This window comes from Pleurodeles waltl, chromosome 7, assembly GCF_031143425.1.
Source record: "Pleurodeles waltl isolate 20211129_DDA chromosome 7, aPleWal1.hap1.20221129, whole genome shotgun sequence".
NCBI classification, from domain to species: domain Eukaryota; kingdom Metazoa; phylum Chordata; class Amphibia; order Caudata; family Salamandridae; genus Pleurodeles; species Pleurodeles waltl.
This window is the reverse complement of record NC_090446.1, coordinates 1,100,037,774-1,100,326,131: the sequence shown is the minus strand read 5'-3', so window position 1 is coordinate 1,100,326,131 and position 288,358 is coordinate 1,100,037,774.

Sequence of the window (288,358 nt, the reverse complement as noted above, 5' to 3'; positions counted from 1 at the left end):
GGCATACACATTAGGCCACAAACTATGAGCACTGGGGCCCTGGCTAGCAGGATCCCAGTGAGACAGGCAGAACATACTGACATATAGGTTTTTATCTATGAGCACGGGGTCCTGGCTAGCAGGATCCCAGTGACACAGTAAAAACACACTGAGACACACTCACAAACAGGCCAGAAGTGGGGGTAACCATGCTAGAAAGAGGCTACTTTCTCACATTGTGTCCCCTATCTTGTAAACTTGCAGACTCCTAGGAACTCTGTAAGGGTCCTGCATGTGAACGGCCTCAAACCTCACTTTGAGAGGTCTGAGTTAACAATGCTCTTGGCAACAGATGACGGAGTGGAAGATGAGAGTGAGCCTCTTCCTGACCTCCCATCTGCCCAGAAGAAAGATGGGTCAGTGAAGGGTATGAACCTCTCCCCCTCACTGACCCCAGAGCAACAGAGGGACTGTCACCAGGTTTGGAGACAGTTTTCCTTCTTTTTCTCCTAGACCCCAGGGGTCACTCATTGGTGCACACATGATGTGGACACTGGGGACAGTACACCTGTAAAGCAAAAGATTTACAGAGTGACTGATAAGGTCAGGGCTAGCATCAAGGACGAGATGTTCAAGATGTTAGGATTAGGTGTTACTGAGTTCTCTAGTAGTCCTTGGGCAGCCCAGTGGTCTAGGTTTCAAAGGCTGCCACCCCCGGTGCCACCCTAGATCTCAGGTTCTATGTGGACTACCATGGACTCAATGCCACCAAGAGGACTGACGCGCACCCCATTCCCAGAGCTGCTGAGCTCATTGATCGGTTGGGAGCTGCCAAGTTTCCCAGCATGTTTGATTTAACGTCTGGGTACTGGCAGATTGCCTTAACTGAGGGGACAAAGGAGAGTTCAGTATTTTCCACCCCAGATGGGCACTGCCAGTTCAGAGTTATGTCATTTAGGATGAAAAATGCCCATGCCTCCTTTCAGAGGTTGATTAGCCAGGTTTTGGCTGGGTTGAGGATTTAAGTGCAGCCTACCTGAATGACATTGCAGTGTTCAACTCCAGCTGGGAGGAACACCAGCAGCATCTCTGCAAAGTTTTGAAGGCTCTGCAGAAGGCAGGCCTCACTATTAAGTCTTGTAAGTGCCAAATAAGGTAGAGATCTGTGGTTTACCTGGGACACCAGGTGGGGAGTGGCCAGGTTGAACCCCTGCAACCAAAGATTAATACCATTCTGGCTTGGGACCCTTCCAAGAGCTAGACAGAGGTGAGGCCCTTTCTAGGTATACTACAGGAGGTTTGTCAAGGGGCTTGGCACTATTGTTGCCCCTTGACTGGGTTAACCTCTAAGAAACAACCCAAAAAGGTGATCTGGACTGAGGCTTGCCAGACTGCTTTTGATGCCCTGAAGACAGCCATGTGCACGGCAACTATGCTGAAGGCACCTAACCACTCCAAGGAGTTCATTGTGCAGACTGATGCTTCAGAGCATGGTGTGGGAGCAGTACTTAACAGCTAAAGGAAGAGGGGCTAGATTGGCCTGTATCCTGTAGCCTTCATTAGTAGGAGGTTACTTCCCTGGTAATGTAGGTGGAGTGCAATTGAGGGAAAAGCTTTTGCTGTGGTCTGGGCGCTGCAGAAGCTAAGACCCTACTTGCTTGGGACTCACTTCTGTGTTCAAACAGAGCAGAGGCCCCTCAGATGGTTAGCCCAATAAGGGGTGGGAATCCAAAATTGTTGAGATAGTCCATCTCCCTACAGGGAATGGACTTTATAGTAGAACCCCGCCCTGGCACAGAAGACGCTAATGCTGATGGTCTGTCCAGATTCTTCCGCCTTAGTGATGAGAACTCCCATGAGGGTGGGTAGTTGTCCCCACTTTCAGCTGGCAGGTACTTGTGTTAGACCTGGCATCCTTGGCGTCTTCTCCTCTGTCTTTTTGCTTCTGCTTCCCATGTTTTGACTGTGTGCTGGATTTTGTTTTTGCTGGCTTTGGTGTTCTGGGCACTCTACCACTGCTGACCAGTGTTAAAGTGCAAGTGCTCGTTGAGTAAATTATATTTACAATTGGCCTTTCCATGATTGACATACTTGATTTACTAGTAAGTCCCTAGTAAAGTGCACTAGAGGTGCCCAGGGACTGTAAATCAAATGCTACTAGTGGTCCTACAGCACTAATTGTGCCTGAGTTACACAGAGAGTTTTCAGAATGTTTTTAGGGTTTGGTGAGCTATTGTCACCAATGGATCCCACATTTTTCATTAATTACCAAACTGTTCCAGAAGTTGACACACAAAGAAGTTACAAACCCACTCCCCTTCAATGAAGAGTGCATGAAAGCTTTCATTGAATTGAGACAAAGTTTGTGCAGAGCTCCAGCTTTGGGACTGCCTAATTACATGAAAGGTTTTGCACTGTTTTTTCATGAATGTGATGGTTGTGCTCTTTCTGTTTGACACAGTCGCGTGAAGAAACAAACAGGCCAGTGGATATTTTCTGCCACTTTGGATGCTGTCACTGCTGCTTTGCCTGGCCGTTTAAAGGCCGTGGCCGTTGCTGTTGTGAACATAGGTCAATGTGAAGGCATTGTGATGGGACACCCTTTAATTGTATATGTCCCACATTCAGTTGAAGTAGTTTTGACCCAGTCCAAAACCTGATATCTGATCAGTGCCCATCTTAACTGTTATGAGTTATTAATCCTTGGATCAGCCAATGTAACTGTCAAGAAGTGTACCTTGCTGAACCCTGCCATAATGATTCTAATGCTGTTAATGAAATGGAACATGATTGCCTCGATGTCACTGAACTGTGCACCAAACCCAGACCTGATATTCAGGAAACTCCTTTTGAGTAGAATTATCAATTTGTATTTGTTGATGGCTCCTGTTTAAGAGACAGTGAAAGTGCACTGTGATCTGGTAATGCAGTTTGCATTCTCTCAGGAGTGGTGGAAGCTTCATGTTTAAATGAGTCGTTTCTGCCCAAGTATCCGAAATGGTTGTTCTTACAAGAGCATGCTGCGTTTCAGAGCAGCTCAAAGTAACAATATTCACAGACAGTCAATATGGATTTGGTGTTGTGCACTACTTTGGGCAGTTATGGCACCAGAGAGGTTTTGGGACCTCGTCAGGATCACCCATTCGAAATGGTGAAAGAATTAATAATTTGTCGAATACTATACAGGTACCTTAAAACAGTGGTTCCCAACCTGTGGTCTGGGGACCCCTGGGGGTCCGCGAAGCCTCCTCAGTGGGTCCGTAACTACTAAGAAAATGCAATAATATTAACAGTTTAGCATCCCAGCTTTCAGTAATGACTCAGTGGAGGGTCCCCAGAGTCCAATAATGATTCAGTGGGGGTCCCCGGGTTGCATTAATGATACAGTAGGGGTCCACAGAGGTGAAACGTTTGGGAGCCACTGCCTTAGAAGATTGGGGTGTGAAGTGTATAGCCCACACAAAGTCGAATGATTATGTATCGTTAGGCAATGCCTATGCTGACCAAATTGCCAGATATTGGGCACTCCATTGCATCACCTTCTATGAAGAGTGGGGTGATGGAAGAGACACCATTGAGACAAATCAAAATTTCTTGATGACAGTGGTTGATACCTGGGATGTGATTAAGAGGTTGCAGGGAGAAGCAAGGAGAAAGAACACAGAAGTTGGATAAAAGCAGGTTGTGTTCAAAGAGAAGGAGATGATGTCTGGATTTCAAATGAAGGGAAAGTTCTGTTACCAGATTGTTTGTTGAACTCAATGGCTAGATATTATCATGGTCAGGTTAAAATCGTCAAAGATGCAATGATTTGCACATTCAAACAGACATTGGACAGCCCCAGATTTAGATTGAATACAGAGGCGGTCTGTCACAGATGTGTTGCAGGCCAACAAATGAACGTAGGGAAACACACACAGGGGTGGCTCCTCTATTAGGGCAGCAGAGTGGTGCCACCCCACCAGTAGTGGCAGCTGTAAACCTTTTACCAAACAACAATAATAAACTGTGTTTATTATCATTGTTTGGTAAAAGGACGGGGCCACAGTGGTGAAGAGCAGTGAGTGGGAGTGTTCAGTTCCGGGCCGGCTAAACACACATGTGCTCCAGGCTTATCCTGATGCTGCTTTGAGCGGTGTCAGGATGGGCCGCAGGGCAGGCTGTGGAGTTTTGTTTTCCAATGTTTATTATAGTTTGTTGTATGAATACGTGGACACAATCAATGTTGTGATTGTTCTGTGTGTACACAAATTTCTTAGCAATGCAAGATGGAATCACTTATCATAGCTTACCGCTAAAAGTTTATTATTAACACACTTGTAAAATCAAGTAGAATGATTTCTTGCTGATGGCAGTGGAGCCGGCCTGCGCACTTCACTGCTAACATGCTCTCCACATCCCGCCCTCTGAAGTACTCGTCAGAGCCTGACTCGGAGTGAAGAAGGAAGATGCTAGAGCAGCTGCAGACATTGAACGGCAGTGATGGGCTACCGGAGCGCTAGTCAGGTAAGGTCTCAGCTGGTCTATTAAGCTGAGGCTTTGTGGATCTCGACAGCAGGTGCTGCTTTGACCAATCACCTCCTTCATTTAAAACAGGGGGATTCAAATCATTTTCTGAGGCCAGTTTCGAAGCATTGAGGCTCTCTTCAGCTGTACTGGGATAAACTGATGAAAAAGTTTAAGCGCATCTGATAACTGACGCCCATTCATAAATCCTGGCCTCCCAGGTTAACTAGTGATTATGCGTCCATTTTAACATAAGGGGACAGGTCTAACTGCACCTGCACAATTAATGATGCCGCAGAGACTAAAGTGCAGAGGGGGCCCCGCTAAGCCAGCCATCTCTCGGGTCATCCAAAGCTCACAACAGGGGATGGAATTAGGAGTCAGAGAATGTCTTGATGTTCAGCTAAGCGGTACAAGTAGAAATTTTGTGGGGGCTGCGGTCAGATGTGATGGGGAGAGTGAAAACCGAGGAGACAATTTAGAATCTTGGACGACTGATGTACCCTTAGAGCCACCTATTCCTGATGATCAGGCAGGAAGAGGCAGTGCTCCCATTAAGGGGGATGACCTTCGTATGCCTGACCCATTCAAAAAGTACCCCCTATTTTCAAAGCCATCCCAGGGCCCCATACAATCTGAGGATTAAACTCTCTCTATAGATGGGGGAGATGCTAGTAACAGTCCAAAAATTGCATCTCCTGAAAGGCTATCCCCTGTAGGCACACCACCAGCTGTGTGTCAGAGTGTTGGGTTAAGTGTGGCACTACAGGAAAAGGTGCAACTCTTACCATTGTCTGTTATTGTTCCAAAGGACAATTCTAATGTCCGGGATGAACCTGAGTAGTACACTAGAGAGATGCTTCAACTCACTTTAGCCGAAATTAAACATCTGAAAGCTATGCAGGCACAATAAATCATGGTTCTTCATAATTGTTTGACTAACATTGAGGAAGCAATGGGCCAGATTCCCAGTAGGCAAAAAGAGGCAGAGGACAGAAATAACAATTTGGGCAAATAAGGTGGGGCGTATGCAACAGGAAGTCATCCTTCTGAGAAAAAGTGAGCGTAAACAAGAGGATAAGCTCCAGGATTTGGAAAATTACAATAGGCGCCCTAATCTCAGGATCACGGGGTGCCAGAAGGGGTCGAGGGCAAAGAGGTGTCAAATTAGGTGGACAATCAACTGAAAAAGGCTATCCCGGAGTTAACAGGGGATCTAACAATCACACTGGCACATTGGGTGCCAGATTCCCAGTAGGCTAAAAGAGGCAGAGGACAGAAATAACAATTTGGGCAAATAAGGTGGGGCGTATGCAACAGGAAGTCATCCTTCTGAGAAAAAGTGAGCGTAAACAAGAGGATAAGCTCCAGGATTTGGAAAATTACAATAGGCGCCCTCATCTCAGGATCACGGGGTGCCAGAAGGGGTCGAGGGCAAAGAGGTGTCAAATTAGGTGGACAATCAACTGAAAAAGGCTATCCCAGAGTTAACGTGGAATCTAACAATCACACTGGCACATTGGGTGCCTGCTCACTGTCTTTCAAACTGCAAGTACCCACGCACAACAGTGGTGAATTTTGCTGATTGTCCAGTTAGATATCACATTCTATCATGTGCGATAGAGTAAAGAGTGTTCTCCACCCCAGAGGACCCCTAGTTCAAGGTGTTTTCCAGTATGTCAAAACTTTCCACATGCAGGTGCAGAGAGTTTATCAAATAGATCGATCTGTTTAAGACCAATGATGTATAAGCATCAATCTTTCAGCAGTCTAAACTCAAAGTTCTGATGAATGGCCAGTTTTATTTGTTCACTCATATTGGAGAGGCGCAGGCCTCATTGCAGAATTTATCTAAGCTAGCCGTCCCGCCAACGCACTACTCTGAACCAGTTGGGACTGTGGCTGAGACTTGTAGCAGGATGAAAGTTTGGCAGAAGTACAAACAGAATCTATGGCTTCTTCTGCCCAGGCAAAAGGGCACAATTTGAGCTACTATTATTAAATATTGATATGTGATCTGGGGTGTGTGGGATGGGATTCCCAAGGGTTGTGTAGGGGGTTAAAGTGTGTCAGGGTGCAGCATCATGGCACCCAGGGTAAAAGAGGGGGGTCTGGTGGGAGGTACAGGCTAAGGCATTCCTCCCCAGGGGCCAGTGGGTTGGTGTCTCAGGGGGTGGGAACGGTTTGATAGGGATGGGGCAAAGGGGGTTTGTTGCATTGGAAAAATGGGAGAGTTCATTATATTATTGGTCATTTTTAGAGAGGCACATTTGGAACTATGGAATGCAGCAGAAAAGTATCAGTACTCAGGGGTGATAAAGTGGAATACAATGTTTACATAGCACAATGTACTCTAGGGTGAGGGTGTTTTAGCTGCTACCAAATAGAATTTTAAAGAATAGTCTGTTAGCTCAGCACAATGCACTTTATGGAAACACTTCTGATGAGGTGTCAGCAATACAGCAATAGTGAGCCAAGGTGTTTTGACACAAATTTTACATATTGCACATCTAGCACTCTCTGGGGTAATAATTTACAAAGAAGAAGAACTTCACTTTGTAGGGTAGGTGTTTCTATCATAATCATAATCTATTTTTAATTTATTTAACTCAGGCACTTCCACTTTGCAATGTAGGCTCGGCATTACTAATATACGGCTACTCATGGGAGAAAAGGCAGGGTGGAGTGGCTACAGTCAGGGATCGCATTAAGATTCTGACATTTAATAGCTGCCCACATCACTTAGTAAGCATCAATGTGGCTTACGTGATATGGCAGAATGGAATTGTACAATGACACCCCATAAGGCAGGGCTTCATATCATCACATTTAATGCCAAGAGTTTAAACAATAAATGCAAAGCCCAGGCAATTGAGGATTGGATAAAAGGCAACTCTCCTGATGCAGTTCTTATTCAGGAGATGCATTTTCAAGATCAAAAGGTATCCAAGTATAAAATCTTCAAAAAATGGGCTGATCACCAATGCATTTAGTCTGCGCATGTAGCCCACAGGGGTGGCCATTTATGTGAATAATGGCCAGATGTAGCAAACTTTTGCGAGTCGCAAATGGCCTGATTCGCAATTTGCGACCCCGCAAAATCGGAAAAGGGATGTAAAAATCCCATTTCCGACTCGCAAAATGCCGTTACCGACTCGCAAAAATTGCGACCCCATTGTGCGACCCGCGAATAGGAAGTCGCAATTTGCGAGTCGCAAACCATATGCAATAGCAACTCGCAAATTGCGATTAGTCGCAAAAAGCCAATTTTGCACTTCCAATTTACCACTAACTCAGAGCAGGTGGTAACCATTAACAAAGTATAAAAGGAGATCCAGAAGGCATCTGGGTTACTCAAGATGGAAGAGACATACCTGATAGCAGTGAGGAGGAGAGCCCACGCCGCCCAGCAGAGGAGGAGGAGGAGCCAGAGACAGGAGAAGATATACAGAACAAGGCAGACACTCTTCCAGCAAACTGAGGAGGAAATTTATGATAAATATAGACTTAGCAGCGCAGCTATACTAGATTTAATAGAATTACTCAAGCCACAGCTAGAACGCCAGACTGTGCGCGGCTGCGCCATCCCTATGCATGTGCAAGTGCTATGTTCACTGCAACTCTTGGCCTCGGGTAGCAATCAGGGGGTCATTGCTGTGGCAGGTGGGGTATCCCAAAGTGCACTATCACGGTTCTTTAGGGCATTCCTAGACGCCTTACTCACACACATGTCCCGATACATATACCTACCCAGGAATGAGGCAGAAATCAACAGCACCAAGTTGGAATTTTACAGGATTGCCAACTTCCCCCATGTCATAGGGTGTGTAGACGGGACACATATACAAATATGCCCTCCTGCAAACCTGGAATATCTGTTCCGCAATAGGAAGTGTACCCACTCACTCAATATTCAGGTGGTATGTGACGCCCATTATATCATCACTGACATGGTTGCCAAATTTCCAGGCAGTACTCATGACTCCTACATTTTTAAGCACAGTGGGATACGCCAACGCCTCGAACGTGGGGAGTTTGGAGACGGATACCTCCTAGGTAGAGCTGAATACACCTTGAAGACATGCACACAGGTCAATGTGCAAACCACCCATGCCTTGCTAACATTGTACGTTTTGTGCCAAACAGGTGACAGTGCATATGCACTATGTCCATGGATACTAACTCCGTACTTAACACCCAGCAATGATTGTGAGAGGCGATACAACAGTGCACATAAGAGGACCAGGAACATGATAGAACGTACCTTTGGACTGCTGAAAGCAAGGTTCAGATGCCTCCACCGAAGTGGAGGTGCCCTCCAGTATACCCCAATAACAGCTTTCAAAATAGTTGTTGCATGCGCTATACTGCACAACATTGCCGCCCTACGTGGGCTACCTCTCACCCCTGAAGACCCAGATTCTGAGGATGAAGAGCAAGAGCAACCACATCGCCATCATGGGATAGGAGCATCGCAAATCAAGGCAGACTGAGACAGGAACACATTGCAAACCAATACTTTGGAAGGTGCGTGCCAACTTTTACCATACTCACCAATGTAACACACTAAGGCCCTCATTCCGACCCTGGCAGTTTCAAACCGCCAGGGTGGAGGACCGCGGGAGCACCACCGTCAGGCCGGCGGTGCTCCAATGGGCATTCCGACCGTGGCGGTAAAGCCGCTGTCGGACCGGCAACACTGGTGGTCTCCCGCCAGTGTACCGACGCCCATTGGAATCCTCCAAGGCGGCGCAGCTAGCTGCGCCGCCGAGGGGATTCCGACCCCCCCTACCGCCATCCAGTTCCCGGCGGTTCTCCCGCCGGGAACCGGATGGCGGTAGGGGGGGTCGCGGGGCCCCTGGGGGCCCCTGCAGTGCCCATGCCACTGGCATGGGCACTGCAGGGGCCCCCGTAAGAGGGCCCTTAAATGTATTTCACTGTCTGCTTTGCAGACAGTGAAATACGCGACGGGTGCAACTGCACCCGTCGCACAGCTTCCACTCCGCCGGCTCGATTCCGAGCCGGCTTCATCGTGGAAGCCTCTTTCCCGCTGGGCTGGCGGGCGGCCTGAAGGCGGCCACCCGCCAGCCCAGCGGGAAAGTCAGAATCACCGCCGCGGTCTTTCGACCGCGGAACGGTATTCTGGCGGCCCCCGACAGGCCGGCGGCGACCGCCGCCGGCCAATGTCGGAATGAGGGCCTAAGAGTCCATGTGTTAAGTGGAAAGAACAAGTGATTTAATAAGTGCAAATAACCAAACTATGTACAATAGGAAAAGTTCAGGGGCTTCAATAGTCCACCTGGCATGGGACACATTAACATCATGTGCCCCAAACCCAAGGACAGTGTGGAGCTCACACACTACGGCGGGCTCGGCCAGCCTGGCTGGTACTAGGGGGGTCAGCAGTGCTCTGCCTTGTGCTTCCACTACGTAGCACCCTGGTGTCACCGGCAGAGACACTGCTGACAGTGGAGCCCTCCTCACTGTCCTGTGGCGTGTCGCCTGTGCCCCTGGCCACCTGCCGTGCCTCCATGAGGTTCATTGCATGGCTGAGACGGCCCAGTCCCCGTGCCACATCACCAGCAAAGTGGCCCATGTCCACCTGGAGGCTGACTGTGCGCCTAGACAGCCCTGTTGTGTTTACAGCCAGCCTAACTATAGAGAAGGCCATCCTGTCCAGGCGTTGCAGCAGCTGGCGGTCCCTGCGCCGTGCACTGTCACTCTGCATTAGCATCAGCAGTCCAAACTAAGTTTGGCGACCGCCGCCCGCCAAACTTAGAATGACCCCCTAAATGTTTGTTATCTCAGCTTTCCCTTCCGAACCTTGGTGTTACACAAGCACAGGCTCTGCTAGCCATAGTCACCTTTGAGGAAATAGGGGAGGTGCTAAAGTCATTACCAAATACGAAAGCATGCAATGAAGATGGACTCCCAGCTGAGTCTTTTGAGAAAATTGCACCAGCTTTGAATCCTGAACTGGTAAGACTTGCCAATCAAATTAGAGGGGAGTGAAGTCCTACCCTCATTCTGTACCATGGTTGTGTTTAGTTTTCTGAAAAAAGATAAAAATAATGAGGATGTTAATTCTTACAGACCTATCAGTTTGTTAACTACAGATTATATAATCATTACGAAAGTGCTGGCTAACTGGGTGAGTAAAATGTGGGGTTCATTATATATCCAGACCAGTGTGGATTCATTTCTGGGAAACAACTCTTCTTTCATACATTTTTTTTAACTGAGACATTGGATTATTTCTCACAGAATCGGATCCCCGCCCATGTCTTTTTCTAAGAAGCAGAAAAGGCATTTGATCTTGTGTCCTGGGTCAGTCTGGGCTAGCCTTTTTGTCATCTTTCAGGAGTTAAGGTTCCCTGAGCTGCTGATTGAGAGCATATCACATTTGGACGAAGCCGCTAAAGCTCTGATTGTTATTAATTCAGTTAATCTAGGGTCCTGTACGACTTTAAGGGGTACGCAGCAGGGATGCCCTTTGTTGCCAATCCTTTTTGCACTATTCATAGAGCCCTTAGCCATAGCTATATGTACTGATGAAATTATGAAATCACCAAAGAGTGGAATGACCCCTATTAAATTTTATGCAGATGAGATAGCGATATTTTTAAAGACAGAAACGGTAAATTTAGATCAGGTTTTTAAAATATTTCAGGGCTTTCAAGAGGTGTGTGGGTACAAAATAAAGAAGCTGAAAACAGAAAATGTATTAAGTAATTGTGCACTAGACTATTGCTAATAGAATTCCACTCCTTAGTGAATCATCCCCCTAAAAGATATTTAGGAATACATATTTCCGAAAATGTGTATTATCTATTTGCCTTGAACTACGTTCCTTTGATTTGCAAGATAAAAGCACTGTTTTCCAGATGGATTGATTTGCCACTCTCAATAATAGGTTGGGTTGCATTGATTAAAATGTTAGTCCTTCCATTATGTATTTTTTTATTCTCTGTGGTTCCATGTGCCTTTTAGATGAAGTTTTCTAAGGAATGACAAGGCTTGTTCTTGACATTTACATGGGCAAATAAAACACACAGGCAGGCCATTGAGGTGCATTATAGTGCTCTAAAAGAAGGGGTTCTGGCTTTGCCCGACCTTTAATTATATTTTTTTGCCAATTTTGCACATTGTTCTTACAGGTTTTTAAAGAAAAAGTTTATGGAAAGACGAGTGTAGACAATTTTTTTATTAATCTGATTTTCCTGGAGCAGAAGATTGTTGTTTTTCTGCATTTCATAAAATCTCCCCAAAAAGTCTAGACCCTAGTGTGGCTTCTTAAACATAAGGATCATATGTTCAAGCACTACAACATTCCGGTCATTAATGGGACAACCTGCCTGGCCAATATTTTGGTCGAGAATTGTCCACTTTTAGATAAGAATAGCCTGGCCAGGTGGAACCACTACTCAAAGATCTATCAGTTCCTGAGTTGGTATTCTGAGGATACGTGGAACAGGTTAAACATGCTTCATTTTTTCATTACTAAAAGGTGCAAATTTTTGTAGAATGCAGTTTTATGCAAAGTGGTTACTCTATATAACTCTGGCATTCCTGAATAGAATCAACCCTCAGAATCCTGAGAGATGTTCCGGGTGTCTGGCTGAGAATGGAGCCCACTGGATTTTTATTGTTTGGGTCAGAAATCTCGTTGCACTGTTCTCGCACTTTAGGGATAGATTGTGACATAAACAGTTATATTGTTGCCCTTGGATATTCTCCAAATATGAACTTTTCTTTCAGGTTGAAAAAAAGATTGTTTATATGTGCAGTAGTAGCCAGATCTTACATTTTGCAAAACTGATGATCTGATCTGGTCCCTACGTATGCACAGTAGCTCCTAAAATGCAAAGAATGAAAGAATCTCAATACCAATATGCACTTAGATCTGGGAAGAAACTTTACAGTCTATGGGAAACTCTGGGCTGAGGGAAATAGTGGAATGCTCCTGTAGACGGGAGCAGGGGGCTGGCAGAACTTGACAATATACATATGCGATGACTAAGATTATTGACTTGAGCAAATTTTGACTTTGTGATAATTATTCATCTATTTTGTTTACTTAATTATTTGTATCACATCATGTTAAGATGTGTCAATTTCCCTTCTTCATGATTGCTTTTTGTACATTGCATGAATTCCCCCAAATTAAAAATTAATAACGCTTGTACATTTCAGAGTACATTCAGAACTTCTATTCAAATTATGATTTAGGTTTCTCTTTTGTTCCTCATTAGTCAGCATTTGAGCAGCATTGCAAAGGCTAGGAACATAGAAACAGTAACAGGAATCTTTGAGTCTACTGTATGTTGACTTTTGCACACCAGAATAATTTAATATGTTTTCTTACTCAGGTAGAAAAGGAGTTAATTAATCAAGTAGATGATATAGGAAAGGCAATGAAAGCAAAGATAGATAAGGGTATAGTTAGCAAGAAGAAAACAGACCTGATGCACAAGAACGCTCAGCTTTAGATTGGCAGCATGTAGGGAAGCTTTGGATATATAGGCTGCAATCACAAGCTGACAATAAGTTTGTAGGAATCAGTGAATGCAGACGTGTTTTTGTTTAAAAGTGTTTGGGATTTTATGCTAGATGGACAAGACACTGCTATACCTGGTGTCTATTACATCTGTGGTAAGAACGCTGATTACAAATTGCTGAATGGCTGGTATCGTACATGTTATTTAGGAATGTTTTTTACCAAAAATCTACCAAGTGCGCAACATTGACAATCCAGCAGGGATTGAAAGACTTAAAATGAGACTCAAAAGAGGAGGAAGTGGTTCAGAGATTACAGGAGATATTTTTGTAGCTTTCCTTCCATCAGTGGGTGTGATCTTGAATGACATAAAGATAAGGAAGTTATTATTGATCGTAGATAAGGTGTCACCTGATTTTTCAGGTGTAAAGCTCATAATGGACACATAAATTGTTGGAGCAAGGTCTATGATTTTGTAGCATTGCTTTGCATTAGACATCCTTTTAGCAAAGGAAGGCAAGCCTGCTAAGTCACAGCATTGCTGCACTTACATTCCTGATAACAGCAAGAAGATAATGGTATACCTATCTATTTTTACGAGTCTGGAAAATGACTTGAATGACCTAAAAGAGACAAATGTTTGGGAGACAATAGGTGAAGGATTCTCGAAAGTAGGATCTTGGTTTGGAAACTTAGAAAATGGTTTTGTGAGAATGATCTTGAAACATTTATTGACTGTGACAGTGTACATAATTTGTGCACTTGGATTTTGCAAGGATTACAATTTCTCGAGAAAACAGAGTATAGAATAAACAAAGGAGGGAAGAAATGGAATTAGAGAATATGAGAAACAGGTATTATTGGATTATGAAGAGAACTGACAAATCCTAGATCTATGTGTTCTCAAACTACAAAGTTGCGAGTTGTCTCACTGCAAATGAAAAAAGTTTTTTTATGACGGCATAGATTGCCATCAGAAGATGGACTAAGAGAGATCAAATGTTATTAATATATTAGTGGCATACAAGTTAGCATATGGTGATTAATTAACCTACATTTAAAAGCCTAACAGAGACAAGAACACGAGTTGTAAAATGTGTACATCTGAATTATGGTGGACCATGTGACCGCAATTCATATTAAACACTATGGGGGTCATTATGAACTTGGTGGGAAAACCCGCAGAGTTCAGCGCTGGCGGTCAACAAAAGACCGCCAGCGCACAGAAGCCCCCGCCGGCCACATAACATAATGTACATTCAGCTGGGCTGGCGGGCAGAAACACTGTTTCTGCCCGCTGGCTCAGCTGAATGCAGGGCCTGAACATTGACTCTGGCTCCACATGGAGCCAGCGGCAATGTAGCAGTGCGGCGGGTGCAGCAGCACCCGTCACGCATTTCACTGCCTGTGAAATCGGGCAGTTTAATGCGTGACTGGGCTGTGCCTGGGGGCCCCTGCACTCCCCATGCCAAGTGCATGGGCAGTGCAGGGCCCCCAAAGGGGGCCCAAGGCACCCATTCTGCCAGCTTTTACATGGTGGGTAAGCCGCCAGGGAAAAGCTGGTAGAAACTGGAACATTACCTGGGGGGGCAGCGCTAGCGGGGGAAGCCTGGCGGTGGCGGAGTTAAAGTTAAAATAGTGGCAGTTCTGCCACATATATGACGGTGGCACTAATTACCGCCACTGCCGGGATGGCGGCGCAGACCGCCATGTTCATAATGAGGGCCTATGTTTTAACATGAGAAGTTTTGCATTCACATTAAATGAAGTACGAATGTGAATTCATGTTAAGATGAAGATTAATAATTGAAGGTATTAAATGAATATGAATGAATCATACTTATATTGAATTAAATTAATTTTATTATTGTGAGCTGCATGTGTGCAGAAAAATAAATGCACATTTAAAATTGCTGTAACATGTTATAAAGAATGTTTGCAATTTAAGATTTGCTTGCCATGTTGGAATTAAATTGTAAGGTGCACAATAGGTGTATTGATGTATTCGGTGTATTATTGTGTTACCACTTTCTTAGTTTGACTAGGCCTGATAGATTAATTTTGAAGCAGTAATTGAAAATCACTTGTTTATTCTGTTCCCTCGGACTTGAATTCTTTCCCTAGGCTGCTGATATGATGTTGACTGTCCTAGTATGTTGAAGGCAACAAACATGTTTGTCATTAACAATGTTGCATTATTTGTTCTAGCTGTTGAACAAGACACGAAATGTATGATTCCCATGAAAATGTATTAGTTTATTTAGTGTACCATGAGAAAAGATCCTAATGTAGCAAACAATTAGATAATAACATATTGTGTCAGAACTGTGTGAAACCATTGAAATGGCAATGCATTTTTGCTGAGAAAATACGGAATAGTTGCAAATTTGATGGTGCCATGGACAGCCATTGGACACTGAATCTGACGCCTGAAGGGGGCCCACCTGAAGGACCAAAGAATGAATGAATTGTGCATATTTCTAAATAGTGAGTAACTCTGGAAACTAATGGTTAGTTTGTGATGATGTGAGTTCGAGTCGGTCCTGAAGTGCTGAAGATGTCCAGTTGCCCTCTTCTTCTTCTGAATCCCTTTAATCCTTAGCTGCCTTCTGATGAATAAAGTCTAAATGCCTGATTTAAGAAAAGTGGCACTGCACCCAGTGCAGCACCACTTTTCTTGAACCCCTTAGCACCCCCCTAATGCCACCATATGTGCGCCATATCTAAGATACAGAGCAACATGGCGGTAGATAGGGAACTCGCGTCAACATTTTTGACACTAGTTCGGAGCTTTGCAGGATTAGCCTAAAACAATTTGGGCAATCCTGCAAAGCCTATTGAGGCCCATTGTAAACAATGGTGTGCCTCCTTCTTAAAGCCTGTTCTGAGCAGGTGTTATAAGTGACCCATTTTTTCAGCCCCCCAATGGGGGATCATCCCCTTTGCATACATTATGCCTGACGCAGGCATAATGTAGCACAAAGGGTTACAAAGGGATGCACTGCATTGCGCCACTTTGCAAATTTAGTGCGGTGATTTTGACCTTGTTGGCTGGTATTAGTGTAAAAAAAAAAATTATGCTAATGTGGCGCAAGGAGGTGCTAGGGGCTCTTAAATCTGCCCCTTAGTCTTAATTTGCCTATTCGTGTATGCTGGTCAGTACTAATATGCCCAACTAATTCTGAACCGCTGATCTGTTCTATGGCCAACCTGTGTTCTGCACTGTCCTGATGCTGCTGACAACTGATGCCGGAAAACAATGATCATTCTGCCTGACAAAATATAACTGTCTGCTGGCCCATGAGGAGAGGCATAATGAAATGTGGTTTCTAGGTTCATTTTCAGTTTAGATAATTACACCAGCATATTTTTAAGGTGACTTGCCCTAGGTGGATGATTTTCTAAATTATTTTTATCTCGTTTTATCTTTTGTTTTTTTGCCCGCATGTGTTAGCCTGTTCCCACACATTCAAGTCGAAGTTTGTGTTATTGATAGGTATGGCCCAGCCATGAAATCAGAAATTGATTGTGAAAACTATGTATTGGTGATTTACTGATGTCACCATCATCTTCTTTGAAACCTGATAATGTGCATATTGTTTTGTTGCTGATCTATATTATTCTTTTGGAGTGTTTAACAGTGTTGGTGTTTAGTAGGTTGAATCTTTTCAGATGTTTCGGTCAGCCCATGGTTTTCATATATGTTTATAACTTAGTTTTGAACACTTTCAATAAAACTTTCAAATTTTATTCAGTTTGGAGTTTGATTTGATGTTAAATTGTTCATGGTGTCTTGTATTGTTTATAGTTTATGTCATTGATTTCTGATTGAATGATTCTGACTACTACACTCTTCGCCAAGTCCAAAGATCTAGTTGACTTTTATTGGTGAGAATAGTGATGGTGTCTCACCAGTGCATGTGTGATTTTGAACCTGAGGCGGAAAGAATATCTTCCTGGTACAATGCGCTAACACCGTTGAAGCTTTGAGGGGAAATATTACCCAGTGATAGTCACCAGTTTCCATAGGAAAAGCATTTTTTGGTTTGATTATAACTTTGGTGCCATTTGACAAATCCTCACAATTGTTTTTAAAAAGTCTCATCCACCTCAGCTCCTTCCTGGAAAGTTTTGGGCTGACCCATTAATCAGGGCCCGAGAATAGGGGGTGAGGTTTCCCAATTCATATTTCCATAGGAAAAATTAGATGCAACTACAGTCAAATGGCTGAAAGGAATTACACCAAATTTGGCAGAAAGCTCAAACTTGGTCCAGAAAGTGTGTTTTGTGTGATTTGATATAAAACATTTCGGTAGTTTTTGAGAAATTAAGGTTAAAAAATATTTGTATATGTCATGCTGTAGAGGATTCATCGATCTCATACATCAAAAGACTTGACCTGATTGCCTACCACCAATCAGCAAAGATGTGTCAGTAGCCATTTTAGGAATCTGGGTTTCAACACCGACAAGACAGAAATCCTCATCCTTGGGACCTCCCCCTCCGTCTGGAACGACTCATGGTGGCCCACCTCCCTTGGAACCCCCCCGACACCCACCGACCACACCCGCAACTTGGGATTCGTCCTCGACTCCGCACTCTCCATGGACAGACAAGTCAACGCCGTAACCTCCTCCTGCTACAACACCCTCCGCACCCTCCGCAGGATCTACAAGTGGATCCCGACCGACACCAGGAAGACAGTAACCCACGCCCACGTCAGCAGCAGACTGGACTACGGCAACGCACTCTATGCAGGAATCCCAGCGAAACACCTACAACGCCTCCAACGCATCCAAAACGCCTCAGCCCGACTCATCACCAACGCACCCCGCCACAGCCACATCACCCCTCACCTCAAAGGACTCCACTGGCTCCCCGTCAACAAAAGGGTCACCTTCAAGCTCCTCACCCACGCACACAAGGCACTTCACAACGCCGGCCCCTCCTACCTCAACGACAGACTCAACTTCTACACTCCGACCCGCCAACAGGGTTCCGCGAGCCTCGCCCTCGCCAACGTCCCCCGCATCCAACGAACCTCCTCCGGCGGCAGATCCTTCACCTACCTCGCTGCCAAGACCTGGAACACGCTCCCTACCTACCTCCGACAGACCCAAGACCTACTCGCCTTCAGAAGACTACTCAAGACCTGGCTCTTCGAGCAGTAGCTAACGGGTATGTAGTGCGCTCTATAAATATCTGTGATTGATTGATTTCCTGTTCTGTTAAAAAAGTAAAGAAAACATTTAGGGGACAGAGTAGGGATACCCTGCTCACCTAGGTCTGGTGGGGAGGTCCCAGAGAGTGCTAGGACTGGTATACTTAATTAGAGGAGGAGGACCTGTGTCCCCCCACCCTCCCCCAGCCTTGTAGAAATCCTGGTGACCTCATCACCTGGGGTTGATAGTTTCTTATAGCTAGAGGGTGTATGGCTCCCCTCCTCGAGCTGTTGACCAGTCCCAGGGACCCCATCAATCGGGGCTCAATAGATAGGACGTGTCCCACAGACCCCATCCCACCGGACACTGTATTTCCCTGCCTAGGAGAGTGTGGGCATGCTCTGCCCACCTTTCCCATGCAGGGAACACAACTTTGCTCCTATATGGGGGGAACACAGAAAAAGGCTGCCCTTGCCTGGTGGGTAGCAGAGTTACTGAGCCGGTTCCTGTGAGCATCACAGTGGGTGCTCGCTAGGGAGCCAGGAATAGCCACGGATGCATTAGGACTTTGCGTGTAGTCCCCAAGGGTTCAAACACATGTGGTTAACCCAGAATGCCCACTTTTAATATCAAAAATGTCAGCCCCACTGGAACCTGGTATGGGTACTGATGAAGAGCTGTCAGGGGTCGTAGGGGCTGCAGGGGCCTTGAAGTACCCGGTGGCCTCCAATCATTTAGCCTGATGTTGGTACCCCAGGTGGGCATCCAGTGGTCATCCACTTTTAATAAAATAATTCTGCTACTGTCATCACCCTGCATGGGTGCTGGTGGGAAGCCAGCAGGTGTCACAGATGCCTGGGACTCCCCACTCCCACAGCCCACAAATTATTGAAAAAATTAAAAAGCTTGGGTGGGCCCGGGTGGCCCCTGGGACATCCAAAACAAGAAAAGAATAACAAATGATTGGTAAGAGTCACTCATTTATTATTAACTGCTATTGCAAGAAGCACCACATACTGCTCTGAGCTTTTTTTAGATATGTTTTTCTTCCTGGTAGTGCTGCTAGAAGAGGCAGGGGCACCACCAACCTTTTATAATGTTATGGTAATACACAGGGGAAGCAGCAGCCCACTTAGCAACATTAAACAAACACAGTAAGCCTCCTAGGCCATTGAAATAATGACCCCTGGAAAATGTACTATATTTTTTTAAGCACTCTGAGCTGAAGCTGTATCCTTTTCAGCTGGAGTGCAGGACTCTTCTATGGTTGGTTCTGTGGCTGCATATTGTGTCCTGAAAGATGTTAAAAGATGACTCAAAGATCTGTTTAATGTTTTTTTCCCCAAAAAAGATTTTTCAAAAATAACATGCAATAACGGTTATTATAAAATATTGCAATGTGTGCATTTATGTAATATACATTGAATTATAGTGATTGGTGTGTTTTTGACAAGCCAATAGGTAGGTTTTATATATGTTGATGTAGAGACCCCTTGATAAAATCAATAGGCCCAATCATTATTATTTTGGAATTTGAGCCTTTGACAAAGCCAGTAGGTCTGCCATACTTAAAATGACACCTTTTATATTGTTAAATGCTGTAACCAGCCATTCATGGTGATAGGAGTTGGCACAGGGCCTACACCCAATCCTGCTGTTATGGACAGCCTTGAGGGGACTGGGTACATGTAGGGGGGTGTAGGTGCACAGCCTGGCCACAGAACAAGCCCTGCAAAAAGCCCCATGCCATGCACAGCTGAAGTAATTGCACAGTGGTGGTTGAGTGCCCGTGGGGGGCTGGGCACAGAGCCTGCCCTGCAGCCAGGACCAGAGCCCATCAACCCACCATGCTCTTCCCAAGGCCATGTGCGGTGGGAGTTGGGTACCCACAGGGGGTCAAGTTTAGGGCCTGGCTGTAGGCCAGACCCTGTGCCCAACCTCATGCCACACATGGTCAGAGACATCTTACTTTATGTTAAAAAAAAACTTCACTGAAAAAAGCGAAGGTTAAAGAGACATTATAGTTAGGTGTAAGTTAATTATCAGCTAAAATATACTATTTTAAATGAACAAAACCACTGGGAATCTACAGTTATCGTTAGCCTGAATAACTGTAACTGGTGACCTAAAGTAAATATAACTCACACCCTCACCATGCACTACTGAATACTTCAGATATTACATCAATTATGAAATGTTGATAGCTTGAGAATGTGGATGTCAAGGCCAGTCCCTCTGTTTCTCCCAAGTGGTCAACTTAACCACTTGCACTGGGAAAAAGATGGTAAGGAATTCCCAGTCTAATGGAAAAACAGGGTGGAGAGAGAAAGAGAGATTGAAATAGAAAAAGATACCATTACAGATTGGTGCTCAAAAAATCAGGAATTAATTTCAGAGACCCAGCATCTCTGGGCTGACCTATGAATGTCAAGGTCATCACATATGAGTGAGAGAACATAATTATTAAAGGGTTGAAAACGTAGGATAGGAATTAGATGAAAAAGTAACACATTGTAGGACCTACCTGGTTCAAAAACAGAGAACACTGTACCCAAAGCCCAGTTTACTGCATACCCCGCATACCCCGCTTAGGAGTTGAAGATGAAATGCCCACCATGCACTGACAAAGGATAACAAAGCAGAAACTGCAAGCAGTAGGTATGGACTGAGCAATAGAGAAAACAGCAAAGATAAATGGATTAAACAAATTGAGTGCTAACTGTAGCAAATATTGAAGAGTCACCCGCTGTTGCCAGGCAAGATAAATCTATCCAGGTGGGGATGAAATACCCAGTTTGCCACTACTGACCCAGACGTGTGCCTTATTGTGCAAGTGAGTCAGAAAACTGTAGTTCTTTGGGTATGAGTGCATATTTTCCACTGCCCTCTGACATTTTTTCTAAGTTCCCGGTGTCCTGTGAACAAGCATGTCTCGGGATCTAAGTGCGGAAGTTGCCATATCGTTGGCTAATGCATAGCTGTTGATGTCCTGCCTCAAAACTGTGAGTCATGTGAGGTGTTTAAGAGGGTTATCTCATTAAGGTTAACAGAAAATTAACATTTGTTTGGAGGGTGTTGAAGGTTTAAAAAGTAGCCATATTATAGTTTCTAGGGGCATTTTGTTTGTTGGGCAGATGAATACCAGGAAAGAGAGGGTGGCATCTAAAAAATTTTGGTGAATTCCCAGATATGGGATGTGTCCTCGCTAACCTCAGACCAAACTCTCAGCTCAGTCCCTTGGGTGTGGGCAAGCCCCTATGTGCACAGCCTTTGAGGTGGTTCTGGAAATCAAAGGTGAGGACATAGCGGGTTTTGCTGTTGTACAGTACTTCCCAGAAAGTTTTTTTTTTTTTTAACAAGGAGGGCCTCTTTGGGTACCACCCCAAGATGTCACAGTGTGCTTACCCTTCCCCATTATATGCTGTTTGTAGTTTCCGAGTCATGTAATGGTGGTTGCATCATTTTCTTCTGATGCTTTGGCCAGCCAGTCAGATAGTTCTGGTATTGCGGATCCTTCTCCAGATCTGCTGTATCGAAATAGCCAACAAAAGAAAAAGGTTCTACGATGAATCAGAAGCAAGTTTTTTTCAATTTTGGATTTGTGGAGGATCTGAAGTACTAGTATAGCAGATCCTGTGGAAATTAACAGTTCCGATATATCTAACTTTTTATCAGGGCCAAAAATTACTAAATGGACTTACACAAAATAACAAATACACAATTTCTGAGTAAAGTTCTACCGTTGAACATGTGTCTTAATCCAGTTCGGCCACTTTTTATGTATTGGTGAACAACCCTTCCTATGGGATTAAAATAGGAAATCATGCATGTGGAACCCCCTTATTTCTTGGCCCCTGCTTGACAGATCAGCAGCTATCAGGTTTTGAGAGAACTTCAGCAATTACTGCCTGCAACCTTCCCCCTTCCTCAGATATAGCTCCAGACTTGCCCCGCTGGAGAATTGTGAACTTCATAAAAATTATTTTCAGTCAGAAGATAAAATATGTGACAAGGATGAACCCACTTGGTGAATCCAATCCACTCTCCATCGTAGCCAGCCTGAAATTGATCATAGGTTCTGGGTTGCTACTTTTTACAATTTTTGGCTAAAAACTGCTATGAGAACCAGCAGGAGACCAGGATCAATCTGCTCACCTATCCAGCTGAGGAGCATTTCTGGTTGGATTGACTTTGTGTCTTCTCCCGCTACGTTCTTTTCCACAGCACCACATCTTCTTCAGAGGTTGTTGGCTAAAGAACCTTATGAAATTGTCTTTGGCTACCACCCTCTGTCTCATTGCACTGGAGATTTTCAACTTCAATATGAAAATGAGTCCAAATGTAGAAATCTTCATGGCAGGTTGAACCCAAGGCTATCCAACGATGACACTCCCTCCTCAGACACCTTTTACAGCGTTTCCCCGCTGAACTTTACCTTCTCGGAACATTTTTCTCAATATTTCTTCTAAATCCGAAGGTAAGCGCTGACAGGCCCAATCCACTTTGTCTACCAAATCGTGCTCCATGATAGTTGCCCATTATTTTTCAGCTTTGTGCTGGTCTTGTGTGACTGGATGTTCACGGTTGGGACTTTGCTCTTTTAGGTGTTTAACAATTCATAACTTCATTTCCAGTGATTGGATTTTTGTTGTCATGGTGTGAAATAATTTATTAAAATGTAGTCTATTTTTCTAGCTTTGTGTAGGATTTTTCTTCTGTTGGGTTTATTACCCTGTTTGTGTGCTGCCTAAGCACTTTACACATTGCCTTTAAGTTAAGCCTGACTGCTTTTGTGTCTAGCTACCTAATGTGAACATAGTTTAATGTAGTAACTTTTTGTGGTTCCTGTGCAAAGGATTGTTGCTGTTGCTTGATCAAGGCTCCCACGTAAGCCAACCAACAAACCAATTTCTCAGAGTTAGGTGCTCGAAAGAGACAGAACATAATGTAAAAGAAAACAAAAAGTAATTGAAATATGCCAGTTATAGTTTAGTGAACGAACTTGTATCCCCATCATGCACTGCTTAGTACCGCACATAATATATCACTCATGACATGGTAAATTAGATTTTTTATGACATCACTGCACTATTTATATTTGATAATCACATTGTTTAAATTGCTAATGAGATTAACCATTGCTTCAGACAATAGTGTGCGGTAGTCTTTGTTAGGGAAGAGTAATACAACAACCTAAATCAATGGTTGGATACTTCTGAGCTTGTCTGTAAGCTTTTAAAAGATGCAAAAGAAATTATACATTTCAGAAGCAAAGCAGACAGCTCCATTGTCTTTTTAACTGTTAATATCCCAAAAGGTAGGTGTTGGGGAGGTAGGTCCTTTGTAGAGAGCTGGACATTTTGAACATCATTGAAAAAAGAGCCTTTGGTCAACCTTTGCTTATGGGTTGGAGACTGATTAAGTAGGGTGTTAGATGGTTATGGAGGGGTGGGTGCAGGGCCTGGTCATAGATGAAGCCCTGTGGTCAACTACCCCTGCTGTGGCGAAGGCCATGCACAGTGGGAAATGACCACAAGAAGACTGTTGGGTGTAAGGTATAGCCATAGGGCAAGCCCACTGCCCAACCCCTACTGTTTGTTGGAGACAGGATCTCCTCTGTATACGCCCAAGGTCTCTTTATTGGGGACATTTGTTTTGTCATAGAAATGTTAGTTTGTGCTCTAGAAAGCTACATTGAAAGCATATTTTCTGTGACTTCTCAAATATCTTTCTCATCCATTTCAGTAAAACATTCTGACATGTGGATTGAAATGCACTTTCAAAATCAGCAGCAGTCTGTTTGTTATTCTCAGGGTCTGATTAACAAAAGAAAACTTAGACCAACAATCTAGTACAAGAATTCCGTTATTCACAAAGGTAAGACACGAGTAGTATCTTTATGTCCGAACTCAGGATGAGTTTCTGCAAACGGAGGCACAGATTCTGCACTCACAGTGGAATCTCCGCACTCGGGTGGAATCCTCACACTCAGTGTGGAAACTCCGCACTTGGGATACAGTAAGTGAAATTTCATATACCTGCAGACAATTAATACCACCTGTGCTCCTGCACTACAAACCACATTAAAGCAGCACACATTCAAGGCTCTGGACTTTCCACATGGACACTGCACCAGTCTGCACTGTACATGAAAACTCTTATAGCATGCTAACCAGGACCCCAGTACTCATAGTTAGTGGCCTGAATGTGTGTCCCTGTGTAGTGCCTAACTGTGTCACTGAGGCTCTGCTGATCTGAACCTCAGTGCTTATGCTCTCTCTTCCTTTAAAATTGTCACTATAGGCTTGGGACCATTTTCACCAATTATAATTGGCACACTGGAACACCCTTTTAATTCACTAGTATATGGTACTTAGGTACCCAGGGAATTGGGGTTCCAGGAGATTCCTATGGGCTGTAGAATTACTTTTGCCACCCATAGGGAGCTCAGACAAATCTTACACAGGACTGCCACTGCAGCCTGAGTGAAATAACATCTACGTTATTTCACAGCCATTTTACACTGCACTTAAGTAACTTATATGTCACCTATCTATCTAACCCTCACTTGGTGAAGGTTAGGTGCAAAGTTACTAAGTGTGAGGGCACCCTGGCACTAGCCAAGGTGCCCCCTCATAGTTCAGGACAATTTCCCCGGACTCTGTAAGTGCAGGGACACCATTACACGCGTGCACTACATATGGGTCAATACCTATATAAAGCTTCACAATGGTAACTCTGAATATGGCCATGTAACCCGGGTACTGTCAAACCAGCTCTCTGGGGTTTTCACTGCAGCTACCACTGCTGCCAACCCAAGGACAGGCTTCTGCCCTCCTGGGGTCTGGGCAGCCCAGTCCCAGGAAGGGAGAACAAAGGATTTCCTCTGAGAGAGGGTGTTACACCCTCTCCCTTGGGAAATAGGTGTTAAGGGCCTGAGAGGAGTAGCCTCTCCAGGCCTGTGGAAATACTTTGATGAGCACAGATGGTGCCCTCCTTGCATAAACCAGTCTACACCGGTTCAGGGAACCCCCAGCCCCTGCCCTGGCGCGAAACTGGACATTCAGGGGTGGTGCCCAGAGCTCCTCTGGTGTGTCCCAGACCTCTGCCATCTTGAAACCAGAGGTGTGAGGGCACAATAGAGGCCTCTGAGTGGCCAGTGCCAGCAGGTGACGTCAGAGACCTCTCCTGATAGGTGCTTACCTCACTAGGTGGCTAATCCTCCTCTGAGGGCTATTTAGGGTCTAACCTGTGTGTTTCTCTTCAGATAAGGAATGCAAGAGCTCACCAGAGTTCCTCTGCACTTCTCTCTTCGACTTCTGCCAAGGATCGACCACTGACTGCTCTAGGACGCCTGCAAAACTGCAATAAAGTAACAAGAAGACTACCAGGTGTTGTAATTTAGCAGTGATTAGATTAAGCGTTAGCAGAAGACATCTTGTATTTAGTAACTATTGTGAACATTTTGCGGAATCCATTTTGTATTCATGGCAGCCATTTTCTCTGCTACATGCAGCTATGTGCTCACCATGTGCTCTGTCCTACCTTTCTGTTAACTGCTCTTGAAATCTGCCTAGTGACAAGTTATATTTAGCATCTCTTACTTTCGCACATGCTCAGTAAGGTCTGCAGCTGTTAGTCCTTGGAAACTGTTAGCTCCTCCTACCCGTCGACTGTGCATTTCCCACATGACCTTACATGTATACAAGTCTTGTTTCCATAATTGTACCATCTCCTTTTAGCCCCTGTGTGGGTATAAAAGGACCATGCTCTCTCAGTTCAGTGTGCTACTTCAGACATTACCCTAGGGTGCAGTTTGAACTGTAGTACCACCTCATGAGGTTAATAAACTTTTGTCTTTTATTCCAGTTTCTGTGCCAACTTCTTCCTACATGGTCTGAGGACTTTGTGCAGAGAAAGGTGAACCCCTTGCACTAGTAGGCCTTGCTGAGGCTTACTTCAACAAATTGGCGCCCGAACAGGGACTCATCGGCGACTCGGATGCCCAACGGATTGGTCGCGACGAAGGATTGGAATCTCGCTGCGGACAATCAATGCCTGAGGAGACCCGAGTCTTGGCAACCACAGTGTTTTTCCTTTCTTTCTGATTTGACCATCCAGGTGGCGCCGGTCCTCGACTGAGATCCTTTTTGTTCATTCGTCATGCAGTGACCATTTGGTCGATTTTAGAACTTGGCAGTTGGAACCTGGACACCCTGTGATTGGTAAGAGCCGTTTTACGGCACTTGCTGTGGGTTTTGATGCCTGTGTTTGGTAATGTAGTTTAGCACTACTTACTGTGGCTCTCGTGATTTGGGTGACTAGTCAATTTGTATTCTTTGGATTTGATATATAAATTGCAATTTATATAGGCAGGTAATGAGGAGAATTTTCTCCAATTTAATTTTGATTTGAACTGCACCTTAAGTGCTACTTTGATTATAATATTGCATATTCTGCACTATTTTTGGCATGCCTGTTTTTAGCGCACTTCGTAGGATGAGTTGCTTTTGTAATGGTACCAATTTGAGACTGGAAGAATCGCAACCGGCACCCCCAGAGGGGACGCCAAATAGAGATATGTATGTTAAACATGGTCTTTCTTCTATAATGTACAGCACATTATGGAATAAATACACCCGCGCGGATCCTGAGTTACGTTGGCCTATGCATGGGTCATTTGATTTGCGAAAGATTGAGTATGTGGAACAATGTATGTGTTAGCGAAAGTCTAGGCAAGATATGTTTGACTGTGTACGAATGTGGGAGAAAGAAGCGTGTGGATGAGTGAAGCGTGAGCAAGCCTTGCTTGAGAAAGAGCAGCGGAAGAATGTATATGTGAACGCATTGGAAATGAGAAAGAAAGAAATAAATGACTTAAAGGAGCTAGAAGAGAAAGAACGTAAGCTACAGGTAACTGGCCAATACACTGTTAGGCAACCTCTCTATCCTATCCTTAATAAACCACATGATGATTTATTGTTACTAGATCACCCTCCACCTCCGTATGTCGTCCCTTCTGCCCCTCATGAGTTACCTAAAGTCTCCAGTTCGGAGCAACAGAAGATGCGGGACAGTCGCTCTATGCTGCCTGCTGACCGTGCGTCTGAGCTTAGATCTATTGCTCGTAAAACAATTCGTAGCGTTGTTTCTGCTTCTGAACTTTTAGACAACATGAAAGGGTGGACGGAAAAGGAGCAGCTATATTTTACTGAGGCATTTGGCTCAGAAGTTATTGAACTATATCGGAAATATTCTGATGAGTTAGAGCCGAATGAGGTAGCAGCTGATCATAAGCAAATGCGTGATGGTCTTTTTGTTTTCTCCCAGGTGGCTGATGCAATCAGGCGTTTAATGAAATTACGTATTGTGGCAGTCCGTTTGCAAGAAGAGAAAAGGGCTGCAGACGCAGTTGCACGAGCATCTCAGACCGAAGGGGCGCAAGCTTCCATCTTTGAAACAGATAAGACTATGATAGTTCATGCGAAACCAATGCGGGAGGCCGCGCTTTTGTATGTTCCTTCTAAAGGATTGGGTACAAATGATGATAAAACTTCTGTTGATGCTAAGGGTTATTTTATTTATAATTGGGTGTATACTCCTTGGAATAGGGCAGATGTAATGGCACTTAAAACAGCATTACCTGACCCGCTGAAAAATCCAGCCGCCTTTTAGGAGGAAGTTGAGGGAGCAATTAGTTCTTGTACTATGACTTTGGCTGACATTGATTTATTTTTCGGATTTCTATTACCGCCAGATATGTGGAGAGCTGTTCGTAAAATTGATGATCGTACAGTTTTTGGGGCATCATGGAAAGAAATAGAACAGATGGACGGGGATAGGGAACCTGCGAAAAAGCCATATCAGTTGATTCTAGATCTTCCTGCAGCCATATTAGTTAAGTTGAAAACGATTATTCCCCCTAAAAAGATAGATTGGACTGTTTTAGCGTCTTGTAAACAAAAGGCAGATGAATCGGTCTCTGATTTCTTTACACGCTTTGAAGAAGCATTTCATGATTTTAGCGGTCAGTCATTGTCAGATGATACGGGCAGACATTTGTTCGTCGATAAATATGTTGCAAATCTGTTACCAGGAATAGCTAGTCGTCTAAAAGCTAGTGAAAGTTCATGGACTACCTCTACTCCGGTTTCTCTTTTGACTATGGCTCAGTATTATGAACGACAGGAATTAGAAGCAAAAGGTAGCAAGGAGAAAAAGATTAAATAATTAAAGACAAAGGTTATGTTGGCTCAAGCTTATGGTCCGCCTTTTAGAGGTAGTGATAGAGGTGGACGTGGATCTTATGGTTCTTCTTACACTCGTTCGAATTTGTCTGATGATCAGTGTGCGTATTGTAAGAAATTTGGGCACTGGGCTGCCGATTTTCCAGCACTACGTGTTCAGCAGTGTTCACGTGGTCGGGGACAAATGAGAAATCGCTCAGGATATTCTGGACCTAGAAGAAGCACAAATGATCATGCTAGGGTTGATGCTAATACACGAGGGCAGGATGGGTTTAACACTTTTGATAGACGGAACCAATACCAGATGTCTGATCAAGTGCAGCCTGATTTCCAAGATTCTACTTATGCATAGGATTGCCTAGGATGGGGTAAGGAATCAGTTGAAGTTCCAGTAGATCAGAGGGGTCCCTATGTTACAGCACATGTTTTGGGTCTTACTGATCAGTTTCTGGTTGATACAGGAGCTACTCGTAGCGCCTTGTCTAAACAATTGATTCCAAGGGCTCCCCTGTCTGGCTTAACCATCACATCAATAGGTTTCGATGGAACACCTTCCCCTAGCCCATTGTCACAACCACTTGCATTCCATGTTGATAAATTTACTGCTCCATGTCCATTTTTGCTTTCTCCAAATACACCAGACAATACTGTGGGTCTTGATATGCTCAAGTATTTCAGGGCTACAATACAATGCTCTCCTGAAGGGGTGCGTGGTATTTTAAATGATAATTATCCTGTGATGGAAAGAGTTTGTCTTGTTAAAGAGGAAGTTGCATTAGCTTCACTCCCTAGTACTTTGTGGGCTACTTCAGATACTGATGTGGGACAAATGATTATTCCACCGGTACATATTAGTGTCAAGGAGGGAGCTGTATTGCCACGTTTGCCTCAATACAAAATTTCACAGGAGGGCGAAGAAGCACTCACACGAATTGTGCATGATCTTATTGCAGTTGGAGTTGTCGAGGAAGTTCTGTATAATGTTTGTAACAGTCCGATTCTTCCTATTCTGAAAAAGGATACTGATACTAGGATTTACCGATTCATTATTGATTTATGAGAAGTCAATACGATTGTGATACCACAATATCCTGTGGTATCTGACATCACAACACTCCTTACTTTGGTTCCCCCGACAGCAACTACGTTCTCTGTGATAGACTTTAAGAATGCTTTTTTTTCGATCCCTATTCATCCTGACAGCCGATATTTGTTTGGTTTTACTTTGAATAAACGATCATATAGATTTTGCAGAGTTCCTCAAGGCTATAATGAGAGTCCAAGTATTTATAGACAGGCGTTAAAACGACAACTTGATTCTTTTGTTTTGCCTGAAGGTGTGGCTCTCATACAATATGTTGATGATATTTTGTTGGCAGCTGATACCCCGGAGCAATGTGAAAAGTGCACTTTGTCCTTACTTTCTTTTCTTGCTTCACACCATCATAAAGTGTCACGAAAGAAATTGCAATATTGTAGACCAAAGGTAACCTATTTAGGTCACCTTTTGTCTAAGGAGGGCCGTGCACTTACATCAGATCGTATTCAAGCAATTTTAGACACACCAGTACCCTCTACTCAGAAAGATGTTTGTGCATTCCTTGGTCTTACTTCTTTTTGTAGGCAATGGATATTAGGGTTTTCATACATTGCCAAACCTTTGCTAGCACTTTTGACTAAAGATACTCCAATGCCCCTCCCATGGACAGATGAATGTGAGACTGCTTTCCGGCAGCTGCGACAAGCCCTTTGTTCTGCACCAGTGTTAGGTACTCCAAATTACATGAAGCCTTTTACACTTTACGTACACGAGAAAGATGGATGTGCATTGTCAGTTTTAGTACAGACACATGGCGATAAGCAGCGTCCCTGTGCATATTTTTCAGCAGTACTTGATCCTGTCGCTCGAGCGTTGCCCGGGTGTTTTCGTTCAGTTGCCGCAACAGCTGTCTCAATACGTCAGAGTGAAGGGATAGTTTTGTCACATAAGTTGTTGGTGCTAGTACCCCATGCGGTTGATGCTCTTTTAAATCAAACAAAGACACAACATTTAACTAGCGCCCGTATGACAGGTTATGAGTTGACATTGTTGGCTCCTCACATTACACTGAAGAGATGTGCGACACTAAATCCAGCTACTTTGTTGCCATATCCGGTGACTCAGCCTCAGTCACAAGAAACACATGATTGTATATTCCTTACCGAAGAACAGACAAAGGATCGTGTTGATTTACAAGATACGCCCCTTTTAGATGTAGACGGGGAACTGTGGGTTGATGGGTCTTGTTTGAAGTTGCCAGATGGTACGACCTCAGCTGCATATGCAATCACCACAATACACACGGTAGTGGAGACAGCTCGTATACCACAGAAGTCAGCTCAAGCAGCTGAACTAATAGCTTAGACACGAGCATGTGAGCTTAGTACTGATTTAAGTGTGAACATTTACACAGACAGCCGCTATGCTTTTGGAGTGGCTCATGATTTTGGTTTGCTTTGGAAGGAGAGAGGTTTTCTCACATCCCACGGGATGCAGATAATGCACGGAGAATTAGTGTATAACCTCTTGACTGCATTGACATATCCAAATAAACTAGCTATTGTGAAATGTAGTACACATAAGAAAGTGACCGATAAGATAGGGCAAGGTAATGCTCTTGCAGACCGTGTAGCACGTGAGACTGCGATGCAGCGAAGTACTACTTCTATGTATGTAGTGAAGTCACAAGCTGAACGTTGGCATAATGCTAGACAAGACGTATTAGATATACAGAAATCTGCTTCTGTGAAAGAACATGAGCAATGGTCTAAAGATGGAGAATTGGATGATGAGGGCTGTTGGCGGAATAAGCAGATGGATACATGGAAATTGCCTATAGCTTTTGTACAACCTATGGTTCAGATGGAACATGGGCTGGCACATGTTGGAGCTTCAACAATAACGAAGTTGCTTACGCAAGTTTGGGAGCATCCAGAAATTTCCAGTACAGCTAAGAGAGTAGTACAGTCTTGTTTGATCTGCTTACAATACAATCCTGGAAAAGGGACACGTACTCCTGCAGGAGGGTTTGCTACACCAACTGCACCTTTTGAAGTTCTACAAATGGATTATATTCAGCTTGAACGCTGCAACAATTTAAAGTATGTCTTGGTGGTGGTTTGTGCCTTCAGTAAATGGATAGAGGCGTACCCCACAAAGGATAATACTGCCATTACCACAGCGAAGGTGCTTTTGAAAGAATTTTTCCCTAGGTTTGGTGTTTGCAGACTTTTATGGAGTGATAACGGACCTCATTTTGTTGGGGAAGTTATTAAGTATGTCCTGAAAGGATTAGGGATCAAACAGAAGTTCCATGCGGTTTCCCACCCACAATCAGCAGGGTTGGTGGAAAGGTATAATGCTACATTGAAGCTGAAATTAGCGAAGATACAGGCTTCCACATCCTTAACTTGGCCGGATGCATTACCATTGGCATTATTGTCTATTAGGTCAGTGCCACACTCCCGACTTGGCCTTAGCCCCTATGAAGTAGTATTTGGGAGACCAATGAATATTTGGGGAGTTCCTAAACCAAAATCTGTATATGATGTACCTTGTCTCCTGATGAATGATTATTTGGCACAGTTAACCGACAATTTGGTTTCTATTCATCAACAGGTTCGAGAAGCACTTCCTGACAGATCTACAGGTGAAGGCCATGAACTCCGACCTGGTGACCAGGTGATGATTAAGTCTTTTGAAAGATCAAGCAGCTTGAAACCAAGGTGGCGAGGCCCAGAACAGGTGCTCCTTGCGACAAGGACAGTAGTTCGAGTGACGAACCGAAAGAATTGGGTCCATAGTACTCACTGCAAGAGAGTGCTACCTACCTTGGTGGAACCTGCTGTGCTGACCGATCATCGAGAGATTTTGACTACGGAGAAAGGCCGTGCTATACCACCTGACGAATCTGCAGAGGTCTTCCCGGACCATACGACTTCTGGAGTGTCACGATATAATTTGAGACCAAGGAAAGAATCTGAAAATTGTTTTGAAAAGACTGGTTGAGCTACCGCCCTGGGTTAGTGAAACGGAGAGCCAATGTGGCAAGGGGGGTGGATCAGCCGTGCATTAGAGTAGTGACACCCGTCTTGGCACGTGGTGAAGAAATCAGCGGCTGCCCAGGGATAAGAGCTCCAACGATTGTTTTTAATTCATTTCTGAAAGGGTCGATTATCACTGTTGCTAAAATGAATAACAAATTGATCATTAGTGTTATGGGGTTTGTTGTTGTTTTGGTGGTTACAGCAACAATCACCTGGTTTATTGAAAAGAAGTCTCATGCTCGTGAGTTTTTTGTTGCCACTACTCCAGTACCAGAGGATCACTATTACTTTACGCTTCCCTATCAGGAGCAGAAGCACCGTCAATCATACTTCAATAATACTTTCATTCAGATGTTGCATCATACTCATAATGCTACAAATACTACTAACTGTTGGGTATGTGGAATGATACCTGCGCATCAAAAGAAAGGAGGAACACCTTTCATTCCCCTTGCTTTTTCACACAATGGTTCTTGTCAAGCTTGGTACATGCTTTTGTTTGCATCTGGAAAACGTACAGAGGGCGGACTTCTTTTTCGCCTTAATAAAGTGTGCTACCAAGACAAAGATGGGTATCCCCAAGCTAAAGGAACTAAATGGGAATCGGAAGAGTATCAACCGGACAATGTTTCAATACCATATGTCTTCACAAATATACGAGACTCTGACAAGAAAGAACAATTTGTGATTTCTGTTACAAAAACTAAAGCAGATTTATGTATATGAAGCATTGGACGAATTCCAGTAGGGATAAGCGATTATACCTTGATTTTAACTATTGAGAGTGTAAATAATAGTAGTTTTACAGCTTCACATAATACATATTTTGTTTGTGGTAACTATGGATATTACCAACTACCTGTTGGGTGGTCAGGTGTGTGTTATGTATCTTTTCTATTACCCCCTGTGTTTTTGGCTCCTGCATCATATCACCGAGATTTAAAACTGTTCAATGACATCATTAACAATAGATATAAAAGGGAAATAAGTACAAATGAGGTAGACCAAACGGATACTAGCCTGCAACAATATGTTGATTTTAATTTAGGACTGTTCCCCTTTGTAGGTGTTGCGTTAAACAGTGGGAAAGTGAGACAATTGACTAGGGTTGTGGAAGCTGTTACCAATCAGGCAGCTCTGGCACTTGGGAATATTACTGAGGAGCTCCAAGTTGTGAGGATTGTAGCGCTTCAAAATCGTATGGTACTAGATGTGATATTAGCTGATCGAGGTGGTGCATGTCGAATCATCGGTAGTAGTTGTTGTGTTTTTATCCCAGATCACTCACCTTCAGTATATGATGCAATATCTAAATTGCATAAAATTGCTGCAGAAATCCATACAGAGACTGGTACTTGGACTTTTTCTGGATGGTTTGGGGCTCTTGTTTCCGCCTGGGGCTGGAAACTACTGACTATCCTGTGTGTAATAATTGCAATATTTTTTACATGCTGTATCTGTATTCAGTGTGGTACAATGTTCTGCTCCATGTGTATTACTGCTTGTATGCCTACCAAAAGAAATATTACAGAAATGAAGGCACAACATATGTTAGATAAGGAAATAGCTGAAATGATGAGCATAAATATACAAGATGAATATTTAGATTATCCCAGAAAGACGAATGTCTTCAGCTAATGCTGAAAGGGTCGTCTGTTGTAATTTAGCAGTGATTAGATTAAGCATTAGCAGAAGACATCTTGTATTTAGTAACTATTGTGAACATTTTGCGGAATCCATTTTGTATTCATGGCAGCCATTTTCTCTGCTACATGCTGCCATGTGCTCACCATGTGCTCTGTCCTACCTTTCTGTTAACTGCTCTTGAAATCTGCCTAGTGACAAGTTATATTTAGCATCTCTTACTTTCACACATGCTCAGTAAGGTCTGCAGCTGTTAGTCCTTGGAAACTGTTAGCTCCTCCTACCTGTCGACTGTGCATTTTCCACATGACCTTACATGTATACAAGTCTTGTTTCCATAATTGTACCATCTCCTTTTAGCCCCTGTGTGGGTATAAAAGGACCATGCTCTCTCAGTTCAGTGTGCTACTTCAGACATTACCCTAGGGTGCTGTTTGAACTGTAGTACCACCTCATGAGGCTAATAAACTTTTGTCTTTTATTCCAGTTTCTGTGCCAACTTCTTCCTACATGGTCTGAGGACTTTGTGCAGAGAAAGGTGAACCCCTTGCACTAGTAGGCCTTGCTGAGGCTTACTTCAACACAGGGACATTGTAGCGCCTCATCCTGCCGGCTTTCTCGACTGTTTCCTGGTGGTGCATGCTCTGGCGGTTTTCTGCCTTCACCCTGCACTGGAAGCCAAGAAGAAATCTCCCTTGGGTCGACGGAATCTTTCCCCTGCTAACGCAGGCACCAAACGTCTGCTTCACTGGTCCTCTGGGTACCCTCTCATTGTGATGAGCATGGTCCCTGGAACACAGGAGCTGGATCCAAGTGACTCTGACAGTCCAGTGGTCCATCTGTCCAAATTTGGCGGAGGTAAGTCCTTGCCTCCCCACGCCAGACAGTAATTCTGTGTACTGCGTAAACTGCAGCTGCAAGTTCTTCTGTGCACTTTTGCAAGGGGTCCTTCATACACATCACAGCCCAGGTCCCCAGCACTCCGTCCTGCATTACCCAACTCGCTGAGTTGATCTCCGACTTCGTGGGACCCTCTTTTGTTGTGCTGAGATGACCACTGTGCTCAGATCTTCTGAACACCTGTTCAGGTTCTTCTCCGGGTGCTGCCTGCTTCTGCGTGGATACTCTATATTGCTGAGCACCCCCTCTGTCTCCTCCTCCAATCCAAGGGGCGACCTCCTGGTCCTTCCTAGGCCCTGGTTTGCGGTCTTTCTGCATGGAAACAACTCTGTATCCTCCAGCACGCTGCAGGACATCTTCTGACCAAAGGAGAGGTTCCTGGCACCTTACTTTGTTGCAGAATCTTTGGCTTCTTCCACCCAGAGGCAGCCCTTTTGCACCTTCATCCGGGGTTTAGTGGGCTCCTGCCCTCCCTGGACATTTGCGTGACTCTTGGACTTGGTCTTCTTCCTTTGCAGGTCCTCAGGGCCAGGATTCCGTCTTCAGTGCTTTGCAGTCAGTTGTTGTCTTTGCAGAATCCCCTATCTCGACTTTACTGTCTTTCTGGGGTAGTAGGGTAACTTTTCTCCTACTTTTCAGGGTTTTGGGGTGGGGTATCTTAGACACCCTTGGAGTTTTCTTACACTCCGAGCGACCCTCTAAACACTACACTAGGCCTGGGGTCCATTCGTGGTTCGCATTCCACTTTTGGAGTATATGGTTTGTGTTGCCCCTAGGCCTGTTGTCTCCTATTTAATTCTATTGTGTTTTACAGTGTTTGCACTACTTTTCTAAGTGTTTTACTTACCTGATGTTGGGATGTGTATATTTTGTGTATTTTACTTACCTCCTAAGGGAGAATATCCTCTGAGATACTTTAGACATATTGTCATTAAAAAAAGTACCTCTATTATTAGTAACTCTGAGTATTGTGTTTTCTTATGATATAGTGCTACATGATATAAGTGTTATAGTAGGAGGTTTGCATGTCTCCTAGTTCAGCCTAAGCTGCTCTGCTATAGCTACCTCTATCAGCTTAAGCTGCTAGAACACTACTAATCTACTAATAAGGGATAACTGGACCTGGCACAAGTTGTAAGTACCATCAGGTACCCACTATGAGCCAGGCCAGCCTCCTATGATACCCAACAAATGTGACTATGGAGGTCAGGCCAAAGTTGTTCAGATATTCATATTGAGTCAGTCTCTCATGTGTCTCATTTTGTCTATTGCACTACTTATCCCAGAATCCTTTGTGACAGAAATGGAACTTCCAATTTCTCATTCACAAACATTTGCCCATCACTGCTGGTGATTTCATTTTACACCTGTGAAAGGCAATAATAAATGTGCCTGATTTAGTAACCATCACTGTTGTCTTGTAAATGCAATTGAGTAAATATGTAAATTATCTGTTGATGTCTCATTTGGATTGCCACATATAGCCAGAGTAGGCTCACACATCTGAGCAGATATATCTGCGCTTGTAGAAAGGTAACATTATGGGGCACATAAAACCATTCCACCACTACCAACTGGTACATAAGTATGGTCTGCAGTGAGTCCTGTCTAATGCAATGTAATCCAACAACCCTTAGATGTTTTACATAGAATCTATCAATACTCTCAAACATGTGAACTTATCTAAGAAATGTAGTACATTACATGTGTCATCTTGAATGTAAACTAAATACACTCATATAATGTCAAGCCCTGTGACTTTATTGAGAAAAGCATATACTACAGCAATCTCTGCTCCACGGATGGGTGGGACATCTGGTCAGGCACCTCACACTGGGTGGGTCGGAGACCCTGGTAAGAATACTTGATAATGATTTCACAAAGTGCACATGCTCTTAAATATTGGATGATATGACAGTAATCCATGGTGTGTCTAATATCCCTCTTACCAAATGTTAGAAACTGCATTTCTAATTGACAGAGGTATGCACCCTGTCCAAGTATGGACCAAAGTCCTAGCCAGGGTAAGTAAGTTATACTAACTAAATTAACCTGTGATCACTCTAGTACCTTGGCACATAGCATTCAGGCAAGACATTAACGTTGTGATAGGGGATTCTGCAAGGACAACAACTGACTGCAAAGCATTGAAGACGGATTCCTGGACCTGAGGACCTGCAAAGAAAGGGCACCAAGTCCAAGAGTTACGCAAGTGTTCAGCGGGGGCAGGAGCTCACTAAACCCCAGATGAAGGTGCAAAAGGGCTGCCTCTGGGTAGAAGAAGCCAAAGATTCTGCAACAAAGTAAGGTGCCAGGAACGTCTCCTTTGGTCAGAAGATGTCCTGCAGCGTGCTGGAGGATTCAGAGTTGTTTCCATGCAGAAAGACCACCAACAAGCCTTGCTAGCTGCAAGAGGAGCAGTTGAAGGTTTTGAGTGCTGCCATGGCCCAGGAAGGACCAGGAGGTTGCCCCTTGGGGGAGGAGACAGAGGGGGCACACAGCAACACAGAGAGCCCATGCAGAAGCAGGCAGCATCCACAGAAGCACCCAAACAGGTGTTCAGAAAATCTGAGCATGACGGTCAACTCAGCACAACAAAAGGGAGTCCCACGAAGTCGGAGTCCAAGTCAGCGAGTTGGGCAATGCAGGACGGAGTGCTGGGGACCTGGGCTAGGCTGTGCATGAAGGAAGTCTTGCAAAAGTGCACAGAAGCCCTAGCCACTGCAGTTCACGTAGTACACAGGATTACTGTCTGGCTTGGGGAGGCAAGGACTTATCTCCACCACATTTGGACAGAAGGGCCACTGAACTGTGAGGGACACTTGGACCCAGCTCCTGTGTTCCAGGGACCACGCTCGTTAGGATGAGAGGGGACCCAGAGGACCGGTGATGCAGAAGTATAATTCCTGCGTTGGCAGGGGGAAGATTCCGTCGACCCACAGAAGATTTCTTCTTGGCTTCCAGTGCTGGGTGAAGGCAGACAGCCCTCAGAGCATACACCACCAGAAACAGTCGAGAAAGCTGGCAGGATGAGGCGCTACAATGTTGCTGGTAGTCTTCTTGCTACTTTGTTGCGGTTATGCAGGCGTCCTGGAGCAGTCAGCGGTCGATCCTTGGCAGAAGTCGAAGAGAGAAGTGCAGAGGAACTCTGGTGAGCTCTTGCATTCGGTATCTGGTGAGATACCCACAGGAGAGACCCTAAAAAGCCCTCAGAGGGGGATTGGCTACAGAGAAAGGTAAGCACCTATCAGGAGGGGTCTCTGACGTCACCTGCTGGCACTGGCCACTCAGAGCTGTCCATTGTGCCCTCACACCTCTGCATCCAAGATGGCAGAGGTCTGGGACACAGTGGAGGAGCGCTGGGCACCTCCCCTGGGAGGTGCTGGTCAGGGGAGTGGTCACTCCCCTTTCCTTTGTCCAGTTTCACGCCAGAGCAGGGCTGGGGGGATCCCTGAACCGGTGTAGACTGGCTTATGCAAGGAGGGCACTATCTATGCCCTTCAAAGCATTTCCAGAGCCCAGGAGAGGCTACTCCTCTCAGGCCCTTCACACCTATTTCCAAAGGGGGAGGGTGTAATACCCTCTCTCAGAGGAAATCCTTTGTTCTGCCTTCCTGGGACTGGGCTGCCCAGGCCCCAGGAGGGCAGAAACCTGTCTGAGGGTTGGCAGCAGCGGTAGCTGCAGAGAAAACCCTTTAAAGTTAGTTTGGCAGTACCCAGGCTCTATGCTGGAGACATGCGGATGCATGGAATTGTCACCCCAATACCAGGATGGTATTGGGGTGACAATTCCATGATCCTAGACATGTTACATGGCCATGTTCGGAGTTACCATGGTGACGCTACATATAGGTATTGACCTATGTGTAGTGCACGCGTGTAATGGTGTCACCGCACTCACAAAGTCCGGGGAAATTGTCCTGAGCAATGTGGGGTCACTTTGGCTAGTGCCAGGGTGCCCTCACACTAAGTATCTTTGCACCTAACCTTTACTAAGGGAAGGTTAGACATATAGGTGACTTATAAGTTACTTAAGTGCAGTGTAAAATAGCTGTGAAATAACGTGGATGTTATTTCACTCAGGCTGCAGTGGCAGTCCTGTGTAAGAATTGTCTGAGCTCCCTATGGGTGGCAAAAGAAATGCTGCAGCCCATAGGGATCTCCTGGAACTCCAATACCCTAGGTACCTAGGTTCCATATACTAAAGAATTATAAGGGTGTTCCAGTGTGCCAATCTGAATTGGTAATATTAGTCACTAGCCTGCAGTGACAATTTTAAAAGCAGAGAGAGCATAAACACTGAGGTTGTGGTTAGCAGAGCCTCAGTGATACAGTTAGGCACCACACAGGGAACAACTGCAGGGCATACTTTATGAGCATTGGGGTCCTGGCTATCAGGATCCCAGTGACACAGCCAAAAACAAACATAAATACAAGTAAAAATGAGGGTAACATGCCAGGCAAGATGGTACTTTCCTACAATTATCATTCTGGTCATACTAAATATGACCTTCTTACTCCTTTCAGATCAGAATCTACCACTCAAACAAAATATGAGGGTAACCGTAATGCCAGCCTATGAAAGGAGGAGGCTTCACAGCAGTGTAAAATTAATTTAGAAGTTTTACACTACCCGCACATATAAACTACACAGGTACATGTCCTGCTTTTTCCCCACATAGCACCCTGCCCTATAGGATACCTAGGGCCTACCTTAGGGGTTACTTATGTGTAGAAAAAGGAGAGTTTTAGGCTTAGCAAGTACTTTTAAATTCAAAGTTAAATTGACAGTGAAACTGCACACAGAGGCCTTGCAATGGCAGGCCTGAGACATGGTTAAGGGGCTAGTTTATGGGTGGCAGAATCAGTGCTGCAGGCCCACTAGTAGCATTTAATCTACAGGCCCTGGGCACATGCAGTGCACTTTACTAGGGACTTATAAATAGATTAAATAAGCCAATTGGGTATGAGCCAATGTCACCATATTTTGAGGGAGAGAGCATATTCACTTTAGCACTGGTTAGAAGTGGTAAAGTGAGCAGAGTCCAAAAACCAGCAGAAGCAGTGGTAAAGTGCACAGAGTCCTAAAACCAGCAGAAACAGTGTCAAAAAGTGGAGAGAGGCAGGGAAAATGTTGAGGATGACCACCCTAAGGCTGTCAATTCTAACAATATTATTTTTAGATAATGTTTTAGTTATAGGAATATTTACTAGATACTGGTTTAGTTATAGGATTACTTGCTCCATGAGTTTCAAATGAATCTTTGCAAGGTAAATGTCAAATTTTTTGATTTTCATTTGCAAAAATTTTCATATTTAAATCATTGCATTTTTTTAAGACTGTCATCAAACAAACAACATGTATTGTTTGTAACCAAATATTATCATTACCTATACTACCTAAGGAGTTTCGGGTTTCTTTAGCTGCCACAGTTTTGAAAATTGGGTCTCCTTTAACCCCTTAGCTGCCAGGCCTTTCCCCCTCAGGTGCCAGACCTTTTTTTTGCATATTTCGTGCTTAGGCCCTCATAACTTTTTGTACCCACGCCAAATTTGCGTCCTTTTTTCCAACATCCTAGGTATTCTAGAGGTACCCAGACTTTGCGGGTTCCCCTGAAGGAGACCAAGAAATTAGCCAAAATACTGCAAAAAGTATTTTTGTTTTTTTAAAAGGGCTGCAGAAGAAGACTTGTGTTTTTTCCCCTGAAAATGGCATCAACAAAGGGTTTGCAGTGCTAAAATCAACATCTTCCCAGCTTTCAGGAACAGACAGACTTGCATCAGAAAACCCAATTTTTCAACACAATTTTGGCATTTTACTTGGACATACTCAATTTTTACTATTTTTTTGTGCTATCAGCCTCCTTCCAGTTACTGACAGAAATGGGTGTGATACCAATGCTGGATCCCAGAAAGCTAAACATTTCTAAATGTAGACAAAATTCTGAATTTAGCAGGTAGTAATTTGTGTAGATCCTACAAGTGTTTCATACAGAAAATAAAAGCTGACATAAAACAATATTGAAATTGAGGTGAATAAAAAAGCCATTTTTCTCCACGTTTTATTCTGTAACTTTTTCTGCAATGTCAGATTTTTGGAAGCAATATACTGTTACGTCTGCTGGATGGTTCTGGTTGTGAGGATATATAGGGCTTGTAGGTTCATTAAGAACCCTAGGTATCCAGCGCCAATAAATGAGCTACCCCTTGCAAAGGGTTTTCATTCTGTACCGGGTATGAAGCAATTCATTTGCTGAAATATAAAGAGTGAAAAATAGGTATCAAGACAACCTTTGTATTTCCAAAATAGGCACAAGATAAGGTGTTGAGAAGCAGTGGTTATTTGCACATCTCTGAATTCCAGGGTTCCCATACTAGCATGTGAATTACAGGGCATTTCTCAAATAGATATATTTTTTACACAATGTCTTACATTTGGAAGGACAAAATGTAGAGAAAGACAAGGGGCAATAACACTTGTTTTGCTATTCTGTGTTCCCCCAAGTCTCCTGATAAAAATGGTACATCTCTTGTGTGGGTAGGCCTAATGCTCACGGCAGGAAACAAAACATGGACACATCACATTTTTACATTGAAACCGACATGTTTGCGTAGGCCTAGCGCCCGTGGCAGGAAATGCCCCAAAATACAACGTGGACACATCACAATTTCCCTAAGAAAACAGACCTGTTTTTTGCAAAGTGCCTAGATGTGGATTTTGGCCTCTAGCTCAGCCACAACCTAGGGAAACCTACCAAACCTGTGCATTTTTTAATACTAGACACCTAGGGAAATTCAAGATGGGGTGACTTGTGGGGATCTTACTGGGTTATGTTACCCAGAATCCTTTGCAAACCTCTAAATTTGGCCAAAAACTCACTTTTCCCTCACATTTCTGTGACAGAAAGTTCTGGAATGTGAGAGGAGCCACAAATGTCCATCCACCCAGCATTCCCCCAAGTCTCCCAATAAAAATGGTACCTCACTTGTGTGGGTAAGCCTATTGCCTGTGATAGGATATGCCCCAAAACACAATGTGGACGCATCACATTTTCCCAAAGAAAACAGACCTGTGTCTAGCTGTGGATTTTGTCCTCTATACTAAACTATCTGTTTTTTTGGGGGGTTCCTGCGTTTTCGGTCCTGGGCTCAGCACCCATATAGGGAAACCGCCCAAACCCAAACATTTCTGAAAACTAGACCCCCGAGGAAATCTAGGGAGGTGTGACCTGCATGGATCCCCAAATGTTTTCTTACCTAGAATCCTCAGTAAACCAAAAATTAAGCTAAAAAAATCACATTTTCCCCACATTTCTGTGTGGGATCACCACACCGGGATACATTTCCTACCGCCTAACATTCCCCTCAATCTCTCAGTAAAAATTCTACCTCACTTGCATAGGTGGGCCAAGTGCCTGTGAAAGGGAAGAGACAAAAACACGTAGAAATTTAGGGGGAACCAAAGCGGGTCCAAAAGAGCAGTTTGAAAAAAAACATTTTTAGGCTGACAAATGGGGCAAATATTTTATCGGTCTAAATGAGACAATGCTGGGTGGTAGAAATTTTGTGGATTCCTGCAGATTCCAGAAGATTCTATCACAAAAATGTGGAAAAAATGTATGATTCCCAGCAAAGTTGGAGGTTTGCAGGGCATTGTGGGTAAGAAAATGGTGCGGGCTGCATGTGAAGGACACCACTCTGGATTCATCCAGATGTTTAGTTTTCAGATGTGTCTAGGTCTTTTTCTACATGGCAGCATCCCAAACTCCAAAAAGTGCAGCCCTCACCATTCCAATTAGGACGATTTTGAGAGTTAGCCAAGCTCTCATGGCCCAAATGTAAAACCAAAACCCCAAATAATCAAATGTCCTCTTGCTTGCCGTGGAATAAGATGTTTTAGTGTGCGGGGGGAGAGCTGAAAGACTGTTTCTCCCTTCAGTTGGGGTGGGGGCATAATTATGCCCATATTGGTTGGTAGCCACCACCACACTATTTTTTTTTTTCAAATTCCCTCGCATCTAGTAGACTTTCTTCCCCCCGGGGTGTGGATCGGGGTAATTGCCCCATCTGCCCACTAGTGGGCAAAACAACTTTGGCCCCATTTATTTGGGGTGGGGTATAGCCATTCCCCCAACCTCTTATTTTGAAAAAAAATCTTCCCTGGTCTCTGGGGGGCTTTCTGCCCCCCTTGGGGGCAGATGGGCCTTCCAAAAATAGGCCGATCTGCCACCAAGGGAGGCAGATATAGCCAATAGTAATGTGCCCCCATGAGAGGTGACCCTTGCCCAACGGGCTGCCCCCCCAACAAAAAACCCATACACATATACCAAACCCTGGTGCCTAAGTGGTTTCTAAACCCGTGGGGATGATCGGCTTAATAGGAATAGGCTGATCAGCCCTCCAGGGGAGCAGAAATGGCCTAAAATAAATCCCCCCTCCAGGGGAGCGACTCTTGCCTAAGGGGTCGCTTCCTTTGCGTGAAATTATTGCAAAAAAAAAATCCCTGGTGTCAAGTAGTTTCTGCCCCCCTTCGGGGCAGATTGGCCTAATAAAAATAGGCTGATCTGCCCCCAAGGGGAGTCGGGGGAGAAATGGACTAAATAAATTTGTTCCCAAGTGGAACAACCCTTGCCTAAGGGGTTGCTCGCCTTGCGTGAAATTGACGCAACCAAAAAAAAAAAATCCCTGGTGTCTAGTGGTTTCTGCCCGGGCCTAATAAAAATAGGCCAATCTACCCCAAGGGGGGAATAAATGGCCTAAATACAATTTGCCCACCAGGGGAGCAACCCTTGCCTAAGGGGTCACTCCCCATACATAAATACATACACAAAATAAAATATCCCTGGTGTCTAGGGGTTTCTGCACCCCCTGGGGGCAGATCAGCTTAATTATAATAGGCCTATCTGCCCCCGGGGGGTGTAAAAGGCATAAACAATATTTTGCCCCCCCCCCGGGAGCGGCCCTTACCCAAGGGGCAGCTCCCCTTATGCGCAAGTATAAAAAAAAAATCCCTGGTGTCTAGTGGTTTCTGCCCCCTTTGGCGGCAGATTGGCCTAATAGAAATATGCCAATCTGCCCCCAAGGGGAGCCGAAATAGCCTAAAATAAATCCCCCCCAGGGGAATGACCCTTGCCTAAGGGGTTGCTCCCCTTGCATGAAATTGGCACAAAAAAAAAATCCCCGGTGCCTAGTGGTTTCTGTCCCCCTTGGGGTCAGATCGGCCTAATAAAAATAGGCGGATCACCCCCTGAGGGGGGGAGAAATAGCCTAAAATAAATTTGCCCCCCAGGGGAACGACCCTTGTCTAAGGGGTCGCTCCCATTGCGTGAAATTATTGCAAAAAAAAAAATCCCTGGTGTCAAGTAGTTTCTGCCCCCCTTCGGGGCAGATTGGCCTAATAAAAATAGGCCGATCTGCCTCAAGGGGGGAATAAATGGCCTAAATTACCCCCCAGGGGAGCAACCCTTGCCTAAGGGGTCACTCCCCATACATACAAACATAAAGTAAACAAAAAAAAATCCCTGGTGTCTAGGGGGTTCTGCCCCCCCAGAGGGCTGATCAGACTAATTATAATAGGCCAATCTGCCCCTGGGGGGGTCAGAAAAGGCCTAAAAATATTTGCCACTCTGGGGAGTGGCCCTTGTCCAAGGGGTCGCTCCCCTTATCGATAAGTGTACAAAAAAATATTCCCTGGTGTCTAGTGGTTTCTGCTCCCCTTGGGGGCAAATTGGCCTAATAAAAATAGGCCGATCTGCCCCCAAAAATAATTTGCCCCCCTGGGGAGTGACCCGTGCCCAAGGGGTCCCTCCCCTTATGAGTAAGCTTAAAACAAAATTCCCTGGTGTCTAGTGAGCATTTCTGCTGCCCGATCGCATTGCGATCGGGCAGCAGAAATGCTTGCAGAGACATGAAAGGAAAGGCCTTTCCTTTCTTTTCATGCCTCTGCCTGGCCTCTCCTCCCGAGTGGAAGAGAAATGCTGAGCATTTCTCTTTCACATCGTGCTGGAAGCAATGGGTGCAATGGGAGGTGACCTCTGATGAGGTCATCACGCAATCGCGTGCTGACGTCATCAGACGTCACTGGGGGGATCAGGTGGGTCAGGTGTGGAATGGGAAGCGATTCCCCTTCCAGCCCTGCCATGGGGGGTGGGTGTGCGGCCCTCGGGGGGAGCGTTAGTGCTTCCCTTGAGGGCCACTACTAGGACGTAATGGTTACTTTTGTGGCACCTCAGCGCTGCGCCCACGGACATAACCATTATAGCCTTGGCATTCAAGGGGTTAACTGGAGTAATTTTTAAGTAGATCACCAAGTACAATAACATGTTTACCTCCAAACCGATTTTCATGTTCATTCTTCAGTATTTCTGTCATAACTAAGTGAACAAAAGTCAGCATCAAGTTAAATACCATACTAACCTCGACTTTAATCAAAATGTGTAGGTTTTTCACAACCATATGAAGTTCTTGTGAAGTACCACCATTTAGTTTGAAATATTATTGTGCTCCACTGATAGTAAAAGTAGTTGATGTAATGTTTCTCCTTTAATGTTATGTGTGATTAATCCAGTTGAAGTTGTAACTACATAAGATGAGGGTAGATCGTTAGGTTGTTTAAGGTAAGCTGTAATCACTTTTATTAGGAAACTTTTGCCAGTACCAGATTGACATGATATATATTTTCATATAGGATCATAGTTGAAACATATACATACACCATGTTCATGTTGTCTGTGTTCATCCTTTGCTTTAATTGTCTCACGTATTGCATGTTGATCATAATTTAACTGTGACAACGTACTCAAAGTTTCCTACTTCTTTACACATTTCTCCCATCGCAAGTTCTAACTCACTCAAAGCAACTGTTCCTTCATTGACAATATTCGGGGCTCTAAATAGGTCAGCACTGCTTGTATTTGACACTTTATTTGTACTTTCATTATCACATAATATTTTTGATTGGATTTTTTATCATCTACAATTTTTTACAAAAAGCTTCCTCATAAGCTATGAATATTCCAAACAAGTCTGCCTCTTTTTTCCTGGTTTAAAAAGCTGCAGGAGTGCTAAGAACTGAAATTCATGTGTAAATTTGTGATGATTAATCAGTGTAGGTTTGTAATGACATATTAAATATAAGCGACCGTCTGTTCCCTGTGCATGAAGTTTTCCACTATGAACATCCTCAACTACAATATTTCTTTAAGTATAAAATTGAGCAACTTCAGATAGTGACAACCTTTCCAATAAATGGCTTCTGTTAGGATTGTAATGTGTCTAGTAAATTTGTTTTCACAGTGCCCATGTTTTCAGGATCAAAGTGAGCAAGATATTCTATTTCGGACAAACTTTTTAAAACTCTTCTCTGTGATGACGCTAATCCTAAAATAAGCTATGTAATGGTGCAGGACTTAACTGTAAGAGCTTAAATGGTCACATGTCTCATAACTGCTAATCTCTCTGTGGGGTAGCATTTGTAGGCTAAATCTATGTAGCCTTTTTGTTAAAGATTTCTCTGCAGAATTTCTTCCCATACTTCCTTCATATCAGCTGTAGTAATATATGAAGTCACATACCGGGCAACAGCGGTTGAATTATCAGCAACAAAATGGATATCAATGTTAGCATTCCACATGTGTAGTATTGAAGGATTATAGTAATTAACCCGCTGTGATGCATGTCCTCTTTTTAAATTGCATGTGTTTTGGTGACTTTCGTTTCACAACATGTCTAACAGAAGGCATAACGTTATTTAATCTTCTTTAAAAAACAAAAAAAAGTGGCCTTGGGAATTCAAACTGACATTTAGTATGCAGTTTTGATCTATTTTGAAATTTCTTTGAGCAGTAGTTACAACATTTTTTAATTTGAAATGTTGTAGCTTGGTGAAACAATTGTTTATTTTTTTCTTTATTTGGGATGTTTCAAGTAATATATTGTTCAATACACTAAAGAACCAAATCCAAAGAGTCATATCCAAATTTTGGTGCATTTTGTATTGTAGGAGGCTGGACTGGCTTGTAGTGAGTACCAAGGGGTACTTACACCTTGCACCAGGCCCAGGTATCCCTTATTAGTGTATAGGGTGTCTAGCAGCTTAGGCTGATAGATAATGGTAGCTTAGCAGAGCAGCTTAGGCTGAACTAGGAGACGAGTGAAGCTCCTACAGTACCACTAGTGTCATATGCACAATATCATAAGAAAACACAATACACAGATGTACTAAAAATAAAGGTACTTTATTTTTATGACAATATGCCAAAAGTATCTCAGTGAGTACCCTCAGTATGAGGATAGCAAATATACACAAGATATATGTACACAATACCAAAAATATGCAGTATAGTATTAGAAAACAGTGCAAACAGTGTATAGTTACAATAGGATGCAATGGGGACACATAGGGATAGGGGCAACACAAACCATATACTCCAAAAGTGGAATGCAAACCACGAATGGACTCCAAACCTATGTGACCTTGTAGAGGGTCGCTGGGACTGTAAGAAAACAGTCAGGGTTAGAAAAATAGCCCACCCCAAGACCCTGAATAGTGAGTGCAAAGTGCACTAAAGTTCCCCAAAGAGCACAGAAGTCGTGATAGGGGAATTCTGCAGGAAAGACACAAATCAGCAATGCAACAACGATGGATTTCCAAACTAGGGTACCTGTGGAACAAGGGGACGAAGTCCAAAAGTCACAAGCAAGTCGGAGATGGGCAGATGCCCAGGAAATGCCAGCTGTGGGTGCAAAGAAGCTGCTACTGGACTGTAGAAGCTGAAGATTCTGTGAGAACGACAAGGGCTAGAGACTTCCCCTTTGGAAGATGAATGCCCCACGCCGTGGAGAGTTGTGCAGAAGTGTTTTCCTGAAGAAAGACTGCAAACAAGCCTTGCTAGCTGCAAGTCATGCGATTAAGGTTTTTGGATGCTGCTGTGGCCCAGGAGGGACCAGGATGTCGCCAATTGCGTCAGGGGACAGAGGGGGCGTCGAGCAAGACAAGGAGCCCTCTCAGAAGCAGGCAGCACCTGCAGAAGTGCCAGAACAGTCACTACAAAGTGGAGTGAAATGGTGCTCACCCGAAGTCGCACAAAGGAGTCCCACGTCGCCGGAGGACAACTTAGAAGGTCGTGCAATGCAGGTTAGAGTGCCGTGGACCCAGGCTTGGCTGTGCACGAAGGATTTCCGCCAGAAGTGCACAGAGGCCGGAGTCGCAGTTCCCATCAATGCAGTCTGGCGTGGGGAAGCAAGGACTTACCTCCACCAAACTTGGACTGAAGAGTCACTGGACTGTGGGAGTCACTTGGACAGAGTTGCTGGATTCAAGGGACCTCGCTTGTCGTGCTGAGAGGAGACCCAGGGTACCGGTGATGCAGTTCTTTGGTGCCTGCGGTTGCAGGGGGACGATTCCGTCGACCCACGGGAGATTTCTTCGGAGCTTCTAGTGCAGAGAGGAGGCAGACTACCCCCACAGCATGCACCACCAGGAAAGCAGTCGAGAATGCGGCAGGATCAGCGTTACAGAGATGCAGTAGTCGTCTTCGCTACTTTGTTGCAGTTTTGCAGGCTTCCAGCGCGGTCAGCAGTCGATTCCTTGGCAGAAGGTGAAGAGAGAGATGCAGAGGAACTCGGATGAGCTCTTGCATTCGGTATCTAAGGAATCCCCAAAGACAGAGACCCTAAATAGCCAGAAAAGAGGGTTTGGCTACTTAGGAGAGAGGATAGGCTAGCAACACCTGAAGGAGCCTATCAGAAGGAGTCTCTGACGTCACCTGCTGGCCCTGGCCACTCAGAGCAGTCCAGTGTGCCAGCAGCACCTCTGTTTCCAAGATGGCAGAGGTCTGGAGCACACTGGAGGAGCTCTGGGCACCTCCCAGGGGAGGTGCAGGTCAGGGGAGTGGTCACTCCCCTTTCCTTTGTCCAGTTTCGCACCAGAGCAGGGCTGAGGGGTCCCTGAACCGGTGTAGACTGGCTTATGCAGAAATGGGCACCATCTGTGCCCATGAAAGCATTTCCAGAGGCTGGGGAAGGCTACTCCTCCCCAGCCCTAACACCATTTTCCAAAGGGAGAGGGTGTAACACCCTCTCTCTGAGGAAGTCCTTTGTTCTGCCTTCCTGGGCCAGGCCTGGCTGGGCCCCAGGAGGGCAGAAACCTGTCTGAGGGGTTGGCAGCAGCAGCAGCTGCAGTGAAACCCCGGGAAAGGCAGTTTGGCAGTACTAGGGTCTGTGCTAGAGACCCGTGGGATCATGGGATTGTGCCAACTATGCCAGGATAGTATAGAGGGGGCAATTCCATGATCATAGACATGTTACATGGCCATATTCGGAGTTACCATTGTGAAGCTACATATAGGTAGTGACCTATATGTAGTGCAAGCGTGTAATGGTGTCCCCGCACTCACAAAGTCCGGGGAATTGGCCCTGAACAACGTGGGGGCACCTTGGCTAGTGCCAGGGTGCCCACACACTAAGTAACTTAGCACCCAACCTTTACCAGGTAAAGGTTAGACATATAGGTGACTTATAAGTTACTTAAGTGCAGTGTAAAATGGCTGTGAAATAACGTGGATGTTATTTCACTCAGGCTGCAGTGGCAGGCCTGTGTAAGAATTGTCAGAGCTCCCTATGGGTGGCAAAAGAAATGCTGCAGCCCATAGGGATCTCCTGGAACCCCAATACCCTGGGTACCTCAGTACCATATACTAGGGAATTATAAGGGTGTTCCAGAATGCCTATGTAAATTGGTAAAATTGGTCACTAGCCTGTTAGTGACAATTTGGAAAGAAGTGAGAGAGCATAACCACTGAGGTTCTGATTAGCAGAGCCTCAGTGAGACAGTTAGTCATAACACAGGTAACACATTCAGGCACACTTATGAGCATTGGGGCCCTGGCTGGCAGGGTCCCAGTGACACATACAACTAAAACAACATATATACAGTGAAAAATGGGGGTAACATGCCAGGCAAGATGGTACTTTCCTTCACAACCCCCCACCAAACGAAGGACAATAAGACTAGCCATGACCTGATGAGTCTTCATTGTCTAAGTGGAAATATCTGGAGAGTCCATCTGCATTGGAGTGGGTACTCCCAGGTCTATGTTCCACTGTATAGTCCATTCCCTGTAGGGATATAGACCACCTCAACAATTTAGGATTTTCACCTTTCATTTGTTTTAGCCAAAGTAGAGGTTTGTGGTCTGTCTGAACAATGAAGTGAGTGCCAAACAGGTATGGCCTCAACTTTTTCAGTGCCCAGACCACAGCAAAGGTCTCCCTCTCTATGGCAGACCAACACTTTTCTCTAGGGGTCAACCTCCTGCTGATAAAAGCAACAGGTTGATCCTGGCCCTCAGAATTGAGTTGTGATAAGACTGCCCCTACCCCTAATTCAGATGCATCAGTTTGAACAATGAATTTCTTGGAGTAACATGGGCTTTTTAGGACAGGTGCAGTGCAAATGGCCTGTTTCAGCTCCTCAAAAGCTTTCCGACAGCTAGCTGTCCACAATACCTTTTTAGGCATTTTCTTGGATGTGAGGTCATTAAGAGGGGCTGCAATGGAGCCATAGTTCTTAATGAACCTCCTGTAATACCCAGTGAGGCCTAAGAAGGCTCTCACCTGGGTCTGAGTAGTAGGGGGAACCCAATCTATTATAGTTTGGATTTTCCCCTGAAGTGGTGCAATCTGTTCTCTACCTACCAGGTGTCCCAGATAAACCACCTTCCCCTGCCCTATCTGGCACTTTGAAGCCTTGATAGTGAGGCCTGCCTTTTGCAGGGAATCCAAAACTTTCCATAGGTGGACCAGGTGATCATCCCAACTGGAGCTAAAGACAGCTATATCGTCCAGATATGCTGCACTAAAAGCCTCCAGCCCTTGCAGGACTGTATTCACCAACCTTTGAAAAGTGGCAGGTGCATTTTTCAATCCAAAAGGCATTACTGTGAATTGGTAATGGCCTCCAATGGTTGAAAATGCAGTTTTTGCTTTTGCATCTTCTGATAATTTGATCTGCCAATACCCTGCAGTCAAGTCAAAAGTGCTTAGATACTTGGCAGATGCCAGTGTATCTATGAGCTCATCTGCCCTGGGTATAGGGTGAGCATCAGTTTTGGTTACTTGGTTGAGACCTCTATAGTCTACACAAAGCCGCATTTCCTTCTTTCCATCTTTGGAATGAGGTTTTGGTACAAGTACCACAGGAGAGGCCCATGGACTTTCAGAGTGCTCAACCACTCCCAGTTCTAACATTTTCTGCACCTCTTGTTTTATGCAGTCTCTGACATGGTCAGGCTGCCTATAGATCTTACTTTTGACAGGCAAGCTGTCTCCAGTATCTATAGTGTGCTCACACCAAGAAGTGGTGCCTGGCACAGTAGAGAAGAGTTCAGAAAACTGACCCAGGAGATTTATGCAGTGGTCTTTCTGCTCAGCAGTAAGACAATCTGCCAGTACAACCCCTTCCACTAGAGCATCTTGTTCTGTGGAAGAGAAGAGATTAGGGAGAGGGTCACTCTCTTCTTCGTGTCCCTCATCTGTTGCCATGAGCAGGGTGAGATCAGCCCTTTCATAGTAGGGTTTCAGGCGATTGGCATGGAGCACCCTAAGGGGACTCCTGGCAGTGCCTAAGTCAACTAAGTAGGTGACTTCACCCTTTTTCTCAACAATTGTGTGGGGTCCACTCCATTTATCTTGGAGTGCTCTTGGGGCCACAGGCTCAAAGACCCACACTTTCTGCCCTGGTTGGTACTGAACCAAAACAGCCTTCTGGTCATGCCATTGCTTTTGGAGCTCTTGGCTGGCCTGAAGGTTTTTACTGGCCTTTTTCATGTACTCAGCCATCCTTGATCTGAGGCCAAGTACATAGTCCACTATGTCTTGCTTTGGAGCTTTTAAAGGTTGTTCCCAACCCTCCTTAACAAGTGTTAGAGGACCTCTCACAGGGTGTCCAAATAGGAGTTCAAAGGGGCTGAAGCCCACTCCTTTCTGGGGTACCTCCCTGTAAGCAAAAAGGAGGCATGGTGACAGGATATCCCATCTCCTGCGGAGTTTTTCAGGGAGTCCCATAATCATGCCTTTGAGAGTTTTGTTAAATCTCTCCACCAGTCCATTTGTTTGTGGATGATAGGGTGTAGTGAACTTGTATGTCACACCACACTCCTTCCACATGGCCTTTAAGTAAGCAGACATGAAACTGCTTCCTCTGTCTGATACCACCTCTTTTGGGAAGCCCACCCTGGAAAAGATTCCCAGGAGGGCCTTTGCCACTGCAGGGGCTGTAGTGGTCCTTATAGGAATTGCTTCAGGGTATCTGGTGGCATGGTCCACTACCACCAAGATAAACCTATTGCCTGAAGCAGTAGGAGGGTCAAGGGGGCCAACTATGTCAACCCCTACCCTTTCAAAGGGAACCCCAACCACAGGCAGTGGAATAAGGGGTGCCTTTGGAGTGCCACCTGTCTTGCCACTGGCTTGACAGGTTTCACAGGACTTACAAAATTCCTTTGTGTCATCTGACATTCTAGGCCAATGAAACAAGGGAACAAGTCTGTCCCAAGTTTTCATTTGCCCCAAATGTCCAGCTAGGGGAATGTCGTGGGCTAGAGTTAGGAGGAACTTTCTGTACTCCTGAGGAATCACCAATCTCCTGGCAGCTCCAGGTTTGGGATCCCTTGCTTCAGTGTACAAGAGGTTGTCCTCCCAGTAAACTCTGTGAGAGTCACTGACATCCCCATTAGCTTGTTTGACAGCTTGCTGCCTAAGACCCTCTAGTGTGGGACAGGTCTGCTGTGCCACACTCAGCTCCTCCCTGGCAGGCCCCACTTCACCCAAAAGCTCAGCAGTGTCTGCTTCCAGCTCCTCTGGTGTAGGTTCTGCACAGGGTGGAAATTCTTCTTCCTCAGAAGTAGAATCCACTGTAGAGGGAGGGATAGTAGGTAGTGATTTACTTCTACTAGCCCTAGCTTTAGGGGGCACTTGGTCCATTGTTCCAGGATCCAAGTCACCCTGTCCTTTTTTGTCTTTTTGGCCTGAGCCCTGGTTAAAGCAAAAATATGCCCTGGAATGCCCAGCATTGCTGCATGGGCCTCCAACTCCACATCTGACCAAGCTGATGTCTCATTTCCAAGTAGACAGTCTACAGGTAAATCTGAGGCAACCACAACTTTCTTTGGACCAGTAACCCCCCCCCCCCAGTTGAGATTTACAACAGCCATGGGGTGGCTAAGTGTGTTGTTGTGAGCATCGGTTACTTGGTACTGGTGACCAAGTAGGTGTTATTCAGGGTGGACCAGTTTCTCTATTACCATTGTAACACTGGCACCTGTGTCCCTGTAGGCCTGAACCTCAACACCATTTATTAGGGGTAGTTGCTTGTACTTATCCATGTTAAGGGGACAAGCAACTAAGGTGGCTAAATCAATAGCCCCCTCAGAGACTAACACAGCCTCTGTGGTCTCCCTAACAAGACCAACCCCAACTAAGTTACCAAAAGTGAGCCCAGCTACTCCCTTGAATTGGCTATTAGTAGGTTTGCTCCCACCACCACTGCTATTAGTAGGGACACTAGGTGTAGCAGTAGGGGTTGTAGTGGTAGGAGGCTTGGTGCTTTTCTTTGGACAACTGGGATCTGTTGTCCAATGGCCTTTTATTTTACATAAATAGCATCATGGTTTCTTTTCTTTGTTTTGATTAGAAGAGGATTTGGGCCCACCACCCCCACCAGAGTGTTTTTGTGGGCCTGATGAAGACTCATTTTTAGATTTGTCCCCACCCTTGTCAGAAGACTTACCATCCTTCTTCTTGTTGCCATCTTTGTCACCCCCTGTATGAGCTTTTCTGTTCACCCTTGTTCTGACCCATTTGTCTGCCTTCTTTCCCAATTCTTGGGGAGCGGTCAGATCAGAGTCCACCAGGTACTGGTGCAACAAATCAGACACACAGTTATTAAGTATATGCTCTCTCAGGATTAAGTTATCCAGGCTTTCATAATCAGTAACTTTACTGCCATGTAACCACCCCTCCAATGCCTTCACTGAATGGTCAACAAAGTATACCCAGTCTTGTGAAGACTCCTTTTTGGTTTCTCTGAACTTCATCCTGTACTGTTCAGTGGTTAAGCCATAACCATCTAGGAGTGCATTCTTAAGAACTGCAAAATTATTGACATCACTTTCTTTCACAGTAAGGAGCCTATCCCTACCCTTTCCACTAAATGATAGCCATAGGATAGCAGCCCACTGCCTTTGAGGGACATACTGTACAACACAGGCCCTCTCAAGTGCAGCAAACCACTTGTTAATGTCATCCCCCTCCTTATAAGGGGGAACTATCTTGTGCAGATTCCTGGAATCATGCTCTTTTGCAGGATGATTTTGGGGAATACTGCTGCTACCACCATGGGTTTCTAAACCCAATTTCTGTCTTTCCCTTTCCACCTCTAAGGACTGCCTATCCAAATCCAGCTGTTGCTTCTTGAGCTTCAGTCTGGTTTGTTCCACTCTCAATCTATTGAGCTCCCTTTCTAACACTCTCTCATCAGGGTGGGTGGGTGAGGCATGTCTAGAGACAGAAGTATGCTGAGATAGAACAGAAGGAGACCTGGCCCTAACAGAAGGCACCCTAATAGCTTGACTAACAGAAACAGCAGTTCTACTATGATGAGAAGGGATACTCTTACTGTGATGTGAGACAACACTATCAGTATGGTGTGACTCTACATCAGTACCAGCTATGCTAGGTGGTTTGCTAGGGGGCAGGCTTGGAAGTTTCCCTCCCACATCTTTTGCTAGGGGTGCCCCAGAATCAGAGTGGGAACCATCAGCCAACTTTTCAACAGGAGTGCCAGCTCTGGCCTTATCCTGTTCAACAAGCATATTCACCAACAGTTCTCTAGAGGGATTCTTCGCTACACTTAAACCTCTTTCTGTGCAGAAACTCCTTGCTCCTTTCCAGCTAAGGTGATCATAAGCAAGTTTGGACAGATCAACAGTTTGGCCTGTGCCAGAAATTTTAGAAAGTGTTTAAGTGATAGAAAAAAGGAAGAAAACGTTTTTCAGAACTTTTAGAAAGACAGAAAAAAACTTTTAAAACTTTTTAAGAACTTTTTAGAAAGTTAGAGGTACTTTTCAGCACTTTAGAAAAGGAGTGAGAAAAGAAATGCAAAACTTTTTGGTTAGGTGTACATACACTGAACTTGTTTTGTATATTTTTCTCTTATGAAAAGTACAATGACAAAAGTGGTAAGTAGTTACAAAGCACTTATCCCACCACTGCACAACCAATGTAGGAGGCTGGCCTGGCTTGTAGTGAGTACCAAGGGGTACTTACACCTTGCACCAGGCCCAGGTATCCCTGATTAGTGTATAGGGTGTCTAGCAGCTTAGGCTGATAGATAATGGTAGCTTAGCAGAGCAGCTTAGGCTGAACTAGGAGACGAGTGAAGCTCCTACAGTACCACTAGTGTCATATGCACAATATCATAAGAAAACAAAATACACAGATATACTAAAAATAAAGGTACTTTATTTTTATGACAATATGCCAAAAGTATCTCAGTGAGTACCCTCAGTATGAGGATAGCAAATATACACAAGATATATGTACACAATACCAAAAATATGCAGTATAGTATTAGAAAACAGTGCAAACAGTGTATAGTTACAATAGGATGCAATGGGGACACATAGGGATAGGGGCAACACAAACCATATTCTCCAAAAGTGGAATGCGAACCACGAATGGACCCCAAACCTATGTGACCTTGTAGAGGGTCGCTGGGACTGTAAGAAAACAGTTAGGGTTAGCAAAATAGCACACCCCAAGACCCTGAAAAGTGAGTGCAAAGTGAACTAAAGTTCCCCAAAGAGCACAGAAGTCGTGATAGGGGAATTCTGCAGGAAAGACACAAATCAGCAATGCAACAACGATGGATTTACAAACGAGGGTACCTGTGGAACAAGGGGACCAAGTCCAAAAGTCACAAGCAAGTCGGAGATGGGCAGATGCCCAGGAAATGCCAGCTGTGGGTGCAAAGAAGCTGCTACTGGACTGTAGAAGCTGAAGATTCTGTTGAAACGACAAGGGATAGAGACTTCCCCTTTGGAGGATGAATGCCGCACGCTGTGGAGAGTCGTGCAGAAGTGTTTTCCTGAAGAAAGACTGCAAACAAGCCTTGCTAGCTGCAAGTCGTGCAATTAGGGTTTTTGGATGCTGCTGTGGCCCAGGAGGGACCAGGATGTCGCCAATTGTGTCAGGGGACAGAGGAGGCATCGACTAAGACAAGGAGCCCTCTCAGAAGCAGGCAGCACCAGCAGAAGTGCCAGAACAGTCACTACAAAGTGGAGTGAAATGGTGCTCACCCAAAGTCGCACAAAGGAGTCCCACGTCGCGGAGGACAACTTAGAGGGTCGTGCAATGCAGGTTAGAGTGCCGTGGACCCAGGCTTGGCTGTGCATGAAGGATTTCCGCCGGAAGTGCACAGAGGCCGGAGTAGCTGCAAAAGTCGCAGTTCCCAGCAATGCAGTCTGGCGTGGGGAAGCAAGGACTTACCTCCACCAAACTTGGACTGAAGAGTCACTGGACTGTGGGAGTCACTTGGACAGAGTTGCTGGATTCAAGGGACCTCACTCGTCATGCTGAGAGGAGACCCAGGGTACAGGTGATGCAGTTCTTTGGTGCCTGCGGTTGCAGGGGGACGATTCCGTCGACCCACGGGAGATTTCTTCGGAGCTTCTAGTGCAGAGAGGAGGCAGACTACCCCCACAGCATGCACCACCAGGAAAGCAGTCGAGAAGGCGGCAGGATCAGCGTTACAGAGTTGCAGTAATCGTCTTCGCTACTTTGTTGCAGTTTTGCAGGCTTCCAGCATTGTCAGCAGTCGATTCCTTGGCAGAAGGTGAAGAGAGAGATGCAGAGGAACTCGGATGAGCTCTTGCATTCGTTATCTAAGGAATCCCCAAAGACAGAGACCCTAAATAGCCAGAAAAGAGGGTTTGGCTACTTAGGAGAGAGGATAGGCTAGCAACACCTGAAGGAGCCTATCAGAAGGAGTCTCTGACGTCACCTGCTGGCCCTGGCCACTCAGAGCAGTCCAGTGTGCCAGCAGCACCTCTGTTTCCAAGATGGCAGAGGTCTGGAGCACACTGGAGGAGCTCTGGGCACCTCCCAGGGGAGGTGCAGGTCAGGGGAGTGGTCACTCCCCTTTCCTTTGTCCAGTTTCGCGCCAGAGCAGGGCTGAGGGGTCCCTGAACCGGTGTAGACTGGCTTATGCAGAAATGGGCACCATCTGTGCCCATGAAAGCATTTCCAGAGGCTGAGGGAGGCTACTCCTCCCCAGCCCTAACACCATTTTCCAAAGGGAGAGGGTGTAACACCCTCTCTCTGAGGAAGTCCTTTGTTCTGCCTTCCTGGGCCAGGCCTGGCTGGGCCCCAGGAGGGCAGAAACCTGTCTGAGGGGTTGGCAGCAGCAGCAGCTGCAGTGAAACCCCGGGAAAGGCAGTTTGGCAGTACTTGGGTCTGTGCTAGAGACCCGTGGGATCATGGGATTGTGCCAACTATGCCAGGATGGTATAGAGGGGGCAATTCCATGATCATAGACATGTTACATGGACATATTCGGAGTTACCATTGTGAAGCTACATATAGGTAGTGACCTATATGTAGTGCACGCGTGTAATGGTGTCCCCGCACTCACAAAGTCTGTGGAATTGGCCCTGAACAACGTGGGGGCACCTTGGCTAGTGCCAGGGTGCCCACACACTAAATAACTTAGCACCCAACCTTTACCAGGTAAAGGTTAGACATATAGGTGACTTGGAGGAAGATTCTGATGATGATGATGATGATGATGATGTTCCAGTCTCCCCTGTGGCACTCTCCTTGCTCTCTGGGCCAGTGGGTCCCTCTGTGTCTGTGATGTCTTGAACCGAGGTTCAGTGGCCAGATGCATCCCCACCTAGCTCTACCCTGTCTCCTTCACTTGCCAGTGCTGATGCTGCAAATGTAAAGAGAAATAAGGTCATCACATGTCCATGATCCCACTTGTACAACAACTCTGATTAGTAAACATTACCATGATGTCATGTAGGCCCCAGCAACAAACTCCACTTAAGTGGCTCACACATGTGGCATACCATATGCATGCATGTCATCCAAACTGTCAATAGCTGCCCACAGAAAAATCTGGATCTCAAACAACTACAATTGTTTGGCTGAAGTTGTGCAATCACAGTAACCATCGAACTAGTAGGAAACCTCATCACCCTCAAAGCTTTACCCTATGGAGCATACCTCAATTACCTATTGTCATACAATAGTAGGACAATGCCAACTGCATTCCCACAGATCCCACACAAGGCCATGCACACATCTATATGTCACATACATAATGATCCAACAGAAACAAATGATGCTCCAAAATCCTGCCATGTTGCTGACAAAAGTACCATAGCCTGGAGAAGGTGACATGAAAATACTAATGTCAAACTTGAAGCAATTCCACAGTGCACACTTTGCCAAGTGATTTTGTTCCAATAGAGTCATGAAGGTAGTACTAATGTTGCTCAGATAGGCCACACATGTGGCATGGTTATGGACACTGTAGACAACATGTCAGGGTGAGACGTCCCCAAAATCCACAAAACAATTAATCAGCAAGCAACAGTGTAATCATCACAAATGTCTGCCCCCCTTGCAATGACATATTCTGAGTGCATCAGTACATGCCATTCATCCCTTGGATGTTGGAAAGGCCCTGAGATTTGCAAGTATTTGTTGTAGACTCTCAACATGTTGCCAAAGGGGAAGCTACATCATTATCTCAATTATGGTCATGCAGACCCAGATGTCTGACTGTGGATGAATGTTTGCACCCAAACACGTCATTTCAACATAACTGCAAGTCACTCCATGATGCATGCCGACAGTCAGGTTACAAACCTTACCCATTACACATGTGCAGTGTGCATTGCTGCATGCTGCCTCATCAATGGCATAGAAATGTCAATGGACATTCCACACTTACCAAGGGAAAGTACAGATTGGTAGCTGCAACCAAAGTACAATATATGCTCTGTCACATGCATGATGGCCATCTTCACATTACAGACTGCAGTGAGGCACCAGCACCCATCATACCCTGAAGGCAAATAACAACTGGGTGGCAGATGCCAATATACTAATTTACCCAAGCATATGGCTGAGGACAGTGATCCATTGTTGTATAGCTATTTTAGCCATGTTTTAGACATAGGGGGTCATTCCAACCCTGGCGGTCGGTGTTAAAGCGGCGGCAAAACCGCTAACAGGCTGGCGGTAAAAAAAATGGAATCCCGACCCTGGCGGAAACCGCCAACAGAGACCGCCACTTCAACACACCGCCCGCCACGGTGGGACAAACAAACAGTGCAGCGGTCACCGCCAACAGACAGGCGGGAGACAATGTACTGCCCACCCTATCACACCCCACCAATCCGCCACCTTTTCCGGGGCAGTAGCCCCGCCGATAAAAACACGGCAGAAACAGCCATTTCAAACGGAAAACGCTCACCTCCATACACCCCACGAGGAATCTGGACAGCATGGAACCCGAACTCCACATCCTCCCAGCGATTGTCTTCCTGCTCCTCTACCAGGAGCACGAACGAAGGCGCAGAAGACAACAGTGAGTACTGCACCTACGACACAGGGGAGGGGGGAGGCAAAAAATTACGGGGACACACATATGCGACACACCCACCCTCACCCACTACAACACACACATCAATGCATAGCAACACATCACAGTTACCCCCCAAACCCCACGGAAGAATGCAAAGACAAAAGGAAATGATTATAAACATTGGAATATATTGTATTACTGGCTTTAAAATATATCACACATCTAAAACTTTATATACATAAATTGTCCAGTCCGATATGTGTATCAGGCATTGTCCGTGGACCACTGGGCCCAAATCACATGGGCAAAGCCCACACAGGATACCTGACTCCAACGGAGAGAACACTGCAGGGGCATCAGATCCCAAAACTACAGGCACCTCAGGGGGAAGGGAAGTGGGGGCACCTCAGCCAGATGAGTCCACAACGCCAGATCCACGAGGGGCCTCCATGGCTACTGTTCCATCCTGGGGAGTGCAAAGCCACAGTCTCTCAAGTGTACACAGTGGGTGGGTTGCTCACTGTTCCATCCTGGGGAGTGCAAAGCCACAGTCTCTCAAGTCTCTACAGTGGGTGGGTTGCCCACTGTTACATCCTGGGGAGTGCAAAGCCACAGTCTCTCAAGTATATACAGTGGGTGGCTTGCCCACTGTTCCATCCTGGGGAGTGCAAAGCCACAGTCTCTCAAGTCTCTACAGTGGGTGGGTTGCCCACTGTTACATCCTGGGGAGTGCAAAGCCACAGTCTCTCAAGTCTATACAGTGGGTGGCTTGCCCACTGTTCCATCCTGGGGAGTGCAAAGCCACAGTCTCTCAAGTCTCTACAGTGGGTGGCTTGCCCAGTGTACCATCCTGGGGAGTGCAAATCCACAGTCTCTCAAGTCTATACAGTGGGTGGCTTGCCCACTGTTACATCCTGGGGAGTGCAAAGCCACAGTCTCTCAAGTTTATACAGTGGATGGCTTGCCCACTGTACCATCCTGGGGAGTGCAAAGCCACAGTCTCTCAAGTCTATACAGTGGGTGGCTTGCCCACTGTTACATCCTGGGGAGTGCAAAGCCACAGTCTCTCAAGTCAATATCAGTCTCCACTGGTACTGGAGAGGGACTAGTGCCCAGAGTGCTTCGTGCAGCCCTGCCTGACACAGATGCGGGCCTGCCCCTTCCGCCAATGGGCCAGCGGTGCTTGAGATGAAGGGCCCAGCGCAGCGGTGCTTGAGACGGCAGTGCCCAGCGGAGCGGTGCTTGAGATGAAGGGCCCAGCGCAGCGGTGCTTGAGATGAAGGGCCCAGTTCAGCGGTGCTTGAGACGGCGGTGCCCAGTTCAGCGGTGCTTGAGACGGCGGTGCCCAGCGGAGCGGTGCTTGAGATGAAGGGCCCAGCGCAGCAGTGCTTGAGATGAAGGGCCCAGTTCAGCGGTGCTTGAGATGGCGGTGCCCAGTTCAGCGGTGCTTGAGACGGCGGTGCCCAGTTCAGCGGTGCTTGAGACGGCGGTGCCCAGCGGAGCGGTGCTTGAGATGAAGGGCCCAGCGCAGCGGTGCTTGAGATGAAGGGCCCAGCGGAGCAGTGCTTGAGATGAAGGGCCCAGTTCAGCGGTGCTTGAGACGGCGGTGCCCAGTCCAGCGGTGCTTGAGACGGCGGTGCCCAGCGGAGCGGTGCTTGAGATGAGGGGCCCAGCGCAGCGGTGTTTGAGATGAAGGGCCCAGTTCAGCGGTGCTTGAGACGGCGGTGCCCAGTTCAGCGGTGCTTGAGACGGCGGTGCCCAGCGGAGCAGTGCTTGAGATGAAGGGCCCAGTTCAGCGGTGCGTGAGACGGCGGTGCCCAGTTCAGCGGTGCTTGAGACGGCGGTGCCCAGTTCAGCGGTGCTTGAGACGGCGGTGCCCAGCGGAGCGGTGCTTGAGATGAAGGGTCCAGCGCCGCGGTGCTTGAGATGAAGGGCCCAGTTCAGCGGTGCTTGAGACGGCGGTGCCCAGTTCAGCGGTGCTTGAGAAGGCGGTGCCCAGCTGAGCAGTGCTTGAGATGAAGGGCCCAGTTCAGCGGTGCTTGAGACGGTGGTGCCCAGTTTAGCGGTGCTTGAGACGGCGGTGCCCAGCGGAGTGGTGCTGGAGATGAAGGGCCCAGCGCAGTGGTGCTTGAGATGAAGGGCCCAGCGCAGCGGTGCTTGAGACGGCGGTGCCCAGTTCAGCGGTGCTTGAGATGGCGGTGCCCAGCGGATCAGTGCTTGAGATGAAGGGCCCAGTTCAGCGGTGCTTGAGACAGCGGTGCCCAGTTCAGCGGTTCAGCCCATGGCGTGGAGGTCATTCGCCACCTGACCTGTGGCTGGCTGCGCCTTCCTGCCCACCTGGGATGGGCCTGGTGGGGCCCTCCTGGGCTGCAGTACTGGGTCTGTTGGTTTCCTCCTGCCCACCTGGGATGGGGCATGCGGGCCCTCCTGCACAGCTGGGCTGCTGGCGGTCTTGTCAGGCGTGCTGCCCTTCCCAGCCTTCCCTGGTCGCCTGTGGCCCTTCCCCACCTTTGGCGGTGTGCCAGGTGGCACCACACTCCCTGCCGGAGCCATGGTAGGGATTTTGGTCCCAGGTGTTTTAGGCCTCTCGCGCCGGGCACTGACAATCTTCGCATGTTTTTGCGGCGGTGGGCTGCCCGTGCCTTGGCTCCCTACTGAGCTGGCTGCCCTTGAGGGTGGGGGACTCCACAGTCCATGGCAGACTGTCTTCACAGGGCCCGCTTTTGTGGTGGCTGAGGTGCTGACTGGAGTCTTTTTAGATGGACGGGGTGGGGGAGTTGTTGGAAAGAGGTCAAGTTTGGAAAGGAAAATAAGTTTAGAAAGAGAGGGACGGGTAGGTGTAGTAGGTATGGGAGTGGAGGAAGAGGTTGTGGTTGTAGGAGTTTGAAGTCTGCTGTCTTTGGGTGCAGGTGCTTGGGCTGGAGGCTGTTGTGAGGTGGATGGCTGTTGGGTGGGTGGCTGCCTGCGTTTGTGTAGCTTGGAAGAGGGGGTGACAGACACACTGGGAGAGGACACAGGGGACGTATGAATGGTAGTGGGGGTGGTGATGTCGTGTGGGCTCTCATTATTCTAAATGAGACTACTGGATTTCTAGGTAGCAGGATTTATAACGGTGTGGGGGACTGAGTCTGACCCACGTGTAAAGAACTCTGTCACCCTAAATCCGGTTTTTGCTCCGGCTAACTAGCAGTGCCTCATTTCTCCCATGTGGAAGAAATGATTTGGCAGCCGAGCACATGACATCTTTGGAACTTCTCAGGGAAGTCGTGGTTACTCAGATCCAAACCAACTCTCTTATTTCCAATATGATCTCATATACAAATGACAAAGGCAGTATAAGTTTTATATAATGTTTTTAATTAAACAACTGTATTTTAGATATTAATGCGTGAGCCGCAATAACCAGAACGATACAACACAGTAGGATTGAAATAGTCACCAGGAGAGTAAAACATAAGAACAAAGCTATCATATTGTCTAACAGTTTCTACTCTCCCTCTGCTTGTTCTATTTAGAGCACAGCATGTTAAGCTTCTAGCTTGCCTATTAGAATCACTGTGGAGACATCAGCCCTCATACCTGAGCAAGACCTGTGATCTTGGTTCAGCATCTGCAACGAGGCAGTCAGCGTCTAGTTGTGGTTCACTGGTCGGAATCTCCCTCTTGCGTGTATTGGGACAATGAAGTGATTTTATAACTAACATGTCATTGTGATCACAAAATGTCCCTACGCAGGAATGCCAAGTCTAAACTCTTACCACGTCTATCGGCAATGTACCAGACTGTATCCTTGACTGAAGCACAGAGTAAATATGTTATGGAGAAATCCAGTGCTGAAGTAGGCAAAACAGTGTGATATGAATAAAAAAACAACACCGTAGAACTGGCTATTTGAAAAATAACAGTACGAAGCCTAATAAAAAGCATGTAGAGCAAAGTGCACAGAGGCTCTAAGCTGTCAACAAATGAATAACATATATTCAGGGCAGAGTGCACAAAGGCCTAAAGCCTGAAGCTAAAGCGCAATGAATACGTAAAACTAACCACACTACACCCTCCCCTTGTCGGTAGCAAGTGGTTCCAATAATATAAAAGGATGCCCCAAATATAAGCAATACCTAAAACAATTATTTCGACAAGGTGAGAAGACAACAAAGTCATAAATTTAGGGAACATGTGATCATAAAGCCAAATTCAATATAGTGTCAATTTCGTAAAAATCCAATCGTCAGATAGAAGCAATAGAACGCAGGAATTCCTCCACTTCGATATATGTCAATATCGGAAGATCCACGCCACAAAGTACCATGGAGCAGGTGTGATCCAAAGCCCCAAAATCATTCAGGGCGGCACCCCGTGCAGGGCCTATGAAAGAGACAATACCATTTTCCTCCAGGAAGGGAATCTCATAAACCGCCTCACGAAGCAAGCGCATCGGTGGTGCACAAGTCTGGGAATGAGCCCTAATCGGGAACATCAACAGATCAGTATCGACCATTGGAGGGCGCTGCAATGAGAGACAGAGAGCCAGTGCATGTTCAAACGAGCACCAAAGGCATCGAAACACGGGTTGTACACAATCCAAAACCGGTCTGAATGACAGAGACCAGTCGCACTCCAAATGTCCCAGGAGTGTCGCTCCAAAATGCTGCAACATGCGTTCACGACACAGCTGCGCTGACGGGAGCAGCAATACAGGATCTCGTCGTGACGGGACAGCCATTGTAAAAAAAAATAGCAAGAACAGCAAGACTCCAGCCAATAAAGCCAAAGTAATCGGGAAACCCCCAAAAATGCTTCCGAAAATAGAATGTATAGCCGAAGGTATCAAACCGAATATGGAAGAGAAGGTATGAGCAAAACCAACACCAACGACTTTGAAAAAATGTGCAATACCAGCAGTGCTGGAAGCATTAAATATACGTCCCACAAGTTCACCGAAGTGATTCGGAAAGTTAGTATTCAAAAGGGACTGTATCTCCGCTGACGACCTTGCCACTTGAAGTGCGTAGGTCTCGCTAGCAGATGTAAGGGCCACATGCTTTTGAAACAAGAAAGCTTTCAGCCGACTCAACTTGTCGAAATCAACCTTGGAAGTAGCAATATGAGGCCAGATGTCCGCTACCTCCCTAAATTGAGTGGGGGGAAACAACACATTCCCGCAGCACGTAACGGCCTTGTTGACAACGACGATGTAAACTATTCCGGCACGCATGCCACAGCAGCGTTCGCTGTTAAGAACAATGTAACTGCCGTTAGAAAGCACCTGGAAAGTATTTTTAAGAACCGGGACTGGAACTCCCTTCAGATAACAAGCTAAGTTAGCAATCGAAGCGTTACACGCCCCATGCAAGGACAGCTGTTTACAAACCATTGAATGGCTGACAGAAGCTTCGCATTCGCTGCCGCTAAGAAAAACCTCCTTCAAACCATTAACACATCTGTACTGAAAGGGAAGGTCCCACACCTCGTGTATGTAACTGTCTCCCAATAGTTCCTATCTACCCACCGGAATGTGCTTCAAACACGAAGTAAATTGCAAAGTAGAGATAGGCAAATTAATAACCCCATGAATCAACCATTCAGCTGACGGAATCTCAGCTACCGTGAAAGGCAGTTTCTCTAATTTCTCAATATTTAACATAACATATGTCGCTTCCTTTTTAGCCATCAGTTGTTGTTGACGAGTCAAATTAAAAGAGATAAAGATCTCTCTGGCACGAACGTGCTGCCATGGAACGCGACCCGCCTTCAAGGTCTGAAGAGTCGAACCCAGCTGCACGATGGACCGCATCTGACTCTGCCCATGATATAAAGAAGACATGTCCGATTTAATAATGTCAATGGCAGAGGAAACAATGCTGTCAATCGTGTAAACACGGTCAGAAAGGGTATGCATGCCATTATCAACAACAGACAAAGTCTGCATCAGATTTTCCTGATCAATCTGCCTCAACCGGGCTGCAGCCTCTTGTTGTGAAAGCTTCCAAATCTCATTATAAACCTCGTATAAGAACCTTTTCTTCCGTGGTACTTTGGGACCTGACAAAAAATCTTGTAAATCAGTATCATTAGACAGTAATTCGAGATGTGACTTAACTGCATCCAGCGTGGATGACTTCAACCATTGCTGACAAAGCTTCCCCACACTGTATGTAGTTATAATATCAGCATGTTCTGGTGATACGTAACGAGGGTCTGCCCTACTAGTCCTGAACCCCCCTGAAGAGGTGACAAAACGTTGATGACACACATTAGTGTCTACAGGCCATAATAACCACCCGCCTGGATGTAACGATGAAGTGTTAAGCGTACCATTTTGGACCCAATGTGTCAAGTCACTAAAAGTAGCATTTACATAGTGCTGCCAATTTGTTAATTTAGAAGGGACAGGTGTACTAGGCAAAGTCAACTCCTTAATTGTCGCTAAGCCCAAACAGCTAGTCTGTTGTACTGTGTCATTGAGGAAAATCATTTGGACCGGGATAATACATGCTCTAAATAACGTGTCCCTGCCCCGCATATGCCAATTTTTCGAACCCCAAACACTTTTTAAGTCAACAGTTTTAAACCAGTATTCATATCCCTCGACCGAAAGTTTAGATACAAACAAATTGGAATACAGTAATTTAGTATCGGTCAATAACATTTGCTTATTAGAATACGGTGCAACTTTAAAATAGTAGGACATAGCATTACGTTGATCATGCCCAGAAAAATATGCAAATTTATCATAATACGTTTTCGAACTACCTTGTGGAGGAGTCGAGCAATGTTCCCATTGCACATAATTAAACATGGGCTTAGGGCTACTAGCTTTATGAATAAAGTGGTGTCCATAATAGTTATAACAAAACATGTCACCATGATTATCTCTAAATTGGTAAGCATCTTCATCGTCATAGACAGTATAGTATTGCAAATCCGTTAGCATAGAATCCACTGTCTTCACATCCCAATCATCAGAAACAATGCCAGGTATAACAATATCATTCATTGATAATTTGAGGACATACGGTATTTGAATCAATTCAGTGGGACCATATATATCAAACATTACTTTATCCCACACAATTCCATCTGGAACTGGTATAGCAGAAATGTTCACTGTGGACAAGTCTCTTCGAACCATATGAGACGAAAGATGCGGTTTTAACACAGTCTCTACGTGCTCAATGTCAGATCGATCAGGAAGAAAATGACCATTGTTGGACCTGGCTTTTTGACAGGGACATCCCCAAACTTTTTGCCTCCTTCCTCCTATTTTTTTCTGACCTGTTGTTGTTGGCTTTTGACCTCTGAGCACTTTACCACTGCTAACCAGTGCTAAAGTGCATATGCTCTCTGTGTAAATTGTACTATTGATTGGTTTATCCATGATTGACTATTTAATTTACCTGTAAGTCCCTAGTAGAGTGCACTACATGTGCCTGGGGCATGTAGATTAAATGCTACTAGTGGGCCTGCAGCACTGGTTGTGCCACCCACCTCAGTAGCCCCTTAACCTTGTCTCAGGCCTGCCATTGCAAGGCCTGTGTGTGCAGTTTCACTGCCACTTCGACTTGGCATTTAAAAGTACTTGCCAAGCCTAGAACTCCCCTTTTTTCTACATATAAGTCATCCCTAATGTGTGCCCTAGGTAACCCCTAGAGCAGGGTGCTGTGTAGGTAAAAGGCAGGACATGTACCTGTGTAGTTATATGTCCTGGTAGTGTAAAACTCCTAAATTCGTTTTTACACTACTGTGAGGCCTGCTCCCTTCATAGGCTAACATTGGGGCTGCCCTCATACACTGTTGAAGTGGCAGCTGCTGATCTGAAAGGAGCAGGAAGGTCATATTTAGTATGGCCAGAATGGTAATACAAAATCCTGCTGACTGGTGAAGTCGGATTTAATATTACTATTCTAGAAATGCCACTTTTAGAAAGTGAGCATTTCTTTGCACTAAAATCTTGTTGTGCCCTTCAATCCACGTCTGGCTAGGTTTAGTTGACAGCTCCTTGTGCATTCACTCAGACACACCCCAAACACAGGGTACTCAGCCTCACTTGCATACATCTGCATTTTGAATGGGTCTTCCTGGGCTGGGAGGGTGGAGGGCCTGCCCTCACACAAAGGACTGCCACACCCCCTACTGGGACTCTGGCAGACAGGATTGAGCTGAAAGGGAACTTGGTGCATTTCTTAGAGACTCTTTGAAATCACCCCCACTTCAAAGGCACAACTTAGTATAAAACAGGGCCTCTGCCCTACCTCATCAGACACTTGCTGGAGAAGAAACCGGAACCAGAAACTACATCCTGCCAAGAAGAACTGCCTGGCTGCTCAAAGGACTCACCTGTCTGCTTTCTCCAAAGGACTGCTGTCTTGCTGTTGCCCTGCTGCCTTGCTGAACTCTTGTCTGGCTGTGAAAGTGCTCTCCAAGGGCTTGGATAGAGCTTGCCTCCTGTTCCTTGAAGTCTCAGGACCAAAAAGACTTCTGCCTTTCACGTGGACGCTCCGTGCGCCGAAAATTTCGACGCACAGCTTGTTTCGCGGCGAGAAAAACGCCGCACACCGACGCTGATCAACGCGACGCCCTCGGGACGATCGAGACTTCGACGCACAACCTCGCAAGGACAAAGCCGCCCGACTTCCAAGGAGAAATCGACGCGACGCCTACCGTGAGTGCGAAACTTTGACGCACGGCCTCGCAAGGACAACGCCGCCCGACTTCCAAGGAGAAATCGACGCGACGCCTGCCGTGAGACCAAAATTTCGACGCACGGCCTCGCAAGGACAACGCCGCCCGACTTCCAAGGAGAAATCGACGCGACGCCTACCGTGAGATCGAAACTTCGACGCGCAGCCCCGCAGAACGACGCGCAGCCGGAAAATAAGCAGGAGAATCCACGCACAGACCCGGGACATCTGGTAATCCCCGCGATCCACAAAAAGAGACTGTCTGCGCGCCGGAAAACGACGCCCGACTTCCCCGCGTGGAAAAGAACGACGCAAGTCTGTGTGTGCTGAGGAGAAATCGACGCACACACCCCTTTTTCCACGCATCTCTTCTCCTGTGGCCCTCTGAGGAGATTTCCCACCAGAAACCAGGTACTCTGTGCTTGAAAGACACTTTATTGCTTTTTAAAGACTTAAAGACACTTAATATCACTTCTCAGTGATATCTTTACAAATTCGTATTGCAACTTTGAACGTGTTGACCTACAATTATCCAGATAAATATTCTATATTTTTCTAAACACTGTGTGGTGTATTTTTGTGGTGTTATACTATGGTGTTGTATGATTTATTGCACAAATGCTTTACACATTGCCTTCTAAGTTAAGCCTGACTGCTCGTGCCAAGCTACCGGGGGGTGAGCACAGGCTGATTTTGGATTGTGTGTGACTTACCCTGACTAGAGTGAGGGTTCTTGCTTGGACAGAGGGCAACCTGACTGCCAACCAAAAACCCCATTTCTAACATTGGTGATCAGCGGTGAGGATAGGACTTGTGTTTGTGCAGTGACATACAGTAGCTAAGTATTTCACTACCTACCCACAGTTGAAGGTCAACTTGATTTTTTATCTCTTTTTTGACTTTTGGTCTCTGATGTCCTCCTGGATATACTATTGATATTTTGGACTTTGGATTTTGGTTTTTGCTGGTAAGATCCTATCAGAATGGGATCGCTTACCTACTTATTCTTTTTGCCTACTGACCACCTCACTAAGGCTGACCTAAGGAAGCTTTGCAGAGAATGTGGCCTTCCTGTAGCAAAGAGATCTACTAAAGCAGAGATGCTACATGCCTACATAGTCTGGGAGGAAGACAGATGGGCAGAGAGAGAGGCAGCAAGAAACCAAATGACTAAGTACCCCTCAGAGGAGGAGGAGGACGACTCAGATGAGGAAAGAGACCCAGTGAAAAAAGAATGGCTCATGGCTCAAGCACGGTGGATGGAAGAGCTAGATGAGTTTATTGAAAGGGCTGAGGCAGCAAGTCTCTTAGCCCTGGAAGAAGAAAAGATTGCAGCTCAAGAGCTGAGCTGTAAAGAGCTGAAACTGGAGGCCGGAAGGGCTGAGTCCAGTTCAGATGGTGGCAGCAAAAATCTTGCATCTAGTACTGCTGAAGAAGGGCACAAGCCCAGAGATGTGGTACCCAACTTGGAGAAGAGAGTTGACACACCCCAGGCGGTTCAAGGGTATGAGGTAGTTCCCGTTATGCACAGGGTCCCTGAGAAGGATTGGGGAACTGGCACAGGGAGTCATATTCCTACTGGGGGGAGGGACACTTTACTGACTCTAGCAGAGAGTGACAGAGAAAAGAGTTCCCCCCTGGTGGACGTCCTGGATATAGAGTGTAGAGACATCCCAGAAGAGTTTGGGTTGAGTGTCAGGGACAGACAGATACTGTCTCACCAGTCTCAGGAGGGTGAAGTAGAGTGCTTTTCCAAGGTTGAGTTACTGGGTGGTTGGGTGAAGGGTACTGTGGTTAATACATGTGAAGGGCAGAGGGATGTAATTGCTGGAGAGCATATGTCTGGTCCTTATTTTCCAGAGCTACGCCAACACCAGGTGGAGTGTGAGTTCTCTGACCCCAGGGAACTTACAGTGGAGGCAGACTTTTGGGTGAGTACCAGAGAGTCTGAAGAGGCATTTGGGGGTGCTCCTGAAGGGAGTGGTCTAGGTGGTTCCCGACCAAGTGAGGTGGGAGAGGATTGTAGTGTCCCAGGTAGGTCTCAGAGCCTAACCTGTACCGTAGGGCTACCTTTTGAGGGAAGCCCCGCAGTGTCAGAAGAACTTGGGGGGATGACTGTAGACAGCATCCCAACAGTTCTGGTGTCTGGCAGTACCACTCCTAGTGAGGGGGTGCAGAAGTCCAGACATAGGGTTGAGAGGGGGTGGCCGACCCCAGTGGAGGATCTTGAAAGTCAGGGGTCAGCTCTGAGAGAAGAGCCCCCCAGGAATGACCCAGGTGAAACCGTTTCTGGTTTGGGGGAAACCCAGACTCTGCCGGATGGGCAGAGGTCGGGAGACCTGCGCCAACCAGACTCTTGTGTGGCCCTTGGGGACGGCGTGTCCCTTGTGGGGGGTGAGAGTGCCCCCCAGGAAGTCCTGGCATGCCAGGCAAAGATTCAACCTCAGGGTGGTGACTCTGGCTTGGATAACCGGGTTCAGAGGTTAAACTTTGACCTGGTGGGGGGTAGATGTGCCCCCCAGAAAGTCCTGGAATGCCAGGCAATGGTTCAACCTCAGGGTGGTGACTCTGGGTTGGCTTACCAGGTGAAGAGGTCAAACTCTGACCGGGTGGGAGGTAGGTGTGCCTCCCAAGAAGTCCTGCTGTGCCAGGCAATTGTCCAACCTCAGGGTGTTGACTCTGGGTTGGATGGTCAGGTTCAGAGGTTAAACTCTGACCTGGTGGGGGGTAGGTGTGCCCCCCAGAAAGTCCTGGCGTGCCAGGCAGTTGTCCAACCTCAGGGTGTCGACTCTGGGTTGGATGGCCAGGTTCAGAGGTTAAACTCTGACCTGGTGGGAGGTAGGTGTGCCTCCCAGAAAGTCCTGGGGTGCCAGGCAATTGCCCAACCTCAGGGTGGTGACTCTGGGTTGGCTAACCAGGTTCAGAGGTCAAACTCTGACCTGGTGGGGGGTAGGTGTGCCCCCCAGAAAGTCCTGGTATACCAGGCAATGGTTCAACCTCAGGGTGGTGACCCTGGGTTGGAGAACCAGGCTCAGAGGTTAAACTCTGACCTGGTGGGAGGTAGGTGTGCCTCCCTGAAAGTCCTGGCCTGCCAGGCAATGGTTCAACCTCAGGGTGGTGACTCTGGGTTGGATATCCCGGTTCAGAGGTTAACCTCTGACCTGGTGGGGGGTAGGTGTGCCCCCCAGAAAGCCCTGGTGTACCAGGCAGTTGTCCAACCTCAGGATGGTGACCCTAGGTTGGAGAACCAGGTTCAGAGGTTAAACTCTGACCTGGTGGAGGGTCAGTGTGCCCTCCAGGAAGTCCTGGCATGCCAGGCGATTGTTCAACTTCAGGGTGGTGACTCTGAGTTGAATGGCCCAGTTCAGAGGTTAAACTCTGACCTGGTGGAGGGTCAGTGTGCCCTCCAGAAAGTCCTGGCGTGCCAGGCAATTGTTCAACCTCAGAGTGCTGACTCTGGGTTGGATAACCGGGTTCAGAGGTTAAACTCTGACCTGGTGGGGGGTAGGTGTGCCCCCCAGAAAGTCCTGGCGTGCCAGGCAATTGTTCAACCTCAGGGCGGTGACTCTGGGTTGGATACCCAGGTTCAGAGGTTAAACTCTGACCTGGTGGGAGGTAGGTGTGCCTCCCAAGAAGCCCTGCTGTGCCAGGCAATTGTCCAACCTCAGGGTGTTGATTCTAGGTTGGATGACTAGGTTCAGAGGTTAAACTCTGACCTGGTGGGGGGTAGGTGTGCCCCCCAGAAAGTCCTGGCGTGCCAGGCAATTGCCCAACCTCAGGGTGGTGACCCTGGGTTGGGGAACCAGGCTCAGAGGTTAAACTCTGACCTGGTGGGAGGTAGGTGTGCCTCCCAGAAAGTCCTGGTGCGCCAGGCAATTGTTCAACTTCAGGGTGGTGACTCTGAGTTGAATGGTCAGGTGCAGAGGTTAAACTCTGACCTGGTGGAGGGTCAGGGTGCCCTCCAGGAAGTCCTGGCATGCCAGGCGATTGTTCAACTTCAGGGTGGTGACTCTGAGTTGAATGGGCAGGTGCAGAGGTTAAACTCTGACCTGGTGGGGGGTAGGTGTGCCTCCCAGGAAGTCCTGGTTTGCCAGGCAGTGATCCAGTCTGAGGGTACAGACCCTGGGCTGGAAGACCAGGTTCAGGGTGTCCCCCCGGACCTGGAGGGAGGGGCTACTGATAACAGTGCCCCTACCATGTTGTCTTCTGAGGAGGCCACTCCTAGTTGGAGGGTGCTGGACCCCAGAAGGGAGGGCAGGGGGAGGGAAGCCTCACCCCGGGCCCTAGTCCAACCTGAAGGTACAGGCCCCAGGTTGGAGGGCCAGTGGCAGGTTAACAGCCCTGCACTGGTGGAGGAATGGTACCGGGTGACTTCTGTAAGCACCCTGACCATGTTGGACCCTGGGGGTACCGCTCCAGGAGGGAGGGTACAAAGCCCCAGAGGGGAGGACCAGGTTCAGGCTGTCATCCCTGACCTGGTGGAAGGGAGAGTGGTTAAAGGGTGCCCAGCACCTGGGGCTACCGCCCCCCACTCTCCACAGCCACAGTGGTTGGAGAGCTTTGAGAGGCCTGGGGCCTGGCTCTCATCCCTGGCAGCTGTCAGTAATCACTGTGGCTTGCTGTCCGGGTGGACAGAGTTATCCCTGGGGAGGGGACAAGTGTCACACCCCAGGGGTAGAGTGGGCAACACCACTATGTTGGTCATGGTGGTACTATCCTGCTCCTGGGATACATCTGTGAGCAAAGTAAGGTTAGGTGCTACACAGATGGGATCCGCAGGAAAGGAGAAAGGTTCCCCATGGATGGGCTTAGTGGGCCCTGAGAGTATGGACAGAGGGATCCAATGGGAGTCAGGAAGGCGAAGAACTGGAGCATGCCCCTGCTGTTGTGGGCCTGGGTCCTTGTTCTGTCGCCTCAAACAGGGAAGTACATCAGGATAGTGATTGTTCTCCCCTGGCTTTAGGCTGGTGGGGGGTCATGTTGGACCTGGCTTTTTGACAGGGACATCCCCAAACTTTTTGCCTCCTTCCTCCTATTTTTTTCTGACCTGTTGTTGTTGGCTTTTGACCTCTGAGCACTTTACCACTGCTAACCAGTGCTAAAGTGCATATGCTCTCTGTGTAAATTGTACTATTGATTGGTTTATCCATGATTGACTATTTAATTTACCTGTAAGTCCCTAGTAGAGTGCACTACATGTGCCTGGGGCATGTAGATTAAATGCTACTAGTGGGCCTGCAGCACTGGTTGTGCCACCCACCTCAGTAGCCCCTTAACCTTGTCTCAGGCCTGCCATTGCAAGGCCTGTGTGTGCAGTTTCACTGCCACTTCGACTTGGCATTTAAAAGTACTTGCCAAGCCTAGAACTCCCCTTTTTTCTACATATAAGTCATCCCTAATGTGTGCCCTAGGTAACCCCTAGATCAGGGTGCTGTGTAGGTAAAAGGCAGGACATGTACCTGTGTAGTTATATGTCCTGGTAGTGTAAAACTCCTAAATTCGTTTTTACACTACTGTGAGGCCTGCTCCCTTCATAGGCTAACATTGGGGCTGCCCTCATACACTGTTGAAGTGGCAGCTGCTGATCTGAAAGGAGCAGGAAGGTCATATTTAGTATGGCCAGAATGGTAATACAAAATCCTGCTGACTGGTGAAGTCGGATTTAATATTACTATTCTAGAAATGCCACTTTTAGAAAGTGAGCATTTCTTTGCACTAAAATCTTGTTGTGCCCTTCAATCCACGTCTGGCTAGGTTTAGTTGACAGCTCCTTGTGCATTCACTCAGACACACCCCAAACACAGGGTACTCAGCCTCACTTGCATACATCTGCATTTTGAATGGGTCTTCCTGGGCTGGGAGGGTGGAGGGCCTGCCCTCACACAAAGGACTGCACACCCCCTACTGGGACTCTGGCAGACAGGATTGAGCTGAAAGGGAACTTGGTGCATTTCTTAGAGACTCTTTGAAATCACCCCCACTTCAAAGGCACAACTTAGTATAAAACAGGGCCTCTGCCCTACCTCATCAGACACTTGCTGGAGAAGAAACCGGAACCAGAAACTACATCCTGCCAAGAAGAACTGCCTGGCTGCTCAAAGGACTCACCTGTCTGCTTTCTCCAAAGGACTGCTGTCTTGCTGTTGCCCTGCTGCCTTGCTGAACTCTTGTCTGGCTGTGAAAGTGCTCTCCAAGGGCTTGGATAGAGCTTGCCTCCTGTTCCTTGAAGTCTCAGGACCAAAAAGACTTCTGCCTTTCACGTGGACGCTCCGTGCGCCGAAAATTTCGACGCACAGCTTGTTTCGCGGCGAGAAAAACGCCGCACACCGACGCTGATCAACGCGACGCCCTCGGGACGATCGAGACTTCGACGCACAACCTCGCAAGGACAAAGCCGCCCGACTTCCAAGGAGAAATCGACGCGACGCCTACCGTGAGTGCGAAACTTTGACGCACGGCCTCGCAAGGACAACGCCGCCCGACTTCCAAGGAGAAATCGACGCGACGCCTGCCGTGAGACCAAAATTTCGACGCACGGCCTCGCAAGGACAACGCCGCCCGACTTCCAAGGAGAAATCGACGCGACGCCTACCGTGAGATCGAAACTTCGACGCGCAGCCCCGCAGAACGACGCGCAGCCGGAAAATAAGCAGGAGAATCCACGCACAGACCCGGGACATCTGGTAATCCCCGCGATCCACAAAAAGAGACTGTCTGCGCGCCGGAAAACGACGCCCGACTTCCCCGCGTGGAAAAGAACGACGCAAGTCTGTGTGTGCTGAGGAGAAATCGACGCACACACCCCTTTTTCCACGCATCTCTTCTCCTGTGGCCCTCTGAGGAGATTTCCCACCAGAAACCAGGTACTCTGTGCTTGAAAGACACTTTATTGCTTTTTAAAGACTTAAAGACACTTAATATCACTTCTCAGTGATATCTTTACAAATTCGTATTGCAACTTTGAACGTGTTGACCTACAATTATCCAGATAAATATTCTATATTTTTCTAAACACTGTGTGGTGTATTTTTGTGGTGTTATACTATGGTGTTGTATGATTTATTGCACAAATGCTTTACACATTGCCTTCTAAGTTAAGCCTGACTGCTCGTGCCAAGCTACCGGGGGGTGAGCACAGGCTGATTTTGGATTGTGTGTGACTTACCCTGACTAGAGTGAGGGTTCTTGCTTGGACAGAGGGCAACCTGACTGCCAACCAAAAACCCCATTTCTAACAACCATGTATTATCAGAAAAAAAGTAACCACAAATCCCAACCATAATAAAATAGTCATCATGGCCAAAAACAGCCAAAAATAGTTCCAAGGAAAAACAAAATATGTTTGTTTAAGCCATCCCAGCAGCCGTCGTGGACCGTGGACAGAAGACATCGAGGACGAGGAGCCGGACCCATCATTATCAGCGTCGTTGAAGCAGCCAGAAGCATTTCTAGCAAAAGGTGCAACTGTGAACGAAGAAGCAGATGGAGGCTCCCGCCGTGGCACGCTATAAACCACATGTTCAGAAACGTCAGTAGAACGTACAGCAATTTGACCACAAGATTCCATATTAATCGCCGTCGGTGGAACAATCGCAAGATCATTATCCACCCTCCCCAAGCTCGGAGAGGAAACAGTGTCGGTGAAAATCACCTGCAGCGGGACTTCTTCCCAAGTAGTGAGAGGGATTCCGGAACTACTGGGTGTCCCTCTTGGTCTGCTGTGCAGAATCGGCCACATGTTGTAACTTGACATTATCAATGGAAACAAAGCGATTTCCTTTGGCCCCTCGCAGCGGTGGTAAAATCACAGTTCTCGTGCCACTCACCCCTAACACAGGGACAGGTTCTCGATAAGAAGGACCAAATTCTTATTTAACTGCGACCTTTTCACGCACTAGATCCCCAATCCTTGGTATCCAACCAGTAGGTGTTACTGGCTCATCCTTAATTCCTGAGGAGGCAGCACTGGCAGAAGAGTTATCTTCACGGAATTGTTGTAAATCCTGCAAAACAGTGACACGATCATTTATGTCAAAGGGCGTATCTGCCGCCTCCACACCAGGACCAACTAGATCAGGAACATACATTTGTGTTCCAAACAGGCACTCATATGAAGTACGACCCCCCAGTGACCTTCTAGGCAAGTTATTAAGTGCTCTCTGTACTCCATATAGGTGGGCTAGCCAACCACGACCCGTACCTATAACTCTGGCCGTTAAGGACTGCTTTAAATCACGATTTAAACGCTCCACGACAGAATTTCCCTCGGGATGAAATGGAGACGAGAATTGGAGTTGGACCCCCAACGAAGCCATGGTGTCCCTGAATGCCTTAGAGGCAAAAGCAGGGCCCTGGTCTGAATGAAAAGCCGCAACTGCAAATGTATCGACAAAGATGCGCAAATCTTTAATAACAGTTCGAGCGTCAGCCGAGCATTGTGGCCAGACCCACACAAATCTGGAGCACGAATCTACAGCAACCAATATATATTTGTATGCACTATCTGGTGTCAGCGGACCACAATGATCCAAGTACACACACTGTAATGGTTTATTTGAAATCAGAAGGGGCGTCTGCTGCGGGCGTCTAGCCGACAATGCTTTAATTTGTTGACAAACGTCACAACAAAGGAAATATTGCTTTGTCTCTTTATAGAGACCAGGCCACCAGTAACGAGCCTGTAAAAGTGAAATCGTGGCAGCCACCCCAGCATGTGCAGAAGCCACCCCCTCATGTGCTGCAGAAATCAATCGAGGTCTCTTAATTTTATTGGGAATTTCACGTACACCAATGCCTGGAATTGTAACAGTAGCATTCAGCGCACCATTCAAGCAGTAACTGTATTTTGAAGGAAATCCTTTAGGAAAGGGCGTGCCAGCAGCCGTAGCCTTTATGGCAGCCGAAATTTCTGTGTCTGGTTTGGAACTCGAATGAGTCACTGCGGCCACAGTGGCGACAGCCACTGCCGATTTCGCGGCTTCATCAGCCAAAGTATTCCCAGCAACGTGTATTCCAACGCGCTGGTGTCCAAGTGTATGCACAACATGGACGTTAGGAAGCGTTTCCTTCAGATCCGCAACCTTACCCCACAACATTTCATGTTTAATGGTGTTGCCTTTAGAATCTCTGAACCCATTCATCTTCCAATAGTGTAGATACTCATTGAAAGACTGAACACAGTAGTAGGAGTCACAGACCAGCAAGGTTAAAGTCGCTGGATCCGCGTGCTCCAATGCTAACAATAGAGCTTTGAGCTCAGCCAGCTGTGCCGTGCAATCTCCCAAGGTTTTAGTATAAGTATGTCGGGGGCAGAACACGTCCCCCTCCATAGTGCCGCTCACCACTGCACATGCAGCAGAATACTGTTGTTTAGTCCCAACCGCTGGTTGCGCAGAGCCATCGGTATACATGACCACTTGATATTGGTCAATAGGCAACGTACCAGCAGGAACAGGGTATTCCATCTCATATTGAAGAAATTCTTGAGTCTGCAGTTTAGGGTCAAATACATAATCTACATCAGTGGCTGTCAAAGACGTAGGCCATTGTATCCATCGCGGGTGTAAAGCTTTCGAATTTGGAACACTCGCTTTTGTAACTGCCTCTGAGGCCGGAATCGGGGAAACGACAACGATGCGTTGACCCTGGGCCAGCGGTCTTTCTTTAATAACAGCCATCTGTACTGCAGTGAGAATGTTCTCAGTTTGTGCAAAACGTTGCTCTGCAGCTGAATACAAGTGAGACTTGTACGCAATCGGGACTGTGTCCCCTTCATTAAAGGTGACATAAGTAAACCCAACAGCCCCAGGTATCACCCTGATGACTAAATGTGTCTTATTGTCCCGTGTATGTAAGTGTTTAACAGCTAAGAGATCACTCTGTAACTCTCGCAGTATGTGTGTATGTTCAATCGTCCAAAATCTACTCGAAAAATTTGGGCGAATCAACTCGTATAATGGTTTTATACGCGTCGCATATTCAGGAATGTAAGTTCTGCCAAATTTAGAAACCCCAACAATGACTGGAGCTTCCGAACCGTATTAGGAGGCTGCAACAAAGCACATTTCACCCAAAAAAGTGGCGCTAGGCTCTTGCCCTCACTCGACAACTCATATCCCAGGAAAATGACGCTGAGGAAGGCAATCTTTGATTTCTTAAAATTAAACTTATAGCCAATATCAGCAAACCCCACAACAATGCGCGATACACGCCTTAGATGTTGCAGAATCTCATCATCTGTCAGATATATGTCATCAACATATGATAATGCTTCAGGGTCGAACTCATGCAGCAGTTCAGTCACACGAGCCGAAAACAGTCCTGGGCTATTCTTATACCCCTGAGGCAAACGACAAAAAATTTTCTGAGAGCCAAACGCACTGAAACAGGTATAGTCCCGACTCTCGGGCGCTATATTCTGGCAGAAAAATCCATTCGAGATATCTAATGTTGTCTTGTATTTTTTACGCACTATATTATTCATAAGCGCTGCGCTATGTGAATTCTGTATTGCATATGTGCGTGTATGACTATTCAAATGTCGGTAATCCACCACTATCCTATATGAATGGTCCGGTTTAGCAACCGGAAATAAGGGATTATTCATCGGCGAGACGCAGGGCTCAATAACACCCTGGTACTCCAATTGTGTAAGAATTTTCCTAACCGATGCCCTAGCTTCAAATTTGATAGGATACTGCGGTTGTGGCTGAGGTTCGCCCTTTATCGGAATTACATGATAAGGTGATTGTCTGTCCCACCCCACGTTATTTCTATACAAGGCGGGAGCCTGTGCTAGAGCCCATGATTTACTATAGGACTCCGCTAGTTCTCTCGGAACAAGTAGTGAGAAGGAAGGAGCAATAACCTCCTCCCAAACCGGACAGTCGCGAACAAAGTCAGGTGGCCAATCTTGTTCGGCCAGCAGAACATCATATGATTTTACCACATGGTCCCAAAAAATGGCGTTTATAATACGGTCAATGTCCCCTTCCAATCGCAGAGTTACTTCATATACTCTATCAGGATCAGAGACTCGCATATCCGCCGTCTTGACTTGTATGAAGTCATCAGTTGCTTTCACCTCCAGATGCTCTAGAAGACTCCGGCGAACTATTGTGACCTCTGCCGCGCTGTCTAACAGTGCTAACGCCCATGTCTTGTTCGTCAAGAGAACTCTCTTCTTGAGCGGCATGTCTCACTGAGACAGCTGCCACTTTCTTCTTTTTAAATTGCTGTTTTTGTTGCAGTGGTTTCTCTTCTTGTTTAATAGAAACCTCCGCTGAGCGTTGTGAATCCTGTCTCGGTTTCACGTACTCCGTCCTCCGCTCTGACCGCCCACCTCTCTCACTTCTCTTTTCCGAGGAATCCTGAAAGGAACGAGATTGGCGTGTATCAGTATATTGATATCTATCAGGCGTCTTCAAAGTATCCCAATTCCTGAGTTTATACTTATTTTGTGGGGACTCCGGTTGCGGAGACTGCCCACCATCTTTCTTAGGTGTTTGCTGTTTCTTTTCCCAGCGCTTTTTCGAACCCTCAGGTTGTTGCTGTTTAGCATTATCTTTATTATTTTTACCCTGTAACTGGGGTTTTTGTGGCCTAGCCCTAGGCTATCACGACCAATACTAGAATACGTTTCCGCTATTATTCTCGGAAGCTGCCGCTCCTGATTAAGCAGCGGAACATCCCAAAGACGCATTCGCACCGCTAGTGCTACTGCCTCCCCTTTGAGATTACTCAAAATAATAGAAGAAACTGTGGCAAAATTGCCCAGCAACTGCATGCCCAAATCTAAGGCAGGGGCAGCTCCATATTCATCCTGAATCTGTTTAAGCACGTCCGGTAAATTAGCTAATGTCGGTGTACCGTGTGCCGTAGTGTAGAGCGTGGAAAACACCATGCCCCAGGTATTACAAAGGTCCACCGGAGGAACCATCCAATTACGGCAAACACATCGTCAAAATCCTATGTTTATCCTGAGGTCCCGTATGGGGAAATACTGCTTCCAGCGTATTAATTTTTTGCGCCAGCCAAAATGGAGTCTCCTCTCGTTTAGCCGGTACCTTACACATAACAGAGTGTACAGTGGCCGGATTAATACCAGGAACCACTGCCTGTGGGTGCGCTGGAGCAGCACGCGCTGCATTCGTATTTAGTGTCTGCATTACAAACTGAACTAATCGTCTATATGTAGCCGTTAATTCTGTATATAAACGACGAACTTCAACCACTGCCAATTGAGCAACCGCAGGATGTGGTTTATATGTAGCCAATAAAGGCCAGGTAGGACCATCATTACTCAGCGGACCTAACCTAACTTGTGCTACTGTGTGTGGGAGGGCGCCATCAAGCCAATTATGGTGTTCTTGATAAGATAGAGGTATTTCTAAATAAGTGTAAGCCCTGTATTGTCCAGGGACATTCGCAACAGTGTATTCGTGAAAAGTATTTGTTCCCCCATCCACTGCTGGAAATCCGACCCAAGAATAAAAAAGTTCCGTTCTATAGGCTGCATGGGCGTCCACCATAAAAGTGACTGGACCCCCCTGGACAGTCAGTCCATGTGTCAATAGATGTCCCGTGAGCGGGTGACGCATATTAAGTGCTATATTCACTACATTAGGATTCTCCATTTTTATAAAAAATAGCTTCAGGTCAGAGAAGGCACACCAATATCGGGGTTTTCCCTTTCAAAGTTCAAGCTTGAACAACCAACCACTAAGCAATAGGCAGCACCTATCCCGTGGCGGCGGAAACCCTCAGCCCCACGGACGTCTCCGTATACGGAACCGAGGAGTCAAAATATATATGAGACCAAGAGAGTCAGTCGGACCTAAACATTAGAGCCAGACCAAACGTTGGCGGCGCCATGTCGCGTGGGCTCTCATTATTCTAAATGAGACTACTGGATTTCTAGGTAGCAGGATCTATAACGGTGTGGGGGACTGAGTCTGACCCACGTGTAAAGAACTCTGTCACCCTAAATCCAGTTTTTGCTCCGGCTAACTAGCAGTGCCTCATTTCTCCCATGTGGAAGAAATGATTTGGCAGCCGAGCACATGACATTTTTGGAACTTCTCAGGGAAGTCGTGGTTACTCAGATCCAAACCAACTCTCTTATTTCCAATATGATCTCATATACAAATGACAAAGACAGTATAAGTTTTATATAATGTTTTTAATAAAACGACTGTATTTTAGATATTAAGGCGTGAGCCGCAATAACCAGAACGATACAACACAGTAGCATTGAAATAGTCACCAGGAGAGTAAAACATAAGTACAAAGCTATCATATTGTCTAACAGTTTCTACTCTCCCTCTGCTTGTTCTATTTAGAGCACAGCATGTTAAGCTTCTAGCTTGCCTATTAGAATCACTGTGGAGACATCAGCCCTCATACCTGAGCAAGACCTGTGATCTTGGTTCAGCATCTGCAACGAGGCAGTCAGCGTCTAGTTGTGGTTCCCTGGTCGGAATCTCCCTCTTGCGTGTATTGGGACAAGGAAGTGATTTTATAACTAACATGTCATCGTGATCACAAAATGTCCCTACGCAGGAATGCCAAGTCTAAACTCTTACCACGTCTATCGGCAATGTACCAGACTGTATCCGTGACTGAAGCACAGAGTAAATATGTTATGGAGAACTCCAGTGCTGAAGTAGGCAAAACAGTGTGATATGAATAAAAAGACAACACCGTAGAACTGGCTATTTGAAAAATAACAGTACGAAGCCTAATAAAAAGCATGTAGAGCAAAGTGCACAGAGGCTCTAAGCTGTCAGCAAATGAATAAAATATATTCAGGGCAGAGTGCACAAAGGCCTAAAGCCTGAAGCTAAAGCGCAATGAATACGTAAAACTAACCACACTACAGTGACTGCACATGTGCGGGGGGTTCTGGTGGGTGTGCTGGTGATTGACGCAGTGGCTGAAGATGTTGTGCATGCAGGTGTGAGTGGAGACGTGACAGGGAGGGAGGAGGGAGACGAGGAGGAGGGGGACACAGTGGAGGCAGTGGGTGTTGGTATGTCTGCATGTGGATGTTGCTTGTGTGAATGCCTGTGTGATGTGTGGTGCTTATGTCTCAATGAGCTTCCATTGGGTGTTGAGGTGTGTGCAGGCTGGTCTGATGGTGTGTCTGGGATAGGCAGAGGTACAGGGGATTGGGTATGGGTGGAGGAAGTTGGAGGGGGGAGGCTAGAGACAGGGACAATTGCTGCCATCAGTGCTGAGGCCAGAGTGTTGAACGATCGCTGATGGGCAGCCTGACCCGAATGAATGCCCTCCAGGTATGCATTACTCTGGTGCACCTCCCTTTCTACACCCTAGATGGCATTCAAAAGGGTCAATGAACTCCTCACTGAGGGCAGCAGGGGTGACAGGGGCAGGGCCTGAGGTGCCTGGGGCCAAGGAGATGGCCACCTTCCTGGGCGAGCGGGCACGGGGCAAACGCTGAGGGGCTGCTGGGAGGGCAGTGCTGGTGCGCTGGGTGGCGGCTGTACCTGTTGTAGCGGGGGGCACGGATGTTGCCGCCACCACAAGGGAGCTTCCTTCAGAGGGCGAGTCGCTGTCACTGACACCCGCACGAGTCCCCGGTGTGGAGCTCCCCTCGCCCTCCGTCTCACTGGTGAATTCCGAGTCAGTTGCATGGCCCGCCATGGCCATGTGAGATGCAGCTCCCTCGTGCTCTGATGCCACTTCTCCTCCGCCTGATGATGCTAATGCACAAATGAACAGGAAGACAACAAAAAAGGGGGGTGGGGAAAAATAAAGAAATGTTGAGTGCATGCATTGGCGACACCGTTGGCGGACAGGACAGACACAGAAGCCCCATGCACTACGCCGCGCACTTGGGGTCGACTACGCAATCCGTGGGACATGGCCTACAAGCCTATGGGCGACCTCTGCTCACATACATGACACAGGGCAATGAATAGCTGTACTTGGCACCCTACAGAGGTGGGGGGCGGGGAAACAGGGCCATGCCTTACAGAGGGGCCTAGCCTACAGATATCGCCCTGGCCTAGAGATACCCAGAGCCCTCCTCCCCCACCCAGACACCTCCACTGCGCGCAAAGTCACCAGGATTTGAGTGTACTCACCCCCTTGTGTCTGCTGTGATGTCCTCACGCGCCCATCCAAATCGGGGTAGGCCACCGCCAGGATCCGGGACATCAGGGGGGTCAAAGTACGACTGGCACCCCTCCCACGTTGGGAGGCCATCCCCAGCTGAGCCTCCGCCGTCTTCCTGCTCCAGCGTCGGATGTCCTCCCATCTCTTCCTGCAGTGGGTGCCCCGTCTGTGGTGGACCCCCAGGGTCCGGACGTCCTTGGCGATGGCACACCAAATACCGATTTTCTGGTGGGCGCTGACCTATGTGACATGTACAGGGAGAGAAGAATAATCATCACCTTCTGCATGCTCGATGTGAGTGGCCCCCCCATCCCCACCCCTGCCATGTGGCACATGCTCTCATCTGTCGTTTGATGCATGCCTCAATCGCTCCCCTCACCACCATCTTTCATCCACCCGACTCAACACAGGCATTGGCCAGAAAGCATGGTCCCAGTGTACTTACCTGTTGGTCTGGAGGACCGTAGAGTAGCGCCTACTGGGAGAGGACCCCATACACAAGTTTCTCCAACTCCTGAGCAGTGAAGGCAGGGGCCCTTTCCCCAGTCGCATGAGCCATTGTCTCTTCCAGACCGTGGTCACAGCAGCACTTGCAGTGTAGGTCCTCTCCTGTGGAAGATCAGGTATTGAGTGATTAAGCAGATAGAAAATGGCAGTCAAGTCTGCTGCGGTGCGTACCGCTACCGCCGGCGCACATCGTCATTGGCTCCTGAGACCCATAGGGTTCAATGTTAACCAATGCAGCTTTGCGCCGCGGTCTTCAACCGCCTACCGCCACGGTGTCCCACGCCAGCGCATTGACCTCACATCCCATTGTCGCACTTCACAGGTCAGGCAGCCGCCATTTCAAGGGTCCACATGCCTTATTTTCTACTGCGTCACACATACCTAGGCCTTGCAACAACACTCATACAAGCCATTCAATGCATTGGGAATCATGTTATGTGCAAGCTGTGGTTACATACCTGTGGGTTAATTGACTCTGTGCTCGCTGTTGTCCTTCATAGGCACCGTCCGCTGGGACATGCGAGGAGATGGAGAAATCTTCCCATGTACAGACCGCTGGTGGACCTGTCGACAATGGAGGAAAGACATGTCATACTGACATACAGGCTTGACCGAGCCACTATACAGGAACTGTGTGCCCAGCTGGAGCCAGACCTGATGTCACCAATCCGCCAACCCACAGGGATCCCCCCTCTAGTGCAGGTGCTGTCAGTACTCCATTTCCTAGCAAGTGGGTCATTTCAAACAACAGTGGCCATATCATCAGGGATGTCCCAGCCCATGTTTTCCAAGGTGTTGTCCAGAGTGTTGTCTGCCCTGCTCAAACACATGCGGAGCTACATCGTCTTCCCTGAGGTGGGGGATTTGGCTACAGTGAAGGCTGATTTCTATGCCCTTGGACATATACCCAACATCATTGGTGCCATTGATGGGACACATGTTGCTTTGGTCCCCCCCAGCAGGAGTGAACACGTGTACAGGAACAGGAAGAGTTATCATTCCATGAATGTCCAGATGGTGTGTTTGGCTGACCAGTACATCTCCCATGTAAATGCCAAGTTCCCTGGGTCAGTGCATGACACGTACATCATGCAGAATAGCAGCATCCCTTACGTGATGGGTCAACTCCAGAGGCACCGTGTGTGGCTATTAGGAGACTCTGGTTACCCCAACCTGTCCTGGCTACTGACCCCAGTGAGGAATCCCAGGACAAGGGCAGAGTAACAGTACAATGAGGCCCATGGGAGAACTAGGAGGGTGATCGAACGGACCTTCGGCCTCCTGAAGGCCAGGTTTAGGTGCCTCCATATGACTGGTGGATCCCTAATGTACTCACCAAAGAAGGTGTGCCAGATGATCGTGGCCTGCTGTATGCTTCACAACCTGGCTTTGCAATGCCAGGTGCCTTTTCTGCAGGAGGATGGTCCAGATGGTGGTGTTGTAGCAGCTGTGGAGCCTGTGGAGAGTGAAGAGGAGGAAGGCGAAGAGGACGACATAGAGAACAGGAACACAGTAATACAGCAGTATTTTCAATGAAACACAGGTAAGAATCCACACCGGCATATTACATATACTTAACCCCTACTACCTCTCTACTGTCTGACCTTTTCCCCCAGTGTATGGTAACTGAGTTGTGACTTTCCCTTCCGATTTCAGAGATGTGGACCCCACTGCGTGACATCTGCTTTATTTCCCCATGGACTACAGCTGTGTGACATTGGTATGTTGGCATCACAATGTGAATATGCCATTTGGCACGGTTATGTCTAATACATTTGTACAAAATCACAGCCAGACTCCAGATTGTTTTATGCAATAAGGGTGTTTATTACAGTGCTCTAAATTGGTGGGTGGTTGCAAATCATTGAGGTGTGATGGTGGAGGATTGTCCATGGCAGAGTCCAGACTATCAGTATCACAGGTGCATTGTCCAGATGCCTGTGGAAAGTGGAGCAGGGGCAGTGTAAGTTTGGACAGGGTGTCAATGTGGGACAGTGGGATGACAATCAGGGAGGTATCCTTTGCTGGCGGGGGTCTTGGCATCTTACTCTGTATTCTTCCTGGATCTCAGGGCCCGCTTGCGGGGTGGTTCTCCTTCTGCAGGGGGTGGGGTTCTGGTGGCCTGTTGGTCTTGTGTCAGGGCCTCCTGTCCACTAGCGCCGGCGGAGGTGGTAGGCAGTTCTTGGTCCATGCTAGTGTCAGGGGCCCTTTGTGGTGCAACAGTGTCCCGCAATGTGGTGACTACCTGATTCAGAGCCACTACGATGGTGCCCATGGCGGTACTGATGTTTCTTAGTTCTTCCCTGAACCCCATATACTGTTGCTCCTGCAGAAGCTGGATCTCCTGAAACCTGGCCAGGACCGTCGCCATCGTCTCCTGGGAGTGGTGGTATGCTCCCATGATGGAGGAGAGGGCCTTGTGGAGAGTGGGTTCCCTGGGCCTGTCCCACCCCTGTCGCACAGCAGCCCTCCCAGTTCCCCTGTTTCCCTGTGCCTCTGTCCCCTGGACCGTGTGCCCACTACCACTGCCCCCAGGTCCCTGTTGTTGTTGGGGTGGTGGGTTAACCTGGGTGCCCTGTAGTGGTGGACACACCGCTGATTGACGTGTCCTGGGGACAGAGATATGGGCCCGCTGTGTGGGTGCTGTGCTGGTGTTCCCAGAGGGGGGAAGGTCTGCTGTGGCCTGTGGCTGTCTGAGGCGAACCGACTGTCCAGAGGTCCCCGATCCAGGGAGACAGAGGTGCTGTCATCACTGTGGGCCTCTTCTGGGGGTGGAGTGGACATTTGTGGACCCTCCTGCGCGGTGACGTGGCGTTCGGGTCCTGCAGGGGCACAAAAGTATGATTATTGCTTCTGTGTGTGCCATAGCGTGCAATGGGTGGGTGCCCGTGTACCCCTGTGCTTGCATTCCTGTGTGGGGGCTTTTGTGACGGTGGTTTGGGGGGGGATGGGTATGTGCAGTGGGCATGCTGAGGTGATGGGTGTCCATGCTTTGTTGTCGCATGCAGGGCTTGTTGTTGGGATGGGTGGGTTGTGAGGGTGAGACATTTGAAAGGAGTAGGTGTGATGGGGTGGGGGTGAGGGTGGGGGTATGAGTTGGCATGCTGGTGGGGTGGGGGGATGAAGTAGTTAAGATTTGACTTACCAGAGTCCATTCCTCCACCTACTCCTGCGAGGCCCTCAGGATGCGGGATCGCCAAGACCTGCTCCTCCCATGTTGTAAATTCTGGGGGAGGAGGTGGGGGTCCGCCGCCAGTCCGCTGCACCGCGATGTTGTGCCTGGATACCATGGAACGCACCTTCCCCCGTAGGTCGTTCCACCGCTTCCTGATGTCGTCCCGATTTCTTGGGTGCTGTCCCACAGCGTTGACCCTGTCCACTATTCTGCTCCGTAGCTCCATCTTCCTGGCAATGGTGGTGTGCTGCACCTGTGTCCCGAAGAGCTGTGGCTCTACCCGTACAATTTCCTCCACCATGACCCTGAGTTCAGCCTCAGAAAACCTGGGGTGTCTTTGCGGTGCCATGGGGTGGTTTGGGTGATGTGTGGGGTGGATTGTGTGGTGCTAAGTGTGGTGATGTGTATTGGTGTGTAGTTTGAAGTGCATGGTAATATTGCTGGGTGACAGTGAATTGCGCGTCTGGGTGCTCGGGTCTCTTATCTCTGTGCGTGTTCACGAATCTCTAGGAGTGGGGGTTTGTGGGTGATGTGGGTGTGTGTTTTATATTGTGTTGGGTGTGTGGGAGTATTGTTTGCATGTGTCTCAGGTGTGTGTATTTCGAATTATCCAATGTGGCTGTGTTTTGTAAGTGTGTGTGTATTTTGAGCGCGGCGGTGTGTACCGCCAATGGAATACCGCGGTTGAAAGACCGCCGCGTGGATTCGTGTCTCGTGATAGTGTGGGCGTATTTCTGTTGGCGTGACGGTGGAGGTTTGGTCTACGCCAGTTTCTCGCTGGCCTTTGGTGTGGCGGACTTTTGTGGATGTCTGTATTTTGGCGGTTTGCCTGTTGTGGGTCAGAATGACTGTGGCGGTTTACCGCGGCTGCGGCGGTGTTATGGCGGTCTTCTGCACGGCGGTAAGCGCCTTTTTCCGCCGAGGTTGGAATGACCCCCATAGTATTTTAGCAAACTAGGCTTGCAGTTGTGCACTTTAGCCCACTTACATTTTATTCAGCATCCCCTTGTTTTTCTAGCATTAGCCGCATTTGCGGTGTTGTATTATTTTCTCTATCTGTTTGTTCTCTCACCTAGGAAATCATTGCATTCTTAGCACAGCATTCATTTCACTTTGTGCTTTCCTCAAAGCTGCAGTCTGATAGGGTTGCCGGCAAAAGTGGTACGCCATATCTCCGAAATTTACAGAAACATACATATCTTTACATGGGGACCTTTTCTAGAACATCACTTGTTTTATTATTCAACACTTCTTTGTCCCCTACACATTAGAGAGGAGATTCCAGCCAGATGACCACAACTGCATGCTGATTGCTGAATGTCTTCGTTACAGCTACTTGAACTGACAAATCCCTGGCCTATATGAGGAGGGTGTCTTTCTAGACAAAAAGCTTCCTTGCTCAGGTATGGGGGATGATGTCTTCCCAGGGGGGAAACCTGAAGGGCAGATTAGGGACTGTACAATGAACCGTAATTGTGGGAATGTATGGAGTTGAGTGTTTTAGAAACAGCTAGGGAGCTGATACTTTGAAATGTTGAGCAAAAGTTACTGAAGATTGGCATATCCCCACCTTGATGATGTTGCTTTGTTTGTGTCAGTTTCATTGCAAAGTAATTACATTTCCAGTAGCTTGCTATGTGATTTGTGTAATAGGTGTAATTTCAAGCCTATACTGAGTTGTGACATTGGCAGCTGTCTGATGGTGTTCTGACATACAAAGTGGACACGGATGGTTCCAGGTAATGTAGGTCACAGATTTGGGGTATTTGAGACCTGTGCCAAGGCAGCTCGAACAGAGTTTGGGTGGAAAGTCAGAGGTGCACATTGGACTTGTTTTGTGTGCTGCATTGGGCTGATTGAATCATGTGTGTCATCACGTGGACATGAAATATGTAGCCATTGATTGTGAGCAAGTCATTCACCCTTCACATTGGCTAAACACTATTCTTGTATGATATGTATGTAGCTGTAGATGTGTTTCATCATTGCAAGCCACGGTGCCTGTTCCACAAAACTGACATATGTTTGTGTCACACCACCAGATGCATGGTCATTGGATTATAATGGACCTGTGATCAGGGACTGCTCTACTGCCATTTGTCTGTATCTTGGATTATGTAATGTTGGATTACTTTGGTGTGGTATGTGATAAGACTCAAGTTGCTGATATCATCACTTTAATATTTGCCTATTCTACAGGACGATGTCTGAGAAACTCCTCCCTTCTATGGCAAAATGTTGATATTATGCAAGCAGACAATGAGTTTGTGATGGGTAAATTGAATACGGTGCTGATGCAATAAATAACATTTTGACAGAAAAGAAGAAATATAATAACGTGCAGATGCCAGTCACGATTAATAAAATCATGGTAGAAGATGCCACACCATTGTGAGTCCAAAGTCCTGAGTACTCATCCCATTGGAATCGGTGGGTTGTTCACGATTGGTCAACATTGTGAATGTGTGGCACACAAAGGAGTTAATTTAAGAAGAAGTCACTTGCTGGTAGTAGTGGGTATCTTGCCACCCGCTCCTTCTGGATTCTTTGCTGGACGTCCCGCTTGCGTAGTAGGAGGCAATCTGCTGCTATAGAGGCAGGGGTGTCTGGGGCTTGATCATCTGGCAGGGCATCTCTTACAGTGACTGGTATCAATGACGAAGGACCTAGTGTTAATGTGCCAAAGGAAGAGGTAGAGTGGTGTTGTTAACATCCCTCATCATCCCTGTTAGGGAGGCCATGTTGGTATTGTGAGCCACCCACTGTTCACACATTTCCCTGTATAGGTGCCTCTGTGGCTGCTTGATTTCCAGGAGTTCGGTTACTACCTGGCCCATCACACCGTTGGACTCCTGGCAGACCCCTAACACATGGCTGATCGTGTCCTGGTCATGAGCAGCCCCAGTGGCCTCACCCTGCTGGCTCACAGCATACCACCCACATACCTTACCCCCACAGGAATGTACCTTACCTCAGGGTACTCTCTCCCACTGGGTCCTTATTGTTGAAAATGCTGCCCTGCAACTCAGCATCCAGGACTGGGGGGGGGGGCACTAGATGGTAGACACTGTACTCAGGACACAGGTTGGGGGAAAATGGTTGCCTGTGATGTAGAGGCAAAAGGGCTGGGAGGTGTTGATGTGGCCCTGTGAGACTCACTGTTGGTGTTTGACCAGGTTGCCTGGATGGTCCAGAACCGTACTCCATGTCCAGACATCCTGTAGTGTCACAGAGGGCTTCATCCAGGAATAGTCTCTTCTGTGGCTTCTATGTGCCCAGTGGCAGCTCGACCTGTTGATGTGAAAGATACAACTTTACTGGTTGTATTGTGACATCTACCTCCAACAATTTAGTGTTACATTAAGCATATACCTTGTACAAAGTTATTTTGTAGTAAATCTTATTGATGCAAGTAGCCATTATATTGGGTGTATTGACCTGACATTTGTAAAGTATGCCAAATTCATCTAAGTCAATGCAGCTGCTAAAAAGTACATATCATTAGCCCTTGAGACGAAGGCCTGAGAATGCCATCCTGACACAAGTGCAGGGAAAATAGTGGTCTGCAAGATATGCCTTTGGCCACTATGAGCCCTAGTTGATTTTTATGCCAGCAGACCCAGGAGTTTGCTTTGTATGTGACTGGAGTCGTCTTGTGGTCAGCGCATTGTGAATGTGTCTGCTGGTAATACCATTCTGGTGATGCATCTTGAAGCTTTTGGGATCATTGTTTTGCACACTGGGTAAGTTGTCCTTTCTGTCCTCAATAGTTTCTTCTTGGGTTAGCTCGTCAAGATAGAGCTAGGTGTCCAGACACATCTCTGAGTTGAGCATGATCTGTATTATGGTCCCTCTCAGGTGAGTGAGCTAGTGAGCTTCAATTGAGAGTTAGCAGGTAAGGGTATTTGGATAAGCAATCACTGTCCTTGTGTTTGGACTTCCTGAAACAGTGCTTCCTTGGAATTGCAGTCATGCCACTCTCCATACTACACACACTTGACAAATGGTATCCTCCCAGGTGAGTAAACCTCAATTAGGAGTTCATATATAGACAGATTTGGGCAAGTGAAAATTGTTATTGTGGCTGGAGATAAAGAAACAGGGCCTATTGGGCTTAACATTCCGGTCACTCCCACCACCATATGAATGTTATTCTCCTAGATGGGTAAACCTAACTTGAGAATTAGGGCACAGGGTTATTTGGGCATGAGAACACTGGGCTTGTGTTAGGAGTTGGAGAGACAGTCTCCTGGCTTTAGCAGTCATGTCACTCCCTCTACTTCATACACTTGATGTTAGACTTGGCATCATTGGCATGGTCTCCTCTAACTTTTTGCCTCTACTTCCCAGGTTGCTTCTGTGTGCTGGACTCTGTTTTTGCTGATTTTGTTTGCTTTGGACACTTTACCACTGCTGACCAGTGCTAAACTGTAAGTGTTCCCTGTATAATTTATATGTTTACATTGGTTTCTTCATGATTGGCATATTTGATTTACCAGTAAGTCCCTAGTAAAGTGCACTAAACATAACAGATATGGGGCTGTGTGGAGACTTTTTTAGATCAATCATCTCTTCTCAATTTGAGAGTAGCCCATACTTACAGGACAGGGACCTTAAATTAATGTGGTTAGCCGGTTGGAAGAGGTGTTCTTACACACTTAATCATGTCATGCTGCATCACTGACCACTTCTTCCCACCTTGGTAGGACAGTGCCGCCAGGGCAGACTCAACCTCACAGCAAACCTACACTGGAGGTAGTTCTTAGGTAAAAGCTACTGGATAATTGTGGGATCCAGAGCTATTAAAAATTTTCTAATGGACAGCTAGTATTCGCTACCTTAAGTAGTGGTATCTTCTGGCATGTTTAAAAAAAGTGATGACGATAAATGTGAGTGTAAGGACTCAACTTGCCATTAAAAAGCCAACATGTTTCTGCCCTCACTCTGAGCCAATCCTAGTCTGGGGCATTCCTCTGGCTAAGGATCCCTACTCAGAAGAGGTGTACTAACACCTACCTAGTACTGTGAACATAAACACACTCAAGTACTACCTAAGTGGAAAAATACGTCTGTTCACCCTATCTTTTAGGGGTACTCTGGTCTGGGATAGGACCATATCCTTTATTGTCACACTTGTGTCAAAAGGATCATCGTGAGGACCTTCTATCTGTTACTCCCTGCCGCTTGAGGTCTTTTTAGGACTGTCAACATGGTGGTCTGGAGGCCCGACCGCCAAACTCGTAATGAGGCTCTAAATCTTTAGATTGAAATGGGTGTATAATATAGTACGTCTATATTTCTTCTGACTGTTCTTTAGTCATTTTCAAAAACTCCCTTACATTATTTTCCTCTAGAAGTGGTAGGTTATTGGTGGCAGTGAAGCCCTTCACTACAAATTTCTTGTAGTATCATTACGTAATAAGTATGGAAAAGCATCTTGTATTTTGGAAATGCTTATCAATTCTTGCCAATTTTTTTTATCTTTTATAGTGACTCCATTACCTAACACAACTAAAGGTTCTTCTAATTTGTTATGTTTTTCCACAGTGTCAATAATTTTCCTAAATTCTAATAGGAGGAAATCAACCTTTCCTTATACTGCACAGACTAATTCTTGCACTCGAAACGTTCAAGAGTTTGGTTGCATTCTAATATAAGTTTGAAAAGGATGTAAAGTTTGGATTAGGATACTTTTATACATTAAAATTTTCGAATTCAGCAGGTTTAGGGTAAATTTCCAAATTATTCCAAATTGCACATGAAGGCATGAAGGTATGGTCATTTTCCAAGACAATAAAGTAGGAAAGTGGAGTATTATGCAATGATGCTGGTTAGGCTTTAGTATGTAATACCCTCACAATACCCCATAGATGGTTCTTTGGATTCACAATAGTAAACCCTTAGCTCAGTCCTGGTAGTGAGGTAAAGAGCAGTCAGGCTTTACTAGAGGAACATGTGTTAAGCATTTCAGAGTACCAACATGGACGATAAGAAATTGTCACAACTCAAAAGAAATCCAACACCACTTTATAACAATAAAGCAGATTTTTATATAAATTTAGACACCAAAACCAGGTAAATCAAATACGTATAACTTGAGTTATGGATTTTAGAGTGAAAATAAAATCAGTACATTTTCAAGCTGTCAAACTGTATCATTGTTGTCAATGGTGAAAAACACTAGTGACACTTGGTCACTTCCAAGGTGAACTCAGAGGAAACCCCATATGTTTAAGGATGTACAGGTCCCAGGGCTAAACTGCGACAGTCAGACCAATTTTATCTGTCTTGTGGAGCCCGGGTGCAGAGATGTCCTGCCTGTTCTTGCTCCTGAACGCGGGAGCAACGGCTGATGAAAAATGGTACTTGTTACACTAGATCACTTGCAGGTCGAGTTTGTGGGTGCCCGCTGTGGGTTAAGCTTGTGTGGGCCCCTGGATCAGGCTTCACCAGGCAGATCAACTCGACCTAGCTCAGGCATCTTCGGTGCAGAAGTGTGCTTGGCTATGGAGGTCCAGTGGAAAATGATAGCCAACTGTAACTTGACATGGTGCAGAACTACACTTCCCACAGTGCCCTCAACTTCCTATCTTTGGTTGTTCCTTCAAGGGCCCAATAGCCAGCACGTCTTTGCAACTGGTAGGTGTTTTTTTACCTGCAGGGAGTCTGGTCTTGGCTTTGGTTTACAAAGGGATCCCTCTTGCTGGGACAAGCAGTCTCTGGTCCAGGAGGAGGCGCAGTTGAACAAGGTTTCCACAGGTTCAAGGTATCACACCTTTTGTTAGTGCAGGTTCCTATTGCTGTCAATGAGGGTCTCTTCTTGTCCTTTCTTTGCAAGTCCTGAGGTTCTGGTGCCAGGTGTGTTAGGGGTATGGGTGCAAGTTGCCAAATGGCTACTAGCCTCAGCAGCTACTCTGCCCCTGAGGTGACCACATTCAGTGGGTTGTGGGACCTTTTCTACCCTGAACACTCTATTGTGCACTTTCCAAGATGGCAGAAGTTGTCCTCGGCCGTACAGACCAGACTGCCCACCCTAGAGGTGTGGCTAGCCTTCTGAGGGTGTACACCTCTTGACTAACTAATCTTTACACCTGCACAGGTGTGAATTTGCCTGGGGAGCAGGAATATGGCTGTGCCTTCCACTAGGGGACAGCCTGCTTGTGTATCAAATGCATCATGCCCTTTGAAGCGCACCTCTTTGATGTGCTACTACACTAGCTTTCTTGGGAGGGAGGTGTGACCTCTTTTCCATCCAGGCCATTGTCCTGACTCCTGGGAGCATTCACACTACTGCCGAGGGGGTCAGAATTCTGTCTTGACAGAGCTGGCAGCCAGAGCACATGCAAACTGGTGCAACAAAGTGGGCAAACTCTAAGGTTGCTCCCTGGGTCCATGCTTCATTGCCGTCAACATGAGATTCATGTCAGGGGTGAGAAGACACGTTGTTTGGCACATTTCTGCAGCACCATAATAGAGCTGGCACACTTGGTTTTGTCTGAATGACAGCCCATGTTCTCCTGTGGACCATTATTTACTTCTAGTTGCCTTTAATGGAAAAGGCCACTATAGGGACATATAAGAGTGCACTTATATGTCCAACTTTAACGTAATGCACCCTGCTGTTTGGGCTAAGGGCCTTCCTTAGAGGTGACTGGCATATATTAGAGATAATACTTCGGCTGTGCCACACATGGTGTGGGCACAGTCGAGTTTGAGCAGCTTGCACTGCTCCTACAGTGTAGAATGGCAGGCCTGCTGTCCGTAGTTTACTTGGGTCACTCAGGGTGGCACAAATAGAAATAAGGCCCTGGAGACCCCTTTAACACCCAGGCCCTAGGTACCACTGGTACCATACAATAGGGACTTATAAGGGGGGTATTAGACCTGACAGCCTGACCCCTAACTTTTTGCCTGCCTCCCTCCACTTTTTAGGTACTGTTTTTGCTGGTTTTAAGACTCTGCACACTTTACCACTCCTAACCAGTGCTAAAGTGCACATGCTCTCTCCCTTTAAACATGGTAAACATTGGATCATACCCAATTGGACTACTTAATTTACTTATAAGTCCCTAGTTGAGTGCACTATATGTGCCCAGGGCATGTAGATTAAATACTGCTAATGGATCTGCAGAACTGATTGTGTCATCCACTTAAGTAGCCCCTTAACCTTGTCTCAGGCCTGCCACTGCAAGGCCTGTGTGTGCAGTTTCACTGCCAATTCAGCTTGGCATTTAAAAGTACTTTCCAAGCCTAAAACTCCCCTTTTTCTACATACAAGACACCCATAAGGTATGCCCTACGTAACCCATAGGGCAGGGTGCTGTGTAGGCAAAAGGCAGGACATGTACATGGGTAGTTACTTGTACTGGTAGTGTAAACTCATTTTTACACTGCTGTGAGGCCTGCTCCCTTCATAGGCTAACATTGCAGCTGCCCTCGTACATTGTTTGAGTGGTAGTTGCTGATCTGAAAGGAGTAGGAAGGTCATATTTAGTATGGCCAGAATAGTGATACAAAAACCTGCTGACTGGTGAAGTTAGATTTCACATTACTATTTTAGAAATGCCACTTTTAGAAAGTGAGCATTGATCTACACTTAAATCTTTCTGTGCCTTACAATCCACATCTGGCTGGATTTAGTTGACAGCTCCATGTGCATTCACTCAGACACACCCCAAACACAGGATACTCAGCCTCACATGCATACATCTGCATTTTAATGGGTTTCCTGGGCTGGGAGGGTGGAGGGCCTGACACTTGCATGTCAAAGGACATTAGCCTGCCCTCACACAAAGGACTGCCACACCCCTTAATGGGACCCAAACAGGCAGGATTGAACTGAAAGGGGACCTTGTGCACTTCTAAGCCACTCTTTGAAGTCTCTCCCACTTCAAAGGCACATTTGGGCATTTACACAGGGCCTCTGCCCCTACCAGCTCACTCACTTCCTTGAGAAGAAACTGGAACCAGAACCTGATTCCTGCCAAGAAGAACTGCCTGGCTTCCCAAATGACTCACCTGTCTGCTTTCTGTGAAGGACTGCTGCCTTGCTGTTGCCCTGCTGCCTTGCTGCCTTCTGGCTGTGGTGAAGAAGTGCTCTCCAAGGGCTTGGATAGAGCTTGCCTCCTGTTCCCTGAAGTCTCAGGACCAAAAAGACTTCATCTCTACAAGAAGGACTCCTTGTGTGGTGAAATTCGACACACAGCCTGCCAGAAACTACACACAGCCTGCACTGCAGTGAAAATTTCACCACACGCCGAACTGGAACGGCACAGCCCAACTTCGCATCCAGAAGATCGACGGAGCGCCAGCATAGCGACTGGAAATTCAACACACGGCCCAACGGAACAATGCACAGCCAAACCGGAACGACGCAGTCCGACTTCCAGAGAGGAATTGATGCAGCACCTGCTGTGCGGTAGAAAATTCTGTGCAATGCCCACCGAATCGACGCAGCTCCTGTGACTTTGTCCTGCCAGCGCAGAAAATCCATGCATCGTCCCCGGGGCATCCAAAAAAAAACCACAACCCGAAGAGGATCCACGATCAAGCGATGGAAATCGAAGCACAGTGATACCTGTGTGAAAACTAAATGATGCTTTGCCATGTGTGGCCAGAAAATCGAGGCACACCCCTTTGTTTCCACGCATCTCCTCCCCAATACGCAGTTCTTTGCAGAGATTTCTCACATGAACCAGGTACTTTGTGTTTGAAAGAGACTTTGTTTGATTTTTTTGAAAGACTAAGGCCCTCATTACAACCCTGGCAGTCAGTGATAAATCAGCGGCAATACCGCCAACAGCCCAGCGGAATTTTTTTTTTAATCACAAACATGGCGGAAACTGCCAACATAGACAGCCACTTTAACACTCCGACCGCCACAGCGGTAGATACAAACACCGCAGCGGTAACCGCCAACAGACAGGCGGAGGACAAAGTACCGCCCACACTATTACAAGAGGCCTATCCGCCACCTTTTCTGGGGCAGTACCAGCGCTATCAAAAGCACGGCGGAAACAGGACACAGAAGGGAAACCACTCCCCTCTCGACACCCAACAAGGAAGCAGGACGCCATGGAGCCCGAACTACACGTCCTGCTCATGCTGGTCATCCTCCTTCTGTATCAGGAGCAGGAAAGACACCATCGACGACCACAGTGAGTACTGCATCTACAACATAGGGGAGGGTGGGAGGGAAAAGAGAGTGACACACACAAGCAACGCCCCCACCCCAACGTCCACTCTCACCCACAACACCATACACACAAATACATGCAGCAACATTACATATACACCCCCTCACCCCCTGGAAGAACGCAAGGACAAAAGGAAATGATTGTAATCAATAAAAATCAGATAGTGCAATTTCAAAAATCAGTATATACAAATATGTACACCAACTACACAAGTCCGGATATTAATCAAACATCGTTCGTGGATCAGTGTCCCAAAATGCATGGGCAAAGCCCACACAAGATACCTGACTCGAAATGGAGAGAACACTGCAGGGGCATCAGATCGAAATGAAACAGGCACCTCAGGGGGAGTTGGAGGGGGGCAGCTTAGCCGGATGAACGCACAACGCCACTGCTCCACGGGGGGGACCCATGCCCACTGCTGTATCCTGGGGAGTGCAAAGCCACAGTCTCACAAGTCTTTCCAGTGGGTGGTTTGCCCACTGCTCTATCCTGGGGAGTGCAAAGCCACAGTCTCACAAGTGGATGTCAGTCTCCACTGGTTCTGGAGGGGGCTTGGTGCCCAGAGTTGTTCATCCTGCCAAGGACTGAGGTAGTGGATGTGATTCTCCACTGGTTCTGGAGGGGGCTTTGTGCATAGAGTGCTTCATCCTGCCAAGGACTGAGGGAGTGGATGTGATTCTCCACTGGTTCTGGAGGGGGCTTTGTACCCAGAGTGATTCATCCTGCCAAGGACTGAGGTAGTGGATGTATCTCTCCACTGGTTCTGGAGGGGGCTTGTGCCCAGAGTGCTTCATCCTGCCAAGGACTGAGGTAGTGGATGTGATTCTCCACTGATTGTGGAGGGGGCTTTGTGCCCAGAGTGCTTCATCCTGCCAAGGACTAAGGTAGTGGATGTATCTCTCCACTGGTTCTGGAGGGGCCTTTGTGCCCAGAGTGCTTCATCCTGCCAAGGACTGAGGTAGTGGATGTGATTCGCCACTGGTTCTGGAGGGGGCTTTGTGCCCAGAGTGCTTCACATGCAGTGTGGCAGGTCCCATTCCCTCACATGGGTGTGTGTGCCATGAGATTGCCTGGGAACAGGTAGCATGATACGCCATGGAGACAGAGACACACTCCACCCTGCTACGACTTTGCCTGCCCCCTGCAGGTACAAACAGTGCTCAGAGTCATGCCTCATGGACGCTGGGCAGGGTCCTGGACGTCTCCTGCAGCCTCGGACGGCTGCCCACTGGGGATGATGCTGGGGACTGTTGCTGAGGCAGTAGACATGCAGGTGGTGGTACTGGTGCTGGTGGGGGTCTCCACCGCCATAAAGGTTGGTGTAGTAGATGACAGAAGGAGTGACTCTGGTCCCTCAGTCGGAGCCACCGTGCCCTGTTCTGACCTGCTCTTCGGCTTGTGTCCCTTCCCCACCTTTGATGTTGCTGCTGGTGTCTTGCCACTGTCCCCTTTTGGTTTGGAGGATCCCTTGCTTGCTGGTAGGTGCGGCTTCTCCCTCCGGCATGTGGGCACCTTCTTCACCTTGGCAGGTGGCAGAATGGCCTGCTCCTTGGCCTTGCTAGGTGGCACACTGGCAGCCCTGATGGGTGGCGCCCGCGATGAGACCAGAGTTGCTGGCTCCACTGTTCTTGGGGATGTGGTGGCTCAGGTGCTCGGCTGGGACCTGGACAGCCTGCCCCTAGCGGAAGGACGGGGGGTGAAGGTGTAGGGAAGAGGTCAATGTTAGCCAGGAAAAGTTTCTTAGACACACTGGGATGGGAAGATGGAGGGGGTTTGGGAGTGAGGAAGAGGTAGTGGTTGTAGGAGGTGTACATTTGCTGAATTTGGGTGAAGGTGCATGGGCCGGAGGCTGTTGTGTGGTGGATGGCTGTTAAATGGGTGTGTGCCTGCATTTGTGTACTTTGGGAGGAGGGCCCACAGACACACTGGGAGAGGACTCAGGGGATGTGTGAATGGTAGTGGGGGTGGTAAGTGCACGTGAACGGTGTGTGGTGATGGGCGTGCTAGTGATGGAGGTAGGGGCTGAGGATGTAGTGCATGCAGGTGTGAGTGGAGACGAGACAGGGAGGGAGGAGGAGGACGTGGAGGAGGGGGACACAGTGGAGGCAGTGGATGTTGCTGTGTCTGCATGGGTATGGTGCTTGTGTGAGTGCCTGTGGGATGTGTGGTGCTTATGTTTGTCATGTCCGTGTGTTGATGAGTGTGCATGCTGGTCTGATGGTGTGCTTGGGATAGGCTGAGGTACAGGGGATTGGGTCTGGGTGGAGGAAGTTGGAGGGGGGAGGCTGGACACAGGTACAATGGCTCTCAACAGTGCTGAGGCCAGAGCCTGAAATGCTCTCTGTCCAGAATGAATGCCCTCTAGGTATGCATTTTTTTGCTGCAAATGCCTCTCAACACCCTGGATGGCATTCAAAATGGTAGATTGCCCAACAGTGAGGGATCTCAGGAGGTCAATAGCCTCCTCACTGAGGGCAGCAGGGCTGACTGGGGCAGGGCCTCTGGTGCCTGGCGCGAAGGAGATGCCCACCCTCCTGGGTGAGTGGGAACAGGACACACGCTGATGGGCTGCTGGGAGGGGTGTGCTGGTAGGGGGGTGGCAGTTGTACTTGTTGATGCGGTGGGCACCCACCCCTGCAAGGGAGCTCACATCAGAAGAGGAGTCACTGTTGCTGGTGTATGCTCCTGTCCCTGTCGTGGAGGTCCCCTCGGCCTCCGTCCCACTGGAGCCTTCAGACTCTGTTACTTCACCCTCCAGGGCCATGTGGGATGCAGCTCCCTCCTGCTCCGGTGGCACTGCTCTTCCGGCAGATGATGACAATGCACGCAAGAACAGAGTGACAAAACAAAAAGGGGGGGAAGACAGAAGAGACACATGGTCAATGCATGCAACACCACTACAATTGGTGGACACAACACACAGGGAGCAGCCCTATGCATTAAGCCATGAACTAACAGTGCAGGGGCAAAACACATGCCCAAGGGGGACTCTGTCTAGACCCATTTCATGCACAACTGGCACCCATGGGAGCCTGACTAGGTGTAGAGGACAAATACCAGCTTTGGGGTTGGACTGGGAATGAGGCTGCAAACCAATAGATCTACCTTTGTTCGTAAGCCCTTGCCTAGGGGAACCCACAGGCCACCACCCCCACCCAGACACCTCGCCAAGCGCGCAGAGTCAGCTAAATGACAGTGTACTCACCACCTTGTGGCTGCTGTGATGCCCTCAAGCGCTCATCCAACTCCGGATATGCCTCCGCCAGGATCCGGTACATCAGGGGTGGTCATAGTGCGATGGGCACCCCTTCCACATTGGGGGGCCATCCCCAGCTCAGCCGCCGCCGTCTTCTTGCTCCAGCAGCGCAGGTCCTCCCATCTTTTCCGGCAGTGGGTGTTCTGTCTATGGTAGACCCCCAGGTTCCGTACTTCCTTGGCGATGGAATGCAAAATACCATTCTTCTGGTGAGCACTGACCTAGAGGAAAAGTGAAGTAAGAATGGATGTTACTGTCCCGTACAGTTCTTCTCACGCATTGCCTAAAAACCTCCCACCCTGGCACACACATACATACCCACACACACTATCATCACATGCTGGCCTGTCCCCCTCCCCCTTCCATCTACGACACTCCATACAATCATGTGCCATCCACCATGCTCACAGTGTACTCACCTGTTTGTCTGGAGACCGTACAGTTGCGTGTACTGGTGGAGGACCCCATCCACTAGTTTCTCCAACTTCTCAGAAGAAAAGGCAGGGGCCCTTTCCCCAGACATTGTAGCCATCGTCACTTCCAGACACAGGTCACAGCAGCACTTGCAGTGTAGGTCCTCTCCTGTTGATGGTCAGGTATCAAGTGAGTGAACAGTTAGAAAATGGTGGCCACGTCCGCGGCGGTGTGTACCGTCACCGCCGGCGTACATCGTCATTGGCTCCTGGAACCCATAGGACCCAATGTTAACTAATGCTGAATTTGGCCGCGGTCTTCGACCGCCTACCGTGACGGTGTACAACGCCAGCGCAGTTCCCTCATTTCTCCTTGTCCCACCTTACAGGTCAGGCAGCCGCCATTTCAGGGGGCCACATGGCAGGCCAAATAACTGCGTCACACATTTGTAGGCCAGGAATATGGACCGACAAAAGCCAAGGGAGAAATTGTAATATTTTTGCAAAACAAATTGTGACACCTAAGTGTTTTATGACCCTCTGCTCACTGTTCTCTTCCATAGGGCATGTCCGCTGGGGCAGGTGATGAGATGGCGGCATCCTCCGGTGTACAGACCCCTAGTGGACCTGTCGACAATGAAAGAGAGACAGATAGTTATCACTTAGACTTGATCGTGCAACAATCCAGGAACTGTGTGCCTAGTTGGAGCCAGACCTGATTTCAGCTATCCGCCATCCCACAGGAATACCCCCTCTAGTGCAGGTCCTGTCTGTACTCCATTTCCTGGCCAGTGGGTCTTTTCAAACAACAGTGGCCATGGCATCAGGGATGTCCCAGCCAATGTTCTCTAACATGTTGTTCGGAGTGTTGTCTGCCCTGCTGAAACACATGCACAAAAAAGCTTTAGCAGGAGAGGGACAAATCAAATAATTATTCCATGAAACCAATAATCACTTTTGGTTCGGAGGGATCCATCTATTATCCTTATTTATTATATTTATAAATGTCCACACACATCTCAAGGTCAGAGGAAGACATGCTATCTGTAAACAAATGTCACTACAGTGAAACTATATACACATATCTATACATATTTACAAAAATTCACAAACATATAAAATACATAAAACATATGGTATACAAACATATTATATATGCCCTACTCCAACAATTTATAGAATAGTCACAGAAAAAAATACAATAAACAAAGTGATCAACAAATATATGGTGACCAAGGGTCTTGCACCCAGCTGTATGCTGCCTTAATTTTCTTTATACAAGGAAGCAAAAAGTGCTATATAACTTTTTTAACAATGAATTAATTGTTTGCTCAGACTCCTTGGACCCATTGAGAATATGTCGACGCGTTTCGGCCTAACAACTTAAGGCCTCATCAGGACTGTTGGAGACCATTGGCACCACTCTTTCCTCACAAATATGGGGCGTACACGAGTTAGAATACTCAGTTTTCAGATGCTATCTACTTGCACCCCTCGTATGCACACCGGCTTCTGTCCCAAGATTTCAACGTGTTTTCTATTAACTTCTGTCTCACAACACAGGTCAACTAGCTCTGCGTCAATGTGCGCCGAGAAAGCACTGTCGCAGCTACATTGTTTTCCCTCAAGTGGAAAATTTGCCCACAGTGAAAGGTGACTTCAATACCCTGGGACATATCCCCAACATCATTGGTGCCTTTGATGGTACACATGTGGCATTTGTCTCTCCCCGCAGGAATGAACTGGTGTATAGAAACCGGAAAAGCTACCATTCAATGAATGTGCAGATGGTGTGTTTGGCAGACCAGTACATCTCCCATGTGAATGCCAAGTATCCTGGCTCAGTGCATGACGCTTACATTGTGAGAAATAGCAGCATCTCTGATGTGATGGGGCAACTTCAGAGGCACCGTGTGTGGCTAATAGGTGAGCCTAAAGTCCCCACACAGTTTCATTTGGTGTCTGGGTATGGGACATTCCCTAATGTTTGGAGGATGTCTAACAGTTGTCCCTCGATATTTGCAGGTGACTCTGGTTACCCCAACCTGTCATGGCTACTGACCCCAGTGAGGAATCCCAGGACAAGGACAGATGAACACTACAATGAGGCACATGGGCGAGCAAGGAGGATAATCGAGTGCACCTTCGGCCTCCTGAAGGCCAGATTCCGGTTCCTCTATCTTACAGGTGGATCCCTATACTACTCACCGAAGAAGGTGTGCCAGATCATCGTGACCTGATGTATGTTGCACAACCTGTGTCCCCGTCCTCCTCGTCGTCCACCTCCCTCCCAGTAGCTTCTCCACTCACACCTGCATGTACTACATTGTCATCCACTACCACCATCACCAGTATGCCTATCACTACACACCCCTTACTGGCAGTCACCACCCCCACATTCATGCACACGTCCTCTGTGTCCTCTCCGACTGTGTCTGTGCCCCCTCCTCCCAACGTACACAAACGCAAGCACTCAGACACTCAACAGCCATCCACCTCACAACAGCATCCAGCCCATGCACCTGCACCCAAACACAACAGACACCTCGTACAACCACTTCCTCTTCATCCACTCCCAAACCTTCACCCTCTTCTCACCCCAATGAGGCTTTTCCTCTCCACCATTGACCTCTTCCATACCCCCCCATCCTTTATGTCGGGCCAGGGTCAGAACCCAGGTGAGCATTGCAGCCACCCAGTCCACGGCCACAGTAGTGTGGACTGCTACTGCAGGTGGGAGAGGATTCCGGAAACTAGCCAGCAGCACTGAAAGTGTGCCTGCACCAGGTGCATCAAGGAAGTGCAAGGAGGCACCACAAGCTGTGAAAGGGAAGGTCAGTGAGGCACCACCAGCTGCAAAATGAAGGGCAAGGAGGCACCACAAGCTGTGAAAGGGAAGGGCAAGGAGGCACCATCAGCTGCGAAAGGTAAGGGCAAGGAGGCACCACCAGCTGCGAAAGGGAAGGGCAAGGAGGTACCACCAGCTGCGAAAGGGAAGGGCAGGGGCTTGCACCTGCAGGCAGGAAGGACAGGAGGCCTGATGCTGGGACTCATTTAGAGCCCCCACCACCAACCATGGCAGTTCAGCTGTCTGAGGCTGCAGAGGAAGGGCTGGAGCCTCCCCCCACCACTGCCAGAACCGCCACCAGCACCGCCACCAGCACCATTGCCAGCACCACTGCCAGCAGCAGTAGCCCCAGTGGGCAGGTGTCCAAGGCTGAAGAGGAAGGGCTGGAGCCTCCTCCCACCACTGCCAGCACCGCCACAAGCACCGTCACCAGCATCATTGCCAGCACCACTGCCAGCAGCAGCAGCCCCAGTGGGCAGGTGCCCAAGGCTGCAGGGGAAGGGCTGGAGCCTCACCACACCACTCCCAGCACCGCCACCAGCACCACTGCCAGCAGCAGAAGCCCCAGTGGGCAGGCATCTGAGGCTGCAGGGGAAGGACCAGAGCCTCCCACCTCCACTGCCAGCACCACCACCAGCACCGCCACCAGCACAACTGACAGCAGCAGCAGCCCCAGTAGGCAGCTGTCCAAGGCTGCAGGGGAAGGGCTGGAGCCTCCCCCCACCACTGCCAGCCCCGACACCAGCCCAGCCACTGCCACCACTGAGCAGCCGTCAACGCTGGAGGGCAGTGTGTAGCCCTGCCTCCATGGGCTGTAGTGCGTCCTGGACCCTGAAATTCCTGTATGTGTGAAACCAGGTGAGAGACTGTGACCTTGCACTCCTTAAGATCAGCATCACAGGGCACAATGCCTCCTCCAGAACCAGTGGAAGAAGCTATCCACTCCCCGCATCCTTCCCAGGATTAAGCACGCTGGGCACAATGCCCCCTCTAGAACCAGTGGAAGAAGCTATCTACTCACCGCATCCATCCCAGGATCAAGCACACTGGGCACAATGCCCCCTCCAGAACCAGTGGAAGAAGTCATCCACTCACCGCATCCTTCCCAGGATAAAGCACACTGGGCACAATGCCCCCTCCAAAACCAGTAGAAGAAGCCATCAACTCACCCCATCCTTCTCAGGATGAAGCACACTGGGCACATTGCCCCCTCCAGAACCAATGGAAGAAGTCATCCACTAGAGAGACTGTGGCTTTGCACTCCTCAGGACCAAGCAGTGGGCAAACCACCCACTAGAGAGACTGTGGCCTTGCACTCCCTAGGACCAAGCAGTGGGCAGACCACCCACTTGAGAGACTGTGGCTTTGCACTCCCTAGGACCAAGCAGTGGGCAGACCACCCACTTAAGAGACTGTGGCGTTGGACTCCCCAAGACCAAACAGTGGGCCGACCACCCACTTGAAAGACTGTGGCTTTGCACGCCCCAGGACCAAGCAGTGGGCAAACCACGCACTAGAGAGACTGTGGCCTTGCACTCCCCAGGATCAAGCAGTAGGCAAACCACCCACTTGAGGGACTATGGCTTTGCACTCCCCAGCACCAAGCAGTTTGCAGACCACCCACTTGAGAGACTGTGTCTTTACACTCTCCAGGACCAAGCAGTAGGCAAGCCACCCACTAGAGAGCCTGTGGCCTTGCACTCCCCAGGACATCGCACAGGGCATGTAGCCCCCTCCAGGACCAGTTCTCTTGTACCATCTTCCGGCTTAGGTGCCCCCCATTCCCTGCCCCCCTGAGGTACCTGTGTATTTTCAACCTGATACCCCTGCATGTTCTCTCCATGTTGTTGCAGAAGTGAGGTGGGGCCTTGGCCTATGTGTTGTGGCCCTGTGGCCCACGGACATTGAGGACTGGGCAGTGTACCTACATTTGTAAATATGTATATACTTCTTATTTGGATGCATGTGTTTATACTATTTTATCTTATTACACTCACTTTAATCTTTTGGTGTTGTCCTTGCATTATTCCTGTGGGGTACGGGGTAAATATGTTTTCTTACTGCATCTGATCGTGTGTATGGTGTTAGGGGTGGGGGTGTTGCATGTTGCGTGTGTGTCTCACTCTCTTTCCCCCCCCCTCCCTTGTGTGGTAGGTGGCAGTAGTTACCGTGGTCGTATTCTGTGGCGTTGATGTTCGGAATGCAGGAAAAGGTAGACCAGCATGGGAAAAATGTGCAACTCTGGCTCCATGGCATTGTGGTTGTTCCCTGAGTCTCCAGAGGTGAGTCCTTTGACCTCCGTGTTCTGTTTCCACTGTGCTTTTGAAGTTGTTGGTACCGCCCTGGAAAAAGTGGCAGATAAGTGTGTCTTAATACAGTGGGCGGTACATTGTCTTCCGTCTGGCTGTTGGCTTACCGCCATGGTGCTTGTTGCTACCGCCGTGGCGGTCGGAGCATTAAAGTGGCTCTCTGTCTGATCGTTTTCCGACGTGGTCATAATTCAATTTTTGTTACTGTCGGCCTGTAAGCGGTATTACCGCTGCTTTATCACCAACCGCCAGGATTGTAAGGAGGGCCTTTATATAACCTTTACAGTGATATCTGAACATATATTTATTGCATTTTAATCGTTTTGACCTGCATCTTATTAGATAAATATTATATATTTTTCTAAACACTGTGTGGTGTATTTTCTGTGGTGCTATATGGTGTTATTGTATGATTTATTGCACAAATACTTTACACATTGCCTTCTAAGTTAAGCCTGACTGCTCAGTGCCAAGCTACCAGAGGGTGGGCACAGGATAATTTGGATGGTATGTGACTTACCCTGACTAGAGTGAGGGTCCTTGCTTGGACAGAGGGGAACCTGACTGCCAACCAAAGACCCCATTTCTAACAGGGGGTTAAAGTACTTTCCAAGTGGGGGTGCCAATTCACATTTAACAATTTAGGGAGAAAGCATTGGAACTGGGGCCTGGTAAGCAGGCTCCAGTGCATTTTAAGAGTCCTAACCTAGTCGCTAGTAAGCCAAATAAGACAAAATGTTGTGGGGGGGTACTGCAGAAAGCTTGTTTTTCTACAAAGAAGAACATACAATGTGGTAAGAATAAACAACATATCTGATGCACAACAAGCTGTCTTCTTTTATCATTTTCTTCTGTAAATCAATATATTTTATTTGTTTTCTATAATGTGTGCATCTACAGCAAATGTATTATGGAGTAGCAAAAAATCCAAATTAAACTGCTTAAAATCCATAATTGTATGATCCAATGTAGTAACTGAGTGTAACATACTGTGGAGATGTCATCCTCACAAACACCACCAAAGTATTTTAATTCTATATACTTTATAATCAATAGGGTGAATTATATCTAAGCACACGTCTCATATGTTGCATTTATACTATAAAAAGTTCAGTCATAAAGAGTTCCAAATGTCTTCTTTATTGATCCTTAATGGTATCACTTCAGCCAAGCCCAATGTTGTGCTCTCAAACAAATAAATGAATTTGTGTCATGAGTGGAGACCAAAGTTTTTATTTTACATATATATTTAAAACCTCTTCCTTAGTGATAATTACATGCATTCTTAAGTGAGCTTATTATCATATTGCATAATCTATTGTAAGTAAACAAACGTGCCGAGTTTGTGCTGTACAACCCACCCCTCCACCTATCTATATTAATTACCTATCCTCTCCAATAATCCTCAATATACCACTTTCCTCCAGTGGTTACTTGTCAGTGATAGTCCATGTACTCGTTACTTCTACTATTTTCAAATGTGTATTCTTTGGAAAATTGCTTTCCATCTTCAAAGTTATATATATCCTAAACAAATTAAATCATGTTTAGAGCAATATTGCCCTTTACAGGATATTAGTATCCTTAACTATCCCACTTGTGACTCTCTTACTTACCTCTCTTTCGACCCTTGTCTCTGTATCATGTCAGAGTCCTAAGTACATATCGAATGCGGGGAAGAGCTTTTGCACTTCCCCTGTGGAGAAGACTGTTGGGAAAAATTGCAGATCATGGAGCAGTGTGGTCACACTACTCTGCAATGTTATGAAGAGGGCCCAGGACCCAATCCTGAGGCAGTGACATCACCCCTGCCACACTACAAAGAAGGGACCAGGACCACATTCCTGGCAGTAAGATGTCTGGTGGAGTGCCTTTGTGCTACCCCGAGAAGTTGGGAGGGAGCCCAGGAGCCCACCCTGGTCCCCAAGGTCAACAAAGATGTGGGGGAGTGCCGCCACACTCTCCCATGCAGTGGACCTTCCCCAATCCCATGCCTGCATCCAGTAGGAAGGCCAGCTTAATGATACGCTCCTGCCCGCAGGAGCAGGCAACCAGAATGCAGCTACTGGCTCCTAGCTACTTGCAATCTAGGGAGCCAGGTTGGGGCAGCCCAGGGTGGGCTCCCAAGCCAATCCCACAACTAGGTAATGCATGCGGGGTACCCAGGTAGGGCTGAGCACACCAAGACAACAAAGTGCTGTGCGAAGCTGCTCATGGGGAAAAATAGGATGGAAAATGGAAGAGCATCTCTTCCCAGCGTAGCAGGAAAGACACTTCTATTATATTCATCAAAAGCTCACAGAGGAGCACCCTATAAAGTCATGTGTACACAGAAACCACTTGGGGCCCCAGTAGAACACGGTCACCACATAAATGTTGCTAAAGTGCGGGGGAGCTGCAGGAGCAGTGCAGCCTCTCCCCCAAAGGAAATCCAGAGTCCCCCCTAACATGGGTAGGACTTTACATTGATAGCCATCACAGGGTTACAGTGGATTTTTAAGCATAACCCCAGCTGGAGCTTTTCCTCTACAGCTGGGAATGATACGCTCTCTAGGGGCAGACAGTATGGCTACAGTGGCTGTGGCCTAAAGTGGTATAATGAAAGTTTTCATGTTGGCAGACACCCTCTATGGGTGAACAGTGGTAATTGCACATTTGTGTTTTTACAACAGTAATGTCCTTTAGGGACTATGGGGCATATTTATACTCTGTTTGCGCCGAATGTGCGTCAAAAATTTTGACGCACATTCAGCACAAACCTTGCCCCATATTTATACTTTGACGCCCGACCCCTTGGACTTCAAAATTCCTTTGTGTCCGTCATTTTTTGGATGCAGGAAACCGCCTTGCATAAATGACATGCAAGGTAGGCGTTCCCGCCCAAAAAAATGACTTTAAGGCATGTGCCCCTTATTTATACTCCCCTGTCATTTTGACGCACAGGAGGAGGCGGGCCTTAACAAATGGCACCAAGCCTGATATGCATCGTTTTTTAACACCTGGGTGAGGGTAGGCGTTAAGGGACCTGTGGGCTCACTTCCATGATCTCTGAACATGGAAGCAGTCCAGAGGTGGCCCAGGGACAACCCCTGCCACCCTCGCTCACCCCTGAAGGACACCCATGGACGTGGGGACCCATCCCATGGTAAATACAGGTAAGATTAGGTAAGTTATTTTTTATTTTTAAGTGGCATAGGGGGGCCTAATTTGGGCCCCCTACATGCCACTGTGCCCAATGGCCATGCCCAGGAGACAGAAGTCCCCTGGGCATGGCCATTGGGCAAGGGGGCATGACTCCTGTCTTTGCTAAGACAGGAGTAATTTCAATGGGGGTTGTGTGCCAAAAAATGGTGCAAGTCCGGTTTGAGCCATGATTTTTTACTCAAACCTGACTTGCACCATTTTTTGACGCACAACCCCCATTTTCCCCTACGCCGGCGCTGCCTGGGTTAAGTACTTTTTTTAAACTCTGACCAGCCCGCAGTGCCAGCTAACGTCAATCCTTAAATATGGCACCCGCATGGCACTTACGAATGGCTTTAGTCGGCGGTAAAATGTTTGAAGCAAACCAGCGCCAGCGCTGGTTTGCGTCAAAGAGTATAAATATGAGGCTATGTCCAAAGTACAGTATTATATATAGAAAGTGTTTTAAAGTATATGCTGTAAACACACCCTAGTGCTGTAAAACTATGGGCCGATCTAGATGTTGGCTATAACATTCCTGCTATTGACTTTTCGACTGGAAACCTGTCCTCTGCCTTTACAGTCTGTCTGCCATATTTAGATGTTGGCGGTCCCACAGATGAAAGCACACATTTGAAAAAACGTCTCTATAACAAGAGACATTGCCCGCATTGACTTTGGGAGAGGGAAAAGTGGCTGCCGGCAGGACCCTAAACACCCTTCCCGTGGTGCAAAATTATGTGCCTTACTGCCAAGAAAAAAGTGCGGGTCCGACCTCCATGTCTTAGCTAGCGGATTGAGGGGGGAAGGGGTGAAAACTCACCTTTTTCCCCATTCCATCCCCATCTTTGACTGGATACAACTTGACAACACCTTCTATCACTCCTGCCACCGACCCACAGAGAAACCATGACCCTCTTGTTGCAGGACTCGAAGGTAGGGATGCTGCGTTGCCAGGGTACATTGGATGGACACTACACAGAAGGTCGGGACCACTATAGACATATATATGTCACTTTGTTTTTTAAACTTACTCTGACATGTATATGTGGGGGACACAAGTGGGTCAGACATCGATGGGGACAGACTGGTACCCAACACAGATATCATGCATAGACAACTGTCATTATGGTGGCAGTATTCATTGGCAAATGCATACTGGCACCACAATGACAGTACACTCATACCTGTTAATTGTGTCCATATGTACACACTGCCAGGGGACTTTTACCTGTCATGTTGTGCTGTGCGTTGTGTGTGAGTAAGTACAAACATGTGTGAATGCGATGCAATTGGCTGGGTGAGGTGGTGAAAGCTGGAATGGGTGCTGTGGCTGTGTCAGAATATGTGCCACCTGAATCTGGCTTGGCCGTGTTGTTTTGTATGTTGTGTTGTGTGTTGTGTTGCTGCATGCATCATTCAGTTGAGTGTGTTATGTGGTTGTTGTTGTTGTGATGTGTGCAATTGCACTTGTGTGTGAGTATGTGTGTGCAGAGGAGTGTGTAGTTGCATTGGTTGTTGTAGTTGTGTTGTGTGTGCAGTGTCAATGGTGAATGTATGTTGTGTCGTGGACGTCTGTCAATCTTTATTTGCAGCATGTACTTGTTGTGTGGAATGGCAATGGATGCAGGTGTGTATGCGGTGTATTGTGTAGTGTGTAGTGCAGGGGGACACATATGGCTAAGGTACAGTGTGTGTGTTTGATTTAGCTCTGTTCAATGGCTCCAGCGATTGCACAAAATTCATTTGGTCCCACGATGTCCTCCCTCCATCAGCGAACCACTGCCAGTTCACTGCCTGCAGAGCTGCAACATCTAAATACGGCAGTCAGAAAAGCGTCAACTAGACAGTCTTCTCAGGTCCGATGGGAAGACCATCATCAGTGATGTCACTGACCATGTCATGAGTGATGGAATATGTGGGGTCAGAAGCAGTGCATGGTGGGGGTGTTATAGTTATCTGTGGTAACTATAAATGCTGAATTGCTATGGTTTTGTATGGGTAAAATGTCAATATAAGTTTAACTTCTCTGTAACCTTTGGTTTTTCAATGAAAAAAAAATGTATATATATAAATATTTAAGTAGTCTGTTTTTTGTGTTGATGTATACAGGTATTTTATGGGTTAATGTGCTCATTTCCCCCATCCGTGAACAAGGCTACGGCTGAAACGCGTTGGGAGGAACTTTCTGTGTGAAAGTAAACTTTTTTTGCAGCTGGCTGGAAGTGTCCTGACCTTTTCTTTGATTACAAGGAAATGTCTGATATACATATATATATATATATATATATATATATATATATATATATATATATATATATATATATGCAACTACAATGCTCCTTCCAGGGATCAAACATCCCATGAAGGGTGGTGCATAAACGGTCAAGGCAGACTAGTAAAATTCAATCCACAAAAGCACATGAGCAAAGATGTAGGCAGCGAAACAAGAAACAACTGCGCTTACAGACAGGGAGCTGCATGTTTAGCAGCTCCCTGTCTGTGACAGCAATGTGGGCTCCCGCAGGAGGCTAGGAGCCAGCTGGGAGCACAGGGGCCTTCAGGCTTCTTCTGCGGTCTCTGGCATTGAAGAATGGTGCCCTGGGGAGCACCTAGGTGACATGGCCTGGCCTCAGGGGATGGGGCACTAGGGTTGAAATTGCCTGGGGAGAGGGGCTGTGTGGCCATCCTCCCAAACAAAATTAAATGTTTAGGCCAGGCCCCATGGGATGGGGTCCCTGGGGCTAAGATTGGCCCATGGAGGTCCCCCTCCCCAGAAAAATAATGTATTAACGTCGGGCCTCAGGAGATGGGGTTCCTGAGCCAAAATCAGCAGGGGAGGGGGCTGCGGTGCCCCTCAACCTCTCAAAAAATACTTTTAGAAGGCCAGGCAATGGGGGATGGGATCCCCGGGGCACAGATGTGCCCTGGGAAGAGGGCCCTGCGGCCCAAAGGCCATGTGAGGTGGTGGTTGGATTAACGTATAGTGATGAAAACTACTTTGCACAAAAAAACAAAAAAAATCCAGTGAAAAAAACAAAAGTCATAGGAACGTTATAGTTAAGAAAAAGAATTTAAAAATAGAAAATCATTAAAAAAAAACAAAGGTTACAGAGACAGTTGGAAAGTTGCTTATTGGTAAGGGCGGATAAGTACCTACACATAGCAATAGGCCACTAACCCCCACTAGGTTCACTTAGGTCTCAATAAATTAACCCCAGCTCAACTTTCGGTGGCTTGGCAATGAGCAACAAGGCTTAACTTAGGAGACAAAGGCCCTCATTCTGACATTGGTGGCAAGTCCCACTTACTACCATGCTGACTGCCGCCAACATACCACCGCCACGGTGGTTTACCGCTACCCATATTATGACACACACACACAGCAATCCGTCACTACACAGACACACACAAGTCCGCCAGCCCAAAGGTCAGTGATAAAATGGCAGTAGCAAAAGCCACACCATTATGCCAACAGAGCTACCCCCACAGCATTATGACCCACGAATCACCGCAGCGGACATTCAACCTCGGTAAACCATTGGCAGTACATACCACCGCGCTCAAAATATACACACTCAAACAAAACAACACCACATTGGACAATTCAAACTACACACACCTGACACACATACACACCACACCCACACACCCACACCACTATAAAACACACACACACATTACCCACATCCCTTTACAACTCCAAAAAATTGCCACAAGAGAGAGATACAGCAAGAGCACCCACACAACCAGAGCCACAGAACACCATCACCCATACACCATCCATGCATCTCACAGCACACACCCCAACACATCACCCCACACACCCTCGCACACACCACTCACACTACACCCATGGCACCACAAAAACACCCCAGGTTCTCAGAGGAGGAGCTAAGGGTTATGGTGGAGGAAATCATCTGGGTAGAGCCACAGCCATTCGGATCACAGGTCCAGCAGACATCCATCGCTAGGAAGATGGAGCCATGGCAGAGAATCATGGACAGGCTCAACGCCGTGGGACAGCACCCCAAAATAAGGGATGACGTCAGGAAGCGTTGGAACGACCTACGGGGGAAGGTGCGTTTCGTGGTTGCAACACACCAGATAACAGTACAGAGAACTGGCAGTGGACCCCCACCTCCTCCCTCACAACTAACAACATGGGAGGAGCAAGTCTTGGCAATCATGCATCCTGAGGGCCTGGCAGGAGTAGCAGGAGGACTGGACCCTGGTAAGTCAACTATCTATTACTATCACCACCTACCCTACCTGCATGCCATCACATAACCCCACCCCTACCCTCACTCCCATCACTACACCACCTCACATACACCCCACCATCACAATCCACCTCTCCCACTACCAAGCCCTGCATGCAAAACCAATGCATGGACACCCATCACAGACCTGCAGGGACACCTATCACCAAGAAATGCACACTTGAGACAATCACCTAGGCAACCAAATCACCACTCACAAAAGCCTAAGCTGCGAGGGCAATCAAAACCTTACAGGGGAACACACCCATGCACAAGAAGTCACATGCAGAAACAATAACACTGAATTTACATCCTCACAGGTCTCCCACACAACGTCACCGGAGAGGAGGTGCCAGCAACATCCAGTCCCCCCACTGAAGAGGCCCACAGTGATGACAGCAGCTCTGCACGCCTGGATCTGGATGACCAACCTGGCCCATCAGGGACCTCTGGACAGTCGGTTACCCAGGCACAGTCCCATCCCACCACAGACCCTCCCCCATCAGGAAACACCAGTACAGCACCCACCCAGCGGCCCGTACCTCTGTCCCCAGGACACGTCAATCAGCAGTGTGTCCACCACTACAGGGACCCCAGGACACCCCACAAACACAGGACAATCAGGGACCTGGGGTCAGTGGCAGTGGGCACACGGCTCAGGGGACAGAGGCACAGGACAACAGGGAAGCTGGAAGGACTGCTATGCGACAGGGGGAGGACAGGCCCAGGAACCGACTCTCCAGGAGGCACTCACCAAGATCCTGGGAGCATACTACCATTCCCAGGAGACGATGGCCAGATACTGGACAAGATGTAGGAGACCCAGCAGCTGCAGGAGGGACAGTACCTGGGGATCAGGTAGGACCTGAGGGACACCCATAAACAGCGCTCCACCTCCGCTGACGCTAATGGACAGGAGGCCCCGCCACAGGAACAACAGGCCACCAGCACCCCACCCCCTGTAGAAGGAGAACCATCCCGGAAACGGTCCTTGCGATCCAGGCAGAAGCAAGAGAAAATAGCCAAGACCCCCACCAGGAAATAAGACTCTCTTAATTGTCACCCTTGTGTCCCACTCTGTCACCCTGTCTACCTTAAACTGCCATTGCTCCACTTCCTATGCCCCCTTGGACAATGCACCTGTGATACAAATAGACTGGACTCTAACCTGGACTGTCCTCCACCCCCCCCCCCCCAGGTTGTAGCAATACCCCATCCACTTATTAGCAAATAAATAAACATCCTTGTAACGAATACAAGTATTGAGTCTGCCAAGTGATTGAACTATATATTTGTTTAACAATCTGTAGACATTGCAATTCAACAGTACAGTAATGTATACATAGGTAGGACCTGTATTTTGCTGCAGTCAGTACACCAGGAGCCAGAGTGGGGCCCAGATATCTGTAAATAGACATGTCAACGGGTACAGTAAATGGCCATAATAGTGGGACTATCAACCTGCCAGTGAAAAATTACAATAGCAAACAGCAATGGAAGGTGAAGTTACTGTGTCTTACCTGTGTGTCACTGGAAGTACTGTCGTATGATTGATCTTCTATTGTCCACATCCTCATACTCTGCCTCCTCTTTGTCACTGTCCCCAGGCTCCACCTCTGCCACACACCCATCTCCAGCCTCATCCTCCTGCAAAAAAGGCAGATTTGTACAACATGCAACATGCCACGATGATCTGGCACACTTTCTTGGGTGAGCAGCACAGGGAACCACCTGTTAGATGAAGGCACCGAAACCTAACTTTCAGGAGGCCGAAGGTTCGCTCTATAATTCTTCTTGTTTGCCCATGTAACGTTCCTCTGCCCTTATCCTGGCAATCCTCACTGGGGTCAGTAGTCATGAGAGGTTGGGGTAACCAGAGTCACCTGCAAATACCTAGGGATACCTGTTAGCCAGACACTAACCCTTAGGTTCAACCCCATACCTATACACCAACATATACTGGGTGGGGACAATGGGCTCACCTATTAGCCACACCCTGTGCCTCTGGAGTTGAGCCATCACATATGGGATGCTGCCATTCCTCAGGATAAAGGCATCATGCACAGACCCAGGATACTTTGCATTGACATGGGAGATGTACTGGTCCTCCAGTCACACTATCTGCACATTCATGGAGTGAAAGCTCTTACGATTTCTGAACACCTGTTCATTTCTCTTAGGGGGGACAGATGCAATATGTGTGCCATCTATTGCCCCAATGATGTTGGGGATATGCTCCATTGCATAGAAATCAGCTTTCACTGTGGCCAAATCCTCCACCTGGGGGAAAACAATGTAGCTGTGCATGTGCTTCATCAGGGCAGACAACACTCTGGTCAGCACTATTGAGAACATTGGCTGAGACATTCCCCCTGCCAAGCCCACTGTCACTTGGAAGGAGCCACTTGCCAAGAAATGGAGCACAGATTGGGCTTGCACAAGAAGGGGGATCCCAGTGGGGTGACGGATAGCAGAGATCAGGTCCGGCTCCAATTGGGCACACAGCTCCATTATTGTGGCCCTGTGGGATCAGGTCCGGCTCCAATTGGGCACACAACTCCGTGATTATGGCCCTGTCAAGTCTGTAGGTGAGGATTATATGCCTGTCCTCCATTGTTGCCAAGTCCACCAGGGCTCTGTACACGGGTGAATATCTCCATCTCCTATTCATCCGCAGCGGTTGTAATCTAGGGGACAAAACAATGGGCACCTGGTCAGTATTCAACATTTCCAAAATGTACAGTGCATTGCATGTTGTGACAGAAACAGTTTGCTGTTGTATAGGCCCAAATGGTGCCTATGTGTGATGTGATGCAGTTAGGTGCCATGGTCTGCCCCCCCTGAATTGGCGCCTGCCTGTCCTGTGTGGATGGACATGTGGAAATGAGGTAATGCAGCTGATGTGCGCCGTTGTGGGAGGCGGCCGAATACCGCTGTGCAACTCCTCATTGGTTGTCATTGCACCCTATGGGTTACAGTAGCCAATGGTGATGTACGCTGGTGGTCACGGTACACACCGCCGTGGACGTGATTGCCATTTTCTATCTGTTCACTCACTTGTTACCTGACCTTCAACAGGAGAGGACCTACACTGCATGTGCTACTGTGACCTGTGTCTGGAACCGACCATGGCTAATGTGACTGGGGATAGGGCCCCTGCCTTCACTGCTGCGGAGTTGGAGATACTGGTGGATGGGGTCTTACCCCAGTACCGAATGCTGTATGGGCCTTAAGACCAACAGGTGAGTACACTGTGAGCACGATGAAAGGGGCATGGATGCATGGAGTGCTGGTGTGAGGGCCTTGTGTAAGGGGGGGTGGGTGAGGGGTCCTGGCCAGCGTGCTGCATGTATGGTGGGCAATGTATGTGCGTGCAGGGATAGGAGGGATGAGGTGGACCATTAGTGTAATAGGCCGGACTGTATGACTGATGCCCTTTTTCAATAGGTGTTTCATCTGCAAGTCAGCGCCCATCAGAAAAAGGGTACATTGTGTGCCATCGCCAAGGATGTGCTTATCCTGGGGGTCTATGGCAGGAGGAGAACCCACTGTTGCAAACAGTGGAAGGACCTGAGATGCTGGGCACGGAAGACGGCGGAGACCCAGTTGGGAAAGGCCCCCCAATGTAGAAGGGGTGCCCGTCAAACCCTGACCCCCCTGATGTTCAGTATACTGACGGTGGCCTATCCGGAGCTGGATGGGTGCTTGAGGGCATCACAGCAGCCACAAGGGGGTGAGTACACTCTCCCAGTATACTACTTGCGCATGGTGGGGTGGTCTCGGGGAGGGTGATGTGGGACTGTTGTTGCTCCTAGGCCAGGTCGGACATTGGAGGTTAGGCTCCATGTTGGGCAATGGCTGATGAACTCAACCTCCAACCAAGCTAGTTGGCATCTACAACTGGGCAAAGCTCTGTGGGTCTCAGGTGTGCTGCATTTGGCGTTAGGGATTACTGTCCACGGCATGGTTACTAGCATTGTTACTGGTAGTGCATTGCCTAGTGCGTAGGGCTGCTCCCTGTGTGTTGTGTACTCCAACGGTGGTGTTGTTGCTGCCATTGACCAAGTGTATCCTCTGTCTCTCCCCCCCCTTTTGTTTTGTCATCCTGTCCATCTGTGCATTAGCATCATCTGGCGGAGGAGCAGAGGCACCAGTGACGTAGGGAGCTGCATCCCAGAGGGACCATGATGCCGAATCAATCAACGGTGAGGGCATCAGTGGGACGGAGGGTGAGGGGAGCACCACGGTGGAGACAGGAGGGGACAGTTCTGAAAGTGATACCGCCTCTGATGGAAGCTCCCTAGTGGTAGGGGACAGGTCTGTGGCCACCCCAACTACAGGTACAGCCGCCAACCCTGTACCAGCACCACCCTCCCAGCAGCCCCTCAGCGAGTTTCCCATGCCTGCTCACCGAGGAGGGTGGGCATCTCCTTTGCCCCAGGCACCTCAGGCCCTGCCCCACTTAGCCCTGCTGCCCTGAGTGATGAGGTTATTGACCTCCTGCGATCCATCTCTGTTGGGTCTGTCAACCATAGTGAATGCCATCCAGAGGCTGGCAGGGCATTTGCAACAAACAAATGAATTCCTGGAGAGCATTCACTCTGGCATGGCGGCCCAACAGAGATCATATCAGGCTCTTGCCTCTTCCCAGATGGCAGCCATTGTTCCTGTCTCCAGCCTCCCCCCTCCAACTTCCTCTACCCAGTCCCATTCCCCTGAATACCAACCTATCCCAAGCACACATTCAGACCAGCATGCACCCAAGACAACACGCAGGAGTGGCTCAGGCAAACACAAGCACCACACATCATCCCACTGACACTCGCACAAACACCATTCAGATGCAGACACACCAACATCCACTGCCTCCACTGTTTCCCCCTCCTCATCGTCCTCCACCTCCCTCTCAGTATCGTCTCTACTCAAACCTGCATGCACTACATCCACACCCACTGCCTCCATCACCATCACGCCTATCACTACACTCCCCTCACTGGCAGTCACCACCCCCACATCCATGCATATGTCCCCTGTGTCCTCTCCCACTGTGTCTGTGCCCCCTCCTCCCAAAGCACCCAAACGCAAGCACTCAGACACCCAACAGCCATCCGCCTCACAACAGCATCCAACCCATGCACCTGCACCCAAACACAAAAGACAGGCACCTACAACAACCACTCCCTCTTCCTCCAATCCCAAACCTTCACCCTCGTACCGCCCCAGTGTCCCTAAGAAGCTTTTCCTCTTTGCTCTCGACCTCTTCCCTACCCTTCCCCCCCAGTCTTTCACGACGGGCCAGGGTGGGCAGAACCCAGGCTAGCACCTCAGCCACCCAGTCCGCGGCTACAGTAGTTTTGGCAACTACTGCATGTGTGAGAGCCTCAAAGTAAACATCCATCAGCACTGGCAGTGTGCCTGCACCAGCTGCCAAGGGGAAGGGCAAGGATGTACCACCAGCTGGCAAGGGCAAGGAGGCACCACCAGCTGGCAAGGGGAAGGGCAAGGAGGCACCACCCGCTGCCAAGGGCAAGGAGTCGCCACCAGACTGCAAGGGCAAGGGCAAAGGGCCTGCCCCTGCGGGCAGGAAGGACAGAAGGCCTGGTGCTGGGACTGAATCAGACCACCCAACACCAACCATGGTGCTTCAGCTGTCCGATGCTGCAGGTGAAGGGCTGGTGCCTCCCCCCACCACTGGCAACACAGACACCCGCACTGCCACCAGCACCGCCACCTGCACCGCCACCTGCACTGCCACCAGCACCACTGCCAGCACCACTGCCAGCAGCAGCAGCCCCAGTGGGCAGCCGTTCGATGCTGCAGGGGAAGGGCTGGAGCCTCCCCCCACCACTGGCAGCACCGACACCAGCACCAGCACTGCCACCACTGTGCAGCCGTCACCACCGACGGGCAGTGTGTAGTCCTGCCTTCATGGACTGTAATGCATCCTGACCACTGCAAATTGTGTGGGCCTGACACCCAGGTGAGTGACTGTGACCTTGCACTCCCCAATATCTGCATCACAGGGCACAAAGCCCCCTCCAGAACCAGTGGAAGAAGCCATCCACTCACCCCCTCCTTGCCAGGATGAAGCACACTGGGCACAAAGCCCCCTCCAGAACCAGCAGAAGAAGCCATTCACTCACCCCCTCCTTTACAGGATGAAACACACTGGGCACAAAAGCCCCCTCCAGAACCAGTGGTAGAAGGCATCCACTCACCCTCTCCTTGCCAGGATGAAGCACACTGGGCACAAAGCCCCCTCCAGAACCAGTGGACAAACCACCCACTAGAAAGACTGTGGCCTTGCACTCCCTGTAGGAGGCTGCCCTGGCTTATAGTGGGTACCTAGTTGTACTTACACCTTGTGCCAGGTCCAGTTATTCCTTATTAGTAGATTAGAAGTGTTCTAGCAGCTTAGGCTGATAGAGGTAGCTATAGCAGAGCAGCTTAGGCTGAATTAGGAGACATGCAAAGCTTCTACTATACCACTTATATCACTTAGTACTATATCATAAGAAAACACTATACTCAGAGTTACTAAAAATAAAGGTACTTTATTCAGTGACAATATGCCAAAAGTATCTCAGAGGATATACTCCCTTAGGAGGTAAGTAAATTACACAAAATATACACACACAAAACAAAATCAGGTAAGTAACAGTTAGAAAAGTAGTGCAAACAGTGTAGAACACAATAGAATGCAATAGGGAAAAATAGGCCTGGGTCAACACAAACCATATACTCCAAAAGTGGAATGCGAACCACAAATGGACCCCAGGCCTTGTGTAGTGTGTAGAGGGTTGCTGGGAGTGTAAGAAAACACTAAGGGTGTTCAAGATACCCCACCCCAAGACCCTGAAAAGTAGGAGTAAAGTTACCCTACTACCCCAGAAAGACAGTAAAGTCGAGATAGGGGATTCTGCAAGGACAACAACTGACTGCAAAGCACTGAAGATGGATTCCAGGACCTGAGAACCTGTACAGGAAGGGGACCAAGTCCAAGAGTCACGCAAGTGTCCAGGGGGGACAGGAGCCCACTAAACCCCGGATGAAGGTGCAAAAGGGCTGCCTCCGGGAGGAAGAAGCTGAAGATTCTGCAACAAAGGAAGGGGCCAGGAACTTCTCCTTTGGTCAGAAGATCTCCCACAACGTGCTGGAGGATGTAGAGTTGTTTCCACACAGAAAGACCGCAACCAAGCCTTGCTAGCTGCAAGAGTTGAGGTTCTTGGGTGCTGCCAAGGCCCAGGAAGGACCAGGAGGTCGCCCCTTGGAGGAGGAGACAGAGGGGGCGCTCAGCAACACAGAGAGCCCACGCAGAAGCAGGCAGCACCTGCAGAAGCACCTGAACAGGCACTCAGAAGATCTGAGGATGACGGTCCACTCAGAACAACAAAGGAGGGTCCCACAACATCAGGGTCCAACTCAGCGAGTTGGGCAATGCAGGATGGAGTGCTGGGGACCTGGGCCAGGCTGTGCACAAAGGAAGTCTTGCAAAAGTGCACAGAAGCCCGAGCAGCTGCAGTTCATGCAGTACACAGGATAACTGTCTGGCGTGGGGAGGCAAGGACTTACCTCCACCAAATTTGGACAGAAGAACCACTGGACTATTGGAAACACTTGAACCCAGTTACTGTGTTCCAGGGACCACACTCGTCAGGATGAGAGGGGAACCAGAGGACCGGTGATGCAGAAGTTTGGTGCCCGCGTTGGCAGGGGGAAGATTCCGTCGACCGACGGGAGATTTCTTCTTGGCTTCCAGTGCAGGGTGAAGGCAGACAGCCCTCAGAGCATGCACCACCAGGAAACAGTCAAGAAAGCTGGCAGGATGAGGAGCTACAATGTTGCTGGTAGTATTTTTGCTACTTTGTTGAGGTTTTGCAGGCGTCCTGGAGCAGTCAGCGGTCGATCCTTGGCAGAAGTCGAAGAGGGAGGTGCAGAGGAACTCTGGTGAGCTCTTGCATTCGTTATCTGGTGAGATACCCACAGGAGAGACCCTAAATAGCCCACAGAGGAGGATTTGCTACAGAGAAAGGTAAGCACCTATCAGGAGGGGTCTCTGATGTCACCTGCTGGCACTGGCCACTCAGAGCTGTCCATTGTGCCCTCACACCTCTGCATCCAAGATGGCAAAGGTCTGGGAAACACTGGAGGAGCGCTGGGCACCTCCCCTGGGAGGTGCTGGTCAGGGGAGTAGTCACTCCCCTTTCCTTTGTCCAGTTTCGCACCAGAGCAGGGCTGGGGGGGATCCCTGAACTGGTGTGGACTGACTTATGCAAGGAGGGTGCCATCTGTGCCCTTCAAAGCATTTACAGAGGCCAGGAGAGGCTACTCCTCCCAGGCCCTTCACACCTATTTCCAAAGGTAGAGGGTGTAACACCCTCTCTCAGAGGAAATCCTTTGTTCTGCCTTCCTGGGACCAGGCTGCCCAGGCCCCAGGGGGGGCCAAAACCTGTCTGAGGGTTGGCAGCAGTGGTAGCCTCAGAGAAAACCCCGGGAAGTTAGTATGGCAGTACCCGGGCTCTATGCTGGAGCCCCGGGGATGCATGGAATTGTCACCCCAATACCAGAATGATATTGGGGTGACAATTCCATGATCCTAGATATGTTACATGGCCATGTTCGGAGTTACCATGGTGACGCTACATATAGATATTGACCTATATGTAGTGCACGTGTGTAATGGTGTCCCCGCACTCACAAAGTATGGGAAAATTGCCCTGAACAATGTGGGGGCACCTTGGCTAGTGCAAGGGTGCCCTCACACTAAGTAACTTTGCACCTAATTGAAGGTTAGACATATAGGTGACGTATACGTTACTTAAGTGCAGTGTAAAATGGCTGTGAAATAATGTGGACGTTTTTTCACTCAGGCTGCAGTAGCAGACCTGTGTAAGAATTGTCTGAGCTCCCTATGGGTGGCAAAAGAAATGCTGCAGCCCATAGGGATCTCCTGGAACCCCAATACCCTGGGTACCTAGGTACCATATGCTAGGGAATTATAAGGGTGTTCCAGTGTGCCAACCAGAATTGGTAAACTTAGTCACTAGCCTGCAGTGACAATTTTAAAAGCAGAGAGAGAGCATAAACACTGAGGTTCTGATTAGCAGAGCCTCAGTGATACAGTTAGGCACCACACAGGGTACACATACAGGGCATACTTTATGAGCACTGGGGTCCTGGCTAGCAGGATCCCAGTGACACATGCAAAAACAAACATACATACAGTAGAAAATGGGGGCAACATGCCAGGCAAGATGGTACTTTCCTACACTCCCCAGGATAAAATAGTGTGGCTTTGCACTCCCCAGGACCAAGCACAGGGCATGTTGCCCCTCCAGGACCAGTGGTGTTGTACCATCTTTCGGCTGATGTGCCCCCCATCCCCCGTCCCCCTGAGGTGCCTGTGCATTTTTGACCTGATGCCCCAGCAATGTTCTCTCCGTGTTGATGCAGGAGTAAGGTGGGGCCTAGGCCTATGTGATGTGGACCTGTGGCCCACGGACATTATGGACTAGGTAGTGTCCTTCCATTTGTATATATGTAAATACTGTTTTGATTTTTGAGGACGTATTTCTAGTTTTGTATATTATTAAACTCACTTCAATCACTTCCTTTTGTCCTTGCATTATTCCTGTGGGGCATGGGGTGGATGTGTAATGTTGTTGCAACTGTTTGTATTTATGCTGTTGGGGGCGGGGTGGGGAGTTGCATGTTGCATGTGTGTCACTCTATTTTTCCTCCCTCCTCCCCTGTGTGCTAGGCGGCAGTACTCACCATGGTCGTCGTCACCGGTGTTGGTATTCCTGGTGTGGGAGGAGGTAGACCAGCACGGGGAACACCTGCAGTTTGGGCTCCATGGCGGCGTGGTTCATCCCTGAGTCTCCAGAGGTGAGTCCTTTGACTTCTGAGATCTGTTTCTGCCGTGCTTTTGATGTCATTGGTACCGTCCCGGAAAGTTGGAGGATAGGCCTTTTGCAATACAGTGCGTGGTACATTGTCTTCTGCTTGGCTGTTGGCAGTTACCGCCACGGTGCTTGTTGCTTCCGCCGTGGCGGTCAGTGTGTTAAAGTGGCTGTCTGTGTGGGCAGTTTCCACCGTGGTCATAATTCCATTTTTATTACCGCTGGCTTTTTGGAGGTATTACCGCCGCTTTATCACCAACCACCAGGGTTATAATGAGGGCCAAAGTGTGCAAAGCATTCAACTATCACAAAACAGTAATAAAATAAAACACAGGAAACAGTATAAAAATCCAAAACCAATTTATAAAAATAGGAAATACTTATATCTTTGATTTGACACCAAAGCAAATGAAATCAGATAAGGGGAACCGGGGATATGAATTTTTAGAGAATTGATGTTTTTCAGATCGTAGAAAATAAAAGCGCCACTCAGGATATCTGGTCGGACCTCGACTGGGGCAAAGTCAAAGTTTAAGACTAACCACGATGCAGCCTTTTGGGAGGCCTTGATCAAAAGCTTACCTCCGGATTGAGGTGATTATTACCAGTTTGGCCACAGTTGGGCCTCCACGGTGGAGATGGCGGTTGCACCGCCACAGGACTGGTGGTATAGACTGCCATGTTGCGAGTACTGAGAAGGCACCTGCAGGACACAGTCAAGTTTCCGTCTGGACCGCCAGTGTGGATGGACTGCTGTTGCCAGCAGAAGGCTTCTTCAGGCTGGCACCGTATTGCGAGGTTGCACACCGCCAAGACTTCCGGCGTGGTCAAACTGCCTTGAAAAACATGACAGGAATGAACAACATTAAAGGAAGCACTCACCTTCTAGAAAAACACGCATGCCCGTAGGCACCATGACATGCAAATTGCAAGTCTTCTCAATGCTCCTGCTGGCCAATGACATCCAGGACCAGCGACGTCGACTTAGACACCAGCCATAGGTACCCTAGCCTAGCAGACACTGGAGGGAAGGACATTAGTCATTAGTACACACACACACATGCACAAACGCACAGTCACCACACATACATGCGCAAGGAAAGCCAGGGCAAGCTATGCAGCATCAACACCAACTGTGCCATTTCAGATAAATATTATTTGTAATACCAAAAGCGTAATTAAAAATATTATTTACAGAATTCCAGAAGGACAAGTGCATCACTGTCCAAATGTCCCGGGCACACTGGGTATATAAGGACTGCCCAGTTTGACTCCTGGCTGCAATGTGCAGACCTCCACAGGGCAGGGGCATCAATGGGGCATGCAGGCCCCTCAAGGATGGGGGGTGATCAGGCTTTGGATGGGGATCCCTCCTCCTGTCTCTAGGCTTCCCTTCCTTACTGTCCTGCTTATGGGGGGACAACTTAGCCTTGCCCCTCTTAACTGCCTTCTTTGGTGGGACGGTGGTGGAGGCCACAACAGCAGGGGTGCCAGATAGAGTGCTACCAGGGCTGGAGGTGTGGGAGGCAGGTGTGCCTGTTGTGGCAGCACTGCAGACTGCTGTCTGCAGGGCATGGCTCAGCCCAGAGGAGGACAGGGAGGTGGAAGGCACGGGTCTGGCAAGGGTAGCAGTACATTTGGGAGGGGACAGGGACCGGATCAGTGGACAGGAACAGGGAAAACTCATGTAGGAATCTTTTTTTAGGGGAAGCGGGTAGGTCTTGGGTAAGGTGTTTGGAAGTGGAGAGAGAGGGGATGGTTGACAGGTGAGTACGTGGATGTGGTTTGGGTGCTGGTGCGTAGGTGTATGACGTGTGTGCTGGGTGTGTAGTAGGTGGATGAGTGTGGGTGTACAGGTGTACTGGGAGGATGAGGGGAGGAGATACAGGGAGATGGCAGGGGGAAGTGTGAGTGAATGCTGGGTTAGTGTGTGCAGGTAGGGTGGATGTGCTGCATGTGGTTGTTTTGACTGTTGTGGTGCGTGTGGATGTGGTGTATGGGGTGCATGCATGGGGGTCTGCTGTTTGTGTGGGTGGTGAAGTCACTGTGAGTGGAGAGGAGGTGGGGAGTCAGTGTAGGGAGTGGATGTTGTTGTGTGTGCATCTGACTGGTGGCTGTGTGCATGGCACTAGTTGCGATTGTGGTGCATGTGACTGCCCTTGAGCTTTGGGTCTGTTGGAGGGGATGCATGCTGCAATGAAAGTGTGCTTTGGTTGGGAAATGGGAAAATGATGCGGGAGTGGGAGCAGGTAGTTGGAGGGGAGGCAGAATAAGAAGGAACACTGGCTGTCGTCAATGAGGAGGTCAGAGAAACGATCTCTGAAGGGCAGACAGGGCACAGTGAATGCCTTCCAGGAACACATTGGACTCTTGCATCTGGGAAGCCAGTCCCTGGATGGCATTCACGATGGTTATCTGCCCAACATAGAAGAACCCCAGGAGGTCAATAGTATCCTCATTGAGGGCAGCAGGGCTGACTGCTGCAGAGGTGCCTACGGCAAAGGTGACACCCACCCTCCTGGGTGAGCAGGCATGGGCAACTGGGTGGGGAGCTACAGGGAGAGCAGTGCTGGTAAGGGGATGGCGGAGATGGATGGTGCAGGCATAGGGCCTGAAGGTTCAGCCACCACCAGGGAGTCACCATTGTGACTTATATGTAATCGCTGAGCTGGTTGCTGATAGTTGACGCATTGTCCACATTTACACGCTACCTGGCATCGTTTTATCACTGGCCAACTTCCCAGTGAGCGCAGCCTCTGGCCAGACGCTCTTCTTTTTATTATCTTGCCGTTCTTGCCTACCTTTTTTGCATATCCCTAGTGTGTGACTATGAGGGGACACTCCCCCTCCTGGAGTTCTGGGGCAAGTAGCCTTTAGATGTGGGGTAAGATGTTTTCCCTTGCAGATACGTGTTACACATGCGTACATTGCATGACTTTTGCTTGCTGTGTCACCCCTGTGTGTGTTTTGCTGTGCAGTGCTGTGTGTCACAAAACGTTAATTTAGTTTCTGTTTCCCTTAGGCCTACGCTAGGTAGTTCCTCGCTTCAGGTAGGCCGCATCACTTCTCACAATATTCTACCCACACTCTTACTGAGTGGAGGACGTTTTTCTTTGTAATGCATGACTTTAAGGGATCCTAGGCCCTTAAGAATGCCCATAGACCTTCCGTGGCTCATTGTAGAGGGCAGAAACATGTTGGCCATTTATTTTTAGATAGGTGACCCAGTGAGTCTTTACTCTCACAGAGGTGTCCCATCCCAGTTTTTAAACACACCAGCATACACCATTATTAAAAGTGTATTTTTCACACAGGTAACTGTCTAGGTGTTTTTATATTTACCCTAATTCAACTGGATCCCATAATTTCCAGAAAGTCAAAATTTACGTACTCCCTCCCGTTCTTTTAACAGTGAGGTTGAGTCCGCCCAGGTGGCATTGTCCTACCTAGGTGGGGCTAGGTGGTCAAATAATGAAGCATGACACTAAATAGTGTGTGTGACCACCTAGTCCATAAAGGAAACACCCCCCAGCATCACTTAACGACCCTTCACAGCACCCATCAAGTAAGTTTAAGGAGCACCAGGGAATTCTCCCCTGGGTGCAGCTCCTCATTATAAGTGAACCCCATACTCTTTTGTGTTATCACATCAAATACACTGCATATCTACTATACCGTTGCCATGTCATCAATACTCCTTAGCAGTTAAGTTTACCTCAACTCACATCCTGCACGGCATCTTCACACGTGGATGTAGCACATCTGGCCTCAATGTGTCCCAAGCCTAGACTGACAGTAGCCACCTAGCACACATTCCAGTGCCATCACACACTGCACAGGCTGCACCAATCACACACCACATGATCTGAGTACAAATGTGGACTCGCCCCCTTGTGGCTGCTGTGCTGCCCTCAAGTGCCCATCCACCTCAGGGTATGCCATTGCCAAAATGCGGGACATAAGGCGGGTCAGGGTCTGACGTGCACCCCTCCCTCGTTGGGAGGACATCCCTGTAGGAGGCTGGCCTGGCTTGTAGTGGGTACCAAGGGGTACTTACACTCTGTACCAGGTCCAGTTATCCCTTATTAGTGTAGAAGAGGTGCTTCTAGCAGCTTAGGCTGATAGAAGGTAGCTATAGCAGAGCAGCTTAGGCTGAACTAGGAGACATGCAAAGCTCCTACTATACCACTGGTGTCATATGCACAATATCATAAGAAAACACAATACACAGATATACTAAAAATAAAGGTACTTTATTTTTATGGCAATATGCCAAAAGTATCTCAGTGAGTACCCTCAGTATGAGGATGCCAAATATACACAAGATATATGTACACAATACCAAAATTATGCAGTAATAGCAACAGGAAGTAATGCAAGCAATGAAAAGTTACAGAAGATTGCAATAGGAGCACATAGGTATAGGGGCAGCACAAACCATATACTCCAAAAGTGGAATGCGAACCACGAATGGACCCCAAACCTATGTGAGCTTGTAGAGGGTCGCTGGGACTGTAAGAAAACAGTGAGGGTTAGAAAAATAGCCCACCCCAAGACCCTGAAAGTTAGGTATAAAGTGCACCTATATTACCCAGAGAGCACAGAAGTCGTGATAGGGGAATTCTGCAAGGAAGACCAACACCAGCAATGCAACCAAAGTGGATTTCTGGACGAGAGTACCTGTGGAACAAGGGGACCAAGTCCAAGAGTCGCGACAAAGTCGAGATTGGGCAGATGCCCAGGAAATGCCAGCTGAGGGTGCAAAGAAGCTGCCACCGGATGGTAGAAGCTGTGGATTCTGCAAGAACGAAGAGGGCTAGAAACTTCCCCTTTGGAGCATGGATGTCCCACATCATGAAGAAGCTTGCAGAGGTGTTCCCATGCAGAAAGAACGCAAACAAGCCTTGCTAGCTGCAAGGGTCGCGGTTAGGGTTTTTGGATACTGCCGTGGCCCAGGAGCAACCAGGATGTCGTCACTTGGATGACGAGACAGAGGGGGCACCCAGCAAGTCAGGGAGCCCCCACAGAAGAAGGCAGCACCTGCAGAAGTACCGGAACAGGCACTTAGAAGAGGAGTGAACTGGAGCTCACCCAAAGACACAAAAGGGAGTCCCACGACGCCGGAGGACAACTCAGAAGGTTGTGCACTGCAGGTTAGAGTGTCGAGAACCCAGGCTTGGCTGTGCACAAAGGAAATCCTAGAAGAGTGCACAGGAGCCGGAGCAGCTGCAAATCACGCGGTACCCAGCAATGCAGTCTAGCGTGGGGAGGCAAGGACTTACCTCCACCAAACTTGGACTGAAGAGTCACTGGAGTGTGGGAGTCACTTGGACAGAGTTGCTGAGTTCCAGGGACCACGCTCGTCGTGATGAGAGGGGACCCAGAGGACCGGTGATGCAGTCTTTTGTTGCCTGCGGTTGCAGGGGGAAGATTCCGTTGACCCACGGGAGATTTCTTCAGAGCTCCTGGTGCAAGAAGGGGGCAGGCTACCCCCAGAGCATGCACCACCAGGAAAACAGTCGAGAAGGCGGCAGGATCAGCGATACAAGGTTGCAGTAGTCGTCTTTGCTACTTTGTTGCGGTTTTGCAGGCGTCCTGAGCAGTCAGCGGTCGATCCTTTGGCAGAAGGTGAAGAGAGAGATGCAGAGGAAATCTGATGAGCTCTTGCATTCGTTATCTAAAGAATTCCCCAAAGCAGAGACCCTAAATAGCCAGAAAAGGAGGTTTGGCTACCTTGGAAGGCGGATAGGCTAGCAACACAGGTAAGAGCCTATCAGAAGGAGTCTCTGACGTCCCCTGCTGGCACTGGCCACTCAGAGCAGTCCAGTGTGCCAGCAGCACCTCTGTTTCCAAGATGGCAGAGGTCTGGAGCACACTGGAGGAGCTCTGGGCACCTCCCCTGGGAGGTGCAGGTCAGGGGAGTGGTCACTCCCCTTTCCTTTGTCCAGTTTCGCACCAGAGCAGGGCTGGGGGATCCCTGAACCAGTGTAGACTGGCTTATGCAGAGATGGGCACCATCTGTGCCCATCAAAGCATTTCCGGAGGCTGGGGGAGGCTACTCCTCCCCAGCCCTGACACCTTTTTCCAAAGGGAGAGGGTGTAACACCCTCTCACTGAGGAAGTCCTTTGTTCTGCCTTCCTAGGCCAGGCCTGGCTAGACCCCAGGAGGGCAGAAACCTGTCTGAGGGGTTGGCAGCAGTAGCAGCTGCAGTGAAACCCCAGGAAAGGCAGTTTGACAGTACCCGGGTCTGTACTAGAGACTCGGGGGATCATGGAATTGTCTCCCCAATGCCAGAATGGCATTGGGGTGACAATTCCATGATCTTAGACATGTTACATGGCCATGTTCGGAGTTACTATTGTGACGCTATACATAGGTAGTGACCTATGTATAGTGCACGCGTGAAATGGTGTCCCCGCACTCACAAAGTCTGGGGAATTTTCGCTGAACGATGTGGGGGCACCTTAGCTAGTGCCAGGGTGCCCACACACTAAGTAACTTAGCACCCAACCTTTACCAGGTAAAGGTTAGACATATAGGTGACTTATAAGTTACTTAAGTGCAGTGGTAAATGGCTGTGAAATAACGTGGACGTTATTTCACTCAGTCTGCAGTGGCAGGCCTGTGTAAGAATTGTCAGAGCTCCCCATGGGTGGCAAAAGAAATGCTGCAGCCCGTAGGGATCTCCTGGAACCCCAATACCCTGGGTACCTCAGTACCATATACTAGGGAATTATAAGGGTGTTCCAGTATGCCAATGTGAATTGGTGAAATTGGTCACTAGCCTGTTAGTGACAATTTGGAAAGCAGAGAGAGTATAACCACTGAGGTTCTGGTTAGCAGAGCCTCAGTGAGACAGTTAGTCATCACACAGGGAACACATACACTAAAATAACATATATACAGTGAAATATGGGGGTAACATGCCAGGCAAGATGGTACTTTCCTACACACCCCCCCCCCCCCCAAACGAATGACAATAAGACTAGCCATGACCTGATGAGTCTTCATTGTCTAAGTGGAAATATCTGGAGAGTCCATCTGCATTGGAGTGGGTACTCCCAGGTCTATGTTCCACTGTATAGTCCATTCCCTGTAGAGATATGGACCACCTCAACAATTTAGGATTTTCACCTTTCATTTGTTTTAGCCAAAGTAGAGGTTTGTGGTCTGTCTGAACAATGAAGTGAGTGCCAAACAGGTATGGCCTCAACTTTTTCAGTGCCCAGACCACAGCAGAGGTCTCCCTCTCTATGGCAGACCAACGCTTTTCTCTAGGGGTCAACCTCCTGCTGATAAAAGCAACAGGTTGATCCTGGCCCTCAGAATTGAGTTGTGATAAGACTGCCCCTACCCCTAATTCAGATGCATCAGTTTGAACAATGAATTTCTTGGAGTAACATGGGCTTTTTAGGACAGGTGCAGTGCAAATGGACTGTTTCAGCTCCTCAAAAGCTTTCTGACAGCTAGCTGTCTACAATACCTTTTTAGGCATTTTCTTTGAAGTGAGGTCATTAAGAGGGGCTGCAATGGAGCCATAGTTCTTAATGAACCTCCTGTAATACCCAGTGAGGCCTAAGAAGACTCTCACCTAGGTCTGAGTTGTAGGGGGAACCCAATCTATGATAGTTTGGATCTTCCCCTGAAGTGGTGCAATCTGTTCTCACCTACCAGGTGTCACAGATAAACCACTTTCCCCTGCCCTATCTGGCACTTTGAAGCCTTGATAGTGAGGCCTGCCTTTTGCAGGGCCTCCAAAACTTTCCATAGGTGGACCAGGTGATCATCCCAGGTGGAGCTAAAGACAGCTATATCATCTAGATATGCTGCACTAAAAGCCTCCAACCCTTGCAGGACTGTATTCACCAACCTCTGAAAAGTGGCAGGTGCATTTTTCAAACCAAAGGGCATTACTGTGAATTGGTAGTGCCCTCCAATAGTCGAAAATGCAGGTTTTGCTTTAGCATCCTCTGATAACTTGATCTGCCAATACCCTGCAGCCAAATCAAAGGTGCTTAGATACTTGGCAAATGTTAGTGTATCTATTAGCTCATCTGCCCTGGGTATAGGGTGAGCATCAGTTTTTGTTACCTGGTTGAGACCTCTGTAATCAGCACAAAACCTAATTTCCCTTTTTCCATCTTTGGAATGAGGCTTTGGTACAAGCACCACAGGAGAGGCCCATGGGCTTTCAGAATGTTCAACCACTCCCACTTCAAGCATTTTCTGAACCTCTTGTTTTATGCAGTCCCTGACATGGTCAGGCTGCCTATAGATCTTACTTTTGACAGGCATGCTGTCTCCAGTATCTATAGTGTGCTCACACCAAGAAGTGGTGCCTGGCACAGTAGAAAAGAGTTCAGAAAACTGACCCAGGAGATTTATGCAGTGGTCTTTCTGCTCAGCAGTAAGACAGTCTGCCAAAACTACACCTTCCACTAGAGCATCTTGTTCTGTGGAAGAGAAGAGATCAGGGAGAGGGTCACTCTCTTCTTCCTGTCCTTCATCTGTTGCCATGAGCAGGGTGAGATCAGCCCTGTCATAGTAGGGGTTTAGGCGATTGACATGGAGCACCCTAAGGGGACTCCTAGCAGTGCCTAAGTCAACTAAGTAGGTGACTTCTCCCTTCTTTTCAACAATGATGTGGGGTCCACTCCATTTGTCTTGGAGTGCTCCTGGGGCCACAGGCTCCAAGACCCACGCTTTCTGTCCTGGTTGGTACTGAATCAGAACAGCCTTCTGGTCATGCCATTGCTTTTGGAGCTCTTGGCTGGCTTGAAGGTTTTTACTGGCCTTTTTCATGTACTCAGCCATTCTGGATCTTAGGCCGACTACATAGTCCACTATGTCTTGCTTAGGAGCTTTTAAAGGTTGTTCCCAACCCTCCTTCACAAGTGTTAGAGAACCTCTTACAGGGTGCCCAAATAGGAGTTCAAAGGGGCTGAAGCCCACTCCTTTCTGGGGTACCTCCCTGTAAGCAAAAAGGAGGCAAGGTAACAGGACATCCCATCTCCTCCTGAGTTTTTCAGGGAGTCCCATTATCATTCCTTTGAGAGTTTTATTAAACCTCTCTACCAGTCCATTTGTTTGTGGATGATAAGGTATGGTGAATTTGTATGTTACACCACATTCCTTCCACATGGCCTTCAAGTATGCAGACATAAAGTTGCTACCCCTGTCTGATACAACCTCTTTTGGGAAACCCACCCTGGAAAAGATTCCCAGGAGGGCTTTTGCCACTGCAGGTGCTGTAGAGGTCCTTAGAGGAATGGCTTCAGGATATCTTGTGGCATGGTACTACCACCAAGATAAACCTATTGCCTGAAGCAGTAGGAGGGTCAAGGGGGCCAACTATGTCAACCCCTGCCCTTTCAAAGGGAACCCCAACCACAGGCAGTGGAATAAGGGGAGCCTTTGGTGTGCCACCAGTCTTGCCACTGGCTTGGCAGGTCACACAGGACTTACAAAAGTCTTTCGTGTCCTCTGACATCCTAGGCCAATGAAACAGGGGGACAAGTCTTTCCCATGTTTTAATTTGCCCTAAATGTCCAGCCAAGGGAATGTCGTGTGCCAGAGTTAGGAGGAACTCTCTGTATTGCAGAGGAATGACCAATCTCCTGGCTGCTCCAGGTTTTGGGTCCCTTGCCTCTGTATACAAGAGGTTGTCCTCCCAGAAAACTCTATGTGAGTCACTGACATCCCCATTTTTGCTGTTTGACAGCTCGCTGTCTTAGACCCTCTAATGTGGGACAGGTTTGCTGTGCCACACTCAGCTCCTCCCTGGCAGGACCCCCTCCACCCAAAAGCTCAGCAGTATCTGCTTCCAGCTCCTCTGGTGAAGGTTCTGCATAGGGGGGAAATTCTTCTTCCTCAGAAGTTAAATCATCTGTAGATGGAGGGATAGTGGGTAGGGATTTACCCTTATTAACCCTAGCTTTAGGGAGCACTTGGTCCATTGTTCCAGGATCCAAGTCACCCTGTTCTTTTTGCTTTTTGGCCTGAGCCCTTGTCAAAGGAAAAATATGCCCAGGAATACCCAGCATTGCTGCATGAGCCTCCAACTCCACTTCTGCCCAAGCTGATGTCCCTAAATCATTCCCTAGTAGACAGTCTACAGGTAAATCTGAGGCCACCACAACTTTCTTTGGACCAGTAACCCCGCCCAGTTGAGATTCACAACAGCCATGGGTAAGAGTGTTGTTATGAGCGTCTGTCACTTGGTACTGGTGACCAAGTAGGTGTTGTTCAGGGTGTACCAGTTTCTCTATTACCATGGTAACACTGGCACCTGTGTCCCTGTAGGCCTGAAACTCAACACCATTGATTAGGGGAAGTTGCATTTACTTATCCATATTAAGGGGACAAGCAACTAAGGTGGCCAAATCAATGGCACCTTCAGAGACTAACACAGCCTCTGTGTTCTCCCTAACAAGACCAACCCCAACTAAATTACCAAAAGTGAGCCCAGCTACTCCCTTGGATTGGCTATTAGTAGGTTTGCTCCCACCACCACTGCTATTACTAGGGGCACTAGGTGTAGCAGTAGGGGTTGTGGTAGTTGGAGGCTTGGTGCTTTACTTTGGACAACTGGCATCAGTTGTCCAATGGCCTTTTACTTTACATAAATAGCACCATGGTTTCTTTACTTGATTAGAAGAGGATTTGGACCCACCACCCCCACCAGAGTGTTTTTATGGTCCTGATGAAGACTCATTTTTAGATTTGTCCCCACCCTTGTCTGAAGACCTACCATCCTTCTTCTTGCCATTATTGTCACCCCCCGTATGAACTTTTCTGTTCACTCTTGTTCTGACCCATTTGTCTGCCTTCTTTCCCAATTCTTGGGGAGAGGTCAGATCTGAGTCCCCTAGATATTGGTGTAACAAATCAGACACACAGTTATTCAGAAAATGCTCTCTCAAGATTAGATTGTACAGGCTTTCATAGTCAGAAACTTTACTGCCATGTAACCACCCCTCCAAGGCCTTCACTGAATAGTCAACAAAGTCTACCCAGTCTTGTGAGGACTATTTTCTGGTTTCTCTGAACTTAATCCTGTATTGTTCAGTGGTTAAGCCAAATCCATCCAAGAGTGCATTCTCCAAAACTGAAAAATTATTGGCATCACTTTTCTTCACAGTAAGGAGCCTATCCCTACCCTTTCCACTGAAAGATAGCCATAGGATAGCAGCCCACTGCCTTTGAGGGACCCCCTGTACAACACAGGCCCTCTCAAGTGCAGAAAACCACTTGTTAATGTCATCCCCCTCCTTGTAAGGGGGAACTATCTTTTGCAGATTCCTAGAATCATGCTCTTTCACAGGATTTCTATCTGGAATACTGATGCTGCCACCATGGGGTCCTAACCCCAACCTCTGTCTTTCTTTTTCTAAGTCTAAAGATTCCCTGTCTAGAGCCAGCTGTTGCTGTTTAAGCTTCAGCCTGGACTCTTCCACTCTCAATCTATTGAGTTCCCTTTCTAATACTCTGTCATCAGGGTGGGTGGGTTGGGAATGCTTTGACACAGAAGAATGGTGTGAATGAACAGAGGGACACCTGTCCCTAACAGTTGGCACCCTAACAACCTGGCCTGCAGGAATAACATCCCTACTGTGATGTGAGCTCACATTAGTACCAGCTATGCCCAGGTGGTCTGCTAAGGGGCAGGTTGGAAAGATCACCATCTAACACTCTTACTGGGGGTGCCCCTGAGTCAGAGTGTGAACCATCTCCTAACTTCTCAATGGCTATGCCAGCTAAGGCCTTATCATTCTCAATAAGCATGTTAGATAACAATTCTCTAGAGGGATTCTTTCCCACCCCTAAACCTCTATCAATGCAGAGACTCCTTAATCCCTTCCAGTTAAGGGGGTCATAAGCTGAGCTGACCAGATCAGGAGAAGGTCCTACATCAGACATGATAGAAAAAGGTTTAGGGACAGATAAAATAAAGACAAAGTTTCAGGACTTTTTAGAGAAACAGAAAAAAAAAAACTTTTTCAACTTTTTAGAAACGTTTAGAAAGTTTAGAGGTACTTTTCAGCACTTAGCAGATAGTGTAAGAGAAGAAGAGCAAAACATTTTGGTTAAGTGTACATACACTGAACTTGTTTTGTATATTATTCTCTTATGAAAAGTACACAATGACAAAGTGGTAAGTAGTTGTAAGTACTTATCCCACCGCTGCACAACCAATGTAGGAGGCTGGCCTGGCTTGTAGTGGGTACCAAGGGGTACTTACACTCTGTACCAGGTCCAGTTATCCCTTACTAGTGTAGAAGAGGTGCTTCTAGCAGCTTAGGCTGATAGAAGGTAGCTATAGCAGAGCAGCTTAGGCTGAACTAGGAGACATGCAAAGCTCCTACTATACCACTGGTGTCATATGCACAATATCATAAGAAAACACAATACACAGATATACTAAAAATAAAGGTACTTTATTTTTATGACAATATGCCAAAAGTATCTCAGTGAGTACCCTCAGTATGAGGATGCCAAATATACACAAGATATATGTACACAATAAGAAAAATATGCAGTAATAGCAACAGTAAGTAATGCAAGCAACGTAAAGTTACAGTAGATTGCAATAGGAGAACATAGGTATAGGGGCAACACAAACCATATACTACAAAAGTGGAATGCGAACCACGAATGGACCCCAAACCTATGTGAGCTTGTAGAGGGTCGCTGGGACTGTAAGAAAACAGTGAGGGTTAGAAAAATAGCCCACCCCAAGACCCTGAAAGGTAGGTATAAAGTGCACCCATATTACCCAGAGAGCACAGAAGTCGTGATAGGGGAATTCTGCAAGGAAGACCAACACCAGCAATGCAACCAAAGTGGATTTCCGGACGAGAGTACCTGTGGAACAAGGGGACCAAGTCCAAGAGTCGCGACAAAGTCGAGATTGGGCAGATGCCCAGGAAATGCCAGCTGAGGGTGCAAAGAAGCTGCCACCGGATGGTAGAAGCTGTGGATTCTGCAAGAACGAAGAGGGCTAGAAACTTCCCCTTTGGAGGATGGATGTCCCACATCGTGAAGAAGCTTGCAGAGGTGTTCCCACGTGGAAAGACTGCAAACAAGCCTTGCTAGCTGCAAGGGTCACGGTTAGGGTTTTTGGATACTGCTGTGGCCCAGGAGCGACCAGGATGTCGCCACTTGGATGAGGAGACAGAGGGGGTGCCCAGCAAGTCACGGAGCCCTCACAGAAGCAGGCAGCACCCGCAGAAGTACCGGAACAGGCACTTAGAAGAGGAGTGAACCGGAGCTCACCCAAAGACACAAAAGGGAGTCCCACGACGCCGGAGGACAACTCAGAAGGTTGTGCACTGCAGGTTAGAGTGTCGGGGACCCAGGCTTGGCTGTGTACAAAGGAAATCCTGGAAGAGTGCACAGGAGCCGGAGCAGCTGCAAATCACGTGGTACCCAGCAATGCAGGCTAGCGTGGGGAGGCAAGGACTTACCTCCACCAAACTTGGACTGAAGAGTCACTGGACTGTGGGAGTCACTTGGACAGAGTTGCTGAGTTCCAGGGACCACGCTCGTCATGCTGAGAGGGGACCCAGAGGACCGGTGATGCAGTCTTTTGTTGCCTGCGGTTGCAGGGGAAGATTCCGTCGACCCACAGGAGATTTCTTCAGAGCTCCTGGTGCAAGAAGGAGGCAGGCTACCCCCAGAGCATGCACCACCAGGAAAACAGTCGAGAAGGCGGCAGGATCAGTGATACAAGGTTGCAGTAGTCGTCTTTGCTACTTTGTTGCGGTTTTGCAGGCGTCCTGAGCAGTCAGCGGTCGATCCTTTGGCAGAAGGTGAAGAGAGAGATGCAGAGGAACTCTGATGAGCTCTTGCATTCGTTATCTAAAGAATTCCCCAAAGCAGAGACCCTAAATAGCCAGAAACGGAGGTTTGGCTACCTAGGAAGGAGGATAGGCTAGCAATAAAGGTAAGAGCCTATCAGAAGGAGTCTCTGACATCATCTGCTGGCACTGGCCACTCAGAGCAGTCCAGTGTGCCAGCAGCACCTCTGTTTCCAAGATGGCAGAGGTCTGGAGCACACTGGAGGAGCTCTGGGCACCTCCCCTGGGAGGTGCAGGTCAGGGGAGTGGTCACTCCCCTTTCCTTTGTCCAGTTTCACGCCAGAGCAGGACTGGGGGATCCCTGAACCGCTGTAGACTGGCTTATGCAGAGATGGGCACCATCTGTGCCCATCAAAGCATTTCCAGAGGCTGGGGGAGGCTACTCCTTCCCAGCCCTGACACCTTTTTCTAAAGGGAGAGGGTGTAACACCCTCTCTCTGAGGAAGTCCTTTGTTCTGCCTTCCTGGGCCAGGCCTGGCTGGACCCCAGGAGGGCAGAAACCTGTCTGAGAGGTTGGCAGCAGTAGCAGCTGCAGTGAAACCCCAGGAAAGGCAGTTTGGCAGTACCCGGGTCTGTGCTAGAGACTCGGGGGATCATGGAATTGTCTCCCCAATGCCAGAATGATCTTAGACATGTTACATGGCCATGTTTGGAGTTACCATTGTGACGCTCTACATAGGTAGTGACCTATGTATAGTGCACGCGTGAAATGGTGTCCCCGCACTCACAAAGTCCGGGGAATTTGCCCTGAACGATGTGGGGGCACCTTAGCTAGTGCCAGGGTGGCCACACACTAAGTAACTTAGCACCCAACCTTTACCAGGTAAAGGTTAGACATATAGGTGACTTATAAGTTACTTAAGTGCAGTGGTAAATGGCTGTGAAATAACGTGGACGTTATTTCACTCAGGCTGCAGTGGCAGGCCTGTGTAAGAATTGTCAGAGCTCCCCATGGGTGGCAAAAGAAATGCTGCAGCCCGTAGGGATCTCCTGGAACCCCAATACCCTGGGTACCTCAGTACCATATACTAGGGAATTATAAGGGTATTCCAGTATGCCAATGTGAACTGGTAAAATTGGTCACTAGCCTGTTAGTGACAATTTGGAAAGCAGAGAGAGCATAACCACTGAGGTTCTGGTTAGCAGAGCCTCAGTTAGACAGTTAGTCATCACACAGGGAACACATATAGGGCACACGTATGAGCACTGGGGCCCTGGCTGGCAGGGTCCCAGTGACACATACACTAAAACAACATATATACAGTGAAATATGGGGGTAACATGCCAGGCAAGATGGTACTTTCCTACAGTCCCCAGCTGGGCCTCACCGGTCTTCCTCGCCCAGTGTGTCAGGTCCTCCCACCATTTCCTGCAGTGGGTGCTCTGCTGGGCATGGACCCCCAGGGCCCGCACTTGCTTGGTGATGGCACGTCAAATCCCCTTCCTCTGATGGGCGCTCACCTGCACGGATAACACAGAGAATAGGAGACAGTCATATATTGTGGCATCTAAGGGACTGCATTGGACACAACACATCTCATGGACATGAGCACATACTGTATCAACATTCCAGTTGGCCTCATAGACCTCAGCCAGGTCCTTCCATAAGTCACTCATCCTCATCCCATGGCCCCCGTCCACATCCGTATCCACTCACAGACAGTACAATCATAGTGGACTCACCTGCTGCCCTGGTGCCACATACAATGGGCACACTGTGGTAGGACACCCTCCACTAGCTTCCTGAGTTCTTCCTGAGAGAAGGCTGGGCCCTATCCCCTGCAGTACGTGGCATCTTGGCTACCAGTGGCAGAACACAGCAGCACACGCAGTTGAGGTCTTCGTTGCATGAGCACCGTGGACAGCACCATTAGCACTGAAGGTGATCGCCATTGGCTCATGTCTCCCATAGGCAACCATGTTGACCAATGAGCAGTTGCACGGTGGTTGCGCCCGCCTACCACCATTATGTCGTGCACCAGCGGGATTCGCTCACTTCCATCTGTCCTGTGCATGCAGGACAGGCAGCTGCCATTATGCAGCTACAATGTGTATCGAGGCGGTTCATTGGGTGGGGCATGGATGTTTTACAGTGACCTGTGCACAGCTCCACTGCGTCAACACAGTCCTCAATGCATGTAATGATTGCTACTCCCTCCTATTTCCAGGTAGGATGGAAGAATGATGGTGAGAAATGCACCCATCTACAGGCCTGTGGTCGATCAAGTGCCATCGGCTGAACCATCAGACCATCATAGAGCTTGTGAGGCTGTTGGAGCCGGATCTGTGGCTGCTATTCGTCATCCCAATGCCACCACACCCACAGTACAGGTGTTGGCAGTCCTCCACTTCCTTGCCTCCAGGTCCTTCCAAATTACAGTGGGCTAGGCTGCTGGAATGTCCCAGCCCATGTTAAGCAACGTTTTGAAGAATGTCCTATTTGCCCTACTCAAACAAATGGGCAGCTCTATCAGGTTCCCCCAATGTAACGATTTACCCACTGTGAAAGCAGCCTATATGTGATCAGGGCTATTGATGGGACCCATATTGCCCGGGTGCCACCCAGGAGAACTGAAAATGTGTTTAGGAACTGTAAGAACTACTGCTTAACCAATGTTCAGATGGTATGTCTCGCAGATCTCTATATCACACAAGTGACTGCCCTGTTCCTAGGTTTGGTGCATGATGCCTACATTCTGCAGAACAGCAGCATCCCACACCTGATGGGACCACTGCATAGGGATTGTGCCTGGCTCATCGGTATGTAACGTGTCATATGAGTGCCTCTGTATTCTGCACACTCTACACCACCTTCCAGTTTTACCTAGTTTCCAATGTGCCTATTACCTCTGTGTACACAGGTCACTCTGGTTATCCCAAGCTGCCAAGGCTACTGACACCTCTCAGGCATCAAACTTCAGCAGCGAAAAACCGTTTCAATAAGGCCCAAGGTAGGACCCGATGGGATATTCAATGCACATTCAGAGTGCTGAAAGCCAGAGTGCGGTGCCTGCACCTCACTTGCGGGACCCTACTGTACAGGCCAGCAAAACTGTGCCAGATCATTGTTACATGCTGCTTGTTACACAATTTGGCTCTCAGACGTCACATCCCATTACTGGATGCTGAGAAGGGTGCAGCTGTGCCAGTGGCTGATGAAGGGGACATGGGGAGTGATGAGGAGGAGGATGACGAGGACGCAGCTGATGCCAGAGCAGAACTGATACAACATTACTTTCACTGACATACAGGTATGTGTAACAGCCATGCTATGTAACCAGTTGCAATTCCTGTCATGTGCACAGCTCCTACCAGGGTTGTGTGTTCAATATGGTCATTGGGTGTACACATTACTTTGATTGTGGTGCTGTTAACTGTATTACTGAAATTGTCAATGATTGCTCCCCCTGCTAGCACTATCACATTCATTGGTAGGACAATGGTCTAGCTGTTACATATGTTATGGCTGTACATTCTGTACTCATGATAAATAAAGACGTAGGCAGTACTGTGATCAAAAGTTTTTATTATAATTTTACAAGTGCAAGGACTGCTTAGTGGGGTCATGGCAAGTGGGATCATCAGAGTATTTAGCCCACCTTTGGGGAGTTGAAGTCCAGTATGATGGCCATTAGAATACAGAGTTCTGACAGTGGACAGTCAACAAGGTGTCACTGTGATGCAAAAGAGGGAATGTCCAGAAGTGGCTCACTTCCTGGCGGTGGTCATGGTCTTGGCATTAGTGAAGGCTGGTTGTCTGTTTGGATGTCCACGTTTGCGCTGGGACTCCTTAGCTACAGGGGAAGGGGTGATGGTGTCCTGTGGCAGGGCCTCCATTCCACTGGCTGTGGCTGACGTGGAGGGCCCAGGCACTGGGTGGAGGGGGGGTTACTTCTCGAAAAGCCATGTTTTGAGGTGCTTTCTGAAGGTTAGGAGGTCCTGGGTCCTGCATAGGTTGGTGGGGAGGGAGTTCCAGATTTTGGCAGCGAGGTGGAAGAAGGATATGCTGCCGTAGGTGGTGCGTTGGATGCGGGGCACTGTAGCGAATGTGAGGTCGGCGGAGCAGAGCTGAAGAGTTGGTTTTTGGAAGTTGATTTGTTTGTTGAGGTAGGCCGGTCCAGTGTTGTGGAGGGCTTTGTGAGCGTGGACAAGGATTTTGAAAATGATCCTTTTATTGATGGGCAGGCAGTGTAGGGATCTGAGGTGGGCGGAGATGTGTTTGTGGTGAGGGAGGTTGAGGATGAGACGTGTGGCAGCGTTCTGAATTCGCAGGAGTTTTCTCTGAAGCTTGGATGTGGTCCCTGCGCAGAGGACGTTGCCATAATCCAGTCTGCTGCTCATGAGGGCGTGGGTGACTGTTCTTCTTGTTTCTAAAGGAATCCATTTGAAAGTCTTGCGTAGCATGCAAAGGGTGTTGAAGCATGAGGATAATATGGCATTGATTTGCTGAGTCATGGAGAGAGATGAGTCCAGTATGATGCCAAGATTGCGTGCGTGGGTGGTGGGTGTTGGGGGTGGTCCAAGGGTGGTGGGCCACCAAGAGTCATTCAATGCAGTCTTATTGGGACCGAAGATGATGATCTCTGTTTTTCTGAGTTCAATGTGAGGTGGCTTGCTGTCATCCAATTAGCGATGGCAAGGAGTCCGGCGTGTAGGTTAATCTTGGCGGTAGCTGGGTTCCTAGTGAGGGAGATGATGAGCTGGGTGTCGTCAGCGTATGAAATGATGGTGAGGCCGTGGGGGCGGAGGATGTTGGTGAGAGGAGCCATGTAGATGTTGAAAAGGGTGGGGCTGAGGGAGGATACTTGCGGGACCCCACAGATGGTCTTGGTGGCTGTAGACTGGAAAGGTGGGAGTCAAACTCTTTGGGTTCTTTTGGAGAGGAAGGAGGTGAGCCAGTCAAGGGCTTTGTGGTGAATTCTGGCATTGAAAAGGCGTGTGCGGAAGGTTTGGTGGCATACAGTGTCAAAAGCTGCAGAGAGGTCTAGGAGGATGAGGGTGATGGTTTCACCCTTGTCCAATCTGGTACTGATGTCGTCTGTACAGGCAATGAGGGTGGTCTCGGTGCTGTGGTTTTTGTGGAATCCAGACTGGGAGACGTTGAGTATGTTGTTGTCTTCCAGGAATCGAGACAGTTGTATGTTTACTATCTTCTCCATGACCATTGCGGAAAAGGGGAGAAGAGAGATGGGTCGGTAGTTTGTGTGGTCTTCAGGGTCTGCTTTGGGTTTTTTGTGAAGAGCGTTGACTTCGGTGTGTTTCCAAATATCTGGGAAGGTTGCTGTCTCGAAGGAACTGTTGATGACAGCCTGGAGCTGGGGGGCGATGATTTGGCTGGCCTTGTCGAAGATGTGGTGGGGGCAAGGGTCTGTTGGGGAATCTGAGTGGATGGATCTCATGGTTTTGCCGATTTCTTTGTCGTTGGTGGGGGTCCAGGTGTTCAGTAGGTTGGTGCAGCAGGGTATTGTGGTGTTGGTTGTATCGGTGGTGGTGATGGTGGGTGCTGATGATGTGAAGCTGTCGTGTATGTCTGCGATCTTGCGGTGGAAGTAGTTGGAGAGGGAATTGCAGAGGTCTTGGGAGCGTGGAGGGTCGATAGTGCAGGATTTGGGTTTGGTGAGTCCTTTGATGAGGGGCTCCTGACCAGTCTGCTGTTGTTGCTGCCTCCTTCCTTTGACCACTTTTCCCCTCCCACTAGCCATGACCCCCTGTGCCTGTGCCCCTGGCACACTATGCCAACTCCCAGTAGCACCAGGGTCTTCATTGTCTGAGGCGGGTGCCCTTGACTCAGGACCCTGCACTGTGGGGCACACCTCTAATTGAGTGGCCCCTGAGGCACAGGTTTGGGGCAGAGGGGCTAGCTGAGGTGTTGTAGTCACAAGGGAGGGTGAGTCCGCTGTGACCAGGTTGGGGCTGCTGGGGGTGGACTGGCCAGTCCTCCCAGATGGCCCAGGCAATTTTTCATCCTCTAGACATCCACTGGGGCCTTCAACCTGGGGAGAGCTGTCTGGCTCTTGCATCCGCTGCTGGGTGGCAGTAGCAGGGAGAGCTGTGGATGGAAAGGGTGAGAGTTAGCACATGGATATGTTGTTGTGGAATCATGGTGTGCTGCTGCCAGTGGGTGGATTTGTTACCCAGGGATGGCACTTACATTTGCAGCAATGCAGACACTGTGTGGTGTATGGGCTTTGGGCCATGTTTGTCATTTCATATGTGGTCCTGGGTTTGCTGTTTGACACTGCTGTAAATGCCATCGATAGTGAGGCGGTGTTGGATAGCAGTTGGGGTGGGCTGTGGGATGGTTGTCTATGCAGGTGCTCTATTGTGAGGTGTGAGTGTGACTTGGTGGTTCTTGGGTCAAAGGGATGGGGTCCTGGGCCTCATTTCCTCAGAACTGAGGGAGTGTCACAGCAGTCCCTCAAATCAGTCTTCCCATTGAGGTCTAGGGATTGGGTCTTGGGCCCCTTCTGTTCCCATGGGGCAAGTGCAACAGCACTTCCCCACCATTTCTGATGATAGACACAACCCGGGCCCTGGCCAACCCTGGGGTGGATGAAAACAACTGTGCAGTGGAGCCCCCACATGCTACAAATTTCTCAACCAAAGATCACCCAAAATTAGGCAGATCTTGATGATTTCAGTCTCCTTTTGCTAATGGTGGTGATTTCTAGCCACCTGGAGCCCTTTTCTCAGGCCTACTCATCTCTGAGGCACAATCTTTGTAAGAGGCAGGTTTCACTGGCTCCCTGCACAAGCCTTTCACTTTGGTGTCTCTCTGGGAAGAGCTCCCTTCTTGGACAGATGCCCCTTCTTTTCCCCAAATAATCTTCAGGGAAGGAAAGAGACTACCTTCCCTGGTCCTGGGGAGAGCACCACTGGCCAAAGGGGTCAATCAGAGATAGAGTCCTGGGACCAGATGGCAGTCAGGGAACTCCCCATTGTAGTTGTCAATGGCGGCTACCTCCAAGTCCAGTGTTTTGTCACAACAAAGAGAGCTCTCTCCCAAGTTCAGAACATTTTAAGTGGGTGTAAGAGTGTCTAGCAGGGCTACACCTCTGTCCTATATTGATGTGGCACATCATCTCTCTGCCCCTGTCCCAGGCTCCCTGCACAGTGTTCTGGGATAGCTCAAAATGGCATCATCCAGGAGTTTCAACTCCCCCCATTGACATCACTGCCAGGGCCTTCCCAGCAAATCTTCAAAGGAGCCTTCCTCCTGGTTTGGTACCAGAGGTCTGGACTTCCTCCTTTTTTGAGTGGGCTGGGGCAGGACCTCTCCCTTGCTTGCTGATTGATGCAGAACAATTCACCCAGTCCCTTCCTACTTCAGAGCTGACCAAAGCATTGCTATTTGCTGCTTCCTTTGGTAGGTGAGGCATTTGTTACTGCAACTGGAGAGAAAGGTAAATAACCCAGCACAGTGGGGTGACAAAAGGCCTGGGCTCGGATCCTGAGCTTAGTCAGAGAAATATGATATTCCCGGATGACCCATAAGCTGTACAGATATGACTTTGGACTTTGAAGAATTGTTGTTTTCACACAGGTTGCAGTGTACATTGGTATGACTGAGGAATCTGTGAACCCTGGGGAACTGGAGCTGCACCCTAAGGCAGGCTTCCCATTGGAGTATAATGCAGTGTCACTACAGTCAAGGCAGTAATGCACACTGACGTTCTCTACATCTGTACACCCACAATATAAGGCCTTTTAAAGGCAATACCCAATCTTGCATAGTCCCTTCTGCCCTAGGCAACCTGTGTGCAATTTTGGGGCTGTACACAACAGGAGTTTCTCACAGGCATCCCTCACACATGTGCACATGCATGTGCACACGTATTTACGCGTAACCATGTAATCACATGTTTACGTGTAACCAGTGTCTCTTATACTTGCTGCACCGCAGTGGCCTTATCTTAAAAACTGGATAGTGGTGGTAAACACATGGGTGAGTCAAGGTTCTGAGGCTCCCACACATTAAAAGATCAAAAACCATGTAATCAAAAAGCAAAAATGCAGGCAGATTTGGATGGGAAGAAGCACCTTTTCACACACACCCTTAAAGCCACTCCCACACCTATTCACACACCATAAATCTACATAGTCACTCATTGTTGGAAAGTGGATTACTGGTAAGGGCAGACAGGTACATACACTTAGCAATAGGCCACTAACCCCCACTTGGGTCACGTTAGGTCTCAATAAATTAAACCCAGCTCAACCCTTGGTAGCTGGCAATGAGCAGCAAGGCTTAACTTAGGATACAAGTGTGTAAAGCATTTAAAAATCACAAAACAGTAAATAAGTAAACACAATAAAAATCCAACACCAATTGATAAAAATAGATTATAGTTTTATCTTTAAAATGACACTTGAACAATTAAAATCGGATAAGGGTAACCGCTGATATGAATTTTTAAGGAATTAATGTATTCTAGCGCATAGAAGCAACTAGCGCTCAAAGATTTAAAAAAGGTCACACTGGACAGGGACAAAGTCCAGAGTCCAGGCCACTCACGAGGTAACATTCTTACATTTACTTTCAGAAGTGTTTCTTGATTCAGGAAAGTGGTTCAGAGCACCAGCCAAGAGTTCTGAGGCTCTGGTTGGCCTTTTACGGTCTGGGACTACAACTCCCAAAATGCACCTCTTCAACTTATGGAGTTGCTCCAAATGTCTCCAAACTTCTGGATCTTCTTCCAGAGGCCTTTTTTGGGTCCCTGAAGTGTTTACAACTTGAACAGGGCTGATTGCAGAGGCCCCCTAATGTTTTGCCCCCATTTGTCACTTTTTGCTGGTGTTTTCCTGACTCTGATTGTGCCGTGGGTACTGTTAACCAGTCCCAGGGCCTGTGCTCTGTGTAAAATGAGTATGCAAATTAGGCTAATTATAATTGGCTATGTCAAGCGTCCTATAAGTCCCAGGATATGGTAGGGTATGTAGGTTTAAGGACCCCAGCATAGGTGGTACACCCATGGGTGCACTGCTGAGGTGCCCAGTGTCATTTTAAAGGCAGGCCTGCCTTGCTGGCTGCTTTTAAATGAATGTTATATGCAAATTTAACTTTGGAATTAAAAGTACATCCAAAGTCTTAAACTACCTTATGTTTACATATATGTCACCCCTAAGGTGTGCTCTATGTGCCCCTATGGTTGGGTGTCTTGTAACTATAAGCAGGCACCTTATGAAAATTGTTTTATGCGCCCTGGTAAGGTAAAATAGCCAAATGTGTTTTTCTTCACTGTAGTGAATAGCCTCCATAGGCTCAAATTGGGAGACTTTATTTTAACTAACAAAGTCCCCTTAAGTGCCATATACCTTAAGTTTGGTATCTAATTAATTGTCATAATAAATCCCACAACTTACAATTGTTGGATTTAATATAACTAGTTCAGGTAAAGAGTTTTAAAACTCTGAATAAACGTTGCCAACATCAGCTCTGTAGTGCCCTTCTACAATTGGCCAGCCTCTGGCAGCCTGGCAAGGCTGCCTTGATGAGGTGTGGAGTGGCCTGGGCTGAACACAAAGGATGTGCCTGGGGGAAGATATATGCCTCAGCAGATGGGGAAGCAGGAAAGGTGGAGAGCGGCCAAACTGGTCTTCAAAGGCATAAAAGGACATTTGGAACAGCTCAGCACCTCCCTCATATCCTTCAACCCCAGACAAATAGGTGCCCTCTTGATTAGATTAGGAGAGGGCAGGAGAGGGGTGCGTTTAGGATTTTTAGCCTCACCAGTGGTTCGGCTGAGCCAGATTTAACCTCCAAAAATCACTTTCAGCCATGTTGGCTTTTTGAGGAATGTTGCTCAGTGGGATTGATTTTTGCCACACTTCCCAGGAAGTGGTCATCAAAGGGGGAAGGAGCCTGCCTGTGATTGGACACCAAGGACCCCCTTGCTTTTCACCCAGGAGCAAGGATAAATATGGCAGAGCTGCACCCACACCTCAGATCCATACAAGGAACAAGACAAAGAAGCCCTGCTTCTTTTTTCATTTCCACAGTGTTTTCCTCTCTTCTCTCCTCATTTCTATTGAACTTTTCAATTGATGCATTTTTTGGTGCTGATAAACTGTTGCAACTATATTTCATGTTTCGTGTTAAATTATATGTCTCGATAAGTATTTTATGTGCATGTAAGGCAAAATAAATATTACTGTGAATGGCACACACATACTAAGGCACATGCATTTTTCTGGCTGGAGGGGGAACCTTCCACACCACCACAATAGAACACACAAGGGCACACATTCAGACAAATTTGTAAGGCATAAAAAGGTTAAAGAGAAGCACTGATGGAGTTATAGGCCATCTTTAGGTGTCCCCAACCTGCAACCACCTAGAACCGACAAGCAAGGATTCCACACCTACCTCACCATACGTGGTTACAGAGTTGTTCTTTCTGATGCCTGCCATTCCAGCTGTTCCTGCCCTAGGTTACACCAATCCACCAGTTATGGGGTGCAGAAGGCCCCTTCCAGGCAGTGATGCAGGGCTGCAGGGATGCTAACCCCAGCTATACTCTGCCACGCTCTGTCGTTCAAACCCTGCAGCGCAGGGAGCATACAGTCCAACCTATCCTGTGAAGCGCTCTCAGGTGACTTGGAGGTTCATAGCGGTTCTGGATAGTGATCTCGCCAGCAGAGAGGAGGAAGAAGTTCCCAGCCATCTAGGGTGAGGTGCCACGGAGGCAGCAACAAGGTACACTCCCCCAAAGTATGCCCAAGCAGCAGAAGAGACGACAGAAAGTGAGTTTGAGGGTACATTCCCACCAAGAAGAAGCGCAGACAGCACCAAGCGAAAGAGGCAGCCCAGGTGGGAGTTAGAAAAATGGCATAGGTTGAGAAGAGGGAGAGCGAGATCTCACCTGGGAAACGCAAAGTTGGAACAGAGCAGCGTACCCTCCTCCGAAAGAGTGTGGAGCTAGGCCCCAGCCTCCACATTTAATTATATTTAATTCCACAGACTGTTCCTGCTTTGCCAGATGCCTCTTGTTTTTAAATTAATTTAGGGTATATCCTCATTCAGGCAACAGTTGTCTTTGAGTCGTAAATAAGGTCCCTGATAACAAATGCAGGTGGGCCTTAACCTTGTGGGGACACAGTGAGGGCCAGTGGGTAACGTGTCCAGATATCTGGCTTGAGGGATTCATGATTGCTGAGTGTTGCTGTGCATGCTGTTGTCTGAATGGCTGAGTGCTCCTAACTTCATATGGCTTCTGACTTTGTGGTGTTTTGGGAACGCACACACCTCTCCGGCCATGTGTGCTTTATTGGAGCCAATTTGCTTGGACCATTGTGGTGTTGTTGAACCTATCTGCAGGATTGATCTGAGTTTCCTGTTTGCACATTTGTCTGCTGACTTGGTGCACCCCATCTGTGACATGTTAATCAGTAACCTCAGGCCTAGTTCCATATCCAACCTGACCATGTATTTCTGAGTCAGGGTTGATGGAGAGTTCATGATGGGTAAATTTGATAATAGTGATGTGATTTTGTTTTTATATATGAATGTATCATTGTGCACATCGACTTTTTCATTATTAACACTCCCTTCCTCTTGTCTTGGCATACTCTCTAGCCAAAAAAATATAACTGTGTCCAATTATCCACAGACACATCATCCTCCTTAAACACAACCACGTGCCTGCAATAAGCACGTAAAGTATTTAAGTGAATGTTCTGTCTCGCAGCCTATAACAATGGCTAATGATCTTGTCTGTAACATATTATAGTTATGAAAGAAGCAAGCTGATTTGTTCAATATGACATTGGGCTTGTAGCATAGCTCAAATAGTACTAAAGACGCCCATTCATTCCTAGCAAGAGTAGACTATTACCTTTTTACATACTACAGAACATATACTCCTTTTCCAGTATATTTGAAGGTTAGATGAGTATATCAACTGATCTATTTGGTGGCTTGTTGAAAAATAAATGGAAACTCCAACCAACTTTACTCACATGACAACAATATCCAATTATATGGTTTATTATAAATTACATTGGGTTGTAACACTGATAATTATTGCATTATATTTAGCAATAGGCTACAAACATAGCCCAAAACTACTAAGGTGCAGCAAACAGTATTAACATTACTTCTTTTGCTGAAGGGAAGGTTGGAGATATACTGATTTGTTCCTAAGTGTTGACTCATCAGGAAGATAATAGCAGGTTTTATTTGCATCTAAGGTAAATTTGATTAAACCTACATTTTATTTATTATAAAACCAGTCTTACATCTACAGGTAATCTTTACGACATATTTAATTGCAATTACTAGTAATAGTACTGTCACTTTTATTTCTTATTTTTATATACAAGCACACCCAAAGTTACCAAGATGTCTTCAAAACATTACCCGAAAAAATTAAAATGTAAATGAACTCCATTGGTATTAGAGAAAAGGTAGCCATACCTTCAAACAACAAACCAGTTGATCTAAAAAGGACAATGGTAAGTGTAGTATTGCATGTTTGCAAAGTAAAACACAGGTTTCCTCTGAGAATATGCTTCTGCATGCAAAAAATGATATGCATATGTGAGTATGTGTAAAGAACATACAACCAAACTGGTGAATTGTTCTTTCGTGTATAGTTGTACAAGGCAGAAGATTATTAAAAATCTTAGCTCTAAACAGTTTAAAAAAAACAGAGACTAGGGAATTCACTATAAAGATATCCTCCTTTTATGCACCAGACTGCTAAACTGAAACATAAACTATATGTTTACTTTATTGTGGAGAAGGCCTTTGCAGTAAAAAGAAAATTATTTATTTTAAGAAACGAATAGCGTAAAAGCACTGACACACTTACTTTTAAGCTTTCAAATAAATAAGGTAGGCAAAATAATTGAATTGCTTAAATTCTTAATATACATATTTGGAGGCTGGTAGAGAGATATGTCCAGTAATTAATCATATTTTCACGAAGAAGATTACCATGCATATACTAATTGGCTCCTAGCTGTAAACAATGAAGGATTTTGCTATGAAGTAATGCATGGATCTGTTGGTGGCTTAGAGAAAAATGTGACCAATTTTATAGAGCAGTCACAGCAGGATTTTCAGGAAAAATGAAGTAAGCATCCTATTTACCAGTGTAATTGCACCTCAAGACACAATATTACAACAAATCTATGGAAATACTACTAAACGTTATTAGTATTAATACATTAAAAAACATTTACAAGAGGAATTAACTTTTTTCGAATATTGAAGAACTGCCCATTTTGCAATATTACACAGCTGAATGGCTATAGTTTAGGCTGCCTTAAAAATTATATGTGCAGTTCTACTTTTCATTACATTTAAATGCTCTCAATTCATCATTCCACTGTACAAAACTTTGTGCGAAGTGCATGCTTTGTGAAAGGGCCTGTAACACAATTGGAGGTTACTAAGGATGCTCTATTGCACTTGAATCCAGAGAAGTTCCTATGGATTAAAAAAGTATATAGAATCAAAATACTTTGGTGGTGAGTTTGAAGATGATGTCTTCATAAACATGTTATACACAGAAACTAAAGTGGACCATACAATTAAGGACTTTAAACAGTTTAATTTGGATTCTTTGCTATTCCATGAAACCATTGCATAAATTACTAATAAAGTCTGCATTTGCTGAAGAGCTGAACATTATGATTGTTAGACCTGGCATCCTTGGTGTGGCCTTTCCTGTCTTTTTTGCCTCTGCTTTCCATGTGTGGACTGTGTGCTGGGCTCTGTTTTTACTGTTTTTGGTACTCTGGGCACTTTACCACTGCTGAACAGTGCTTAAGTGTAAGTGCTCCTGTGTAAAATGTATGTGAAATTGGCTTTCCATGATCGGCATATTTGAGTTACTGGTAAGTCCCTAGTAAAGTGCACTGGAGGTACCCAGGGCATGTACATTAAATGCTATTAGAACATTCGAACGTTGGTAGCTCCATTGAAAACAATGGAGTGCTGCGGGCTTTTACTGGCCGGTAAAAGCCCGCAGCGCCAACATTCCAATGTTCGCTTTGTTCACAGCAACAGCTGTGAACAAAGCCTCACGGAGCCCGAGGGGATTTTAATCCCCTCGGGCTCCGTGAGCAATTTGTTTTTTTTAATAGAACATTCTGCCCTGAGTGGCAGAATGTTCTAATAGCCTTAGAACCCGCCGTAGCGGGCTCTACCGGCTATTAAAGGCCCTTTCCCTTGTTAAATGCCCTCGCCTTCGGCTCGGGCATTTAACGCGTGAGCAGGCCTTTAATAGCCGGTAGAGCCCTCTACAGCAGGTTCTAAGGCTATATTAGAAAGCCTGCAGCACTGGTAGTGGCACCCAAATGAGTAGCATGTCTCAGACCTGCCACTGCAGTGTTTGTGTGTGCAGTTTTGCAATGCCAGTTTGACCTGGCAAGTGTACTCACTTTCCAGGCCTAAACGTTCCCTGTTCATACATGTATGGCACCCCTAAGCTAGGTCCTAGGTAGCCTCATGGGCAGGGTGCAGTGTATGGTAAAGATGGGGCACGTACTTATGTGTTTTACATGTTCTAACAGTGAAACACTGCTAAATTCGGTTTCCACTGTTTCATGGTTTATCTCTCTTATAGCTTAAAATGGGGGCTGCCTTTAAATAACTTTTAAGTGCAAATTCCCTTTGGGAACAGATAGAAATATGGAGCTTGGTGCCTCTGTACTCACAATTTATAAACACACCTTTGAGTAAAGTTGTTTTTAAGATTGTTAGTTTGAAAATGCCACTTTTAGAAAGTGGGCATTTTCTTGCTTTAACCCTTCACAGCCAAGGATGTAACGTTTTTTTCCTTGTCTGCGGAGCTGAGGTGCCAAGTATGTAACCTTAAGGTCCTGGGACCGGCTCATGGGGGAGCACTAGCGCTCGCCCCATGAGCCTCGCCTCAGTGCCCCACTGCAGGAATGGAAGGGGAATCGCGGATCGGATGCTTTTGCATTTCTCTTCCGATCACTGAAGGGGCAGAGAAAGGCATGCAATCGGGAAGCAGAAATGTCCACTAGACACCAGGGAGTTTTTTTTTTTTGGTAATTGTCATGAGGGGAGAGGCCCCTTGGGCAAGGGATGCTCCCCAGAGGGCCAAATTATTGTTAGGCCATTTCTGCGCCCCCTGAGGGCAGATCGGCCTATTTTGATTAGGACAATCTGCCCCCAAGGGGGGCAGAAGCCACTAGACACCAGGGATTTTTTTATTTTTTCGTTATTGACATGAGGGGAGCAGCCCTAGGGCAAGGGCTGCTCCGCGGGGGACAAATTATTTTTAGGCCATTTCTGCCCCCCGGGGCAGATCGTCTAATATAATTAGGCTGATCTGCCCCCGGCGGGGGGGTGCAGAAACCCCCTAAACACCAGGGATATATATATTTTTTTTTTTCTTTTCATATGTGGGGAGCAACCCATTGGCAAAGGTCGCTTTCAGGGGGGCAAAATTAATTTTAGGCCATTTCTGCCCCCCTTGGGGGCAGCTCAACCTATGTTTTTTAGGCCAATCTGCCCCCAGGCGGGGCAGAAACCACTAGCCACCAGGGATTTTTTTTTTTTTTTTACTTAAGGGGAGCGGCCTCTTGGGCAAGGGCTGCTCCTCAGGGGTACAAAATATTTTTAGGTCTTTTCTGCCCCCCCTTGGGGGCAGATCATCCTATTATAATTAGGCCAATCCGTCCCCGGGGGGCAGAAACCCATAGACACCAGGGAGATATATTATTTGAATGTTTACTTTTGTTTTTTATATGTGAGGAGCGACCCCTTAGGAAAGGGTCGCTCCCCTGGGGGGAAAATTGTATTTAGGCCATTTCTGCCCCTCTTGGGGGTAGATCAGCCTATTTTTGTTAGGCCAATCTGCACCTAAGGGGGGGAGAAACCACTAGACACCAGGGATTTTTATTTTTTGCATCAATTTCATGCAAGCGGGGCGACCCCTCAGGCAAGGGTCATGCCTCTGGGGGGCAAATTTATTTTAGGTAATTTCTGCCCCCCAAGTGGGGCAGAAACCCCTAGGCACCGGGGATTTTTAATTTTGCTCCAATTTTAAGCAAGAGGGGCGACCCCTTAGGCAAGGGTTGCTCCTGTGTGGCGGAAAATTTATTTGAGCCCATTTCTGCTCCCCTTGGGGGCAGATCGGCCTATTTCTATCAGGCCAATCTTCCCTGGGGGGGCAGAAACCACTTAGGCACCAGGGATTAGTGTGTGTGTATGTGTATGTTGTGTTTGGGGGGGCAGCCCCTTGGGCAAGGGTCGCTCTCCATGGGGGCATATTACTATTGGCCAATTTTTGGAAGGCCCATCTGCCCCCAAGGGGGGGCAAAAAACTCACCCAAAACCAGGAAATACTTTTTTTCAAAATAAGAGGGGCCAAAGTTGTTCTGCCCACCAATGGGCAGATGGGGCAATTACCCCTGATCCACACCCGGGGGGGGGCGCAGAAAGTCTATTAGATGCCAGGAATTGAAAAAAATAGCGGGGTGGTGACTACCAACCAGAATGTGCCTGGTTATACCCCCACCTCAACTGAAGGGGGTAACAGTCTTTCAGCTCTTCCCCCACTCACTAAAACATCTTATCCCATGGCAAGCAAGAGGACATTTGATTATTTTGAGTTTTGGTTTTTGGTTTTTGGTTTTACATTTCGGCCATGAGAGCTTGGCTAACTCTCAAAATTGTCCCATTTGGAATGATAAGGGCTGCACTTTTTGGACTTTGGGACGCTGCCATGTAAGCTAGGTCCTAGGTAGCCTCATGGGCAGGGTGCAGTGTATGGTAAAGATGGGGCACGTACTTATGTGTTTTACATGTTCTAACAGTGAAACACTGCTAAATTCGGTTTCCACTGTTTCATGGTTTATCTCTCTTATAGCTTAAAATGGGGGCTGCCTTTAAATAACTTTTAAGTGCAAATTCCCTTTGGGAACAGATAGAAATATGGAGCTTGGTGCCTCTGTACTCACAATTTATAAACACACCTTTGAGTAAAGTTGTTTTTAAGATTGTTAGTTTGAAAATGCCACTTTTAGAAAGTGGGCATTTTCTTGCTTTAACCCTTCACAGCCAAGGATGTAACGTTTTTTTCCTTGTCTGCGGAGCTGAGGTGCCAAGTATGTAACCTTAAGGTCCTGGGACCGGCTCATGGGGGAGCACTAGCGCTCGCCCCATGAGCCTCGCCTCAGTGCCCCACTGCAGGAATGGAAGGGGAATCGCGGATCGGATGCTTTTGCATTTCTCTTCCGATCACTGAAGGGGCAGAGAAAGGCATGCAATCGGGAAGCAGAAATGTCCACTAGACACCAGGGAGTTTTTTTTTTTTGGTAATTGTCATGAGGGGAGAGGCCCCTTGGGCAAGGGATGCTCCCCAGAGGGCCAAATTATTGTTAGGCCATTTCTGCGCCCCCTGAGGGCAGATCGGCCTATTTTGATTAGGACAATCTGCCCCCAAGGGGGGAGAAGCCACTAGACACCAGGGATTTTTTTATTTTTTCGTTATTGACATGAGGGGAGCAGCCCTAGGGCAAGGGCTGCTCCGCGGGGGACAAATTATTTTTAGGCCATTTCTGCCCCCCGGGGCAGATCGTCTAATATAATTAGGCTGATCTGCCCCCGGCGGGGGGGTGCAGAAACCCCCTAAACACCAGGGATATATATATTTTTTTTTTTCTTTTCATATGTGGGGAGCAACCCATTGGCAAAGGTCGCTTTCAGGGGGGCAAAATTAATTTTAGGCCATTTCTGCCCCCCTTGGGGGCAGCTCAACCTATGTTTTTTAGGCCAATCTGCCCCCAGGCGGGGCAGAAACCACTAGCCACCAGGGATTTTTTTTTTTTTTTTACTTAAGGGGAGCGGCCTCTTGGGCAAGGGCTGCTCCTCAGGGGTACAAAATATTTTTAGGTCTTTTCTGCCCCCCCTTGGGGGCAGATCATCCTATTATAATTAGGCCAATCCGTCCCCGGGGGGCAGAAACCCATAGACACCAGGGAGATATATTATTTGAATGTTTACTTTTGTTTTTTATATGTGAGGAGCGACCCCTTAGGAAAGGGTCGCTCCCCTGGGGGGAAAATTGTATTTAGGCCATTTCTGCCCCTCTTGGGGGTAGATCAGCCTATTTTTGTTAGGCCAATCTGCACCTAAGGGGGGGAGAAACCACTAGACACCAGGGATTTTTATTTTTTGCATCAATTTCATGCAAGCGGGGCGACCCCTCAGGCAAGGGTCATGCCTCTGGGGGGCAAATTTATTTTAGGTAATTTCTGCCCCCCAAGTGGGGCAGAAACCCCTAGGCACCGGGGATTTTTAATTTTGCTCCAATTTTAAGCAAGAGGGGCGACCCCTTAGGCAAGGGTTGCTCCTGTGTGGCGGAAAATTTATTTGAGCCCATTTCTGCTCCCCTTGGGGGCAGATCGGCCTATTTCTATCAGGCCAATCTTCCCTGGGGGGGCAGAAACCACTTAGGCACCAGGGATTAGTGTGTGTGTATGTGTATGTTGTGTTTGGGGGGGCAGCCCCTTGGGCAAGGGTCGCTCTCCATGGGGGCATATTACTATTGGCCAATTTTTGGAAGGCCCATCTGCCCCCAAGGGGGGGCAAAAAACTCACCCAAAACCAGGAAATACTTTTTTTCAAAATAAGAGGGGCCAAAGTTGTTCTGCCCACCAATGGGCAGATGGGGCAATTACCCCTGATCCACACCCGGGGGGGGGGCGCAGAAAGTCTATTAGATGCCAGGAATTGAAAAAAATAGCGGGGTGGTGACTACCAACCAGAATGTGCCTGGTTATACCCCCACCTCAACTGAAGGGGGTAACAGTCTTTCAGCTCTTCCCCCACTCACTAAAACATCTTATCCCATGGCAAGCAAGAGGACATTTGATTATTTTGAGTTTTGGTTTTTGGTTTTTGGTTTTACATTTCGGCCATGAGAGCTTGGCTAACTCTCAAAATTGTCCCATTTGGAATGATAAGGGCTGCACTTTTTGGACTTTGGGACGCTGCCATGTAGAAAAATGCACAAGACCTAGACACATCTGAAAACTAAACATCTGGGTGATTCCAGGGTGGTGTGCTTTACACACACCATGCACCATTTTCTTACCCACAATGCCCTGCAAACTTCCAACTTTGCTAGAAATCACACATTTTTCCCTCATTTTTGTGATGGAACCTTCCGTAATCTGCAGGAATCCACAAAATTCCTACCACCCAATATTGTCTCATCTGTACCGATAACAATTCTGCCGCACTTGTCAGCCTAAAAATGTTTTTTTTTCAAACTGCCCTTTTGGACCCGCTTTGATTCCTCTTCAATTTGTGGCTCTTCCCTGTCACAGGCACTTGGCTCACCTACACAAGTGAGGTATCATTTTTACTGGTAGACTGAGGGGAACATTGTGTGGTAGGAAATGTGTCCCGGTGTGGTGATCTTACACAGAAATGTGGGAATTTTTTTATTTTTTTTAGCTAAATTTGAGGTTTGTTGAGGATTCTGGGTAAGAAAACATTGGGGGATCCACGCAAGTCACACCTCCCTGGAATCCCTCAGGTGTCTAGTTTTCGGAAATGTCTGGGTTTCGTAGGTTTCCCTAGATGGCTGCTGAGCCCAGGACCTAAACGCAGGTGCCCCCCTGCAAAAACAGGCAGGTTTGTATTTAATCATTTTGATGTGTCCAGATAGTGTTTAGGGTCATTTCCTTTTGCGGGCACTAGGCCTACCCACACAAGTGAGGTACCATTTTTATCGAGAGACTTGGGGGAACACTGGGTTGAAGGAAATTGTGCCTCCTTCCAGATTCCAGAACTTTCTGTCACCATAATGTGAGGAAAATGTGTTTTTTGGGCCAAATTTTGAGATTTCCAAAGGATTCTGGGTAACAGAACCTGGTGAGAGCCCCACAAGGCACCCCATCTTGGATTCCCCTAGGTGTTTAGTTTTTAAAAATGTGCAGGTTTGGTAGGTTTCCCTAGGTGCCGGCTGAGCTAGAGGACAAAATCCACAGATAGGCACTTTGCCAAAAACAGGTCTGTTTTCGTATGGAAAATGTGATGTGTCCATGTTGTGTTTTGGGGCATTTCCTGTCACGGGTGCTAGGCCTACCCAAACAAGTAAGGTACAATTTATATCGGGAGACCTGGGGGAAAGCTGGGTGGAAGGAAATTTGTGGCTCCTTTCACATTCCAGAACTTTCTGGTGAGGGAAAAGTGTTTTTGGGCCAAATGTTCAGGTTTGCAAAGGATTCCAAGTTAAAAGAACCTGGTGAGAGCCCCACAAGTCACCCCATCTTGGATTCCCCTAGGTGTCTAGTTTTCAAAAATGTGCAGGTTTGGTAGATTTCCCTAGGTGCCGGCTGAGCTAGAAGCCAAAATCTACAACTAGGCACTTTGCAAAAAACACGTCAGATTTCAATGTAAAAATGTGATGTGTCCATGTTGCGTTTCCTGTTGTGAGCATTAGGCCGACCTAATGGCCAAGTGAGGTACCATTTTTTATTGGGAGGCTTGGGGAACACAGAATAGCAAAACAAGTGTTATTGCCCTTTGTCTTTCTCTACAGTTTTTCATTCCAAATGTAAGATAGTGTGTGTAAAAGACAACTATTTGAGAAATGCCCTGTAATTCACATGCTAGTATGGGCACCCCAGAATTCTGAGATGTGCAACTAACCACTGTTTCTCAACACCTTATCTTATGCCCATTTTGGAAATACAAAGGTTTTCTTGATACCTATTTTTCAAGATGCAAGATGCAGCTCATTTATTGTCTCTGGGTACCTAGGGTTTTTGATGACCTACACACCCTATATATCCCCGCAACAAGAAGAGCCCAGCAAACTTAACAGTATATTGCTTTCAAACATCTGATATCGCAGGAAAAATTTACCGACTAAAATGTGGAGAAAAATTGCTGTTTTTTACCCCAATTTCAATTTTTTTTTTTATTTCAGCTGTTATTTTCTGTAGGAAATCCTTGTAGGATCTACACAAATTACCCTTTGCTAAATTCTGAATTTTGTCTACTTTTCAGAAATGTTTAGCTTTCTGGGATCAAGCATTGGTTTCACACCCATTCTGACACTAACTGGAAGGAGGCTGAAAGCACAAAAAATAGTAAAAATGGGGTGTGTCCCAGTAAAATGCCAACATTGTGTTGAAAAATTGGGTTTTCTGATTCAAGTCCGCCTGTTCCTGAAAGCTGGGAAGATGGTGATTTTAGCCCCTTAAACCTTTGTTGATGCCGTTTTCAGGGAAAAACCACAAGCCTTCTTCTGAAGCCTTTTTTCCCATTTTTTTAAAACAAATTAACTTTTCACTGTATTTTGGCTAATTTATTGGTCTCCTTCAGGGAAACCCAAAAAGCCTGGGTACCTCTAGAATTCCTAGGATGTTGGAAAAAAAGGATGCAGATTTGGCATGGGTAGCTTATGTGGACCAAAAGATATGAGGGCCTAAGCGTGAACTGCCCCAAACTGCCTTGTCTGGCTCAGTTTGGCAGTTTGGCTGTTTGTGAATCCCTCTAGAGACAAAGGGTGCTGGGGAGTAGCCTTCATATCCTAATGAGCCATCTGTGCTAAAGTTACAGTATCCACCCCCCTGGTGAATGTCTGGGGCCTGGCCTGGGTAAGACAGGATCTTTTGAACAACAGAGACTTTTCTTTGAAGTTGCCTATTTCAAAGGCAGAAAGGGGTATAATCAGTGGACCCAAAACCCCAGACTTTAGATTTCTTCAAGATCACTTTTGGATTCAAGAGGAACCTCTGCCACGGAGAAGAGCTGAAGAGCTGAGGAGAAGTGCTGCCCCTGCCTGTGTGACTGTGCTTTGTTGGGCTATCCTGCAGTTGCTGCTTCTGCCTGTGAGAAAGGACAAAGACTGGCTTTGTTGTGCATTCCTGCTTGAGAAGAATCTCCAATGGTTTGAACTGAGCTTGCCTCTTGTTTTTGAAATCTCAGGTCCATCAAAGACTTCCTCTGCCAGCACTTGGACTCCCTTCTGAGAATCCTGCCCTGCCAAGTGGTGTCCTATCCAGTCCCTGGGCCCTGAAAAGTGAAGTTGGCAGAAAAAGAGCCAAAATCAATGCACAGAACTTCGTGCAGGGACATTTTCAACGCACCATCTGCAACGCGGCAGATATATGATGCACCACTAGCTTCATGGCTGAAATCGACAATCCAAATGCATCACGGCTGGGAGATCAATGCATCACGGCTGGAGAAACGAAGCGCAACACCTGCTTGCAGCGGCTAATAATGATGCAAACCCCACGCAGCACAGTTTTCTAACACTGTGTGACCGTATTTCGCACGCATCATCCCTAGGCGTCAAAGTCATCACGACCCTGTGGGAATCCGGGTGCCCCCATCCTGAAATCGATGCATCGCTTCCTTGCATGGAGAAAAACAATGCCTCGCTGACCCGCCCAGAGAAGAAATGACACAAGGCCTCACTTGCGATTGCTGACTTTTCCAACGCACACTTGCCTGTGCAGTTTTATTTTTTACGCAAACCAGGTACTTTGTTTAAAATCAACATTGCCATTGTTTTCTATGTAGTAAGACTCTTATTATTTTGAAAATTCACATCTTGACTTGTGTATGTTGGATTTTTGTCATTTTGGTCTTGTTTGATTTAGATAAATATTACCTATTGTTCTAAACTGGTGTGGGGTCCATTTTGTAGTGTTTTCTCTGTGTTACTGTGTGTGTTGGTATAACTTATTTACACATTGCTTCTGGGTTAAGCCTGCCTGCTTGTGCCAAGCTACCAAGGGGGTGAGTAGGGGTTAACCAGATGTGTTTCTCCTTTGTCCTGACTAGAGTGAGGGTCCTGTCAACCAAAGAGCCAATTTCTAACAATGATGAACAAATAACATGTATTGATCTACTGGAGAAAATGGAAAAAGAAGGCAGAGTAGCTTGGAGAAACATTGCTATGTATCTTATTATGGAAAACAGATATGATGTATGTTCTGATCAAAATGTTTGTTAGTATTGCACTGGGAAACTTCATGCCTTTGTGTGTAACCTGAAATAATTTGGAAATTTACCTTAAAACTGCTGAATTTACGAAATTTGAATTTATACCAAAGTATCTTATTTCAAACTTTACATCCTTTACAAACTAATGTTAGAGTGCAACCAACATCTGGAAAATTTCAATTACAACAATTAGTTTGTGAATTTAAGGAAGGTTCCTCTCATTATATTTTAAGAAAATATTGACACTGCAGAAGTACAGTGCTTATTAGAAGAACCCATAGTTGTGTTAGTTAGTGGAGTTCCTACAAAAGAAAAAGTGACAAAAATTGCTAAGCATTTCCAAAATACAAGATGCTATGTCATATCTGTTAAAAAATAACATACACTTCAAGAAGTTTGAAGTGAAGGGCTTCATTGCCACCAATTATCTACTACTTCCAGAGGAAAATATTAAAGGACAGTTTTTGAAAATTAAGAAAGAACAATCATAAGAACAAGCACTCTAGAATACACTCCATTGTATTCTAAAGATTTTATGGATGATGCCTTATAACTTTATAAAATGAGAGAGGCTATAAAAAATCATGTTAGTTGTTAGACTTTTCATCCTTGGTGTGGTCTCCCTCAACGTTTTGCCTCTGTTTCCCAGGTTGTTGATGTGTGTGGGACTCTGATTTTGCTGTTTTTGTTACTCTGGGCACTTTACCACTACAAACCAGTGCTAAAGTGCAAGTGCTCCTTCACAAAATGTGTATGTAATTGGCTTATCCATGACTGGCATATTTCATTTATAAGTAAGTCCCTAGTACAGTGCACTAGAGGTGTCCAGGGCCTGTAAATCAAATGCTACGAGTGGGCCTGGAGTACTGGTTGTACCACTCACATAAGCAGCTCAGTAATCATGTCACAGACCAGCCACTGCAGTGTCTGTGTGTGCAGTTTTAACTGTAAATTCGACTTGGCAAGTGTACCCACTTGCCAGGCCTAAATCTTCCCTTTTCTTACATGTCAGACACCCCTAAGGTAGGCCCTAGGTAGCCCCAGGGGCAGGGTGCAGTGCATGGTTAAGGTAGGACATATAGGTCCTTATTACGACTTTGGCGGTCTTTGAAGAAGACCGCCGAACCTGCGGGAGCCAACATACCGCCAGTGCTGGCGGTATGCTTGGCCCACTATTATGCCTTTTCCACAGAAACAGTGTTTCCGTCTGCTGGCCCAGCGGAAAAGTCACATCAACATTGAAGCCGGCCCATAATAGAGCCGGCAGCAATGTTGATGTGCAGCGGGTGCAGCAGCACCCATCGCGCATCTCACTGCCCGTGATTCAGGCAGTGAAATGCGCGATGGGTCTGTGCCTGGGGGTCCCTGCATTGCCTATGCCAAGCGCATGGGCAATGCAGGGGCCCTCAGGGGCACCCCGAGTCCCCCTTACCACCAGCCTTTCCACAGCGGTATTTACCACCATGGACAGGCTGGCGGTTGGGGACTCATAAGTGATCATAAGCGCTGCCCTAGGGATTATGACCGCCCAGTGGAAGCCTGGCGGTATAGTGGAGGGACTGGCTGTATAACCGTGGTGAATGTGCCACGGTCATAATACGCTGGCGGAACACTGCCAGCCTGTTGGCGGTCTTACCGTCAGTGTTCCGCCCACCGCCAGGGTTGGAATGAGGGCCATAGTAATGTATTTTATATGTCCTAACAGTGAAATATTGCTAAATTCGTTTTCACTGTTGTAGCATGGGGGCTACCTTTAAATCTGATTAAAGTGCAGATTCCCTTTGGGAGCGGATGGTCATCTGGAATTTGGGGTCTCTGAGCTCACAATTTAAAAATACATCTTTTAGTAAAGTTGATTTTAAGATTGTGTGTTTCAAAATGCCACTTTTAGAAAGTGGGTATTTTCTTGCTTATACCATTTGTGCAACTCTGCCTGTTTGTGAATTCCCTGTCTGGGTCAGTTTGACAGTTGGACTGGTTGCACCTCCCACTAGACAGTGACACAAAGGGAGTTGGGGTGTAGTCTGCATTTCCTGATGAGCCATCTGTGCTAGGATGGAGGGGAGGAGTGGTCACTTACACCTGAAAGGGCTGTGCCTGTCCTCACACAATGCAGTCTCCAACCCCCTGGTGAGTGTCTGGGACCTGGCCTGGGCAAGGCAGGATTTCACATTCAAAAGAGACATTACTTTGAAGTAGGCCTACTTCAAAGGAGAAATTGGGTATAAGAAGGGCACCCAAAACCACAGACTTTAGAACACTTCTGGAAACCAAGATGAACCTCTGCCTGGAGAAGAGTTGAAGAGCTGAGGAAGAAGAGCTGTCCTGCCTGTGACTGTGCTTTGTGGAGCTATCCTGCAGTTGCTGCTTCTGCCAGAGTAAGAGGGCACAGACTCGACTTTGTGTGCCTTCCATCTTGTGAAGATCTCCAAGAGATTGATTTGGAGCTTGCCTCCTGTTGTTTGAAGTCTCAGGGACAGCAAAGACGTCTCTCTGCCAGCACCTGGAGTCCCTGGAGAGACTCCTACTCTGCCATGTGGTGCCCATCCAGTTCCTGGGACCCTGAAAGGAGAAGCAGGCAGCCTAAGAGGAGGAAATCCATGCACTGAGCGCTGTGCGGGGAAAAGATCGACGCGACTCCGATCTGCGGCTGAAGAAACAACGTGCCGCCGGCTCCGTGACTGAAAATCGATGCTCGCCAGAAACGCAACCAAAGAATCAACACACAGTGCTGGAGAAATGACGCGCAGCATCACTGACGGAGACTGGGAGATCACAACCCGCGATGCGTGGTTTTCGGATCATCGTGCAGCTGGAATTCCGACGCAACACCGCTGGGCAGGTAAAAACAACGCAAGGGCCTGCCTCGACCTGAGAGTGCTGACTGGATCAAAGCATCGCTCTCCTGTGGAGAGAAGAAACGACGCACCCGACCCGACAAAAGGCGAAACGATGCAAGGTCTCACTCGTGAGAGAAATCGACTCATCGCAAGCCCTTTTTGAAGCACACTCGCCCGTGCAGGGTTATTTTTGATGCACCCAAGGTACATTTTCACACTAATAGTGTTAGTGTGTGTTTTAAACTACATAAAGGCTTTTTTTGTTTTTAATTGATAACTTGACGTGTGTATTGTGGATTTTTGTTGTTTTGGTCTTGTTTTGTTTAGATAAATATTTCCTATTTTTCTAAACCTGTGTTGTGTCATTTTGTAGGGTTTTCATTAAGTTACTGTGTGTGTTGGTACAAATACTTTATACCTAGCACTCTGAAGTTAAGCCTACTGCTCTGCCAAGCTACCAAGGGGGTAAGCAGGGGTTAGCTGAGGGTGATTCTCTTTTACCCTGACTAGAGTGAGGGTCCTTGCTTGAACAGGGGGTAACCTGACTATCAACCAAGGGTGCCATTTCTAACATTAGTGTTTGGGAAAAAAACTTTAGAGGCTCAATGATATCCAGTTTTATTTCTAACAAGAAAATGAAGGCAATATGATAATCATCCTATACCTACTTCGGCTACTGAATATCCTTCTACAAGACTTTATTCAGAAGATCTTTCTGATCATGTGATATGAACTATAACAGAGTTTAATAACATAATAGCTAAAAGTATTTTACAAAACGTTGAAGGCAATGATGAGAACCTGGAATATAACTTTTTTAATATCATGGCATGTCAACGAGGTACAAATAAATACTGGTTCAGAAGACATAGAGAACTCAAATGAGGATTTTGGGAACACCAACTTAGTTCTTCACTTTAAGCGGTGCCGAATACCAATGAGGTGTTTTATACACTTTCTTAGTAGAGGATAACAATAATTCAACAGATTTGTCTGTGAACACCAGGGTAATTGTGTTCTTTAGATCCAGTAAACGTTTTCAGATTGTTTACTCACAAATTTCAACTATGCTGAAGTTCCTAACAAATAAAAAAGTAAACACCCTAGGAGAGGTGGTTGATTTCTTTTGGAGACAAGAGTACCAAACTACAGGTGCACCTCTTATTCATATGCTGTAATGAATAAAGAATGTATCACAATGTAGATATGACTCTAATGATTCATTTCTTAATTTATTAAACAACGTGCTACTTGCAACATCCCAAGAAAAATAAAAACAATTCTTTGACCAAGTTATACAATTTCTAACTCTAAAACGCCAACAATACTGCTTAAGGAAATTTCAAAACAGATCAAAGTGATATACTAAATGTCAGTTTGGACTCCCAAGGGCAACTTTTTTATAAAAGTTTGAATAATGTTATGTCTTCTGTTAAGCATGTTGTGAAAGGAAAGTCACCAAAAAAAACATACAATTTAAAAAGGGGACACACATCAAATTGGATTACTGACTATTATCATTTAATAGTACATATGAGGAATGCTAACATTGATGTCAAATTTTTTTCTGATAATTCAATAACTAAAACCTTATCTAAACAATTATGTCGCAAATTACACATGGAGAAATCTGTGTCATGAACAGCCGGATTAGAAAAAGACTTAGGGCCACATGTACAAAGGTAATCGTTTGCGATTCTCAAATAGCGAGTCTTAGCAATTCGCTCTTTGGTAAACACAAACACCAATGTACAAATGTGTCTTTGACACATTTTGTGGTTGCCAGTGGGCTGCAAGTAGACCTACCTCATGAATATTAATGAGGTTGGTTTCCGTTTGCAACCAATTGGGAATGGCTAAAATGACAGTGATGGTGGCTTGCTTGGGTCAACACACCACCATGTCGGTGATTGCTTTTAAATAAAGCAATCTTTTTTCTAAATGCATCCAGTTTTCATTAAAGGAAAGAGTAGGCAGTGGTCAGTGGGCCTATCCCTGCTCTTAAAAAATGTTTTTAGAAACATTCTAAAAGGGGAAAGAGTCCCATTTGCGAATTGGTTACCACCAACTTTGAGTTGGTTGTAAAGTGTGAATGTTTTGCAATGCATTTCAGTTGTAAAACATTCATACATACCCCTGCAATTCGGTAATAGGAAGGGACACCCTGAACACTCCCCTAACTAATACCAAATCGCAAAACCAAAGTGTGATTCTGTACCAGGTTAAAGAAGTATTATTTGTGCTTGGTACATGTAAACATGCATTTTTGCATTCACAAATGGCCTGATTCTGCGAATTGGCCTTTTTTTGACCTCAAAAAGCCTTTATACATGTGGTCTTTATTTATGTGCAAGAATAGTCATGTTGTTTTATGATGCAATTTAGATGTAGAGCAAGGACTTGTGAATGGAGCAAAGGGAAATATAGTTAAATTTGTACAGTTCAGAAGTAAAGATTAAATAGAATGTGTTATTGTAGTGTATTGTAATCGTATTTATATAGCGCTTACTACCCCTGACGAGGCGTCAAAGCGCTTTTCGATGAGTAGCACGCTACTCCGGAACCCAACAAGAATTAGTGATGGATTAGTATCGTTAAATAATGAGTACAGTTTTAGTATTATTATGAGTTAATTTGAGCCGCTGATATGAGAGTTTGTTAGTTAGACTGGAGTAATGGAGGGGTGGAGGAGGAAATAAATCCAGAGGTGTTAATTGGGAGTATATCCTTCATTTACTCAACCCAAAGGCTTGGGATGAGTAAAGGGGAGTGGAGGGGGAAGAGAATGTGGAAGGGTTAGGGAGAGCATAGTAGCAGGGTGAGATGAATGCAGGAGAATTTAGTAGGGTTGTGTGGGAGGTCACAGAGGTAGAGTGAGGTTTGGTGAGTTAGATGTGGAGGGAAGAGCTTAGGCAGAGATATTTAGGAGATGAAAGTGGTAGAAGGGATTTGGGATGAGTCAGAGTGAGAATGGAGGATAGTTTGATAGAGACCTGACATAAGAGTGATGAGTAGATATGTGTGATAAGATGAGAGCAGGAATTCATAGATATCTAGTATAACAACCCAAAAAAACAGGAGCCATGCGAAGAAAAAAGAAAGCTTCAGAACTCATGAGGCTTCAGAAAATGTTCAGCCATAAAAAAAAGAGAAGATGGAAAACAACTTGTATATTTTAGGTCTTTTATTACGAGTACGGCGGTCCTAAGACCTCCGACCCAGCAGTGGTGGTCCCACCGCTGCAATCTTGGTGGTCTGACCGGCAGATAACGATGCTGGTGGTAGGATCACCACAAGACCGCCACCACTGCCAGGATCATGGATCCCGATGGGTTGGCGGTGCTGCAAGTTGTGGTCAAGCATGGTGGTGCTGATGTTGGCACCACCATGCTGATCATAATTTGCCTTGTTGCCAGCCTTTCCATGGCATGGACCTGCCATGAAATGCCCAGCAGAAAGGCAGAGATTGGGCCACAGGAGGGAGCCCTGCACTGCCCATGACCATGTTATAGACAGTGCAGAGGTCCCCCTGTCAGAACACTCAGAATGCGCACTGTCTGCCATAGCAGTCAGTTGGCATTCTGAGTGTGCTGGCGGCACCGATAGTGTGGCGGCATTGGCCCTGGCTCTCCCTGAGAGCTAAAGCTAATACTCAGAACTTTTTCCACCTGGCAGCCCGGTGGGTAGTCATATTATGGCAGTGGCCTCTGGCTTGGCAGCCTCCTCCCCACTGCTATATTGGCGGTCTGACATTCGGACGAAACTCGTAATGAAGCCCTCAGTAACAACAAACAATTGTGCGAATGTACAAGTGATGTCAGGAATAGAGGGTCTGATTACGAATTTGCTGGTGGGACAGCCAAACCTCCAAGGTGGCGGTCTGCTGGAGGTCGCCAGGCTGACAGACTCCCAACTGCCACATTATGAGTTCCACATGGAGGTGTATTGGTAGGGCAGGCACAGCAGCGGCATGCCTCGGCTATGGGACTGGGGCTGCAGCTAATGCCAGCCACAGTATCTTGCCCCCAGCATGTTGGGCACTGTGGTCCCATGCACCACGCACACAGACTTCACAGGCATAGGGGGGTCCCACATGGGTCCCTGCCTCACCTCACATGGGCTCATTCACCCTGGGGCCCTGTATTGGGCCCCTTTACCTACCTGTTGATTGACCTGTTCATGGCAGGGTTAGGCAGGTGATAATACCCAGGGTGGTGCCTCTGCCATCGCTGCAGCAGCTCAGATGCTGACAGTGCTGACGGGCTTGTGCTGGTCTGACCGCATTGATCGTAATCTGGTGGTAGGACCGCTGAGGAGGTGTTGGTCACACCGCCACCGCCACTGTGAAGGTCCACGGGTGGCCAAATTCATAATCAGGTCCATTGCTGATGTTTATAGAGGAACTGTTTGTTTTTCACTAAACAAGCAACAGGATGTCCAGGAATTTCGGGCCTCATTACACGTTTGGAGGTCCAGGGACCTCCATGGTGTTGGTCCAACCATCATCGGTATAGTGGATGTGACCGCCGTACTACAAGTTTGGTGGGCGCACCAACAGAAGACCGCCAGTGGTCCGCCGGCACCACCGGGCAGCACAGACTGCCACATTCATGAGGAAACGCAAGCAGGCAGACGAACACTGTTTCCACCGGACTCACTGCGAGGTTGCAGACCATCAATGTTACTGTGGCAGTCCAACAACCATGTTTCAGAAGACAGAAATGGGCAAAATAAAGGGAGACACTCACCTGCAGGCAGCCTTACATATCCGGTGCCACCATGGAGCCATTCACAAACGTCATACTGTTGCTGATGCTCATCGATAGACAACAAAATCAACATCACCGTTGACACCAACAACTGTAAGTACACACCTACCTGCACAGCTTGTAGCACCGGCGAACACATCATGGGAGGGCACACCACGGGTAGCAGGCACATGTCTCAAATAGCATGCACTCACAAACATACATAAACATGGACACGCACAGAATCACAATTACCACACTTTTGGCCAGCACACTCACATTGCACTGCAAGACTACACAAGTACACATGGACACACAGCCACAGTCACAGGGAGGCTGGTGGCTACAAAATATTGTCACACACATCAACAGCACCTTACAGCACATATACAAATACAACTCACATTCACCACTGGCCAAGGAGTGACCATACACTTCCAACTAGAGGAACTATGTGTGAGGGACAAACACCGAAATGGACACATGCACAGGCAAATGCAAAGACAGCTAGCATCGTTTAACATACTTCTGTCTGCACAAACAAAACTCAAGATGACACACATCACATGTATACATAAGCCCTTTCAGGGGGACAAGTCTAACACCATACAGGTGCACATTGGGTCGAGATTTGGAGGTTGAGGAAGTGGTTGTCCAATGTGTAGGTCTGGATGTCATGGGTGCATGCTTATAGGAGATATGCTTGTGTGTTGTGGCTGTCTGTTGGGTGGGAGAGTGAGGGTGTTTATGTGTCTTGGGCTTAGGGAGGGTAGAGGTGCTGGGGGATGCTGTAGTGGGTGGATGGGTGTCTGTTGTGGTCATTACTGCTGGTATGGTGGATTGATGTGTGTCTGTATTTGTGCTGTCTGCAGGTGTGGTGCTTGTGGTGGATGTCTGAGGGTCTACAGGGGTGGTGTTTGCGGGTTGGATGGGTGTGGTTGCTATGTCAGTGATTGTTGTGGTGGTGTCTGTAGTTATGTTTGATATCATGAGTATGATGCTGTGGGTGGGGTTGGTGTCAGGGGAAGTTGTGAGTGTTGCTGTGTCTGTAGGTGAATGTTGTTTGTATTTGTGCTGGTGTGTCTTGTGGTGCTTGTGTTTGTGTGTGCTCCATTTGTCTGTTGAGAGGGATGTCTGCTGATCTGTTGTGTGCTTGGGTAGGTAATGGAAGAGGGATTTGGACTGGGAAGAGAAGAGGGAGGTGCAGCAGGGACGGAAGGTGGGGGCGACTGGTTGCCATCAGTGTGGAGGCCAGAGCCTGAAAAGATCTCTGTAGGCCATACATGGCACCAAGAACGCCTTCCAGGAATGCATTAGTCTGTTGGAACTGACTTGCCAGTCCCTGGGTGGCATTCACAATTGCTGTGTGACCCACATAGATACTTCTCAGGAGGTCAATAGCCTCCTCACTGAAGGCCATAGGGGATAGAGGGCTTGGGTGGAGGTGCCTGGAGCAAAAGAGATGTTGACCCTCTTGGATGAGCAGGTATAGCCAACTAGGTTGAGAGCAACAGGAAGTACAGTGATAAAAGGAGGGTGGAAAGCAAGGATAGTACTGGGGGATTCCCCAGTGGGTCCCCCACCAGTAGGGAGTGGTCACTGGGTCCATCTGTGTTGTAGGCATCTTGACCCACAAAGCAGACAGTGAACATTGCGAGGGTGTTTGTGCACCCTGCATCCTACAGCATTGCCACCGACTCAATTAGGAGCCGGAGACAATGCTGTAGGCTGTTTCCTGCTAGGCCATCAGGCAGAAACCAAGGTTTCCTCCCGTTGACCTAGCATAAAACTCTTAATGGGCCCGGCAGGGTGGAAGCCACTATGGCAGCAACCTCTCCGTTGGAAGTTCGGTGGATGGTCTAAGCTGTCCACCGAACTCGCAATGAGGCTCTGAGCCTTTGCCTCTGTAATGAAAAGAACACCTCTCCACCCCTTGTCTTGAAACACATTTTGATCAGAGCTGAGTTTCTTTTAAACTTGCTTAGAGAAAGCAGAGAAGTAACATTTGAGCACACAAATTCCATTCCTTATCTGGGAATATAAAACATGTTCAAGAAACATCTAACAATGGTACCCAATAAATTATCTATGAATATCTTTCCATTTTAGAGAGCTCTGATTTTGTGTTAATCTGCCAATATATGCACTCAGCACGCCGTAAAAAGCCACGTAAGGTGTTTTTTCATCAGGCAAATTCCCCTAAGATTTTCACTCTTAGCCCTGTTCCTGCTTTACCTCCACCTTTACACTTGGAATGTTTTTCTGTGTATTGCAAAATAAGTTTAACTAACTTAGCAAGATCATTTTTGGGGTAGTCATGGTATGCTCGCTCGTCAAACACAGCATTGGAAAATGTATGCAGACTTTGGGCCCCATTACGAGTCTGGTGATCAGTAGACCGCCAGACTCAAGGATGGTGGTCAGACCGCCGTCAATGCAGCGGGCCGAGCTCCATATTTTGACCATGGCGGTGGTGCTGGCGGTGGGACTGCCAGCACAGCCAGGATCAGGGATCCCAGTGGTCTGGCAGCTGCTGTGCTCCTAATCTGCCAGGGCAAGCAGTTCTACCCTGGGGATTAGGACCTCATTCTCCACCTGCCATTTCATGGCAGTAGCAGTGCCATGAAAAGGTTGGTGGAGAACAGGTGCAGGGGCCACCAGGGGGGCCCCTGCACTGCCCATACACTGGGTATGGGCAGTGTAGGGGTCCCCCTGCCCAGCACCCTAGCAATGTTTACTGTCTGCAAAACAGACAGTGAACATTGCAAGGGTACTGGTGCACCTTGCATCCTTCAGCATTGCCACTGGCTTGATTACGAGCCAGAGACAATGGTGTAGGCTGTTTCCTGCTATGCCAGCGGGCGGAGACCTATCAGGAAACTCTTAATGGGCCCGGCCGGGAGGTAACCACTATGGCAGCAACCTCCCTGTCGAATGTTCAGGGGTTGGTCTAAACCGGCCGCCGAACTCGTAATGAGGACCTTTATGTACCAACAATTAGAAATGATGCCATGAAATTCTGCTATGTTGATTATAAATGTGCAATATCCTGGAGTAGGTGACATGGAAATACCCAGGTCACACTGGAAACATTTCAACAATGCATACTTCAACAAGTGACACCTATCCCAGTAGAGTCAAGGAGGTAGCATCCATATTACTCAGATAGGTCTCACATGTGCCATTGAAAGGAACACTATTGACATCAGATTCAATATGTCCGGGAAAAATGTTTCCAGAATACACAAAACAATGAATCAGTAAACCCCAGGATAGTCACCACTAATGTCTTACACCCATTACAATGACATTATCTGAGTGTTTCTGTAGTAACCATCTGTCCTTTGCATGTTGGAGAGACACATAACTTGAAATTACTAATAGAAGGACCTTAGCCTGTTGTACAATGAAACGCAACATCACTACCTATATTTTGGACATGCCAACCCTGGTGTCTGTCTGTGGGTGAATGCCTGTACCCACACACATGTGATGTCAACATCACTGTAAGTCACTCCATGATGCATGCCAACAGTCAAGGCACAATCCTCATCCTTTACACATGTGCAGTGTACTTTTCCACATGATTCCACATCAAGGACAACACAGAGTAGTTCCACAGTATGGGTCTAATTGTCATGTCCCTCATTGCTACTACACTTCTACATGCCAAATGACATACTATGTCAAGTAACAGACAACGGTGACACACTCCTGTCTGTTGCACAACATGAATGTTACCACCATTGAAATTGTACTATTCCACAAACAGATTGCCATGCACATGTATGTGAGGGAAAACAGACATCATCCAATCATCATGGATAGAACATGCATGAAATTGCAGATTAAGAACATTTCCTAAAGAGAAGAGGACACATGCTGACATGTATGCACAAGGAACGTTGGCAACAGTCATGGAACATAATTAATGTCAATGGACATTCCCTATTTACAAAGGTGTTGTAATTTAGTAGTGATTAGATTAAGCATTAGCAGAAGACATCTTGTATTTAGCAACTATTGTGAACATTTCGCGGAATCCATTTTGTATTCATGGCAGCCATAATCTCTGCCACATGCTGCCATGTGCTCGCCATGTGCTCTGTCCTACCTTCCTGTTAACGGCTCTTGAAAATCTGCCTAGTGACAAGTTATATTTAGCATCTCCCACTTTGCACATGCCCAGTAAGGTCGGCAGCTGTTAGTAATTAGTAACCGACAGTAATGTGTCTACTAGTCCTTGAAAACTGTTAGCCCCTCCTACCTGTCAACTGTGCATTTCCATATGACCTTCTATGTATATAAGTCTTGCTTCTATAATTGCACCACCTTCTTTTCGCCCCTGCATGGGTATAAAAGGACCATGCTCTCTTAGTTCAGTGTGCTACTTCAAACGTTACCGAAGGGTGCTGTTTGAACTGTGGTACCACCTCATGAGGTTTAATAAACTTTGGGGGTTATTCCAACTTTGGAGGAGGTGTTAATACGGCCCAAAAGTGACGGTAAAGTGCCGGATATACCACCAGCCGTATTACGAGTTCCATAGGATATAATGGACTCGTAATACGGGTGGTGGTAAATCCATCACTTTTCCGTCACTTTTGGGACGGATTAACACCTCCTCCAAAGTTGGAATAACCCCCTTTGTCTTTTATTTCAGTTTCTGTGCCAACTTCTTTATATATAGTCTGAGGACTTTGTGCAGAGAAGGGCGAACCCCTTGAACTAGTAGGCCTTGCTGAGGCTCACTTCGACAAATTGGCGCCCGAGCAGGGACTCATCGGCAACTCAGACGCCCGACGGATTGGTCGCGACGAAGGATTGGGATCTCGCTGCGGACGATCAATGCCTGAGGAGACCCAAGTCTTGGCAACCACGGCGTTTTTCCCTTCTTTCTGATTTGACCATCCAGGTGGCGCCGGTCCTCGACTGAGATCCTTTTTGTTCATTCGTCGTGCAGTGACCATTTGGTCGATTTTAGAACTTGGCAGTTGGAACCTGGACGCCCTGTGATTGGTAAAAGCCATTTTACGGCACTTGCTGTGGGTTTTGATGCATTTGTTTCACCACTTACTGTGGCTCTCGTGTTTTGGGTGACTAGTCAATTTGTGTCCTTTGAATTGATATATAAATTGCAATTTATATAGGCAGGTAATGAGGAGAATTTTCTCCAATTTAATTTTGATTTGAACGGCACCTTAAGTGCTACTTTGATTATAATACTGCATATTCTGCACTATTTTTGGCATGTCTGTTTTTAGCGCACTTCGTAGGATGTGTTGCTTTTGTAATGGTACCAATTTGAGACTGGAAGAAACGCAACCGGCACATCCAGAGGGAATGCCCAATAGAGATATGTATGTTAAACATGGTCTTTCTTCTATAATGTACAGCACATTATGGAATAAATACACTCGTGCGGATCCTGAGTTACGTTAGCCTATGCATGGGTCATTTGATTTTTGAAAGATTGAGTATGTGGAACAATGTACTAGTAAGCGAAGGTCTAGGCAAGATATGTTTGACTGTGTACAAATATGGGAGAAAGAGGTGCGTGGACGAGTGAAGCATGAGCAAGCCGTTCTTGAGAAAGAGCAGCAGAAGAATGTATATGTGAAAGCATTGGAAATGAGAAAGAAAGAAACAAACGATTTAAAGGAGATAGAAGAGAAAGAACATAAATTACAGGTAACTGGCCAATACACTGTTCGGCAACCTCTCTATCCTATCCTTAATAAACCGCACAATGATTGTTTGTTATCAGATCGCCCTCCACCTTCGTATGTCATTCCTTCTGCCCCTCATGAGTTAGCTGAGGTCTCCGGTACGGAGCAACAGAAGATACAAGACAGTCGCTCTATGTTGCCTGCTGTCCGTGCGTCTGAGCTTAGATCTACTGCTCGTAAAACAATTTGTAGCGTTGTCTCTGCTTCTGAACTTTTAGACAACATGAAAGGGTGGCCGAAAAAGGAGCAGCTATATTTTACTGAGGTATTTGGCCCAGAAGTTATTGAACTATTTCGGAAATATTCTGATGAGTTAGAGCCCGATGATGTAGCAGCTGATCATAAGCAAATGCGTGATGGTCTTCTTGTTTTCTCCCAGGTGGCTAATGCAATCAGGCGTTTGGTGAAATTATGTGTTGCGGCAGTCCGTTTGCAAGAGAGAAAAGGGCCGTGGACGTAGTTGCACAGACATCTCAGACCGGCGGGGTGCAAGCTTCCATCTTCGGAACAGATAAGACTATGATAGTTCACGCGAAACCAATGCGGGAGGCCGTGCCTTTGTATGTTCCTCCTAAAGGATCGGGTACAAGTGATGATAAAACTTCTGTTGATGCAAAGGGTTATTTTATTTATAATTGGGTGTATACTCCTTGGAATAGGGCAGATGTAATGGCACTTAAAACAGCATTACCTGACCCGCTGAAAAATCCAGCCGTCTTTTATGAGGAAGTTGAGGGAGCAATTAGTTCTTGTACTATGACTTTGGCTGACATTGATTTATTTTTCGGATTGATATTACCACCAGATATGTGGAGAACTGTTCGTAAAGTTGATGATGGTGTAGTTTTTGGGGCATCATGGAAAGATTTAGAACAGATGGACAGGGATAGGGAACCTTCGAAAAAGCTGAATCACTTGATTCTAGATCTTCCTGCAGCCATATTAGTTAAGTTAAAAACAATTATTCCCCCTAAGAAGATAGATTGGACTGTTTTAGCATCTTGTAAGCAAAAGGCAGATGAATCGGTCTCTGATTTCTTTACACGCTTTGAAGAACCATTTCATGATTTTAGTGGCCAGTTATTGTCAGATGATACGGGCAGACATTTGTTGGTTGATAAATATGTCGCAAATCTGTTACCAGGAATAGCTAGTCATCTAAAAGCTAGTGAAAGTTCATGGACTACCTCTACTCCGGTTTCTCTTTTGACTATGGCTCAGTATTATGAACGTCAGGAATTAGAAGCAAAAGGTAGCGAGGATAAAAAGATTAAAGAATTAAAGACGAAGGTTATGTTGGCTCAAGCTTATGGTCCGCCTTTTAGAGGTAGTGATAGAGGTGGACGTGGATCTTATGGTTCTTCTTACACTCGTTCGAATTTGTCTGTTGATCAGTGTGCATATTGTAAGAAATTTGGGCATTGGGCTGCCGATTGTCCAGCACTACCTGTTCAGCAGTGTTCACGGTCGGGGACAAATGAGAAATCGCTCAGGATATTCAGGTCCTAGAAGAAGCACGAATGATCATGCTAGGTTTGATGCTAATGTACGAAGGCAGGATGGGTTTAACACTTTTGATAGACGGAACCAATACCAGATGTCTAACTATGTGCAGCCTGATTTCCAAGATTCTGCTTGTGCATAGGATTGCCTAGGATGGGGTAAGGAATCAGTTGAAGTTCCAGTAGATCAGAGGGGTCTCTATGTTACAGCACATTTTGGGTTCTACTGATCAGGTTCTGGTTGATACAGGAGCTACTCGTAGCGCCTTGTCTAAACAATTGGTTCCACAGGCTCCCCTATCTCGCTTAACCATTACATCAATAGGTTTCAATGGAACACCTTCCCCTAGTGGTGGTTGTCACAACCACTTACATTCCATGTTGATAAATTTACTGCTCCATGTCCGTTTTTGCTTTCTCCAAATACACCTGACAATATTGTGGGTCTTGATATGCTCAAGTATTTCAGGGCTACAATACGATGCTCTCCTGAAGGGGTTCGTGTTATTTTGAATGATAATCATCCTGTGATGGAAAGAGTTTGTTTTGTTAAAGAGGATATTGCATTAGCTTCACTCACTAGTACATTGTGGGCTACTTCAGTGTCGCGTGGGCTCTCATTATCCTAAATGAGACTACTGGATTTCTAGGTAGCAGGATCGTTCACGGTGTGGGGGACTGAGTCTGACCCACTTGGAAGGACCTCTGTCACCCTAAATCCGGTTTTGCTCCGGCTAACTAGCAGGGCCTCATCTCTCCCAAGGGGAAGGGATGATTTGGCAGCCGAGCGCATGACATCTTAGAACTTGTCAGGGAAATCGTGGTCACTCAGATCCAAACCAGCTCTCTCATTTACAGTACGATCTCATATACAAATGACAAAGGCAGTTTGAGTTTTATAGATTGTTTTAATAAAACGACTACATTTTAGATATTAAGGCGTGTGCGCAATAACCAGAACCATACAACACAGTAGGATTAAAATAGTCATGAGGAGAGTAAAACATAAGAATAACGCTATCATGGTGTTAATAATTGCTACTCTCTCAGCTAGTTCTATTTCGAGCACAGCATGTTAAGCTTCTAACTTGCCTTTCAGATTCCCTGGTAAGTCATCAACCCCCATACCTGAGCAAAGGCCTGTGATCTGGTTCAGCATCTGCAACGAGGCAGTCAGCGTCTAGTTGTGGTTCCCTGGTCGGAATCTCCCTCTTCCGTGTATTGGGACAAGGAAGTGTTTTTATAACTAACATGTCAGTGTGATCACAAAATGTCCCTACGCAAGAATGCCAAAGACTAAACTCCTACCACGTCTATCAGCAATGTACCAGACTGTATCCTTGACTAAAGCACAGAGTGAACAAGAATGTGTTATTGAGGACTCAGGTGCTGAAGTAGGCTAAACAGTGTGATATAAAAAGAAAACAAGACCGTAGAACTGGTTATTTGAAAAATAACAGTACGAAGCCGAATAAAAAGCATTTAGAGCAAAGTGCACAGAGACTCTAAGCTGCGAGCAAAGGAATAAAATACATCCAGGACAAAGTGCGCAAAGGCCCAAAAGCCTGAAGCTAACGCGCAACGGATACATAAAACTGACTACACTACACCCTCCCCTTGTCGGTAGCAAGTGGTTCCAATAATAGAAAAATATGCCCCAGATACAAAAAAATTAATACATCAAATATATTTCGACAAGTTCAGAGGACAGCAAAGTAGAAAACAAATTTGTATTTGGGAAGCATGTGACATTAAAGCCAAATTTGATACTACGACAAGTGCAATAAAAAAATCCAATTCTTAGACAGAAGCCAGATGTCAATATCGGAAAATCCGCGCCAAAAACTATCATGGAGCAGGTGTGTTCCAAAGCCCCAAAACCATCCAGGGCGGCACCCCGTGCAGGGCATATGAATGAGACAATACCATCTTCCTCCAGGAAGGGAATCTCATAAACTGCCTCACGAAGCAAACGCAACCGTAGTGCACAAGTCTGGGAATGAGCCCTAATCGGGAACATCAACAGATCAGTATCGACCACTGGGGGGCGCTGCAGTGAGAGATAGAGAGCCAGTGCATGTTCAAACGAGCACCAAAGGCACCGAAACACGGGTTGCACACAATCCAAAACCGGTCGGAATGACAGAGACCAGTCACACTCCAATTGTCCCAGGAGTGTTGCTCAAAATGCTGCATCATGCGTTCACGACACAGCTGCACTGACGGGAGCGCCAATATGGGATCTCGTCGCGGTGGGACAGCCATTGCGGAAGAACAGCAGCAACAGCAAAACACCAGCCAACAAAGCCAAAGTAATCGGTAATCCCCCAAAAATGCTTCCGAAAATAGAATGAATAGCCGAAGGTATTAAACCGAGTATGGAAGAGAAGGTATGAGCAAAACCAACACCAACGGCTTTAAAAAAATGTGCAATTCCAGCAGTGCTGGACGCATTAAATATACGTCCCACGAGTTCACCAAAGTGACTCGGAAAGTTAGTATTTAAAAGGGACTGTATTTCCGCTGATGACCTTGCCACCTGAAGTGCGTAGGTCTCGCTAGCAGATGTAAGGTCCACATGCTTTTGAAACAATAGAGCTTTCAGTCGACTCAACTTGTCAAAATTCACCTTGGAAGTAGCAATATGAGGCCAGATGTCCGCTACCTCCCTAATTTAACACATTTCCGCAGCACGTTATGGCCTTGGTGACAACGACCACGTAAACTATTCCGGCACGCATGCCACAACAGGGTTCACTGTTAAGATGGACGTAGCTGCCGTTTGAAAGCGCCTGGAAAGTGTTTTTAATTACCTGGACTGGAACTCCCTTAAGATAACAAGCTAAGTTAGCAATCGAGGCATTACACGTCCCGTGCAAAGACAGTTGTTTCCAAACCATCGAATGGCTGACAGAAGTTTCTCATTCGCCATCGCTAAGAAAAACCTACCTCATACCATTAAGACATCTGTATAGAAAGGGAAGCTCCCACACCTCATGTATGTAACTGTCTCCCAACCGTTCATATCTACCCACCGGAATGTGCTTCAAACAAGAAGTAAATTGCAGAGTGGAGATAGGCAAATTAATAACCCCATGAATCAACCACTCAGCTGACGGAATCTCAGCCCCAGTAAAAGGCAACTTCTCCAACTTTTCAATATTTAACATAACATACGTCGCTTCCTTCTTAGCCATCAGTTGTTGTTGACGTGTCAAATTAAAGGAAATGAATATCTCCCTGGCACGAATGTGCTGCCACGGAACGCGACCTGCCTTCAATGTCTGTAGAGTCCAACCCAACTGCATGATGTACCGCGTTTGACTCTGCCCATGATATAAAGAAGACATATCCGATTTAATAATGTCTATAGCAGAGGAAACAACGCTGTCAATTGTGTATACACGGTCTGATAGGGTATGCATCCCATTATCCACAACAGACAAAGCTTGAATCAAATTTTCCTGATCAATTTGCCTCAACCGGGCCGCTGCCTCCTGTTGTGAAAGTTTCCACATCTCATTACATACTTCATACAAAAAACGTTTCTTCCGTTGTACTCTTGGTCCTGACAAAAAATCATGCAAGTCAGTATCATTAGACAGTAACGTGAGATGTGTCTTAACTGCATCTAGCGTGGATGATTTTAACCATTGTTGACAAAGTTTCCCCAAGCTATATGTAGTAATAATATCAGCATGTTCTGGTGATATGTAGCGAGGGTCTGCCCTAGTAGTCCTGAACCCCCCCGAAGAGGTGAAAAAACGTTGATGACACCTATTAGTGTCTATGGGCCACAATAACCACCCGCCTGGATGTGTCAATGAAGTGTTAAGTGTACCATTCTGGACCCAGTCTGTAAGCTCACTAAACGTGGCATTAATATATTGCTGCCAATTTTTCATTTTGGAAGGGACAGGTATGTCAGTCAAATTCAATTCTTTAATTGTTGCTAAGCCCAAACAGCTAGTCTGTTGTACAGTGTCATTTAAGAAAATCATTTGGACAGGAATAATACATGCCCTAAACAATGTATCCCTACCCCGCATTTGCCAATTTTTCGTTCCCCAAACACTTTTCAAATCAACAGTTTTGGACCAGTATTCATACCCCTCAACAGATAGTTTGGACACAAACAAATTTGAATACAGTAATTTAGTATCAGTCAATAACATTTGCTTATTAGCATGCGGAGTAACTCTAAAATAATACGACTTAGCACTGTGTTGATGATGCACAGAAAAATACGCAAATTTGTCAGAATAAGTTTTAGAACTCCCCTGTGGAGGAGCCGGGCAATGTTCCCATTGCATATAATCAAATATTGATTTAGGGCTACTGGCTTTATGAATAGAGTGGTGTCCATAATAATTGTAACAAAACATGTCACCATAAATATCTCTAAACTGGTAAGCATCTTCATTTTCATAGATAGTATAAAACTGCAATTCTGTCAACATAGAATCAACTGTCTTCACATCCCAATCATCAGAAACAATGCCTGATGTAACAATATAATTCATTGACAATTTGCGAACATACGGTATCTGAATCATCTCAGTGGGACCATATATATCAAACATCACTCTATCCCACACAATCCCATCCGGAATTGGTACAGCAGAAATGTTCACAAAGGACAAGTCACTTCGAACCATATGCTACGAAAAATGTGGTTTCAACACCGTCTCCACGTGCTCAATGTCAGATCATTCAGGAAGAAAATGACCATGTGTCACCAGAAAAAAGGTAACCACAAACCCCAGCCATAGGAAAAGAGACTCACAGTTATAAAAATCCACAGATAGTTCCAAGGAACAACAAAATATGTATGTTTGAGCCAATACAGCAGCTCACGTGGACCCAGGGCTGAGGTTGAAGAGGACAAGGAGTCCGACACAGTATCATCAGTGGTGTTGAAGCAGCCGGAAAAGTTCTCGCAAAAGGTGCAACCGTAAACAAAGAAGCAGATGGTGGCTCTCGCCTCGGCATGCTATAAACCACATGTTCAGCAATATCTGTAGAACTTACAGCAACTTGATCAAAGGATTCCAAATCATTCGCCGTCAGTGGAACAATCGCAAGATCAGCTTCCACCCTCCCCAAGCTCGGAGAGGAAATAGCGTCGGTGCAAATCACCTGCAACGGAACTTCTTCCCCAGTAGCGAGAGGGATTCCGGAACTACTGGGTGTCCCTCTTGGTCTGCTGTGCAGAATCGGCCACATGTTGTAATTTGACATTATCAATGGAAACAAAGCCATTCAGTTTGGCCCCTTGCAACGGTGGAAAAATTACAGTTCTTGTGCCGTTGATCCCTAGCACAGGGAGAGGCACCCGAAAGGAAGGACCAAATTCTTTCTTCACTGCGGCCTTTTCACGCACAAGATCCCCAATCCTTGGAATCCAACCAGTAGGCGTTACTGGTTCATCCTTAATTCCTGTGGAGGCAGCACTGGCAGAAGAGTTATCTTCACGGAATTGTTGTAAATCCTGCAAAACAGTGACACGATCATTTATGTCAAAGGGCGTATCTGCCGTCTCCACACCAGGACCATCTAGATCAGGAACATACATTTGTGTTCCAAACAGGCACTCATATGAAGTACGACCCCCCAGGTACCTTCTAGGCAAGTTATTAAGTGCTCTCTGTACTCCATACAGGTGGGCTAGCCAACTACGACCCGTATCGATAATTCTGGCCGTTAAGGATTGCTTTAAATTGCGATTTAAACGCTCCACGACAGAATTTCCCTCGGGATGAAATGGAGACGAGAACTGGAGCCGGACCCCCAACGAAGCCATGGTGTCCCTGAATGCTTTAGAGGCAAAAGCAGGGCCCTGGTCCGAATGAAAAGCCGCAACTGCATATGTATCGACAAAGATGCACAAATCTTTAATAACAGTTTGAGCGTCAGCCGAGCGCTGTGGCCAGACCCACACAAATCTGGAGCACGAATCTACAGCAACCAATATATATTTGTATGCACTATCTGGGGTCAGCGGACCACAATGATCCAAGTACACACACTGTAAAGGTTTATTTGATATCAGAAGGGGCGTCTGCTGCGGGCGTCTAGCCATGGAAACTTTAATTTGTTGGCAGACATCACAACAAAGGACATACTGCTTCGTCTCTTTATAGAGACCAGGCCACCAATAACGAGCCTGTAAGAGTGAAATGGTGGCAGCCACGCTGGCATGTGCAGATGCCGCCCCCTCATGTGCTGCAGTAATCAATCGAGGTCGTTCAATTTTATTGGGTATTTCACGTACACCAACGCCTGGGATTTTAACTACAGCGTTTAGCATACCACCCATGCAGTAACTATAGTTAGAAGGGAATCCTTTAGGAAATGGCGTGCCATCAGCTGTAGCCTTTATGGCGGCCAAAATCTCTGTGTCTGGTTTGGAACTCGAACGAGTTACTGCGGCCACAGTGGCAACTGCCACTGACGATTTTGCGGCTTCATCAGCCAACGTATTCCCAGCAACGTGTATTCCAACGCGCTGGTGTCCAAGTGTATGCACAACATGGACTTTAGGAAGCGTTTCCTTCAGATCCACAACCTTCCCCCACAGCAATTTGTGTTTAATGGTGTTACCTTTTGAATCTCTGAACCCGTTCAACCTCCAGTAGTGTAAATATTCAATGAAAGACTGAACACAGTAATAGGAATCACAAACCAGCAATGTAAATATTGCCGGATCCGCATGTTCCAAGGCTAACAATAGAGCTTTCAGCTCAGCCAACTTTGCCGTACAATCTCCCAAGGTCTGTGTATAAGTATGTCGGGGGCAGAACACTTCCCCATCCATATAGCCGCTCACCACCGCACATGCAGCAGAATACTGTTGTTTAGTCCCAACCGCTGGTTGAGCAGAGCCATCGGTATACATGACCACCTGATATTGGTCAATAGGCAATGTACTAGCGGGAACTGGGTACTCCATTTCATATTGAAGAAATTTTTGAGTCTGCAGTTTAGGGTCAAATATGTAATCTACATCAGTGGCTGTCAAAGACGTTGCCCATTGTATCCATCGCAGGTGTAAAGCTTTCGAATTAGGAACACTCGATTTAGTAACAGCCTCTAGGGCCGGAATCGGGGAAACTACAATGATGCGTTGGCCCCGGGCAAGAGGTCATTCCTTAATAACAGCCATCTGTACACCAGTGAGAATTTTCTCAGTCTGTGCAAAACGTTGTTCTGCAGCCGAATACAAGTGGGACTTGTATGCTATCGGGACTGTCTCACCCTCATTAAAGGTGACATATGTAAACCCAACGGCACCAGGTATAACCCTGATGACCAGATGTGTTTTATTGTCCCGAGTGTGTAAATGCTTTACTGCTAAGAGATCAGTTTGCAAATCTCGAAGAATATGTGTATGCTCATTCGTCCAAAATCTACTCGAAAAATTCGGGCGAATCAACTCGTATAATGGTTTTATACGCGTAGCATAATCAGGAATGTAAGTTCTGCCAAAATTTAGAAACCCCAATAACGACTGGAGTTTCCGAACCATATTAGGAGGTTGCAACTGAGCACATTTTTTCAAAAAGTGTGGCGCTAAGCTCTTGCCCTCATTCGACAACTCATATCCCAGGAAAATGACGCTGAGGAAGGCAATCTTTGATTTTTTAAAATTAAACTTATAGCCAATTTCAGCAAATCCCACAACAATGCGCACTACCTACCTTAAATGTTGCAGTAACTCATCGTCCGTCAGATATATATCATCAACATATGATAAAGCCTCAGGGTCCAACTCGTGCAGAATTTCAGTTACACAAGCCGAAAATAGTCCTGGGCTATTCTTATACCTCTGAGGCAGACGACAAAACTTTTTTTGAGAGCCAAATGCACTAAAGCTCGTATAGTCCCTACTTTCGGGCGCTATATTTTGGCAGAAAAATCCATTCGAGATATCTAATGTTGTTTTGTATTTCTTACGCACAATATTATTCATGAGCGCTGCGCTGTGTGAATTTTGTATTGCATACGTGCTTGTATGTCCATTTAAATGTCTGTAATCCACTACTATCCTATAAGAATGGTCCGGTTTAGCTACTGGAAATAAGGGATTATTCATCGGCGAGACACAGGATTCAATTACTCCCTGGTACTCCAATTGCGTAAGTAGGTTCCTTACCGATGCCCTTGCTTCAAATTTTATAGGATATTGCGGTTGCGGCTGAGGCTCGCCCTTTATCGGAATTACATGATAAGGTGAATCCCTATCCCACCCCACATTATTTCTATATAAGGCAGGAGCCTGTGCGAGAGCCCATGTTTTACTATAGGACTCTGCTAGTTCTCCAGGAACAAGTGGTGAGAATGAAGGTGTAATAACCTCCTCCCCAACTGGACAGTCACAAACAAAGTCAGGGGGCCAATCCTGTTCGGCCAGCAGAATGTCATACAATTTGACCACACGGTCCCAAAAGATGGCGTTTATAGTGCGCTCAATGTCCCCTTCTAATTGTAAAGTAACTGTATAAACTCTATCGGGATCAGAGACACGCATATCTGCTGTTTCGACTTGTATGAAGTCATCAGTTGCTTTCACCTCCAGATGTTCTAGAAGATTCCGGTGAACTATTGTGACCTCTGCCGCGCTGTCTAACAGTGCTAACGCCCATGTCTTGTTCTTCAAGAGAACTCTCTTCTTGAGCCGCATGTCTAACTGAGACTGCCGCTACCTTCTTCTTTTTAAATTGCTGCTTTTGTTGGATCGGTTTCTCTTCTTTCTTGACAGAAACCTCCGTTGAGCATTGTGATTCCTGTCTCGGTTTCACGTACTCTGTTCTCCGCTCTGACCGCCCACCTCTCTCATTTTTCTTTTCTGATGAGTCCTGAAAGGAACGAGATTGGCGTGTATCAGTATATTGATATCGATCAGGCGTCTTCAAATTATCCCTATTCCTAAGATTATACCTATTCTGTGGGGTCTCCGGTTGCGGAGATTGTCCCCTATCATTTTTAGGTGTCTGTTGTTTTTTCTCCCAGCGCTTTTTAGTACCCTCAGGTTGCTGTTGTTTAGTAGTATCTTTACTATTCTTACCCTGCAACTGTGGTTTTTGCGGTCTAGCCCCTAGGCTATCACGACCGATACTTGAATATGTTTCTGCTATTATTCTCGGCAGCTCCCGCTCTTGATTAATTTGCGGGACGTCTCGAAGACGCATACGCACTGCTAGCGCTACTGCCTCTCCTTTGAGATTACTCAAAATAATAGAAGAAACTGCTGCAAAATTGCCCATCAGCTGCATCCCCAAATCTAAGGCTGGAGCTGCCCCATATTCATCCTGAATTTGTTTTAGCACTTCCGGTAGATTAGCCAATGTTGGAGTACAGTGTGCTGTAGTGTAGAGCGCGGCAAATACCGTGCCCCAAGTATTACAATGATCCACAGTAGGAACCATTCCATACGGTAAACACATCGTCAATATTCTATGTTTATCCTGAGGTCCCGTATGGGGAAACACTGCTTCCAGCGTATTAATTTTTTGTGCCAGCCAAAATGGAGTTTCCTCACGTTTAGCCGGTACTTTACCCATAACCGAGTGTACAGTGGCCAGATTGATACCCGGAACCACTGCATGTGGGTGCGCCGGAGCAGCACGCGCTGCATTAGTATTTAAAGTCTGCATTACAAATTGAACCAGTCTTCAGTATGTAGTAGCTAAGTCTATATATAAACGACGAACTTCAGCCACTGCCAAGTTAGCAACCGCAGGATTATCCTAAATGAGACTACTGGATTTCTAGGTAGCAGGATCGTTCACGGTGTGGGGGACTGAGTCTGACCCACTTGGAAGGACCTCTGTCACCCTAAATCCGGTTTTGCTCTGGCTAACTAGCAGTGCCTCATCTCTCCCAAGGGGAAGAGATGATTTGGCAGCCGAGCGCATGACATCTTAGAACTTCTCAGGGAAGTCGTGGTCACTCAGATCCAAACCAGCTCTCTCATTTACAGTACGATCTCATATACAAATGACAAAGGCAGTTTGAGTTTTATAGATTGTTTTAATAAAACGACTGCATTTTAGATATTAAGGCGTGAGCCGCAATAACCAGAACCATACAACACAGTAGGATTGAAATAGTCACGAGGAGAGTAAAACATAAGAATAAAGCTATCATGGTGTTAATAATTTCTACTCTCTCTCAGCTAGTTCTATTTCGAGCACAGCATGTTAAGCTTCTAACTTGCCTTTCAGATTCCCTGGTAAGTCATCAACACCCATACCTGAGCAAAGGCCTGTGATCTGGTTCAGCATCTGCAAAGAGGCAGTCAGCGTCTAGTTGTGGTTCCCTGGTCGGAATCTCCCTCTTCCGTGTATTGGGACAAGGAAGTGTTTTTATAACTAACATGTCAGTGTGATCACAAAATGTCCCTACGCAAGAATGCCAAAGACTAAACTCCTACCACGTCTATCGGCAATGTACCAGACTGTATCCTTGACTAAAGCACAGAGTGAACAAGAATGTGTTATTGAGGACTCCAGTGCTGAAGTAGGCTAAACAGTGTGATATAAAAAGAAAACAAGACCATAGAGCTGGTTATTTGAAAAATAACAGTACGAAGCCGAATAAAAAAGCCTTTAGAGCAAAGTGCACAGAGGCTCTAAGCTGCGAGCAAAGGAATAAAATACATCCATGGCAAAGTGCACAAAGGCCTAAAAGCCTGAAGCTAACGCGCAACGGATACATAAAACTGACCACACTACATCAGAATCTGATGTGGGACAAATGATTATTCCACTGGTACATATTAGTGTCAAGGAGGGAGCTGTATTGCCACGTTTGCCTCAATACAAAATTGCACAGGAGGGCGAAGAAGCACTCACACGAATTGTGCATGATCTTATTGCAGTTGGAGTTGTTGAGGAAGTTCCGTATAATGTTTGTAACAGTCCGATACTTCCTATTCTGAAAAAGGCTACTGATACTAGGATTTACCGATTCATTACTGATTTACGAGAAGTGAATAAGATTGTGGTACCACAATATCCTGTGGTATCTGACATCACAACACTTCTTACTTTGGTTCCCCTGACGGCAACTACTTTCTGTGATGGACTTGAAGAATGCTTTCTTTTCGATCCCTATTCATCCTGACAGCCGATATTTGTTTGGTTTTACTTTGAATAAACAATCATATAGATTTTGCAGAGTTCCTCAAGGCTATAATGAGAGTCCTAGTATTTATAGTCAAGCAATAAAATGACAACTTGATTCTTTTGTTTTGCCTGAAGGTGTGGCTCTCAGACAATGTGTCGATGATATTTTGTTGGCAACTGATACCCCTGAGCAATGTGAAAAGTGCACTTTGTCCTTACTTTCTTTTCTTGCTTCACACCATCATAAAGTGTCACAAAAGAAATTGCAATATTGTAGACCAAAGGTAACCTATTTAGGTCACCTTTTGTCTAAGTAGGGCCCTGCACTTACATCAGATCGTATTCAAGCAATTTTAGACACACCAGTACCCTCTACTTAGAAAGATGTTCGTGCATTCCTTGGTCTTACTTCTTTTTGTAGGCAATGGATATTAGTGTTTCCACACATTGTCAAACCTTTGCTAGCACTTTTGACTAAAGATACTCCAATGCCCATCCCATGGACAGATGAATGTGAGACTGCTTTCCGGCAGCTACGACAAGCCCTTTGTTCAGCACCAGTGTTAGGTACTCCAGATTACACGAAGCCTTTTGCACTTTACGTACATGAGAAAGATGGATGTGCATTGTCAGTTTTAGTACAGACACATGGCGATAAGCAGCGTCCCTGTGCATATTTTTCAGCAGTACTTGATCCTGTCGCTCGAGCGTTGCCTGGGTGTTTTCGTTCAGTTGTGCCAACAGCTGTGTCAATACGTCAGAGTGAAGGGATAGTTTTGTCACATAACCTGTTGGTGTTAGTACCCCATGCGGTTGATGCTCTTTTAAATCAAACAAAGACGCAACATTTAACTAGCGCTCTCCTGACAGGATATGAATTGACATTGCTGGCTCCTCACATTACACTGAAGAGATGTGCAACACTAAATCCAGCCACTTTGTTGCCATATCCGGTGATTCAGCCTCAGTCACAAGAAACACATGATTGTATATTCCTTACCGAAGAACAGAAAAAGGGTCGTATTGATTTGCAAGATACACCCCTTCCAGATGTAGACGGGGAATTGTGGGTTGATGGGTCTTGTTTGAAGTTGCCAGGCGGTACGAACTCAGCTGCATATGCAATCACCACAGTACACACAGTAGTGGAGACAGCTCGTATACCACAGAAGTCAGCTCAAGAAGCTGAACTAATAGCTTTGACACGAGCATGTGAGCTTAGTACTGACTTATGTGTGAATATTTATACAGACAGCTGCTATGCTTTTGGAGTGGCTCATGATTTTGGTTTGCTTTGGAAGGAGAGAGGCTTTCTCACATCCCACGGGATGCAGATAATGCACGGAGAATTAGTGCATAACCTCTTAACTGCATTGACATATCCAAAGAAAATGGCTATTGTGAAATGTAGTGCACACAAGAGAGTGACCGATAAGCTCGGGCAAGGTAATGCCCTTGCGGACCGCGTAGCACGTGAGACTGCGATGCAGCGAAGTACTACTTCTATGTATGTAGTGAAGTCACAAGCTGAACGTTGGCAGAATGCTAGACAAGACATATTAGATATAAAGAAATCTGCTTCTGTGAAAGAACGTGAGCAATGGTCTGAAGAAGGAGAATTGGATGATGAGGGCTGTTGGCGGAATAAGCAGATGGATAAATGGAAATTGCCTATAGCTTTTGTACAACCTATGGTTCAGATGGCACATGGGCTGGCACATGTTGGAGCTTGAACACTAAAGAAGTTGCTTACGAAAGTTTGGGAGCACCCAGAAATGTCCTGTACAGCTAAGAGAGTAGTACAGTCTTGTTTGATCTGTTTACAATACAATCCTGGAAAAGGGGCACGAACTCCTGCGGGAGGGTTTTCTACACCAAGTGCACCTTTCAAAGTTCCACAAATGGATTATATTCAGCTTTAACGCTGCAACAATTTAAAGTATATCTTGGTGGTGGTATGTGCCTTCAGTAAATGGATAGAGGCGTACCCCACAAAGGATAATACTGACATTACCACAGCAAAGGTGCTTTTTGAAATAATTTTTCCCTAGGTTTGGTGTTTGCAGACTTGTATGGAATGATAACGGACCTCATTTTCATGGGAAAGTTATTAAGTATGTCCTGAAAGGATTAGGGATCAAACAGAAGTTCCATGTGGTTTTCCACCCACAATCAGCAGGGTTGGTGGAAAGGTATAATGCTACTTTGAAGCTGAAGTTAGCGAAGATACAGGCTTCCATATCTTTAACTTGGCCGGATGCATTACCATTGGCATTATTGTCTATTAGGTCAGTGCCACACTCTCGAACAGGCCTTTCCCCCTAAGAAACAGTATTTGGAAGGCCAATGAACATTTGGGGAGTTCCTAAGCCAAATTCTGTATATGATGTACCGTGTGTCCTGATGAATGATTATTTGGCACAGTTAACCGACAATTTGGTTTCTATTCATCAACAGGTTCGAGAAGCACTTCCTGACAGATCTACAGGTGAAAGCCATGAACTCCGACCTGGTGACCAGGTGATGATTACGTCCTTTGAAAGATTAAGCAGCTTGGAACCAAGGTGGCGAGGCGCAGAGCAGGTGCTCTTTGCGACAAGGACAGCAGTTCGAGTGACGAACCGAAAGAATTGGGTCCATAGTACTCATTGCAAGAGAGTGCTACCTACCCTGGTGGAACCTGCTGTGCTGACCGATCATCGAGAGATTTTGACCACGGAGAAAGGCCGTGCTATATCACCTGACGAATCTACGGAGTCCTTCCCGGATTATACTACTTTTGGAGTGTCGCGATATAATTTGAGACCGAGGAAAGAATCTGTAGTGCTGAAAAAAACTGGTTGAGCTACCGCCCTGGGTTAGTGAAACGGAGAGCCAATGTGGCAAGGCAGGGGTTCAGCCATGCATTAGAGTAGTGACACCCAACTTGGCCCGTGGTGAAGAAATCAGCGGCTGCCCAGGGATAAGAGCTCCAAAGATTGTTTTTAATAAATTTCTGGAAGGGTCGATTATCACTGTTGCTAAAATGAATAACAAAGTGATCATTAGTACTATGAGGTTTGTTGTTGTTTTGGTGGTTATAGCAATAATCACCTGGTTTGTTGAAAAGATGGCTCCTGCTCGTGAGTTTTTTGTTGCCACTACTCCAGTACCAGAGGATCACTATTACTTTACGCTTCCCTATCAGGAGCAGAAGCACCATCAATCGTACTTCAATAATACTTTCATTCAGATGTTTCATCATACTCATAATGCTGCAAACACTACTAACTGTTGGGTATGTGGAATGATACCTGCGCATCAAAAGAAAGGATGAACACCTTTCATTCCTCTTCCTTTTTCACACAATGGTTCTTGTCAAGCTTGGTATACGCTTTTGTTTGCAACTGGAAAACGTACAGAGGACGGACCTCTTTTTCGCCTTAATGAAGTATGCTACCAAGACAAAGATGGGTATCCCCAAGCCAAAGGAACTAAATGGGAATGGGAAGAGTATCAACTGGACAATGTTTCAATACCATATGTCTTCACAAATATAAGAGACTCTGACAAGAAAGAACAATTTGTGATTTCTGTTACAAAAACTAAAGCAGACTTATGTATACATAGCATTGGGCGAATTCCAGTGGGGACAAGCGATTGTACCTTGATTTTAACTATTGAGGGGGTAAATAATAGTCGTTTTACAGCTTCACATAATACATATTTTGTTTGTGGTAACTATGGATATTACCAACTACCTGTTGGGTGGTCAGGTGTGTGTTATATATCTTTTGTATTACCCCCTGTGTTTTTGGCACCTGCATCACATCACCAAGATTTTAAACTGTTCAATAGCATCATTAAAAATATATATAAATGGACAATAAGTACAAATGAGGTAGACCAAACGAACACAAGCCTGCAACAATATGTTGATTTTAATTTAGGGTTGTTCTCCTTTGTGGGTGCTGTGTTAAACAGTAGGAAAGTGAGACGATTGACTAGGGTTGTGGAAGCTGTTACCAATCAGGCAGCTCTGGCACTTGGGAATATTAGAGAGGAGCTCCAAATTGCGAGGATTGTAGCGCTCCAAAATCGTATGGTACTAGAAGTGATATTAGCTGATCGAGGTGGTGCATGTCGCATCATCTGTAGTAGTTGCTGCGTTTTGATTCCAGATCACTAACCTTCAGTATATGATGCAATATCTAAATTGCATAAAATTGCTGCAGAAATTCACACAGAGACTGGTACTTGGACCTTTTCTGGATGATTTTGGGCTCTTGTTTCCGCTTGGGGCTGGAAACTACTGACTTTCCTGTGTGTAATGGTTGCAATATTTTTCACATGCAGTATCTGTATTCAGTGTGGTCCAATGTTCTACTCCATGTGTATTACTGCTTGTATGCCTACCAAAAGAAATATTACAGAAATGAAAGCACAACACATGTTAGATAAGGAAATAGCTGAAATGATGAGCATAAATATACAAGATGAATATTTAGATTATCCCAGAAACACGAATGTCTTCAGATAATGCTGAAAGGGTCGTCTGTTGTAATTTAGTAGCGATTAGATTAAGCATTAGCAGAAGACATCTTGTATTTAGCAACTATTGTGAACATTTCGCGGAATCCATTTTGTGTTCATGGCAGCCATTATCCCTGCCACATGGTGCCATGTGCTCGCCATGTGCTCGCCATGTGCTCTGTCCTACCTTCCTGTTAACTATTCTTGAAAATCTGTCTAGTGACAAGTTATATTTAGCATCTCCCACTTTGCACATGCCCAGTAAGGTCTGCAGCTGTTAGTAATTAGTAACCCACAGTAATGTGTCTACTAGTCCTTGAAAACTGTTAGCCCTTCCAACCTCTCGACTGTGCATTTCCATATGACCTTATATGTACATAAGTCTTGCTTCTATAATTGTACCACCTTCTTTTAGCCCCTGCGTGGGTATCAAAGGACCATGCTCTCTTAGTTCAGTGTGCTACTTCAAACATTACCGGAGGGTGCTGTTTGAACTGTGGTACCACCTCATGAGGTCTAATAAACTTTGTCTTTTATTTCAGTTTCTGTGCCAACTTCTTCCTATATGGTCTGAGGACTTTGTGCAGAGAAGGGTGAACCCCTTGCACTAGTAGGCCTTACTGAAGCTTACTTCGACAAAGGGAAAGTAGTTTGGTACATCTGCTAACAATTAGCCATGTGAGCCATGTCACATGTATGATGGACACCTACATATCACAGACTGCAGTGAGGCACAAGTACCCATCATATTCTGAAGATAAATAACGTCTGGGTGACAGATATCCTTACACAAACATATATCCAGACACATGGCACAGGACAGTGATCCATACCCTACTTACCTTTGCCTGTAACACTTAGGGGTAATGATCGGTAGGTTAGAAATGATATGACTGATCACTGTACACAGCCATTTTTGGCCCCTGCAGAGCAAGTGGTTTGAGGATCCCCCCAGTTTTGTACTAGCTCCCAGGTTCAAAAGGCAAGGCACACCAACTTAATACACATGACATGTTAACACAATTTCCCATCTACTATGTGACACATGGGTCACCCCTAATTGTCTGGAGACCAGTCAGTACCTCACTCAATAACCTGTCAATGGGACAGGCAGGACTTTGCTGTGTACTTACCCCCTTGTGGCTGCTGCGCTACCATCAAACTCTGGGTAGGCCACCACTGGAATGTGACCCATTAGGGGTTCATGGTCCGACGGGCCCCAACCATGTTGGGAAGACAGCCCCAGCTGGACCTCCATGACCTTGTGGGCCCAGTGTCTCAGGTACTCTCACCTCTTGTGACAGTAGGTGCTCTGCCGGCTGTGGACCCCCAGGTTCCACACCTTCTCTGTGTTAGCTTTCCATTTCCCTTTCTTCTGATGGACGTTGACCTCCACGGATGCAAAAGACAACACAAAAAAATATGTCTGCAAGTCCCATTCACAATGGCTGAGTCACATACATGTCAGTACACAAAGCTAAGAACATTCTGTTTTGTCAAACTTCCCAGGTGTGGGACATACTAGCCATTAAGTACAGAGACATGACTACAAACACTTCCCAATCTGCAGACCAACTCACCACCCTGCTCAGGCCCTCCACTGACTAGGTAGGTCAACTGACATCTTGTGGGACATGCTCTAGCAATCTGACTGAGATTCTGAGTAACTATGAAACACATCTCACCTCTGTGGCTACTGAAAGGTTGACTTCTTAGCCATGAATGCACGAAAACACTCACACTCTGTGAGAACGATTCTCTGCATACAGTTCCTACAGGGTACTCCCAGAGTACAAACTCAAATATTACACATGGGTAACAATGAAGGGACTGGCATGGCGGTTACAGAAAGTGTCTACCCTGTCCATGTGTGGACATGCGAACTAACAAATGCATACTAATGCCGACTCAGTGGGTGGGGTTCAGTGTCATGTATCTGTGCCACAGAACATGCTTTTGGACATATGTGTCCATCCCACATAGAAGGCATTCAACAAAGAAAGGCATGCATTGTCTATTTTCTGCCATGTGACATAGTTACTGACTCACATATCATGGGTTCCCAGGAATCAACACACTGTCTACACTGTCGGACTATCACTTATGCAATAGGCCTGCACAGGAAAAAATGTGACCTATGTGAAGCTGACAACAGGACTGTGTCAGTGACCTGTCAGGGGACAGAGACACACATTGACTATGATGCCCGGTGCAGATTGGTCACAGATCATTAACTCTTCCTTAAAACCATTTAAATACTCATCAGGAAGAGACCCAAAATAATCTGCATATTAGAACAAAGCCTAGATTTGGTCATATAACATGATCTACTGGGATACCACAGTTACATAGTAAAAGTGACTCAACACCGCCTAGACTTAGACCCATACTGGGACATACGCTTGACAAGCCCTGGTCTCTGCCGGATGAGCAGACAGAACCTACATGAAACTCCATTCCCATCACTTCCATGCATGACAGTAAATCATGTATTCCTATTCGTAGATTCTTTATTCTGTCTCAAAGGACCATAAAAGTCAAAAACATGTTTTCCATTACAATCACTATAAAATCATCATATAGTCATTTATATGTACAAAAGCATAATTGTGATCCCTAGTTAAAACCTCATTTAGTCAATAAATGTTTTAAAATAAATGTTTTACCATAGTTAAAACAAAGAAGTCCGTCTAAAACATACTTATATATGAATACATGGTATTTCACATAATATCACTTTAAATGAAAGCGCCCCCCCCTTTTCTACACCAAAGGTAATTATTTGTCTTTTTGGATGTGCCCAGCTACAAATTATACAACACGGACATATTAATCAATCACAATGAATTTATCTTCCCAAATATAATGTTACTAGCCTATCCAAGGACTTTCTTACAGTGATTATAGAACTTAAAAGATTTGCTAAAATTCTGCATATTTCAATAGAGGGTAACATCTGAGGGCAAAAATCCGCAGGATGACATTGTTGAATGTGGGTAGATCTTAGAAACGCTTTCTTGTTTTTTTATAAAATGTACACAAAAAAAACACATGTATTGTACTTTGTGGTGACATTGAATCACAAGGCCAAGCCCCTAGTATTGTACTCCAATCATTCATTGTCGGAAAGGTTAACGGACGGTGAAACATGTCTAGCCTTAGCCTACTGAGAAAAAGATGATATCTAGGTTTTACTACATGCATCAAATAAGGCTGCATAACATCTGTGGACAAAATCAATTGATTGGACATAATACTATGTTTTTTTGCTTCTACTGTCCACCTCACGTCTTCTAAATACTTCAAAGACAGAGACCTCAAGTCTTTCCTACTGGGGGCCTGATTACGACTTCGCCTGAGGGTTTACTCCGTCCCATATGTGAGGGATATCCCATCCGCCGAATTACGAGTCTGTTATATCCTATGGAACTCTTAATTCAGCGGGTGGGATATCCGTCACATTTGGGACGGAATAATCCCCTCCGCCAAGGTCGTAATCAGGCCCTTAGTGTCTCCAGTAATTCTGGGTTTACATAATATTCTTCATTGCCAATATTTTCAAAGAAGTTCCTAATGTACCTCAGCCATGGCACTCTTAAAGAGATTACCTATGCCATGCAGTCTCATAAGACTGCCCTATTTAGTCCAGTTTATTCTGAGGTCCAAATGGGCTGTATCTTTATTAGGTCCACTAAGTAGGGGGCCCCTAATTCTGCATGACTAACAAATGATGAATTGCCATTTGGTACCATTAATAAATATCTCTAAAAATTATTTTTCACCGTTTGAATCAAGTTACAATCAATACACCTCCATACACCCTCACCATAAGTGGCAGTCGGGATACATTTAGCTCTGTATACTTGTAACATATTCTGCGAAGTGATCGTCCCTAACCGCTTGGACAAAATATTCAGGGCCGTCGTTGTCTTTGTGGTCTGTAATTTCCTAACTTTTGCACACTGAGCCCAAGAATCTTCTTTAGCAAACATTATTCTCAAATAGGAAAATGTTGAAGTAATGTCATTCTTTCCACCTTGCATAATAATATTGCGTGTCTTAATTGATTTTCTGCCACATTTCATTAGAAAAGTTTTAGAGCGGTTGGCAATAAGGCCCAAGTTTACCATATTCAAGTTCAAGTTTATTTATTTGATGCATAGTTAATAAAAACTAATACATCACATCATTCTATCTAATCAAAAAATATCTAAATCAAAAGATATGTAGTCCAGAATATCAAACTGTAACCTCTAATATGCATAAAAATAATATTATTAATATAGAATGTTCTAATAAGTACCTCATATTCCGAGATCAATATAAACTACCCATATATGTATAATACCTTACTTAACTAGGCCTAAAAATAATTTCATGAATACTGTACAGTGATTTATTGTTTTTAAAGAGAATACAATTTTTTTTAAAATTCTATATAAAAACTTAATATATATGCACTAATTAAGATCTTATTTTAAAAAATGTTTGTGTTGTTAAACGTAAAAACTTGGTACATTTAGCATTCAAAACAACGTCAGAGGGCTTAAAACAGGTTATCACCACTTGCCTGCAAGTCTGTATCCTCTTTTGATTGAATGCTGCCTTCAATAGAGATTTGCATTCATTTCGTAGGCCATTACCAATACAGATCAAATGAATTATATCTCCCTTACCCCGGCCACAGAACCTGTACTGAGGGATTGTTGCAGGGCGTTCTCATGGGGCTAGGTAGGCACCACCAGGAATGATGCCAAATCGGTATTTGATTAAATGATCCTTGTCTGACTTTGTCCACCCAGCTTCCAGGTAAGACTGATATTTCAAATGTTTATATTTGTTTATTACCATCCAGTAATGCGATCTGTAGGCCAATAAACTCTTATCCGTGTTCACAGATCTTTTCCTTGTTAATCGATTTAGGATTTTTTTTAAAGCAAAGTAGGAAAGGTTTGAGTTCCATAATTCCACTACTTCCAAGTCTGTTAAGGCCTGATCTAAGTACTCTCGAGATTTAGCCTTAGAGTTTGAACTAATCTCCGTCCAAAGTACTTGGCAGAGCTGATTTTACTTTGTTAGCTGTAAATGTTTCCAAACGTTGATATAACTAGCTTTCCTATCTATACATTGGTTTAGATAACCAAACTCCAGCCTAATTTGTGCTTGGGAGGTATATCGGAATAAGGACCTAAAAATGTTTCCAGTAATATTATTTAGGATGATAGCATCTTGTCCACACAGAGCTTCGCTTCCGTATCCTAAAGTTGGAATTAGTTTGGCTGCAACAACTTGAAGCAACGGCCAATAGCTACGGCCGGTAAGCAATTTCTTTAAAGTGCGGAAAGTGAACAGTAGAACATTTCCTTTTCTGTATAGCTCCTGTTTCTGGGGAAGAAAGGAGCCCCGTTCATCAAAAAGTACACCCAGTTATCCTTACTGGTTTACTGGTTCCAAAACACCCCTTTGTGTGTTCCATTTTTTAACTCTTGAAGTTTTTATGCTAATTTCCATTACTTTTTTTTTTTCTGATTTACTTCCAATCCATTTTGCTCTGCATATTCGGATATCTTTATGATAAGCCGCCGTAGCCCTACTTTAGTTCGACTCAGGAGTACTATGTCGTCAGCATATAGCAAGTTTGAAATAGTCATATCACCAAGCTTTGGGGGGTGCACATTTACCTTAGTTAGTTCCTCAGTCAAGTCCGATAAAAAGAGATTAAAAATATTTGGTGCCAGCACACAGCCCTATTTCAGTCCTTGTTTTGTTTTAATTTCCCTTGAAAGGAAAGATCCATCCCCTATCTTAACTCTTACCCATGTATCTGTGTATAACTGTTCGATAGCCTTTAACAGATTCTCCGGTATCCTACAGGAGACTAATTTCTCCCACAGGAGAGGTCGCTGTACCAGGTCAAAGGCTGATTTAAAATCTACAAAACACAGATACAAGGGTTGATTTTTTTAATTGTACTTATCAATAAGCAGGGATAGGGTTAATATGTCCTACAAAGATGCTCCAGTAAAATCCCTGCATAATATTTAGCTTCCACATCCTTTAAGGTAATTAGTCGATTACTCTCAGTTTGTGACTTATTACCTCCTTTGAATATTGGATGGATTATCACCCCACTCCAAGATTTTGGAATACTTCCTAGTGCCATAGAATGGTTGAAAGTCAAAGCCAATTTTTCACCCCAAAAGGCAGGATTCAGTTTAAACAAGGCATTTGGGATCCCATTTGGACCAGGAGCACCCCCAGTTCTGCTGTTTTTTATTGAGCTCATAATTTCGGCCATTGTAAATATTATTTTTTTGGTTCACTTTTGGAGTGTGAGGTGTTTTAATTTTACTTTTTCTAGGCTTAACTTTTTTGCTTCCTCTTCTAATTTTTTGCTGGCTCTCTTTTGTTCACCGAAGTAGTGACTTAGGTAATCAAACCAGACGGTTTCCGAGATATTAGAGCTGGTCAGAGTCATCGGGGCTTTATTCAGGGTATTCACCATTTTCCAAAAACCTTGTGTATTTGATTTTTAACTCAAGAATAGGGCCTTTGCCCAATAATCATGGTTTTCCTGATGCTTGTATTCCCATATTTGTTTCTGATACATATTGTTTAGATTTTTTAAATCTGCCTTAAAATAGCGGTTTGTTGGATTCTTGCTATATAATCTTAAAGCTCTATTCCATTCTTTTGTTAATTTAATCATGTGTACTGAAAAATGTATGTTCCTGCTTGTTTTCGCACCTCGCCCCTGGTTTTGATACCTCTTTTTTGATCTATCTGTGAGAAGAATAGCCGCAAATCTATCTAGGAAAGATTACCAGATCGTTATTGAATCCCCGGTTATGTCCATATGGCATTGGTCGATTATCGCCAGTGACTGTTCACCAATGGATTCTTTTAACTTTTCGGTCCATCTACGTTTTTTATAGTTTGTTGTATTAATATTCCTTGGTGTAGTTAGTACAAGGTTAAAGTTAGGAAGGCCACATCTTATCTCCAGGCATTGCTGGCCATGGTCACTCATATCTGATTTTACGATGTGAAATTTTGTAATTAGCGTAAGCAAAAATAAGGATGCCCCAGTATAATCAATTGTCGCTTGGGTTTCAGTGGCGTAGCAGGTAGTTGCCGGCAGAGTATCTTGCGGATATCTTCCATTTAAAAGTCTAAGCCTAAGAGCCTCAAGGTCTTTTACTAAGGAGAGTGCTACTATCCAGACTTTTCCTTTCTCTGTTACCCCCAGGGACTGCTGTGGTACTGCCCATAGTAGATCTTGCAAGATAGTCTTTGTATCCCTTTGTATCCCTTTGAAAGGGGTTTAATAATTTCAGATTAAAGTCCCCAGCTATTAAAAGCTCCAGGGGTCCTAAATCCTGATGGGCAGTTCAAATTGTATCTATCAATTTGAAAGATATATATTTTCTGTATCGTGCATCTGGATGGATATAGACATTAATTAGCAGGAGTGGGCTGGAATGTTCCTTATTCCACCCGTCTAACTTCACTAACAAGTAACCTTTGTTTTCCTCATATAATCAAGTGCATAATATGTTTAATCCTGCTGAGATAAAAATTGCTAATCCCCCCTTTGGATGTCCACCTTTTCTCCTTTATTGCTAGGGAAAAAAATCCCATAAATCTGTCAATTGAAAAAAGAGTCGGTGGCCCAGGTACCCTGGAGAAAAATAATTTGAAATTTCTTTAGTAAACTTGATAGATCTTTTTGTTTGGTATTTGATCCAACCCCATGTATATTCCAGGAGCAAACTTGGAGAGGGTTGTCATGCAAGATTGTCAACTTATTGTGCGCCCTACTACTCGTAAGTCACTGAAGTTTTTCTTAATGGATTATTTCCGATATCCAGCCTAAATCTAGCTGTGGTAAGCATGTATTGGATATGGGACGCGCTAAGGGGTAATCTTCCATTCTACCAGTTGCGGATCTAAGAACTGAGAAAGGTTTATCCAACTCTTTTGTCTTAAATTGATTAGGCGAATTGGTTTGTTCCTCTAGCGGGTCAGGATGGCCCATTTGTTTGGGTATGCTGAATTTTATTCCCCATTTTAAGAAGGAACATTTTTCTTTAACAACTATTTTTAGCAAATGTGATGACCTTCAGGTTACCGGGGTTAATTCGTTTAAACCTCTCTCTTTTGTATTTTCCCTTGGCAGAAAATCTATGGAGACAACATCAGTAGATTTTATATCTTTTAGTGCAGGAATAGCTTGTAATAGTTTTAGTATATTCCCTTTATTTAAGATGTCAAATCGTCCCCTGGAGTTAATAATCACTTTTACCTCAAATGGAAATTGAGTGCCTAAATGGGGAAAATTATTTTGATTTTCCAAGGATGGAAAGTTAGAGGTAACAGGGGAAGGTGAAGACGACCTGGGGGCAGTAATTCTAAGTCATTAATTGAGCCCCAAACATTATCTTTAGGGTTGCCTTCCATTTGATTATTATTTTTTCCAAGGGTAGGTTTTTCAGTCTGCCCTTCCTCCTTAAACCTACTTTTATCATCTTGGTCATGTAACAGGCTACATTCACTTTTTATGGGGAGATTGGATGAGGTAGGGTCGGGGAGCCATTAGGAAGAGAAAAAATCACATCCAGAGGGGCCTTTAAAAAATCAGTCTCATGGGGGACCCTTACCGATTTCTGAAGCCTGCTGAAGAAAGGGATTATAGGGGAGACCAGGGATTGATCGTTTTCCCTTCCCATTTTGGTGTTGATGTTGATGGTGAAAATATGGGCTTACTTTGTTTCTTGATTCTCTTAGATTGTGGCTGAAATGCCCTTTCCTTCCCTGACCTCATTTTTGCCATCTGTGAAATTTTGCTTTAGATATTCCTCCTTACTTTATCTAACCACAACTAAGAGGCAAGGGGTGTGAGCATGTGTGATCCTCTTCAAATGCTGCTCAAGCGAGCTGCTGGCTCCTGTCAAGGTCCAAGCAGTCTTCTTCCCTTTTTTCTTTTCCCTCTTATAGACACGCCACCAGACCTCTGGATTGAGGGGCACAAGCATGTGCTGCTGGCTCCTATCAAGGTCCATGCAGTGTTCTTTCCTTTTTTCTTTTCCGTCAAATAGACACATCCCCACACCTCTGGATTGAGGGGCACGAGCATGTGCACATGTAGTCCTCCTCTGGTGCTCTCCCAGCCAAGATACATTTCAGGTCACGGAGAGGTTTGTTAGAGGGAGTCTGTGGTTGAGACAGCAAACCGCACCACGGAGATTCGTGGCCGCTACCGCTACCCAGACTCTTTTGGACACTCCAGTGTGTTCTCTCTTTTATGGAACCACCCCTCTGGAGCTCTGGGGAACGCTTTGGGTCACCCAGGATCCCAATAGTCTTTTAATACTTTTCCGGATATGCTACCCTGAAAATCTGCACATGTCTTCTCTGGGGCAGGTTACGCAGGTTAGGCAGGATTTCCAGCTAGATTGCCAGCTGGTCGGATAGCTAAACCTCCCAGCTTATGATTCGCCGTCTTTATGTCCTTTCAGTGGGGGCGGCCTGACTTGGCGCAGTCTTGCAATCTTGGTGAACTGTAGTGCCGGGGCAGGTTGCTCAGGTGTCAAAGGAGGACAGGAGGCGTTCTATAGCCTACAGCCTGCAGGTAGGATAGATAGGGCCTCGCTGAAGAAAATGAGATGCAAGGACCACTGGTGCGGGGGGAGGATGCTGCGAAGCAGGAGAGCAGGAGAACACCCAAGCGCCACTTCTGCCTCTTACCGTAATCCTCCCGATCCCGCTTGATTCCCTGCCCGTGGCGTGGTAAGAGCGGCACCGGCTCCTATCCTCGTCACGCGGTGCTCCTTGCCTCCTGGCCTCCCTGCTGTGACTCACAGTGTTCTGAGTGCCGAAAGTTGTGACTCCCGGCTAATTGTGGCTAATGTCTAGAACCCCCGCAGTTCTGCCCTCGCTTTCTGCTCTCACTTTCCCACGGCGCAGCTCTCTTAAACTGCTGCTGCCGCTGCGGTCGCAATCGCAATCGTGAACCAGATCCGGAAACAGTAGCACAATATATCTGATGTGTAGCTCCGTCCAGGTGATCAGGGAACATACACACACTATGTTACCATATATGTTACACAGGTTGTGAGAAGTCTTTAGAGGGCTAACAGGGTCTGGGCCATAAGAACGGCGTCATCTGCATAAAGTAAAGCCGGAATCGGACAGTGACCTATTTGGGAGAGATCTTTGCATTTACTTATTAATTCTAGTTCCAACTTGTTTATATAAATTGAAAATAAAAAAGGTGCTCGTACGGAACCTTGGCGTATGCCTCTATATATACCAAAGGATCTAGTGCATTCCTCTCCTATCCCGTATCTCACCCTTGCCCTACTTCCTGAATACAGTTCTCGTATGAACAGAATTATTGTTGGTTCTACCCCTAAATCACTTAGGATTTCCCATAATTTATCATGGACTACACAGTCAAACGCCGAAGACAGATCTATGAAAGCCAAGTACAAATTATCTTCCTTGATCTTTGTGTATTTCCCAATTATAATACTTAAATTCAGTCCCTGTTCGACGGTACCTATTCCTGTGCAAAATCCATACTGTAATTCAGATAAAATGTTGTTTTTCTCAACCCGTCTTGTAAACTATTTAAAATAATTCTCCCAGCTATTTTGGCTAATGAATCGAGTAGTGAAATGGGTCTATAGCAGCCTGGATTAAGACGGTCTCCTTTTTTATATATGGGAACAATAATAGAATCTAACCATAATGGTAAAGGTCCTAGAATGCAACAAGATCTCAGGACGTGGGTCAGCAAGGGGCCCCATAAGTGTATATTGGCCTTATATAAGTCTAATGGGACGCCGTCAGGGCCCGGGGCTTTTCCAGCTTTGCTTGCATTAATAGCTTATACTACTTCCTCTAAACTAAACTGAGGTGTTATAATCATATGTGAGTACTTTTGGATAGAGTCACTAGTTGGAAGATCAAGTATGTCTGAATCAGAGACAGAGCCATATATCTTAGAAAAGTGACCAATCCAATCCCCCTCTGCTATAGCAATCTCCATTCTGGGGTCTTGTCTGGCCCAAGGCGTTGGAGAATTTATTATCTTCCAAAAAAAGGATATTATCTTTCGTAAAACTAGCTTTGTGAAGGGATTCCCAAGTTGTTTCTTTCAGGCTGTTTTTTCTTTTCTTAATGGCCATCTTATATTCCTGCCTCTGCATGCATATCTCGGTCAAACATCTTGTTGGAGTACTTAGCGCCTTTTTTAATCTCTTATGTGCTTTAGTACAATCAGCGTCAAACCAGCCCTTTTTGTCCCTCTGCCCCGGCTTTCCCCTTTTGTGGGTGAGGACTTCTTTCACACCCCGCACTATTGATGAAAAGGCACTAATACATTTTAATGGGTCTACATTGTCAGTGAGGGAGTCTGCAAAGTCTTGCGTATGTTCACACATTAACTGCTTCAAAAGGCCATGTGGCTCTTTTTGGGACCATCGAAGTGAATATCCACTATGTGAGGCTAATTTGATATCATTTACCAAAGCCATTTTAGCTATAGCTTTATTCACGTTATTTTAGCAAATTAGGCCTGCCACTGTGCACTTTAACCCAGATATACTTTATTCAGCTTTGTTTTATTATTTTAACTTTAGCCACATTTGCGGTCTTGTTTTATTTTTTCTATCTAGCTGTTCTTCACCTAGGTCAGCATTGCATTCTTAAGCAAGACATTTCTTTCACTCTGTGCTTTTCTCAAGGCTGCAGTAAGATAGGTTGCTGGCAAAAGTGGTACGCTTTGTCTCCAATGTTCACAGAAACATACACACTCTGACATGGGGATCCTTTCTAGGCACATCAGATGTTTTATTTTAAAAACACTACTTTGACCCATGTACGTTGGAGGGAGATTGCAGCCAGATGACCACCACTGTATGATGATTACTGATTACTTCAAAACAGCTGCTTATGTAGACTACAGGTCTCTTGCTCAGGTCTGAGCAACATGCTGTGGTTTAACATAGCTTAGGTAGGAACTATCCCTACAAACCTTAGTGACAGTATGATAGAGTTATTCTTGTGTTTTACTCTCCTTGTCACTATTTTAATCTTATTATACTTCATCGTCCTAGTTATTGCAATACATACTTTATTATCTAAGATACAGTTACTTCAATAAAACCTTACTGAATTTTACTCTGGCTCTGATTGCCCTTGTATTCGTGAGACTAATGTAACTGAGAGAAACGGATCAGATCTGAGTAACCACGGTTCCCCTGAGGAGTCATGTATGTCAGGCGCCTGGTTGCCCCAATCATCCCTGTTCATGGGTGGAGATGAGGCACTGCTAGTTAGCCGGAACAAACTCAGATAAGGTTGACAGGTTTCACCTGGCGCAGGATCAGACTCAGTCCCCCACAGTACAGGTGATTCTGCCGCCCGAATCCAGTAGTCTCGTTAGGATAATGAGAACCTACCTGACATGGTGAAGTACGGAGAAAAAATGTGGACTTACTTGCTCCTCTGGTGTACCATAAAGCTGTTCATACAGGGTTAGGACCTCTGTCACTAGCCTCTCCAACTCCTCTGGGGAGAAGGCAGGGGCCCTATCACCTGCTGGACATTGCATGATTGCTCCCAGAGGTGTACAGAGCAGTGGAGGACTTGCTGGCAGAAGTGTCAGGAGTCAAGTGAGGGATTTTGCAGAACATGGCAGTCACGTCCGCCACATACACAGCCGTCACTGCTGGCGGACACAGCCAGTGGCCTGCAACCACCACTGCAACAACGTTAGCCTATGGCTGTGTCCGTTGCGGTTCCAATCGCCTACCGCTATCACGACTTCCACCAGTGGTTGTGGGCAGTTCCTAAAGTCCATTGGAGTATGTCAGGCACCCATCAATTTAGAGCCCAGAAATGCATTATATGGCTCCTAAAAATGATTCACAATTCCGAAAATGTTTTTTTCTTTCTAGTGATAAGTGCTTATCTTGTCCTGTCATGTAGGTCATACTACTCAGAAATCATTTTTGTACATTGTTAGGCAAATATGGCAATTTGCTTAAGAGCACCCTCCCCCCACAAAGGTCATTTCAAAGCTTGGGATCAAGTCACTTTCTGAGTTGCAAGTTTCATGCACAAATTGTTGATGTCCAGATAGATGGTGTGTACAAGTGTGTTGCAAAGCACGGGGGTAACATGTTACTTCTGTGTGATGAACAGTTGTGATGTGTACTGTGTATCATGTCCTCAACGTACGACATGCCTTGTCACAGTTTGTCATTGACATGCATCATGTATGTTGCAGGGGACACATTGAATGATGACAAAAATCATTTCTTGTCATTAATAGGTACCTAGTGAGGGGAAGGATCAGACAACCTCCTGTCTATCATCCACTGCCAGACCTACAGACCATGGAAGAATGCCACATCATCCAGATCTATCTTCTGAATCAACAAACAATCGTTGATCTGTGTCATCAGTTGGATCCAGATCTTATACCTGCCATTCATCATCCAAAAAGCATACCACCCATTGCACAGGTTATTGCAGTGTTGTACGTCCTAGCCACAGGGTCCTTCCAAAATACAGTGGCCCTATCTGCTGGGATGTTCCAGCCTAAAAAGTGTTGTTTAGAAGGATGTACTCTCAGCAATGTTGAAACACCTGGACAGCTACATCTGGTTTCTTCAATGAGAGGAATTTGCCCATGTGAAGGATGAGTTTTACGGTTTGGCACACATCCCACATGTGGCGGGAGCCATTGATGCTACACAAGTTGCCTTGGTCCCACAGCATGGCAATGGAAGAATGCCAGATCATCCAGATCTACCTTCTGAATCAGCAAACAATCGTGGATCTGTGTCATCATTTTGATCCAGATCTTAAACCCGGCGTTCATCACCCAAAAAGCATACCACCCATTGCACAAGTTATTGCGGTGTTGCACTTCCTAGCCACAGGGTCCTTCCAAAATGCAGTGGTCCTATCTGCTGGGATGTTCCAGCCTAAAAAAGTGTTGTTTAGAAGGATACACTCTCAACAATGTTGAAACACCTGGACAGCTACATCTGGTTTCCTCAACGTGAGGAATTTGCCCATGTGAAGGATGAGTTCTACAGTTTGGCACACATCCCACATGAGGCGGGAGCCATTGATGCTACACAGGTTGCCTTGGTCCCACAGCATGGCAATGAAAAGTGTACCAGAACAGGAAGAGCTTCCGTTCCATCAATGTCCAAGTTCTTTGTTTGGCGATTCTCTATATTTCACACGTCTGTGCCCATTGTCTGGGTTCAGTCCATGATGCCTTCATTATGTGGAACAGCGCAAACCCCCAGCTGATGTCACATCTGTACCCAGAGAGGCCCTGGCTGGTTGGTGAGTCACATATGTCATGTTTGCATGTGTCCAATGTCTGCTGCAATAATTCAAATAAGAGGGACTCATAGTTGCATATATATCCCATTCCATAACAGGAGACTCTGCATAACCAAACCGTCCATGGTTGTTGACAATGGTGAGGAACCCAACTACACCAGAAAAAGTACGCTTCAACAATGCACATGGAAGAGGCTTCATGGAGCAGTCTTTTGGGCTCCTGAAAGCTACATTTAGATGCCTGGACAAGACAGGTAGATCCCTCCTCTACTCACCCGAAAAAGTGTATAAGATCATTGTGGCCTGCTGTATGTTCCACAACCTTGACCTGTGGAAGAATATCCCATACATTCCTTATGAGGGGGAGCTAGCAGTGCCACAGAGTGAGAATCCTGAAATGCCAAGTGAGGATGACAGTGTTGAAGAGGAAGATGAAGATGAAGCGGGCAGATCTCATCAATCACTACTTTACTTGAGTGTAAGTATGCAATGTTATGTGATTACTGTGACTGTGTGAGGAACTGTAGTTGTCAGGATGTGTTGAGTAGGGTTTTTTTTTTCTCCAATAGACGGGGTATCTTATGCTTTGTAATGTACAGCCGATTTTTGTTTGTTAACTCAGACTTGAACTTTCCACTACCTTGATTATTTGCTTGGTTTGTATCAGCCTCATTGCAATGTAAGTGGATCTACTGATGTTTGATATGAGGCTTTGGTCATAGGCATACATTTTCCAGCCTAAAATCCTTATATTGATTTAAACCAGGTACCGTCACCATTCCATCTTCATGTGGGCATTGCAGATTTTTTTCATTGGCAGGTATCTGATGCAGTTCTGACATATGAGATAGACATGGATTTTGTAGTGAATTCTATCTTGTTTTAATGGGAAGCAGGACTTAGCTAAGCCATCTGGCTTGCAGACCTGTGCCCCTGTCACCAAGTGACTTTTACCCTACTGAGCTTGCTCTGTTTTAGTGCAATTATTTAATTATATCTTTCCAAGATGGCTGCATTGTTTTTAGTTAGGACAATGTTTTAGCTTCCTGCTATCAGTGCCACTCTGCTAAGGTGTCACTATCAATGCCAGAAGATAGATAAGATGTAAGTATTCACATTAGGTGCTTTCCACTTTCTGCTTTCGAGAAATTGTTTGTGTAATTGCCGCTCCAAGCATGTCTTGTTCTCTATTGTTGGGAGCAAGCCTACGTCAGGAGTCCAATAAGATCTGTATAAATGCACCTCACATAGACAGTTAGTCAGAGGGATACCTACCAGATGCCATTGCTGCTATCGATGCAGCATGTAGCCTTGATGCTGACCCAGTCTTTGTGTCCCTACAGAGTCTGAGCTAGAGACCCCATTCCAAGGTAACGGGGGTTGGGGGTCTTTTCTCATGGACATGGCATTGGCAGATTAGGTTTAACACACCTAGCTCTCTTTAGGTTAGGGGTTAGGTTTATCATGCTAGGGTATTAGGACATATTTCATATCTCATATCATTTTATGTTATTACAAGGTGGTGGGGGTCTTTTTATTAATGACTCTTGTGTTCACAATTCTGTTTCTTGCATTATTCATTATCCTTATCATTGCAGCCCACCCAACTTATCGTAGATTGAAGTTTTGTTAATAAAACCTATTGAAAACTTTACTGCATGTCCTTCATTGCCTGTGTTTGATTGAGACATGATTTTGATGTGAGCAAGGGGTAATCTCCATTTAACCACCTCACTCCCTAAGATGTGCCATACGTAAAGGCTGCCAAAAATCACCTTTTACTGTTTTGGGTTTTTGGTGAGGTACTGCTTGTGAGTCGGAAGGGCTGGGATGACAATTGTGACTTGTTGTAGGACTTTCATAGTCACCTGCAAACATATATACTGTCATCCTTAAACCAGCAGTCTTGCCTAGAGCAAGAGTCAAAACCACGACTGATTGATCCAGGTTATGTTGGTCACAGAGTTAGGGTGCATGAATTCGGTGCCAATGCAGCTTAGACAGTGGATGAGTGGAATTTTGAAGTGCACAATACACTGGTTTGATGTGGTGTGTTGGTCTAATTGTCTCATGAGTGATCATATAGCCTTGAAATATGTTCTCATCAAGTGCAATCCATGCATTCCACCTTCACATTGTATTAGCAATGTCCCTGCAAGACCTTTTTTCAGATGTGGATGAGTTTCATCATTGCAGGCAATAGTGCCTGTGCCACAACACTGACATAGGTTTGCATCATGCCACCAGATGCTTGGTCATTATAGTAGGATGGACCTATGATCAGGCACTGTCTGTGCCATGGCATTTGTTATGTTGGCAGACCTTGCTTGGTATGTGATAAGGCTCCTGCTCTATGGGATGAGGTCTGACAATGCCCTTTCTGCTGTGGTCGGGGGGATGGTATATTGGAATATCTAGCCTGACTCAAGGTCAGCCATTCTTGGCCATGACATCCCAGACATTTTAACAGCCTATGTGCTATGCAGTGCAATAAAATATTTAGTGTGACTAGAAACATGTATCATTGTGTTGCTAGTAATCCTTGGCACCACCCTACCTGAGATTTATCCCTCCTTCAATTACCATTTTGTGTCTTCCTCATGTGCATCACATGGACTTACATTTCAACATTTCAAAATGTGGAATAGAAGGTAGCAGACATTTTTTTTTTGTAACAGGTGAGTTTATTGACATAGGTGCAGGAAATAATTGAGAGATGCAACAGAAATGTAAAGTGGAAGAATCAGTCATGGTAGATAAAATTATATTAGTAGATGCCACAACAATTGAAGTCCAAAGTCCAGTGTCGTACTGCCATAGAAAATTGAAGGTTGTTGAAGAACAGTCAACATAGTGAATTTGTGGCACACAAAGGAATTCCTTCATGAAGAGGTCCCTTGCTGATAGTGGTTGGTGTCTTGCCATCCACCCCTCTTCGATGCTTGGGTGGACATCCCCACTTGCAGGGGGGTTCTACTGCTACAGAGGCAGGGGTGTCATAGGTGAGGCCTTCCCTCCCATGACAGGGCCTTCCTTCCAGTGTCTACAACATATGTTGAGGGGACTGGTATTGCCTGGCCAAGGGAAGGGATGTAGTGTTGCTCATGGTCCCTGATCGGGGTATTGCTTATCTCCCTGAATACCCCTGCTAGGGAGGCCAGGATCATGCTGGTGGCCTCCAAATTTTCCAGAGACTCACAATGGAAGTCCGTCTGCAGCTGTTGATCTCTCTAAGTTCGGCAAGTACCTGGGCCATCAAGCCTTGGGATTCTTGATAAACTCAATGCAGTAAAATTAGGTTCACTGGGGTTGTCTGGCCAGGTTGTTCTGATGGGCCAGAACCGTCCTCACCGTCCAGACATCCAGGAGTGTTGGCTTCATCCATGGGGGTGGTGGCAGTCTCTCGAGTGAGCTTGGTGTTCTCAATTTCAGCTGGATCTGTTGATGTAAGACATACATTATAACAGGTTGTATCGTGACATCTACCTCCAATAGTTGACAGTGACATTTAGAAAAGGCCATGTACACATTATATTTGCAGGGTTTCCTTATGTGACAGGTACACATGCTATCAATTGTATTGACCTGAAATTTGAGTAACATAGCAGCTCCATTTGGGTAAACCAGCTGAAAAATGTATGGGTTCATTAGCACTTGGTAGCACAGGCATATACTTACAGCTTGCTAGCACTGTAGGCAAACCAGTGGCCTGCAAGGCAGGATATTGTTTAGATCAATTTAAGGCATAGTGGACTGTTAAGCAGGCAGACCCCGATCTTTGTTGTATATATGACTGTTGTCATCATGTGGTCAGTGCATTCTGTATATGTCTGATGTCAATACCATTCAGGTGATGCATCTTGAGGCCTTTTATTTTGTTTTCTGTTTTTGCACACAGGTTTAGATTTCCTTCCTGTCCACAATATTATCATCTTGGCTTAGCTGCTCAAGATGGATCTTGGTGGTTAGCTACGTCATAGAGTGTACCATAATCTGTATTTTGCTCTCTCCCAGGTGGGTATGCTTCATTTGTGAGTTCACAGACAGATGAACAATGTCATATGGAATCTGGTCTGGTTATTGGAGTTGCAGGGACTGGCCCTCCTGGGATATACAGTCATTTTACACCAAGTACTACACACAGTATGCACAGGTCATCCTCTCAGACGAGTACATTTCCATTGAAAGTTAATGAACAAGAATATTTGGACAGATACACACTGGGCTTGTGTTTGGATTCGTGGAGACAGAGGCCCCTGGCCTTCATGGCAGGTATGTTACTCCCTGTACTTAATGGACTTTTTATAAGTCATCCCCCCAGGTGTGTACACCTCATGTGTGATTCCTATGTAAGGGTATATTTGCAAGTGTGCTCTGGACTGGTGTATGGAGTGACAGTATGAGAGCCTCCTGTGGTTTGCAGCCATGCAACTCCCTGTATTACACACACTATACGGATGGTTCTCCCCAGGTGATTACACTTCAATGATGATTTGTTACACAGGTGTATTTTGGGTGAGGACACCGTTTTGGTGTTTGTAGTTGGTGGAGCAGTGCCTGCTGTGAGTTGAAGTCATGTCACTCTCACTGCTCACCAATACCTGACAAATGCCAAGTCCCCCAGTGAGTACACATCATTTGAGATTTGAGACACTTTTGTCTTCATGGAAGTGGGCACTGTTCTGGTGTATGTAGTGACAGTACCAGAGTCTCCTGGCCTTAGAAGTCCAGTCAGTGCCTGTACTACATACTCACTATGCAGATGTCATCCTTCCAGGTTCGTACACTTCAATGGTAAGTTCTGGGACAAGGGTCATTGGAGCAGAGTACACTGTGTTGGCTGGGTGGAACAACAAAACCAGTGCCTCCTCACCGTAGTAGTCCTGTCAGTGCCTGTACTACATACACACTATACAGATGTCATCCTTCCAGGTGAGAACACTTCAATGGTGAGTTCAGGGACAAGAGTCTTTGGAGTAGAATAGTCTGTGTTGGCTGAGTGCAGTGACAGTACCAGTGCCTCCTGGGCTTAGCAGTCCTGTCAGGGTCTGCACTACACATGCACTATACTGATGTCATCCTCTCAGGTGGGTACACTCTAAAGGGGAGTTGACAAACAAGGCAATTTTGAGTAGGATACACTGTTCTGGTTTTTGTAATTGTAGAACAGTGCCTGCTTGAAATTGTAGTGCTATCAATCACTGTACTACACACATTATATAGAGATGTTATTCTCCCAGGTGAGTCTACTTCACAAATGGGATGCCAGGGAGGGGTCTATGGAGATGTGGACACTAGGCTGGTGAGTGGACAGACAGTGAAGGTGGCAAAAGGTGAGCAGCGAGCAGGCATGACAATACATTTTGGTGATATGTTTGTGTTTTACTTTTTCAGACTCCACTCCCCCAGGTATTTCTATCAAACCCTCAGGATGCAGGATGGGCAAAACCTTTTCTTCCCAGGGTGTGAGTTGTAAGGGGGGGGCACCATCAGTTTTCTGAACATGCAACTGGATACTATGGAACGTACCATCCCCTGATGTCTTTCAACATCTTCCTGATGTCATCCCTTGTGCACTGGGGGCAGGGGGGCTACAGAATTTACTCTTTCAATCTCCTTAGCTACATTTCCATTTTCTTGGTGATAGTGGTGTGCTGGAATTGGGCTCCAAATAAATTAAGCTCTTCTCTTATGATTTCATCCACCATGAATCTTAATTCATCTTCAGTGAAAAGGGGATTTTCCTAGGGTGACATGGTGGTGATAAAAATGTTTATAGTCGGATATGAACAGGTGATGGTGAGTTAATGCTTGTGATTGGAAATAGGAGTGTGTTGAGGGTGTGGGATATGCGCTTAGGGAAAGTTGCGGGTGTACCTAATCTTTAGTTTCGTAACTTTTTGATGTTGTCTGGCTTAAGTGTTTGGCGTTGTAGATGCCAAGGATTGTGGTTTGTGAAGGGGTGTGTTTTATGGTATGCTTTGCAGGTGTGTCGGGTGTAGCAATGTGTGTCAGCTGTGTTGTTTGCAAATCCATCCAATGTGGTGTTGCGTCTTGAATTGCTGACCACAAACTGCCGTGGTTTGGACCGCCATTGACTGACCACCACGAGTGTCAGCCACTGTGACTTTTGACTTGTAATACTTTCGGTGGTTGTTGGATGGACTGTTAGTCCTGATGGTTGGACCACCTATTTCCCACCCTCCACAATACTGGCCATGGCTTTTTGGGCTAGCTTTTGGCGGTCCTGCTTGTGTAACTCGTAATACGGCAGTCTGTATGACCGTCAACACTGCAGACTTTTGGTGGCCGCCACTATGGCAGTCTGGTGGTCTGACCGGTAAACTTGTAATCAGGCCCTTTTTGTGACTATTCTTAAAATATTAGCAAATGAAAAATTCCCTCATCCTGATCTTCTTGCTACAAGCTACTATTGGAACCATGAATGTTTACAATGCTAAAATGCAGAATGTGAAAGATTTCAATATGCTAAAATATAGAATGTGAAAGATTTCTATATCTTTCTATTCCTGATTGTAAATCTATATCATTTAAGAAATCGATATATCAAGCAGTAGACTCTAACTTCTCCACAAAGAAGTACTGCAGATAATAGAATATTCAAATTTCACTGCTACTCATATTCCCATTTCTCTATGCACTTTTGCTTGCTCTGCAATAATTTTCCACCATGAGAAGCACACATCTGGAGCCTTCACACCATATATTTAAGAAACAATACAGGATGGACTGAATGTGATGACCCTGAGTTAACGTTTAAACAGAGACTGCTGAAAAATGTAATAACGGTTACAGTCTTATACTAACTCCTAAATTTTAATTGCAGGTTCGGAAGTGAATATTTGTCAAATATGCATTGTATATACTACATACTACCTATAGTAGATATGTCATTATGTGACCTAGCATAGTGGTTGAATTATGAAAAAATCTACTGCTTTAAGTATGCAATGTAGTTACATATTTGGATCATGTTTACCAATTGCAGTTCAACTAATAGTTGAACAAGCACAGTTGTATATGTCTTTTTCAAAATCCATTTGGCATGTGTTTTTTCCAAGTGTTCCATTATGATCAAATGAAAATGCTAATATGCACCCTGGTGTGTCATTAATTATAGCAAACATTAGTTATGTTGGTATTACAGCTCAACAATACAGACTAGAACGTTTTATTGCAACATGTATTTGTGATATATATTGCTAGTTACATATTTTTCAATCCATTGTTTCCATTACAATATAAGTAAAACATATTTGTAATATTTAAATACCCGTAGCATTGCAATGGTTGTTTTTTTAATGGAAATTTACCAATCACTTACCTTCTCATTTATTCTTCAATTGCACCCACTTGTAGTACCTGTGACTAAAAAGTCAGTGATAATACCCAGATCTTTCATAAAATGAAATTGAAAACAGTTCTAATAAAAACTTTTTTGCTTTTTTGTTTTGTGTTTTTTTCCCTTTTTTGTTTTTTCAATTAAGTGTAGGTCAATGGGACAAATGAAAAGCCAAAATAAAAATGCACTTAACACGGTAAGAGCACATGTCCTGCCAAAAAAAAAACAATAACTATTGGTGCTGGGGAGGACCACAGTGCAAAATAACAAGCTACTGATTATAGTTCAAGTCACTCTCTCCTGCCATGATAACTGTCTAGCAGTGCAGACAGTATGTTTCAGTCCCCACATATGACTTCATTATGTGTCTGTGCTGCCAAAGATGGTTGACAGAAACTTGGAGCCAGCTGCTGGAATGGTGGGTGGAGCAGAGGTGGAGGGCTATGGTGGGGCTTTCCTCTGAATGCCCTAAGTGGAGGGAACAGAAGCACCAGATGTTCCCTGGTCAAGGTCTGCCAATTTCAGGTAACGCCTTCTTTCAGCCTGGGATAAATGGGTTGCATGCATGGTATTCAGGGGCTATCTTATTTATGTTGTTCCAAGGGCAAGGGGTTACCAGCTGTTCATTAACTTTCTTCTCACTGGGTGGAATTGAAAAGAACTGCCAGACAATTAACTCCTTGGGCTTCTGCTCAAACTCCTGTTCTTCCGTTGTGATCTCCTCCTCTTCCCCTGCCAATGGATCCGGAGCCGCTGTTGCAGATTCACCTCTTTGTGCCATCAGACCAAAACCTCCACCATAACAGAAACAGGAGATGGAGGCCTGGTAGATTTCTCAACAGATCTGAAACACAACAAAATAAACTAAAATCAAAACAAAATTCCTATTGGCTGGAATGATCAGAATCAATGTTACACTTGCAGTGTACGCGGTACTCCTAAGTGTCAAATACTGTACAGTTACACAACATACCATAGGGAGGGGGCATGAGGGCTGCACACACACGTAGCAGTACAGTGATACACATGCTCACATACTGCATTAAAGACACCCACACATACCCAGCACGCACACTGCAGATAGCAAGCACACACCACACATCAATAACACAGTTACGCACGGCAACATAGCACAGGCTCAGCCACACACATTCACAAATAACATACCAACACATCATAACAACATAACAACCACAGTAACTCACAACCAACACTTGCTAGGGACTCGACCCACATGCAACAGAATGAACAAGCATCTGTGATAGAACACATACAATTACACCATCACACAACCTAGCAATCGACACACCCATCACACACAGCACATCAAACCCATTATGCCACGCACAATACATGCAGACTCAAATGGTCATAACACACAAAGCCACACAGCACAACAACCAACACATATCAACACAAACACAACACAATAGCATGACATCAGCATATTTCCCACATATATATTACCCATCACACAACACACCCTATCCCTGGGGTACAAAAGCACACATCCTCACATACTGCTCTGACAATACATGAAGCAAACGTAACACACATACAAAAATACAGGCACACTACCATTGAAAGCCAGTAGCAACTCAAACCTAGGAAAGGAAATGCAGGACAAAAACGCAAACAATAAAACAACAACTGGTTGGCTTTAATATTGTTAAAGTTAAAAAATTAAGAAAGTCCAAGGCCATTGGCCAGTCCATTAGTATGAAATGTGTATACCAAAGGCACAAAATGGTGTCCCAACTTGACTCCTCAGTGCCATGTAGCTTCCACAGGTAGGAGCATCAAGGAGCCATGCAGGCACCTCAGGGATTCTTAGAGGTGGAAGGTGAGTGGGGGCTTTGGGCTGGGGCTTTGGAGGGGGGCTTTAGGCTTTGGTTTCGGATGGGGTTTGACCTTTTTGGGAGAGATGGACTTCTTTTTGGCGGTGGAGGGGCATGGATGCTGGCAGAGGGGTAAGGAAGACTTTGGAGGTAGAAGGAATGAAGGGGGCGGTGGGTGTGTCAGGGCAGGTTATGAGTATTGCTGTGCCTTCAGGTATATGTTGTCTGTGTGCATGCTCTTAGTGTGCCTTGGGGTGCTTTTGTTTGTCTTCGCTACCCTTGGATGTTGAAGTGGATGCATGCCTGTCTGTGTGCTTTGGCTGGGTCGGGGAAGGGGGAATTTGGACTGAGAAGAGAAAGGTGGAGGTGGGATGGTAGCAAGGGGTGAGTGGCTGCCATCCGTGTGGAGGCCAGAGCCTGGAATGATCCTTGTGGGCCTGAAATTGCACCGTGAATGCCCTCCAGGAACACACTGCTCTGTTGGATCTGGATTGCCAGTCCCTGGATGGCAGTCATGATGGCCGTCTGACCCACACAGATTGACCTCAGGAGGTCAATAGCCTTCTCAGTGAGGGCAGCAAGGCTAACAGGGGCTGAGGCTGTTAACGTTGTAATGTCATGTGACATGTCATATGGACATCACAGCCTCACATGATGCTGTCACTTGTCACAAACCATTACAAAACTAGAGATGACTTGATTATGTCTGAGTGTATGTTGTACATAGACATGAATCTTGATACATTGTAGAGGACAGAGAGCACGGACCTACACACCTTGGGAGGGATTGACCTACTGGTGGGAATTGACTGCCAACAGGGTAGAAAAATCAGTATATTCGTAAGCATATGACACAGTCATATGTGCACCATTATGTGCCATTGTACTGAGGAGACAACATAGTTGAGTAACATGTTTCAAAATACATTTGGATGTGCACACTTGTGTGCAATAGATGGCTACTGTACATCAATGTGTTTTCATAAGATCTGTGGCACTTTGCACTTACCATATTGTCATATCTGTTCCATCACTCATTTACCTAATAAAAGAGCAAACAATTGTGAGGTCTGTGCGTATCCCCTTGAGGCTGCTGTGTTGCCTTCAAACGCCCATCCAACTTAGGGTAGGCCACAGCCAAATGCAGGTTATTAGGGGGTTATGGTCCGACGGGCACTCCGTCCTTGTTGGGGGGACATCCCCAGCTGGGCCTCTGCTTTCTTCCTGTCTCAGCATCTCAGGACCTCCCACGTCTTCCGACAGTGAGTGCTCCACCAGCCGTGGACCCCCAGATCCTGCACTTTCTTGACTTACCTGCTCTTCTGGTGCACCATAGAGCTGTGCATACAGGGGTAGGATCTCCTCCACCAGCTTCTCCAGCTCCTCGTGTGAGAAGGCAGGGTCCCTATCACCTGTAGGACGTGGCATGATCGTTCCCAGAAGCAGTACACGAGCTCAGGTCGTGGAGGTCTTCCTGGCAGCAGTATCAGGAGTCAAGTGATAGATAAAGTATGAGATGGCAGTCATGTCTGGCACTTAAGAGACCGTTACTGCCCGTGAACCTTGCCATTGGCCCTAGACTGCCATAGACAGCACTGTGCTCCAATAGCAATGTATCTGCCTACCCCCATGGCGACTTCCGCCGGCGGTCGCAGGTCGTTTCCTGTTGTCCAGTACAATAGGTTAGGCAGTTACCATTTTAAGGCCCTTAAATGATTGGAAAAGTTAATTTCATGATGCATCACAAGATTGGAAACATAAATACTGCATTGTCTTGAGTGCTGGCATTAACTAACTGTGTATGAATGTCCAGATTGAAGAGATATGTTGTCACAGTGATAAGATAAAAGTAAGGTATCTTTATTGGCAGAGTCAGCACCCTCTTGGCAATTGGCTAGATCATTTTGTTTGCTTTTTTATGCAATGCATAGCTGAATCATGCGTTTACATTTCCATGTCATAATTGAGGGAAAGGGATGAGATTCCACTCATTTTACATCATTAACATTGGTCTGTGCTGTGTACCATGTCCCTCCTGTATCATTTGCAATGTCACATTATGATATGAGACATATGTTTAGAAACTTACAAGGAACACAATTAATGATGGACATACCATCTTATTTCCCCTCACAGAGTTACCCTGGAATGTGAATAGTCAGACAACCTCCAGTGTAAGTTCCACTAGCTGATCTGCAGACCATGGAGGATCGACGTGCAATTCAATTCTACCACCTGGATCTCTGCCGTCAGTTGGAGCCTGATCTGATGCCTGCCATTCTTCATCCAAATGGCATAACACCTATTATAAAAGTCATGTGCTGCATTTCCTAGCCACAGGGTCCTTTCAGAATACCGTGGCCATAGCTGCAGGCATGTCCCAGCCTATGTTCAGTCTGGTCTTGAAGGATGTACTCTTTGCATCATTAAAACACTTGGACAGCTACATCAGATTTCCACTATGTCAGTATTTAGCCCATGTGAAGGCAGATTTGTATGGATTGGCACACATCCCACATGCAGTGGGACAAATTGATGGTACCTATGTTGCCCTGGTTCCCCCACATGGCAATGAACTGGTGTATCAGAACAGGGAGAAATTCTACTCTATTAATGTCCAAGTAGTCTGTTTGGTGGACTTCTACATTTCTCAGATATGTGCATGGTGCCCGGATTTAGTCCATGATGTCTTCATCATGTGGAACAGGACCATCCCAGAGCTGATGACACAACACTAACCTGCAGAGGGCCAGGCTGGTTGGTAAGTCACAAATGTCATGTGTGTTAGTATCCTATGTCTGCTGCCAAATGTAAGAATGTCCAAGATTTATGTTTGCCCACCTGACCCGATTCCTTACAGGAGACTCTGGCTACCCAATCTGTCCCTGGTTGTTGACACCAGTAAGGTACCCAACCATGCCCGGGGAAGTCCGCTTCAATGAGACCCATGGAAGGACATGACGTGTCGTGAAACAGACTTTTGGGGTCCTGAAGGCTAGTTTCCATAGCATTGATAGGTCTGGTGGAGCCCTCTTCTACTCACCCGCCAAAGTGTTTCAGATAATTGTGTCCTGCTGCATGCTCCACAACCTCGCCCTGATGTGTCAGATCCCATACATCCCTGGTGTGGGGGAGCCAGCAGTTCTACCGGGTGAGAATTCAGAAATGCCAAGTGAGGATGACAGTGATGAGGATGAAGGTGGAGACATCTGGGCAGATCTCATCAATCAGTACTTCCCCTGACTGTTGGTATGTGTTGTTCTGTAAATTGATTGATTCAGTAGGGTAGTGGTTGGGTTAGATGTTTGCAAAGGGTTTTTCTATGACCATCAGACATGCTATCCATTGCTTTGCAATACATAGCCCAACTTTTAATGCAAATTAGTAAATGAAGTTTAAACTATAGTGATGATCCTTTTTGTTAGTATTTGTCACAATGCACATTTTAAGTTACCATTGTTTTTGGGACATGTACTTTTAGGTCATGTTGACACTTTCCTGCCTAAAATCCTTGTTTAAAATTGGTATTTTCCAGATCTCTTCACAATGCCATCCTCATGTGAACATGTCTGAATTGTGTCACTGGCAGGTGGGGTTAGTTGGCCTGACATGTGAAATGGACATGGATTGATCCAGGCACTGCCTCACATTATATTGGTGATATATGAGTTCCATGCCCAGACTGTCAGGACAGTGGGATGGCTATGGTCTGTTCCAAACAATAGATCTGTTTGCCATCAGATGTGGGTCCAGTGGTGTCATGTGTGCAATCATGTGTCTATGACAAATGTCTTCCTGTGCAATCCATTCATTCAACCTTCTCGTTGGCTTGATAATTGTACTAACTTACTTGTATGTAGCTGTCAAAGTGCTTCCTGATGGCAGACCACTGTGCATGTTTGTCAAGACTGACATAGATGAGTAGCTTGCTACAGATACCTGACCATGATAAGTGGAAGGTTCATTGACTGGGGACAGTTGTATTGACCTCTGACTATATTATGGGGTATGTTCATCTCGTACGTATGGTATGTGATAAGGATTTAGCTGATGACAAATTGCATCAATCTGTTTGCTAATTTTGATAGACAATGTCTGACATCTCCCTTACTTCAGTAGTCTGTGGGATGTTAGTTACTAACACCTATGCTGACGCACTACATTGTGAAGATGTACTTCACTGTGTGATTATTGGCATGTGGGCAGCCTATGTGCTGCACAGTGCTATAAACAGGGATTTATGATTGTTCACTTGTATTATTGTATATGCATTGAACTTGGGGCCAGATGTAGAAAGCATTTTGCATGGTGCAAACTGCGAATATCGTAGCTTGTGCCATGCAAAATGCCTTTTACGATGCACATTCACTATTTGTGAGTCGGTACCGACTCGCAAATTGTGAATGCGACTCGCAAATAGGAAGGGGTGTTCCCTTCCTATTTGCGACTTGCATCGCTATGCTAAATTGCTTTGTGACCGCGAATGCGGTCGCAAAGCAATTCGCAGTTACCACCAGTGTCGCACTGGTGGCAACCCATTCGCAAAAGGGAAGGGGTCCCCATGGGACCCCTTCCCCTTTGTGAATGATGCCAAAAAGGGTTTTTCAGAGCAGGCAGTGGTCCAATGGACCACTGCCTGCTCTGAAAAACTGAAACCTAATGGTTTCGTTATTTTTTTTATTTTGCAACTCGTTTTCCTTTAAGCAAAATGGGCTGCAAAATAAAAAAAAAACTGCTTTATTTAAAAAGCAGTCACAGACATGGAGGTCTGCTGACTTCAGCAGGCCTCCATCCCTGTGAGTGCAGGGACTCGATATGGGGTCGCAAAATGCGACCCACCTCATTAATATTAATGAGGTGGGACTTTGCGAAGCCATAGCGACTCACAGTCGGTGTCTGAGACACCGTACTGCATCCGATTTTGCAAATCGTAAATTGCGAGTCGCACCGACTCGCAATTTTGGATTCGCAAAATCGGACTTTGCTACATCTGGCCCTTAGCATCAACATTACATGTGACCTGTCTCTTCCCACATTTGCTACATTTGAGTACATTATGGGGGTTATTCCAACTTTGGAGGAGTGTTAATCCGTCCCAAAAGTGACGGTAAAGTGACGGATATACCACCAGCCGTATTACGAGTTCCATAGGATATAATGGACTCGTAATACGGCTGGTGGTAAATCCGTCACTTTTCCGTCACTTTTGGGACGGATTAACACCTCCTCCAAAGTTGGAATAACCCCCTATGTGTATTCAAGAATATTCACAGTAAACTGTTGAAATATGAATCTCAAACATTTATTGTGATTAGTTGTGTTTATTTACAAGTGCACAGGAAAATAAAATGAATGGGATCAAAGCAATAAAGTGCAAACAGTGAAGGGTTCAGCGATGGTGGATGTTATCATCAGAGTAGCTGCTACAACATTTGGAATCTCAGGTCCAGTGTCCTACTATCCATGAAAAATGGACAGTGGTCGTAGAAGAGTCAACAAGGTGTTTCAGTGGTACACAATGGGAACCAGTCATTAAAGAATCACTTCCTGGCAGTGGTTGTAGTCTTGGCATCTGCACCTCCTGGTTATTTTGGCAGATGTCCATGTTTGAAGTGGGGTTCTTCAGCCTCAGAGGCAGGGGCGTCTGAGGCATGCCCTACCCCTGGCAGAGCCTCCATTCCTCTGGCTGCCACAGATGTAGAAGGAGCTGATGTTAAATGGCCAGTGGAAGGGGTTTGATGTTGTGGACAGACTCTGCTCAGGGAGGTGTCGGAATTGAGGGCCCATTGTTGCATTGCTTCCTGGTGGTTGGTCCTCTGCAGCTGTTTGAGCTCCCCCATCATTGCAAGTACTTGGCTCATCATGCCTTGGGACTGTTGGTAAACCTCCAAGACTTGAGAGATGGTGCCCTGGCCAGAAGTATCCCTAGCAGCCTCAGTCCAAAGGCCCACACCATCCCTCACAAGTACCTTACCCCCACCTGCCTGCACCCTGGGCACTGGTGCCAGGTCCTTCATTGTCAGGGTTTTCTACTTGTGACTCTGGTACCTGTACTGGGGGTCACATGATAGTAGAAACTGTCCTCGGGCACAGGTTTGGGGTGAATGGTTGCTTGGGAGGTCAATGCAACAGGGCTGGGTGGAGTCTATGTTGGCAGGGTGAGGCTGACAGTTGTGGACTGATCAGGTGTCCCAGATGGGCCAGAGTCATCCATATTGTCCACACATTCAGGAGTGTTTTCATCACTGAGGGCTTTATCCAGGGGGAAGTGGATGTCCCAGGTGTATTCTCCATGGTCCGAATGGCAAGCAGACCTGTTGCAGAATTGGAAGAGACATTTACAGCTTGTAATGCAACATGTGGTATCAAACTTTGCTAGGTAGATATGCTTTGAGACATTTACAAAAAGGCTATACTTGATCCCCTGATATGACAGTGACTCCTGCTTTCAAATCTGAAGAACAGCTAACTGGAAAACAGCTATCTGGAATACAGTTGATTCCTATATCATACACCTTGCTACAGGATGTCTGAGTATCTTGGCAATTGGATGTCTGTTCATGGACTCATATCTTGACAGCTTTGTGGCTTAAAATGTTTCATGTTAGCCCTATTTAGCAGTAGTTTTGTATTGAGTCAACAGACAGCTGCACAATGTATTGTGGAAACTGACTTCTCCATCAAATTAGGAGTAACCAATCTACCTGGCCATATGTGTCAGGATACACCAAGTACAGCACACTGCATATATGCGCCCCCCCAGGTGAGTATATTTCAATAGGTGATGTGAGGTAGAAGGGACAGGTTAGCAGAGGATACAGCTGCATCTGTGTGTGGGTGGTATTGTACTGGCAGATGCCCATAGCATTGCTGTCATTGCCGTAGACTGTACAACTGTCGAGCATTCTGGTGGGTTTAGTTGATTTTTTAGTTGACATGCAAGGCAATTGTCATTGAGGTACACTAGTTTTCTTATTGGTGGAACAGTGCCTGCTGTGAGTTGTAATGCTGTCAGTCCCTGTACTAACCTGGCATATACATACACTGTGTCCCCAGGTGAGTTTAGTTGACATGTGGTATGCAAGACATGGGTATTCAAACAGTTGAACATAGGGGTTTTGAGTGGGTTGGAAGTTAAGATATAAAAACCGATCAGTGAGCATGCAAGACATAACTTTTTGGTGACATCCTAGGTGTTGTGACTTACCCGACTCCACTTCCACAGGTATTCCTGTCAAGCCCTCAGGATTCAGGATGGCTAAGACGTTCTCCTCCCATAATGTGAACTGTGGGGGAGGAGGTGGAGGACCACGTCAGTCTTGCTGTTCCCATCTGGTGCCTGGCAGCCATGGAACGGACCTCCTCCCTGAGGTCATTCCACCTCTTCCTGATGCCCTCTCTTGTGCGTGGATAGCAGCCTACAGAAATAACCCTGTTGAATATTCTTTGCCATATCTCCATTTTCCTGGTGATAGTAGTTTGCTGGACTTGCACTCCAAATAGGTGTGGCTCTACTCTGATGATTTTGTCCACCATGACCCTTAACTCATCGTCAGTGAAATGGGGATTTTTTTGTGGGGACACTGTGCTGCTGGACAACATGAAAAAGTGATGAAAACAGATGATGAGGTGTGGGTGCTGTTTTATTAGTGAGTGACGGTAGGTGCTTGAGGTACAGGGTACTAATTTGTGTGTTTGGTATGTTGTGGAGGTGTGAGATGAGTGACATTTGAAGTGTGGAGGGATGCTGAATCTATGGTTTGTACTTTCTATTTGCGATCTCTATCTTGCTGTGTTGTGTTCTGGTTGCAAAGGATTGTGAGGTGTGAAGGGGTGTGTTTTATAGTGCAGTTTGTAGGTGTGTAGGGGTGTGGATGTGTGTCAGGTATGTGGAATTCAAACTATCCAATGTAGTGTTGTGTATTACTGTGATGACCGCTGACTTCCGCAGTACATACTGTCCATTGTTTTCCGCCATGGAAGAACCGCTACTGTGAATTGTAGCTTGTAATGGATTGTGTGGATGTTTGACAGGTGGGCGGTGCTGGTGATTGGACATCTCTTTTCCACTCTCCAGAGTCTTTGCAGTGTTGGGATTTTGGCTGTCTTTTGGCAGCCTTGGCCTGTGTAACTCGTAATATGGCTGTCTGTATGACTGCTAACATGATGGTCTTTTAGCGGCCGACACCACTTCGGTCTTACCATCAGACCTCCAAACTCGTAATGCGGACCTTTATTACAGGAACTATATTACAGTCCAGAATTTCAGATTACATATAAATGTCATGGATACATTGGGAGAACCATAACTCGCTGTGTAGCAAGGTAGTATGATAAAAAAAAAAAACATTTTGATAAAAGTTTTTATATAGGATTTTGATCTTCATATATGTTGCAAGAAGGTCTTTTTTAAGTTAACAGGTAACTATCTTGTAAATGTTTTGGCAGTCTGTGCCTAAAAGTATGAGTGTCATCATTACATTTGGTCCAACCTGTGTTGTTCTTTAAATAAATGGTATAGGATCCTAATGCGGAAGACTCGCCTTGAAGAAAACTAATAGCACTACAAGTGAAGGTGCACCTCGAAATTTAATTTTGTGAAACAATAAAGTTAGAAATACACATATTGATTTTTCTATTATTCAGAGTACATCTTTGAATCGTCAATGTAATATATTTTGTGAACATTTGTAATTGAAGGGTTGAGGCAAATTTTGATTTACAGTTTGAACAAAAGTTTGACTTCACAGTGTTACATATTACATTTTTTATATGTAGTTGATTTGCAGTAAGGTATTGGTATATTTGCATCTTTCAAATTCTGTATCAGTGGAGCTTGAATGTAGGCAAGTAGGCTTTCACCAAAGAGGTCAGAACTCAGGTATTAGTTGTTGAATAGCCATGCAGAATTCCTTAGCAGCTTGCTGTTCATTGAGAGAAAACTGAATGGCACCTCTACATATGTCTTCCATATCTCTAATGCCACATATAGAGTGGCATATGTGATTGTCCCCCCGTTTTGATTCTGAAACAACAAAAGAAGATAATGAATTTCTTCAGCAGGTGAACAAAGGTTAGGAAACAATGTACTTATATTTTGTACCCTTCTGTACCCATCATCTTTGCTTCTTTTGTTACAATGCCAAACCAAATGTTATTAAATAGCTTGGAATATTCTTCATCATGAGCTTGCCTTATATTTTGTGTTAGTTCTCTCTATGTAAAATGCAACCAAAGGTTGGCATTCCCTATGCCTCCCAAAGAATTCTGAGTTTTCTCCTGCAGAATGTTTTGAAAATCAGTTCATCCTTTATAGGTAATAAGTGGCCAAAAACATTGGCATGTTTCCTTTGAAAGAGGACTTCATAGGATGTGCTGAGTATTTCTTGCATCTGCAAATGAAAGAATGCCAAGATTGATTTGACAACCATGCTGACTTCATCTATGATCAAAACTCTCCCAAGTTCTTTACATGTATCAGTATTCAATTTCAAGTATTCCAATTTGTTATCATGCACCACATACAGAAACATTAGACAATGTAAAGTAATTCCTTTAATGTTATGTGCTGCTGACCCTGTAGGAGGAGGAATTACACCAGATAAAAGTCATAGCTTTATGCACATAAGCAGTAATTACTTTAATAGGAAACACTGCCGCTCACATATTGTAATGTAGGTTCAAAAGTACGACATTCACCTAATCCATTTTCATGTTGAACTCCATGATCTACTGCTTTGAATTTCGGTATTATTGTTATTCTCTTATTCTATTTCCTGTTCCAACATTTCTGTGTATTTCTGAAATTGAGGTACTGCAGTTATTTGTATATGCATTTAGTTTTATGCACATTAAATGCACATTATATGCATATTGCTAAGAATCAAAGGCCCTATAAGGTCTTCTTCTGTATGCCATGGTTCAAATAGTTAAAGATGTGCTAAATAGTGGAATTTGTTCTTTTATCATGTGTCACAACTCAGTTTATGATGGTTAATAAGTGGAGGTTTAGAATGACATAATAACTTCCATTAATCACTTCAACTTTAAATTTTCCAATTTTGACATCTTCAATATGTGTAGAACTGAGAAACTTTATTGAGCTATAAGTTTTCTAACAAAAGACGTGGGTTTGGGTAATGTATGTCCAACATATTAGTTTTTAAAATGTCTTTGTTAGTAGTGTCAAAATGTGCAAGATATTTAATTCAGGCAGTCTTTTCAGAATTCTTTGGTGTGGGTGTTTGGACAAAATATCAGAAAAAAATATTGTGATATAAAAATATCACGTAAGAAAAGCAGGATGTCAAAAATATCATCAACAGGAAAATCAAAGGTAAAAATATTGTTTTAGTGTTATTTTCCATATTGTTGGAAAATATATTGATGTAGGACATATTGCTGTATCTAATATTGTTTTGTAAATGTATCTCATTATGTTATTTATTGTAGTATGTTTGATTCTATTTGTTTATTATTTTTATTTGTGTTTTAGTAAGATAATTTATTAGTTATGAAACTGTTGAAATTTGGACTTTTAGTTGGATACATTTATACAAATAACGTGTTTATGTTTTTTTTGCCAGGGGTTTATTGGCTTTTTATGGGATAAAGATGGTGAGTTTCAAGAAGTGTTCATTTTATGGTTAATTTTATATTAATTATTTTATTGATATGTAAATTATTATTTTACAATCTTGAAATGCATTTTGTTACAATAAAGTGTTAGTGCCTTATATGTTAAAAATAATTAAAATGATTTATTTTAAATTGTAATACATATTTATTATATACAATAACATATTAAGGGTGCATTAATAGCAATTATATTAATTTTAGAAATGAGAAATAAACTACAATTTACATTATAAAAATAATTTAAAATTTAAAAATATATAAACATGTATTTAACAGAGTAATCCCACTTTTTCAATTTTTCAATTTTTGTGAAAAATAAGTTTCAATATTGCAAATATTTTATATTTGTAATTATAATTTAATATTTCAAATATCTTTAAAACAAACAAATAAAACATGTTATGTATATATTTGTTTATTTTATTATTGTTAAATGTGGATTTTGTTTTTATTTTTAATTTAATGGTTTAAAGTGTAGCAATAGCCATAAATAGTTTCAAAATTATGTTAATTAATAATAACTTTTATAGTTAAAATGTATGTGAGAATGGAGTATTGATAGTGTATATAAAATGTTTAATCTGTATACCTTGTGTAAAATATTTTGCATTGTAGTGAAAACAGTAAATGTCACCTCTTTATAATCCAACATCTTCAAGTAGCCTTAGTTTGGAATGGAGTAGTTTTCAATGGCTTCTACCAGTATGGTTAGATGCAGTTTGAATAGTACATGTAACGCCTTTAGCGTCCAACACTTTCCTCCAATATTGTTAGATTGGAGTGGGAATAGTAAATGTCACCCTTTTAGTGCCCAAAACCTTCTTCAAATTGGTATGGTTTTGAGTCGGAAAAGTAAATGGTAGCCTTTTAGTGTCTGACACCTTCCTTAAATTGGTATAGGTTGGAATTGGAATAGTAAATGTTGCCCTTTTTTATTGTCTAACACCTTCCCCAAATTGGTGTAGTTTGGAGTGGGAATAGTATTTGACACCCCATTTAGTGTCCAAAACTTTGTCTACATTTGTTTAGATTGGAGTAGGAATAGCCTATGTCACCACTTTAGTGTCCAACAGTTTTTTTTTTTAATTGGTTTAGATTTGACTGGGAATAATACTTCAGTCCTTAAGTTCCTGACACTGTCCCAAAATTGGTTGAAATTTGAGGGGAAATAGCAAGTTTCACCCCTTTAGTGTATTGTTTGGTTCATAATTTAGTCTAAAATCCTTTATTTTAATTTTTCTGAATATAGTAGAAATAGTTTGTGTTATTTCATAAATGTTGTTGATGTTTAGAATTCTAATTTAAAAAATAGTTGTAGGTTTGTAAGCAATAATTTCAATGATGTTTTTATACAATAAAGACGTGTAACACACGTTTCTTATTATATTTTTGTATTCAAAGTTAATTTAATATATAATTTTACATATTTAAACATGTATATTTCAAATTAAAAATAAACGTTTATATACAGATAAGTACATCCAAAACCACATACGTTACGATCCAGCTCACCAAGAGGGGTGGAGTGCAAGACCAGATGACTACACTGGTTACAACACGCAAAAGTCCAATATATAATTTATAAGCACTCTCTCAGGCATACAAATGATAACAAAAAACTTGAATTACCCTTTATGACACGCTTCGGCCGAATCAACAGACTTGTTCATGTAATCACCATGACGTGCAAGTCGCATAAAAAGCACTACGGGACATTCATCAACAGTGAAAATGGACTAACAAAGAAAAACCCTTTGTGTTGAATGTATTTGAGGGTGCCATCTTTGCCTGTTAAACCAAGTTCTGAATTGAATGCTATTTAGTTCATCCCCTCCCATAATTAATGGTGATATTGTATATCTGATGGCATTTCATCACTATTGAAAATTGTAAAAACCCACATTACAAATATCCACATACATGACATAATGCTATCAAAAGCCATTACCCATTAGATTATAATTCCACACATAGAAGGTAAATTTAATTCACTCTATAATGCCTCATTGCCGGATTATGCCTCTAGTAGGGCTCAATACTACTGTGTTTAACCTGTGGAGACTGCAACAGCTCAGAAATGTTTTATGTAACTCAGAAAAAACTTCAAAATCAGTTTCAAAGAATGTACATTATGGGGAAGAACATTTTTTAATGATATTACATTAAGAAATAAAAAATTTAAATTATATGTAAGTACTATTATTGAACATTTTCTACTTTTATCTTGCATAGTATAACACACTTTTAAAATTTCCTAAATTGCTTTATATACATATTAACAACATCTTGTTTTTTGAGTAAATATTACATATTTGTATATATTTATCACAAATATCATTTGTTTTTTACAATTTTCAATACATTTATTCAACATTTTTACATTATTTCCTATTCATTTCTATGGGTAGATAGTCTTTTTAGTTTCATTTAGGGGTCGTTTTTTTTGCCGGCAACTTCGATTCTGTATTCTATTTGCATTATTTTTAGTTTATTTCCCTAGAACCATGCTGCTGTACGGTGCTATTGTTTTTCAGAACAGGTAACCCTTTTTCAAGGATTTTTTAATAGTTTTGAGGGTGGGGTGCTTAAAGGGCAGGTCTTTTTATAGTTAATTATAGTGTTGTTTATATATTTAGATGTATTAATGGCAGTGTTTTTCACTAGTTCTTAGCTTTGGGGTCTCGTACACTATTTTAGTAACGTATTGTTATGTTGAATTGAGTATATATTAGTGGGAAATGTGATATTTTATTGTTTGTGTGAATATTATGTGATTGTTATTTGAAATTGTGTGGTCTATTTTGTATAATTAATTTATGTAATGATTTAGTTTTTTGGTAACTTTAATGTGACAGTTACATCTTTAGTTTAAGTACCTGTTTAAGTAATTATTTAAGTAATTTATATATCATTTTATAAACTCAGTCTTCATGAAAAAATTTATTTTACTTAATTTTTAGACTGATGTACTAAAATATTATATTGAGTATTTATTTAAAAAAATTGTCATGTTGGTTTAGATTTTGTGATAATTTTCTGGGACTTTGGTAGGTTACTATTTATTTTATAATGTGCTTTTAGCTTTCATTTCCAAGTAATCTACTCCTTTGTTATTTATAAAGAGTTTGACTTTAAATTGCAGCATGTCGTACATTCCTTTGGTTTGTTTGCTATGTTTAGGGGCAATTTGACCAACAGATTGTTCCATTTGTAGTTATTCGTACCTTTTTTTGTAATTCTTCTATAAATTTATAGAAAGTAGGTTTGATTCTGCTGAAGTGGATGGAAGACATTGTGCCATCTTTCCACAGTATTGTTTGTTTTGGCTTCCTGTGCCAATATTCTGTCATAGACATTCCACCATGATATTTGGAATTTGGGTTGGCATCTGTGTCCAGGGCAATGTAGTCTGCTAACCCAAGTATCTCAAATAATCCATTATGGGGTTTTGTCTGTCTTAATTTTTTTAGTAGAAAGGGTTTTCCATTAGATCATGTTTGTGGTTAGCTATCTTTGTGACAGGGATATAGGCTAGGGCTATTATTTTTTTTATTTGAAAGGCAGATTAACTGTTTGTAGACTATTCTACACTTAGGAGCTGATTATGAGTGCTAATGACCTCCCTGTTGGCCCCATTATGACTTTCTCACTGGGCTGACAGGCAGAAACCAGGGTTGCTGCAGGTCAGCCCAGTGGGAATGGTGTGGCAGCATTGCCACTGACTCACAATAGAACAGCCGGCAATAAGCAGCAGACAGTGTGCATTTCAAGGGTGCTGGGTAGGCGGACCACTGCATTGCCCATGCTATAGTCATGGGCAGTGCAAGGCCCCCCCTGTGTTCCCCTGCACTTCTTCTCTACCAGCCTTTTCGTGGCGGTGGAACCTGAGTTCAGTGCCGCCTTGGCTGATTACAACCAGTCCCAACATCAGCACATCAGGATCTAGGATCCTGGTGGGGATGGCGGGAGGTTGGCGGGTCTGCCTGCCAACCTGCTAATATGGCAGTCAGACTGCCACAGCTGCAGCGGTCCAACTGATATCATGAGTCTGGTGGTCCTAGGACTACCATATTTGTAATAAGGCCCTTATTGCAGATTATTGGAGCTTTCTCCATATGATTTGATTGAAACGATAGTCAGCCTTATATGGCTTGCTCAAAGTCTATGATTATTGTTTCGTGTATAATGTGGTTTGAGAGGTGGTAATAATTGCTGCTTTGCATATTTACTAGCAGTGCATATATAAAAGGGATATTTATGTTTTGATATTCAACATGTATGGTGCATATCAGGGGAATGGTTTGGGACACATTTTGAAAGTCCCACCCATCATCCAGGTTTGACACTGACGTAGGAGCTGGTTCTGAGTTTGGAAGATGGAAACATCCGTCTGCCAAATTCCCGACGGGGATGTCGCCATGGTGCTGGCGACCTCCCCACCTTCCCCTTTACAACTTTCCCACTGGACTGACTGGCAGAAACCTTGCAGCCAAGTGGGAAAGGTGCAGCAGCATTGTCACCAGCTCATAATAGATGATCGTCGCTTTGTCTAACTATCCCAGTCTGAAATAAATGTGGATAATGTCTGTCTTTTTGAGCCTAGATTGAATGTATTCCATAATACTGTTGATTTGTGCTGGATTAGAGTTCTGTAGAACATAATTGAGCTGTTCAAATTGCAATGATGAGGTTTTCAGCCCAAGTTTTCTTATTGTGAATGATGTGTGGAGAGCATCGGGATGTGATGGAACGTGGTTTCACACATGTAATTTTCCCAGTCAAGCTGGAGAATGTCCTTGTAGGTTAGCAATGATCCGAGATAGGCCTATGTCCAAGGTTTGTAGTATTTTAATTTTTTAATACAGTGGCAATTTTTTCAATGTCACTAAAAAAATTCTTAGTTTTAGAATGTATGTATCTTGAATATTACACAGAGAAGTGCGATTCCATTCATTTATGAGTTGTTGTTGTTTTTCCTCCTGCAAACCTTCAGTGGTAAATATTTTTTATTGGCTTTTTTGTTTACCTACTACATTCGTATGTAGGACTTCATGTCTCAATGAAAGGACTCAACTATTCTGTTGATGGTTACTCTCTTCATGAAAGTATGGTTCAGTGCTCGAGGTATGTCTCCAAATGTCTTCGAAAAAGATGTGAAAGTTTATTCTTGTTCGTTGTTTCTTACTTAATTTATGTATTATATAGATTTAAATGAAGTGGTTCAGACTTTTGATCCAATTCATTATGAAAATAAAGAATTTTGTTTTCACAACAAATGCTTTTTCCACAGTATGTTGAACAAATAGTTTCTGTGTCAGTTTGAGTCTTTTTTGTTATGAAGGAAAGTCTTTGAAGCAGTTTTTTGAGGAAACAAGATTTATAATAATTTGCAGTTACATATCTAATCTTGTTTCTTCTTGTGAAAGTGTAGGGCAATGAGTAAGTGCAAATGAGCCAAGATGGAGGCAGGCACAGTCATACAGAGCAGAGCTCCATGCATAACCCCTGACTAGATCTAGCACAATCCTGTTCCTTCTACTGCCCGATTGCAGGGATCAGCAGAGGACTTACCGGGGAGGCTGGTGGTGCCCACATGAGAAGCGGACAATGGCATTGGGCAGCAAGATGGTGGATGTATTGCCACTGACTGGGGAGTGGTGAAATGGAGCCTGCTGTGGTGAGGTTGATGCATGGGCTCCTCTTGGCCCGTATGCACCAACTCGGCAGCCCTTCCATCAGTGTGCATAGATGACTCAACAGGGGGAGCCGCAGTGAGTGATGGAGGATTAACAGCTGAACATCAAATATTCCTTGTTATTCCTTGCTCGCCTTCAAATACAGGATGATGAAAAGCCACTTTTCTTACAGATGTAGAGGGCAGCATGGGATTGGCTAAAGTCCAGCGTGTTGGTGCCACTGCCTGGCTGGGGTGATGAGCTTACTGACATGGAACGTGCGTGGCCTTGCCATGCATGAAAAAAAAAAAATTAAATGTGCTGCCCAGAAGTTAGTGAAAAAAAGGTAATGCATAATGCTAACCTCCTGCCTTGACATAAAATTGCAGAAATTGGTAAAAACATGGAGGGGTGGTGTATATGGTACCACCTACTCAGGCCACGCCGGAGGAGTATTGATATGGATATCACATTCTGTACCTTTGCCATGTGCCCTATATGAGTGGACCCAGAAGGACGGTATGTAGAAGTCAAAGGTGATTTAGATGGAGCACCCCAGGCACAGGGAACACTGTACACTCTGAATGCCAATCAGTCCCCTTTCTATTCCTCAGTCCCACCCTTCCAACAACAATGCAGGTATCAGCTAACACTTTTGTATGATACAGCAATGGGCTACACACACTCAAGTAACAGAGCTATGGTAGATGCTACATCCAACCACTGGAGAATTTTCTCACTACTCAGGTGAACATTGCATAATAAAATTGACATGGACTTAGGCATGGACGAGGTTCATGCAAGGCTGGTGGGTGCAGAATATCTGGGCAGCAAATTATACAATCTTCATCATCATCATACAGCTTTTATAGAGTTCATGGCTGCCCATAGGCATCCCAGCACTAAGGTATGCAAACAACACCAGTCGAAGAAACTGAGAAAGCAGGCAAAGCTGACTACACATTTGAGAGCTACTGCATAAACAACCAAGTTTTTAGATGCTTGTGAAACAGAAGTTCAGTATCAAAGGCCCGCAAAGAGCGAGGCAACAAATTCCACAGCTTGGCAGAATTATATTGAAATTAACATTCTCCACTCTTAGGGGCATATTTACATCCCATTTGTGTATGACAAAGGGAAAACAGCAGTTGTGTTTCATCGGCATATGTGATAATCAAGATCCCAAAAGACATCACCACATCCACCAGAGGGGGCATATACACATTAATTAGTGTTGGGCTTAAAGACGATCTTTGGGGCATGCTATGATTCGAAAAGAAGGTGTCAGAAGTACAATTCCCTCCGAGCACTTGAAAATTCCTATTACTAAGGAAAGATTGGAGCCAGAGGAGGACGTGACCCACCACACTAACATTTAGTAGTTTTTCCAAGAGGATCTTATGGCTAATTGTATCAAAGGCTGCACTAGGGTCAATGAGGACCTTGCTTATCAAACAGCATTTTGGCCTCCTCCACTGCAGCCAGTAGAGACGTTTCCATTCCATGTTTAACACTAAAGCCCAATTGAGTGTGATGGAGAATATTGTGTTTCTCAAGAAACTCAGAAAGATGGTTGTTAACATGACTCTCTAATATTTTACTTGGAACTGGTAGCAGGGAAACAAACATATAATTATCTGGATCAAGGGGATCCAGATTTGGCTTTTATCATTTTATGCTTCCATGGCAATGGTACCACCCCATTAACCAGGGATGAGTTTCGAACCCCAAACAGGGCTGGCCCGATCTGTTCAAATACTTTTGCTAAAATGAGAGGAGGAGAAGGATTCACTGGGGAGCCAGATTTAAGTTTATTAGTAGTGTTAAGAGAGTATCTAAAGTAATTGCGGGAAAGTTCATAAGAGCTGTAATGGGGATCAGGTGGACAATGTTAAGAGCCTGAGTATGAGGGTCTGACATGGTAGGACAAAAGGAAAAGTAAATGTCATCAATTTTTTTCAGGAAAAACGTAGCAGTGTCAATGCAGCAGATTGACGAAGCTCCCAAGACACAGGAATTGGAGAGGGGATTTGAGAGCGATTCAGCAATCGGGAGTCATTCTCTAGGTATAATTGAGGAAGTTTTTATTTTATCATCATAAAAAGCCCTTTTTGCAGCTATGATTTCCATTTTGCATTTCCTAGTGATCTAAATTGGTTTGCTACTCGCTGAGTAGTATTTCCTTCAAAACCTCTCTGCTTTCTTGCATTCTTGTTTTAATATTTTGAGTTGGGGTGTGTACCAAGAGGTAGATTTGGTACAACATTTCCTGATCTGGTCAGTTGTGGGGATGACTGAGTCAAGGGATTGATTAATCCAATGTGCAAAGTCAACATACGCCAAGGTGGGCTCTGGATGTAATTCCGGTCTTGTATCTACAAGGGTCTGTTTCAAAACATCAATATTAAGTTTTGAACATCTGTGTCCTGCACATGGGGGCAGACCAGGAGCAAGAGGTGAGTGGGGAACTCTAAATGGAAGAGCATCATGAAATGGTCTGACCAGATCAAAGGGAAAGGATCCTGGCGATTTAACCCACTTTCATTAGAGAAAATCGGGTTGAGCAGATGTCCCTTCTCATGCTTATGGACGGATACAAGTTGAGTGAGCATCTAAAAAAATCCTTACACAGGCCAGGAGGACGATATGTTAAAAGTCCTAAAAATTTGTATGTGGAGGTCATTGCTATGGCAAAGATCACATTTTTACTGCCAGGAAGTAGGCAGGGGTCGATCCGACAACTAAATGCTATATTAAGGATAATAGAGATGCCTCTTCCTCTTCTATTAGCTTGATCTTTCCCATATGTAATATTCTGCAGCCAATGCCTGAGCCAGGTCCGGCCCAGAATCCTCCTGTAACCAGGTTTCTGTCAGGAAAATGACATTGGGATGTTTGTCTTCTAAAAATGAGGAGATGTCTAGTTTATGGGTAGGAAGGGACTTACAATTAATTAAATACTGCTTAGAAATGTAAGCCCCACCATGTTTGGTGCTGTCTTTGAGTTTCAGAGATGGGTTTCCCCAATGTACAGGGACCTGTTGGTGTGGGCATGCATTGGCACAGAGATCTCAGACCCCATTGCTATTTAGAGGTGTACCAGACAGGGCTGACCACTCTCACCTATAATCTTTGCATTGGCTATGGAGCCTCTGGTGTGCTTATTGTGATTTAAGGGCCCAGAATGCAGAAAAAACATGGGGCAGCAGAGCCACACTGTATCCCTCTAGACAGATGGTGCCCTGATTTATCTAAGGGCTGAGAGCTCTAATGTACCTCAAATTATCAAGCTCCTCGATGGGTTCAGGGCTATGTCAAGCCTAAAGATTAAATGAGGCAAATCGGACATGTTCCCATTGATGAAGACCCTTGGCTGTCCATTCCGCTTACGGACAGACTTCTGCTGGTGGTCTACTTAGAAGTGTGGGTTCATCCTGGTTTGTTGTGGTTGCCATGATTGTGTTACCCGAATATATTATTGTTTTTCATGGATAGATTTAGGTCCTCATTATGAGGCTGACGGTCTTGAGACCATCAGCCTTGCAGTGACAGTCAGACTGCCACACTCCAGGCGGTTCAATCGCCACATTACGAACTTGCCAGTCAGACCGCCAGGGTACCACCGTCATCGCTGAAACAACGTTCCGACAGGCTGATGGCTGGTGGACTCATAGTCAGCCACGGCGGCGCTGAACTCAGCGCTGACATGCTGATCACAACTCCTGTTTCCACCAGCCTTTCCATAGCAGGGACCCTGCCATTGACGGGCTGGTCGAAACACAGTGCAGGGGGTCACAAAGGGCCCCTCCACTCGCCATGATCATGCTCATGGCTGGCCCTCTAGGTAGGGTGCAAAACCAGGCACACCATTTAGAGGGTCTGGGCAACCATATGGTTTACAGAGATAAAAACTAGACCACTTAATGCTTTAATTTTTATGGTAGTTTGGTTGAGCAGTTAGGCTTATCTTGGGAAAGTGAAAAGCATTTGTTGTACCCATAGTAACAATAAAGGAAAAACACAATTAAAATAATAACTTGAGACTAATTTACTATACTTCAGATCATCCAAATCCAGTACGTACTTTTTAAGTTAGGATTTTAAAGATTTTAGAAAATGTCTCAGTTCTGTGTGAAGTTATGCTAAATAGGAATCAATGGAAAAATACTGGCTAAATGCATAAAAAAAATCAGGTAACATGTTTGCCAATGTCTCCCTTTGCAGCTAGGATGAGCTCATTAGTGGGCCCTGTGGAACAGCTGGAGATGTTTGGGTGGCTCCCAGTTTCATCGGGAGCAGCTGTAGAAAGTTGTTGGAGCTGGTGCAAGACCACTGCGGGGGACCTTTGAAAAAGCACTGGACAGGTAGACTTCAAGGTGAGTCCGGTGGGTCCCCTTCGAGTGTTGAGGTCGCAAGGATTGGCAGACCCTTAGAACACATCGGGATCTTTGTTGCAGGACTCAGGACGACCTGGTGCAGAGCGAATCGGTGAGCCAGGAGCTGTGCACAAAGATGCCCTTGCAAGCAGGGGGTGGTATAAGCTGGGGCTGGCCAGCAACCATGCCAGTGTTTGTTAGCTTTACAGGAGTCACCTTTAAGGTGGCCCCTGGGTAGATTTAGCAATAAATCCAATGCTGGTAACAGTTTGGATTTATAATTCTGAGTTGTTTGATACCAAACAACCCAGGGTTCAGAGTGGCCATCATGTAGCTTTGAAATTCATACTGACCAGTGTCCAGCACATGCATTTAAAATAGCTGCTCTGTTCACTTATTATGTCCTAGGTTTGGCAAGGACACAGTAGGGGCACATTGCCCATGCATCTATGCCCACACATGCAGTGTAGTGCACCCTGCTTTAGGGCTGGTAGGCCTGCGAGAGGGGTGACTTACCTATATTGCATGCAGCATGTAGTAGACAGGGCACACAGGCTGTATGCTATGTCGAGTTTGCACTTTAGGATTGCACCAGGACACTCACTCTGCAATGGCTGTGCTGGGTCCATCTGGATGCATGGCCCAAAGGGTAGCACAATCAGTGCTGCTGCCCTCAGGGGCTTACCCTTAGTACCCCATGCTCTGGTGACCTACAAACCATTTACTAGGTACTTACAGTGACAGCTAAAGGTGTTTCCAATTGTATAAATACATTTGCAATTTTAGGGAAATAACACTGGCACTGGGGACCTGTTCAGCAGGATCCCAATGCACTCCAATCCAAATTGCATCCAGAAACCTGGCAAAAAGTGGAAGGGTACTGCAACAGTGTGCTAATTACCTGCAACAGGCAGTGCAGGGGCCCTCCTCCTCAGCACACTTTGAACGGGCACTGTCATCGAGGGTGTGGGTGTGCTACGATATTGGCCTCAGCTCCCTTAAGGAAGCCGAGGACCATACCAAAGCACTGATGTAATATGATTGGAGAGGCAGCCAGTATGACAGCTGCCTCCTCCCTGTGGCTTTGGCGGTCAGAGTTTTTTGACCACCAAAGTTGTAAAGAGCCCCTTAGTCTGTGAAATGTGCTTGTGTCATATGCTGTCTGTCAACCTAAGCTTTAGTAAGCCAAAAGGCAATGCACTGTTAGTACCCGATTGCCCATGACCACATTACAGATTGATAAGTGATTAATTGCTGTGTTCATTTGTATTGTCACTGAAAATGCAACAAAATATGTTTAAAAAAACATGATGGGGCAGCAAATCTTTCTTTGGCATGGCTAAGTGTGACTAGTGGCTTGTTTGGTAACTGCTTCCCCCTAATCAAGAGTGGATAATTTAGCATGAGTCTTACTGGTAGTATTGTTTTCAGTCGGCATCCTTCTTCTCTCTTTTCTATTTTTTAAATTTTCCTGGCAGTGTTGTACAATGTAAATTTCTTCTTTATCAGGTACTTTGTAGGCATTGTGAGGCATTGTGTTCAATGTGAGGAAATCTGTTAAAAGAAAGACACAAAGAAATATAGCTTTCACCACTCTTTGCCTCAATACAACCTGCAAAGTTTTTTATTTTATTTCCTTGTTTTTTTCCGAACAGTATTCCATAAAGCTATATGTACGCTTTATATAAAACTATGTTGATGAAAGTGATGAGATATTATTTTTCATTTCTCTGTAATATTTTTCAGAAGAAGTACAATTGTTTTGCTTCACAACAGTCACCAGAGTGGCTATGGAAGTAGCTTGTATTTGATAGTAAATGAGTACTATCAAATACAGCCCAGTTACTGTTATAAACCAATGAGATTGAGCTTTACTTCTTCATTGTATTTGTTATGTAACTTTCTATTTGTTTTCATTGTCATGTGATCAGAAACATGTATTTCGTCACATCAGGCTATGTTTATAGCCATCTTTCTGTTAACAACCAATCATATGATGCTTTACTTGTTTATTTTACTTCTTATGCAAACGTCTATTGATTTTCATTGTCATGTGACCAGAATGTGTGTTTGATATGCCTTTGTTCTACTTCAGGAACTTGATAGCTTCAGACCGGTCTGAAATCATTGTGGATATTAATATTATTGTGTTACATTCATAGTACCACACAAATGTAAGCCAATCAGTGTTGTTTCTTAACATTTGTGAATGTTAAGTACTTTCCTACTGAGCAGGCTGTATATTTTTGTTTCTGTGTCTGAAAGTTCCTCATTCTTGCTTTTAAGTGCAGGGAGAAGGTGCTTTGTGCTTGGCATGCTGTTCCAGATTTCATTTTTTGGGCCATAGAGCATGCAATTGAAGCAGATTTTGAAGTACATTTTAGTTTGAAAGGAGTAGATATGACATAGATTGGAGAAAAAGGTGTGAGATGGAATCAATTATGCTGTCCACTTTCCTCTATTACTGCATGTGACCACCCACATTTTATGATTATTCACTGGGGTGGGAATAATACATTTCACTTATTTGGACTTAGCATAGAAATAGAGATGAAGAAGACATTTTCAAACTTATTTTCAGAATTACCTGACTGCCAAAGTCATGGGGAGGAGACAGCAGTCGTATAGGGGTGGGCAAAGAATTCCACTCCACCGGTAGAGTTTGCGGAGTTTTCCCCGAAGTGACGCAGAGCAGAGTCTTTCCTCTCGCTCACCAACGTTCAGTTGGCGAGAGTGAGAAATTGCTAAGTTGGCGAGTGCAAACGAGATGACTGAATGTGAGCGGTCGCTGTAGGCCACGACCTCTTGCGATGAGAAAGCTGCTGCTTGCATTGAGGAAGCTGCAGCTGGGGTAGAAAATCTACTTGAGCGGCAGAATGAAGTTACCGCCCTCTGGTGCTCCATATGATGCCATTCGCACTGATTATACAGCGCAGGCAAACTTCTGGCGCTAAAAATCTGCGCGAACAGTGCGACTGACCCAAACAACGCCCCATAACAGAGGAACAAACCCTTTGCATACATTATGCCTGGCCCACTCATAATGTAGCGCAAAGGGTTACAAAGTGGTGCAATGCATGCATATTGCATAAATATTGTGCAGTGTTTTTGGCCTTCTAAGGCCACATTAGCATTAAAAAAAAATGGTGTTGGAATGGCGCTAGGGGCTCTTACATATGCCCCAAAGTCTTTGAAGACTGCATTGTTGGCAAATCCTGTTTAGGGTCCCCCATCAGCAGTATAGCTTGTTCTGCAGATGACACGGGTATGGCCCAAAGATCGCCAATTTTGCTAGTTTCTGTGCTGACTCCATCACTAGACAGACATGCTTGTGCAGACATTCCACTTGACCCACTTACAAGTGAGCACATCAGTTTGCATACGCATGGTGCACATTTATATTTTTGAATATTTAATTTTTGTGGATGTGGTCATACTGAAAGTGCATTTTTTTGCAGTCAGAACTCACAGAGTTTAGAATAAATGTTTTGTGAGTCTCTTCCTCAGTAGTTCCTTCTGAGATGCCTAAACATCCACTATTCACTACTTCCTAGGCCCTTTTCTAAAAGCCAGATGTACACTTTGGTTGAAGGAGTCTGCTTCCCTAAAATTATACGATTACTCTTGTGACTTTTTACTTCTTTTTTTCAAAACGTCCTCCTTACTTCGTTTCCACAAGCATTCCGCAATAATTCATGGTCCTACGGTTGAAGCAGCAGGGTAGCAAAAACTCAGTCAAATAGAAGCAAATTATGCTCTATTTTTCAAAGATAGTTTCGGTTTCAAGTGAGTCGGCTATTACTGTTTCCATTACCCAACTGGCAGTCACGAAGTTTGCTGACTTACACTCTGGTGGGTTTGTTTGTTTTCCCGCTGTCTTTATTATAACTATTCTATTTTGTTGCTGAACACACAGCATTGACAAATCCGTGCACTCACATAAAGGGCAATGATTCAAGGAAGCTTTATGAAATGAAACAATTTCCAAATCTTTCAGGCATCATGTGTACGTGAAAGGGATGAAAATATTAAACCTTTTTTCATGGGCACTGTGCTGCAACGACGGATTGAATGAACAGAAGAAACAGGAAATATAGTGAGGTCAGCCACTTTGTGCCTTCTAAAGAAATGAGTTCTATGTAATCCTCCGCTCAGGAAATGAGATATAAATCTTTTTGAAACCATCATGATCACGGAGTTTAGGATAACAGAATGGGGTGACATTGAAGTAGCAGAGAAAAGCCTACACTATTTCTTAAAGAAATATATTTGTTATATTGGTAGCAGTTTTCGTCGTCCCACACTTTTACGTACAATCCCTCAACTGTTTTGGATGTAGGCCGGAGAAAGCCACTGTCAGTATCACATATAAGGCCAGACTAATTGAAAGGCCTCGAAACTGGGCATCAATTAGGTCACAAGGCAGTATTTGTGCCCCCAGACTATCTTTTAGCTTCTTGTCCTTCATTTCATACTGCCAGGGATGCACAAATACCTTGGGCCACTGTCTCCATCTCTAGCAATGACAACAACACATGTTCACAAGTTGAATGACAAAGAGACGTCAGGAATAGCTTCAATTTTGCTAAAAAATACCACCCCTTTTGCAAGCCAGTATCTGCTCAGTGGTTGCAACTACAGCTATAATTGCAAGCCATTGGTACGTTTCATTGCAATTTGGAAGAAGGAAATTACACCTTGCATGCTCCTCCCACCTTCTGATTAGCAACGAGTCGCAAAGCTAGTTGGAAACATAGGGCCAGATGTATCAAAGCTTTTTGCATTCGCAAACGGTGCGAATGCCCGTTTGCGAATGCAAAAAGCCATTTCAGAATGTATCGAAGGCGTTCTGAATGCAATTTTAAGGAATCACTAAAATAGCGATTCCTTAAAATTGCGACCCTGTTTAGAGAGTCGCAAATTGCGACTCTGTAAATAAGAAATCGCAAATAAGGAATCCTTATTTGCGAATTCTAAAGCACATGTAACAAGCAATTCCTTAATGCCGACTGGGCATTAAGGAATCGCTATTTACCACCGAGTTGAACTTGGTGGTAAACATGTGCAAATTTTAAAAATGCATTTAAAATGCATTTTTAAAATTTACATGTAAAGCACAAATGCCCTTTTGGAATGTGTGAACCTTACATGTTGTAAAAAATATTGTGGGGTGCAGCAGAGGGGGCCTAAGGCCCCCAGCACCCTGGACTTTGCATTTCCAAACATTGCGAATTCCAGTTAGGAATTCGCAATTTTGGAAATGCAAAAAAATTGCAAATATGGGCCTACAGGCCCATAGGTGCGAATGGGGGCCGGTATCGCAATTAGCGATTCGGTAATAGTATTTGCGATTTTAAAAAAATCGCTAATACCGAATCGCAAATGTGATACATTGCATTTTGCAAATCAGAAATAGCGATTTCTTAAAAATCGCTATTTCCGATTCGCAAAAAGCCTTTTTCATACATCTGGCCCATACTCCTGACTTGTGAAAAAACTTTTTGTATATAACACCTTGTCTTTCTGACGTTTCAAAGCGTGTAATTTCACAAATCCTATACTTTGTTGCTGGAAAATGGCCTTGTACATCAGGGCTTGAGTCACTGAACATTCGAATAAACCACCTTCTTAAAAGTGAGATACTAGTTCAATCTTTCTTATGTTTATTCATACTATTGCTCTGCTGGGCTTGCAGTGGAATGGTAGGTAGGTCCATATCGCAATCCATAATTTGTGAGGCTGAAGAATGCAAAGTAAACACCACTATAACATAATAAATCTACCAGTGGCCCTAATGCAAGTACAGAAACAGAGACCATCTCTCGTTGGGTATGAAAAGACAACCATAATTGGCAATGGTTGATTTAAACCCCGGCATCTGCAGATCCTTAACAAAATATTGTAGGAAAGTACCATCTTGCCTGGCATGTTACCCCATATTTCACTGTATATATGTTGTTTTAGTCTATGTGTCACTGGGACCCTGCCAGGCAGGGCCCCAGTGCTCATAAGTATGTGCCCTGTATGTGTTCCCTGTGTGATGCCTAACTGTCTCACTGAGGCTCTGCTAACCAGAACCTCAGTGGTTATGCTCTCTCTGCTTTCCAAATTTGTCACCAACAGGCTAGTGACTAAATTTACCAATTCACATTGGCATACTGGTACACCCATATACATTCATATATATATGAATGTATATATCTGCGTGGGCAGGGAAACAGAGGAAACCTTCACTCAAAGCTCCTTTTGGAATTAACATGGGAAATACATGTTTTTTGACCCCTCCCTTTCTCAGCCCTTGCTTGACAAATCACCCCAAAACTTTCTATGTGCAACAAGAATCACTGGCACATCCTTTTTGGAAATGTTTGTGAAGATTTGTCAAACTGCACCAAAGATACAGGGAGCCAGTAGAGGGTTAGGCAGTCCAATGTGTGAGGGCAGCCCACTAGCCTTTGTAATGTTAGTGGCAGGCCCTCTACCCTTCCAGCAAAGGAAGACCCATTCAGTATGCAGATGAGTGCAGGTGTGACTGAGTATCCTGTGTTTGTGGTTGTTTGGGTGAAATGTGTCCCCCTCCCCCCCAAAAAAATTAAATATTTAGTCAGACCCCAGGGAATGTGGTCACAGGGCCCGAGATCGTCCTGAGGAGGGGCGCTGCATGGCCCCCTTTACCCAGAAAAAATGAAATATTCAGGCAGGGCGCTGGGAATGGGGTCCTGGGGAGGGGACTGTATGGCCTCTTCCCCCCAAAAAATGATTTAGGTCTGGCCTCGAGGGATGGGGACCCCCAGGACGAGAGTGGCTTGGGAAGAGCGACTGCGTGCCCCTCCACAAAAAAAATATTTAGGCTGGGTGATGTGGTCCCGGGGACGACATTGGCCTGCAGAGGGGGCATGCAGACCTTCGGCTAATTATAACTGTGTATGGCCAAAGGCTTTGTGCAGCATGGGGTTGGGTGATTAGGGGGTCGGCCCCAGGGACTGGCCCATGCCCTGCAGTAAACCCCCTTCTGTGCACAGCCAAATTGAGATGTAGGTCAGTGAAGGTGGTGGCACATTGCATTATTCAGTTTGAGCTTACAGAATCCAGTGGGTTGTGTATATTAAGCTGTCATATTTATATATGGTCACCTGTTATTTCCCTATAACAATAAGGAAGCACTAGAAGTTTTTTCATGAATTTCGGGGAGAACTGATCCATTTTACAGAAAGAAATACATTAACTGTGATGAAGTCCTCTCAGAGGACAAAACACTTTGGCCGGGCTGTTTCTTTGATGTATTGAAGAATAATAAAGAGAATTGTTTAGAGACTTCATACCACGGCTCACATGTGATTGTGATATATTGATATTGGCACCATTGAACTATGTGTACTTCTTAAAAATAGGAGAGAAGAAACAAAGAGACCAGTCTCTATAATACAATCATTGGACTCTTGATGCACTCCCTTCTGGGTGTTTTTTATGGTGGCAATCAAATGCCTACTTTTGTTTTGCATAGTTACGACTATATTGCGAAGGTCACATCATTGCGAATATTTTACAAATGTGAAAAAATATATTTTTAATTAAGAGACTTTACAAACATTTTCGGCAATAGGGTGGCCCTGAGAAGAGCGTATGTGTTCATTGTATATGGCAGCTACATGTAAGGGCAGATGCATAGTTTCAGGTTGGAAAGAAACACCCTGCTACTTTTGTCTCTGAAGTGCACACCATTACTTCTATAGCTACCATCCATGTCAAAGCGCAGGTTGTTGTTGTAGATACAGCCCATGTTATGGTCTATCAGGAATAAAGAAACAGTTTTATTAACATGTTTCATGCCTTTGTCAATCTGAGGACAGAATTTATATAACCACTTCCATTTCTGTCTTTGGCAAATGTTGGAGTATACCAAGACAGTGTGAGGGAAAGGTGGCAGACATCAGTTGTGCAAAAATATCCTTCATTAGGATCTTCAGTCCTAACCCAGTCAGTGTGCCTAGGCCATTCCCACCACAGTGCACAATGATGAGATCAGGGGGTTGGCAATCCCTAATGCTTTGAACCAAAGGTAGCAATGTATGCCACTTTAAGCCTCTGTGGCCTATCCAGTTAATGTTCACATTAGCCACACCCAAGTCGCTGTCAATACCACTCTTTCTAGCAGCCTCCCTAGCTGAAAAGACATAGCTGTGGCCTACAATCCACACTCTAAATATTTTGAAGTGAAGCAGCAGTAGCAAACAGGAGAAGGCTGGGATGAATGTGGTAGTTTTGAAAATGGAAGGCAGTTAAAATTGAGGTGTGCTTCAGGTTAAGAAAAATATACTTGATTGGATGCTTTGCATGTGCTAGTGAGTAAACTTAGGTAGTGTCTTGAAAGGATTAGTGTTAGACCTGACAGCCTTAGGGTGGACATCCCCCAGTGTTTTGCCTGCCTCCCTCCACTTTTCTGATACTGTTTTTGCTGGTTTTACGACTCTTCACACTTTACCACTGCTAACCAGTGCTAAAGTGCATATGTTCTCTCCCTTAAACATGGTAATATTGGCTGATACCCAATTTGCATGTTTGATTTACTTTTATGTCCCTAATAGACTGCACTACATGTGCCCAGGGCCTGTAAATTGAATGCTACTAGTGGGCCTGCAGAACCGGTTGTGCCACCCACATAGGTAGCACCTTAGCCATGTCTCAGGCCTGCCATTACAAGGTCTATGTGTGCGGTTTTACTGCCACTTCGACTTGGCATTTAAAAGTACTTGCCAAGCTTTTAACTCCCCCCTTTCTCTATGTTTGTCACCACTAAGGTAGGCCCTAGGTAACCCATAGGGCAGGGTGCCACGTAGGTGAAAGGCATGATATGTACCTGTATGTGTTATATGTCTTGGAAGTGGAAAAGTCCTAAATTGGTTTTCCATTACTGTGAGGCCTGCTCCTTTTATATGATGGCATTAGGGCTACCCTCATATACTATTTGAGAGGTAGATTCTGATTAGAAAGGGGTAACCAGGTCATATTTAGTATGGCCAGAATAGTAATAGAAAATCCTGCTTATTAGTGGGGTTGTTTTTTATATTACTATGTTAGGAATGCCTCTTTTAGAAAGTGAGCATTTGTCTGCACTTAAAATCCATCTGTGCCTTACAGCCTGTTTCTAATCAAAGTCTGGGCTGTTTGATAGCTTCTTTGTGCATTTCACCCAGACTACCACAAACACAGGATACTCATTCACACCTGCCCTCATCTGCATACTGAATGGGTCTTCCTTTGATGGAAGGGTAGAAGGCCTGCCACTAACATTACAAAGTCTAGTGGCCTGCCCTCACACAATGGACTGCCTAACCCTCTACTGGCTCCCTGGCAGACATACCTGTACTGAAAGGGGACCTTGTGCACTTAAAACCACTTATTGAAGTCTTCCCTACTTCAAAGGCATTTTTGGGTATATAAAATGGGTCCCTGACCCCACCAGATCAGACACTTCTAGACCTGAACCTGAAACCTGTCAAAAGGAACTACCTGGCTGCCTGAAGGACTCATCTGGACTGCTTTGGAGAGAACGACTGCTTCCTTGTTATTGCCCTGCTGCCTTGCTGCCCTCTGACTTTGCTGAGAAGTGCTCTCCAAGGGCATGAATTGAGCTTGCCTTATGTTTTGTGAAATCTCAGGGCCAAAAAGCCTTCATCTCTTGAGAAAACTCCTTGTGTGCTGAAAATTGACGCAGAGCCTGTCGGAAACGATGCACAGCCTCCCTTGCGATGAGAAAATCACTGCACAGCCGAGCGGGAATGACGCAGCCTGACTTCCTGAGTGAAGATTTAATTCAGCGCCTGCCTTGCGACCGGAAATTCGATGCACAGCCCTACCTGATCAGTGCACAGCCGAACAGGCTAATGGATCGATGCAATGTCTGTGACTTCTTCATGCATGCCCAAGATTTTTCCAACCTCGTCCCTGGGCATCAAAAGATGCCCGCAATGCAGTGAGGAACAAACACTGCATGACGGAAATCGATGCAAAGCCCCTTGCTGTGTGGTAAGAAACAAGGCATCTGTGCTGGGCCGGAAATTCTGACGCACACCCTATTTTTCCACGCATCTCCTCTTCTGCGGTCTCTGTTCATGTTATTTTTTTACGCAAACCAGATACTTTGTGTAAAAAAGAGACAACTGTTGATTTCTAAGATGTAATACTCTTTTTAATCCTGCAAAAGTGATATCTCAACTTGTGCTTATTGAATCTTTATCGTCTTGACCTTAATTTAACCAGATAAATATCATGCATTTTTCTAAATCTGTGTGGTGTATGTGTGTGGTGTTTTCACTGTGTTACTATATGATGTATTGAACACATACTTTACACATTGGCTTCTAAGTTAAGCCTGATTGCTCAGTGCTGGGCTACCAGGGGGTGGGCTCAGAATAATTTGGATTGTGTGTGACTTACCGTGACTAGGATTGTAGTCCCTACTTGGACAAGAGTGTATACCTCTACCAACTAGAGACCACATTTCTAACAATTAGTAAGTTGGTCTAGGATTGGGTCTGGTAAAACAAAAAGTGATACAATCATGGATATGCTTTTCACTTTGTATAGTAAACCACACTTGCTGCAGCTCATTTTGTAACTAGCATGCCCATTCTAGAAAGGTCTGCGAAAGTGTGCACTGGAAAGTGTGCTGAGAGTGAATTGGGGGAAGGGTGTTAAAGAGAGAATTCTGTCTTTTTAAAAATTAAAGGTGTTTGTACTCATTATTGTTTAATAAGCATTTAATTTCCTAGTGAGGGATTGCTAATAAAGTTTTTTGAATCCCTAAAGACATAAATATATCAAGCTACATATGTTTTTGGGCACCCTTTTTTCACTGATTTATCAGGATTATTGCAATTAAGACGTAAATATGTACAAAAAGTCCACCATATTGGGTTTCTTATTAAAAGTGCATGAAAGGTTAACACATACTAACCATTCAGAACTGGACTTATAAAAGTAAAATATGAAAAGTATGTTTTTATTTGCTGACTTCCATAGTATGAGACCGTGTAATGTTGAAAAGGTTGCCATTTATGATTTCTTTACATGAGAGTGATATGCCATTGTTATGCTTAGTTTTCACAATTCCTGAGACTTTTGAATCTGTCTAATAAGAGGATAAAAACTGTTTCGCAAACAAACTCTATCTTCAGATTTATGAATTACATTTAATTCTGAGAAACAAATATTAAAATGTATATGTCTAAGTGACATTGTTGAAAGAAAGTACAGAATATGTAGAACATTATTGAAAGTAGCTGAGATGATATATATTTATTATTAGGGTACTAACATGGAATTTCTCTGAGGTGCAGACTAGGTGTTTGAGAGGTTGGTTCACAAAATGTTGCTATGAAACTGGACATTATACATGTGTTGCTTTATTGTTTGTTATGTTGTCCATTAATGGTTAGAGTTATACTTATCAATGTGGTACTAGAAGTGAAACTTTTTACATGTCTAAACATAATGTGTTCTTCAGAAAGAATGCTTTAGAATACTGGGACTTGCGGTCCTATTTATTGCATTTTAAAAGAAGATTACAAGACTCCAAATTTAAAGGGAAAAACATGCATTGAAGTTGTATATGAACCTTGAACCTGTTGAAGTTGAGAGCAATGTATTAGATACTCGTTAGGGTAGGTGTTGGCAAATTATAAGGCAGGTTTGTATATGTTTAGAAGCTAAGATTTGTTCTTTAAACTAATACTGAATCAGATGTGTAATACAAGACTGGTAGCATACTTAAATATGCAGCATCCAATTCACAAAGGTAAACTTGGATATTTGGTCTAAACTTAGGCCAAGCGTCTACGTTTACAACTTTGGAAATTTACAAAGGGCATTTACAAGTAGTATCTTTAGGTCTGCACTCAGGCACAGACTAAGTGTAGACCAAATGTCTAAGTTTACCCTTTGTGAATCGGGCCCACCGTGCTTAAATATGGGGGAGCCCTAGTAGTGCAGACCATGACTATGATGTCACACAGGCAGCTTCTCACGGCATGTACAACTAGTTTGTTAGTTGCAAAGTCCATGTTTTAGTATCCATTCTGAAATATGCTGCTGGTATCTTCTAATCTATTGTGCTTTGTGTTTCAAATGAGAGATTTGTTTTTGAGATGAATAAGTTACTGTTGCACTTGCAGGCCCCTATACCAAGCACTACAGAGAGTGTAGCACCCATGAAGGAATAACTAACTTATGCACTCGGAGGTCCCTACACCAAGCACTACATACAGTATACTGCCCACTAAGAAAGTGACATACATATTCACAAAAGCATAGAGAGTCTATCACTTTTAGTATTGTGTTCTCACATTTAATTGCAGCAGCTGTGTGCTTCAAATGATGACTTTGAGCACCAGCACATTTTCATTTACAAATTAAGCACTGCACTGAGGTATTCATTCAACTTCTTTTATCCCCACTTAGAAAGCTGTAGAGGTACTAAACAGAGGGTCAAACATCGGCACATTTACTGAAATATTTCATGACCGTTCTATAGATGGATTCCTACATTCAATGAGAAAGCAAGTAGTGACATAATCTTGTCATGTATGTGGACAAATACTCCCTTAATCATGGGCGAGGGCTACTACTGCCTGTGTGTGCAGTCTTACTTTCCCCTTGAGTTGGTCTCTAAAAGCCCTTTGTAAAGTGCTAAACCCACATTTTAGTAGAAATACCTAATCTCTGAGACATGCAGGAGGTACAACATCAAGCATCGTGGTTTATATTTCATTGATTGAGCTACGTGCTTTTCAGTTTCATAAACTTGCTCCTGCACTTGCAGTACCTTAAGGCAAGCACTACATAGAGTGTATCACTCATAAAGAAAGTAACATGCATGTTTCCAAAGCATAGATCTTCTGCCTCACACGGTCAGAGAGTGAGACACAGACTTCAACATTCAGTCACATACTATGAAACCACTTATATAAGCAGCATTTCAAGACAGGCCCACAAACACCTCTATTCCCTAAGACTGACACTAGGATATTTGTTCAGTCACTTACATACCCATTTCGAAAGCCATGGAGATTTTAAAACAGAGAGTCACATACCAGCAGAATTACTGTAACATCTCACAGGTGTTAAGCTACATTCACTGAGTAATATAGGGAAGCAGTGACAATATTGTCTTGTATACAGACAAATACTGCTTCAAACATGGGTGAGGCCTACTACTGCAGAGCATGTGTGTTCACTCTCACTGTCCACTAAAATTGCTCTCTAAAAGCCCTTTGTGAAGTCTTAAATGTACGTTTTAGTAGAGATATCTCACCTTTGAGAAATGCCAGAGGTTTAACATCAAGCACGGTGGTTTGTACTTTAGTAATTGAGAGATGTGCTTTTCAGTTTTATAAACTTGTTCATGCAGTTATAGAACCTTATGCAAGCACTACATAGAGTATACCGGTCATAAAGGAAGGAACTAAAATACAATTTTCCAAAGCTTTAATATTTTGTCACACCCATTCAGAGAGTGATAGATTGAGTTCAACTTTCACTCACATACTCTGAAACTACTTATTCATGCAGCCATATCAAAGGCACTTCAAGAGACTCCCACATAGCCATCTATTGCCTAACATAAGTACTAAGCTGTTTGTTCAGCCACTTATATACCCTCTTAGACAACCATATAGGTACTAAAACAGATAGTCACATACTGGCACATTTACTGTTATGTCATAGCACTTCTGTTGGTGCTCTCCTACATTCAGTTAGAAAGATAGGGAAGTAGTGTCATAATCTTGCCTTGTATGCAGACAAGTAATCCTTTAATAATGGGTGAGGCCTACTATTGCAGATCCTGTGTGTGCACTTTTACTGCCCATTCCAGTTGGTCCCTAAAGACCCTTTGCAAATGTAAATCCCATGTTATAGTAAAAATAAATCACCTCTAATATATGCTGTAGATATTCCACCAAGCATCGTGCTTTGTGCTTAAGTGATTGAGAAATGTCCTTTTCTGTTTTGGAAACTTACCCATTCACTTGTAGAACTGTAAACCAAGAGCTTTTTAGAGTATACCACTCATAAAGGAACAGCCATACTTATTTCCAAAGCATAGGTCCTCTGTCTATTCTAGTCAGAGAGTAACACAGACACTTCTACATTCACTCATATACTCAGAATGTATTTACATATGTAGCAGTATCAAATGCAGTTGCAGAGACAGCTACATACCCTTCTATTCTGTAACACAGAGAGTTTGGTATTCATTCAGCTACTGTCATCCCCACTTATAAAGCCATAGATGTACTAAACAGAGTCACATACCAGCACACATACATTTCATAGCACTTCTTTAGGTGCTCTCCTACATTCAGTTAGAATTATAGGGAAATACTGGCATAACCTTGTCATTTATGCAGAGAACTACTGCTTCAACCATGGGTGAGGACTAGTGCTACAGAACTTGTGTGTGCACTCTCACTGCCCATTGACGTTCATCTATAAAGGCTCTTTGATAAGTTTAAAACCAACATTATTGGTAAAAATAAGTCACCTCTAACATATGTTGAAGTTATGCCATTACACACGGTGCTTTGTGCGTAGGTAATAGAAAGATGCTCTTTTCAGTTTTAGAATCTAAGTCATTCACTTGCAGGCTCCTAAACCAGACACTATGTAGAGTATATCACTCAGAAAGGAACAGACATATGTTTCTAAAGAATAGATGCTATGTCTCACCCAGTCTCATAGTAACACAGATAAGTCTACATTCACTCAGATACTCTTAATGTACTTCTATATGAAGCAGTATCAAATGCAGATGGAGAGACAGCCCCATACCTTTTTACTCTGTAGCAGTGAGGTATTTGTTCAGCTACTTACATACCCACTTATAAAGCTGTAGATGTACTACAACAGAGAGTCACATACCAGCACATTTACTGTAACATCTCATAGAACCTATGTAGGTCTTCTCCTACATTCAGTTAGAAACATGGAGAAGTACTGACATGATCTTGTCATGTATACAGAGAAATGCTGATTAAATCATGGGCGAGGCCTAGTACTGCAGAGCCTATGTGTTCACTCTCACAGACGGTCCTTTCAAGTTCATCTCTAAAGAACCTTTAACAAGTCTAAAACTCAGGTTTAAGTAGAAATGACAGTTGCTAGTTATCTAATTAAAATATTTAATGTGAACCTATGTCATTAAAACATACATCTATCTTTTTTGTTACCTTTGAGAGATAATGTTCTACTTACCTATACAGAGTTACAATGTTGTCAAAAAATGCAAAATAAAGACACAGAGACAGCAATACTAGCTCCTAACAACTGAGGAACAAAAGGGGTAAAATGCAGAAAACATAGTACAGGAGAAAAGAGCTACTGGTAAGAGAACAAAGCTATTTCTTAACATAGTATGTGGTCAACTTGAAAGATAGCAAAATGAAGTAAAGACAAAAGAATGTGTGAGATCAACTATAAAAGCGGTAAAAAAATGTGATATAAAAAGTATAAAATCCTACAAAGAAGGGAAGAGTTTAATCACAAGGCAGTGCCAGTTCAAGGAAATTAGTCAGAATGTTTCATAGCAGAGTAATTCAGAACCTAATGAGACACATAAAGGAGAGAAACTGTCACACAAAAGGAAGGTGTTGAAGGTGTGGTTGATAAGGCCTTTACTCAGAAAAGGAAGCTATTTATTCTGATTGTAAACAGATGAAAACACTAGTTAAAATAGTGTTGAATATGAAGAGAAAACGTCAAAAGAAAAGATTAGTCAATAGAACTAACTTTTGTAAAGTTTTCAGTGGTGAATGGAGACATACTTCTAGTACTGAGCCTTTCTTTAATGACGAGAGCTACTTGCAAGAGAACACACTAATGTATGCAGTTGATAAATCTGGACGATGTTATGAGAGGAAAGACAGTTCTTCTGTTGAAAAAGAGGTAGTGGTATGTAGAAATATAGAGGAAGTCATAGCTGAAGAGGTAGTGGGAAGGTATAGATAGACCCCTGTATATAAGTGGAACTGTAGCTGTATTTGTGCGGCAGCAATTATTTGATATATTGAGAAATTTTCTACATATCTTTCCATGCAAAAGTCCTAAGCAGAAAATGTATTTTGCAAGTATTAGATCCATGCAAACGAAGGAAATATAATACTAGTGGAGTAGGTGGTAGGTATGATGACCGACCTATACAAATACCAGCTGCAGAGTACAGATCCACTAAATTTTACTCAGAGGACCCACAATTTTGCCAGTGTATTCTCTATATATTTCATCTGCTATTTAAGAGCTACTTGTCTGGCTTATCTTATGCATCACATTATGAAAACAGGGGCAACTACTCAGAATCTGTCAGCGAAGGAGTTTGTTGAAAAGGTTCATGGAAAAGACAAAAATCTTGAATACAACTTAATCAATTTGATGGCATCACTATGTGGTACCAAAGAGTATTGATATCATCATCATGGGGAGCGGAAATGCATGTTGAGAAAACTAGGAACATCTACCTGATATCTGATACTCAGTTGAGCTGAGTATGCATGGGATGACCTCCTTGATTTCATATGAGAGCAAATTTAATCATAAAGACATCATTTTGAAGACACCAGGAGAATTGTGCTCATTGGACCCAGCAATAGCTTGTAGATTTTTTAACCACGGATTTCAAGCAATGATGACATTAATTTGCAGCAAAACTAATCCTTCTCTTGGTGAAGTGACTGATTTCTTTTGGCACAAAGAGTGCCAAGCTAAAGGTGCTCCACATATTCACATGCTGTTATGGGTAAAAGATGCCCCAACGTTTGGAAAAGATGCTGATGAGCCTGCCTTGTCTTTCATAGAACAATATGTAACATGTGTCATCCCAAAAGGAACTGCTGACAAGGGATTAGGACAAGTTATTTGATTTTAAGTAAGTCATAGGTGTGGTAAATACTGTCAGTGAAATATAGATCAAAAGCAAAATTTTACACAACATGCCCTTTTGGAGTCCCACGACCTGGCATCTCAGAAGGACAAGTGAATAGCTTTTTGTCAGCAGACTCTATCTAACACAGAAATCACCAAAAAATACATAGAACCTCAAAAGAACAGAAGCGTCTAAATATATAAATGACTAAAACCCTGTTATTCTGAACATGTGGAATGAAAATATGGATGTACAATTTGTTGCAGATAACTCAATTGTGGCTGCTCGCTATGTGACTTCTTACATAACAAAGTCAGAGAAGACAGAAGTGAAAGAGATGTGGGAAGAGATTTCAGCAGAAAAGAGTCTTATCAAGAAATTGTACAGTTTTAATTTGAAAATACTTTCATGTGGGGAAGTTGGATCTTATGAATGTGCAGATAGATTGAGCTCTGCAAGTTTGTTCTTCTAGGGTAGCAGAATCGTGTGGATAAGCCTAGGTTTTGCAAGCAGTTGTAATAGATTATTGAAGTCTTTCCCAGAAATACAGTACCTTCCAGAAGTTGATCCAGAGAGTCCAGACATTCTAAAGGCTAACATGCTTGATACAGACTGTCAACACCAGAGCAGTACGGGCTCTATTGGCGACAAAAATGCAAAAACCCAGCACTCTCAAAACAAAGTAATTTATGCATTGTGCTGATATGTTGTGGTTTAACATTTTGCATTGCAGAGTTCAATCCTGAAAACTTATTTTTAATGTGCTTACAAATACTGTTCCTTTTCAATGCATTGCTGCAGGTTTTCAGAGTGTGTTAGGGTGTGGCCCCTTTCCAGGGCCTTCCAGAGACTTTCCCTGCAACATGCCTGGGCGTGGTTCTGGTCTGGGCCAAGACTCTATAAAAGAGAGCCAGCCCAACTCCCAGTGCTCACTATTCAGAGGTCCCGGTGCAAAGCAGCAGCTTCTTCCTGAGCTCCTGTCCCGGCGGCCTATTTGGATCTTCCAGTCTTCTGCCCTAATCCTTCATTGGTGATCATTGTTCCACGTGGTAAAACGGTGGTTGGACTGTCCCGACACCGTTATTTAGAATTTTCATATTCTTGGTTTAAATTCTTAAATGAGTAACAGATTACTTGCGCGCTACTATTTCTTGACATTTATATGGTAGTTTACAAATAGGCAAGACACGCAATTTATTTCATAAAGGTTTGACTTTGTTATTCATTCAGTTTCTAGATGCAATATTTTATCCTAGTATACATTCTCAAAACAGGATTTATATGACTGGTCTAAAATTTAGTCAGAATGCTTTTTCTGATTCTCATGTAAACGAAAGTACTTGAATAAGAAAGTTTTCATTTAATTAATCTTGATTCCCCTACAGGTATCCGGGCATCTTGAAACTTAGTTATTTTAAACTTAACTCTTAGATTGTTCATGTTTTCAGAGTGACTAGGCTTAGAATCATAGTCTAGTATTGATTTCAGGAGATATCATTTTCATATTGTGTGTTCTAACCTTTTTCTTACTACAGATCTCCTTTCCAGCGGTTCCCTTCCTAATCCCCTCTTCCCCTCTTGAACTCTCTCAGTCTCTGTGATTTATCTATCAGAGTCTTGGAGATGTTCAGTGGTGGACGTGTTGGGAACGTGCACAGACCCCGAGGATCTGGTGACTCTGACACAGACTACCCAAGGAGTCCCCATCTTGAAAACATGTGTCTCTAATGAAATACTTCAGCATTATACATATAGAACAAATGTAAATGCAAAAATAGAAGAAGGAAGAATTACAGTCATTGGATGTGAAAGTTGCTTGGTAAGACACAACAAAGGAATTCCAATTAACCACAGTAAGCTTAGTTGCCAAACTCCAGAGAGAAGAATGTTTTTGTACTTGCCAGTTTTGCAACTGTTCAAGCCTTGGCATGCGGAATCATGATTTACTTGGACAGTTATGGAGACTTATTCAACGCTGTAAAAGACAGTGTTGTTTTAAATGTGCTTGCAGCTGTTGAAAAATGAGTCTGAACAGGACGAAACCATTGCGGCTGAGATAGCCAGGGAGAGTTGAAAAAGGAGCCAAAGTTCTGCACCAGCAAGTCAAGATCCTCCAGGATAACCAGTAAATCAAAATGAAGCAGTTATAGCTATGAATAATGTGGAGATTGAAATGCAGCAGGCAAGAGAGGAAACTATGAATTTTGAACAGGTAGTGGGGCAACTGATCAATGAACCAAGAGACATTTACAATACAGTTAAAGATAAAATAGAGCATGGATTTCTCCATTAGAAGTAAAATTTGATTGTTCTTCAGATAAACCAATATTACTACATATCAGTGGACAAGCTAACACAAGCAAAAGCTTTCTAATTAAAGTTCTCACTGGTTATCTACAGAAGGCTACAAATTCAAATTTCTCATGTGTAGTAACAACACCAACATGATTAGCTGCACATAACATTAAAGGAATTACTCTACATCGTCTACTAATGCTACCTGTTAAACATGAAAATAAATTGCAACATCTGAAATTATCTGGTGATGCTTGCCATGAGGTATTAAGAGTACTGTGAAAACTGAAGCTTCTAATCATTGATGAATGGCATAGCATCAAACATAATGCTTTCCTTCATACATTTAAGAATGCAGAAGATTTTAAGAACAAACTATTATGTACTTTTTGTAGGAAAACATTTAATTGTGTTTGGTGACCTACTCCAACTCACCCCTGTAAAAGGACAACCTATTTTCAAAACCTTTGAATTCAAAGAATTTGGTGAAAAATATGTCCAATTATCTGATCTGGAAAATGGAGATGTACAGAAGGACATTAGAGTGGGAGTGCTCACAAAAGAAGGGGAAACATGCTTTGGAAAGACATATTATCAGGAATCCAGAACTAATATTCAATTTATTAGATAAGAAAAATCTGTAGCTTATTTAATGCAAACACTACAACAGTGTTCAACTTTAATGACAAATTACTATAACTGGAGAAAGAAGATGTATTGGAAATTACAGCTACAGATAAAATGGAACATCAGGGAGTCATAATACTACTGGCAGATAAATCTCAAGCACAATTGAATTATTTGGAGAAATATGTATCCAAGACAGCAGGATTAGAAAAGCTGTTACATGTCTGTAAAGTTTGTTGAGTTTTTTTTACAAGGTAACTTAAATGTTGACAAAAGAGTTAGTGAATGGTGCCATGGGTAAGGTTGTTGATTTCATTCATTTTCCAAACAGAAATTAGGTAGGATATTTGGCTTTAAGTTTTCATCAGATAGATGATGTAAAAAAGACTGGTCAATGTATTGTATAGTTTTTACTTGTAAAATAATTATATATCCGGCAACCACAGTTCCCAGTCTCTCTAACATATGCTGTAACCATCCATAAATCCTGAGATTTAAGTGTAGATGCAGCTTTAGTTAATGTTGGAAGTTCTGAATTCAAAGAAGGAATGTCATATGTAGCATTGTTGAGAAATAGAGCAGTGTCTGGTTTGTTTTTGATTTACTTTGATGACATGAAAATTAGTGCTGATACAAGCTGTATAAGGAAGTACAATCTGTTAAGAGTTCTATACTTTCCACATCTAGGCCAGTACCCTGTTTATGAGAAATGGATAATCTGTCCAAAGCGGAAGATTCCAAAACAGTTTACAGTCATCAAGAAAAGAAAGCACGAAGAAGAACACAGATGGTGCTAAGAAGACAAAATTGGAAAATGATGGTGAAATTATAGGTTAGCACTTGAAAAACTGTTTAGGAGTCAACTGCTCTGCGAATGTTGTTCTCAATGTACTGTTCCTTTTACCTCATGTAGTAAATCAAATTGAATACATTTCATATAAGAGAATCTGTTCTGTGCTATGTAATTTTGCAACGTTTAATGGGTGTCAGAACTGTAAAGCATTCTGCTTCAGAAATCTGACAACTTTTGGATGCATATACTGGATCAAAAACATGAACTCTCAACACTCAACAAGTTGCACAAGAATTTATTTTGGTCATGCTTGGAGTCTTAGCCCAAGAAGAAGTAAATGTTGATGATTTATTTGAAAAGTGCACCTTCTGTCCAGCTTATGGCAGTTCTTCAGGACATCAGCATACTTTGCTTCTCCCGGTCGATTAGCTTCACTGTGGACCCGTCCCGACCATCGGTGCCACCTGCATATTGATCTGACCAGGATACGGACAAGCGAGTGGGATTCTGGGATTTTTTTCTGGATTTGTATGGTTTTACTCCGACTATGAGCTCTTAGTTTTGAAGCCTCCTCTACTATCAGCGAGGACCTGCGACTCTGTTATTGCAACGCTCATGCCTGATCAAACCCTTGCAAGTATGGGCTCCAGGGTGCCACCCTGGCCTTAGATGCCTGTTCCGAGGCTCATACTCTCCAGTGGTTGAAACTTGTTGATGCCTTTTCTGGACGAGTTCTTGGAGTCAGAAATTAGTTTTATTGAATATATGTGACTCACATTGAATTGTTGAGTCCATGAGTGTCCCTTTTTGTGGGTTACAGTGCAACTACCTCTTTTGTGGACTGTGCTCTCAAAATAGGACTTACAGCCACATTGTGTGGGACATTGTGTGATACAAATAAAGTACAAAAAATACATTTGTCCAAAGCAATACAGGGCATTTCCAGTAAATAATTCATGTCTTCACTGTTACATAAGCGATTACATATTTTTCCCTACTCTACACCACCTTTTTATGGTTATTATCATAATTTATTTGGGGTCAGATACAATGGAACCATGACTGTGAAGGCTGCTTGTTCAAATCCGTATTCTAAAACTGTCCCTTTTGACAATTTGGCTAGAAATGCTAACGAAAACATGACGTGCCCAAACTGCAGATCTGTCTTTGGTGTTCATTATGAGTTTGGTGGTCCTGGTCTGCCACGCCAGCTCTTGTGGTAACACCACCGACAGCGTGGCAGAGCAAGACCGTCAAATTATGACCACAGAGGTGAATTGGCTGCAAGTTCACTGCCTGTACAGCCAGGGTGGTGGGACCAGCGAGCCGAAGGTGTACCACCTTCGGCCCGGCGGTCCACCTTATATCGCCAATGGTATTATGAGTCTCCTTTCTGCCACGGATTTCCTGGCGGCAACCCCCCCACAAAATCCTGAGCGGAAAGGATACTGGCAACAGGAATTAACATTCCTGTCGACAGTATGCAACTCCCCCACCTCCCCGCAACAGCCACGGCCAAACCCCGTAGACACCACCCTCCCCTGCCTCCGAACCTCATATATACCCCCACCCCATCCACGCATGCACACACCACACACACACTCACACACTTACATGTGTCCACGACGATCCCCCACCCCGCTGACACGCATTCACACAGATGAATGCACGCACACAAACACCCTCACATAGACTCATGTACTCACTCACCCATAGAGCCATTCATGCATCTGCTCATTCACTCATGCATGCACTCACTTACTCACTCATGCTGGTGTAGTTGGACTTTCGCTCTTAGACAAGATTGTTGGTTTAGAGATAACAGCACTTTTGTTTGTAGGTGACTAGGTCAATCCTACAACAAGTCACAACTATTGGCCCAACCCTCCCAGCTCACAAGCAGGACCTCACCAAAAAGCCAAACAGTAAAAGCTGATTTTTGGCAACCTTTACGCATGGACTCTAGAATGCAACATCTCAGAGGAGTTATGGTGGAACGGAAGTTACCTTTTTCTTACGTTAGTAATAAGTCTCAGTCATGCACAGGCAATGAAGGCGATGCTGGAAGGTTTTCCATAGGTTTATTAAAAGACTGCAATCTACTGTAAAATGCATGAGCTGCAATGATTAGGATAATGAACAATGCAAGAAGCAGAACTGTAGAGATGAGTGTTGTGAATACAAAGAACCCCACCATCTTGCAATAAACATGAAATATGAAATCCCTGAAACCCTGGCATGGGGAACCTAATCTCTCACCTAACAAGAGGTAGGTGTGTTATACCTAATTTGCCAGTACCAGATCCATGAGAAGCACCACCCAACCCTTGTTATCTTGGGATGAGGTCAAAAGATTAGACTTCGCAGTGACATGAAAGTTAAGTCTGCATCAATTCGACCTGCAGCATAGATGGTGTCGATAGCATCTGGTAGAAATCCCTCTGATAACCTTGTCTGCATGAGATGTATTCATATAGATCTTGTAGGACCCCTGACGCAGGTATGTTCCCAAACAATAGATGAGGGGCCAGGGTTGTGGCGGCAATTATGTAAACAATTCCCATCAAAAGTACATGATGTTCCTGTCACAGGTATGTGGGAATGTACATGATGTGAATATCTACGTATATCACTTACTTTTGACACTGACAGTGACACCTTCACAGAGTGGCACTAATAACGTAAATTAAAGCATTGTTCTAACTCTAAACAAAGCCAGCATTCATAAAAGATATAGGCCCTCATTTCAAAGTTGAAGCCGCCGGCCGGCCGCCAATGCAGCTGCACTCCCGCGGGGTCTATTTGGAGATCCCCACTGGGCCGGCCTGCGGAAACCAGGTTTATGCCCCCCAGCCCAGCGGGGATCTTACCCGCAACACAGGAGCCGGCTCCAAATGGAGCCGGTGGTGTTGCGGCTGTGCGATGGGTGTATGCAGACAGTGAAAAGCTGCATGGGGCCGTGGCAGGGGGCCCCTGCACTACCCATGCCAGTGGCATGGGCAGTGCAGGGGCCCTCAGGGGCCCCGCGGCTCCCCTTTTCAGCCAGCCTTTTCATGGCGGTTCAAACCGCCATGAAAAGGCTGGCGGGAGGGGAACTCGTAATCCCCTGGGCAGCGCTGCCCTGGGGGATTTAAACCGCCGGGACAAAAGTGGCAGGAAACCACCGGCCCCGGCTGTGCGACCGCAGCGCTTCCGCTGCGGTTGTAATTCCCAGGGAAGCACCACCAGCCTGTTGGCGGTGCTTCTGACAAAACAGACCTGGCGGTCAAAGACGGCCAGGGTTGTAATGAAGGCCATAATAACATAAATACTCTAAGACAGAGCAGAATAATTAGGTTAAAGGTCACTAGGTGACACAGCACAGGCCTGGAAGCCAGAAGGCTAAGTTAAACTCCTGATTCCCATTAAAACTAAGTAGGATCCACTACAATACATGCACTCATGAACTCAGTCAATTATCCATACACCACTCATGAACTCAGTCACTTACCCATTAATGCACTCATGCACTCAGTCAATCATACATACAGCACTCATGCACTCTTACACTCATTCACTTATACATGCACTCAGACAGTCACTCACCAACCTATACATGTGCTCATACATCCTTCCAGTCACTCATGCACCATTCAAACATTCACTTACTCACACATACAGCCACTTGTACTCAGTCACTCACCTATACATGCACTCACGCACTCACTCACTTGTCTATAATGCACTCATGTACTCACTCACCTATACATGTACTCATACACTCTTTTAGTCACCCATGCACCACTCATACACTCAGTAACTCACCCATACATAAACTCATGTACCCACTCACTCACCCATAGTCCCATTCATTAACCCACTCACTCCCCATACATGCACTCATGCACTCAATGTGAGACACGGCCTCTTTTGACATGGAAGCCTCCCAGTTTTTGCCTGGAAAAGGATGCGGTTTCAAACTAAGTGCCGTAGGCCCCTGTCAAACAGGGTTCCAGGACAAGGTCTCCTTCCCCAAAACTGCACTTTGTATTGGCACTTCAGCCACCCTTGTACGTTCCTAATAAATTGTACCCCTGGTATCTAAGGCATGGGTACTGAAGCGGGCCCCCCAAGAGCTGCAGCTCCAGTTGTGCCACTCTGAGAAGACCCACACCATCCTCATGAAGACTACCCTTTCAAGTGCATGACAAGGTGTATTGAAAAGTTGAAAACTCGACTTGACACTCACCAAGAGTGCCCTGTCCACTAGCACTGCATGCACTATAGTTGTCACCCCTCTGACTTGCCCTACAGCAATAAGGCAGGGTGTACTATAAATTATGTGAGGGAATATGTTTGCATAAGTAAATATGACCCCACTGTATCTTTACATAACCTTAAGACATAGTAAGTGTACAGGGGAGCCAAAGCAAATACATGCACTGGACACTGGTCATTACAATTTTCCCAGCTACATGATGGACTCTCTGAATACTGGGTTGTTTGGTATCAAACAACTGAGAATATAAGACCCACACAGATGCCAGTGTTGGATTTCAGAGGGTACCTTAGAGGTGCTCCCTGCAAAACTTGCCAGCCCTGGAATAGTGGCTTACTGGTTTTTACCAGCATGCCACCATCAGACACAGATCTGGACTCCTGGGGTGAAAGCCTCTGCTCTCAGGTGCCAGAACACAAAGCCTTTCCTCAGTGCAGGTGTTACACCTCCTCCAAAGGTGGACACCCAGGCCCAATGGTCAGCTTCAAAGTCTTTACCGCCCTAGAAATCTGATCTCTAACTCTGCTGCTAGCAGCAGATGGCCACACAATAGTTTGCCCTGGAAAACCGGCAGGAAAATGTAGATGAGTGGTCCATTCAGACTTCACCACCCCCAATGTGTGGCAGGTAAGGAGACCATTTCATTTTCTTCTATCTTGGATGACAGGAAAAAAGCCTATCAGGGTTAGGGATGTGAACCCATCCCACAGGAGGTGGCCACATAGTGGGTGTAGCCAACCTAAGGTAGCCACTACCAGGTACTCCCCTTAAAGCCGACTAAATGCAGTATTTATCATACATCATTAGATCTGCAGATCAGATTTCATGGTCATAAGAAAACTAGTGACAAAGAAAACCCAAGGCTCGAGAACAGAAGTCCTGCTGCAAGAATAAAAAGGAGCCAAGTCCTGCCTACTGCATCCAGTACTTGACAATCACCACTGAGAGGTTGACTGGACATTCGGTGGACTCTAAGAAACCCCAGAGGACTTCCAACCTTCTACAAATGCCTTAGAACCTCCCTCTGAGTGAAGGCATCACTCCCTCCACCCTGTAGGCACAAAACCACTGAAGTCCAGTTCACTAACTGGCCGCTGACCAATGAACTGGACACAGAAGCCAGGCCAAATTCCACTTGATGGACCCAGAGTACAAACCATTTTGGTGTGCCTAGTTTGTTGGCACTGCAATTTCTAGTGGCTAAGACATGACATAGTTTGGGGTACTGGACCCCCAATGTGCACCACCCAGAAGAAAAGTCCCCTCTGGACTCTCCAAGGACCAGAAGCAAGAACGAGTCTACAAATTTCAGGACACACAAAACCCACCCCCTGAGTGGCCCTGTTGTCCTGCAATCCACCCTCAAAGTGACCTACACCTGGCTCCAAAGGCTCCTTGATGCACGACTCTTGGCAGACCTATCTGCAGTGGACCCAGCCTCCCCGGCCCCTGCCTTAGAAAACCAGTTGTGCTCCAGGGGTTCCTAGCCCCTTATGACTTTTACCTTTCAAGGGGACCCCTCGTACTTGCCTTTAAATCCACCTGTGAAGTATGTTTCAAGTGGTCCCCTTCTCCATTCCGCACCAGCTCCAAGACTTTCAACTGCCACTCCCGCTTGAACCAGGAACCACTGAAACCTCTACAGCTCGATGACCTCAAACTAAAAATAGAAGGTGGCACTTGTGTGAGAATTGCCTGATTTTATATTCTTTTTTTATGTTTTGTCTATTGATTCCAATGGTGTGTAATTATGCACAAAAATACTATTTTTGCTAAACTTGATAAATAATAACTTAAAATGTACTAACCCAATTTTGATGGTCCTGATCTGAAACATTTGATGAAGATAAGAAGTATTTTTGTAAATTGGTCTAAAGCTATTTTTTGAGTGTGTGTCCTCATTTATTGATACTGTGAGTACAATAAATGCTTAATATATCTCCAAGGCAAGCTTAACTGCTCGCCCACACTACCACATAAACAGAGTATTAGGTGGTCTTATTTTTACCCCATGATACCAAGGTGGGTTTACTTGGATTCTCTACATGGTGCACACCGTTTTGTACATTATGTAGGGAGCCAGCCTCCTGCACAGGGATGTTATACTTAGGAAATAAAAAGATTTAAAGATTTAAAAAACTTTACAGTTAGGCTCACATTTCACTCTTACAAAACTAGAGAAAATTAGCAGTTATAGTTACCTGAGCTAAATATAACTTGCGCCCCCGTAGTGCACTGCTTATGACCTCACATATTACATCAATTACGAAATGGTCAATGACATCAATAATGACATCACTGATTGTTTTTTTCAGTGAATTTCTAAGGTTTTGTTTAAATTCTATTTCCTAACTATAACGTCCCTGTAACCTTTTGTTTTTCACCTTTGTTTTTTCAATGAATTGTGAAGATTTTCTGTATATATAGATAAATACATACATATATATATGTATATATATATATATAAAGAGAGAGATAGATAGATAGATAGATAGATAGATAGATAGATAGATAGATAGATAGATAGATAGATAGAGTTTCAATTAAAAAAAAAAGGTTAAAAATTAGTTAGTGTTAGGGACATTTTTTTCATTCTTCCTATATAAACCAAACAAACTACACAAACTTTGGAAATTCTAAAGTGTTATAGTTATAGCTTATATTTATAATTAACATACCACATAAAAATTACTATAAATGTATGACTTATTTTTAAACAAAAAAATCTTAAACTGTACAAACATTCAAACTTGTAAAGTTACAATTTTATCTTAAATTGAAATGTATGCACAACCTTGAGCAGTAGAGTGGACTACAGTAGGGTAGAGCCAGCAAAGTGTAATAAACTCATCACCTTGTAGAGTGCAATGCAGTGCTGTGTCATAAGTGTTGTAAAGCCTCAAAAGGTGGTATAGAGTGTTGTACAGCAGAGTCTAGCAGGACAGAGTGGACTACAGAGTTGTGCAGTGGAGTGAGTGGGGACATAGTGGAATAGAGGCTTGTAGCATGGCATACAGAATAGTGTAGATTTATTGATTGGAGTTGCACAAAGCAGAACAAAGTATCATACAGTGGAGAACGGGGAAGGGAACAGTGGTGTAGAGTGGGGTAAAATATCATATAGTGGAGTTAAGAGATTTTGTTTTGAGTGACGCTACATAGGATAGAGTGGAGAGTATTGTCTTAGAGCGGATTATTATATTGTAGAGTAGAGTAGAGTGGAGTAGAGTGGCATAGCATAGCATGCATTGGAATAAAGTGTCAAAGAATGGAGTGATGTGTCCCACATAGAGTGGTCTGTCTTACAGTAGGGTCTTGGAAAGTGTCGTAGAGTGGAGTGTCACACAGAAGATTAGGGTGTTGTACAGTGGAGTGGCCTGGAGTAGAGTGTAGTACAGTGGAGAAGAGTGGAGTAGCATATAGTTGAGTGGCAAAGTAGTATAGAGTTGAGTGGTGAAGAGTGGAGTAGTGGAGTAGAACAGAGTAAACTGTAGTGGCGTCTCATAGGGTCAAGTGCAGTAAAGTTGTTTTTTAGTGGCTTGTAAAGAGTTGAGCAGAGAGTCATACAGTGGAGTAGTGTGTTGTACAGTTCCACTGAGTAAAACATGTATAGACTAGAGTACACAGTTGTACAGTAGAGTGCTATCGAGAGGAGTATTGTGTAGTACAGTGGAGGAGTGCAGAGTGTTGCTGAGTGGAGCCGAGTGGAATAACATGGAGTAGAGTGTCATACAGTGGAGTAATAGAGTACAGTGGAGTAGTGTGTCATAGAATAGAGCATACTAAAGTGAGGTGTAGAGGCATACAGAGAGTTATGTAGTATGTCCTATAGTGGAGTAGATTGTCATTGAGTGACATACACTGAGGTAGAGTGTCATACAGTGAGATAGAGAGGAGTGTGTTGTACAGTGGAGTGTAGGGGCATAGAGTGTAGAAGAGTGGCATGCAGGGGCATGGGATTTAATAGAGTGTTGTAGAGTGGGGTTGTATACAGTAGAATGTCATGGAGTGGAGCAGCATGGATTAGAGTGCAGTAGAGTGGGATACTGTGGGGTAAAGTGTCATAGATTGGAGCTGAGTTGAGTGGCGTAGTGTGGAGTGGAGTAAATTGCCATGAAGTAGAGTGCTGTGTCATACAGCAGAGTGTTATGGAATGGAGCATAGAGGAGTGGTATAGCATACAGTGTAGTAAAGTGTAATAAAGAAGAGTGGTGTGTCATACAGTGGAGTGTTGTGGTATGTCAAACAGTGTCAGAAACTGTCATATAGCTCAGTTCAGTGGAGTGCCCTACAATGGAGTATAGTGATGTACAGTGGAGTGATGTGCAATATATTACAGCATGTTAGAGTGTGGTAGAATAGAGTGGTATAGAGAGTTTTTGAGTTGAGTGGCATATAGTGTAGTGTTGTATAGTGTTGTGCAGTGTAGTGGCATAGAATGGAGTAGAGTTTGCTAAACTGGAGGGACGTGTTGTAGACTGGATTCCAGTGTTGTAGAGAAGAGTAGACTGCACTTGTATGGAGTGGAGTTGCATAGAGTGCGGTGTCATACAGTGTCCTACTGCACAATATTGTATGGTAGACTATCATGGAGTAGATTCTCATAGGGTAGAGTGGTGTGGTGGTGTTGTGGTGTAGTGTGTCTTGGCCAAGAGTGGGGTGGCAAAGAGTTGAGTGCTGTAGAGTGGCATCTAGTGGACAAGCATCCAGTAGGGTGGTGAATAGTGGAGTGGCCTAGAGTTGAGGTACATACAGTGGAATAGAGTATAGTAACATGGTGAAGAGTGAAGTGGCATACAGTGCAATATCATAGAGTGGAGTTGTGTAAAGTGGAGTTGTGGAGAGTGGAGTGGTGTTCAGTGGAATACTTACAGTGGAGTGACGTGTAGTGGTGTGCAGTGGAGTTGCGCACATTTGAATAATGTTTAGTGGAGTGTCATGTCATAGAGTGGAGGGCAGAGGTGGGTTATAGAGTAGAGTGGAGTGGTGTACAGTGGATGGGCCTAGACTCAAGTGGCATGGATTCGAGTAGTGTATTGTAAAGTTGAATAGAGTGCCACATAGTAGAGTGGCATAGAGTGGAGTTGTGCAGAGTGGAATAGCACATAGTGGACTGGTATAGTGGAGTGCCATAAAGTAGAGTGGTGTACCCTGAAGTAGTGTACAGTGGAGTGGCATACAGTAGAGTGCCATAGAGGGGAGTGGAATACAATGAAATAGCATAGAGTGAAATGGTGTAAACTGTAGTTGTGTGCAATACATTCACATAGAGTGGAGTGTCATGGAGTGGGGTGGACTGGCATACACTGGAGTGATGTAGAGTAACACAGTGGAGTGTCATACAGTGAAATAGCATAGAGTGGATTGGTGTAGGGTGGTATGGCATACAGTGGAATAACATAGAGTGGAGTGGCGTACAGAGTAATGGCACACATGAACTGTCATAGAGTGGAGTGGCATGTCGGAGAGTGGAGTGACTTGTCATAGAGTGGAGTGTTGTGAAGTACAGTGAAATGGAGTGTTGTGATGTCTCATACAGTGGAGTGTTGTCGTACAGTGGAGCGTAATGGTGTCTCATGTCATAGACTCCAGCATAAAGAGACATGGGACCTCATTATGACCTTGGCGGTCAGGTGACCGCCACGCAGGCAATGGCGGTAGTACCGTTGCCAGGCCGGTGGTAATGACCGCCAAATAATGACCATGACGGTGATCCCTCCCATAGACAGCCAATGTACCACACCAACCGCCAGTGTGTTACGAACACTGACGACAGTGGTATCGATCTCCAGGCAGGCGGAAGCCAAGGATCTGCCCACCATATTATGACATAGCACACCACCAGGATTTCCGGGGGGGTAGCAATGCCACCAAAAGCCTGGTAGAAACACATCATATAAAAGGAGACACTCACCTCCAGGGACACATGGGAGTCCGCTGCCGCCATGGAACCTGAACTGCAAGTCTTCCCGATGCTGTACCACGCCATGGCCGTCCTGGAGCACAAACGCCGACGAAGATGGCAATGGTGAGTACAGCCACCTAGGACACAAGCGAGGGATGGAGGGACGTGAGAGTGACACACACAAACGCACAACACACACCATGCACACACACCACACACCCAGAACCATCTGCAGAGTTAAACGACAGTAACAGAACCTAGTAGCAAAGAAAGCCAGAACACATACCACTGTTCCAACCACTGTAAACCTGTTGGATGAAGAGCCCAAATCCAAAATATATACATCAATGCATTCTCAGATGCAGGGCCAGTGGCCAGTCCAAAGTTTGAATAAGCCCACAGGGCAAGGTCCAAGCCTTAACTTGACTCCAGACAGCACGGGACTCCACCGTGCAGGGGCATTATTTTGGAAATAGGCAGGTCCCTCAGGGAGTCAGGGGGATTGGGAGTCATGGTGTGGGCTTCTTTTTGGGAGGGAGCTCCGTGGGTTTTGGTTTGGGAGGGGGTTCCTTGAGTTTGGCTTTTGGCTTGGGAAGGAGCAGCACTTTACCCTTCCGTTTTGGGGGCAGATGAGTGAATTTTTGGCGGGGGACCAGAGTCGCACTCATGTGCTCCTTAGTGGCAGCTGAAGTCTTTAAGTGTGGAACAGGTTCAGACTTGTTGCTTAATGTACTGGGCTGGGGGTGGGTCCTTTCTCTTATGGGCAGGGCAGGGGAAGGGGGAGGGAAGAGGTCAGGGCAGGAAAGGAAAAGCTTCTTAGGGCCAATGGGGCGGGTTGTGGGAGGAGGGATGGGAGTGGAGGTAGAGGAAGTGGTTGTAGGAGGAGGTGGTGTGCTGGACTTGGGTACAGGTGCATGAAGAGTGTGCATTTGTGAGGTGGATGGATGTTGGTGGTCTGAGTGCGAGTGTTTGTGTGTCTTTGGAGGGGGAAGACACAGTGGGGGAGATCAAACAGGACATGTGGATGGATGTTGTGTTGGTGTCTGCAAGTGAAGTGGGTGTGCTGCATGAGGTGGTGATGGTGGTGGTGGTGACTGCACATTAGGTGTGTGGGGTGCATGTCTGCAGGACTGCTGTTGTGGTGACTGTGGGCATGGCTATGCAGGTGACAGGTTCAGGGACTGGTGATGCAGTACATGCAGGTGTGAGAGCGGATGTGACTGTGAGGGAGGAGGAGAAGGGGGAGACAGTGGAGGCAGTGGATGATGTTGTGTGTGCATCTGTGTGTTGGCTCTGTGAGTGCTTGTGGACTGAAGTGTGCTGCCTGTGTTTGTCTGTGTGAGTCTTGTTTGTTGTTTTGTGTTCATGCTTGTCAGAATGTGTGCGTGAGATGGGCTTGGAGTGAGAAGACAGCAGGGCTGACTGGGGCAGGACCTGAGGTGCCTGGGGCGAAAGAGACTCCTACCCTCCTGGTGAGCGGGCATGGGCAACTCAGGGGGGCTACTGGGAGGGCGGTGCTGGTATGGGGGTGGCTGTTGAACCTGTAGCTGGGGTGTCTGCCACCACCAGGGAGCTCCCATCGGATGAGGTATCCGAGTCAGTTGAATCAGCCCTCCGTCTCACTTGCCTCCTCTGTGCCTCTGGACTCTGCCTCCTGGGTCCCATGGGCTGCAGCTCCCTCACTCATCTGTGCCCCTGCTAGAATGACAAAAAGGGAAGCGGAGAAAGAAAGGGAGCACAGGGTCAATCACAGCAACAACAGCACGGATGGCATACACATCAACATCCCACACAGGGACTAAGAATGGGCAGTATGGACCACACTGGCATACCATTGGCTAGGTACAACAGCAGGTAGGCGACAGACACTGCCATTTGCACATCAGTTGGAATTAACTAAGCCCTGTCTGACATGAAAGCCTTCTACCTAGCCATCTAAAATATGCATTACACCCCAAAAACCTAAGCTGGACCACGCTGCAATGTCTAACCTGGTATATTAGGGCATCCACTGACTAAAACCCTGCACCAAAATCCCATGGCAGGCAAGATAGATGGTTGTCACACACACTGTACTCACTCCCTTGTGGCTGCTGTGATGCTCTAAAGCACCCATCCAGCTCTGGGTAGGCCACCACCAGTATTCGGGCCATCAGGAGGGTCAGGTTTTGATGAGCACCCCTCCCTTGTTGGCAGGCTGTCCCCATCTGGGCCTCTGTTGTCTTCCAGGCTTAGTGTCTCAGGTCCTCCCATTGTTGCCTGCAGTGGGTGCACCACCAGCCATGGACCCCCAGGTTCTGCACGTCCTTTGTGATGGGACGCCACAACTTCTTCTTCTGATGGGCACTGACCTGCAGAGGAAAGACAGACAGAAGAACAGCATTAACCATACAATTCTGACCGTCAAAGAAATGTTTCAACTACTGTATTTGCCCCTCATCAAGCACACACATGACCCGTACCACTACACAAACACTGCCACCAGCCATACCCACAAGAAATACACACTGCCAGCACACACACATCTCCATGCAGCCATGTTGCATGGAACGTACCCAGGGTGTATTCACCTGTTGGTCTGGTGGCCCATACAACTGGTCACACAGTGGTAGGACCCCCATCCACGAGCCGCTCAAACTCCTCCGACATGGAGGCTGGGCCCCTTCTCTGTTGCACGAGCCATGTCATGTTCCAGACACAGGTCACAACAGCACACGCAGTGGAGATGTACTCCTGTGGAAAGTCAGGAATCAAGTGACGTGGCAGAATGAAAATGGCGGTCACGGATGCGGCGGTGAACACCGTCACCACCGGCGTTGATCCTCATTGGGTCCTATACTCCTTAGAGGCCCTTGTTAACCAATGAGGAATTGCACAGCGGTGCAGACCGCCTCCCACCATGACGCCTAACACCGGCAGACTGAGGTCACGTCCACCCGTCCCTGCATACAGGAGGGGCATTTGCCACTTTCTACTGCTACTACACATGTACCGATTTAAAAGGGCATAATTGTTGTCAAATGTACCCACCTAGGCAATTCCAGTGTCCAACATTGAAACATGCTCTGTGTACACTGATGTAGTGTGTCCATAGTTCCTGTTGTCACTCCTTTCTTACTTTTGGGTCCCTTGGGTACCATCTACTGTGGAGGAATAGGAGAAGGAAGAGGCAAGCAACCGTCAACAGACCTCTTGTGGACTTGGCTACATTGGAGGACAGGCATATCATGCTCACCTATTGTCTGGACAGGGCCACAATCACAGACCTGTGTGCACAATTGGAGCCTGATTTGCTACCTGCCATCCATTGCACCACAGTTATACCCCCTCTTGTGCGGGTACTATCAGTGCTCCATTTCCTGGCAAGTGGCTCTTTCCAGGTGACAGTGGGCTTGGCTGCAGGAATGTCACAGCCAATGTTCTCTATTGTGCTTGCAAGGGTTTCGTCTGCCTTCCTCAAACACATGAGCAGCTACATAGCATTCCCCCAGGGAGATGAATTGCCTACTGTAAAAGCTGGATTCTATGAAATGGGATACATACCACATGTGATTGGGGACATTGACGGGACTCATATTGCCTTAGTCCCCCCAGGGCCAATGAACAGGTGTATAGGAATAGGAAGAGTTTCCACTCACTCAATGTCCAGATGGTGTGCTTTGCTGACCAGTTCATCTCCCACATCACTGCCAAGTATCCTGGGTCGGTGCATGATGCCTTTGTCCTGAGGAATTGCAGCGTCCCACAGCTGATGGCATAACTACAGAGTCACAGAGTAGGGCTTATAGGTGAGCCTGAGTCCCCACCCAATGTATGTCAGTGTATGCCTTCAGGGGTCATACCCCATGCCATTGTACAAGGCTAATGTGTGTCCCTCACTTGTTCCAGGTGACTCCGGCTACCCAAACATGTCCTGGCTCTTGACCCCTATAAGGAATTCTAGAACAGGGGCTGAGAATAGGTACAATGATGCTCATGGGTGTACCAGGGGGATGGTTGAAAGGACCTTCGGTCTCCTGAAGGCCAGGTTCAGGTGCCTCCATCTGACAGGTGGATCCCTATGCTACTCCCCTGAGAAGGCCCGCAAGATTGTTGTTGTGCACTGCATGTTGCACGATTTGGCCCTCAGATGCCATGTGCCCTATCTGCAGGAGGAGGGGGCTGGCAATGCACCCGTGGCAGCTTTGGACACTGAGGATAGTGAGGAGGAGGAAGAGGAGGAGGATGTGGACAACAGGACACAAATGATACTGCAATACTTCCACTGACATTCAGGTAAGACTGTTGAACTATATATTACACCTTTCGGTGTTGTGCTTTGTGGCTGTAGCATAATGTCAGTCACTAACTGTGCATCCCACCTGACTGTCACCTATGCCTTCCCTTTTGCATTTGTTGGTGTGGTTTCAACAGTGTAATGCTGTGATGTGTACAGACTTCTGAGAGACATATGTAGTATGGATCAACATATCACTGGACATTTGCTCAGGATCATGCAGTTCAATACAGTACAACACATTGTGCATTTCTTTCAGATAAAGCACTTTTACTCAAGTTGTGTCCAAGGGTGTTTATTTGAAAATTTGGTAAATTATGCAAAGTCCAATGATTGGGGTGATGGTTGGGAATAGTCCAGTGTAGTGGGCCAGTCTGATTGTAGCACAGGCCCAGTGTCCAAGGGGCCATAGGAAGGGGAGTAATGGCAATTCAAAGTAGACAAGTTGACACAGTGGAACACAAGGGAGACATTCAGGAGGGGCTCATTTCCTGGCAGTGGTCTTGGCACTTGTCTCTGTTGTTTGTCTGGATCACAGAAAACGTTTGCAGGGTGGTTCACCTTCTGCAGGGGAGGGGTGCTGGTGGCCTGTGGGTCCTGTGGCAGGGTCTCCTGTCCACTAGCTGAAGCAGATGTGGAGGGCTGCTGGGTGGAGTGGCTAGTGGAAGTGGCCCACTGGTGTGCTCTGTCCTCCTGCATGGTTTTGGCCATGTCACCAGTGGTCCCAGATGGGCCAGGGAGTTCATCCAGATCCAGAGCTCCTCAGTTGCTGTCATCACTGGGGGCATCTTCTTTTGGGGGACTGGGTAGCCGTGGCACCTCCTTGTCTCTGACATTGGCTGAGGCACCTTTGGGGATGAAAGTGATGTGTTATGGTACATGTCAGTGACATATTTAGCATTACTGGCTTTCCTTATGTGATTGCTGTTGTCCTCCCAACTTTAGTTGTGCATGGTGATGGATTGTGGGATTGTTAGTTCTCTATGCTCTGCATGCATTGGTGGTGGGTGTGTATGTAGAGCTGGGAGGGTTATGCATGCAGTGGGTATGGCATGCAGGGCTTGGCATTTAGGTTTGTCAACTGGGGTGGTGCACTGTGGGGGATGGAGTGGGGTGATGGGAGTTAGGGTGAGGGGTCAAGATGGCATGCAGGCATGGGGGGGTGATAGGTGGTAAATGCTGACTCACCAGTATCCAATTATCCGGCTACTCCAGTGAGTCCCTCAGGATGCAGGTTTGCCAAGACTTTCTCCTCCCATGCTGTCAACTTTGGGTGAAGAGGTGGGGGTCCACCGCCAGTCCTCTGGATGGCGAGCTGGTGCTTTGCTGCAATGGAATGCACCTTCCCCCATAGGTCTTTCCACCTCTTCCTTATGTCATCCCTTGTGCATGGATGTAGTTCCACGGCGTTCATCCTGTCCATGGTCCTCCGCCATTGCTCCATCTTACTGGCAATGGATATCTGCTGGACTTGTGCTCCAAAAAGCTGAGGATTTACCCTGGCTATTTCCTCAATCATGACCCGCAACTCCTCATCGGTGAACCGAGGGTGCCTTTGTGGGAAACATGGGCATTGTATGTGCTTGTTGTGCAGAGTGTTATGTGTGAAGTGGTGGGGTGTATGGTGTGTGGTATATGATGAATTTTTGAGTAGTTGTGATATGTGTGTGCAGTTCTTTTCAGGATTGGCATATGAAAGTGTAACTGTCTTCTCATGTTTTGAATGGATTGTGGGTGATGTGGGTGTGTGTTTTACAGTGCTGTTGGTGGATGTGTGTGGTGTGTGTATTTGTGTCAGGTGTGAGTTTTTTTGTTCTGGCCAATGTTGTCTTGTTTTGTATTTGGATGGCCATTTCTGCTGCGGCAGTCTGCACCGCAATGGTTTACCGCCATTGAATGTCTACTGTGGTGATTCATGGATCATTATTTGGAGGGCGTGGTATTGGTGGCGTAACGATAAGTGTGGTAGTTCCGACAGTTTATCATGTTCAGTGGGTCTGGCGGATTTGTGGTTGTAGCTGTTTTCTGTTGGTTTTGTATGTATGTGTCATAATCTGGTGGATGGATATCCGCCTCAGTGGCCGTATGCTGGTGACAGTCAGCACGACGGTATTCGGTATTTACCCCCAATGTCATAATGAGGGCCAAAGTGTTAAACTGGCTGATTGGACGTACATCAAATGTATCAGGAATTAAAAATATGGTGTAAAAGTAATGCAAGGCCTTGCATTTCTCCAGATTTACCAAGCGTCACAGGGTGTTGCATGGTCGCTTTGCGTTACTATATATTTTTTTAAATGTTTATGTTGTGCTGCCCTAGTACTTAGGAGGTACAATTTGTTTGAGAAATGTACCTTTTTTTAAAGTTGTGCAGTAAATCCTTAGTATTTCCTCTCTACCCTGCACATTTTTTTTATAAAGAATTAGATATGTAAAATGTAAAAATACACTGTAGTACACTATATTGTGAAATATAGTGCATTACACTATTCTTCAAATGTTTTTACATTTTTTAAATATTTTTTAAGAACAGCAGTTTTTCCAAGGGAGTACTGCAGTACTCTGTGAAATGTTTTTAAAACATATAGAAACCATATATTATTTTCCCTAAATATTACCACTTTAATTAAGTGGTACTAGGTAGGGGAAAAATAATAAAACCTAATGGTTATCTATATCTAAGTCCCTAACCCAGAACACAGGGAAAGTGGCCTTAAAACAACATGGCTGCCTTTAACTTTTGCAAACACAATCATTAGCCAATCACATAATGTCATTTCTATGCACCGCAGTACTTTCATGAAATATCTCAAATTGTTTTTTAATTACAGTGACGGGAGATATCACTAAGTTAAAATGCCTTACAACTTTAAAAAATACTTACCCCTTTAATCAGAACTACACAAAAGTATTGTCTATACATCATGATCTATATTCCTGCCAAATTTCATTCAAATCTATTCAGGTTTATTTTCAGTACCCATGAGTACAAAGTCTATGGAAAATGCATTGGTGCCGAATGTGTTTTGGGAACCCACTTTTCCTCCTTTTCTTGTTGCGTCTTCTTAACAAATCTATGTGAAACTTTCATACGCCAATGTAAAAAAAGGAAATAGGTCTGCAAAGTTTAGTGGAGCTTTGTCAAATGGGCCCAAAGTTATTAGTAAGCCAAAATTAGAGGAATTCCTATGTCTGGCAATCCCAATTACTGCCATATTTGTTGGGACTAATGCTGGTGATTTTTTGGCTTTGTAAGTGCAATAAGTCCTTTCAAACAGACCTCAATGTCAATACTCTGACCTATGAAAAGTTATATGTCCTATTGGCTCCCCCACAATTGGCATAAGTTAGCCCCTAGTATGCCTAGTATACCAGGGAGACCCAAGTTCTGTAGCTTAAAGTGTTACTCCTGGACTGCAGCACATATTGTGGCACTACAATATATTCATTGTAGAAAAATAATGGTTAAAGGCATGTTATAGTTAGGTGAAAATGTCCGTTAAAATCTGCCATTAGAAATTAACAAAACCTCTGAACTCCATCAATTAGAGATATCTCAAGTGGCTGTTACTTGTGAACTAAAATAACTATAACTCTCGCCCCTGCCATGCAAACTGTTGTCATCAATGATGTAGTTTCAGATGTGATACTATTAATGATGTAATTGAACATGTCATGAGTGATGTAATGTGTGAGGCAATTAGCCGAGCAGGGTGAGCGTGTGTGCTATGGTTACCTTAGTTGCAGTCACTTTAGGTAACTATAATTGATCACTTTCAGTGGTTTTGTTCATTTAAAACAGTATGGTTTAACTGACATTTTCACCTAACTATAAGGCCACTGTAAACTTTTGTTTTTGTTTCAGTAAATTCCTAAGTGTTTTTTTTGTAATGGTAAGTAAGATATTTTAAAGTTCCTAAAAATAACATCACTTTTATCTTTGGATTTTTCAGTGAATATCTATGTTTTTTTAAACATAAAGTAAGATGCCCATCGCTGTGTGCAGGGTGGGGTTGTTCACCGGGTTTGCCTGCAGCGAGGCCCTGAGGCCTTGTGCCCAACACCCTGTACCCTACCCCCATGGGTGCCCTATCCCCATTGGCAGCCAACCCCCTGCTGACAGTGAGGGCTTGGGTGAAGAGTCTTGCCTGTGGCTGCACAGTGTGCGGTTGGGCACATGCTGCAGAGCATGGCTAATTATGTGTAACCATATAAAGGGTGTCATGTTAAGTAAGGCAGAAATACTTGCGTTGTCAAAAATCCACTAATAACAACAATGAAATGTATATTTCTTAAATTCACACATTGCATTGTTTAATAAAAGTGATTGTTATAAGATATTTTCAATAAAGCCTTTGTAAAAACAAAAATAACATGCATTTGAGTCATTTTGAACAATTTTCAAATTACAGAGTGCAATCATAGAGTAGCCGGCTCCTGGCCATCACCCATTGCGATGCTGGAGGGAGCCAGCTGCACTGCTTATCTCCCACCTGGGCAGGAGTAACATTTTTAAGTACTCAATCCCTGGGCGGGAGCAAAGTTGTGTTCTCTGCCTGGAATAGTGCAAGCAGGGAATAGATTTCTATTACCTGTCGCACTCTACTGGACAGTGTTGACAGCAGTGTTTGGGTGGATGAGATCCCCAGAACACTACAATTGAGCTCTGTGGGCTGGGGTTGCTGAACCAATCTTCAGGGAGGTGGGGCCCATGTAAACCCCAGCCATGCACAGTTTTGTCATCAATAATTTTGTTGCAAATATTGCAGTGATATTATCAATGATGTCATAGATGTCATGATTGATGTAATTGTCCTAACTTTAATGTCCCTGTAACCTTTGTTTTTTCATGTAAAATAACATTTAATTACCAGACATTAAATCAAACACTACCATGCATGGCCTTTGGATGTGTGTGGCAGGGGGGGTTGGCCGTAGTGAGTGAGTGTATGAGAGGTTCTGCATGTCATGAGTGGGGGTGTGAATGACTGTATAGGTGTATAGGTGGATGTGTGAGTGGGTGTGTTAGTGGTGTATGTGTGGCTGTGTGGGACTGTGAGTGGATGTGCGAGTGGCTTTGTGGGTGTGTGAGTGGGTGTGTGAGTGACCATGGCTCTGTGACTGTGTGTGGTAATAGTTTTCAGGGTCTGTGAGTTGATGTGTGAGTGTGTAAATGGGTGTTTGAGTGGGTCTGTGAGTGGATGTATTTTTTGGGGGGTCTGGATCCATCACAGTTTCATTCGGGGGTCCTCGGTAAATGCCACGGACGACCCAAAAATCCTCACATGGCCCAAAAAACATTTTTGGGCAATTTCTTGCCCACAAGGGGTCTCTCAGAGACCCTACCATCAGTCCTTTGGGGTCAGGACACTTCTATCCTGACCCCTTATATTATATATTATTTTTATTGCTGTCCCCCAAACACCGTGTCCTGAATCAGAAAATGGCAACCACAAATTTCCTGTCAGATTGTGGCCAGCCAATCACGTCACTGCATGTGGCGTGTAGATTACCAGATCTGCCGCAGTGGGTCCGTGTCTCAAGATATGCATACATCTTGTTTTTCTCTATTAACTACAAAACTACTGAACAGATTTAGACCAAGTCATGAAAAGAGATCTTTCTGGACCAAGATTGAGTTTTCTGCCTAATTTGGTGTAATTTTGTTCAACGGCTCGGGCTGTTGTCGTGTCTAGAACCCTTATGGGACATTGCATGGAGAAAATGCCTTTTGAGACTCCCCCTGTTTCTTGCCCTCTGCTTGACAAATCACCTTGAAACATTTGAGACAGCAACTGAAGTGAGTGGCAAGCTAGTACTGAAAATTTCATGATGATTGGTAAAACAGCAACAAAGTTATTAGCAAAACAAAAAACGCTCCTCCTATGGAAAATAGGTCCTAACTATAACTACCTAGATAATCTGAATCTAACTATAACATCCCTGTAACCTCTTTTTTCAGTTAAAGTAATATCTAATCATCATACATTAATACAACTGCTGCCAAGATTTTGCACATTTACTGCATTTCAGAAGGCTTGGAAGATTGATACAATGTCCTTTGTTTGTCCTTTCTTTATGACTTTCTCCTGATGCCCCTAAGTCAGAGGGCATTTCTGAAAGTGAAGGAAAAAAAAGCAAACATACTGCTGATAGTGTCAATATGGAACCGACTTCCATGATATCTGCTATCTTCATCTAGCTGTCTTATTTCCGTGAGCCATTCCACTAGTCCTTATCCTTTGAACTGTTCACAGTCGTCAACTACAACTTTGTACGGACTAATTGGTGGATTGGATGTTGGGTGGTTGAATTTAGAAGCCCTGGACAGTTCTGCAAAGTGGCAGCATTAGTACAGCAGTCAAAATGCCTTTCGACCTTCAAATCCTATGCACAACATTGGGAGTCATTTCACAAGTGGTGTGTTGGCAAACAGTTTTCAGGGCTATTGGTTGAGCCTTTGTTGATATTGGATTTCTTGAAAGAAGATTTTATTATAGGTTTGTCTGTAGTGACTTCAAGGGCTCAGTGGGCAGCAATGAGAGCTATTGGAAGCCCTCATTTTGAGGGGATGGCTATTTTGGTGGCACGATTGTTAAAACTGTTTCTTTTAAAGATACCACTCTTTTGCAGTACTTTGCCTGCTTAAGATTTAACCTTGTTGCTGCGAGCAATGTGGAGTCATCCTTTTAAGCAATTGGAAGTTGCAGAGTTTAAATTCTTTACTTTTAAAGTAATAATTGTAGTACCAGTTACGCTTGATACGAAAGAAAAAGAATTGGGGGCATTGTTTTTATCAGCGTCCCTTTTGAATTTCTTTTTAGAAAGAGTAGTGCTACGCCTTAATCAACACATTGTTCTAAAGTGGTTTTGGTCCTTCCAATGTTGTGTCCTTCTCCACAGTCAGAGGAGAAAAAGGCTCTGCATTTGCTAGATGTTGGCAGATCATTGAGAATTATTATGGCAGGACTAAAGCTTTCAGGAAAATAGATTATCTATTTGTGACCTCTGACATATCCAGACAGGGCTTAAAGGTCTCTACAGCTATGCGAAGTAGATGGATAAAGAAAGCATTTTTGTTCCTGGTTTGTGAGTCTTTGGAAAAATAATTACTGGAAAAAGGTGTGACAGGAAAGACTCAAGTGCATTTGCCTACCCCAACCCTTAACATTTGTTCATTACCACTAAACATCTGACTGGCTGAGTTGCTGACACAGTGAGTGGTTGGCAACAGTGACTGTAGTGGGGGTGGCACTAGCACCAGCTAGGTGCTGGACATTTTTTTCCCAAACCAACCAATGAATAAAAACAAATGTCAATTCTGTCTTGATACCACCCACTAGGTATTTTTCAGTCAGTCATTAATTCCACTAGAGTCAAAGAGCCTGACTTAGGGCTTCATTACAAGGCTGGCGGACCCAGGACTGTTAGCCTCGCTATGACAGTCGCAACCGTGGCGGTCCGGCCGCCACACTACAACCATGGGGGGGCGGACCCACCAGGGAACCATCGTCTCTTCCCGATGGTGGTCTGAGTTATACTCAGCCGGGGCTGCGCTAAGTAGAGCACCACCTGTATGATTACAATTCAGCATGGGCAGTGCAGGCGTCCCCCTGCCCAGCAGTGTCAGAATGAGCACTCTCTGCTTTGCAGAGAGTGCACATTCCGAAGGTACTGTGTGCTACAGTATTGGCCTTGGCTCCTTTAAGGGAGCCAGGACCAATATTTTAGCACTGTTTCAGCCAGCAGCCCAGTGGGAACATGAATACTACAATTTTCCCACCGGTCGCCCGGCAGAAACATTGTAATACGCTTGGTGAGGACGCAACCGCCATGGAGGTGGCGTCCTCTCTGATAGTTTGGCTGTCCTGTGGTGGGAACGCCAAACTCATTATAAGGCCCCTAGAGTTTCTCAGGAGGGGGTTACTCCATCACAAATGTGACAGATATCCCGTCCGCCGCATTACAATTCCATTTAAGCCTATTGCACTGGTAATACGGCACATGGGATATTCGTCACGTTTGTGATGGAGTAACCCCTCCGCCAAGCTCTAAATCAGGCCCAGAGGGCCTGTGCATGTTTCAGTTGTAAATAGGAAACTGAATTTATAATGTGCAAAACTGATTGAGGACAATCTTTGGATTCATTTTGGAGGCATTAATCAAAAAGCAAAAATGATTACAGAAGGTTAAACTCGTGAGTACTAAGAAGGTGATGTTTACTGTGTACAGAGCACAGAGTACAGAGGAGGGTTTGAAAACTAAAGGGGACCTTTGCAACAGAGCATTGATTGTTATAGATCCTATACATTGTGCAAAAGCAAATTAAGCTGTAGAAAACACTAGGCCTAGTGCGAGGGGGCTCTAGAATTCAATACGTGTTATCTTCTGTTTTGTTGAGAAATGAAATTCCATTCATTATAATTTTCTTTTACTGAATAATCAGCATACTCTTTATTAACAGCAGCGCCCAAGTAAATAAAGGGAAAGTGTCATTCCAGTATTTCAAATTAGGAGAATTATATCCATGCCGAGCCTCTCTGTGAGTTTATTATTTAGTTTGACTGTTCGACACACGTTATCTGCACTTACAATAATTACCAGGACAAGCTTGTTTGGCATTCAATTATCATGTTTGCTAACATATCAATAGAAGGTAAACAAGCATCAGTCACTCTGTTAATGAGAGTAATCCATCAGAAGCAACACCACTAAACCACACAATCTACAATGCCTTCAGGCTGTTCTCTGCATGGAAGCTTGAAATTCATGAAAGAGGATTGTGAAAAAAGGAAACATTGATAGTTGTTTTACATTGGTGCCAAATGTACAATAGAATCACTTCCTTGAATAGCCTATACTATTTATTTTTCATATTTTTTTTCTTTTTAACGTGTAGCATCCCTTCTTGGAGGAAAGAAGGTTCTTCACAAAAAATGGACAAGTGGGTATTTGAAAATGTGCACATGCCTACAACGTGCATGCTAGGCTTTCCCAAACACCAGGGCTGTACTATGAACGTGTGCCCTTGTGCAGAGCATAGTGGTATCGCTGTTTCTAATACATTACAGTGTCTAAAGTGCACTGTTAACTCAGAAATTCTCCTTAGTGCAAGAGTTGCGGACAGCGGAGGAACCAGGGAGAGACAGTCACGACTTCCTGTTTATGATCAGCGTTATCTGTAATTCATGCACTAACTCGGAGATCTGTGTGTGTTCTTTTGCAATTTCTTAAAAACAGATGCAAAGCTATGCTATGTGCCAGCGCATATTTCCATAAAACTGTCCCGGATGCACAGACGTTTATCATTGATGCACAATAGTAACGCTGGCTCCAGCCCAAAATCCTAGGAAGGGCACCGTTAGGCTTGCATACCAAAGAAGCTGTGACATCTCCAGGAGTCCTTTGGCGACGCGCGCTTTGGGTCAGGGGCTTCTTGCATTCCCACTCTTGAGTGTTTATGGGTGTCCTCTATATGGGCAATTAGAGCAGTGAGAGTCGGAACAATGCCATTGGGGACTGTTGATAGGGAGATGTCCGGCAGCCTTGGGGCCTATTTTCCTTGCCTGCGTCCCTAGATGCTCCCTAGACCTGCTGCAGTTATAACGATTAGTACATGACAGTCAAGTTGGTACAATCAATACATCCGTCACGACTTAGCTTGAAGTCGTGCGTTCCACGTGATTCTTCGGCATATGGGAATTTATTTGTCTGGCTGTCAGTGGAGCAGATGAGGAAAACTAAAAGGTGCACACCAGATGTGTGGTTCAGCAGGTTGGCAGTGGAGGTATCTGTCTGAGCCAGCTGAGGGACACAATTATAAGGGCAATATATTGCGTGGCACCATTGCTCGATGATGTGATAATTTAGAAACTGTATTGCAATGACATTGTAGCCTCCTCTACGAAGGAGCACATTTCTGAAATTATGTGGAGTATAGCATAATGTTACTTTCTTTCTGTATTTGGATGACCAGCCATGATGTCTGGGAAGTGTTGGTAGATTGGGATGGCACACAAAGCCTGAAGTGTATGTGCCAGACTACTGAAGTCAGGGAGCACATTTCTGAAATTATGTGGAGTATAGCAAAATGTTACTTCCTTTCTGTATTTCGATGACCACCCATGATGTCTGGAAAGTGTTGGTAGATGGGGATGGCACCCAAAGCCTAGAGTGTATGTGCCAGACTACTGAAGTCACATTTTGCCAGCTAAGTGGTTGGCCTAAAGAGGGTGAAAGTCACCCTGTAACAAAGTGGTTATTAGTTGGGGAGAATTGCCATCCACCACAAGTAATAATGTCATTATCCTGCTAGGTCCCGTCAAAGGTTTCAATAATTTAAACTTAAGCTCACCCCTCTGGCAGGTAGGGCACAGAGCAGACTGGCTTAATGAAAATCTGTAAAATATTTGTAAATACCGACAACAGTTAAACCATCATGGACACACAACAATAAAACTTCCACTCTAATTCATAAACATGGAGAAACATGTAATAAGCACAATCACACCAAAGAGGCAAGAATCTAATACGGAGAACATAAGATATGAATTTTGAAAGATTTAAATGAAAATAGTGCAGATGGTAGTTAATGGTCAGAGTAGAGTGGGTCGTAGGCAGAATTTGAGGTTGACCGCAATGGAATGCAGATCAGATATACCAAGTAGATTAGTCCTAATAGGATGTGGAGGCAGGGAAGTTTGAAAGGGTTCCTAATTTCTGATCTGAAAAGTGTCTTTGTCATTTTTCTGATGAAAAACTGCTCTCTAGTCAGGAAAAACCTGACATTCAATCTGACACCACGGACTGCCGATCTTACACTTGTTCTCATCTGCCCCCTTAAAGCTCTGGAGTTCTATAGAAACAGTTTTGAAAAAGTTCCCAAATTTCTTTTAGTTGCCAAACAATCACAGGAGTACACTTCCCAGGCTCTCAATGTCCTGGAGTAAAGGCAGGGCAGAGTGATTCCAGAGGTAACACTTAGAAGGGAACAAGACAAAGAGAAGCTGGGGACACTAAACAACACAGGACAGGAGATAGATAAGAACAAAGTATGATCAAAGTAAGGGTTGTACTGGTATTTGAACAAGATGACTCTTGGTAGCTTAGAAAAAGCCCTTTGGACTGACACCAACGATTACTCTTAACAGTCATCCAGCAAAGTCATAGTGGGGCTTTCTGTATGAAGGCTGTTGTACTCAGTACAAGGTGGACTAAGACTGTCAACAACACTGATACAGGTAACACTCCAAAGGACCTGGGAGCAACAACTGAACCCCTTACCTTGTTGGAATGGAAACCAAGCCTGAGGTCACACTATAAACGGATAGGGACTGCATCAGACAGTGTACAAATTAGGAATGGAACAGAAAACCAGAGTGGAAGAATAACCAGAATAGAGGACAGACAAGACAGTAAACAGACAAGGAGGACATAGGACAAAGAGTTATAAACAGGCCTTCAGAAATAAAAAACAAGAATACAGGAATCAAGGGCTGACTGTACCCAACAGGCACTGGAACAAGTAATGCCCCATTGGTACAGGGAACTGGAACTAGGATTCAGAACGAGGAACTCAAGGTTGTATCCAACAGACACTAGAACAAGAAATGCCCCATTGGTACAGGTAAACTGGAACTAAGAGTCAGAACAAGGAATTCAAGAATTTACCCAACAGACACTCGAAATAGTTATGCCCTTCTGGTGCACAGAATGAGCACAGAAATTCAGAAACAGGACAGAGCAGAGATTCAGAATTAGAAAATAAGGGAAACTGCTGCCAACTCAGTGAATAAGAGATTAACAGCCCAACAGGAAAAAGAGGCAAATCAGCACATGAGGCTAGAAAGGAAGGTGTTGGTGTGTCTGACCTTAATAAGTAAACTCACAAGGGGACAGGAGTAGGTTGATGAACCTTTTGACTGCGCTTAAGATTTTCCCACTATGTATCCCGCACATGCAGATCAATAATCCATAAGTAATGGTCACACACCATGACCTTGCAGTCATGAATAATCACACATTTATGTAAAAGTTAGAATATTTATTTCCCTATATTAACAATGCTAATGTGATAGGTTAATCTAAAAATCAAATGATAAACATACAGAGACACCACTGGGTGACTGAAGCGATGAAAGAATCGCAATTTAATTAAAGCTTGAGCTACTACACATTCTAAAATAATGGTGCAAATTAATAACAAGAACAACTGTGCAAACATTATTACATATATTTGGATTCAGCAAAGAAAAGACATCAGCTACTATTACATATGGCGAACTTCATCAGTGAGCTCACTAACTAACTTCAGATTAGAATTAGCATGTTGGGCTTCATGCAAAACAATTTAGTCAACACAAATTTGAAAACACAACTAACTATGGCTCTGTCAAAACAGCATGGTTGGTACCTAGAAACAAAAACAAATAGACATAGCTAACAACATTGTAGTCTAAATACCTATCCTCAGTTAGGAAGCTGTGACAGTCTTCGTCATCACAACATCAGTCTGGTTAGCAGGGCATCAGGATTCGGCATCAGAGTTCATCAAAGGCAATGTCTTTTAAGCTATAAAGTTAAGCACGTCTCTTCTCAAGATGGTCAAGAAAATAATGGCCTTTCGGCAAGATAGAAAATGGGCAAATGCGCTGTCTTCCCTCAGTGCAGTCTGGCTAAGTTAGATTTCCAAACACTACTTACCAAGTCCTTATTGGTCAAGGGATCGCATGTTCACACTTTGTCCAATACAACTAAAACTTCAAATCTACATTTCTACTAGTACATGGTTCACATGTCGATGATTGACTCCTCTCGCCCTGTTCTCATTCATCCGGCTTGTTGCACCTTATACTCCAGTCAGAGTCTCCATTGTATTCTTCTGAGAAAGTCAGTCTTACTCATATTACTTTAAACAATGTTGCATTAGCAAGTACAGCATCTTCTAGCAAGCAGTTTCTCATGAGAAAGATTTTTAGCTACGAGCACATGGACAGTCCAATGGAAAATCACAATTGAATTCTCTTAAGCATACATTTTATTAAGTGCCTAAGAAATTCAGCTTGACATAAGGGCGTGCAACTAGGCCAAGACCTCTGCTAAGTTAAGGCCTACAATTAATAAAGCTACTACATAATGCATAACCCTCAATGTGATATATTACTACACTAACAAAAGCTCAAAATTTCATATTAATAATCCATTAATAAGTACACTTCGTGAACATTGATGGCCACTCATGTGGTCACACTTTCAAATGCATGTTATATCATTTCATTTTCTATGCAAATTCAACACTCAAAATACGTGAATATTAATTTCAAGGATTCAGGAGTTCAGGCAACGGAAGAAGAAAGCAGGAGCATCTAGCTACAGCAGCAGCAGCAGTTGAAGCATGAGTTCTGAAAGCCGAAGCCAGGCTTAAATCCCTCCTCCCAGCCATACAGGGTGATTGGAATTCTGAACAGGTGTAAGCAGGCTGCAGCACAGTGCAGGTGAGAGGATACAAAGTCCCTCCTCCAGTTCTCTGCTTGAAGGAGTGCATAGATATTCCAGATTGCAACCAGTGGGCAGATCGAAAATTTGGAGTGGAACATGGATCAGATCTTATTTCATGATATGATAGGGATTCATGAAAGGGAGCACATGGGCATGCTGCAAGTGGGAAGTTAGAGTTCCAAGTATAGGAAGATTCACTCAAAGTCTCCTCTCCAGGGCTCATGATGGGGTAATGCGGTACGTGGCTGGCTCTCTATATAGTGTATGAAAAAGACATGCGCTGTGCAGAGATCCCAAGCAACCTCACCACGGTATTGAGAGGTAAAAAGCAGATCACCTAATGCTTTGTTTTTGTGGAAGTGTGGGCGAGCAGTTAGGCTTATCTTGGAGAAGTGCTAAGCATTTGTTGTCCTCACAGTATCAATAAATGTAGACACATACTCGGAAGAATGAGTTGAGTCCAATTTACAAAAATACTTCTGATTTTGATAAAATGTTTAAGACCAAGATCATCAGTATACAGTAAGAACTTCTTTTGTTATGATTTTTCAAAGTTTAGAAAATATATGTTTTGTGTGTAATTATGCACCATTGGAATGAATGGAAAAATGTAAAAATTGCAGATAAAATTAGGCAATGCTCTCACAAGTGTCACCTTCTATTTTTAGGTTGAGATTGTTGAGATGTCCTATAGAACAGCCAAAGAAGTTCATGCGGCTCCTGGTTCAAGCAGGAACAGCAGCTAAAAGTCTTAGAGCTGGTGCACAATGAAAAAGGGGACCACTCTGTCTGAACTATGAAGTGAGAGCCAAACAAGTGTGGCCATAGATGGACTTAAAGGTGGTTTTCTGATGCACGGGCCAGGGTGGCCGGGTGCAGTGCAGATAAGTCAGTCAAGAGTTGTGCACGAGGGAGTCCTTAGAGCCAAGAGCAGGTCACTTGGAGGGTAGATTTCAGGTCAGCAGGGCCAAATTGGAAGGTGGTTCTTTGGTGCCCTGTAGTCACTCGACTGGTGCTTGCTTCTGAGCTTTTGAGAGTCCGGAGTGAATTTTCCTTCTTAGTGTCTAAAATTGGGGGTCCAGTACCCCAGGCAATTGGAGAGTTCAGGCCCTGAAAGTTGCAGGTCCACCAATATTAGCACGCTGGTAGGTTGTGTCCTTTGGGTCTGTTAGGGGGATTTTGGTTGGGCTGCTGGCTCCAGTTCATTGGTCAGCAGCCAGTCAGTTAACTAGACATCACTGGTTCCTTGTTTACAGGTTGCAGGAGAGTGCTACCTTCACATTGAGGTAGGTTCTGGGTGATTTGCAGAAGACTGGAGTGGTTCTGGTGTTTTCAAGTGTTCTAGGTTTCCATGCGACACCTCAGTGGTGATTGTCGAGACCTAGGAGCAGCAGGCGGGGTTTGGTGCCTTTTTCTTTTTGCAGCAGGACTTCTGTTCTCGTGCATCCGGTCTTCTTTATACCTGGTCTTCTTGTAGCCATCAAACATGATCTGTAGGTCTAGGGATGCTCACTAAATACTGCATTTAGTGGGCATTAGGGGGAGTACCTAGTAGTAGCCAATCAGCCACCTACCTTAGGGTGACTACACCTACTAAGTGACCACTTCCTGTGTGAAGGGGTCACATCCCTAACCCCGATTGGCTATTTTCCTACCATCCAAGATGGAGGAAAATGAAATGGGGAGTATGCCTTGCCTGCCACAACTGAGGGGTAATGCAGCCTGGGGGTGGCCACTCCTCCTACTATGACTAAGTTTTCCCCCTGGTTTTCCAGCTCACAGTGGGAAGAAAACCATTGGGTGGACATCTGCTGCTAGCAGCAGAGGCAAATGTTAGATTTCAAAGGCGGTAAAATCTTTGAAGCTGACAGCTGGTGCAGGGACCCTAACTGAGGAAGGTGTAAAACCTCAACCCAGGAAAGGCTTTGTTTTCCTGGCCCCTGAGAGCATAGGGTCTCACCGCAGGAGTTTAGAGCAGTCTAGTGGGGGCAGGTTGGCTAAGACCAGTCAGCAACCATGACAGGGGTGTTAGGTTTTGCAGTGGGCACCTATAAAGTGTCCTCTGGGTACATTTTACAATAAATCCAACACTGGCATCAGTGTAGGTTTATTGTTCTGAGTTGTTTGTTACGAAGCAACCCAATATTCAGAGAGGCCATCATGCAGCTGGAGAACTCATAATAGCCAGTGTTCAGCATGTGTATTTGCTATGGCTTCCCTGTACACTTACTATGTCTTAGCCCCTTTGCTGCCAGGCCTTTTCCCACTCCTGTGCCAAGCCTTTTTTTGGGGTAGTTCAGGCTTAGACCCTCATAACTTTTTGTCCCCATAAGCGATGCACACCAAATTTGCTTCCTTGTTTTCCAACATCCTAGGGATTCTAAAAGTACCCAGAGTTTGTGGGTTCCCCTGGAGGAGACCAATAAAGTGGCCAAAATACGGCTAGAAGTTCATTTTTGTCAGAAAATGGGAAAAAGGGGCCACAGAAGAAAGCATGCGTTTTCCCCTGACAATGGCATCAACAAAGGGTTTGTGGTACTAAAATCACCATCTTCCCAGCTTTCAGGAACAGAACAGGCAGGCTTGAATTAGAAAACCACATTTTTCAACACAAATTTAACCTTTTACTGAGACATACCCCATTTTTACTATTTTTTGTGCTTTCAGCCTCCTTCCAGTTAGTGACAGAAATGGGTGTGAAACCAATACAGGATCTCAGACAGCTAAACATTTCTGAGAAGTAGACATAATTTTGAATTCAGCAAGGGGTCATTTGTGTAGATCCTTTAAGGTTTTTCTACAGAAAGTAACAGCTAAAATATTAAAATATTGAAATTGAGGTGAAAAAAGAGCCATTTCTGTTAACGTTTTCTTCTATAACTTTTTCCACCTTTGGCAGATTTTTCAAAAGCAATGTACAGTTACATCTGCTTGACTCTTCTGGTTGTGGGGATATATAGGGCTTGTAGGTTCATCAAGAACCCTAGGTACCCAGAGCCAATAAATGAGCTACACCTTGCAATTGGCTTTCTATGTATACCGGGTATACCAAAATTCATTTGATGAAATATAAAGAGTGAAAAATAGATATCAAGGAATCCTTTGTATTTCCAAAATGAGTACAAGATAAGGTGTTTTGAAGCAGTGGTTGTTTGTATATTTCTGAATTCTGGGGTCCCCATACTAGCATGTGAATTACAGGGCACTTCTAAGCTAGACTTCTTTTTTGCACACTGTCTTACATTTGGAAGGAAAAATGTAGAGAGAGACAAGGGTCAATAACACTTGTCCTCCTATTCTGTGTTCCCCAAAGTCTCCTAATAAAAATGGTACCTCACTTGTGTGGGTAGGCCCGGTGCCCGCAACAGGAAACACAACATGGTCACATCACATTTTTACATTGAAATTAGACGTGTTTTTTGGAAAGTGCCTAGCTGTGGATTTTGGCCTCCAGCTCATCCGGCACCCATAGAAACCTACCAAACTTGAGCATTTTTTAAAACAAGACACCTAGGGAAATCCAGGATGGGGTGACTTGTGGGGCTCTCACCAGGTTCTGTTACCCAGAATCCTTTGCAAACCTCAAAGTTTGGCAAAAAAAAAGAAAAAACACTTTTTCCTCATATTTCGGTGACAGAAAGTTCTGGAATCTGAGAGAAGCCGCAACCTTCCTTCCACCCAGCATTCCCCCAAGTCACTCAATAAAAATGGTACCTCACTTGTGTGGGAAGGCTTAGTGCCCTCAACAGGAAATGCCCCAAAACACAACGTGGACACATCACATTTTCCCAAAGAAAACAGAGGTGTTTTTTGCAAAGTGCCTAGCTTTGGTTTTTGGCTTCTAGCTCAGCTGGCACCTAGGGAAACCTAGCAAACCTAAACATTTTTGAAAACTAGATGTCTATAGAAATTCAGAATGGGGTGACTTGTGGGCTCTCACCAGGTTCTGTTACTCAGAATCGTTTGCAAACCTAAAAATTTGGCAATTAAAAAACACTTTTTCCTCACATTTCGGTGGTAGAAAGTTCTGGAATCTGAGAGGAGCCACAAATTTCCTTCCACTCAGCATTCCCCCAAGTCTCCGGATAAAAATGGTATCTCACTTGTGTTAGTAGGCCTAACGCCCGCGATAGGAAATGCCCCAAAACAATATGTGGACAAATCAAAATGATCAATTACAAAACAAACTGTTTTTGTAGGGGGTGGAAGTGCAGCCCTCCGCATTCCAAGTGGACAATTTTGATAGCCAAGCTCTCATGGCCCAAATGTAAAACCAAAACCCCAAATAATCAAATCTGCTCTTGATTGCCATCGCGATAAGATCTTTTAGTGTGCAGAGGGGAAAGCTGAAAGACTGTTACCCCCTTCAGTTAGGGTGGGGGCATAACCAACCCCATACCGGTTGGTAGCTACCACCCCACTTTTTTGTTTATTCCCTGCCATCTAGTAGGCTTTATGCTCCCCCCCGGGGAGTGGATCAGGGGTAATTGCCCCATCTGTCCACCGGTGGTCAGAACAACTTTGTCCCCATTTATTTGGGGTCAGGGTATAGCCATGCCCCCACCCACTTTTCTAAAAAAAAAAAAACATCCTTGGTTTCTCGTGGGTTTTCTGCCCCCCTTGGGGCAGATGGGCCTTACGAAAATTGGCCGATCTGTCTTCAAAGGGGGCAGAAATGGCCAATAGTAATGTGTACCCATGGGGAGTGAC